The 288,358-nt window shown below is 35.9% G+C and overlaps 1 protein-coding gene across 3 annotated transcripts; it reads right to left on the bottom strand.

Annotated features, from left to right (window-relative positions):
• Nucleotides 1–5,105: 5,105 nt before the first annotated feature.
• ncam2 (neural cell adhesion molecule 2) lies at nucleotides 5,106–236,901 on the bottom strand. 3 transcript variants are annotated; one of them, XM_051119629.1, is made up of 17 exons: nucleotides 236,670–236,901; nucleotides 78,853–78,927; nucleotides 73,869–74,075; nucleotides 66,843–66,986; nucleotides 65,191–65,325; nucleotides 58,644–58,761; nucleotides 55,821–55,981; nucleotides 51,706–51,851; nucleotides 43,695–43,845; nucleotides 41,190–41,377; nucleotides 39,508–39,604; nucleotides 35,526–35,699; nucleotides 32,812–32,931; nucleotides 32,547–32,668; nucleotides 26,032–26,206; nucleotides 12,892–13,096; nucleotides 5,106–6,894 (listed from the first exon to the last, which is right to left on the bottom strand). In XM_051119629.1, exons 1-17 carry the CDS (start codon nucleotides 236,719–236,721, stop codon nucleotides 6,780–6,782), a joined length of 2,385 nt encoding a protein of 794 aa, XP_050975586.1. In that variant the 5' UTR covers nucleotides 236,722–236,901; the 3' UTR covers nucleotides 5,106–6,779. The 3 variants fall into 3 exon arrangements, with proteins under 3 accessions (XP_050975586.1, XP_050975585.1, XP_050975587.1); XM_051119628.1 differs by having other exon boundaries at nucleotides 12,892–13,099; XM_051119630.1 differs by lacking the exons at nucleotides 5,106–6,894; nucleotides 12,892–13,096 and adding an exon at nucleotides 22,623–23,769.
• Nucleotides 236,902–288,358: the final 51,457 nt, after the last annotated feature.

A 288,358-nucleotide genomic window follows, 5' to 3' on the forward strand; every position in this document is an offset into this window, starting at 1 on the left:
TTTTTCTGTGGTTTAGACAACATAAATTAGTAGGACAACATATTCAGTAGTACATTAAGGCTATGTTCACACTTGACGTCTTTTTTGACAAGAAAAAGTTGACAACGGCACTTTTTTAGTAAAAAAAAAAAAATCGTTGCAGCCGAGAGCGTCTTTTGTTGCTACAACAACGGCTGCAATCGCATGAATCTCGAGAAAAGAGGAAGCTCGCTCTTGCGCTGGTGATTTGTTTTTTAATTTTTTTAGCATTTTTGCCTTTTACATGATAGGGCAGTATTTAGACAGGAAGCCAAGTGGGAGAGAGAGAGAGAGAGAGAGAGAGAGAGGGGGTCAGCTGTCAAAAAGGTGCTTGACGTAGGGTGTTTCTTTCAGAAAAGTTGAACTTTTTTCGACTCGAAAAGACGCTCTGAGCTGCAGAAAAAGACGCTGACGGTGGCGTTTAAAAAAAGCGCTCATGACTTCAAACCCTCCTTTTCGTTAATCGGTCTTTGTCAGGTGACGTCACACTCACAAGAATCGAATTGCATTTTGGGTATCGCCGCCATTTGTAAGGTATCAAAGCCGAGGTATTCTGTAGTTGCAGAATTGTCTTTTTGATTTGCTTCAAAATTGTACGTTTTTGTTGTCTCAAAGTCTGCGATGGTAAATTACACGATAGAAAAGGTTAAATAACCAAGAAGCATCGGATGGCCTGGATAGGAGCGGTGATACGCAAAATCATCATATTTGCCAACATATCTACGTTTGTGTTCGTTTACCCTCGACATTCTCATAAAGGTAAGTAAGATATTTTTTAGGATGCTTACTTTCTGTTTTCTTTAGTACCTAACGTTATATCCACATGTTGTTTTGGGTTATCAATGCCATTCAGTAGTGTAGTGCAGGTATACGGCGTAATGACACGTTTGGATAAATGCAAATATTCCCTAAAAGCACAGTGATGTGGCGCCGGATCCTTTGAAATGTATGTTTGATGGTTGCGCCGGCGCCATCCCCCCACCACAGATGGTGCCTGTTTATACGCGAGAGCATGTCAGGGAGGCGCGCTTACTGGTAAGATAATTTTTATTGATAACTAATTTGAATCAGTACATTGTAACAAAAACAAACTGGTTACTGGTGTCAGGGCAGCACAAAGCAGACAGCCAGGGAGCAGAAACACATCATGTACCATTAAATGTCACGCAGTCGTTTTATGCATAGGTGTAGAGATTTGTTTTATTTCACTACTGAAATTCTTTACTAAATACTTAACTGAATACCTAACTAAATACATTTTTAATATTTCTATATTTCATATAGGTTGGTGTGACTAAACTGTGGTAGCAGTTAAGAAAAAAACACATTGCAGCTATCTGAGATGATGACCCACCAGGCTGGAGGAGATGGTTGACTTCACAAGACACCACTCTGTGCCACAAACTAAATGTCACTTGTGTGTACACAAAAGAAAACTGACTGCTGTTCATGTCAGACATAAGGGAAATTCTCACTTCATTTTCAGTACTTCTGTTAACTTCATGCACCTCAGACTGCCTGCACAAACACTGTTTTATACTGTTACAGGTACAAAATTATCCCTCATTAGTTTGTGAAGTCCTTTGGACACAGTATAGCAATGATTGACTGCTTTGAGATTTCCACAGAGAAACCATTCAGTGTAAAAGTGTGTGCCAGAATGTGTTCTAGCTATTAATTAACTATTAACTAACTATTAACTATTAATTATTTGACAGATCATCCAGCACTTCTAAGAATCCATGTAGAAAAGGATCATCAGAAATGTTTGGCAAAAGCATCAAATCATCATCATCATATTATTATTATTATTTTATTCAACTGTTTGGTAGTACTGTGTCCACTTAAGAAAACAGTATGTTGATGTTCATCATGCTTGTCACATCTTCTGTTATGCATTCTGAAGCTGATTTTTAACAGTGTTGCATTTATAATAAAGTATGTATAATGACATTTTCATAAACGTGTTTTTGATTGTCTCCTTATCAGTACTTGTTATCAGCCAAATAAAGTATGGAAAATGTTGAACAAACGGTAAAGTTTAATAGTATCGACTCACATGACGTAATTGCAATTGTGCCAATTGTGTACAAATCAATGGTAGACAAAAAACAACATATAATCAAGTAATATACGTAAATAATAGTAAATATACGTTTTTTATACCGTAAACAAGAGCAGGTCATATTTCCAACGAGGTTCAACACCGGCAGCACTCAACTTTTTGCGGTCAGGTAACGTTAATATGGATCAGTGTTAATTGTTAATGACAAATTATATAAATTATGGTTCCTAAACCTTCTGCTGAGATTATCTTGGTTTCATATCTACTTGGTTTGCTTCTGTTTCTCCAGTATGATGATTAAACGGTCTTTACTTTACGGCTCTGTATACTTTCGGTTCACTGCTCAATGACATCACACACAATAAACGCACGTGACTGACAAAGACCGATAGTGTAGCGATTCGTGAAAGTTGTGAAATCTTAATGCACTTACATGAAATCCCGATTCACCATGCCCATAGCCAGCTTTGAGGTAATCAAGGTCCAGAGTCCTCGGTACATTTTTCATTTTCAAAAATTAACTTGATGTTTAAAACTGAGTTTAGACAGTTAGCAAGAATGTTTAGCGTCCGTGATATGAAAATAATCACTGCGAGACGCTGGCAGAGTGAACGAAGCTTGAGGTAGTTGTGAGTGAGGGCACGGGCGCAGCCTCCGTCTTTGGACTTGTCTTTTCGACTTAATTTGACACTTCAGAAAGTTAATAAATAGCAATTTAGTGTTAGCGACATCTTTATCTTATCTTATTTGCAAAATATCTGAACTAATTTCGGTTTATTTTGTATTTTTTATTTGTTTATATACCATTGTCTGGCAACCCTGCTCGCCGTCACTTTGCTTACTGACAGGACAGGTTATTGCTGAGAGGATACTACATTCGGTAAAGTAAACGAAAAAAAACATGATATTATCTGTCAGACACGTTATCAACGCTATCAAAAAAAAGTAGGATTTAGTACACAGATGTAGAACGAGTACATATGCAAATTATGCATACAAGTCATGAAGAACTCTATGCCATTTCATTCAGTAGCCTAGCTAAATTTTCACAAAGCCATGCTAAAAACATTCATAAGAGCACTACAAAGGTGTCATCTATATAATAACTGTTATTAGTAAAAACGAATATACCGTAATATATATGTATTGTTGTATGGATATAAACAACTGATAAAATTATCTACTTCTAACCGATTAACAAATTTTGATGCAGTAAATATCATAATTTAACAATGATTATCCCTTTCAAAACAGAAAGCTCCTTTCAGAAACAACTACATGTCTGTCTCTTTTCAGTTGTATTTGTAGGGGTTATTATTGCACAATTTTCAACCCCACTCATATTGAAATGATTGAATTCTGCTCATGAAAACTCACAGAACAACAGTAAATGTGACTGAATCTTAAGATGTGATTTCGTTATAGTATAAAATATTAGCCCTCATTGAAGCTAACTGTATGGGCGTAGCATCTTGGCAAAGGCCACACACATTTCTTGGTTGTGGTGGAAACTAACCTTTCCAGGTTTCCCAGGTTTCGGTGTTTGTGAAGGTAGTGATTTGAACTTGTTTTTGAAGTGACTCGCATAACCTGGGGGCAAGTGAAAAATCAAATGTCTCATGTTAACCATAAAACGTCACATATGCGCTTGCATAGGGTTGGCTGGATTTAAGGAGGCTCTGGGCTGAACTTTGTTTTATCTGCTCATTCATCATATCAGACCCATTTAGGAAAGCCTGAGAGGGTTGAATGAATCATTACGGAAAGCGCAGTCTGCACCCTCAAAACTGTTCTCAGTTGGGCAGCCATTATCTACAGTGTTCACCCTGATTACAGACCATGTGTGTTCAGTGGACAGCCAAGGCCAAGGACAATAATGCCCAGGTGAGTCTGTACTCACTCTCCAGTACTTACACTTCAAGGTGCAGCACACAGCGGGGACCCCGAAGGAAACGTGAATGGTTTTGTTCAAATGTGGTCATCTGTGTGAGTTCCACCCTGGTTCTCCATTTCCACAGGTCACCGGATCCAGGACAAGGACAAGAACCTTTAAGGACCATTGAATCTCAACTACATTCATTCCCCACACCACATATTCAATGGCTGTGTTCCAAAACCTTGTAAGCATTCTTGCTGTCTAATGCCCACATAGGCAATATGCTAACTGAAACGGACCCTCACAAATGACTTATTTGGGATGGTCTACACAGCATCAGCTCATACAGTGTCATCCAAACAGCACTTAAGACAAAGTTTAGAGGAGATTCAACATTTGAAAACGTCTGCTAAAATGATAAACTGAAAATATAAAAATAAAATTTAATTTAAAAATAAATACTGTAATAGTACATTAACTGTACTAAAATAGCACTGCATTGTACAGACAAATATTGTATTTATCTTTATTTTTTAATTAAATAAATAAGATTTTTTTACAGGTGCAAAAAAAAAAAAATATTAAATTGACAAAAACAGACAAAATGGCTAAAATTGCAGCTAAAATTATAAACTGAAAATATAAAAATAAAACCTAATTCAAAATAAATACTATAAGAGGACATTTATTTTGTAATAAATGTAAGTGTTATTTAGCAATAATTGTAAATAATAAGTAAATACTGCATTTTTTGACAGAGCTTGTCATAATGCACTTTGCTACTGGTTCTCCTATGAACACTGTTTTGCAACATTATGCATTAATTTTTATATTTATTTATTTAGTTTTTATAATGAACATTTCTGTTAACCCTAAAAAACAATGCAATGAAGTGCAAAATTCAAAATTCCAAAAAAAGAAAGGAAAACGCTTTCATATTATTACAATACAGTGTGCCTTTTTTTTTTTTTTTTTTTTTTTCATTTACAGTCAAGGATGAATGCAATGCTTTAGAAGCCTTAAAATACTGCCAGATAGCTTGCTAGGTTTTGAACACAGCCTTTCCTTGTTACTATCAAAGACTTTAAAAAGTAATCTGTAACACAAATGCATGCTATGCTTAAAAAAAAGCAGAGTCCAAATAGCTTAAACTTTTATATTGGGACACTTTTATTTACAGAAGAAAAATTACACTGGATTACAAGAATTCCACAAGTACAGTCGGGCTTATGGAGTGCTCCCTTTAGTTTGCTGAAAAGAAATGGGCAACATTCCACAATGTTCTATTGCGCTGAATGTGGAGAGCCAGGTGTGTATGAAACACAATGCTGAAATAATGCAAAATCTTTTTTATTTTGGAGAAATTTATTGGCCCAAACCAAAGTGAACATGAACATGGATCTCAAGACTTAATACTCAAACTCTGACTGGTAAAATGAGCATGCGTCTAAGCATTTATGCCATTCCCATCCTTGTTATTGCAACACTAAGTTCTTGATCGCCTACAGACCCCTGATCTCTCATTTAACCAAAGCTTCCTCTTTCAAAGGATTTGATTTCCAAAACAGCTTATTTTATAGCTATACCTCTGTGATGCATCTGAACCCATCTTTCTGGGCATTCCTTAGCTCATGATAACCATCAGTGAGTTGGACAGAATATCTTTTTTGAAAGACAGCCAAATTAATAAACATAATTCATAATCAGTTACGTGTGACACTAAGAATCTGGAATGAATTTTTTTCATTTGTGAAAAGTTCCAAAGAAAGAACAAGTATATTTACATTGGTGTACTTGAATAGGTATTCATAACATTTCCTAATATTCACATGAGACTTCGCAATCACTGCCTTCTTTATACGTCACACTCTCTTTCTACACTCCATGCTTGCTAGTACACACACCCAAACACCCCAAAGACAACACGTCCATGCTCAGATGCACCCACTTACTTTTACACGCTTCTGATGGAAATGCACTGTTTTTTTTTGTTTCCAAAATATCTTGACATGATCTTGACAAGTATGACTCATACTATGCTCCTTTGATTCTGATGAGACAGTAGCGTTGAAAACGAGGACATATTTTCATCCACAAAAACACTTGTAATCTATGAGAAATTCATCGTTCAAGCCGAAGAGTTTGGCGTGTCAGCGCTCAATACCAGGACCACCCATGTACCATGTACTCAGTTCGAGGTCAAGTGTGGTTGATCCTCGGCTTTGCTACTGAGCATTCGGTATTTTCTTTGCATTTGGGCGAGACATATAGTGGCAAAAAGTCTAGAAAATAAACACATTACCCAAACAGTTACCCAAAACTACAACACGGACCGCAAAAGGAGGTGGGGAACTTCCAAGTGTACTCTTATCATCTCAAGTGATATGACGCATTAAAAAGCGATGTTTGCGCAACCACACTGGAAAAGTGCAACAGCCGGATCCCAAATAAAGAGAGAATGAGAGAGCAAGAGAAAACATGAAGCTTATGGCGTAACCCAACCTCTTCAAGTAACAAAGAATCAGACTCAAAGCAACAGCAAAGCCTTGAAAAATAAAAAAACAGTAAAAAACAAAAAAACCCAAAACAAGCGAGAACAAGCACAAATAAACAGGTGCCTGTCTGTTGAGCGGCAACCTCCGAAAAATGTTTCACAAAGCAGTTATCGCGTGGCCTCTTCTGATACCCCGACGACGAGTCTCTAACAAAGGATCTTACAATTGGTTGGCGTGTTCTTGCTTGTATTCTCATTAGTTTGCTTGCTATTGGTCTCCGGGTGGCTCACTTTGCATGTTCTTTTAGAGGGTAGCAGGGCCTCCATTACGCTTTACTGTCCTCCTGTGTCATGTGTAGGCTGTTGTCACCGTGAACTTTGATCTCGATTGTGTCTGGTTTCAGCGTCTCCTTGCCGTTTTCCTCTTTTAGTGGCAATTTCCTGTGGAAAAAAGAGAAGAAACGGCAGGTGCACAGTGGTCAGTTTGACAGGGTCGACAAAAACACATTTTCAATTAACAACTGGATACTGTGGGTCCCCTGAGGTGAAAATTGAGACTTAGGGTGCTTTTTGCAGAACAGAGTCCATTTGTCACCACAGGTCAGTTCGTTGGTTGGTTTTATGAACTTTTTGTACTGTTGACAAGCCTGAAAATGAGGCTTGGGTTTAGGTTTGTACCAAGCACTAAACTACACATTTAAAAAAAAATACTCTCTTATGCTCAATAAGATTATATATACTATATCAAAAATGACAGTAAAACAGTTATATTATGAAATATTATTACAAGTTAAAATAACTGTTTTCTATCTACAGTAAATATACTTTTTTTAATTAAAAAATGTAATTCAATCCTGTGATAGCAAATCTGAATTATCAGCAGCCATTGCTTCAGTCAAGGTCATGTGATCCTTCAGAAACCATTCTATTATGCTGATTTGGTGCCTAAAGGAGAAGTTCACTTCCAGAACAAAAATGTACAGATTATTTTCTCACTTGTTATCCAAGATGTTCATGTCTTTCTTTCTTCAGTCGTAAAGAAATTATGTTTTTTGAGGAAAACATTTCAGGAATTTTCTCCATATAGTGGACTTCTATGGTGGCCCAGAGTTTGAACTCCAAAACGCAGTTTAAATGCAGCTTCAAAGGGCTCTAAACGATCCCAGACGAGGAAGATGGGTTTTATCTAGTGAAGAGATCAGCCATTTTCGAAACAAAGTTTTCGACATACCCTAACTGTCTTGATCCAGAGTCATGTGCATCACAGAGCTAGACAAGATGAGCATTTGTGAAAAAAAAAAAAATAAAAAAAAAAAATAAAAAAATGTATAAATATTAATTTATTTAAGAAAATGACCTATCATTTCGGTAGATAAGACCCTTCTTCCTCAGCTGGGATCGTTTTAGAGCCTTTTGAAGCTGCATTTAAACTGCATTTTGGAAGTTCAAACTTGTGGGCTAGAAGTTTACTATATGGAGATAATTCCTGGAAATGTTTTCCTCTAAAAACATAATTCCTTAAAAACTGAACACAGAAAGACATGAACATCTTGGATGACAAGGGGGTGAGTAAATTATCTGTACATTTTTGTTCTGGAAATGAACTAATCCTTCAAAGAAGCATTTGTTAATATTATCAATGTTGAAAATGGTGGTGCACCATTATACATTTTTTATATTTTTTATTTGAAATAGACTTTTTTGTAACAATATAAACAGTATCTACTGTCTATCCACTTTTGGTCATTTTAATGAATCCTTGCTGAATAAAAAGATTAATTTCTTTCAAGAAAAAAAAAAAAAAAAATCTTACTGACCCCAAACTTTTTGGTAATGTAAGTGTGAAAATTTGCCCCAAAATCACTATTCTAAACCTGGATGAATATTTGAACTGGTGTTGTCCAACTGCAACACCAGCAGGAAAATTTACAATGGTAGTCTCTCTCGCTTCCCCTGAGACAATAAACCATACGGTGAGTTTGGTGGGGGGGGGGGGGGGGGTAATTGAGAACGAATGGGAGAAAGTCATGTAAGAGGAGGCAATGCCTCATCTCGATATGACTGGGTATGACTGGTTATGTTCGGCTAAGATTGGCTAATACAATAAACTACATAAAATACACCTTTGTGTTTGTGCACATTCATGAATTAGTCTGGATGCACAATATATTGGTGTTAATGGGAAGACTAATTTTAAAAAAGTAAGTAAACAACTCACACACTTACCACTTTGTTACATCAAAATAAGACCTAAAATGATATGAAAACATGATCTGTGTTTTTTTTTAGTGAGCAATCAGCTTGTTGAAATTAAAGGTACATCGCCGCATCTGTGACAGTATTTACCAAGCTCTGATGACTGAAAACAAGTTGAACATCAGTTTATAAATAAAATATATCATTGTTTAAATAAAATATATTGTTTAAATTGTTATTGCCTTGAGTTATTATTAATGTAAAATGCATAAAAACACAACTGATAAGATTTAACTTGGTTTTCATAGATAGAATAGCTAGGGCTGCCCCCTAACAGTTGACAAACTGTTAGTCGACGAGAAGAGACTTGTTCGACCAAAATTTTATTAGTCGCTTAGTCGCAGATCATTAACGGCTGGTCTATGCAGTGATATAGTACATCGGGCAGGACATCCAAATGCTCACCTATCATTCATCGACCTCAAACACAGCTTTTCATCTAAAATATGTAAGTAGGTACAGCTTTACATGGTCGCTCAATGTAATGTTAGCCTAGAAAAATGTGTGCTGTTGAAGTGTCTGTGCAGAGTGTGGAACCTGAATAGTAGTGCGCTTACTGCGTGACAGATGGAGGCGCTGGTGCGGTCACTTGCTCTTAAAATACTCTGTCATTTTTAGTCATACAGATAATAGTAATACATCTTTCGAATTTGTAAAGACTCTAATTTTATGTGTTTGCACTCACAATAACAACTAAATATTGTGCTTTTGTAAAATAAAAAAGAACTAGAGTGCGAAACTTCAAAACTCTGTGTATACTTGCCTTACAGACATGAAAAATTTATCTGTAGAGAGTGAAATTAATACAGTGTCCTTGCTGTTGTTTTCCCAGACACAATAATATTTATTATATCTGCCGGTGTGCTGTGGCAAGCTTTTTTTTTGCATGCACTTGAGCGCTTATTAGTCTATGCAGGCAATTAAAGGCTCATTATTAAGATTTATAAGGTTTATTAATAAACATGTGACTAATAGTTGACTAATGCTTAAAATGAATGACTAGCAGAATGACTAGTCTAGGGCAGCCCTAAGAATAGCCTATTAATTACACTGTTCATGTAAAAATAAATATAGATTTTTATTCTAGTAGTATAAGTAATGCTTATTTAAACAAGCAAATGTGACTGGTATATGAGTTTACATTTAATGAAAAAAATGTAAAAAAGTTTATTTTTGCAAACTTTAACCAAAAATGTATAGCTTTTATGCATTCATTCTCAGCTCAATTTGCCAGCTTTTTCAACTCCAACCCATCAAAGACTGGTTTAAAATAAGAAAAAATAGAAAAAGTTTCTCACAATCCAACCACTTCACAAAGGAAAAAAATCGATCACCATTTCTATCCTTCTATCCTTCTTCACTCGGGAATCACATTATGGAAGTAAAAGTAAAAAGCACATTTTAAGTCGACTCTAATGTCACCCTAGGTTTATAAATGTATGTTTTTCACGGGTTATTTGTGTGATCCTCTTGGGTCACATAGTGAGCACTGTGACGCTCGGTCGCGTCTGCGTGTTATCTCAAAAACCCCTGTGTGGCTCTTCATCACATGGAATGACATTGGAAAGGAACCAGCCTCTGTTCACTGGGATCATCATCACTCTAATAACATTATTAAAGTCTAGGCTGGGGCTTCTGGGAAGGTATAGAGCGCATATCAGATGAACGCCACAGTCTATGTGCTAGAACATCAAAGCCGTGCTGCTTGTTATCGGAGCTGAAGACAATCACAGCCCTTAATCTCTTTGAACTTTTAGCCTAGTAAACCTGACAGGAGTTTTTCTAGCTGAGAAAGATCCAGACTGGCACTGCATAACTACAGATTAGTCAACCTGCAAACCAAAGGACAAAGTCTACAGAGGAAAAGTGTCAGGAACCATGAAGACACTGACCAGGGGAAAGAAAAAAAAAACGTACCATACAACTCATCAAGCAATAAACCACAGATTGCATAAGTCAAACAACGGTAAATCAAAAAACTTTGACGTACATGCTCCATAAATAAATATTGATTTATATTGACCTGCCTCTTTCTGGTTAACTTGAGGACTTTGTATTGTAGCATGTCTTACTGTCAAATGATGACAAAATGTTACTGCCAGTGTAAGGCAAAAATACTTTTATGTTACTGTCAGTGTAAGATAAAGTTAATATGGTACTCATTATAAAAACTGATTATATTACATTATTACTTCCTGTCAAAAGTAAAATGTCAGTGTCCTCTTAACTGATATCTAACTGAGGCTCTCATCTGAGAACTGTTTACAAAAAAATTTCATTTTTTACTTTAAAATGTTTCATTTAATTAAATATGTCACTTGTTTCCTTGTAACTGTTTGTGAAATTTACTATCAATTTTTGAGTGAAAATTATTTCTACACATTTTTTTTTTAAGTAAAAATGTTTGCCTTTTTTTTAACTAAATAAAGATTGAATTTCAGTAAAGTTTGGGATCAGTAAGATTTTTAAAATATTTTTTATTTATCTAATTATTTTTAAAGACGTTTCTTATGCTTATCAAGGCTGCATTTATTTTATCAAAAATACAGAAAAAAACAATAAACAATAATGGTTTTCTATTTTAATGTACTTTAAAATATAATTTATTTATGTAATGTAAAGCTGAATTTTCTTCAGTCATTACTCCAGTCTCCAGTTGTGCTAGTTAATGTTTTTGGTAACACTTTATTTTACGGTCTCTTTACTAGTTGTTTATTAGCATGCATATTACTAGAATATTAGCCATTTATTAATACTAATTAAGCACATATTAATGCCTTATTCTACATCCGTAATCCTACCCAGTACCTAAACTTAACAACTACCTTTCTAACTATCAATAAGCAGCAAATTAGGAATTTATTGAGGGAAAAGTCATAGTTAATAGTGAATAAGTGGACCCTGTTCTAAAGTGAACCTGTGAAACTTTTTTCAGGATTCTATGATTCTGTTCTCTTTTGGGATTTTATGAATAAAACGTTAAAAAGAACAGCATTTATTTGAAATAGAAATCTTATTTTAACAATATACACTGCTGTTCAAAAGTTTGTGGTCAGTAAATTTTTTTTTAGTAAACTTTGTTAGAAATTAATACTTCTATTCAACAAGGATGTGTCAAACTGATAACAAGGCATAGTAAAGACTTACAGTGTTTGATAAGATGTCTGTTTAAAATAAATCTGTACTTTTAAACTTTTTATTCATCAAAGAATCCTGAAAAAAGTATTACAAAAAAATTAAGCAGCACAACTGTTCCCAACATTGATAATAAAACAGCATATTAGAGTGATTTCTGAAGGATAATGTGACACTGAAGACTGAAGTAATGATGCTGAAAATTCAGCTTTGCATCACAGAAATAAATTATATTTTAAAGTATATTAAAATACAACAATGTTATTTTAAATTGTAATAACATTTTACAATATTACTTTTCTGCAGCGATGTTGGGCAATTTTGAAGTTGGAAGAGAAAATGAGATGAGGTTTTCGACATACCCTAACTGTCTTGATCCGGAGGCATGTGCATCACTATACAAGCTAGACAAGATGAGCATTTGTGGTTAAAAAGTGTATAAATATTTAATTTATTTAATATATATATATATATATATATTTTTTTTTTGTATTTTTGATCAAATAAATGCAGCCTTGATGAGCAGAAGAGATTCATTTCAAAAACATTAAATCCCAAACTTTTTGAACAACAGTGTACATGGGAATTAAAGCCAGGAAACAGTGTATCATGTACCTGAACACTACATTTTCACATTTTTGACTTTTCTAATTTTATCCATCACTGCTCTAAGGCGTCACCCAATTTAGTATTTTGAAGATTTTAATACATTAAATTAAATATTAAACTTAATTTGTCATTAAATAAATTATCTTACATAGCAATTCAATAAGTAACATACACTGTAAAAAGTTTTCACCAGTTTCAACTTAAAAACGTAAGTTTAGCAGCTGCCTTAAAATTTTAAGTTAGATCAACTTAAAAGTACAAGTCATTTCAACTCACAAGTTTTTAAGTTGAACTTGAGTTTTTAAGTTGAAACTGGTGAGAACTTTTTACAATTTATGACATATCCTGTTGCTTGAAAAAGTATTCTGCTTGTGTAACTTATTTTTTAAAATCGTATGCTAAATAAATACATACAAGCAATGCAGAACGGATACTCACAGGTAGGCAGCTTTGCCCTCCTCTAGCTCTTTGCTCTTGCCGCTTGTGGCTGTCTTTTTGCTGCAGAGCTTGCGGGTGATGCACATAAGCAAGCCGCACTGGCGCAGGAAAAAGCAGCTGACGTCCACTAGCACGAGCAGCAGCAGCAGGCCAGCTAACCCCAGCCCAACCACTGCGCCCAGACCTAGGCCGCTGAACAGCGAATCTGCTGAGACAGGATGCATACATAAGCATTAGTGATGCACCTCAACAACACAACACTGCACATTCATTTAGGGCTTATGAAGTCAATTATCTTATCAAAATTCATCTTTCTTTGCACACAAAAAGTATTCTCGTTGCTTTATAAAATTATGGTTGAACCACTGATGGACTATTTTAATGATGTGCTTACTACCTTTCTGGACCTTGAACGTGACAGTTGCATTAGTGTCTATGCAGGGTCAGAAAGCTCTCGGATTTGATCAAAAATATCTTAATTTGTGTTCTGAAGACGAACAAAGATCTTACAGGTTTGGAACAAATGAAGGGTGAGTAATGTCAGAATTTTCATTTTTGGGTGAACTATCCCTTTAAGTTTCCAACTTCGGTGACATTTTTAAACTCAAAAGACTTGAGGAAATGAGGCTGTCTAAGAAGCTATTCAGAAGCATCCATTTTGAAGGAACATTCTGGGCAATGCTGCTGCTCTAAGCACATCAATCACACATGTTGTTGAAAGTAGCACTGCCATTAGCCAAAGCATCCCAGAAGTCTGTGGTTTGATCTGGACACAGTGACAGGGCATCAGAGTGAGAAAAGCGACACGTGTTAGACGGGAGGAGGACAGACATACTAAACAGAAGAGGCCACTGAGCAATTCAGTAGCTGTCTGGATTTATTCAAAGCAAAAATATTATTTACCATCACTGAATCAACACAAAGACACTAATTTATATAAACAAAAATATATTTTATGGGTTTCACCAGGTGGAAGTAGCTCTTTAAGGCATCAATTGCAGGTTACCACTTTTATAGTGTAAAATAACTACTAAAACTAATAAATAAAATAGACATTTAAATTGCTTTGCACATAAAATGTATTCTCATAGCTTCATAAAATTGGTTGAACCACTGATGGACTATTTTAATGATGTCCTTACTACCTTTTTGGGCCTTGAATGTGTCGGTTCCATTGCTGTCTACACTCTTAAAAATAAAGGTGCTTCACAATGCCATAGAAGAACCTTTTTTGGCTAAATGGTTCAATAAAGAACCTTTCACATTTGCAGAACCTTTTTGTTTCACAAAAGGTTCTTTGTGGTGAAAGAAGGTTCTTCAGATTATAAAAAGATAAGAAAGAGATGGTTCTTTAAAGAACCTTTTGACTGAATGGTTCTTTGTGGAACCAAAAATGGTTCTATGGAATCGCTGTGAAGAACCTTTTAAAGCACCTTTATTTTTAAGAGTGTATGCAGGGTCAGAAAGCTCTCAGATTTCATCAAAAATATCTTAATTTGTGTTCTGAAGATGTACAAAATTCTTACAGGTTTGGAATTACATGAGGGTAAGTAATTAATAACAGAATTTCCATTTTTGGGTGAACTACCCCTATAACATTTCAGATTTTAGGACCAACAACAACATTACAGAAGGAACTGTAACTTTTATAATTGTCCTTATTTAAGTGTACAATTAGGACCTTAAAACGTCAGAGGACATTTATGTCCATTTTCAAAGGTCACCATGCAACAGCATATCAGTTCATACATGAACAAGTTGCTCTCAAAAACCTCAGATTGATTGTCCCTGGTATGGTTTTACTTTTGATGCATGGAGCACATGACCACCTCCATTGTGACTTATCAGCCAACACATCTGTTTTTCGCCATCTTGAGCCGTGCTCTCCCTGAGAAATGTGTCCCTGCTCCTATAGCTGATTTGTTGTTGATTTATAACATCATTAGAAGCTCAATTTAGCATCTCGTTAATATCACTTATCCTGAAGTTCCACAAATGGGCGTGATCCATCCGCATCTGAGTTCAACGCACTCAATTAATTAAGTACGAACGGTGATTGAGACTCAGCAATGAGAAGCAATAATTCAAGCTCGATTGATTGTGTCTGGACTGAAGGGAGGTCTGTGGGTGGGATCCCAGCAGATGATTGACAGGGTAATGAAGCTTGTAATCATGTGTGGGGCTTAATGGCTGTGTCATGCTGATACATGACTTAGTGGGGCTTAAACAGATCCACAGTCTTCTAGTTTGCAACACTTTTACGTGGAAAAACTTCCAGCGAAGTACAGGCAACAGAAGTGTTTGAGACCCCGTTAATGCACTCTCTTTAAGGGTGAAGTACTGTATATCCCACAGCTTTTGAGCTGCGCCGCTTAATCATCCAAACACTTACCTCTGCACTTACAACACCAATAAATGCTGAAAGCTGGAGACGGGAAGGTCTTAAAAATAGACTTCAGTCAAACCAGAGTAAACCTGTTATGAGGGAGTTTCAGATGATAGTAAATTACCATGGAAATTACACACTTACATGATGAATAGCCCACTAAATATTTGACAAATGCATTTGATGTGCTATGACAAGAACAAGTAACAAGTCTTTCTTAATGTGCTACAGTCATTACCCTTATACCCTTACGATATTGTATTTTATTTGAACTGAACTGAGCTAGATGATGACATTATTGAATCCACTGAACTGCCTTTACCTGAAAATTGAATGTTTACTGTTGCCCTTTTGCATTATTGATGCACTATTGCCTATTTAATACTGTAACACCAGCAGATAAAGCTCTCTGCCCCTGAGCTCAATGAGTTTTAACAGATTAAAATAAGACTAAAAATAGCATGAAAACATGATCTGTGGGAATTTTTGTTGAGTAATCAATTTTTTTAAAATAAATCTCTGTGTCTGTGACCAATATTTACCATGCTTTGATGACTAATGATCAGAAAAATTAAAAAATGGTTAAAAGTTAACTATTAAAATGAATATCTGAAAATATGTTCACAAATAAAATATAATGTTTAAATTGTTACTGCCTTGAGATATTATTTTTAATATCTCTTTTTAATATCCCTTGATATATAATTTACATTTGACTTAAAAAAAAAAAAATAATAATTAAAAAAAAAAAAGGTAGGGTTGGATAGGATGTGAGGATAAGACAATATTTGACTGAGATTTGAAAATCTGGAATCTGAGGGTGCAAAAAAATCTAAATATTGTAAAAATCACCTTTAAAGTTGTACAAATGAAATTCTTAGCAATACATATTACTAATCAAAAATTAAGTTTTGATATTTTTACGGTAGGAAATGTACAAAATATCTTCATGGAACATGATCTTTACTTAATATCCTACTGATTTTAGGCATAAAAGAAAAATCAATAATTTTGACCCATATAATGTATTGTTGGCTAGTGCTACTTACAACTGGTTTTGTGCTCCAGGGTTACATATATACGGTGTGTCGGGGTCTCTATCCCCTAGTCAAAATTAAATTAAAATAAAACGTATTTACTTTTATAATACCTGTTCTTGGTTTTATTGCGAACTATCAGTGTTATCCCAACAAAAAAACGCTTGGTAATCTCCCAACACAATATAAGAAATTTCTCTAACTCCGAAATTACATTTACCTCTGGGCTGACATTATCAGTCCCAACTTTTTCAACTCTTTTGATACAGAAATCATTTTTCATGATTCAATCAACTTCTGATGGACAAAATATTTTTTTCACTTAATATTTATCTGTACTCAAAAATGCAGTAATTTAAAGATGAAAATGGGGTTGCAAACGCAATTTCATGATAACTTAAATGTCAAATGGAGACGAAAGGAAATCTAAAAAATGTAAATCAGTCAAACCAAAATAAATCTATTCCAGTGAGGCTTTAAGGCCAGTTTACAACAGACACAGATCAATGGCGACAGTCACTAAAGTACAGCACATCCCTTCTTAGACATTCCAAGACTTGATAAATGCAGGTTCAACATGTTCAAATGGCGAAACCAAGCACAGACAAACGGCAATATATATATATACACACACCCACCCACCCACACACAGACACACTGTATTTTACATACATTATATATATATATATATATATATATATATATATTAGGGGTGTAACGGTACATAGATGTCACGGTTCGGTACATACCTAGGTTCGGGGGTCACGATTTCGGTACAACAGGAAAAAAAACAACAAATCTACTATGCTTGCTATGCTTGTGTGCATAGTTGTGTAAGTTTCTTTTTGTTTATTTTGAACAGACAGTAGTACAAATGACAATTTTTTCCACCTAGATGTGAAAATACTAAATATTATATCAAATTATAGTAGTGTTATATATATATATATATATAATCTGCAGTACATATATATACGTACAAGAAATATATACTTGATATATATTTTATTTAACACATAAACAAGGGGGAAAAAACGACACGTAACGTACCTTATATTTGCTGAGTTTCAGTTCATTTTTGTGACAGAAAGTAAACTCAAATGGCAGAAAGTGGCATCCTATTTGTTTTCTTTAATTTACAAAAGAGCTTTTACAGTGATGCATTATTAATAAGACAATAAATGACAGTGTTTTAAGTTGATTTTGCTGGTATAAGGAAACAGTTGAAGTAATCGTGTCGGCGCGCACACACACACAAAACAGTTCCAGGCTCCTAGCATTGATAACTTGACAGCGCAGTTGGTACTTTATCAAAATAAACAAAATAAACTTTATCCAAACACGCCCGCCTTATTATTTCACCGTTGGAACGCGACTGAAGTACAAAGCCTATAATTTACATACTAAATATCTGGAATATTTGGATTAGCTCCATTTCGCAAACAGTTGAATATGCAAGCCTTTAAAATAACATTTTACTCCTTTATTAGTGAGACGCGTTCAGAATCAGCACATGGTCTCTGTCTAGCGGACTTTGTTTTCAAATGCGCAACGCAGGGCATTCATTGTTCTTCTGCTAGCGGCTATCAAACAGAGTTACATTACTGCCGGCGCCCCCTTCTGGATTGAGCGTGAATGGTTTGTATTCGTTGTAAGGCCTCATGCACCGAGCCGAGATGCCCGTACCGTGACAGTTTGGTATGAATAGAGGGTATGCATGTGACATCACTGTCAGCTGGAGTGGCTGCGGCTCTGCCCACTGAGTGGCAAAAAGACTGAGTGGCAGCATTGGCTTCAACGCGAATGCTGCGACAGAACACACAAAACACTTCTAAAACCAGAACGAGCTTTGTGTTTGAGATTTTACAAGAAACCTGAGGTATATTTTTACAGACTGCTGAAAGCTACTGAAAAGAGAAGCAAATTAATCGCTGCAATTAAAAAAAAAACAAATGGTCTCCAGGTAGCGAAACACAGATTTGCAGTTATTGTTTCATGTTAATATGTTGAATTGTGCAGTAAAATCATATCCTATATATTGTATTGTAGTATATCGTATTGACAAGTCATCAGCTAAATATTTACCATCTTAAATTCTGCATAACTTGATGTTTTTAAATAAACACTGACAAAAAAGCTGGATGATATGACGATATATATAACATTGATATTCACCGGGTGATCACCGGGGTTTAGACCAACCTATTTTGTATTTACAAAATGAGTTCACAGGCAAATTTGCTTTATTTATTTTCCCCGGAGTCAAAATCAGACACATATAAGTGTTAGAAAATGCGATTTCTGGCTGCATCAATATGCATTGACCACTGGATATTTGTTAAGTTGTTAAGAACATCATATCAAGTTCAGCAACCTTTAGTTTAAACTGATTATCATTTGTTTTACTCGTGTTTTCGCATCTTCCCTATTAAATCTATTCACGCTGAAGGCTCTTTTGCCACTTGTCTGGCTGAGGGGGTGTGTCCTGGCGGGAAAGTGACGTCAGTGCATACCCTCTATACATTAGAGGTCTGCACGGGCTTTAAGCTGAAGCCCGAACCTGGCCCGTACCCGAGATCGCCTGACCTGACCCGACCCGACCCGACCCGAGCAGCACTGTTAAATTTAGAGCCCGAACCCGACCCAAACCCGAAACTGGTTTTCACAACGAATAACTAAACTTTTTAAATATGCTGTATTTCGTGATTGCATGCAACGGCCAGTAAACAAATACAAAAAAACGGTTTCATTAAGGCTCATGGCCGGTTCAACATACAAGGCAAAAAAAGCACTTAACGTTACCAGTTAGGAAATTTGTATAGTTACACCCCTAGTGTGTATATATATATATATACACACATGTCTAAGGAGGCTTTAAGGCCAGTTCACAACAGATACAGATCAACGCCAACAGTCACCAGGTTACAGCACATTCCTTCTTAGACATTCCAAGACTTGACTTGACAAACGTGTCTGTTGCAGTTTATCTGCACCTGTCAATGCAGTGTGAATTTGCCAAAAGATAGTAAAATACTGTGGAAATGATACCCTCATAAACAGCCAAGCAAATATTTTGCCAAAAGTATTATATGTGCCATGAAAAAATGTGTTTTTGTTACAAGCTACTAAACGGCCAAAGTACCCACCTAGCCCACCTAAAATGGCACTTTTATAGCTTTCTGGGTTGTATCAAGTGAAAACATTGAGCTGACCAGTGACAGTTTGGTCCTTTTTACTAATCAACCCATAAAACCCAAAGAGGACTCCATAAAATAAGACACTTTTCTTATCTCCAGGCTGAAAGGCTTCCTTCTGGAGTCCTGAGGTAATTTAAAGCTTTGGCCATTATGGAAAAGGTCTCGAGTTTTAAGACTCCCCCCTCCTCCTCCCCTCGCCCTATGCTGGTCCAGCAACCCCTGCACTACCTACACAGAGGACACAAGCCAAGCATGACTCCATAATGATGGTTTAAAGACTCTGGCGCTAATTAAGACGCTGTGCTTGACGAGCAGAAGGGACCCTCTAGCCGTTAAACGATTAATAGAGCAACTGCCGTCAGAATAGCCATTATCAGTGGCAAAGATGTCTTTGCGCAGCATGAGGTTGGACTGATGGGTCAGAACGAATGAAATGGGTGTCAAGTGGCACCAATTAGATGTCACTTTTCCATACTTTTAATAGAATTCTCTGACGCTTGTAGTGCATCCGTGAAAATTAACATTACAGTAACCATTTTGTTAGATGGTTATGTACAAATGCAACATAATTCCAAATGAATGTCATTATAAATTTCACATTCAAATGGAGGATCTGAAAACATTTTGCCGATGGTTGTTGTTTTGCATGTTTCAAAAGATTAAGCTCAATTCTGAGCAAAATGAGATTTACCTACATTATTAATTTCATAAATAGTGCCATTTTAAAGGGAAGATTCACCCCGAAATGAAAGTTTTGAATTGTTATGAGTTTGTATCTTCTGCAAAACACACTTTTTTTTAGAAAATATGTAACATCTCTGCAATGTTTTTCCTTTCCCTTAGAGACACATTGTTGTTTGTGTTATTTAAGGAACTGTCTGATACCTTTTGATTTATGACTTCATACACCTGGCTTTAGAATAAATGGCTGTACTCTGGCTAGCTGGATGGACTTCGCTTATTTCTCTTCTTAAAGCCAAAAGCAACCGCTTATTTATGGTCGGTGTGATCAGCTGTAATGGACAGCAGTAAAACAACAGGTCCATTTTCATTTGCCGGAACTTTTCCAGCTGGAACCGTCAACAAAGAGCCATTCTAATCTTATAAGAAGTCAAGCCACATTAGGAAATAAGGGCTTTAATGGACTTGGTTTCAGACCTTTTCTTTTAACGAGAACAATATTGAGGTTTTTGACATGCCCATAAATGAAATGCAATGTTCTATTGCTGTGTAATGAGAGAATAGCGAGGGCAGCACGTAGAGATGATCAAGATTAATAGTCTCCATTGACCTGGCTTCCATTGATTTGAGATTGTCTTAATTAGGTCAGGTATGCCATGAGGATATTAAAGCCTCTCACCTTTTTTACAACTTACAATGATAAAAAGGTACAACTGCAAACCATTATGAAATCCTAATTGTGATTCTGTGGTGTGAACTTCAAAACCTATTGACTGACTGCAAATAAATACATTACACCAAGGAATATTTGTTATGCTTTTCCACCCTAAAAGCTCAACCTTTTTTTTTTTTCCAAAAAAAAAGATGAGGATAAAAGTCAGACATTTTACCTTCTACAAGCATAAGATCAATCACTAATACCTGCTGTCATTGCTTAAGTTAAAAATAAGCAACCTTATCATTAGTAAATCTCCTAAACAGCCCTTCAGCATTGACAAAGACTTAATCAATATGTTTATCTTTTATTGACTGCTTTACTAGTCAATATTTCGAGCTATTATGTGATGCGAGATAAGGATTCAGATAATTCAATGCTTTTTCATTTGACTACATGTAATAAATCAAACTATGAAGACAAACTACTTTGTATGTCAGTGTTCTACACTAACCGGTTTCAGGATAAGTCATGATTAGCGTTAGGAGTCTGAGTTAAGAGGCTTTAGTTATTGCATCAGAGTAAGCTAGTTTATTTGAGAAGTTCTGACAGATTGCTACGTTGCTTTTGACATCAATTCGAATAGATTCTTCAAACATCTTCCATGAGAGAAGCACAATTAATAGTTATGCACTTCACATTTAATGGATCTTAAAATGTACTCTTCTGATAACAGAAAATAAATAAGCTTCACGTAACTGACTACAGCACTTCACCGCTTCATCAAATCAAGATTGCAATACTGCATCCAGAAAGTCAAAATTGAAGCATGTCCATTCTCACTATTTTACAAGGTTAACATACACTACCATTACCATTCATAGGTCTGAGGTCAGTATGATTTTTGTATTCATACTGTTCATACATTGTATTCATCAAAGAACCTGAAAAAATATTAGAATGATTTCTGAAGGATCATGTGACACTGAAGACTGGAGTAATGACTGCACAGGAATAAATTACATTTTTAAATACACTGCCAATCAAAAGACTGAGATTTTTAATATTTTTAGTCTCTTATGCTCAACAAAGTTCCATTTATTTGATCAAAAATACAGAAAAAAAGTAATATTATGAAATATTATTGCAATTTAAAAGAACGGTTTGTTTTATTTTAATATACTTTAAAATAGAATTTATTTCTGTGATGCAAAGCTGAATTTTCATCAACCATTACTCCAGTCTTTAGTGTCACATGCTATTAGATGTCACATTCTAATATGCTGATTTATAATCATTGTTGCTTAATATTTTTTTTTTTTCCGAATCTGTGATACTTTTTTCAGGAATCTTTGATGAATAAAAAGTTAAAAAGAACAGCATTTGTTTAAAATAGAAACAATGTAAGTCTTTACTATCACTTTTTTTTTTCTTAATCAATTTAACACATCCTTGGTGAATAAAAATATTAATTTCTTTCAAAGAAAGAAAGAAAGAAAGAAAGAAAGAAAGAAGGAAAGAAATTACTGACCCCAAACTTTGAACGGTAGTGTAAATGCTGTTCTTTTTAATGTTTTATTCATCAAAGAAACCTGAAAGAAGTATCACAGCTTCTATAAAAATAGCAGTTTTTGTTTTCAACATTGATAATACATCAGCATATTAGAATGATTTCTGAAGGATCCTGTGGCACTGAAAACTGGAGTAATGATGATGAAAATTCAGCTTTGCATCACAGGAATATGTTATATTTTAAAGTATAATAAAACCACTATATTAAATGACAATAATATTTCACAATATTACATTTTTTTCTGTATTTTTAATCAAATAAAGTTAGCCTTAATGAGCAGAACGGCAGTGCATAATAATAACATAACAATAATAATAATATTTCACAATATTGCTTTTTTTTTAATCAAATAAGTGCAGCTTTTATTAAATGTCTTTCAGACCCAAAAATAGCTTATTTTAGTCCTGTACAATTACATGTAACAATGGCTGTTAGCTTAATTCACTGTGTTCATATTCTACATCTCCTTCATGGAAGCAACATTCTACATACATTTTTGTACTCACAGACTGCGCACGATTCCAGTTACTAATGTTCTTCCTCATCAATACTGAAAATATACAATAAAGTAGCACGACAACATCTCTGCCAGAGGTGTACCCAGAGAATGAAAATTAATGTGCATTATATTTTGACTCAGTGGGAGAGAGAAACCTTGTTTTATGTTTCTCATATTACGGGTAACAGAAAGCCAGCCTGTTTGATTTATGATACCAGTGTTTAAAAGTCATATCAATTTGAAATCCTACTTGACTCCATTTAATGAGTGCTGCGCTGTATATCTCTGTGTGCGCGTATCAGCAACATCATTAAATGCATTCTCTCAAGCGATGCAACTGCTGACATTTCCCATAGTCATAATAAACCAAAACAAAAGAGCCTGTGGATGCACAGAAGATGGAAAAGCGCTCACGCTGGTGGCTTATACTGTTCTTTGTAAACACCAGCAAAAAGGAGCTCATTAAACATAAAACTCATGGTTGGTTTGCTACTGTTACAGGTAGAGAACAAATTAGCCACTCAGTTTTTCCTCTTCCTTTAATGTGCAAGGCCGGTTTTGGCATGGAGGGTGGCCAGGATAGTGAAACAGGAGATTGGCTCACAAGCATGGACAGTAACGCCACCTGAACGGCAATGGCTGAGGGTCAGCAAGCCATTGGTAGGGGCAAAAAAAAAAAAGTCCATGGCTTAGTCTTTTGGGCTCATTCCAGGCAAGGTGAAGATGGAGCAATGTCAACACAGACACAAGCACAGCAACAGTGACAGAGAAGCTCCGAAGACGTTCGCCGCATGGATGGGCTGCACAGGGGGATGTCCACGTCCGGTCGGAAGGGGCTCACAACACTGATCTGAAATGAGATGGAGGGGAGAGGGAATGGGAAAGAAGAGGGAAAGACACAGGTGTGTGGCGCCAGCACAGGATGGTTACGCACACAGAAAGAATGAAAGCGGTTTATTCACAACACCGTAGTGGTGGGTTAATAGAAAAGATGATTACAAAAGTGAAAATGACACACACAGATTATTTTGGTGCAGGTCAGGAAATAAACAGGGGTGAATGTGACAATAATGTTGACACATATGAGTGCAGAGCGAGTGAGCAGTCCAAACCAGCGTCCGTTGTGAAGGTTTGTTTGATTGAAAAGATCGCAGGGTATTTATAGGCACACAGAAAGGAAAGTTTAGTGGTAGTTCATTGCAAAACAAAAAGCCCAGCGATTTGCAGTGTGGCCCAGAATGCGTTGCATAATTCATTAGGTGGGAATTGGAGAGCAGGATTGTTTAGAGTGAAACAACGAGACGAAGCACAATAGAATTATAAATAAGAGCGTGGGCCAGTGGGGATGAAGGGGTGCAGGCGGAGAGGGAGAGAAAAAGGAAAGGATGAGGAGGAGTTGGGAGAGAATATACAAATGACATCGAATTAACAAGGTAAATCCAAGCTGCTGAGAAGCAGTGCTGTCACACACAAACATACACACATACTGAGATGTATACCTATGCATGCACTGCCTCTAGGAATATTTCATATATAATTGGACAAGTCCAGACAAAATTGAAATATCATCTGTCAATATCATGGTGTTTTTCAGGACAGGTCTTTTGTCCTATCAGCAGACTGCAAGACACATTTTTGTTTATCATATACTAAAGAGATAAAATGAAATAAAATGAATGACTTGTTCTATCTATTAAATCCTTTTATAGCAGTCATACTGTATAAGGTGTCAACGTGAGGACATTGTCCATACCACTTTATGAAATAGCTTTCAGCTGTTTCACCTCAGGGTGAAAAGATGGATCTCAAATTCATACAGTCATTGTTGGAAAGGGTTCAAAGACACAAAAATGCTGAAAAACACAGAGTTTGTGAAACCTGAAGGATTTTTCTGAGGAACAGAAAGTTTAACTGCAGTTTAACTGTTCAGGGCAAACAAGAGACTCACAAAAAAACAAAAAAACAAAACAAAACTATGAATCATTCAGGTAACACCACAGTATTAAGAATTAAGTGTATGTACACTTTTGAACGGGGTCATTTTCATAAATCCAACTATTATTTTCTCTTGTGGACATCTTTTATGTGAAATATCTTATTCAAGTCAGTACTTAAATAAATAAGTAAATAACATGCATTTGTATGATCCCTCTTATTTCGGTAATATAATTAACATTTTGCAGATTCTGCAAAGTGTATGTAAACTTTTGACTAGTAAAATTGAATATGAATCCTTGATCAAAAAGAAAGCATTTTTTAATGCATTTCCCAATCAGGTGGAAAAACATGTGCTCTTCTGTTTACAATAGATCATGTGGCTCATGTGGCTATAATTTGAGTGCTATTTTACGCGTACAACAATGGAAAGTTCATGGTTTTAGCTGAAAAATGATCTCCTTCCTGAGAGGTTCAGAGGTATCGAGAGTCAACAGACCTCTTTAAAATGTTTTACCCTTAACATTCGCATTAGAAAACAGTAGTATTGTATTACTGATAGGGGAACTCGAATCACTTCCGTCAACCTGTTTTGCCTGTTTCTTCTGGTCGGTGGATCACCTTCCTCAGCTATTAACTTTACTATGCCTCCAGCAAATTATCCTTCATCTTTGCACCATTCAGAGACACCCAGTGGCTAAATAGAGATTGATTCTTCGATGTTTCTGATTTCATTGTGACCACAGGTCCATTGGGACCTAAAAAGCATGGCTTCAAAAGACACCACAACAGCAAAATACACATGGTCAATCAGCCAATCAAAGTGACATGGAGGCACTACATGCTAGACATATGAGCATAATTGGTTAATTTGTGTAGTGAGTCCCTTTTTTGCCTAGTGCTTCCTCTGGCAAATCGCTCCTGATTAGAACACAGAAACGGTTATAGTGGGTTACCCTGCACGTTTGATTGTGAATCTGGGATACACAAGCTCTATCAAGCGTGGGTGGCTGGCAAGTGTGCAGAACTGCAGCAGGGCATCTAATTATAATAGGAGAGATATAATTTCAGCTATAGATATTGTGAGTGGGTGATGAAGTGCTGTAGGCAATCGGACTCAATTTGTCATATGGAAGAGAGACGGAGTACTTTGCGTGTTTTGTGGAAGTGCGTGTACCTGTGATGTCGGGTTTCTGAGGCATGGAGAACTTCACAAAGGTGGGTTCAGACAGGCCTTTGACGTTGCGTGCAGTAATTTCCACCTCATACTGAGTATTCCACTGGAGCGGTTGCAGCAGCACGAAATCATTCACACCAGGAACAAGTTTTGTCATCCACTGCTCTTCCTTATCCTGCACAAAACCACAAGTGATTCATAGAATTTAGCATATGAGTATATGACATTAAAATTTGCTTCAGGGCACATATGACTAGTTTGAGCAATTAGTTCTCACTGCACTTTGTTATTGCATGTGAATGTTCACAGGTGTTTGAATATCAGCTAAATATCATTCACTTTCTTTATGACAGTTTTGAAGGATTTGGTTTGGATATATATAAATATTAAATTATGGTTATACCCACAATATAAAGCCAGTACTTGCTCCTTTTTTTAGACAAACCCTTCAAAATTGTCACACAAAGACAGTGAATGATGGAATTGCAGATGAAAGTGGCCTGAGAGGCCATCTGCTCCTTTCTTCTTAGAGCAACAGATAAGAAAGAGATTCTTTTCTCTAATCCTCAAACTTTTCCACACACTTAGACAGCAGAAACACTCCAACGCATCCATTATTCTCTTTGTGCCCCTGCCTGCAGAGCATTTGAGCACGAGTGTGTGCGTAATATAATATAATGTGAGTGTGTGCGCGTGCTGGCTGTTCTGCCAGCTAAAATGTTGAAACTAAGCCCACACAAGCTGCCTTCAAAAACTCATTGCTTTTATATTTTGACATTTTCAAAACGCCTCAGCTCTTTAAAGGCTAAATGGTTGAATGTGCCTTTCACATGTTGACAGTCCTTAGGCGAGCTGTCTTCCCAGGCTGTGACATCTCCATTTCCCCTGTTCTCACCTCCACATGCGCAGGCGATCAGAGACCGAGCAAATGAGAGAGAGAGATATAGAAAAAAGAAAAGGGAAGAGTACAAATAAAAGAGAAGGAAAAGATGTCAGCGGACCCTATTAAGGTCGAGGAGGAAGCGAGGCATCACCAAACACAGCGAGACAGACAGAAATGAAGCAAATGAGGAATAGCTGAGGCCCGTAAGGGGAAAAACAAACAGAAGGATTGTGAGAGAGAGGTAGAAAGCTGTGGTGACCATGTAAACATGTAACACTTTAGCCTCACAACCTGTTAACAAACTTTTTGATTGTGAAACGGCAATGAGGCACAAGGAACAAACAACGCAAAGTTAAACAATGCTTTTAAAGTTGTACAACCTATGATCTCAGCACTTGCTCCAAGTGAGATCTACTCAGTCTTGTTGTGAAAGTGTCTGATTTTATGTCACTAACAAATAATGTTTAAAATGAAAAGATGTTTAAAGGGATAGTTTACCCAAAAATAAAATTCTGTCATTAATTAATTACTCACCCTCATGTTGTTCTAAACCCATAAGACCATCATTCATCTTTGGAACACAAATTAAGATATTTTTATGAAATCTGAGAGTTTTCTGACCCTGCATAGACAGGAAAGCAACTGACACATTCAAGGCCCAAAAAGGTAGTAACGACATTGTTAAAATAGTCCATGTGACATCACTGGTTAAACCGTAATGTAATGAAGCTACGAGAATACTTTTTGTGCGCAAAGAAAACAAAAATAACAACTTTATTCGACAATTTCTTCTGTGACAATGAGGATGAGTTGATGGTATTCTCATAGCTTCATAAAATTACAGTTGAACCACTGATGTCACATGGACTATTTTAACAATGTCCTTAACTACCTTCCTGAGCTCTGAACATTTCAGTAGCATTGCTGTCTATGGAGGGTCAAAAAGTTTTCAGATTTTTAAAAAATATCTTAACCTTTTAACTGTCACTGTCATTTTTGAACACAGACATAAAAATGCACTCCAGACTTAAATTTTTATAATTCATGAATGAAAACATTTTGTAATTAGTTTTAATGTACATTTTCTGTGGTTATGCAATGTCTGATTTTAAAATGCCTTTCAAAGGATGAATTTTGAGATTTTAAGTTTTGAACTAATATATAATTTCTTATGATTTCTAAATTGTAATAGGGAAAAAGGCAGCGAAGAAAGTCTTTTTGTGACAAAGGTCAGAACTCATGTTATGATGTAGATTTTTTAAGTTGCACTCTTGACATATATTAATCTATTACGTTTCCTACATGATTTGTAACACAAAAATATGGTAAAATATCTGTTTAGGAGTCTTAGACCAATGTATAGTTTGTCATGATTAGATTGAGATTTATTTGTTTTATGGTGAAGTAACCTTAGGCGTCCCACAGAGGTGACGGTGACAGTTAAAAGGTTAATTTGTGTTTTGAATATGAACGAAGGTCTTGCAGGTTTGGAACGACAAGAGGGTGAGTAACAAATGACAGATTTTTTTTTAGGTGAACTATCCCTTTAAGGCCTGGTTTCATAGACAGTGCACTTCTTTTTTTAAACTAAAAACAGGAAAGTATACTTTCAGTCTCCTTTTCATGCACTTTTTAGAAATGTGCTTTATGTACTTCACAGAAATATACTTAAAATGACATTTAAGTATACTTGACTTATACCAAGAAAAAGTCCAAATATATTTGAGCTATACCAGTGCTACGAAAATCCACGTTTTCGTTGTTATACAGTAGTGGGCACTATTACACATCTTCTGTACAGATTTTCCAAAACACAAGCGAAGAAGAAACCGAAACAACAGATGCTTCCACACGTAATTCTAACACAATCATTCTATATAAAACAGCATCAAAACGGTGTAACGTTGTGGAATACAATGTTGACCCATGAAGAGCTAATAATGACTGTCAAGCTTTGGGGTGGTGATTGACTCCATCTATGTTTTGATTATCATTCTGAATCCAATGCATAGTCTTTTTTTTTTCAGCTTTTTGTTATTTTAGTAAAATTTCAAAGTAAAATGTTTTTATTTCTTTTTTTTTTCTTAACTTACATTCAAGTGTTTATAAAAAAGAATGCATGAAGCTAGAATAAAATGTTTTTGCTTACAAGCAGATACCCTGATCTTTCTTTTGATGTTTTGTATTTTCAGATATTCATATAAGAAAATATATAAAAATTAATACCTAAATAGGGACATAGTAGTATACTTAAAGTATGATGTAAAGTTAACTTAAAGAAAACTTAAGAGTATACTTGCAGTATAAAACTACTAAACTAGACTATACTTCGAAGTGTACTAAAAATGCCACAAGTATTTAATTAGTAAACTATCAGTATACCTATAAGTTCACTTTTAGTATAGTTGCAGTCCAAACTAAAAACATAGATGTAAACTAGTTGTGTACTCAAAGTTTACTAGTGTAAAGTATACTTAAAAGTATACTTTTATATACTAGAAAGTGGGCCAATTTAGTCCAAATGAGTACTGAAATAGTACACTTACAAGTATACTACTAGTACACTGATATTTGTATCTGTAAACTTGCTACGTAAAGTATACTTAAAAGTATTCCTAAAAATATACTTGAATTTTTTCCTTAATAAAATAAATCTGAAGTATACTTCTTTTTGGTAAGGGCAGCTCAGACTTATATTTTAGTCTAGGACTAGGCTTAAGCCTTGTCTGTGAAACCGGGTAAATGTATTCCATTGTATGCAGTGAAATAAGAAAAGATGCATTAAAATTTGAGCAGGGAGGTTGCTTTGAAGAACAGATATATGCAGATATATGCATATGTACAGCTGACTAATATAATCTGGGTCTATAAAGGTCTTCATTGTGTTTGAATTGGTTTTGAGAATGACATTGGATCTTACTGGGCATCTCTCAGACAAAAGCATCTCATCTTTAGAGAACATCTTCTAGACATCATTCGAACATCATTCGAGAGTGATGAAAGGCTGTAACGGAAAAGTTGTGTGGAAACCCTTACCAAAAAGAAGTATACTTCAAGTTTATTTTATTAAGTATATTTAAGTAATGTTCAAGTATATTTTTAAGTATACAAATACAAATATCAGCATGCTAGTAGTATACTTTTCAGTGTACTACTTTAATACTCCTTGGGACTGAATTGGCCCACTTTCTAGTATATAAAAGTATACTTTTAAGTATACTTTAAGTATAACAGTAGTAAACTTTGAGTACACAACTAGTTTACATCTACGTTTTCAGTTTGTACTGCAAGTATACTAAACATGAACTAATAGGTACACTGGTAGTTTACTAATGAAATACTTTTTTATGCATTTTTAGTACACTTTGAAGTATATTCTCAGTAAACTACAAGATTAGATACACAAACCTCAAGAACGGTGGCAATCAGCAAATATTAAAAAGATGAGATCTGTATGTCACAGTACAACAAATAACTAACAATAAAGACAAAACAACAACAAAAAAGTTTAAATGAAGTCAGCAAACAGCAAAACAATAATCCTATAACTGGATCATTTACTCATGCTGCAATGCATGCTGGGAACTTACAAAGCCTAAAAATTTCAACAATATGAAATTCTTTGCTCAGACAACTGTGTTTGACTAGATGGGACAACATCTGTGTAATTTTGTTGGTCTGACAAGGGTTTTTAGTTTTAAAAAATAGCATTTTTTAGTATTTGAGACAAAATGTCTAGTAAAATAGAAAATATGTTTTTGCATTTTTACAGTGTAGAAGCGTCTGTTTTGGTTTCTTCTTCGCTTGTTTTTTGGAAATTTTGTACAGGAGAAGTGTAATACCATCTCTCATGTATAACAATAAAAAAACAGATTCTCAGAGCACAAGTATAGCTCAAATACTTTTTCTAAGTATAAATCAAGTATACTTAAATGTAATTTTAAGTATATTTCTGATAAGTATATAAAGCAAATTTCTGAGAAGTACATAAAAAGTAGACTGAAAGTATACTTTCCTATTTTAAGTTTAAAAGAAGTATACTAATAGCACACTTGAATAAACTTCTTTTTCGTAAGGGAAGCCCATATATGGGAATAGTTTGGGTCTTCTATGTGTACAAATATGAAATAATCCTCACAATTATTAGTAAATGAGAACCATTATTTGCTTTATTTCACAATACAGACATTGGTGATTGTTCCAAGACTGAGGTTTGTCAGATGCATGCAAAACCTGATCCCCCTATACCCATACCTCTTTCCCACACACCAATTCCACAGAACTCATAAGTGCCATCATAACTGACGCACAACATTTAGTCAATGAGCGAAAAGCCCCCAAAACATTAGAATATCTTGTGTAAGAATTAGCAAAGCATGTTTTTATCCAAGCCGCTGTGTGTGCTGGAGCATAAACAAGGGGTATGGGCTCAAACAAAGGGATGTATTTTCACCGCTCATTACTGAAACCATCGCCCACTCGTCTCTGTGTGTTTACTGGAATAACACCTTCTGCATTCCTGCTAAGTCTTATAGTCTAGTCTTAAAAACAAAAAAACAACAGGATCCCGTTTAGCGCCACTTTTCTCCAGCTAGTTAAAGACTAGTTAAAGTACATTACAATTTGTAAAATACCGTTCTGCTGAACACAGCCAAGCATTGCCCCCAACAAGTGAAAGTCATGATAAAAAAGTGTGAACAGCCAATAAATTATATAAGATAAATGAATAAGTCAGTGCAGTAGGAAAGAGATAATGTTCAGTAATCACATTCTCACAACAGACTTAGTTTATCCATGCACCACAGAAAAAGTCATGCCGGGTATGTTTCGTTTTAGAGCATACTGTAATGTCTTGTTTTTTTTTTTTTTTTTTTTTTTTTTTTTTGGATCAGTTTGACAGCTGGTTCATTTTCCGATTTCCATTTTAAAAAATGAAACTCAAATCACATTAAACAGAGTGCTGCTTAATTAATAAATATTCCTTCTCATTTTAATTAAATTAAAGGTTAATTATTTTGTTTAGAATTTTACTAGCATCACCTCATTTTGAAGGTGGGGATATGATATGACACGATGAAAGCTAAGAACACTTCAATACCAATTTAAGGACTAATATCTATTATATTATGACTGACCTTACAAAATTCATTTTGTTATATTTTTTACAAAAAAGTAAATAAATAATAAATTAATTATTTCTTAAATGTTATTATAAAAATTTATTACTTTTATTATTATTATAATTCATTTTATTAATAATTTATTAATTGTATTTATTATAAAAATAAGCACCAAACGCTGTTCAAAAGTAGTGGATGAAAAAGTCTCTAATGCTTTTCGTAGCCAAACTTTTCTGAACAAAAATACAGTAGAAACAGTTATATTGCGAAACATTATTACAGTTCAAAATAGGACTTTTTACTATCACGTTTGATCATCTGAATGTGTCAGTGCTGAATAAAATGTATTAATTTCTTATTAATGTTTTCTCTCACTCTGCCTTTTGAATAGTTGTGTATGTAATGTTTGATGACTCCTCTGAAACGAAAAAGAGCATCAGAAAAGAGGCGTTTTCCCCTTGTGTTGGTTTGTTCCCTTGCAAGACTGCATTGATTAAGAACAGCTCACTTACTGTTTTGTATTTGACAATATATTCCAGGATGGGCATTCCTCCATCATCCTGCTTGACTAGACCCAGTCGGTACGCCTTCCCCACCCCTCGCTGACCCTGAACCGAAGGGGGACTCGGCTCTCCTGAATATCGCACAAAGGCAAAACAATATATGAATGGTCCAAATTCATATTCATAACTGGTTAGAAATTAACCAATAACATAATGACTGAAGCTTGTTTTTCCAAACCTTTAGCATTTAAGGGTCAAAGTAGAGGGCACTCACGTATGGGTAGAGTTTGAAAGCTCTCCGTGCGGCTGAACTCCCCTTGACCTTTTCCATTCACCGCAGCTACTCTCACCTCGTAGGTTGTGTTGGGCTCAAGGTTAGTGAGCAACACGATTGCTGTGGATGAGAAAGAGAGAATGATAAAGACAGAGATATGGAAATGACTGCAAAGAACATACAGTACTAAGTCCCAAATGGACTTCTAAATCATGTACATGGTTTCAAATGATGCAGTTATGTATGATTATCTCATGTGTTCTTAAAGTTCAGTGGGTGTTGTAGGTAAGGAAAAATCAATTTAAGCACTGTAAGTTCAGGTTGGACTGGAATTGTATCTCCCACAGCTCTTCTCACTCTTCTAGTCATGCACTTGAAGTTAGTATGAACCGAAAGTTTGGGCAAATCTTTTTGTAGTAATGTGTTTTGTGTTTGTGAATGTAGTAAGAATGAAGTCAAGCTGATAAAAATCACCATAAAAGTATAATAAAAGTCATTTTGTGTGCTATGTTCTTGCCTAAGATCTGAAATGAATTACAAATGCACTGCTGTCAAAGACACTATTTAATTTGAGATATACAGTGGAGGAGAAACTTGTCACACATGGATATCGATGTGACCTCAAAACACTTAGAATGCAGTGCACAAGTTGTATGGACTTAAAAAAAAAAAAAAAATACATTTATGGTGTTTTCTTTCATTTTGGAGTTTGATAGCCTGAATGCCCTTGTACTTCCATTATATGGAAGACAGTGGAGATGATACTCTTCAAAAATTAATCTTTGTGTACTACGAAAGCAAGTCATATATTTCACTTTTGGCTGAAATACACTACCAGTCAAAAGTTTTGAACAGTAAGATTTTTAATGCTTTTTAAAGAAGTCTCTTCTGTTCACCAAGCCCGCATTTATTTGATCCAAAGTACAGCAAAAACAGCAAAAACAGTAAAATATTTGTATTATTTAAAATAGCTGTTTTCTATTTGAATATATTTTAAAATGTAATTTATTCCTGTGGTAAAACCTACATTTTCAGCATTTCATTCTGATATGCTGATTTATTGTTCAAGAAACATTTACTATTATTTTTATTATTATCATTAATATTTAAAACATTTAGTAAATTTTTTTCAGGATTCTTTGACGAATAGAAAGATCCAAAGATCATGCTTAAAATTGATCAAAAGTGATAATAAAGACATTTATAATGTAAAAAAAAAAAAAAATTTAGATAAATGCTGTTCTTCTGAACTTACTCCTCTGAACTTATTCATCAAAAAAACCTGAAAGAATTCTACTTGGCTGTTTTCAAAATAATAATAAATGTTTTTTGAGCAGCAAATCATAATATTAGAATGCTTTCTGAAGGATTATGTGACATGGAAGACTGTAATGATGCTGAAAATGTAGCTTTGATCACAGGAATACATTACTATTTATTTGAAAATATATTCAAATAGAAACAGTTATTTTAAATAGTAAAAATATTTCAAAATGTTACTGTTTTTGCTGTTGGATCAAATAAATGCAGGCTTAGTGAACAGAAGACATTTCTTTAAAAAAAACATTAAAAATCTTACTGTTCAAAAACTTTTTACTGGCAGTGTATTTCTTGAAATTTTTAATGAAAATAAGAAATCAAGATTATACATGATTTTAAATACTTAAGTTGTTAAAAACATTAAATATACAGTAATCAACTGCTTTGAATATGTGACCCGGGACCACAAAAGGGTAAATTTTTTGAAAATGAGATTTACATATAATCTGAAAGCTGAATAAATAAGCTTTTCATTGATGTATGGTTTGTTAGGATAGGACAATATTTGGCCAAAATAAAACTTTTTGAAAATCTGAGGGTGCAAAAAAAAAAAAAAATCAAATTATTGAGAAAATTGCATTTAAAGTTGTCTAAATGAAGTTCTTAGCAATGCATATTACTACTCAAAAATTAAGTTTTGATATATTTACGGTAAGAAAAAAAATATATTTTTATGGAACATGATCTTTACTTAATATCCTAATGATTTATGGCATAAAAGAAAAATCGATCATTTTGACTCATACAATGAATTTTTGGCTATTGCTACAAATATACCCGTGCTACTTAAGACAGGTTTTGTTGTCCAGGGTCACAAATTCTAAACATTTTGAGTGATCGATTTATTTACTCCTCAAACAAGACTACCATTCAGAAAATTGAGGTTGATAGGATTTTAATGTTTTGAATCTCTTATTTTTATCAAGGCTTAATTTTCAAAAAAAGTAAAACTGTGAAATATTATTACAATTTAAAATAACTGTTGTCTACTTTAATATATTTTAAAATGTCATTTATTCTGTGATGGCAAATCTGAATTTTCAGCATCATTACTCCAGTCTTCAGAGTCACATGATCCTTTAGAAATCATTTTAATATGCTAAACATTTCTTATTATCATGTTTAAAACAACTGTGCTGCTCAATATTTATTTGGAAACCATGATGGGATTTCAGGATCGAATAGAAAGCTCAAAATAACAGCATTTATTTGAAATAGAAATCTTTTGTATTGTCAGTTTTGATCAGTTAATTTGTGGAATGCAAGTATTTATTTCTCTCTTTCAAAAAAACTTACCAAGCTGTAAGTGGAAACTATTGCTTCATCTGTATATTTTTTTGGTGGTTTAACACATGCATTGACAAAACACAGCAGTGGACTGCCTTTGTACTTACTCTGCGTCCCCTGTGATTTCACATCCTTCCAGTCCTGTGCGCTGATGTCTTTGTATTTGACCAGGTAGTGACTGATGGGTACACCGCCATGGGAGTCTGGCTTCGTGAAGGTAACTGTGGCCACGCGCTGTGCCACAGAGCTCAGCCGAACAGAGTAAGGGTTTGAGGGAACATCTGTGACAGAGAAATTATGGGTCAGGGGAAGAGAGACTAACAAACGCCTCCATTTATGTGCCGAGGCCACAGTTTCTGAGAGTATCAAAGGATCTGGTTGTGTGTCTTTCTGTGGGATGAAAAACAGAGTTATAGAGCTGCTTTCAGGGCCTCACAACCCAAGCTCTCTCAGCATGAGATGTTTCAAACCACAGACTTGGTCAGCTAGAAATGATAACACAGGATCTTACAAAATATATCATGGTAACACAGCAGCGCCTCTCATGGCGCGTCTCACTTTATCAAACTAGGCAAATCTGATAAGCTAAATCACTAGGTGCGTGGGATACATTTTATGAATGTCATTTGTATGAATTGTGCTCCCTCAGAAGTAGATTCAAAAACACTTTATCATAACGGAAGCACCAAAATTAGTTCATAGACATCTGGTAACACAAAACGTGATGTTGCCAATCTGATACAAAAACAAGATGTCTCCTGCCTAAACCACTTCTGCGTGTCCTTTACAATAGATGTCATGGCATAGTTTTAGACATTCTTAGCCATCTTTCATGCTTTGCTTTTTTTGCCCTTCCAAGCCAGAAAACACAAACTGCTCTGAATAACAAGCATCTGAGAATGAGAGAGCCGAGACCGCTGATGGAGAGAGAAATAGTAAATGAAAGAGGCAGCAGGAAGACAGAGAGAAACAAATTCGGTGTGCATAATAGAGGATCATGGAGAGGAAGTGCCAGTGGGACAAAGTGAGACATATGGGAGAGGACACTAAGACCGAGAGAAAAGAGAGTCATGCCACAAAATCCACTTCCACCTTTGCCTGTCTTCTAGTACAAGGTATAAATGAGGTTACAACAAAGACAAGCACATACGCGCATATGCATGTGTTTTTTGTTTTTTTTTTTTGCCTTTTTGTCTTTTACACTTTAAGAAGATGCAAATAACATAGTGGACAACAATCCGTCAGAGTGATCTGCATTATATTCGAAGGCTGCTGCCATAAGCTCTTCAAAGCTCGAGTAACTTGAAACATGTTATTGCTAGGCTGTTTGAAAGCTAAGCGTGTTTACTTCCAGCGCTGCCATGGTGTTCAGCCTGATACAAAAGTCATTATTATCTGCTGAGGAGATTACATGTACGTGGACAGGCTTTGACAAGAGCGAGACTGGGTGGGATTTCTAATGTACCTAAAATCCATTCAAGCCTTAAAGGTGAAGTGTGTAATTCCTGCGACACCATGAGGAATTGAAATAAGTTTGCTGAAAGTTCTTTACAACCCAATTGCTAGTCCTCTGCCAAACAGACAGCACTGTTTAAAACTCGTGCCATTGGTTGAGCAGGGAATTGACATTTTAGACCCAAGGGGTCTCAGTTTGGATGGTCAGCATGTAAATTACACTATTTGGGCCCAAAAAGCCAGTTTACTGACGTCCATTCAAAAACAGTCATGTATTCTATTAAATACATTTTTGTTAACACAAGTGTTTGTCACTGGCTGCTGTCTTCTGCAGGTTGAGCAACTGTCATTGAGACGAATGGGAATACTAACAGATAGCGCTCTCCAGTAGGGGTGGGCAATATGTCATGATATGAGTAATTTTATTCCATGGCAACTCCATATATTACAATATAGTCATTTTTGCTTCAAATAAGGTCTTCATGATATTAAAATGTATCAAAACTATTACAATTATCAAAACTAATACTAGCCTATATTAAAAACTAAAACTAAACTAAACACAAGCTCACTTAAGACAAGTGAACATATTCTTTACTGTATACGTTAAATTTATTGGGGGTTCAAGAATGTAGTACATGCAAAACTGATCGTGCAGACCAAACCGTAAGTCTCAGAGATTTGAAACTTGAAGGGATAGTAGTACTCACACCGCTGACAATGTCACCAAGGTTTGCCCCAATCGGCCTGATGGGGGCGCTACAACGATCAAAAGGATGAAATCGCTCTCATAACTCCTAAACCGTCAGTTGCAGACTCAAGTGTCTTATGTCGTTGGAATCCTTGGTTCACAAAATGCATGCTTCAGATTTGTTCATGAGTCCGCAGATATTTTTAGGGTATTTTGGACTTTTTAAAAAACCTACTTTTGCAAACTAGTCCTAGGTTTTTCGCCCGATCGGAACCAAACCAGTGCAGATTCTCTGGGGGATGGGACCACTTTTAGTAAAATGCTTCTGAACGGAATGAGATATCTTCGCCAAACTCATAACACTTATGTAAGAGGTCACGGGGAAAAAAAAAAAAAAAAAAAATCACAGAGCTTGGTCATGTGGTGGCACTGTAAGAGGGAAAAATCATAAAAATAGGTATACCTATGCAACCATTTGTCCAGTCAACATGAAAATTGCTTTGCAAAGTCTTGGTCAAAAGTGCCACTAGTTTATCTCAAAAAAAATTTGTTTATCTCAAAAAAACATGGCCACAACTGGCCAATGAAGTTTGAGCACCCATTAGATAAGGTTAACAGAGGCCGTTCAAAACAAAACTTGGTGGGCCTATTTGACTTGCCTCAAAGGTCTGTGAGAAATTTGAAAGAAATTGGCCACCGGGTCATTTTTATTGCATTTCTCAAGTGCGTAAACGATTGTACATTGCATGTTTTTTCGCACATACATGTGATATTTGTATCATATGATAGAACAACTTTGCCTCTAGAAGCACTGCTGTCAATCAAATCGTTTGTTAAATGATTGAGAAGATGTAAAAAACCTACTTTTGCAAACTAGTCTTAGGTTTTTCTGGGAAAAAAAAAACATGTAGCACAGCAACGTCATGGGAGCATGTAACTGTGATAGAGACAATAGTCCAAAATTTCTACCAGTTAATCGAGTCTACCGGCCACTGTAGTACAATTCTCGGGACTCCCAAGGCCAGTAATTATCAAAAAAGTTTAAATTTACCCTTTGGGTAACTATATCAGGGTCGTTTAGAAAAGGGGCCTGTCCAAATTTACCCCAAATCCTACAAAGTCTAAAGAAAAACTCAAAACTTCACAAAACCTGGTGAGCACATGCAACAGGTAATTCTAAACGAGCATGCAAAATTGTAAAGAGTTCAGACCAGAGCTGGTGCTATAACAGTCATAAACGTTAAAAACAAAATATTTCCATGGTAAATTACCTGGATTTGCCAAAAATGCTTTTTCAAATCACTGATTTAGGTGGTTACAGCCATGTTAACACAATGTCTTTTTCCTATTGTGCTTAAATGTTTGTTGTGCGTAACTGTTTAAAAGTTTTTAAACAGTTATGAAAGACTATTACACATATACGTTTTCTTTCTCAGCTGTTTGCTTTACTTAAGACCTAAATTACTGTGTTTGCATGCACGTGCCTCTTTGACAGTGCTTAAAAACAAGTGCAAACAATACGTTTTCGGAACCACGTAGCACAGCAACGTCATGGGAGCGTGTAACTGTGATAGAGACGATAGTCCAAAATTTCAGTTGACAAATTTCTACCGGTTAATCAAGTATCACCCACTCATACTCTCCAGTAGTGAGCTTTTGAAAGCAATAACTCCTTTTCTCAATTTCTCTTAAGGTCACAGAAATTACACAATTCACTTTTAAGGCTTGAAAGGATCATAGTGACATTGTTTACAATTCTAGTTTGACCTATTTTCTGATGACCTATTTTTAATTGTCTCTGCATGTTAATCTGGAGTAAAATCAGGTTTTTAAACAAACTTCACCTTTTAAACACACCTACTGTATGTCCCAGTTGTCACACAGCTTTGTACTGGCAGACAATTTAATCATATGAATTAGTTGAACCTGTGGTAAATACTTACCTGCCTGTGCTAAGATGAACTCCTGATAGCGCATACCAATGTTGTTTCTGGCTGTGCAGTTGTAACGGCCGAAATCTCTGTCTGACATTGGTGTAACCTGAGGAACATGTTTGTGTTAGCTTGATCATACATTCATTTTTCTTACATCATGTGCATGCCTTTTACACATCTATCATAAGCTTTTGTTGTTCTTAATCATGCTTAGTAAACATAACTGCCAAGGACACATCTGTTTCTAAAGAAACAAACTGTTGTTGAGTCTTGTCTAGGTCAGATGAGTTAAAAAAAAAAAGACAAATCTGCCTGAACCAGCACAAATAATCTTCTCTGGCCAATGTTATTTTGTATCATTGAGATACTATTACAGTTTTTGTGAATATTTTTAAGTTTTAGAATTTTCAATAGGGTTTTTTTTCAAATCATGTTTTAATTTTAGCTATTTTAGTACTTTAAAGCAAAATGAGACATGTTGCCTTAGCAACTAGCTAAAATTTAATAAGTTACATTTTGGATTTTTGATAAAGTTAATGTTAACTGTATTTAAAGTAGGGCTGTCTACAATTAATCGCGATTAATCGCATACAAAATAAAAGTGTGCCTTATATATGTGTGTATTATGTGTAATTATTATGTATATATAAATACACACAAATTAATGTATATTAAGAGAAATGTTATTTATGTACAAAATATTTTTATTTATATATAATATAAATTATATAAAAACTATAATAAACACATATACTTGTAAATATTTCTTAAATATATACATGAATGTGTGTACTTATACATAATAATAACACACAGTACACACACATATATTATGCAAATGCAAACTTTTATTTTGTATGTGATTAATCGTGATTAATCGTTTGACAGCACTAATTTCAAGTAATATTTGTTAAGGTTTCTTTCTTTTTTTTTTTTAAGTTATCCATAATAACCCTGGTTTGCGAACAATAATGAATTTCCACATTTCCTGACACCTGTAACCCTGCATGTTTTAGCAAAAGATTTTCACAGATTTTTTTTTAAAAAAGAAAAAAAAAAAGTAAAATGATCATGACTAGCTGCCAGTAATGTACAAAATGGTTTTGTTATACCACAGATAATTTTTTAAATTTATTGATAATTGTTCTATTATTAAACTGTATCTTTGATTATGATTTTGTTTACAAATCTGATGGCAGGATTAATATGTCCAGATTTATTTATTTTTTAAATTATTTTTAAGTAATGAAATTGAATGGAATTTTGTAAAATTAAAATTACTAAAACAAATTCATATTTTTATACATATTTATATATAATATGTATTTTTATTATTAGAATTTAACTTAAAACAGTGTGGTTGACATTGTATGATAGTGTATTGAAGTCTGAACAAAATAAATATTTCTATGTCTAACATTATTGAATTTGTTTAGAAAAATATTTCCAATTATAAATAAATAACTAATTAAAATTTTAGACATTAAAATATAGTAATGCAATAATATATTTTCATTTAACATGACTCCTAACTATTTCAATGCCACCAATGGGCTAATGCCTGGATGTTATTAATGTCTAACTCCTCTCTTATCTAGCTGAGCAAACACACACACACACACACACACAAAATCCATTAGGAGTGAGAAAAAAGTTAAAAACAGGAACCAGCAATGGGTGGGTTACTGTACCTCGAGGAGTGATCTGCCGGGGGCACTGTGTACACGCATGTTTCCAGCGCCCTCACTGGGGATGGTCAACTTTTCCCGTCTCCACAGCATTGTGGCCGGAGGGTTAGACATAACATCACAGCTAATGTTGACTGGGTTCCCTTCCCACGAGAAAAATATAGTGTGGTTGGTCTGGAACTTTGGTGCATCTGTGAAAAACAGTAAAGGAGTGCTCAGTAATGGCACACCAAGCTCTTCTAACAGTCATCCATCAAAAACTCATTCAAGATTAGCTGCCCGAAGTCTAAATTAAATTCAAGAATGTATCAGGCAGGTAGGAGCTTCCACATATGCATTAACAGAACGTTTTATCACAGAGTTCTCTTTCACCTGGGTGAAACGGGCTCGTAATCAGACTGAATCTGAAGCATGACCACTTCTCGCCGGTTGCCTCTAATTTTTCAAAACAACCTGCATAAACGCAAACCCCCGCTTCCCCCACAATGCAGTGGGTGGTGGAAGATTTCATTTGGCATTATGTTGGAGAGACGCAATGAGGCAGAGGGTGTGAGATAGAGAGTACTGTGGTATTGGGAAATGCTGCATTATATGTGATTTCTCAGTCTTACACCCACACCAGCACACACACACATAGACACAGAGGAACGGCACACAATCACACCCATTTTTTCCATTAAAGAGATTGATGCAGCCCACAGTGTCACATCAGTGACGGATTGAGACTGAATGAATGGGTATATTAGCAAACCTGCTAGATGGTCCGTTCCAGTGCACCCCATAATGAGATATATATCTACCCTGCTGCTACCACTGGTTCTGAGGATATAGGATAAAGAATTGTAAACTGAATTTGAATTTTAGGAAGCAGAATTAAAGTAAACAAAATTTTATTGTTTTTTATTATTATTATACATATCATATCAAGGGAGGTGGTGTCTCCTCAAAATATTGGATGAGAAAAAAATTCATAGTACAAAAACAACACCACCACTTGAAAGAAACAAATATATATATATATATATATATATATATAATAAAAAGTGTAAAACATTGTCCAACAGTGACACCAGCAGGTAAAGTTACAGCATGAGTCCGCAACTCTCGTCTCCCCTGAGCCCATTGAGTTTAAACAGACCCCCTAAAGAATGCGGTGAGTTTGGGGTTGGGTAATTGAGAATGAATGGGGGAAAGTCACATGAGAGGAGGCAATGTCTGCATTGCAATAGGATTGAATATGTTTGACTGTGATGCGAATGATTTCCCCAGGAATGTACCCCTGGCCGGCGTATGTTCCTAAGGTGCCCGCATCTGTGCCACGGCCAATCGTACTCCAGGCCTTCTGTCCTCCTCCCTTCCAAGACCAGGAACAGCAGAGACTTAACCTTTTGTGTCCAGTGCGAGCACTGGACACCTACGTCCACAAAGCTGCCCTGTGGAGGAAGTCTCCCCAGCTGTTTGTCTGCTATGGCCCTCGCAACAGGGGCCTAGCTGCATTTAAGCACACCATCAGTCGGTGGATAGTGGATGCCATCACATTGGCCTATGAGTCCTCTGATCTCCCCTCACCACTGGGAGTCAAGGCTCACTCCATTCGGAGTATGGCGGCCTCCAAGGCCTTCTTGTCAGGAGTACCCCTCTCTGACATTTGCAATGTTGCGGGCTGGTCCACGCCACTCACTTTCGTGAGGTTCTGCGGCCTTGACATTCAAGCCACTCCCGGCTCCTAGGTTCTCTCGTCCTAGCTGTGCTCACTTATTCACACTAGGCAGGGATTTGAAAGTCTGGTAGCGTGGGCATCTCGTTCCCCAATGCGTTTTGACGCAGCTTGAGTTCCCGAAGGTGAACGTCCCAGGTTACGTATGTAACCATGGTTCCCAGAGAGAATGAGACGCTGGGTCTCATTGCCATACTTCCGGCATCCCTGCCCCGCTTGCTTCTCCATCTCAGAAGCTGCCGGCTTACTCACCACACGTGCTTTTATGCTCCTGGTCTCCTCGTCACCCCGCCCGTGGCGGCTTGTTGCTCATTTGGACTGATTACACATCTGTTTTCAGAGCGTGGTTCGCTGATGGCGTTCCCCCAATGCGTTTTGACGCAGTGTCTCGTTCCCTCGGGGAACCGTGGTTACATACGTAACCTGGGACGTTTTCTTAATATTTTGATTTTGTTGCACCCTCAGATTCCAGATTTTCAAAAAGTTGTACTTTGAACCATACATCAATGGAAAGCTTATTTATTCAGCTTTCAGGTGATGTATAAATCTCAATTAAAAAAAAACGGACCCTTATGACTGGTTTTGTAGTCCAGGGTCACATATAGTGAAGTAAACTTAGGCGTCCCACTGAGGGGACAGGTGACAGTTAAAAGGCTAATTTAATGATTACTTATTTATGAAATGCAATTCTTGAATTTCCTCTTCCCGTCATTTAAATTTAAATCCCAATTCAGTTTACTGCAAGGTGAGACTAATTCAATTCAAATTCCAGTAACATTGAGAACGCTTACACTCAATATCCAGAAACATGCTCTTCTGATGTCCACCGATCCTGCTGAGAGCCTCACAGTCGAAACGTCCCCAGTCAGACAGCTTGACTCCGACAATAGTCAGCATGGATTCCCCGTAACGGCCTCGCACCTCCACACGGCCGTCTGGACTCTAAAAAGAACATGACACGCTTCACTTATTTGAAAAACAGATAAACCTGATAATCAAGAGTGTCAAGGTTGTAGGATTAAGTATAAAATCGTGTAATAGCAGGATGTGGGGATTAAGGCATGACTCATGAGGATAGAGTTTTAGAGGATTCATGAGAGGGAAGGGTGCAGAGAGGCTTTTAACACACCTCAAGTGTTTCATCTGCTTTTCCTCACATTTCTCACGGTAAATGAGTACAGAACCATTTCGAACTTCCCACACACTGTTGTCTGACTTGTGGACATGACTTTGGGAGTACAAACAGTGGTATTTCTACTAGTTTGTAGTTCTTGCACACGGACGCGTATTTGTGTTAGGAGTGCATCCCATTACTTCCTCTAAATAAAGAGCATTAAAGCTATAAGACACGCTTAAGGGATGTTATGAGAAAACCAGTGTTATATAAGAGTTTTTTATTTTATAGCCTATATGCTTGCATAAAATAGCAACAACAGTATTGTGATACAAGGCACCAATGTTGCCAAAGAATAGTAGATGTATAGTTCATTAGCATAACTGTAGGTGATATTGTGAAGGCTCTGTGCCAAAGCAAGCATCCTATGCAGGCAGGATTTTAAACCATTATATGTATGCTACCAATATAAAAGCTGATCCAAAAGGTAGGAAGCGTAATTATGCCGCCCTCAAAGACACCTTCTAGCAGACAAATTCTAAAGCAGCATGAAATGAGCAGAAAATGCAATCCCAAGCTAAGTGCAAAAAAAATAAAAATCAATCCAAGATTACTGTTCAAAAGTTTTGGGTTTGACTTATTTATTTATTTTATTTCATCTTTGAAAGAAAGAAATTAATACTTTTATTCAACAATATTGCATTGAGCAAAAGTGAGAGTGAAGAGATTTATAATGTTACAAAAGACTTCTAATACAGTAAATGTAGTCTATTAATCAAAAAATTGTAGTTTTCTCAAAAATATTAAGCAGCACAACTGTTTTTAATCTAATAAAATCACTTGGTGAGCATAAGTTTCTTTTTATTGCAAAACAGAGTAATAATCATCAAGGTAGCTTCATAATTGCTTCATCTTATTTTAAAGAAATTCACTTCCAGAACAAAAATTTTAATAATAATTTACTCACTCCCTTGTCATGCAAAGATGTTTATGTCTTTCTTTCTTCAATCGTAAAGAAATTATGTTTTTTGAGGTAAACATTGCAGGATTTTTCTCTACTTCAATTGCGCTTCCGAGTTTGAATATCCAAAATGCAGTTTAAATGCAGCTTTAAAGGGCTCTAAACGGATCCCAGCGGAGAAAGATGGTTCTCATCTAGCAAAATCTTGGTTATTTTCTAAAAAAAAAAAAAAAAAAAAAAAAAAAATTACAATTTATATACTTTTTAACCTCAAACGCTTGTCTTGTCTAGGTCTGCCTGAACAAATTCAAAATCATCCTACAGAAGTACCGACCCAGTGTTTGCAAAGTATACATGCAGAGATGATCAAACACCCTTTACAAAAAAAAGGTAGAACAGTGATTTAGGACAATTTTGAAGTTTGAGGAGAAAATGACATGGGAGTTTTTCGACCTACCCTAACTGAACCGTAAAAAAACTGAGTTCAGGCAGAGCTAGACAGGACGAGCGTTTAAAGTTAAAAAGTATAAAAATTGTAATTTTTAAAAACGCCTTTTTAAAAAAAAACCCTTCTTCCTCGGCTAGGATCATTTAGGGCCCTTTGAAGCTGCATTTAAACTGCATTTTGGAAGTTCACAGGAGGCACCATTATGGAGAAAAATCTTGAAATGTTTTCCTCAAAAAACATAATCTTGGATGACAATGGGGTGAGTACATTTTCTGTACATTTTACATATACTTATATGTTTATCTCTACACACCAAAAAATATAAAAAAAATACATACATAAGAACAAATAACTAAATAATCTGTATGAACACCTTGTCAAATCCCTTCTTCCTCCCTGTATTTTGTGAATTTTGTGTTTTTTGTGCTTAGAGTACTGCATTGTTAGCTAAGCATCATACACCAACCTCTTCTAAAATCAACAGAAATGTCCCTTTGTGTAAATACTGTATGCCTACTTCTCAAAATGTTCACTAATGCAGTTGCATTTCACTTAGATGTCTTTAGAAGACTGAACGCTAAAAAACTACCACAGCTTCAAACACAACTCATCTACAAGGCTTTTTTAAAATCCGTGTGAGGATATAAAAGCCATAAGACAGCATGGTCCCAAACTAGACTATTACCACTGAGTACACTGTCTGTCCGTAAAGAGCTCCAAACAATCCAAGACCTTTACAAACACGGATCTCTGACTGTTTAACCATCTCAAAAGCAAACAAGTCGAGGAGACATCACATAGGCCTCTGTTTTGCAGACCACAACACCGCTCTGATGTAAATCAACTCTTCGTTTTTTCCCCACTGCCCTCTGAAGCGTTCCCTGCATAATAAGCAGTGGAAGGATGTGTGGCGGTGTCAGTTTTGATTAGTGAGAGTGAGCAGTAGTGTGGTTAACGAGAGGCAGTGCATGATGACAGTTTTGAGGCCTGTCTTCCTGTCTCAACACCCCGCTCATCATCTGAGCTGACCAAAATTGCCCTCAGTCAGTCACTAATCTCCACGCTCACGCTGACACATGCATCACAGCAGCCAGACCCATTTCCCAGCCGCTTCCTGCTGAAAGAAACAGGTCACACCAGCTTAAAGGGATAATTCACCCAAAAAAATGAAAATTCTGCCATCATTTACTCGCCCTCATGTCGTTCCAAACCCATGACTTTCTTTTTTTTTTTTCTGTGGAACACAAAAGAAGAAATCCTGAACACTGGCTTTATATGCAATAACAATGAAAGGCTTTCAAACTTCAAAAAAGATGGAAAAGCATCATGAAAGTATCATAAAAGCAACCCATACGATGCATTGTATTTCATGTCTTTTGAAGCCATGCAAAAGCTGTGTGTTAGAAACAGAGAAACCACTGACACCAGATCAGTGAGTCACGGGCTAAACTTAAAGGGGTCATCGAACGCCCATTTTCCAAAAGTTAATATGATTCTTTAGGGTCTTAATGAAAAGTCTATAATATACTTTGGTTAAAAATTCTCAATGGTAGTCTAAAACAACACCATTTTTACCTTGACAAAATGCAAATGAGCTCTGCTCGCCCCGCCCCGCCCATCTCTTCTCTCTGTGGAGTGACGAGCCTATTTACTTTAGCTGCATTTAGCTGTGTTTAGCCGCTAAACTTGCTAACTAGCACATTATTAGGAAAGGCAATCGCAAAGATTCATATAAAAAACCCTTATACTCACTTCTGCTGTAAGTGAAGTTGAATCACGAATGATTTACGCGAACATAGACGGATATATGTAGATCGGGAGGCGCATTCCCTTCACAAACAAACTTAATCTACTGCATCTTCAGAGGCTCAGATGTAAGGAGTAAATGACAACTACTATGTTCGTTATTACATCCATGACCCCTTTAAGGATTGGGTCAGCTTGATTTGTGAGCGAATCATTCAAACCAATTTATTTAAAAGACTTGATTCAAATAAATGATTCTTTTATGAACCAAACACTGCTTTTTTTTCATGAACTTGCCAAACTCACCATTTCACCATGAAAACACTAGGGAGAAATTGATGTCAAGATTTCCAGTGATTCAGTTTAATCTGGGTCTGTTTGTCACAGTAATCTATCAAACTTCTACAGAAGACTTGGAATATAGTGTACCAGTCATGTTCACAGGATGTTCTTCACAAATCTACTTTTTGTGTTCCATGGAACAAAGAAAGTCATTTTTTGGTGAACAACTGCTAATTTTTGAAACATGGTAGCTGTTTCTTGCTGGTTCAAAGAGGCGCACCACCTAACCGAGGTTAGACTGGCCTTTGGCACCACTAGGCTCTAATTTATTAAAACAATTAAAACTATTTAGTTATATAGCATACTGTACAGTTCAAAAGTTTGGGGTCAGTAGTTTTTAAAGGATTAGTTCAATTCCAGAACAAAAATTTACAGATAATTTACTCACCCCCTTGTCATCCAAGATGTTTATGTCTTTCTTTCTTTAGTCATAAAGAAATTAAGTTTTTTGAGGAAAACATTTCAGAAAATGTTATCCATATAGTGGACGTCTATGGTGCCTGTGAGTTTGAACTTCCAAAATGCAGTTTAAATGCAGCTTCAAAGGGCTCATAACTGATCCCAGCCAAGGAAGAAGGGTCTTATCTAGTGAAACAATCAGTTATTTTCTTAAAAAAATGACAATTTATATACTTTTTAACCTTAAATGCCCATCTTGTCTAGCTCTGTGTGAACTCTGTGCATTCCAACTCGTGTTTTACCTTGCTTACATCTCTGTTTTACCTTTTTTTACTTTGTAAACACTGGGTCGGTACTTCTGCAGCGATATAGGATGATTTTGAAGTTGGAGGAGAAAATGAGATTGGAGTTTTTCGACACACTCTGAACTGAATGCACAGAGTTCACGCCGAGCTAGACAAGATGAGCATTTAAGGTTAAAAAGTATTTAAATTGTAATTTTTTTCAGAAAATAACAGATTGTTTCACTAGATAAGACCCTTCTTCTTCGGCTAGGATCATTTAGAGCCCTTTGAAGCTAAATGAGGCACTCGCAGGCACCATTAAATTCCACTAAATGACGAAAAATCCTGAAATGTTTGCCTCAGAAAACATAATTTCTTTACGACTGAAAGAAGAAAGTCATGAACATCTTGGATGACAAGGGGGTGAGTAAATTATATGTAAATTTTTGTTCTGGAAGTGAATTTCTCCTTCAAACAAATTAATACTTTCATTTAGCAAGGATGCATTCAAATATTTAAAAAAATGACAGTAAAGACTTACACTGTTAAAAAAGAGCTGTTCTTTTGAAATTCCTATTCATGACAGCATTCTGGAAAAAAGCAGCACAGCTTCCACAAAAATATTAAGCAGCACAACTGGTTTCAACGTTGTAATGAGACACTGTAATAACATAATAATAAGAAACATATCTTGAGCACCAAATCAGCACATTAGAATGATTTCTGAAGGACCATGTGACATGAAAACTATAGTAGCAGCTGCTGAAAATGAAATACTTTAGAATAGAAAACAACAACATAGGCTCATTGAAAATACGTGCCTCTATATACATTTCTGCAAAACTGAAAAGTACCTATATGTACAAATCACTGCAATTTCCTGTTGAAATGAACACTAGAGGCAGTAAAAGTCTGATACCTTTTATTCCTTTTCACACAAATTATGACTTACAAACAGAGTGTTGATTAAAAAAGACTAATTTTCACACAATTATTTGCAGAATATTATGTTCTGGCTTCAAAACAATCCAGTGCAATTTGAAAACTGATACTTCAGAATGTTGTCGTCACATATACAGCTTCATATGCACAAGCTTTCTAATATAGTATGTTTGCTTAGTAGCTCACACGATACGGCATTGCACTTGAGTGCTGAAGAGCTCCGGTACTAACCCTGTGAAACTACAGTTCGACAAAACAGCTCAAATCCGCATAAAGAAGTTTCAACAAATGCAAATGTCTCAACAAATGCATTTTTATATCACTTTTGCTTCTGTTAACACTGTTGGTTAGTTTTAGGGTTGGGTGTGGCGTAAGGGACATTTCCAGCACGACAGAGCATTAAACTTTATCAACACTCCCTGTATATTTGAACTCTGAACAGCTGTAACACGTACCTCAAGTAGCGTAATAAAAACCCAGCAATACGTGCCTGTACCAGTGTAATAAAAACGTGCCACGGTCACGTATTGAACGTGTGTTTTAATGCCTCTCTCTGGACATTTTACTTTGAAACTGCCATGAAACATGCAGTAAGGTAAATAATTATGGTGTTGCAGAAATGTATATAGAGGCACGTGTTTTCATGAGCCTGGGTTGAAACTTCTGAGCAGTAGAGTATCTGTAAATACACAGTTTTAAAGGAAGACATTATTGCACATTCATTTTTATGGGATTGTGCCTACTCAAATTATTTATGTAAAGTTTCCATGCAGTCCCCCATGCTATAATTACGCTATACTCGAGGCATATACTACTTCAGCAAGAAACCATATAAACCGGATTTAGCTATATTTTATAAAGTGCAAAATGTTTAATTTGGGTTTTCTACATGTAGACATCAAGTGAGTCATATCATTCTAGGCTGTTAATTGGCCCCAACAGACTGTACTAAAGCGCCAAATGTCAAATCTCTCACCGCACGGCTCCACCATTCAGCTCTTGCCTAGCAGTGAATTGGTGTCCATTTTGAACTCTTACTTTAACTATTCAGAGTAAAACGGAGGGGAGGGATGAGGCTCCCAGATCAATTGTTTGCAACTTTTGAATTCAGAGCACAGGTTCGGTCCTGGCCCCTGCGTAATTGTAGCAGACTAACTCCCGTACCTTACCTCCACATCCCCACACCTCTGAAAGAGCAGCTTAAATCAAACTCATTTTGTTCATATTGAGTGGCGGCAAGCGTTGCTGCTCTCCTACACCTCTTTGTATGAATCCTCTTTCATTTCCCAGCCATGCAGGCTATTCTAATCGCTATCCGAGCAGCTCTCGCTAGATTAACTGTGATGGGGAGTCTTTTCACAGTTCCTCCCTGGAGTCAGGCTCCGTTTGCCTCTATTGTTGACGCCAACAACCCACCTTTCACAGAATTCTAATGATCTTTGACAGTTTCTGTTCCCATCATCTTTCCCGCCTGGCCACTGCAATCGCATTTGCCATTCTGCAGGCCGCATTCGCATTCAGCACAGACACGGAGCATGCCGGTAGGAAATGCAGAGCATTATTGGTGCACAGGAAGCCTTCTTCAGCCTTCAACCACTACATAGACTGAGCGTGCCTCAGGGCTGTGTCTCTGCGTGCTAGTCTATTATATCCTCTAATGTCCATGACTATTACAGTGGGCGTGAGCAAAGACCGAACGTTACACATATCTGGCAGTTAATGTGCTGGTAAAATGCTGCAATGTTTTGTGACTCAGGCGAAACGGCAGTTGAAATAACCTGCAATTACAATACATTGCAAAAATGCTTTTTCAAAGTACAGTATCTAACAAAGATGACTGGAGTACATTTTACAAGAATATATCATTTCAGTCTTTCGGCTTTAAAATTTCATGTTCAATTTAGCGTGTTACTTGCTGATTTTTTGTAAATATTTCCAAAATTTACTAGCAATTTCTGAGTGAAAATCATTGAATTAGATTCAGTATACGTGTGTTCTTAGAAATACACTACAAAAAAGGCTCAGTAGATGTTTGTAACACTATAAAAAATGTACGGGAGAACAAATTGCTTTCTCTCATGGAGAAAAAAAGAGTACTATTCAAAAGTGCAGTGCCAGTAAAAGTACAAAACAAAACAAGAGTAACAAACAAACAATCTAACAAACTAACTAACTAACTAAATACTGCTTTTATTTGGCATGGATGCATTAGAACACTGACAATTCTACAAAAAAAAAAGTAAATAAAATTAATTAAATTTCCATTCATCAAATAATCCTAAAACAACATGCATCACAGTTTTCAACATTGATAATATTAAGAAAACAGAATTTTAGAACGATTTCTGAAGGATCTGGAGTAATGGCTGCTGAAAATTCAGCTTCGTCATCACAGGAATAAATTCAACTTTAAAATATATTAAAACAGAAAAGAATTGTTTGAAATTTTAATAATATTTCACAACAGTATCAAATAAATACAGCCTTTGTGAGAATAATAGAGTTCTTTTAAAAACACTTTACTCTTTTAAAACATTACTTAATATCTCTAAGAATCAAACTGTACCTTATCTCCATCTGAAAAGCTGTGGCCATCACTTGCTCTCCTCCAGGAGATTTCAGGCAAAGGTTCACCTTCAGCCTTGCAGGAAATCATAGCAGCACTGCCCTCCACAGCCGTCACGTTCCTTAGCTTAGTAATGTGGGGCTGGACTGCAAGAGAGGAACAGCAGAGGAATATGACAAAAACAAAAGAGAAACATATACAGAACTGGAAAATTCACTTAGATTACATTAGTCATATAAAATCCATCACTGACTGCCTTTAAATGTACAATAATTTGACACGTATACAGGAGAAATCCAATAGCTGTGTATTTAAAGGGAGAGTTCAGCCAAAAATGAAAATTCTGTCATTAATTACTCACCCTCATGTTGTTACAAACCCGTAAAACCTTCGTTCATCTTTGGAACACAAATTAAGATATTTTTGGCAATATCTGAGAGCTTTCTGACCCTACACATAGTCAGGACAGTGGTTCAACCGCAATTTTATGAAGCTAAGAGAATACTTTTGTGCGCAAAGAAAACTTTATTCAACAGTTTCTTTTCTTTCGTGTTCATGAGAGTATCATGACGTGTGTTGGTTGCATAGCTGTCTATGCAGGCTCAGAAAGTTCTTGGATTTCATCAGAAACATCTTAATTTGTGTTCTGAAAATGAACGACGGTCTTACATGTTTGGAACGACATAAAAACTATCCCTTTAAATATTTTTTTAAGAATAGCAATGCAGAATCTGCCTCTATGAGCTTTGCACCATCTATTAAAAATGTATTCATATTCCTTTGGAAACTCTGAAATATAATCAACTGCTCAATAAAGATTTCTCTCTCAGAGTGTACATATTGCACTTGGGTAACGATTCAGTAAATATCAGACTGAACTTTGCGTCAACAACATCATTCTGGTCTGACAATCAAAAATCCTTCATGGGCATCCAGCTGGAAGAGAAAACAACAGAATATTGCAGAAAGGTCAGCATTTTGCTGTCTGGAGTTCAGAAAAAGAAGCAGCACATTGACAAGCACAACACATCTGTTGCTATCTGAATCTAACAGGCTCCCACTGGTAAATAAACATTAGTAAACTGCAGGGGTTGTGTGGCATAGGAATACTTAAGATTCTCATCATAAATCTATGATAAGGCTTGTCTTGTGTAGCAACGCTCATTAGTAGAGTAACTGATGTACAATAGCAGCAGCCTTCAAGCAAAGAGGTGACACCATCGCAGCGTTTAACCTGATAAATATACATTAAAAAATGCTTTCCCGCAGGGTGCACAATAATAGTGGATAAATAAAAGAGAACAGTAGAACGGTGAGAGAAATCTTATCAGCATAATCTCTTTCTCTTACTATGTTGGCATTAGGGATTGAATCGACTAACAATTGATCTAAGAAATGAGCATAATCCTGACGATAAAGCCTGATTTGCATTTAGATGTTCTTCAGGAACTACATGACTCACATCCATGCAAACAGATGCCTAAAATCTACTTTTTAAACAACTTTTTCAACATATTTGTCAATAGACAGCATGTGCAACCCATGATTTACACAGTGTTAAAGAGTTTCACACTTTGAACAATAATCATTATTTAAGAAGATTACTAAAATACCGCTGGGACCCACAAACATATCAGTAAATGGCAAAACAGCGCTGAGATAAAGGGTGATGAGATAATCCAGCTCTAGAACCTTGGGATGCCTTTCATTAAAGCCAAAAACAAGCTTTATGAGCATGCAGGAAATGCAGAAGATACGGGTGGAAACCCTAGCAGCCCCGTCTCTGTTAGCTGTCAGGGGTCATAAAGGAAAGTTACAACTCAGATTCCCACCACGCTTTGCAAAACAAAACTCCCATCCAATAACGGAGGCTCATTTAAATGAGTTGCTTTGAAGAATACCCTTTGCTTGCACATGGAAAGGATTCTGATGACTACAGAATAAATCTCCATACATTTACATGAGCAGACAAGGTGCTATCTGAATAATCTGTGAAATTGTTGGCAGCTTCATGAAAATCGAAATCGAAATTCCTTGCCATAAAGAATATGTCATGCATTCGCATGCAATTTAGGCCATCTGTTTATGGAAGAAAAGCATGTCGTGCGGCCGGACTGGAAAGAGCGAAGCACAGGGATGTACCTGTCAATCACCTTTCAAAACATCAGGGTTTCTGCTGTTGCACTATCCTTAAGGAAGACAGAATTTTTTACTTTAAAATTAGTCTTAATTTTGCTCTCAGGACCCACAGATGCTGGCAATTATGACTGGCAGGGGCTCAGGGGATGAATCTTTGACTCTGTAAAAAATGTCAACAAGCTGGGGGAAAAAAAGCTTTTTGAGATAATGTAATCTGGTTAAAACAGATTTGATAAAATTGGTATCGAAAAAATATTGTTCAGGATCCAGTATCAAAAACAAGGTATCGTATTGGTAAACTTTAAAATGTTTTTTAAAGAATCATGTGCCATTGGAGACTGGATTAATGGCTGCTGAAAATTTAGTTTGGCCATCATGGAAATAAATATGAACTACAAATAAATGAATATCAAAAACATTTCACAATATTATACTGTTTTTACAATATTTTGATCAAACAAATGTGGCCTTGGTGAGCATAAGAGACTTTCGACATCTACATTTACATCTGCAAGACGTATTTTTTAAAAAGTTTGCTCATCTGCAATACGTCAAGCGTTTCCTATCAGATGTCAAAAAGACGTCTATTAGATGTCTTTAAGATGTTTATGGTTTAGAGTGTATGTAAAACTGACAGCTTACAGATGTCTGTCAGATGTTTGTACACAGCAGATGCAGATGTACATGTGTGCTATCTGGGATATATATATATATATATATATATATATATATATATGTAAACTGGATTACATAATCAGATTTTCTTAATATACTCATAATTAGTGTATATTACATTTTATAATGCTTATAATCACATTCTAGTTATGTTTTTTTATAGATTACATGATTGCATGTTATGTAAACAATGGCAGTACATCATAATTTATTGATTACATGTAATTGTCCCTGATTTTCATTATATCTACAGTTAACTTCATTTACTGTTAATTCTGGAAGTCTAGACAAAATGTTTTCAAACCTGAAAGACTTTGGTTGTTTAATTGTTAATTGCATGTTTATTAATTCTTGTTCATGTAATGCAGGAATTCCCAAAAAAACTGTATCAGCCATACACCTTTGACAGATACTTGAAATATTTCTGAGGAAGTTAATATTTCAATAATTTAGCAACACGTTTGAATGTTTACAGTTCAATGTCACTTAATGATCACAGTGACGTGAACAAAGTATTTCTATTTGTAGTGTTCAAGGGTTTCATTTATTTGTTACATTTTTTTTTTTAAATGTAAATAATTATTAGCTTATTGTCAATTTACAAACCCATTGCATCCCAGTTTGGGAAACCCTTGGTTTAATGTAATTTTTAATACATTTTATGTTGATATCAAAATACTATACATTTTCTTTCTCTTAGCTTTTTATATCAATACGGTTTGTTAAATTATGAATTTAAAACAAGTTAGATAAAAAAATAATCTAAAAGTAATCTAAAAAGTAATCTGAATACATTACCTAAAATGAGTAACCTAGATTATGTTACTAAATATACAAAAACGCTGGTACATTCCTTGGTAAACACATAAGCTAATGAGCTGATTTTTCACACTTAGGGTTTTGTAAACATTCTCAGTGACCCACAACTACAATTAACACTACATAACACAAAACTCAAAGGGAACAAGAAACACAATAACACTAGTGCAAAACATGCAGTAAAACAGTAAACAATGAGGTACTATTTAGATGATTTATGCATGCTGTTGTACATGCTGGTCACATGTTACATCACAACAATAACTTGTGTGTGATGTGTTAAAGTGCTGAGCAAAAAAAGCCTTTTCCTCTCATTATATACTAGTCTGTGGCTTGAGATGATTCATTTTCAAATAATTCATAAAGGCTGTTAAGTATTTTGAACAATAATTTGACAGGACAGCAAGCACACTTAGTTTGACAGGTAACTTCCTATTTACAGGATAAAGAGTTATGTAACTCAATAAAAAAGGCACTCTCACCAAAAACCTTGAGAAACAGTTCGTGCTCAACTTCTCCCGCCTTGTTAGAGGCTTTGCAGGTGTAGGAGCCCCCGTCGTCCTGCTGAATGTTTCGAACTGTGAGCGTTGTACCTCGAGCTCTCATTACATACCGCTCCGATTCCTGGAGCTGCACTCCCTTCCTGACAAACCACACATATACAACACACATGTCAGTTGAACAAAGCCTAAATTCTCAACGCAGTGGTATTATTCATATTGCAAGCAGAAAATCTCCCTGACCAGCCAATAAGAAATACTATACATAATGCAGATGTAGGAAGCAAAGAAATGCCAGGTGATGGGTTATTCATCATACATGGAGACACAACATTTCAAAATATTCTGTTACATTCAATATACATACCGTATAGGTATGCAGTCGACGTGGAGACAGAATAATGAAATATTTTTGGGGAAGATTACAGCGCAGCTTCAGACTGTCATAATGTTAGGAGGGGAATGAGCGGAAATGAAATCTATTTAAAGCAGAGAGACCTGTGTAGCTACAGGAAATGGGGAGAAGGGAATCAAATCACGCTCTCTCGGGCTATACGGACAGAGTCAACAGAGAGACACAAACAGAAGGATGCCCCATTCCTGTAGCTGCTTACAACAAAATTGTTTAAGCTGAGCAGATGTTTCTCAGCCAGAGGACATTACAACACACTAATTGTAGTGACACTAATTGTACACAAGTCTCACTGGTGCAACCAAGTGCTCAAGGGCATGATGCTAACAAAGCAGGTTTATGATCTTGGTTACTTCAGTCTCCAGGTTGTCCCTTATTTGAATTAAAGGGTTAGTTCACCCCAAAATGAAAATTCTGTCATTAATTAATCAGCCACATGTCATTCCAAACCCACAAGACAATGGTTCATCTTCGGAACACAAATTATATTTTTGAAGAAATCGAGAGCTTTTTATGAAGCTACGAGAATACTTTTATGTTGAAAGAAAACAACGCATAGAAAGAAAACATCATCATTTTTTTTTCTTTGCAAACAATAGTATTCTTATAGCTTCATAACATTCCGATTCCACCAGTGGACCATTTTAACAATGTTCTTACTAACTTTCTGGGTCTTAAACATTTAAGTTGCATTGCAGTCTATGCAGGGTCAAAAAGCTCTTGGAATTCATCAAAAATATCTTAATTTGTGTTCTGAAGATGAACGATGGTCTTACGGGTTTGAAACGACATGAGGGTGAGTAATTAATGACAAAATTGTCATTTTGGGGTGAACTATCCCTTTAACTCTATTATTTATGTTTTAACTTAGATATTTGTGCTAAACTTAACAGATGGGTAAGTAACCCAGCTGCCTTAAAATTTTGAGTTGATTCAACTCAAATATCTAAGTTGTCACTTAGTATAATTGAACATTTCAAGTTGAATAAACTTTTTTTGAGTTGACTGAACTTAAAATTTTAAGGCAGCCAGGTTACAAATTATTTTAAGTTGACTCAACAAACAGTTTTTTAAAGTGTAGGTTATTTACATATTGACGTAGTGTAACAAATTTTCCATACAGTATGGTAATTAAAAAAGCGTGTAAAGTAAAATAAAATTGGTAATTTTAATGACAAAATATGTTCTTTGTTTTGCTGTTTAAAATAAATAAATAAATAAATAAATAAATAAATAAAAAGATTTACCTTAAGCTTTGTTTAAAGTAAGATCTGTAAAACTTTACAATAAGGTTCATTAGCTCACATAGGTTAACTACATTAGTGACCTAAAACTAACAATACCTCTACATCATTTGTTAATCTTACTTAATGTTAATTTCAGCATTTACTGATGCATAATTAAAATCACAAACACAAAAGTTATTGTGAACTGTGAACTAACACACAAACATTGAACGACTTTATTTTTATTAACTAACATTAACAAAGATTAATAAATAGTGTAATAAATGTATTGTTCATTGTTCGTTCATGTTAGATAACGCATTAACTGTTGATAACAAATGACACCTTATTGATAATGTTTTATCGTAAAATCTTTCATGTCAACAGGCCATTTTGGCTTTTGACATTTTGACAACAGGCATTTCTTTTTATAAGTGAATGCCTGCAACATTCTTCACTGTTAAAAACTTGTTGGTTAGGCAGGATTAAGCCGATGGCAATGCCGAGGCACTGTATGTAAATCACCAAAAACTAGACCTTTAACTCTATACGCGCATACATTTATTTATAGCATTTTTTATTTTTACCAGAATACACTTTACTTTCTCCACAGTTCTTTTTTTTTTTTTTTTTTTTTTTGGCAGCAGCACACATGCAGAATTAAATGAAACTATCAGGTTTTAGCAGACGTAATGTAATTGCCGGTGCTTTTGTCATGTCCCAGTGTATCAGCGAGTGGTTTGGTTAGGCTCATTCATTAAAGGTCAGTGTGTGAGAATGCTCGGCAGGGATCGCTTTCATCTCGTTCATTCTCATCCGAGCCGAAGGTAATTACAATGATTGAGAGCCTGTAATCAACGCATTGGGCTGCTGTCACTCAAAGCCCACATATTAAGGATGGAATAAATGTGTCCATTCTCTGTCATCACAGCTCTTTCTTGGCTGCGATACCCTCGTTCCTTCCCCAATTCCTGCTCCTTAGTTTTGCATGACACCTTAACTTTTTGAAACTTTTTTTTTTATTCAAAACCACTTCATTATTGTAGCAAATGAAACATTATATACACAAAAAGTGGATTTAGACTATATATTATTTGTTTTATTTACATATAATTGAATCTATCCACACATTCTGAGTTTGTGGCGATGGTGATAAGTTTGTCATACCTGTGCCACGTAACATCAGGTTCAGGTGAGCCGTAAGCCCGGCAGGTGAAGGTCACAGATTCTCCATAGTCCGCAGTGGCGTTAAAGGACTGCTGCGGCACAGAGACGACCGGCGGAACTGTTTGAGAAAGAAAAAATACTGTATGGTGTTTCTGTCACTTCTGAATAATGCTAATACACAAACTTGTCATTTCCAATTTTTCAGTGTGAAATATCTTGGAGGTTTTCATGTTATTTCTCAAATGTTCTAGTCTCAACAAATACTTATTCGAATGACATATTCATTCACAAGCCATCAACATGTTCTCACTTGCTGGGAATTGGTGGCTGACAGCATGTGGCGCTTATTGAGCTAAATTAGTGCTCAAATGCTGTTTTCATGAGATCCAAGATTCAAATTCCGCTGTACAAAGCCTGGCCATGCTGAAAAATGGCCAGTTTTAGAGTATATGATGACACAAAAGCTGTATTATCCTGTAATGTAGTGAGTTTTCATTTATATTCCAGCACACACAGGCACAGCAGTTGATAGAACTAACTCTTTATTCACTCACCTTCATCTCCAGTGCATACAGATCATCAACAACGTGATCACACTCAAAATGCCTCCTCACAAGCCAGAAAAAGAATAAATAAATACATCAGCCAGCCTCTGTCTAAATCAATATTTCCTGAGCAGTCCACTTAATTATCTAGTGAAAGGTCAATGGAGAAAAACCTCGGGGTCAAACATGAGGTCAACCTGGGTGACCTCAAACAAACTTCCACTAGCAATCTCACGAAATAATGTTTTTAAGAGTTCATATTCATTAAAAAAAAAAAACAAACTTATTTTTGCGAAGTGACTGTTTACAGCCGAAAGTATATGCGTGTGTGTCTATTAAAGCTCTATTTGTGAACTCCAAGGTCAGGCAGATAGCGATTTTCATTGGCACAGTCTATTATGGGAATGTGCAATGATTTGAGTGAGAATTTTTATATTTCCATCTCTGCAGAGAACTGGAAGGTGATAAAGTAATTTCAGACTGAACCTAACCCAATTTCGACTCATTCAGAAATTACTCTGCCATGCCCTTCAGAATGAGGTAATTCACCTGAGAGGGAACGACGCTCAAATAGTTTTAATAATAGGCGGCAATGTTCTTCTACAAACTTCCTACACCGATTTTTAAATACAGCATTTTTGTTCCCTTTTGCAATTTTCTGGTTTAGGGAATGGATGGAGCCATCCTGTCTGGAAAAAGGCATCATTTTGAGTTGTGACTGGTTTAAAGACATAACGCAATTTAATGGAGTGTGCGCCGGGGTAAAAAGATTAGATTAAATGGATGTTTTATTCATGGTCACTTTCAGCCTGACTTGGCAGTATATTAACACATCCCTCTCATCCTCTATTAGAAATCATAAACGCACACACTGTTTGCTTTTCCCCCTGCACATTATGGGTCATTCATTAGGTAAACCCAAACCGCTGACAGCCAAGTTCAAATTAATGCCACGATTGTTTTGCCATTTGCCATTTGTCTTCAGTGCATCAATGGCATGCATTACTCCTGCAAGGGCACTTTAAAGCAGAAATTGTGTGTTTTTGTTGATGAAATGACAGCCGTGGCGGTCCTGATGGGGATCATCATCATTACGGCTAGGGTTCAATCTCAGACCAGAGCAGCTCGGCAAGCATTGTCCACTCTCCAGGGTTAAATAGTTCTAACCTTGGAGGCAGTCCTACAATTGAGCTGCTGGTAATGAGGGTGTCTGTGCGAGTGGGCAGCTCAAAGATCACACACGAGGCACTGCAGACTTGTCGGTTTTTATCTTTCCTCTGGATTTGATCTTACAAATGTACTTTTTTTCCCCCATTCTTAAAGTGATAGTTAACTCATCATCATGCCATTCCAAACCCAAATGACTTCTGTAAAACACAAAAGGAGAATTTTTTTCCATAAAATCAGAGTAAAAGTAGTATTAGATTGACCCATATGACTTGGCAACTATATAAGTCTTCTGAAGTCAAATGATAGCTTTGTTTTAGAAAGAAATCAAACGTTGCCCATTAATTTCTGAATGTGCCAAAGAGAGCAAGAGTGAAGTCATGATTGATTCATTCTTGAATCAAGAATGATCTGCAGATAAATGATTCTTTTGAAATCAAATCTTTTCAATGAATGCACAAATACAATTCAGACTAATCTAGACTAATTCTTGAGTTTAACTCACTTAGAAATTCACCCATCAGTGAATAACAACTTCAGTTTGGTCTTTTTCACCGACAATTCTCATCACTTCTCATCTCGTCACTTCAGAAGACTTGGAATAAATAGTAACAACTTTTTAAAAATGTTTTGTTTTTTGCAATACTTTTGTAATGAGCCAGCATTCTGACGTTGATCCCAGATACGCTACGCTTACAGGCAGAAGACGACGCACACTGTATATAAAACAGTCTTTGTAAACATGTCTAAAGATTGCGACAGAGAGGATGACTTGAAATTTTTTGCCCAGCCTTACTTATTTGAACCAGAATATATAGACGATGTACTAAAAGAGATTTACAGTGCCTACAGAAAATCATCATACCCTGTGACTTTTGTCACAAGTCTAACTTTTCTGAGCTGCATGTACACATTATAACCCTCATCATTAAAATAAAAATATCATTAAAAAAATTCTGGAGGATTATTGAAAATGAATCATTGAAATGCCCCTCTAAAGAGTATACCATTATAAACTTGCTCAGGTGCAAGCAATCAACTTCTAGATTAAACACCAGGCTAAGTGCCCCACCTGACATCAATAGTAGTGGTTTTGATTACTTCAGAATAAAACAAGCTGTTTTTTGAAGATTCCACTGTTAGTAGTGCATGGTACGGCAAAGAATTCACCATGGTTGTGAAAGTGCTTTCAAAAGACCTCCGGGATAAAGTTGTAAAAAGGCACAAGTTAGGAGAAGGCTACAAAAACATTTTAAAGGCTTTAGCTATCCCTCAGAGTACTGTTCAGAGGATCATTAAGAAGTGGAAAGCATACTGGTACCACCAGCAAATTGCCAAAATCAGGCCGTTCGTCCAAAGTGGCTGACAGAGCCAGGAGAACATTGATAAGAGAAGCTACCAGGAGGCTGAAAGCAACCATAAAGGACTTACAAGGCTTAATGGCTGGGGCTGGTCAGTCTGTGCATGTGACAATTATCTCCCAAGCTTTATACAAAGCTGGCCTGTATGGCGGGGTGGCACAAAGGAAGCCTTTTCTAAAAAAGTGTCACACTCAGTCTCGTTTGAGCTATGCAAAAACACATTTGGAAGAGTCTGATACCTTCTGGCAAAAGGTGCTATGGTCTGATGAGACCAAAACTGACCTTTTTTGGACTGAACTCCAAGCGCTATGTTTGGTGAGAAGCAAACACAGCACACCACCCAAAACACACCATACCTACTGTGAAGCATGGTGATGGCAGCATTATGTTGTGGGGGTGTTTCTCTTCAGCTGAGACTGGGCAATTGGTCAGGATTGAAGAGAAAATGGATGCTGCTAAATACATCCAAATTCTTGAGGAAAACCTGCGTCCCTCTGCTAGACAGCTGAAGATGGGCAGGTCATTCACCTTCCAACATGACGATGACCTTAAAAATACTGCCAAAACAACAACGAAATGGCTTAAGGATAAGAAGCTGAATGTTCTTGAGTGGCCAAGTCAGAGCTCTGATTTAAATCCAGGCAAAATGTGTGGATGGATTTGAAGAGAGCAGTCCATTGTTGCTCACCACAGAACTGGACTTGAGCAATTCTGCAAGGAAGAATGGGCAAATATTCCCCAATCAAGGTATTCAAAGCTAGTACAGACATATTCAAAAAGACTGATGGCTGTATAAGCAAAAGGTGGCTCTATGAAGCATTAAATCAATGGACTAATGACTTTCCAACCCTGTTATTCTACTTTTTTAAATTAATTTGCAGAACTGTTGTGTTTTTTCTGTCATTGGTTTGATGTTGTAAGATCAAAATTGTAAATAAAGCTGGAAAAGTTATTTGGAATTGGGTTTGATTTCAGGCTGTCTGAAAAAATAAAGTAACTATTTCAAAGGGGTATGATGATTTTCTATAGGCACTGTACATTCTACGTCTATGTCCTGCATCAGCAGCACCACATGCATGCATCATGCTACTCTTGTGAATGTGTGGCAAAGTCTGACACCGAAGGTAAGAAATTGTTGAATGAAGTTGTTATTTTTGTTTTCTTTGTGCACAAAGAAGTGTTCTCGTAGCTTCATAACGATATGCTTGAACCACTGATGTCACATGGACTATTTTGAGGATGTCCTTACTACCTTTCTGGGTCTTGAATGTATCAGTTGCGTTGCTGTCTATACAAATTCAGAAAGCTCTTGGTTTTCATTAAAACATATCTAAAATTGTGAGTTTTCATTTTTTGGGTTAACTATCCCTTTAAAGTCTTAAGAATTGCTCTTCTCAAGTCATTCATTGTTTTGGAATAACATCAGAGTGAGTAAATAATTACAGATTTTTAATTTCTCAGTCAACTATCCCTTTCTATTTTACACGCTGTGCACACACACTGGAATTGTGGTCATGGAGGAATCACACACACACAGCCTGCACAGCACTGGGCTGTCATGCACCGAAATGGTTCCAACAAGATTATCATTGACTTTCTTGCCAATCGATGCCTATTTTCCAAAGGCAGTAATCTAATTTAACCTATTCCCAGATACGCATGCCCAACTGAAACAGCTCTGCTAATGTGAGACACAATTGGGCATTAAGACATCAAATCGGGCCAGAAAACAGTCTAACATAGACTGAATTGACCTTTAGCATCAACAACTACACACTTTCAAAGGCTAATAGTATAGCTACAAATAAAAATGACAATAAAGCAGTTATTTTGAAGTACAAAAAGCTACGAGTGAGAAGCCGGAGTAAAAACCACTCAGATCTTTTTAACATCTTAATTGTTCCTCCGAGGCTGCAATGAGATTAAACAGAAAGCAAATGCTGCTTATGTTTCCCGCTTCTCAAATTTTTCTCTTGGGAATAAACAGTAATCTCACTCGCATTTAGTGTTTCAGATGAGATCTCAACAACACCTCAGGAATATTAATAAGAATTCAAATATGCCTGATAATTATTAAATTACTGGATTTTCATTCAAAAGTAGTTTGGGGTCAGTAAGATTTTTTAAACATTTAACAAACTCTATACTTTTTTTTTGGAGTAAGGAAACAATAAAGTGACAAAAGAGACATTTACATTTATGTGATCTATATGGAATATATATTTCAAATAAATGCAGTTCTTTCACGGTTTCCACAAAAATATTAAGCAGCATAACATTGATAACAATAAGAAAACAAATTAGCAGCAAATCAGCATATCAGAACAATTTCTGAAGGATCATGTGACAATAAAGACTGGCGTAATGGCTGCTGAAAATTAAGCTTTGCCATCACAGGACGAAATTAGATTTTCAAATACATTAAAAATATTATTTTATTAAACTGTAACAATATTTCACAGTGTTACTCATTTTACTGTTTTTTACCATCCAAGGCTGCATTTATTTTTGATCTAATCAATGCAGTCTTGAAGGGTAGAATAGACTTCTGTTATTAAGATTTCTTTCTTTTTTTATTGCATGCTATTTAAATGAATTTTACAAGAATAGCCTAATTTATTTCTATTTTTACTTTATCTGAGACAACACTGATACTTACATGCAACATTTGAGAACTAATATGATCTATGCTACAAATTCCAGTGCTGCTTATTTATGTAAACTAAATAAAACTTCTGCATAAGAAATAATCTCAGTTTCTTAAACAGTCTTTTTTATTTAATTTCTGTTCATATCTATATTCCTACACACACATATCTCGCAGGGCCTGGGGAAAGCTAAGCGCTCTGCAGTTTAACTCACACATTAAAGCCACAACATGACAGATATTACAGAGATGCTGTTTAGTATGTATGGCCTAGGCATTTCAAAGTCATCTCAAAGTGTCCAGACTTTTCACCCGACAACACGCATCCAGCAAAAGCAGCTAACTTTGAAAAGATCAAAACGTCTTCTAGAGGACAAAGACATATTAATTTTGTATTCCCTATCTAACACTTATCTGACCAGGGGCTTCAGAACAGCCCCGCAGAGTGGCATTTATTTTATGTCGTCCTCTGATATGTGTTGTCATGTCGGCTGGATTATCGGTCATGCCTCATTGAGCACCATGATTGGATCAGCAAGGAAAATATCAGAAGTAAACTAAACAGACACCCGTTCATGTTCGCTATCATTGCATTAGACAAGGACACGCAGACGGGGTGATGTCACTGTGCCGTTTTCTTCCCATCAGACGGCACAGGGCTAATGTCATTGAGATAACGGGATACGAGTTGGTTTTGTCTGAAAGATAGGGCTGGAATAACTTCATGTTTAAAGGAACAGTTCACCAAAACTGGAAATTACAAATGTAATGTACTATTTGGATTATATGGATCCATCTCAGTGGATATCACAGCTACCCAAACTCACCGTTAACCACCAGGATGATGTCCCGGAAGTCAATCTCTCCCCTGGCTTCGACTCTGGCCTCACAGCGATACACTCCTTCATCTGCTTTAGTTACTCTCTGGACTTGCAAATTGTTGTTTTGTAGGAGTTGAAACTCTGGAGAACAAAATATTTGATGGTGTGTTAATGACAGGCTCATTTTGCCATCAAAGAAGCTAAATTTATTGCTGGCTGAAATCTCATTTACATAAAACACAGATTTTATTTATTTTTACCAACTCACTTGTTAACACTTGTCACCACTAAGTTGGCTAAGGCAATTACATTTTAAAAGTCTTACAGTGAAATAAGGTCTTAAATCGTTTACAACAATAATACTTTAAAGGGGACATCGAATTTTCCACAAGTTGGTATGATTCTTTAGGGTCTTCATGAAATGTCTGCAACATACTTTGGTTAGGGGTCATCAGATGCAAACATTAATGTGTGTTGGCAGTGTATGTACACATACCATATAATGATAAAAATCCATGCAGTGGTTTTTAATGAATCTGTAAATGGAATATCCCCTTTTTCAGATCAAGCCTTTCTCAGGTTCCTGTCAGTATGGCGTCACACCGACAGAGGCCACTCCCATGATAGTTGATTGACATGAGCATCTTACCTCAGACCTGCCTTAAATCAGCAGGAACAGTCCGACCTCCATCTACGTATATCCGTCTATGTTCGTGCAAATCATTCATGATCCAGCTTCACTTACAGCAGAAGTGAGTATAAGGGTTTTTTTATGAATCTTTACGATCGCCTGTCCTAATGACGTGCTAGTTAGCAAGTTTATCGGCTAAATGTGGCTAAAGTAAACAGGCTCATCACTCAGTCCTCAGTGGCTCTGATGTTGGGGAATATGAAGAGTGTTATGTTCATTTTTACATCCAACTACAAAACACCTGTATTGCTTACAAGACATTGTTGTCGCTACAGCTGCTCGAGTGTGGAGAAAATATTGGACAGTGTACAATTGGCTAGTTGCATATCTCCACCATCTTGGATTTGCAGTCTAGTAAGTGTGTGCACAGATGCTTCCAGTTTTGCTAAACGCCGGTGTGGAGCCAGAGAAATCTAAATATTACCTTCTATATATGTTTACAGGATTTATAATATCACCTAAAATGCAAATAAGATCTACATTGCTATTATTACTATACTATATATGTTAACTCAGCCAGTGGCATTTGAAACTTTTTCCCTAACCAATTACGTAAATGTACAAATTACTGAATTTAATCTACTCTCCTGTCTGATTTGTTTGTCGGACAGAATGGCAGATTCGGTGTTATGATTGGTGAGATCGCCTGTCAATCAAGCTGTTTGCAAAGGGTCAACTGGTTGAGGGCGGAAATATGCTAATACGTGACAGTCCGTCAGCGGTCGGGTCAGGGCCCACATCATACTGCTTAGAAAATCAAAACGGCGTAATAATTGAGACTATTTAGGTTTTTGGGGGATAAAAAATGTTCTTTCTTTTTGACAATCTTTTTCTCTTTCTCAAATCATCTCCAAAGTAACTTAAATTCTACAATAATTTGCAACAATTAAAGTGACAATACATTTTTATCTAGCTGCAAATGTGTACTTTACAATATAAGTGATAGCAAATATGGCAGATTACTTACTCTCAGTGTCTTCAATGATCTCCTCATTGTTGTAAAACCAGGAAACCACAGGTACAGGAGAACTGGTGACATCACAGACCACTTCAGCCACATCACCCTGTCGAAACTCCTGAGGAGACCTCACATCTCTGAATGTCAGCTTCTCTGTGAATCAGGGAGGAGGAAAATATTGTGAAATGCTATTATTATATACACTAGCATTTAGAAGTTTGGGAACAGACTTTTGTGAAATTTATTACCAATTTCTTAAATGGTTATATACCAAATTTGGTGCCTACATAGGAGATTTCATGTGTAGGTGCAAGTGACTCTTCGATAAAACAGCCAAAATAAAAACTAAACAAACAAACCTGTCTGATTAAGTTGTATGTTGCCGATCATTCAGGATGGGACTCTATGTTGGGTGGAAGCTGTACAGATTTAATTTGCAACACTTGAAATCCAAGCGGTATGAAGATGAAAGAAAAAAAAAACAAAAAAAACACGAGGGCTTTGGCATCCTAGTTCAGACCCCCCAATGAGAAAACTAAAGAAAAATCTACGAAAAACAGGGGATATGTCAACATCTACATCTACTTGTCATAAATCAGGTGTGCTTTCGCATCGTCTCTGATTATTCACAATTCACAGCCTCATTCTGACACACCAAACCCACATTTTGTTTGTGTGGGAAGCTGATGTAAACAGCTGCTACACAGAATAAGAAAATGTGTCTTCAGAGGGCTGAAAGATGCCGCACATGCTCATCAGCACAGCGGCTCTGCGTATTGATCTGTGAGTCATGTCTGTTTACACACGGCTCCCACTGCTCTAAATACAACTTCTAATGGAACATAGGCAAATGCCAAGCCTGGTACAAAGTGAAGAGAAGCAAGCTTGTGAAATATCTCCTGAAAGTTTTCGCAAGAACTACTAATTAAACACACTGAGGATTAAAATATAATTCTCATACATTTAAAAAAAAGAACGACATAGAATCTGGTGAACATTTCATGTATCCTTATTTTACCCTTGTGCTTTAAGCCTTTGAAGCTGGTCCCTTTAAAGAGAGACATTTCCTCACCCTTGCACCTTTTCCTTTTTTCTTCATTTTGTCTGTGCTTGGCATCTCTCATTTTTACTCTCATTCTTTAGTACCTTTCATTACCTCTTCCCCATTAATTCAAGAGTTTAACAAAGGAATCAATTAAGGTGTATTTCCAAAAGGACTGGTTCACTCAAAGATTAAAATTCTGTTATTTTCTCACTCCCATGTTGTTTTAAACGTTTTTTCTTCTTCTGTAGAACATTAGAAAAATAGAAATTCTGTACTATAAAAAGGTTGCTTTTTTCCATGCAATTACAGTGTATAGTGATTAAGCCATAAAGCTTCAAAACGTATGAAAAAGCATCATTCAAATATGTCTATAGATCATTTGTACATTATACCTCTGTTTTAAAGAACTGTCAGAAAAACTGTCAGATATATGATATGATAGCTTTGTTTAAAGAACAGACTGAAAATCATAATTATCCTCACATTTATGAGAAATGTAGAAACGTCTGATTGAATTTGTGACATATCGTTTTTGAATACATGAATAAGATCACAAGATTTCTGCTCACTAAATGATTCATTTATAAATAAGGCTTATGAATTCAAATAGAAATACTCCAAAAGTGATTTAATTATTCAGTATTTTTGACTTGTTTTCCAGCACAAACATTATTAAATCAAGATACATTCACTTGATTTAAGATATTAAGTCTCACTTAATAAATCAAATAATAAATGTCTAAATTAAATGAGTTTAAGCTTAAAATAAGAAAAAAAAAATCTGTCAAAGATGTACGAAAAATAAAAGTGAATTCATAATGAAAAGAGTTTATTTTTAACATTATATTATTTTAATATAATATTAATATTTTTAATTTCTATAAAATCCATGTAGATATTTAAAAAAAAAAACAATACAAAAATATATATTATATATTATGTTATTTCGCTTTTCAAGTATATGCTTCTTGATTTAAGAATGCTTAGATATTTGCGCTGGAAAACAAGACGGAAATAAAATAATAAAAGAAAAATAAAATTAAAAAAGAAAAAAATAACAAATAAAAGAAAATAAAAACACATTTGTACATTATATTCTGCAGTCTGAGTCTTTTAAAGTCATATGATGGCTTTGTGTGAAGAACAGACTGAAAATCATAGTTCTCCTTGCATTTATGAGTAATGTAGAAATGTCTGACTGAATTTGTGACATATCTGTTTTGAATAAATTAATAAGATCACAAGATTTTTGCTCACTAAATGATTCATTTATAAATATTATATATTCAAATAGAACAACTGCAAAAGTGATTTAATTATTCAGTATTTTTGTCTTAGTTTCCTGTACAAACATTATTAAATCAAGAAATTACTTGATTTAAAACATTAGTCTTAATAAATCAAACACATTTTTAAATTAAGTGAGTCTAAGCTTAAAATAAGAAAAAATATGTCAAAGAGAAGAAACATTAAAATTAATTCAAAATGAAAAGAGTTTATTTTTAACATTATATTATTTTAATATAATATTAATATTTGTAATTTATATACATTTAATGTAGATATATTTAGAAAATAATCCAAAGATATATATTATATATTATGTTATTTTAATAAACAAATAAAATAAAATAAAAACACATTTGTACATTATATTCTGCAGACTGAGTCTTTTAAAGTCATATGATGGCTTTGCGTGAAGAACAGAATGAAAATCATAGTTATCTTTGCATTTATGAGAAACGTAGAAATGTCTGATTGAATTTTTGTTTAGATATTTGCACTGGAAAACAAGACAAACATAAAGTAAATAAAATAAAATAAAAAACACTTTTTGCAGTGATCTAGTCAAAGTAGTTATTATCATTCAGTGAATTTCAGTCTCTTGTAATATACAGTAGTATGACTTCAGAGGTCTTGGAATATAACACAGCACATTATAATACTTTCATATTTTTTGTTCCCCATTCATTATATTTGCATAAACCACAACTAGTGCATTCTTTAAAATTTCTCCTTTTTGTTCCACAGTGGCAAGAAAGTTGTGAACTATTCCTTTAATGCACCATGCTAAGGAGCATTCATTTGACCACACCACAACTATTTTCCCCCGTCCCTGTTGCTTTTTCCCACTCAATTATGCTGGTTCCTCTCTCTGTCGTGTGGCGGCAGCTGTCTCGTTGTTGGGGGAATTACATTTAGCTTTACATCAACAGATTTGTCAAACATCTTTGGATGGAACACGTCCATTTCCCCTGCATTGTGAGGCTCTCTTTGAAAGCTTTTGGATGTCCTCTATTCAGAGGGAAAATCAAAACAGCTATTTCAATGGCAGCATTTCCAATAGTGCAGTTTGTGTGTATGTGTGTGTGTGTGTGTGCTAACACACATAATGTCCTTAGCTATGTAATGGATTCCCAAATAGTTGTGCCAAGATGTTGTTCCATTGTAATTTGCATCAATATACAGTAGTCTTGAATTGCCTTTATAGCTGGGACATGTAACAGCATGCTTCCTTATGATATGCTGCATAAATCTCAATGTAAATGTATGATAATTCGAGGTAAAAGATTGCATCAAATATAATCGCTATAGAGAACAAATGAGGACAGATGGAGGGTGACAGAATCTTTTTTTCTTCAGGTGCATTTTTTCCCCCCTGATATCTTTGTATTGATTTCAGCCGTGGCTGAAATTGGAATGATGTATGTCGCTGGAGACAAACAAACTTTAGAGGAAACAGATGAGTGTACCTCAGATGACAATCCATTTCCAGACATTTCACCACGTATCTTCTAAAGAAAATAGGTGAATTGCAACGCGAAACCTCACTGTCAGAACTTTAGCTCCCCACATGAAAAACCAGCGTGTTATTTTCTGTTTATTTGTAAAATAGACCAAAAAAGACAATTATCTATGTATCTCTGACTGGTCTCCTGGCACAGATGTGAGTCTGGGCTTTGACAGTGATAGGATGTTGAAAGGGACAGCATCCCCACCGCTCAGAGACCACAGGCGTGCCAGGAAGCCTGGTATCCCCTGGGTGGATTCTGTGTGCCGAGTGCCATGAGCAGGAGAGACAAAAGCTGCTTGCTTTTCATGCTGAAGAGCCCCACAGAGTTGAATCACAAGTGATTTAGGATCTGCATTTTTAAGATTCTCTAACTGGTTCTGTCTCTAAATACAAGCTATAGTAAACTGCAACATTAATGTGAAAAGATTTGCTGTGTTCTGGTTCACTGATGTTTAGTTCAGTTCTGGCTGATGTCATTTTCTGAACCCATTACATGTCCTCACTCTCCTAAACTTGTCAGTACAGGTTTGAAAATCCATAAATTAAAAGAAAGAAAGATAAGTTTGGGCTCAGTAAGATTTTATTTTATTTTTTATATGTATACACATACACAAAATAATAAACAAAATAATAAATAGTGTGATAATATTATTATATTTTAAGAAAAAATATATATTTTAAAAGTGAGTATTAAATAAAAATACTATTTTACACTACCATTAAAATATAAAATGCTAATATTTGCATTTTAATTTGTTTCTTTATTATTTATTTATAGATTTTCAAACCTAAAATCAGCAAACTTTTATTTTTGCTGGCAAGTAAGTATATGGGCTGTTGGTTTTAGTGCTTAGGATCTCACCGTTTAGATCTCAGTAGCAAGTTCCTGTACACTCTTAAAAATAAAGGTGCTTCACGATGCCATAGAAGATTTTTTTATTTTTATTTTTTGTCTACATGGTTCCATAAAGAAGCTTTAACATGTGAAGATATTTTCTATTTCACAAAAGGTTCTTTGTGGCAAAAGAAGTTCCTTCAGATTATAAAAAAGTAAGAAAGAGATGGTTTTTTTTAAGAACCTTCGACTGAATGGTTCTTTGTGGGATCAAAAATGTTTCTTCTATGGCACTGCTGTGAAGAACCTTTTAAAGCACCTTTATTTTTAAGAATGTACTTACTTATTAATTGTAATAATCCAGTGAGATTTTTGTATTGAGGAGTCTGATACAGCCAGTGCTCCACACAGAGATCTGATCTTAACATCATCAAGTCCGTCTGGGATTAGATGAAGAAACAGGAACTGAGACAGGCTAAACCCAGAAGATCCTCCAAGAACACTTCAAGAAACCTACCTGCAAAGCTACCTGAAAAACAATGCACATGAGTACATATAGGGGTGGGAGAAAAATTCTCTGATGAATCGCGATTTTCTCTTCAATGATTCTGAATCGATTTTGAATATTTCAGAATTGATTCTGAGCTTGTTTTTTTCCCTGCATATGGCACACATGCGTGCTAGAGACGTGCCGGGCTTCATTGCACAGAATTTGGGCTGTGAGACACGTGCACATTGCTCGACAGTGTATGCTTCCACCCACCATTTTTTACTTTAGATATGCTTTCATTAATGCTGTTTGGAATGCAGTATTATCAGATGCACGATACTCGCCCACTGACAGACTTTCACATGTGCTTTGTGTTTGTTGTCCCGAAGATCGATTGTGGCTGCGGTTAAATGCACTTTCATTTTCGAATACTTTTATACGAAACTGATGTTCGCACAGTCAGTTATGTTTGCAGAGCAGGACAAAAGGTCTGATATACTAAAATAGATCTGTGCATTAGTATGAATGCAGCTGCCACTGTCTATGATTTAATCAGTAATAATCAAACAGCAATAATGCTGAGGAAAAAGAAAAACCCATAACAATTGTCTGTAAAATTTCAGATGCTTAAAGAACACTTTTTTTAAAAAGTAGCCTGCTTATATACTGAAAAAAATAAAGCAAATTTTGCCCCAAATAAATTTGCTATAAAATTTATATGAAAATGTAGCCATGTGCAGTAATATTGAAAACCAAGAACGTGACGCATTGTGACATTGATAATGAAAATCGTAGTAGCACTGATTTTTAAAACCAGTGAAGATTTGCACTCCTACTTTTAAGATGGCAGTACTGACATACAGAGATTCCAACTATAAACTAAAAGCATAGAAACTGCAACTTTGGTTAAAATGTATGGTTGTAAAGATGTATTTGCACAGCAGAAGAATTAATTGGGGAAAAAATGTAGATCAAGAATCATTTTGGAATTGGATCATGACTCCCAGAATTGAAATCGGATAGGATTGTGAAGTGCCTGAAGATTCCCACCCCTAAGTACATAGGACAAAAGTTGCTTTAAATGCAAAGGTCACACCAAAAGAAGTTGATTGATGAATAAAATCTATTTGTGACAATATTTTTGTAAGCATCCTCACTTTACAGTGTTTTTACACATGTGCCTAAAACTTTTCACAGTTACTGTAGCTTTGCAGGTAGGTTTCTTGAAGCATCTTGAAGATGTTGCCATGGTTCTTCTGGATTTAGCCTGTCTCAGTTCCTTCTGTTTATTAATGTAATCCCAGATGGACTAGAAGATGTTGAGATCAGATCTCTGCGTGGAGCTGTTGTCAGACTCCTCCATACAAAAATCTCATTAGATTATTACAATGAATAAGTAAGTACAGGAACTTTCTACTGCCAATAAATACACTGATATGGTGCTGAGAGTATTTAAGACATACAGCTGCTGCACAAATACCATATAAAATAACTTGTAGCAGATCTATACAGGTGGAGCTGGGGAAGGTGGAGGGTTTCAGAGTAACTCTGAAAGCATGCTGTGAATGCTCTATAGTAAATGCTTAACAGCCATTTAAATGTAAAGCAGCAAGCTCACTGGCTATATATGCAACATGAAACAATCATCTCGTGCCAAGCAGTGAATATCATCAGTTTACATTAACCACCCAGCAGCCTGTGCCGTTTAATGACAGAACATGGCCTTAAAATAATGCAACACAATTCTATGCAAAGCCCCTGTTAATTTCTGATTTAATTTCATACGCATTTACACAAATTAAGTTATAAGGAGCATGATAAAAATAAATGGTGTCTACGAGCAGATTTATTTGTTAGCGTTTGATACTCACGGTAGATTTCCAGCACCACAGTGGCCTCCTCTGTATGTCCCTGTGCATCGTTGGCCTGGCACCGGTATATGCCAGCATCTTCTATTTTGGCATTGTAGAGGGTGAGTCTGGAACGAACACCTTCATTGTGCAGGGCCACCCGCTGAGATGGGACCATCCGCTCCCCCTGTGGGTTATACCAGTCCAGACTCACAGGCTCCCCAATCACTACAAACACACACACAAGCACAGAGTTATGGTCATAGTGTGGTACAGAAAAAAAGTTCAGAGAACAATTTGACAATATTGTTATTTTTTTCAACCCAGGCCCATTGGAAATACGTGCCTCAATATACATTTCTGCAACACCATAATTACATACCTTACTGCATGTTTCGCAGCAGTTTCAAAGTGAAATGTCCAGAGAGTGGTGCTAAAACACACATCCAATACGTGACCATGGCATGTTTTATTACATTGGTCCAGGCACGTATTGCTGCGTTTTTATTACATTGCATGACGTACATATTTTAGCTGAATTAAAATATCCAGGTAGTGTCGCTAAAGGTTAATGCTCTATCATGTTGGAAATGTCCCCTACACCAAACCCAACCCCAAACCTACCCAATAGTGTTAACAAATGCAAAAAGTGATTTAAAAATGCGTTTGTTGAGGCAGCCTTTCTATTTTAGCGCCCTTATGCGGATTTAAGCTGTTTTGTTGAACTGTAGTTTCACAGGGTTTGTATCGGAGCTCTTCATCACTCAAGTGCAACGCCGTATCGCGTGAGCTACCGAGCAAACCTACTAAATTAGAAAACTCATGCATATGAAGCTGTATATGTGACAACAACATTCAAAAGTATCAGTTTTCAAATCATGCAGGATTGTTTTGAAGCCATAATATAGTATTCTGCAAGTAATTTTGTAAAAATTAGGCTTTATTAATCAAAATTCTGTGTGTAAATCATACTTTGTGTGAAAAGAAATAAAAGTTGTCGTGGTTTTACTGCTTCTAGTGTTCATTTCAACTGGGAAATGCAGTGAGTCGTACATATAGGTACGTTTTTTTTTTCAGTTTTGAAGAAATGTATAAAGAAGCACATTTTTCCAATGAGCCTATGTTGTTGTTTTTTAGAAAGTATTTTTGAATCTAAAGGGAAACAAATGCTTTAATGGACACGTTTCACTGCCATTCCATTTGGTACCACTAGTGGTGCAGAACTTCCCCTTTAAGAATATCTCTTAAGCCTCTAGTAGTGGCATACACTCTCTCTTTGTCTCTCAAACATACACACTGCGATAAACAAAACCCGTCATGTGCTTTGCCCTGCAGAGAGCGGCTGGCCGAACCCACACTTGGTACCAAGGTGCTTGGCGCTGTAAATCCTGCTCTGCTGGAAGGTCATAAAAAGCATCAGCATGGTGCAGCACTTCTCCGCTCAAAGCATCAATCAGCCGCACAACGGGGGCCCTCAGCTGCACTACAGGGAAGCGTGAGACTGCGGCTCCGGGCAGACGGGCAGGCCCGAGGATGTAACCGGCCCCGTGACGCAACTCTGCCAAGGGAGAAACGCTGACAGCGGGCAGGGGGTTATCAGTGAAGGAGCAGAGGCTGATCCGAGGGACGCGAGGGGTTCAAGGAGAGGACAAGACGGCATAATCTCAGCCCGCTCGGCAAACGCTGGACTGTGGAGGAGTCGCTGAAGGGGTTAGGATGAGATGTTGAAAGGCTCAGGGACAAAGCTTAGCGCACTTCACTGGTCACAAAAACAAACTTCATTGGATCTCCTATTTCACATTCATTTGTCTTGTAAATTGAGTTTAGTTTTGTTAAGTTTGGGAAGTGAAAGAGTTATGGTATGGCATAGTGGTTAGAGATCTGGGCTGGCAGCCAAAAGATTGTAGGTTCAAGCTTTGCAAGGGGAGAGGGATCCATGAGCTGTCAACACTGTGCCCTTGGGCAGGACACTTAACCCACTTGTTCTAGTAATAAGAGTGCTGTCAGTCACTGTTAGAGCTCCATGAAATTGTAAAAAACTGACTTTTATTGCGGTGGTTTTATTGCACATGCAATAAAAAATAAATTCATAAAATATAAATAAATAAAAATCCGAAAAAAATTTTCTGCACTTTTGAAAAGATAGATAGATAGATAGATAGATAGATAGATAGATAGATAGATAGATAGATAGATAGAAATAGACAGAAATAGATCAATCAATCAATCAATCAATCAATTAATCAATCAATCAATCAATAAAATAAATAAATAAATAAATAAATAAAATAAACAAAAAGCCAAAAAATTACTTCTTGCAATTCTGGAAAGAAATAATCATTTTAGACTGATTAGGATGATTTTGTTGGAAACTTCATCTGCACAAGAAAAAACAAACAAACAAACAAACAAAAAAAACCCTGAAAATGTATTTTTTACTCAGCCCTTTTATTTATTTATTTATTTATTTATACACTTTTTTCCCTCATTTAATATAACTAAAATAATATGATTCTTTTTATAATTATTACAAAAGTAAAATATTAAGAAAACATTTTTTTTTACAATAATACTGTACAAGTACTGTAAAAAAAAAAAAAGTCAAGTAAAAGTCTTCACAATATGACTAATGCCTTAAGCCATTTCTCGATAACAGTTTTATTTCAACATGCCATGCAGCCTGGTCACTGTACATAAATAATCTGCTAAATGACCACTTACTAGCAAAGACATGACTGTTTACTGTGATCTGGTTACGTTTTAAGTTCAGTATGCACTTTAGCTCTTTGCTCAAAATAGGCTGGCATTATATATAATAGGCTGGATTAAAGCATAGGACAAGTCTTGCACAGTTATCCACCATTGTGCGCTGTATTCACTCTACTGGAGCAAATAACTTCAAAAACATGAATCTCTCCTGCTGTAGCCAAAAATAGAACTTCATAAATACATCAAAACCATACTGTTTCTCTCACACACGCTGGCATATCCCAAAGCTATTTCTGAAGGCGAGCATGCTGGTTTGCCTCAGCTAGTTGACCTGAAGGTCTGGAGAGCATGTGTGCAGCCTCTATATCGCCAGATACATACCAGGTGTGCTAATCACCCACAATCTGGCGGGCGTCCAGCAGGGGTCAGCATGCATCACCCTGTTTAAAGCATTCTGTCAGGTAATGCCTGGAGCTCAGGAAGCAGAGCCCCGCAACCTGACTACAGCAGCTCAGCCATGTGGAAAAGAAAAACAACACCCAGCTTCACCACAAAACCTGCCCGACATAATCTACCCCTGTGCACATGGATCTCCATACACGTTTTCCTCCAGTACACTGTCCAAGAACAAACTTGCCTGCAGAGTGCAAGGAAAGACAGGCTTAGGGGCTGCGGTTTACAGAAAACACTTGACTGGTTTAGAATGATAAGGAACTTTAAGCTTTTAGGTGTTCTGACTACAAACAAAGCTGGTGTTCTGGTGTTTCAAACTTTTTAAGAAGAACCCACAAACATGACGATTGCATATGTGACCCTGGACTACAAAACCAGTCATAAGTCGCACGGGGATATTTGTAGCAATAGCCAACAATACGTTGTATGGATCAAAATTATCCATTTTTCTTCTATGCCAGAAATCATTAGGATACTAAGTGAAGATCTTGTTGCATGAATATATTTTGTAAATTTCCTACCATAAATATATCAAAACCTAATTTTTGATTAGTAATATGCATTGCTAGGAACTTCATTTGGACAACTTTAAAGGCGATTTTTTTCAATATTTAGATTTTTTTACACACTCAGATTCCAGATTTCTAAATGGTCCAAATATTGTCCTATCATAACAAACCATACATCAATGGAAAGCATATTTATTCATCTTTCAGAAGGATGTATACTGTAAATCTCAAATTCACAAAACTGACCCATATATATAAGTCTTTTAAGAGCACTAAGGCTGCATTTATCTGATTAAAAATACAGTAAAAACAGTAATAACATGAAATATTATTATCATTTAAAATAACCATTCTCTAATTTAAAATATTTTAAAATGTAATTTATTCCTGTGATGGCAAAGCAGATTTTTCATGAGCTGTTACTCCATTCTTCAGTGTCAAATTATCATTCAAAAATTATTTTAATTTTAAAAAAAGAAATATATATATATATATATATATATAGTTATTATTCATGTTAAAAGAAGTTGTATTGCTTTTTTTAATCAAAAGAACATTTCATTTATTTGAAAACAGATATCTTTTGTAACATTATAAATTTTTGTTTTTTGATCAATTTAACCTGTACTTGCTAGCTAGCTTGATAAATAAATTTATTTTATTTTATTTTATTTTATTTTATTTTATTTTATTTTATTTTATTTTATTTTATTTTATTATTTATTTTATTTTATTTTATTTTATTTTATTTTACTGACCCCTAACGTTTGAATGGTAGTGTGTGTGTATGTTTTTTATTTTTTACTACAGCAAACTGTCAATATAATAAAATAATTAATGTGATTATCCTGACCAGTTACTTAATTTCAGACCAGTCTGATGAAAGCAGAACATGATTACGATAATATCAAATTTAATAACTGTGATAAACACAACATAATTGATAGCATAGGTTAGCTTTGTGATGCTGACAGCTCTTAAAAACACATTTGGTAAAATCCCTCAAAACAACCCATTACAGCCCTCTGAAAGTCCCTGGACTCCAGTTTGAAAACCCCTGATGTTGTAAAACAATAGATATAAAAACAGCTGTCAGTCCAAGACAAAATAACCAAACATACCATACACATGCAATCACACCCTTTGCCTTTGTCATGAAGAAAGCCTTAGTCTTAGCATTCAATACTGCTTACAATAGGAGAAGTTATTTAAGCTGTTCAACCTAAATAAACGACTACTCGAGTCAGCACAACGTAAATTGTGTGCATTCATGCATCTTTCTCATATACATCACCGTCAGAAACGTGATGAGCTGGTGCTGCGAGAAAACTGACCTGTGCATGTGAAAAACTTGGACTCTCCGACGCTCAGCTCCACCTTTTTCAGCGAGATTGACACCTGGAGGACACCTGGAAAACAAAGAAAAAGAGACAGAGAAAGATGAGAGAGAAGTAGCAATCAGAAATTCAGCACACGAACTGCAGGTACAACAAGAGCGCCTCACATGTTCCTGCCACAGAAATCACACCAAACCACAGGCGGCACAAAAAACTGTCTTTGCAAGCGGGAGAGATGAGAGGGTACAGGGAGACTTCTATAAGCCCCCTCCCAATCACTTCAATCAGGCTAGCCAGCCTGGAACATCTAGCACCTGGTGCAAAAAAAAGTGAGGAAAAGAAAAGGACACGAGACAGACAAAGCTTTGATCTGTCTTTTTTTTTTATATATATATATATACATGGACTATTCTTGCATTGCATTTCAATCTCAGGGAGGAATCCACTAGGAATGAACTGTACCCACTGGTTGCATCATTCATTTGCATGCACTATCTGTGTAATTTTAGCATGCACTCGACTAATTTAAAAACATGTATGAAACATTAACTGTGGCTCAATGACCAAGCTCCTCTTTTCCAGACAATGAATGTAAATAGTGACCACCAGTGGTGTAAATGGCATTATCTGTATTTCTCTCAGGACCACTGTCATCAAAGATCCCTGCGCAACAGCCTAGCATGGATAACAGCAGGGAGAGCAGCGTGTTGCAGAGATCATTAATGTTCAAAAATTTAATGTACACATTTTAGTAATTAGCCTGATTCAAAGGAGAATCAGAAGGGCGAATTCTGACTGGATGAAAGGAGGAGCTGGGGATGGAGAGGGCTAGTTAGCTATTGAACAATGCGAAAGCTGCTGATAACAGTGAAGGACCTTATATATGAATGCTGAGATAGGTGTCGTATTCTTATAGGTAGACGTGGATCAGCTGAGAATTAGCTGATGCAAGCTTGACTAATGTGACCTGCCAGAACTATTGCTACACTTGCAAATAAATTATCTGTGAAGTTGCATAGAACCAGATGTGGGTCAAAACTAAATGAAGTAGCTCCATTCCATTTGTGTGAGTGTCCATATAGCAAATATAACTTGGATAATTGGAAGAAAAAAAAAAAAAAAAAAAAAAAGTTTTTTGTTTTTATATAAATTTAAGCACACACACACACTCTCTCCATACAACAGGCGTTATAATAATAAATTATTAAAGGTGACATCGGAAGCCCATTTTCCACAAGTTGATATGATTCTTTAGGGTCTTAATTAAAAGTCTATAACATATGCTTTGGTTAAAATTTCTCAGTGGTAGTGTAAAAAAACACCCTTTTTACCTTGTCAAAATCAGCTCTGTTCACAGCAACCCATTTTGTTGCATGTTCCTTTAAATGCTAATGAGCTCTGCTCACCCTGCCCATCTCTTCTGTGGGGTGACGAGCCGTAATTTTTACTTTAGCCTTTAGCACTATTAGGAAAGGCGATTTGCAAAGATTCATAAAAAAATCCTTAAACTCACTTCTTCTGTAGGTGAAGCTGCATCACAAATGATTCGCACGAACATAGATGCATTTAGGCAGATCGGGTATCAATGGTGGACTGTTTACAGCTCACTCAGGGTGGGTCTAAGGTAAAAAGGCTGTGTCAATCATGGGAGCAGTCTTGTGGGATGTCACATAGCCAAGAAGCTGGGAATGGCTTGATTTGAAAAAGGGGACAATAGGAATAGGAATTAAATAAACACTGGGTGGATTTTTATCATTATCTCTTTGGTGTTCTCTATTCTTTTTCTATTCTATTTACTTGTTTTCTTTTCTTTTTCTATTCTTTCTGCTTTTCTTTTTTATTATTAAAAAAGATCCTCTAACACTAGCATTCTCTATTCTTTTTCTATTCTATTTACTTGTTTTCTTTTTCTTTCTTTTTTTTTTTTATAAAAAATGACCATCTAACACTAGCATTCTCTATGCCTTTTCTATTCTTTTGACTTGTTTTCTTTTTATTCAGTATTAAAAAAAATAATCCATTTAACACCAGCATTCTCTATTCTGTTTCTATCATATTTTGCTTGTTTTCTATTAATTTATTATAAAAATTACCCTCTAATACTAGCGCTATTTACTTGTTTTCTTTTTATTTATTTTAAAAAATGACCCTCTAACACTAGCGTTCTCTATTCTTTTTCTATTCTATTATATACTTTTTTTTATTATTATTATTTTAAAAAACCTTGCTATGCTTACTGCATTAGACTAACCGAAACTTGTCATAGCACTTTTGTTGGTTTTGTAAATCACTTTGGATAAAAGCATCTGCTAAATGACTAAATGCAAATGTTTATATTTTAAGTAATTTGATTAAATTTAATACACACACAAACATTAAAGCTTTATTATGATTCATGAGTAATAATCAAAAAATGATAATTCATTATAATCTGATTTTCCTTTTCTTTAGTAAGTTAACACTTTATTGATACTGGTTTCAGAAACTCACCATTGCACTGGAGTTTTAAACGTTCACTTTTTACTTGCACTTTTTTTTATTATTTGAAAAAAAAAAAAAAGTTAAATTATTATTCACGGCCACTTTCACTGTATTGTACTGTAAGCTGCTTGAGCATGCTAAATAAATCCTATTGTGTTCTGTGCATTATGAAATATGTTCATGTGAGTTTGGGACGACATGAGGGTGAATTATTGTGGTGATTTGTTCCTTTAAAACGGCACAGTACCAGATGAAATCACCATGTTCTTCTACCCACAGAGCCAATCATACATAGGGGACAGTGGGAGGTCCAGGTTTCCTCGTTAAAAGTGCTCTGTGAATTTGTGGCTCAGGTAGAGGTGAGGGCAGTGGACCGCATATGAATGAGAAAACCAATGCATGCAGGAGCTGGAGCATGAATGTGCGAGAAAGCAGACAAACTCCTTGAGCCAGAGGTCTTTTCTGTTTATCCGAGAATGACCAACTCGAGTACGTTCTATGATTTTCGCATATCGACATGCAAGAGTCAAGAGCAAACTGGACACACGTACACACTCACGAACACACAAAGAAACGCACACTGATGGAGCTCATGGGGGAAGCACTGGCATCTGGCGTAATGATTAATTACAGCACAGTGGGGCTGGAGCTAGTCATCTGGATGGAGACAAGTCTGGGGGTATGAGAGCTGCTGCCCGTAGCAACCAGAATATAATTACTCCCCAAGTCTACTTTGAAAAAAAAAAAAAAAAAAACACAAGCATTCTCATTATGATTTTTTCCCCCCCACTTATCGTACTGTTCAAACAATATTACATATTTGATGTCACAAGCTAATGAACGGAATGACACTCAATGTAGTGTAGAAATGATTTGAAGATTTTATTACACTGCACGCTTTGATTCGAGTACTTTACCACCTGTAATCAAAGCACCTGTATTTCACATTCATAAAACATTGGTGAAGGGGGATGTTAGGCAAACGCCTGTGCTGCTTGTGCTTAAGCAGACTCGCACTTCTGGAACACATTTCCATGCGTTTGATTTCTCCTAAAGCAAAATTCACCTCCAGAAATTTCAGTCAAAGAAAACGTGTCACAGTGTGTCAAAGAAAATGCATAATTCATGAATATAAACATTGATCTTGTAAATTTTGCACACGTTTAACTGATAGACAAGTGTACAAATGAGCCCCTAAAAAACAGACTAGTCTATAAATGGCAGAGGTAGATTATTTTTATTTTTACCTTTTTGTTTTTGAATATTTAATGTATATACTTTATGTATATACTACCGTTCAAAAATTTGGGATCAGGATTAAAAAAAAAAATCAGGATCTTAATTAAAAAAAAAAGAAAAAGAAAAAATATTTATTCAATTAAGTTTAAAATTAATACCTCTATTCAGCAAGGATGCAATAAATTGAAAAAAAAAGTGTGAGTAAAGGCTTTTACAATTGTTATTATTTTAATACATGCTGTTTTGAGTAAATTTAAGCAAATACTGGCATAACAGGAATAACTGACAATTTGAAATACATTAAAAAAAGAAAAAATATTTTTATTTGTAATAAAATGACACCATGCCTTAAATGGGTAAATGGTGAGCATAAAAAAAATACTGACCCCAAACTTTTGAACAATAGTAATAGTGCACATACATAAATAAAAAATAACAATTTTTTTAATTAACAATACAGTGATAAAAAATACTATATATATATATATATATATATATATATATATATACACACACACACACACACATATATATATAATTGATTCCAAACTTTTTACCAATGGTAGTGCATATAAATAAATAATTTATTTCTAAACTTATTTGCATTTATTTGATCAAAAAAAAAAAAAAAAAAAAAAAAAAAATAGTAATATTGCGAAATATTACAATATAAAATAATGGTTTCTATTTTAATATACTTTTAAATTTTACTTATTCCTGTGATGCAAAGCTGGATTTTCATCAGCTATCAGCTATTACTCCAGTCTTAAGTATCACATGATCCTTCAGAAACCATTTTAATATGTTGATTTATTATTAGGTTGATCTAGTTTGGCAAAAGCTGTGCTGCCAAATATTTTTTTGGAAACTATGATAATTTTTTTTTTTTTTTTTTTGGATTCTTTGATGAATAAAGAGTTAAAAAAGAACAGCATTTAATCAAAATAGATATCTTTTCTAACAATAGGAGTCTTTACTATCACTTTTTAGCAATTTAACACATCCTTGTTGAATAAAAGTATTAATTTCTTTCAAAGAAAAAGAATGAAAATTTACTGACCCCAAACTTTTGAACAGCATTGTATATTGTTATAAAAGATTTCTATTTTAAAGAAAGGCTGTTCTTTTAAACTTTTTATTCATCAAAGATTCCTGAAAAAAGTAACATAGGTTCCAAAAAATATTAAGCAGTTTAACTGTTTCCAACATTGATAATAACATTAGAATGATTTCTTAAGGATCGTGTGACACTTACGACCAGAGTAATGATGCTGAAAATTTAGCTTAGAACACAGAAAAAAAATATATTTTAATGTATATTAAAATAGAAAACATTATTTACATCGTAATAATATTTCACAATATTACATTTGTTTTATGTATTTTTGATCAAATAAATGTAGCCTTGATGATCATCAGAAACTTAAAAAAAAAAATTTTTTAGAAGAATCTTTAGATGAAACGTAAATACACACACACACACACACACACAATATTTATATGCACTGTACTAATAAATTACAGATATTGCTAATCAATTTTATATATCCTCTCAATGGTCATTCTGACATACTTTCACCTGCCTGTTTTATCTCATACTGAGATCTCCTAGTTTGAGCTCTGATAGCATGTGAGGTTATCTTTGACAACTTCCCTTGCAGCCAAAACTGGAACTAAACATAATTAAAGCAATTAATTACTTCACACTCACACGAGAGTCGGTTCTCTGATTAAACCTAACTGTCTGTCAGCCAAATAATCTAATTAAACTGATATGAATCAACAGTCATTGGAGCAAAAATAGAGAACACCAGTTTTTCACCAATTTACGAGCTGAGATAATGAAAAGAGAAACAAAAAAGGACACTATTGACAAATCAGACCACCAATAGGGAAGATGCAAACTTTTTGGCATTAAGCACATCTATTCCAAGCTGTGGAACACAACAAGTGTGTTGTGATGGTAGAGCGCAGCTCCGTGAAACGGAAGAGCGCGGGAGTTGTAGAGACGAGGTGCCAAAGCAATTAGATGTGCAAATGGAGAGAGCCAGCCACAAATGTACAGCCAGTGCCAAAATAAATAAGTAATGCCCCAAAATATCAATACCTGCCAAAAAGCAAAAATAAAAAATTACTAGGACACAGCAGCAACAAACTTCAGTAATGATAACTAAAAGCCGGAATGCAAAGTGCATGGGTCCACCTAATAATATTTGTTCACGCAGGACCCCAGACCAATAAAAACAGTCTGAAATCAATGGACGCCTGAGGTGCAGACATAATTCTCTGCTTTACTGTAATTTTGTGGTGTGTTTGTCATTCCCAACAAAATGCCTGAGTAGAAAAAGCGAGTTAGCGCTAATTAAGCAGGCAGCAGTGCAAAGCCCCCAGGCTGAGCGGCTACACATCAGTCATTTAACAGTCCACTATGGAGCGCTATTCTTCCTCACTGCCACTGACATTATTCAGATCTTTAGAATGAATCGTAAAATTTCTTAATTTGTGTTCTGAAGATGAACAAAGGTCTTATGGGTTTGGAACAACAACAAGGGTGAGTAATTACACTCTAGAAAATGCTGGGTTTAGTCCGTTGGGTCATTTTATTGGGTTATTTTAATATTTTTATCCAGGTGCTGGGTTATTTTTTTTAACCAAAATGCTGGGTTCAACTTGTTGGGTAATTTTACTGGGTTATTTTTAATATTTTTTTTTACCCAGGTGCTGGGTAGTTTTTCTGTGACTAAGTTCCTGGGTAATTTTTAACACTGGGTTATTTTTTTTCTACCCAACCGCTGGGTTGAGCCTGTCTCTGACGAAACAACCCAGCTGCTGAGATACAGTCAGTCAGAATGCTTTTTTAAAGTCCTCTACAGGAGAGAGCGGTTCTCAGCACCGCCGATTTGCACTTCTTCAGCGAAATACATTTTATTTCATTTATATAGTCTTTGTATTACTCTACGTAACGCAACATGAGTACGAGATGTCAGTCAACTGCATCAGCAGCGTGAGTTTACTGAGTTTAATCTTAAAATATATTCTCTAATGTCAGTACTGTTTGTTTATGGGCAGTTTTTGGAGTCAGTCATGGCATTTTTCAACTACGAGTGAAATGTGAGGCCACAGTCTGAAGTTCGCAGTTAACCCAGCAAACAGCAACCCTTCACCAGCTCAGATTTTGGTGACACACCGGCATGTGAATTAGAGCTATTTCAGTAAAAAGCAATTACAGAGAACATTTGAATTCTCTAAAATTAAAATTCTACTTTTAAATGTTAAATGTTTGTTAAATATTACAGTTTTTATGTCTAAAATGCTTGTTAAACAAGTTTAAATGTATGTAATATTGTAAACTATGCTATATTCACCCAAATAAATTCAATTTATCTTGTATTTTGTTCCTGCTTAATAATAAATGTTCATCTTTTGATTATTGCTGTTGCCTCTAGTAATTCTTTGTGTTTTTATAAGTTTCAGTCCATTTTAAACCAGCAATATAATAATTTTAAACAATAGTTGACTTAAATGAAATAACCCAGCATTTATGAAAAAAAAAAAAAAAAAACATTTAACCCAACCAGCTGGGTCAAAATATTTCATATGTCCAATATGTCCAATATTTACCCAGCGCTGGGTTGCCAAATAACCCCGGTTGGGTTGTTTTTAACCCAGCATTTTTTAGAGTGTAATGACAAAATTTTCATTTTTGGTTGAACTATCCCTTTAACTAGGGATGCACCGATAATGATACTGGCATCGTACTAGTACTCGTACTCGTAGTTAAAATGCTCAGATACCAAATGCTGATACCACTCATTATGTGACAAGTGCGTATTCAGGCAAAGAAACACCGACAACAGAACAAGAGACGGCAGAATAGAGTCATTACAGATTACATTATAATTACATTATTCAAACACCAGATATAATATTTGATTTTTTTTTTATTGTGACATATTATACCCAAAAATTCTGCATACAGTGGACTACCAGTAAAATTTTTAATTTGGGACCAAAAATGATAAGTTCAGGTTTGCATAACCCTGGTTGACAGCATGCCCAGGAGACTGCAAGCTGTCATTGAGGCTAAGGGTGGCCTGACAAAGTATTAATAGTTAATAGTGTGTGTGTAAATGTTGTCATACTAACAGTTGTCTGGATAATTTCCGGTTGATTGTAATCCATTACATACTTTTCTATTGAAGTTATCTGACATTAACGAGATGAATTTGTTCTGACACAGTTTATCTCTGAGTTCTTGTCCTATTTTATTACCATTTTCTAAACTATAGTGAATAAACTATAATGTGTGATAATGTGAGAAATGTTGACTGATAATATGAAAAAAGAAATCTGAATAAAATTTGGTTTGACTGTATTTGATGAATGAAGTTAACCAACTAACATTACACATATTCTTTTAGATAAGGTACCCAATATTTTACAAATTTACAGGTAAATTTAAAAATATCGGTATCGGTACTCGGAATTGGCAAGTACCAAAAATAAAAGTATCGGTATTGGGCGAGTACTGGAAAAAGTGGTATCGGTGCATCCCTACCTTTAACCCGCATCAAAAAAAACAAAACAAAAAAAAAAAACCCATACATTTACTTGTAAACTGACAGCAACATTGACTCACTTGTGCTATCTTATTTTCACAGTGTGTAGATAGAAATATATGTGGTTTGAAAAGTTGTCTTTCTTCACTGCAGGCCTCCCTATTTAAGTGGTTCCTCTTTAACCTCTCCTTCCACAGTCTGGACCTGTCCACCTTGTCTGAAGGAACTACTGGATGGTATTGGGCATTTGCACGGCTCTTTTTCCCCTGAGATAAGACTGGATTCTACCACAGTGCTAAATTAAGTGCTAGAGAGAGGATGGCTGCATTGCTTCCTCTCTGCCCCCGTCTCTTTCTGTGCATTCCCTTGCACCCGAAATGTCAGAGTAAATGACTACTGAGAGATCTCTTTCTGTCCCTCTGCCTGCTTACATCTCTCTCAGAGGAAATAGAAATGACCAAGGTGTACGATACTGATAACCGAGACACTATGCGCTACACATGGAAGCGAGAAAAGTTAGTGGTTTAACAGGGACTAGATGTAGTTGGAACCTCTGGGATCCGTTCAAATCGAATCCTTCGGAGCGAACCGAACCCAAAAAAATCATCTGGGAACGAGCGTTTTCCCAAAAGTGCTATCTAATTACGTTTCAAACCAGCTCTGAAAGTCGCCAAAATAGATTTGGGCGGGCAAAGGAAAGGGTCAAGCTCTTGTGAAACTCTCATAAATAGAGGCAAAGGAGAATTGAGCACGAACTTCTTCTCTTCGAGGAACCTGCTGGGGTTTGTAGGTTAAGATTTCATTGTGCAGAAATTGAATCAGACTCTCCGTCTAGTCCGTGAGAATTTATTATCGTGGCGGAATTGACTTGACACTGGCTGACCTGCTTAAATAAGGAAGATGTGAATGAGTTGAATTCAACTCTTCAGGCTGACAATGCGGTCAGCGCGCTTGCCGTACGGCGAGGGACGAGTCTTATCTGCTTTAACTCAGTGGCTGTGCGCTTGAATGCAGGACGGACGCTCATACTGAAGCCAATCAACTTCTGAATGCATGTAAAATCCTTCTCTTATGCAGAATGACCTGAGCCCACAAAGAAAGTGCTAACAATCCATAATGCAGGTAGCTGTGACCAAATGTGCACATTCAGACTAGATGACCTACCATGAACTTTAAATCCATGATTTCTTTGGTGCACATATTGACAGTTTTGCCAGGCTTAATTTTACTAATGGTCTGCATTTAATGTGTTTACGATCCAGAGAGATTGCAGAGAGATGTCAGGCTATGTTTACTTCCTTCTATTGAATTCAGATTCAAATTAGATTATATGTGAAATCCAGAGAGGGACAAGTTTGAAATGTTAATTGTTTTCTTTCTACCCACCGTCTGGGTCCTGCTGTGTTAATTAAATGCAGACATCACTTCTTTATGTGTGATGAGAGTTGTCTTTCTTCTTCGTGTGATATTAATCTGACAGAAGGGCAAACATGAACAGAGAAAAGGACTTAGGGACAAAAAAAAAAAAAAACACCATTCATAGCCATTCCCAAAGGATCCCTTCTGACTGGACTGAAGTCTTTTACCAAGGTCCCAGTTAACTGGAGCCTGACCTTACAGTTTGTGTGGCACATTTCAGTGTGAACTACTTTGTGAACGTGTCACAATGTGATGCTGGCTTTGCAAAAAGCATATAGAAAGTGAATTAATATTTCACCATGTAAACAAGAACTGTTAGTCATTTTACTTGTAAAGAGGTTAGTCTATTGTAAAAAGTAATTTTGCTCATTTTGGTTGGTAATTTAGAGAATGGTAAAAGCAGCAAAATCAAAGAGAGAGTGGCAAATTATTTTATAAGATTAAAACATCAGAAGAAAAAATTATGTGCTACAAGTATTGTGCAGGTAAGTACATATATGAAATCTTGAAATCCTCTCTTTCACAATGTTCCAAACTCATATGACGACTTCTTTTGACAAAAAGATATTAAACAAAAATTTGGCTGTGTCTGTTCCCCAAAAAGAGCTTAAAAGAATAAAAAAAATAAATAATGTAGTAGTATGAGTTTAGTATTGTTATTGTTAACTAAAACTATTCAAAAAAAAAAAAAAAAAAGGCACTTTAAGGAAGTTAAGCACATATGAAAAATTATATACCAAGCTTTTAACCACCTAAATCAATAATTTAAAAATTTACAGTTATGACTGTTATAGCACCAGCTGTGGTCCGATCTCCTTAAAACTTTGCATGCTTGTTTAGAATCACTTGTTGCATGTGCTCAGCAGATTTCGTAAAGTTTTTTTTAGCTTTCCTTTAGGCTTTATAGGATTTTGGAGCACTGCAGTGCTTAGGACTAGTTCGCAAAAGTATTTTTATTTATTTATTTTTTTTACATCTTCTCAATCATCTAACAAATGATTTGATTGAGAGCAGTGGTTCTAGAGGCAAAGTTGTCTGGAATGAGAAGTCCTATCATATGATATAATTATTGTGTGCATGTGCGAAAAATCGCGCAACGTACAATCATTTACGCCCTTGAAAAATGTGATATCAAGGCTGATTTCTTTCAAATTTCTCTCAGACCTTTGGGGCCGTGAGTTGAACAGGTCCACCGTTCAACTCACTTTCATTCCGTTTTGGCGCCTTTGCGACGGTGAGTCGAAAGTTCAACTTTTTTTGGATAATTATTGATATGCACAGAGAATCCTTCTGAAGTGGTTTGGTTCTTGCTGAAAAACCAGCACATCTTGTGTTTCTAAATCTAACACACTCAGTTCAGTTCATGGATCTTTCTCCTAACGAGCTGATGACCTGAATCAGGTGTGTTACATGAGGGTGACATACAAAATGTGCAGAGCAGTGGGCCTTGAGGATTGGAGTTGAGAATCACTGGTTTAGGAATTATGAGCGATTTTGTACTTTTGATCACTGTGGTGCTTCCGCCAGGTTTGGTCTGCATGATCAGTTTCATGTGGAGATCGCTGATCCTAACAGCTAACTAAAACACAAAATTAGTAAAACACTAAAATTAGTAAAACTACAACTGAAATAAAAAAAATAATAGAAATATTAAAAAACGACTAAAATAAAAAAAATCTAAATATTTGGTGACACTTTACAGTAAGGTTCCATTGGCTAACATTGAACTAACAGCAATTAATTCTAAAGCATTTATTGATCATTTATTGAGCATTCGCTAATACATTATTAGAACACAACATTGCATCTGTTAACATCATTTAATGGCCCTAAGTAACTACGAACAGTTGTATTTTTATTAACTAACATTAACATAAGAAATACTGTATATTGCTCTGTGTTAGTTAATTTTGGTTAATCAGACCTTACTGTAAAGTGTTACCAAAAATATTAATAAAAACTACATAAATAGAATATATGAAGAGTTCAGGTGCAAAACCAGCTAAAAGCCATCTCAGTCAAAAATGAGATAATGATACTGAGTGAATGCTCCTGACACATAGTATACGTCCATTAAATACTTTTACCTCAAAGTTGCTAAATTCCAGCCTCAGCCCAATCAGAAGTACCAGTACTTACATAGAAACCTATACAAAGTAGCCAGAAAGAAATGGTAATTTTAAAGAAATACGTCAGATGGATTTAGAGGTTTTTGCATCTGAACTTTTCATACATAAAACTGAAATGACACTGCATGGATTTGGAAAGAATATAAAGTTATGAGAATATAATAAGATATAAAGTAAATGAAGGCAGTATTTTTGTTTCTGGATGTACTGTTCCTTCAACGTACACACAACATAATTTTGTGCCCCGTTTCCTTATTCCAGAGTTGAAGACAGATTGACTTAAGCTGTCTCCTCTGTAGACACACTGTTGATGTCTTACACAGTCTTCAATACTGTCAATCAGTCTGTGCCAGGAGGACTGTGCTATTTGTCAGCCCCAAACAAACAGTGAGGAATGCTCACCACGCTTGTGTAGCACTGACACAAATAAATACATTTCTCTTCACTCTTCAATCTTCTTTCTCACACCCCACCGGCGGTCTATCGCTTCAGCCCTCCTCAAAATGAAACCTGTCACACCGATACATTCCTTTATCCCCTTCAACTTGCTTCCATGTCCTTACAGCAAAAGACCCCTTCAAGTCGTCCTCCTGCGATCTGCCTGGTGGCTAAATGATAAATATCCAAATGCACAAGCGTTTTCCTCTTTGTAACGGTAATTGAACAGTTTGTAGAACATCAGAAATGAAGGGATGTAAACACAGTGTGGCAGTGTGGTAGCACTCCCAACAGATCCAGCGCTATGTCACACACTCCCCCGTGCTGGGACGCTGTCAGTAAATATTAATAAGCCACTACATCAACCGAGGGTGGTCCCCTGTCACTAGATTAGCATAATCAGTGCAGTTAAAATGGCCGCCCTCCTCCGAACAGGGGAGGATAATGACGCTGATTGAGCGCGCCCTCACACGGGCTATGATATACGGCAAAGTCACCGGATCCCGCGCTGTCGCCGTGTGATTTGTGGAGCAGGGACTCGCAGGGGATGAAGGAGGCCTCTCTGGGATTGAGCGCCGTGCCAATCATCCTGGACACTGATTGGATGGAACGCAGACGGGCCCTGTGGCGCAGGCTCAGGTTACGTGAAATGTTTGTTTTTGTCTACAATGATTGCCAGTTTGATTTCGGTATGAGCGGTCGGCCAATCAGAGGGGTGTGCAACTCAGAACCCTGGGAAAGGCTAAGGAAGGGTCATCAAAAGAGATGAGATCATCATCACGGGGAGGACTGACATGGTTTAAGTATGGAAAACCTGATTAGTGTGTTTATTCCTATATCAGTTATGACTTTAATGAAATTCGAAAGTTGATTTTTCCACTTACCAAATGCTTTAAGCATGCAAAGTCTTTCCATACATCACATATGTAAACGTTTATGCTAAGAAATTAATACAGCCAGGACACATTAAATGCATTAAATTTATTCAGCCAGGATGCATTAAATGCTGTTCTTTTGAAATTTCTATTCATCAAAGAATCTGTTATTAATTACTCACCCTCATGTCATTCCAAACTCATAAGACCTTTGTTCATTTTGGAACACAAATTAAGATATTTTCTATGACCCTGCATAGACAGCAATGCAACTACCATGTTCAAAGCCTAGAAAGGTAGTAAAAACATCATTAAAATAGTCCATGCAATTGGTTCAACTGTAAAGTTATGAAGCTACAAGAATACTTTTGTGCACATTAATGACAGAATTTTCATTTTTGGGTGAACTATGCCTTTAAATACTAATTTATTTATTATAATCACAGCAACATTGGCTCAACGAATAGTGTGAATTGGTGGCAGGACAATCTGTTCATCCAAATAGTGGTAGATGGAGGGAGCATTAAAAATATGTGTGAAAATGTCATTATTTTTACATCTGGTAGTGCAGAAATGACATACATCACTTTTAAAGGGCATTCGGAGAGAAAACTATACACAATGAAAAAGCAACTGGACATTTACTGTGACACAAACAGAGAACGTTGAGCAGAGCTGTACTTGCAAAATGCAAAAATGGAGCGAAACTATGCAGCAACCTTCAGCCGAAGTGCAGACAGTGATCCACCACCTCATACAGTTAGAAAATGAAGCAAGAAAACTATGTTATATTTGATTTTCTAACCAGAACTGGCAGAAGTTCCACTACTTAGCGCACAGCACTACTCAGGCCCATTTAGATGCAGCGTATAACAGAAGAAACCCTCGTATGACTAGTCTGAAGCAGCAGGGGGGTGTTAAGATCTGATTACAGTATTCACACGCAGGGCCTCTTACTGGAAAACAGGTCAAATGGTGAGAGAAGGATTTCGTTTGCTTTTCTTGCATTTGCAGCAAGATTAGGCAACATAATGTGACTAGTCCCAAAACTAACAAAATATTAGTCAGAATGACTCTACGAATATTCAGACAGAGAGAAACACAGAGATGGATCACTAAACTATTAGTGGGTAAAGCAAAATACTGTAATAATTATTAAATAAAACACTAATTTTTTTTGACATGTTCATTTTTCATAGCAACATCAACCAAATTGCACATTGCCATTAATCACCATTACATTTTAATGAGTTATCTAGCATACAAAACATATCTTAAATATTATTCTTGACCCAAAGCACAAGACTGTGGTATGGTGCAATTATGTTTGCTAACTAAGGCTGTTATTAGATAGTTTGACTTGAACTTCAACCCTAAAATAATTTGACTGCAACAACACTAGCACAAAATACGTCATGGGTTTTTTATATTTTTTCCAGTATGTGATTATTTGTAAATGTGACACAAAGCATCTCACTAAGAAAATTAACTCATTACTTATTTAGATAGACAGACGGGTAGATAGAATGACTTCTAGATAGATTGACTGATAAATAACAGATACAGTTAGCTAGCTAACTAGTAGGTGATAGATAGATGTTTTTAAGCATTTTACATTTATTAAAATAACTCCAGTTAGTAATAATTTAAACAGTATACTTTATTTGTGAACTTCTGCTTAGCCATTCTTTTTAGTTAACTTATAACCATTTTTGAATTTTTCGGATAATCAGTCATCAAAGCCCAGTAAATTTTGGTCACAGACACAGAGATTTACTGTAAATTTCACCAAGCTGATTACTCACTAAAAACTCCTACAGATTATGTTTTCATGCCTTTATTAGTATTTTGACATAACAAAGTGGTTATATCTAAGTGTGTGAGTTCTTTACTTTTTTAAATGAACCTTCCCATTTTATTTTTCATTCAGACTGATTAGTGTATTAGGCGGGATTTATCGCATGAACTAATCACAGCTAAACATAACCAGTCAAATCCAATCATATCGCGATGGATACATTGCCTCCTCTCACGTAACTTTCCCCATTCATTCTTATTTGACTCTTAGCAAATAGGTTGATTGACAGGTGTTCTGACCAATCATAATGCTGAATTTGCCATTTTTTCGGACAAACAAATTAGACAGGAGAGTAGATTAACTTTGGTGGACTTAAACTTGAAAAATTGTGTGTACTGACGTATTTCCACGGTTGAAATAAACTATGTTCTGATGTTCATTTTCATTTTTTTTGTGCTTTAGGTAAGGAAGAAAAGACAATCGGTATAAGTGTAGATTGATCTAATAAGCAATACAGTGATCTGTCACAACACATTAAATCCACAAAACAGTATTTATAGTTTGAATACCTTAAAAAAAATGACAACATTTGTCTGACACCTGAGACCTTGTTTCATACTTAAAATAACCTGCTTTGTTTTTTCTGTTGGCATGTTGTCTGTTTCCTCTGTTCTGTAATGTATTTTTCACTGCCTAAGAACATGATGTGTAGTGTGAGAGCAGCATTGTTTGTCAGACATAGTAGCAGTAACTAAGTAGGGTGGGTTTTTGCATAGGGTCAGTCAATGGGCACAGTGAAGGCAAGAGAAACACAGACTGTAACTTTATCCGTTGGTGTTGCTGTTGGACAATACTTTTTTTTTTCTTTTTTAGAAAAACGTTTAATGTTCTTTTTTTTTTTTTATAATACTGGCATTGTTTTATGGATGTATGGATGGAGAGATAGATTTCTTAAAGGACCTCCTTATGAATTTTAGAGGACATCCCAGAGCTCATCTCCAGAGAACTGTATCAACATCTGAGTGTGATATGAAATAGAATATACACTGTTATCTTAGAGGCATAATTACCCTCTGTGAGCAGCTCGCAACAGGAGTGACCCGGGCCATATGGAAAACACAAACTCATCTTCAACACTTTATTGACTCTATGCTGCGGGGGCTGCATCCCTTTCCATAAAAGAAGGTGTTTGCTTGAGCGCAATATCTGAAGCTGAAAACACCTGCCCAGCAACAGCAGCAGAGACCATGGAAACACTCGGCAGTCTGGGATATGTCCTCAGCTTATTATAGAGCAGTGAGATATTGTGGTATTTATAGTTGATAGAGCTTCCTTCTTAGTTACTTCTCTCTCTCACTTGCTTTTTTAACAGGACCAACCAGTGAGAGTGTTGAAGTAGATGTTGCTCACTCTTTCCTCATAATCTTAAGGATTTAATATAATCCTCAACTCATCACCGCCGACAGCTGAGTGGCTGTGTGCATAAAATACTGTCTCTGCCCTGATTCTGCTTTTACTGGTTCCATCAAAAATCTTTACAGAGCTGTTTTCCGAGCTCTGAGTTAACTAGGCAGAAAATAGGAAAGACCAAACAAACAAAGCACAGTATGCCGCCAATCAAACCGCATGATCAAACAGGATCCGTGTACGATTGCATCTTTGCAAGAAATGCAGGGATTTGGTGTCCCAGAAAATCGTAATGAAGTGGCGAGGTTGTCAAGAGACTACACTCAACAGCTGCCGCTTTTGTTATGATCCAACAAATCTGAGAAGCATATGAATATTCAATTATATCATTCTTAATACAAGACACAATTAAGTGGAGTTAAATTTGCATGATGTGCTGAAACGACTGAGAAAACAAGCAGTTACATGTATAAAACCAAGTAGAGGAACCAAATTAAATCACACAGAGGTATTTTAAGAACAATGACAAATTTAAGAGTTGTGATCTATTTAAATTTACATTGGATCTATATTAGTAACAGGTACATTTTAGATTAGTTTTGACAAAGTGTAACCTGACTAATTTTGTGGACTCAAAATGCAGCATTTTGTGACAAAAATCAGTTATATTTTCAAATCTTCATACACAAATATAAAATCCATTTGCATTTTGTCAGCAAAAATGTAAAATTCTAAACCTAAAACCTTAAATTCATTCAAAATCACAGTCTGTACACTGCATTTTATCCATAAATACTATGTTACACATCATGTCCACAAAATTAGTTCCAAAAAGGAAGAATAAAAATGAAACATAACAAATTATTCACTCAAAACCGTTCAAAGAACAATGTCTGTGGGACAATAACAATCCCATGGGATTATAGCTGGATCAAATATAAAATAATTAAATGTAAAGAAAAGAATCTGATTTAAATTAAAATACGATATGATGAACATCAAAATGAACAAAACATCAATGAAGCTTGGATCTGATTACATCATTGTACTGTGTTACTATACTACATTTAATATTCTTCTAGAACAAAGTTCAAAGGAAAATCATAAGCCATAAAATATGAGATCAAATATATGAGAAGAGAATCAAACAATATAAAGATAGTAACACCGAAGAGCAGAAATAAAGGAACTAATCAAAGCGCACATATACAGACAAAAAGGGAAAAATGGTGAGTGAATTAAGATAAGACTACTATGATTTAAAAAAAAAAAAGTAATCTAATATCGGAGGGATCCAATCAATGTGAATGTCCATAAGGTTATATAGTGTATATGCCTTATAGTATGCAGCTGGAAAAGAGGTAAGAGGTGACACTGGATGCCCATTTTCCAGTTGGTATAATTCTTTAGGGTCTTCATGAAATGTCTTCAACATAGTTGTTTAAAAACCATCAGTGGTCGTGCAAAACACCTTTTTAACTTGTCAAAAACAGCTCTGTTCATAACAACCCATTTCAGTGCATGGCTCTTTAAATGCTAATGAGCTACTGCTCACCCCGCCCCTCTCTTCCAAACAAAAACTAATCCACTGTGTCCTCAGTGGCTCTGATGGCCGTAGAAAATGAAGACTCTTATGTTCACTTTTACATCCAACTACAAAAACACCTGCATTGCTTACGAGACGTTGTTGCTACAGCTGCTCGAGCACAGAGAAAATAGCAGACAGCGTACAAATACGCTAATACAGGACAATCAGTCAGTGGTCGTGGGCGGGGCTTGACCAATGTGATGTCATACTGCTCAGAAAATCAAAATGGTTTGATAACTAAGACTGTTTAGGTTTTTTGCGGATTGAAAAGAGTGTATTTTTATCATTGTAGGATGGTCGTGTCCACACACTGCTAAGACACATTTATATGCAAACACCACATAAAAGTAAATTTTGCATCTGATATCTCATTTAAATCTGTGGTTACCATGTACCATGAATCAGGACTTTGGTGAAACCGCCTAAGAGGTCAAAAGTAAAATAATGGAGTGTGGAGAAACGGAGCAATAGGGAAGACAAATGTTCTTATTTTATTGCATCAATACACCCATCACCTCCATGGCTATAAAATGGTCTCTCAAACGACACTGTGTTGAAGACTCGCTAGGTGCTATTATTGTCACACATGCCTAAGTGTCACTTATAGTGTTAAAGAACTACTTGACATAGTAATACGCCATACTGTTCCTCTCTTCCATGTAGGACTCATGACGTTAAGCCATCAGGGTAACAGAATGTCTGTTTAACCCCATATGTAACCCAATGTGGTGCTGAATAACTAAAGGGTCTCGGCACCTTAAATAGACTTTGAAGCTGTAAATGGATGCTTGGCTTGCAAGTTGCGTGTGCGGTTTTGGGCCAGTGTTCAGGACAAATGGTCAATCCATCAGGCTAATAGAGAGAGAGGAGAGTGAAGGAGAGCGGGTTGCACGTCTCTGACGGCGCTCCGGAAAGCTGATGCACAGCAGCGTGTGACGCGTGAGGCCACATTCATCCATCTTCCCTCCACACAGGATAAGAAAAAAAGAGGCTTTCTACATAATTTACTGTCATGAGGATTCAGTGTAGCAGTATGCAGGCACTAAATTAAAGTGATGTATACAGTAAAAAAGTGTGGAGGGTAATGTGTTAACCGATACAAAACATTTTCACATGACAGAAGTCCTACAGCTAAAACTATTTTGTAATCTAAGGCCTCTACATCAACATCATCGGTCAACATCAGTAGTCAATTTTCCTGAAACAATTATTACATGCATTCTGCCCCCTGGTGGATTAACCATTACAAGCTTATGTTTTTGCTTGGAAATCTCTGCCAGTTATAATATAGAAATGACTTTTATATTTTTACTGCTATTTCAAACAGAATACTTAGTGGATTTAGGCAAATTATGCCTTAACATTGTGATTTTGCAGATGTTTAGGGTATAGTTCCAGTTTCCAGTTATCACTGTAATGCACTGTAAAGCATTATGCATGTTACCCACCACAATAATTAAATCATTAAATCATTATATGTGTTGTAAAGGCAATGAAAAATACAGATACTTGTGACCAATAAATTCTGATGATACATACAAAAAACAAATGTGCAAAAATAAATTAACGAATAACAATAACAGTTGTTATTGCTGGTATGTGTATATTTATTTTACATAATTGTTTTTGCTTTCAGTTCTTTTTTTATTATTATTTTATTTTTTTATATAATAATTAATGCCTTTCACATTCAAATTCAAAAAACAACTATGCAAAAATGCATAATATTAATATTAATATTAATATAAATATAATTAATAACGGTAACACTTTATTTTACTTTATATAAGATGGCATAACTATGTTGCATATGCTTACCATATAATAACAGCAAATTAAGTATAATCACAATAATTTATGTAGAATTATGTATGTAAAGTATGTACAATTATGCATAATTAAGTAACTAACCCTAATCTAAATCATAACCCTAACCTAAACTTTATAATTAACTCTACATGTAGTTAATTAAAATTACTCAGAACATTACTTAGTACTTTGGGTAATTAGACTGTAACAACGACACAGTAACAATAATAATAATGACGATAATAATAATAATTATTACTGGCATCTATCCATCCATCCATTCATTCATCCAATCATCTGTCCCATCCATCCGTCCATCCATCCATCCAGCTATTATATGTGCATAGGATGTGATGGCCACCTTCCCACATGCTGCATGAATTGTTCATGCCGTTTTCAGTGCACACAGGAAAAAAAAATGTCCTTTGGCTACCCTGCAGATCCTGAATAACAAACGAGTATCAAAACTGGAAGAGAGACAGCATCAGCCCCACCAACAGCACTAAGATACCGTGACAGTTTCATTTCTCTGTTTTATTAACCGTTCCAGCCACCCTCCCTGAGACGGATATTAGCAGTAAAACCTACGTTATCTCCGGTACGACGCCTCCTCTTTTATTTACCATCTCTCAGTCCGCAGTGTCTCAGGGGACGAGGCTGAGCGGAGGGCCCATGCTGCTCTGAATCATGAAGCAGACAGGCAGATCTCACTTCTGACACTTGTATCAACCCATCAGTCGGCCCAGAAGCATGGGAAGGCATGCACTGAAACAAAGTAGGAGTGAGTCACTGAGAGCTGCTTTAGCTCCTCACACCATCAGGTACAGCACTCTGAAAGAAAAGCTATTTATAAAACAACCCATGGGAAATCGAATCACACTCCGAACCTCTCTGGAACAGGTGTGGTGGTGTAATAAAGCGAGCGGGCGCTAGAGAAATCGGAAGTCATGGATCAAATAGATCCAGTATTCCAGATGGATGAAAGACTACTGTAATGCAGTGGCAACAGACGATATGTCAGAGGAAGTGAGGAGAGCGGGAAAAACCTCTTCGACAACGTCCAAAATGCCAAGAATGCCAAATGCCAAAAACTTGAATAGAGGTCAACCAACATTTCAGTTATACAGAATAAATGCTGCTGATAGCTGCCACAAAAAGAGGAAAGGCAAGTTATATTGCATAGAGTCGTACAATAAATACAATGGTAAAATAAATCAGTTAAATAGGCTACCATTTTTAGAGGACCAGTTGAATTCTTATAAGTTCAGGAGTCTATAAACACTGCCCGTCCAAAAGTCCAGTCACCACCTGGATTGAACTAAGCAAATAGGTAAGAGCCTCCCATTGGATAATTACTGCATGGATGATTATGTTCCAGCTGGCAACAAGTTATTTAACACTAACTGATGCAGCTTCTCATTTCTTAAACAACCATGTTGGAAGACACATCCTGTGGTTGTGGAAAAGATGTTAATCTGTTTCAGAAAGGTTCCAATCAGTGGCATGCATCAAGCAAAGAAAACATCTAAGGAGATTGCTGAAACTACTAAAATTGAGTTAAGAACTGTTTAATGCATAATTAAAAATGGGAAGGATAGTGGGGAACCATCATCTTCCATCACCATCATCAAGAAATGTGGTTGTAAAAAAATCTTGAATGATCGTTTGCTAGGGAGCATAAAGATTGGACTCTGGAGGAATGGAGGAAGGTCATGTGGTCTGATGAGTCCAGATTTACCCTGTTCCAAAGTGATGGGCGCATCAGAGTAAGAAGAAAGGCAGATGAAGTGATGCACCCATTATGCCTAGTGCCTACCATACAAGTATGTAGGGGTAGTGCTATAATCTGGGGTTGCTGCAGTTGGTCAGGCCTAGGTTCAGCAAAGTTATGTGCCCAAAGAATGAGGTCAGCTGACTACCCGAATATACTGAATGGCCAGGTTATTCCATCAATGGATTTTTTCTTCCCTGATGGCACAGGCATATTCCAAGATGACAATACCAGGGCTCATCGGGCTCAAATTGTAAAGAGTGGTTCAGGGAGCATGAGACATCATTTTCACACATGGTTTAAAGTGTTAACTTAATTAATTAGTTATGAGAAAATAGCACAATTAAAATATTTAAACGCAGTAAACGCACTGGCCCTGCTCCCAGACCTGTATGTCATGTTATATTTCATATAGTTGACTGTTGACAAATATGAACAACTCCACAAATGCAGTTATGCCTTAAAATTCAAGATATTTGTGCAAAAAATGCCCGTATATGTTTTTTGTCTCATATATATACATATATATATAGTTTGAAGCCATAGCAGAATTGTTGCACGTCTCTGAGCAACACAGCGGTGTTTAGTTTCTGAATGAATCTGCATTTTAAACGAATTGTGTGAACCAATGATTCAAAAGCCAATTCATAAAGAGAGCCATTTAATTAAATCCAACGTGAATCAGTTTGAATGAATCAAATGAATGAATGAATGACTCATATAGACTTTTACTGCCACCTGCTGGCAGATTTAGTTTCTTATTTAAAGTATCATTTAATGAAAAAAAAGAGAGGAATAAAAAAAAAAAAAGAAAATTTAATTCTGTCATCATTTACTCAACCTCATGAACATGAAAGAAGGTATTTTGAAGACTGTTGATAACTAAGCTGTTTCAGTTACCAATGACTTTCATTGTGTGAACAAAAAAAATACTGAGATGTTTCTCAAATGATCTTCTTTTATGTTCCATAGTTTACGTTAACATCATAAATGTTTATGTGTAATATATTCTATGTTGAATCAAATAAAATATTTCTTTCTGAAGCTACAATTTGTAATGTCACTTGATACTTTCTCATTTAACACAAAAATAGCTTTTTTAGCTTTTATGGGTATTTTCAGTCAAATTTATTTTGCAATTAATTAGATGAATTAATAGAAACATCATGTAATTAGATTAAAAATTTTCATTGACTGACAGCCCTAATATATGAGCAGTATCACACGAGTGTGATTTTACCATAGGTAAGGCTACTCTCGGTGGGTTCATGAGCACCGAATGGCTGCTGACACCCTGGAGCTCACATCTCCAAAAACATTAAAGCTAATTTTTAAATAGACCTTATCTTTATTAGCAAACCACATATTAAAAGTGTGGTTCTGTGACACAAAAACAACACAATTGTTTGTGGAAATTGTAATAATTTTTTTGTGATTCTTTAAAAATAGAAAGTTCAAAAGAGCAGCATTTTTAAAAATAGAAATATTAATCAATTTGTAATGCATTCTTGTTGAACAAAAGTCTTATTATTTTAATAATAACAACTCATTTTCATGGTTAAAATCATTGTTGTAAATATTGTAATAAAGCACAATTCTCCACTAAGTTGAAAGTTGTAATTGCAAATTCAAAAGTTTTCACTCAGAAATATGAATTAAATTCTTATTTCCCATCTTTTAAATGCTCATGGAGGGCTTGCTTTTCCTACAATCCTGTGCAAGCTAGGCGGGCATGCACGGTCCGGATATAACAACATATTCCCTGCAACGATGTTTGCCTCATGCAAATATAATGCGTACACAGACACAGTCACACTACCGTAAACACGCGCACCCCCTGTGGTTCTGCTGCAACATTCCCTAAACGTTACGCAAACATGTAGGTAAGCACAAATAAGCCAGCTGTGACAGAACATTAATACAATGCCTGGCAGGGGAATATAAAGCACTGTGAGAGAGTAATGTTGATAAGACCTCATGTTTATGGCATAATTACACCCCATAGTGTCCCTGGTTAATAATTATGAGCTGTGAAACCAACTATTCTCACCAATGTGTAATTAATAATGACAACAGACTCATTCCCTGTGGCAACCCATGTCCCTCTTCATCACTCTGAATTGTGTGTCACGGCCTGTGGGAGATTGTTTATGGAAAAGAAAAATCTAAAACATACATGAATCAAACAGAGGGGACAGCGAGGGAAAAGTAAGCAAACTGTGAACGAACAGAAAGGAAGACTGAAAGTAAGAGGTATTGTTTTTAAAAAGTCAAGAAAACAGATCTCGCTTCATGGGGAGATGAAAAGCAAGTTTTCTCTGAGGATCAGAGGATCTCTAAAATGCCAAGTTCGTGTTCAATAATGGATAAAGTTTCAGGCGCTCACCTTACAAAAATTGTACCCACTTTGCGAAAGTGCATGTATTTTTAATAAAACCCAAATACAAGACTCTTGTGATAGCCCACAACACATCATGTTTAATAAGCGCCACTTCCCAAGGCATTTAACAGCACAGATGTCAATTATTCATTCTAAACCCCCACTTCAAGATTTCTATGTGCATTTCTGAGCGTCTTTGAATCAATGACAATATCTGCGAGTCGTTTAGACTTCCAAACAGAAACCATCACCTTATTACAACCCAGACACTTACAACGGATAGGCAATTGGCAACTCAAACTACAGTCACTTTAAATGCCAGCATTTACTTGCTGAAATTCAAGCCGTTAACCTGTGCTGGCCTTCCTAGACTATACACTCCACCCAAAACGCATTGATCTCTGCTGGGATGGGATGTGCACTGCCAGTATTGAGAAATGGAAGAGAATAAATGAAAAGAGGTTTAATAATAACTGAATCGATTCTGAATTTAATGAAAATGTGCCTTATCAGCAGTGCCGTGCCAAGTCTGGGCTGCTACAATAAGCCCAGAGTTCCCTGTGGCTCTAATGTAGAGCATGCTAACAAATGGCTGGTCATCTTAAAGGTGCACTCAGTCATTTTTGGCTAATTAAAAAAGTTTTACACATAAAGAAATTAATAGAACTTAGGTGATGAATAGTAATTAGAAATATGATTAAAATGAAATCAAACGAGATGAAGACTCAAGTTGTATCAGTCTTCTTGAAAAAGTTGTTTTAAAAGTTGAAAAAGGCTGCATGTCCACCAAAGCATTTCCCCCCATGGCTGGCGTATTTTTTCACTTGTTCTCAATGGGAGTGCCGTGTTTTTTAAAACACCAGGAGTGTTCGGGCATTTTTTCCTTGGCGCCAAGAGTTGAAGAATGTTCAACTTTGAGTACATTGCTGTGCTCATCACTGTCACTTTCTAGTCAGCCAACCAATCACAGTGAAGGAGGGGCTAATACCCACCAACCGTCACACCATGTACAGGATATTTCACATCAATCAACTGAACATCCAGGCATACATCAACGCCAACAGGTGTCAGTATAAAAACCAAACCACCTGTAGCCTACTGGGACGTGAAATTATGTACAAGTGCAGAAACAAGTCAACTAAAAGTAGAATGTGAGCTAAAGTTGCAGGTGAGCTAAAATGTGACTGTATGGATTTTGTATGTGAAATGCTAGAACGCGATTTATGGTTTTGAGCTAGGCAACAAACAGTGATAGTTCTGGTATGAGTCACAGTTGCCGTGAGGCACAGGAGTCACACTTCCTCTGAAAAGCACTGCAGTTGAACAGCTGCTGCTACGGGGTACAAAATGAGAGTGAGAGTAAACTGTGGAGGGAAAAACGGAAGTGTAAAACTTCCTCCGAAGACACTTGTCAAAGGGGCTGTCAGTTTTAAAAACAGTGAGGACTGAGTTTGAGGTATTGTATTTTTACAGCTTTCTGAAAGTGGCAGCTAAATGCAATTCTACTGAGATAAAAATCTAGAACGAGGAACACTGTGTGTTGTAAATACTCTCTTGGCTACTATTTACAATACGAACTTACTGACAATGGCTGTTCTAAAACCAACCTTCTCCATAAGGATTCCAGTTCTATCATGACAACTCAGAAGATTTTAGCATGGTAATGGATAAGACACGGTTAATGTATTTGGTCTTGACGGAACTGATCTGCTACACTGCTGAATTGCTGCTGCTGTTGGTTATTGCTGTTGTTGTAGATTATTGCTGCTGCTGCTACAAAGCAAGTACAGGAACTTGCTATTGCAGTGCAGTGCTGTGAGTACTTAGGACATACTAGCATAACAGCATATATAATAACCCATAGCAGATCTATACAGGTGGAGCTGGGGAGGGTGGAGGATTTCCGAGGAACTATGAAAGTGCACTGCAAAAAGCTCTAGTAAATGCTAACCAGCCATTTAAATCAAGCTCTGTATCCAACATGAGCCAATCAGATTGTGCCAAGTACAGTAGTTACTAGGGCTGGGCGATAAAACGATAACGATATGTATCGCGATAGACACGTGATCGATATCAATAAAAATGTGTTCTATAAAACGTTCGATATTTTTTATTCTTCGTCGGAAGAAAACAGAGGTTGGTTGGTTGCATTAACAAAGGCACTCGCTCTATAACCTAGCAACGTGGGAGTGACAAAATTATTAAATTAATATCTTGTATTGTAGAATGGACGCTCAGCACCGCCGAGAGTTTCGCGCCATCGTTAAAACGAAACCGAAAGTAAAACGCGCGCGCGCATTCAAAAGCAGTTTTAATACCCCACGTTTAGATAGCGACTCCCCAATGTGCGCAAATTAGACTACATAACATATCTAGGCTGTAGGCTATAGGTTGTGTAGTTGTATTTAATGCAACCTTAATATTCATTTAGTGCTCCTAAATTTAGTTTTGGTGCTCCTAACTATTTGAAGTTGGGAACACCAGTGCTACCAAGTAAAAAAGTTAATTTCGATCCCTGAACACAAGCAGCAGACCACCATGGAGAGGTACTCTGCATCAGTGCCTTATGACAAAGAATCTAAATGGTACAAAGATAAAACGGACGCAGTAGCATATTTCTCTGTTTATATTTAACACTGCACTATTTTATTACACTTTATTAAGCATTTCTTACATTTTCTTTTATTTTGCACCTTAAATGTTAAGAGATAATTGTTAAGTGTTCATTGTGACTTTAGAATTATGTTTACATTTTAATTATTTGAGTTTTCCATGGTTGTTGACATTTCTGTCTTAATAACTGGGGGGGTTATGATCAGAGGAAGGTTAAGTTTAAAATAAAAATGTTGAAATGTAATATATTTTTCTCCTGTTCCTTATTTTAAATGGGTCATAAAAATATCAATAATTAATCGATATCGACCGATATGAAACGCTGATATCGTGATACAGTTTTCAGCCATATCGCCTAGCCCTAGTAGTTACTAAGTGCAGTAGTACAGTACAGTTACTAATAGCGGAAAGTTTGAACGTTTTGGCATCCCTTTGCCATGGTGAGTCGAAAGTTCAACATTTTTGGATAATTATTGATATTCACTCTCCGGAGAATCTTTCTGCACTGGTTTGGTTCCGATCGGGTGAAAAGGACTAATTCGCAACTAGGTTTTGCAAAAAATGCAAAATAAACGAAAATGTGTGTGCGTTTTGAGCCAAGGATTCCAACGACATAAGACACTTGAACCTGTAACTGACGGTTTAGGAGTTATGAGCGATTTTGAGCTTTTGATCAGGCCAGTTGGGACGAGCCTTGGTCACGTTGTAGGTGGTGTGAGTACTACCATCTCTCCAAGTTTCGAGTCACTATGACTTACGGTTTGGTCTGTGTGATCAATTTTTACACGCAAATCGCTCATCCGTGACCATTCTAACAATTACAATAGGGTTTCAGCACTACACACTTGAACCCCTAATAAATATAATTTTAATGAAAACTATATTAGAGTTAATAACAACACAAATTATATTTGCTTATTATAAGCACTCAAGCACATGCTTGAGGTTGATCCTGATTGACTGTCAATGTTTTTATTGTTCATCAACTGGAAAAACTGGCTACTAATTCATAACTCAATGGTCAGGTTAACAAACAAAGACAGAAGAACAGGCATTTCACAGGCTAGAAAGTCATTAGCAAGGAATGCTGACAGTTGTCCCAGTCCCTCTAAATGTTAACTGTTTAAATTACAGATGTTCACATTACTGATTTGAATGATGTTTCCCTTTATCTACAAAGCACTTTCTGTCTAAGCATTTCCTCACAATCTCCTGGAGATCTTTACACCCCGCGGGGGTTTATGCAAACAAAGGGTGTTGATTACAATACACAAAGCATTGCAAATTAACCTCCTGCTCTTTCTGTGGATTAAAGGAATCATTTCACCAAAGGAATGTGAAGTTTCAGAGAGAGAAAAAAAAAGGAAATTCATTGAGCCCTCTATGAAAATTCTTGCCACAGAGATCTGGTCAAATAAAAATATCAAGTGCTTTTGAAGACAACAGCGTCAGATCCATGGGCAGTATTTCCTCTGCTGCTCCAACGTGCCTTTGAATGTTTATTTTGATAATGTTTTAGCTTCTTGCCATCTCTCACTCGCTTTCTCCATTAGGGCTTCGATTATTGGCTGAATAATAGATCTCACTGCATAGTTAAGGCCAGCAAAAGGGAGAAAAGGTGAACGCAACCCTTGTGCTGACCCAGCCACATCTTAATCTGGCCAGTTGCACTCTTGTAACCTCATCACAGAGCTCAGCCTTCCCACACTCTCAGAATTGCAGGTTTACTTGCACTGTTATCGAGTAGTAATTGAAGGGTTTGACCCTGTGGTGAAGGAGACTGTGTAACTTTGTAGTGACAGTTTCTGGGCACTCGTTTATCATGGCTCCATTTAAACAAGAGTTTCCAGGCACTGAACTCTGAATGGCCAAGAAATGAACATTTACAACATTAATAAATATAGCATATGAGTTGTAGGGTACGTTTACTTAAACGAATGTACCGGGTTCAAAGTTAAGCTCTATCGACAAATTTTGTGGCACAATGTCGATAACCACAGAAAAACATTTACACAGTATAGATTAGGAATGTTTACAAGGGTCACGTTCCACTCACAGTAATTACACTAGAAACAAACAGAGGTTCATCCACCTAGAAAAGTAGTCCCATCTTAAAAAGATGACTTAGACTATTTAAAACAGCTCAAATATACTTCTGTTATGACAACTCTTGGAGAACTTAGCATGGTAATATACATGGTAAAAATGTGTTGTAACTGAGGACAACTGAGGGACTCATATGCAACTATTACAAAAGATCTAAACAGTCACTGATGCTTCAGAAGGAAAAACAATACATGAAGAGCCAGGGGTGTGAAAACTTTTGAACAAAATCAAGATGTGTACATTTTTAATATTTTGCCTAAATATCATATTTTTTCATTTATTACTGCCCTTCATAAGCTACGGAAGATACTTACATGTTTTCCAGGAAACAAAATAAGTTCAGTTTACACTGATCTTCAAATTCCAAAAGTTTTCAACCTTTAACCATGCATTGCGTTTCCTTCTGGAGCATCAGTGAGCGTTTAAGCCTCTTGTAATAGCTGCATATCAGTTGTCCTCAGTGTGAAAAGATGGATCCCAAAATCATACAGTCATTGTTGGAAAGGGTTCAAACTCGCAAAAGATGCTGGAAAACCAAAGAACTTGTGGGATCTGAAGAAAAAACAGTGGGCAGTTTAACTGTTCAGGACAAATAAGGGACTCATGAACAACTATCACTAAACAAACAAACAAAAAAAAACAGCAAATGTAAACTTTTGAACATATGCCAATTTTATAAATTGAGCTATTATTTTCTCTATATGCATTTTGTATGATCCCTCTTATTTTGGTAAAGTAATTAACATTTTGCAGATACTGCAAAGTGTATGTAAAAATTTGACCATAACTGATTAAAATTTAATTGAAAATAAAATCATCTGCAGTAGTAGAATTAAAAGACATTTCATTCATTTTGCCAGTTCCTTTTCCTTTCTCCGCATTATTTATCCAAGGCCAGCAATTCTAAAATGTCATATTAATTATCCTAGATCAAATAAAATGACATTAATGAAGCACATTCCTCCACTAATTACTTTCTAGGATTTTTCACTGGTTCTGCTCAAACCGAGTCTCAAAATGTCGGAGACTTTGTGAGGCCTCCCTGAGAGCAGCCATGGGCAGTAGATGTCATAACATGTGCCTATCTATCTGAAAGGTCTGTGCCAGTGACTCGCTGCACGGCCACATGCTTGACTGCATCAGCAGCAGTGCCAGTGTCAGGCTCGGTCGGTTGAGAGGACACTAAGAGGTTTAGTTGTCTGTGTGCTTGACTGGGCCTTCTGTGAAGTTTGACTATAAAGAAGGATAAACTTGTTATCTGTCCAGCAGTGTGGCAGTGCACTGAGAGGGCACACAAGGCTGAGTCTCAGAAAAATATACGACTGGTTATGGCAGCATATCCGAGGAAATTCTCGAAGAGAATTTGAAAAAATAACAGTGATGGCAGACTTGGTGTGTGACATGTCTTGAAATTTTTTAAAACGCAAAGCCTAGCTTATCCTGTTGGCTTCTAACTCCTTACACATGATATTCAAGTCAAGGCACAACAAGACTTTTCTTGTCTTTAACCATTTTCTTTGCGTCATCTGAGGTCGCCATAAATAATGTTTCCAAAATCCTGATACTAGATTTATTAATTGAAAATTAAATAATCTTGAGTTTGCTAATAAAAAGGTTTATTTACACTTTCTTTAATAAAATAAAATATTTTCCCACAGCCTGTGAAACTGAAGTAGAAAAGTAAACTCATACATTATTAGTCAAAAGATTTTTAATGTTTCTTAAAGAATTGTCTTCTGCTCACCAAGTCTGCATTTATTCGATCCAAAATACAGCAAAAGCAGTAATATTATGAAATATTTTACTACTTAAAATAACTGCTTTCTATTTGAATATATTTAATTTATCCCTGTGACCAAAGCTAAATTTTAAGCATCATTACTCCAGTCTTCAGTGTCACATGATCCTTCAGAAATTATTCAAATATCCTGAATTGCTAAAACATTTTTTATGATTATTATTATCAATATTTAAAACAGTTGAGTACATTTTTTCAGGATGATACATTTTGATGAATAAAAGGGGGGTGGTAGAAATTAATGCTTTTATTTAACAAGGATGCATTAAAATGATGATAAAGACATTTATAATTCTAGTTCAGATAAAGCTGTTCTTCTGAACTTTCTATTCATCAAAGAAACCTGAAAAAATATACTCAGCTGCTTTCAACATAATATATCTATATCTATCTCTCTCTCTCTCTCTCTCTCTCTCTCTCTCTCTCTATATATATATATATGTTTTGGAGCAGCAAATCAGAATATTAAAATGATTTCTGAAGGATCATGTGACTGGAGTAATGATGCTAAAAAATTAAGCTTTGAAATCACATGAATAAATTACATCTTAAAATATATTCAAATAAAAAATAGTTATTTTAAATAGTAAAAAATATTTCAAAATTTTATGCTTTTTTGCTGTACTTTGGGTCAAATAAATGCAGTCTTGGTAAGCAGAGAGACTAATTTAATAAAAACATTTGAAATCTTACTGTTCAAAAGCTTTTGCCTGGCAGTCTAGAATTTCAAATGAGATCTCAAACAATGATGAAATCTTTATGAGAGTTATTTGGTCTGGGCTATTCCCAATAACTTTACTGCTATATATTCACACTGAACGTCAAAGGTCGTCTCATTTGTTTCTATTTATTAGATATAAGACATTTTAAGAAAAACTGAGAGACAAAGTTAATACTTCACTGAAAAATAAATGAGACGCCCGCTGAAGTCAGAGCTATGCAAGAGCAATAAAACTACTTTACTCTGCAGAAAATGCCAGTAAAATCAATGCGAAAGTTATATGATCCAGATTAAGACAGAGCTACAGGAAACCAAGCAACTTCCTCCTTCCCTCATATTACAAACACAAAGCTTTCCACAGTCCATAACAATTCAACTTAGGCTCATGCTTCATGAACTGTGTAGCAACCCATTCAACTTCTGATAGATGTGGCATTGGAGGACAGATGGACTTCGAATGAGCTTTACTAATCAGAGGCCGAGAGAAAGTGAGAGTTTGGAGAGCGAGGCCTAGCAGCAGATGGGTAATCTGCATACTCATCATCACAGCAGCCAGAGCTGAAGAAACATGCTCTCTTTGCTAATAGACAGGTTAATAAGTGTGTGTTTACTTGAGTTTGTCGATGAGGACAAGAAATGGACACGAAAGAAGCACTGAAAAAGATATACATTGAAAGAGAAGGGTGAGTATTTGCTCAAAACACAGGCTAAGGACCTCTGACATGGATCTATAAATGACTGCGCTTCTGTGTGGTAAGCGTCACTGTAATGAATGTGCAGTTGTATTACGCTCAACTGCCCGCATTTGTTATTCAGACAGCTACTGTAGTTATAGAACAATAAGCAGGATAAACAGAGGCATGCATTACTTTCTCATTCTATTAAAGGTAATTTCAAGGCGTGTGCGAGCACACACACAAACACTGCTTAACCTTCCTAGAAGCACACACACATACTGAAGTACAAGGAAAGACCTTGAGTGCATAAGGAAAGAGTTCTATACAGCTGTAGAGCCTCACCTGACGCCTGAGATGAATGGAAGATTGGATATAAGCAGGTCATGTGTTCAATGCGGGTTTGAATCAAGCCTACTGTACTTCATGCACTGATGTCAGTACTACATCTTTTCCTCAACATGTATTGACATCTCTCAGCTTTATCCATCAATAAAAGACTAAAATTAAACGTTTTACACCAGCTGAGCAGTGCAAAATGCTGTGGGAGGCTACATTAACCGCCTTGCTGTAATGCAAAGGAAATTTGAACAAAACTCAAAGAAATTCTAGGAAAATCTAGGAAAATGACCGCTTATCTAGGTCATTCTGCATAATTGACCAGGATCTCCCAAATTACTCATTTCATGTTTCTCTGTGTTGTCATAAAAAATGCAAGTTGAAATAGCTAATTGGGACCATTTTGCATCTAAAAATGATCACAGTCACTAAAAATTGCCTTGTGAGATTTCACTACTTTTACGTAGAAGATAAACCTTTGAAATATGGCTAGAGGCGGAAAGTCTCCAGTTACAGCAAGAAAATCAAAACATCACTCAGAAGAACAAGAAACCGCAAGAGACAAAAAGATAGATGAAAGAGAACTTAAAAGATTTTTATTTTTTTTTTCACATAATGACTTGCTAACAGTCTATTATATTTCACATATTTTCACTAGATTTGTTTTATCAGGCCAGTCCTCCATGAAACGTTTCATTCAGTCACCAAACAACCCCAGTGACACAAACAAGCTAGTTAATGGGCCAACGCTGGGTGTCACAGAAAAGGCGGGACAGCTATCATTTCATTAGCTCATGCAATTGTTTTCCTCACACTGAAATTGGGTTATTATGGGCTTCTTTTTAGCACGCAGGCTATTCAATGTCAAGAACAGATTCAGATGCAAATATCAATATGGGATATTCTACCTCCGCCTCGCCTCCATTATCTCCCCTCGCATTCATTTCTGTCCAAAAAGAGGGATTATTAATATACAGCTAATCTGAGTCTCCCAGTGTGAAATAAACCCGGTCGTGCCTTTGCCAAGTTTACATGCCGATTGTGCTCCCCCACCCCCGTGTCAAGATGCATTTGCATAAATTCCCATTTTTTCTGATGCGGCCTAAACACGCCAAATCCATTCATTGCCGCTATTGCGATACCACGGCCTGACGGAAGGACGTGAAAGGAGGGAGGGGAAAGGACGAGAATGGAACCAACTCATTTCACACCTCTACCACACCAGCTTGTTCTGTAAACACAAACAATGCTCTAAATGGAAAAAAGGTTGCATGCAACTTAATAAGGTATGTGGAACGAAACAGAGCTTGTTTTTGTAAGCACAAGGGGTGCTAACAATCATGAATTAGGATGAACTATGGATGAATCTATATATATATACAGCTGAGGTCAAATGTTTACATACACCTTGCAGAATCTGCAAAATGTTAATTATTTTACCAAAATAAGAGAGATCATACAAAATGCACGTTTTCTTTTTTTTTATTTAGTACTGTGTTGTTACCTGAATAATCCACAGCTGTGTTTTTTGTTTAGTGATAATTGCTCTTGAGTCCCTTTTTGTCCTGAACAGTTAAACTCCCTGCTGTTCTTCAGAAAAATCCTTTAAGTCCCACAAATTCTTTGGTTTTATTATTATTATTTTGTCTTCTGGGAAACTTTTAAGTATCTTCTGTAGTTTCTGAAGGGCAGTACTAAATTAATTAAAAATATATATATTTAGGCAAAATAAGAAAAATGTACACATCTTCATTCTGTTCAAAAGTTTTCACCCCTTATTCAGGTCAGTACTAAATAAAAAAAAATAACATGCAGTTTACATGATCCCTCTTATTTTGCTAAAATAATTACCATTTTGCAGATTCTGGTTAGGGTTAGTACAGGGTAAGCTCACCCAGAAAGAAAACATCTGTCATTAAGAATTAAAATCCATCATGAAATCCGAGAGCTCTCTGACCCTGCATAGGCAGCAACAGTACTACCACGTTCAAGGCCCAGAAACTATATTACAAATTGGCTTAAGTCATTAGCTTGTTTTGTGTGTGCAACAAATCAAAACTGATGTAAACAAAAGAATCTTCAAAATTCTTCTTTCTGTTCCACAGAAAATCAACAGCATATGGAACTGGAACAAAATGAGCGTAAATAATGACACAGTGCTCATTTTTGAGTGAATTATTCCTGTGCGAGTGTGTTTGCGTGCAGTCTGTGAGTCTCAAATTCATCTGTGTGTCAGGTATGGACGCTTCGATCATGGACTCTGGCATATCTCTGATCACCAATCAGAAATCTCTGCCGCCGGTCTCGCTAAGCAAAAGCCTGAGAAGAATGTGCAATCATTCTCCTCACCGCATTTGATATTCCACTCCATGCAAGAGTGCCCTGTATCTCCTGGTCTCTTGGCGTCTTTCTCGCCACGTCCATCTCTATCTTTCAATCTTGCTCTCATTGTCTGTTTCATAAATAACACAACTAGTAAACTGATCCTGTGTAAATCTGTCATTACACCAAATCGATACAAGCCATTTCTCTGGTTCTTGTGTGACCTTTATTTGTAGACAACAGAGTCAAACAACCTAGTTATTGTCACTAGTGTAAAAATTTGCAAGTAGCTACTTAGCTCCTTAGTTGCAATTAAAATATCAGATCATTGCTGCCAATTTTTTCTTTAACGTCATGTCTAATATTGAAGATTAAATGATGCATTCAGTTGCACATCTAAAATCATCATATGTTGGATAAAATAATACATAATACATCACTTCATTTTCTCTGAGCACAATATCACAAATTAGAAAACAATTTAGTATCAATTTTTTTTTTTTCTATTTCCTTTCTCTATTCATAATGTTTAAAGCTAAATATTTTGCAAAGTAAATTTTTAGCAATGGATTTGATTCATTTTGTCATGTTTTGTGGTATCAGTTGTTTGTCTCCTCTACAACCCGCTCCACTCATTAAAAAAAAAAAAAAAAAAAAAAAAAAAAGGTGTTATTTCATTACAATTTCAAAAAGTTTATTAAAATAAATATTAAATTAATTTCAAGTTGACATCCTCATGTTGACTAACTCTCAATCCTTCTTCAAGTGCGGTAAAACTTTAAATATTTATTTCAGTCCCGCAGGGAATTCTGTTAATTTTCTTTCCATTGTGCAAATAATCAAGTTATAATTAATAAAGTGCCTGGATTTGATGCGAGCAATTTTTTCTGAAAGTCTACAAACTTGTTTATTGAAGACTTCTTATTTGAAAGGTTACAGAGTTACCTTTGTGTTGGCAGGTCTATCCACAAGCCAAGTACGACATAAATATGGCCTTATGCTGCATGACGAAGTGTTTGAAATAAACACTGTGATAAACAGACTCACCTCAAAGTGACAAAAAGGAGATCAATGTTTCCATATTCCATCATGTGTGGCTAGTTTCTACTTTTTATAACTGCCCTATTTCTCGGCTGATAGAGATTTGTTGAGTGTGCATGCAGATTAATCACATTGAAGGAAAGCTCTCATTTGTCCTTCTGGCAGTGGCCTCATTGCATTTCTCTCTCCAGAGCACTTCTCCAAACCTATTCGTCAGATAAATCACTGTAAATGTACAGAGATGTGCCATTACAGCTGTTTCGTTATCTCTCTAAACAACAATTATTGCTTAAATCCCTGAACAAAACCTTTAACCAGAGGAAACAGCTTAATAAAGTTTGTTCCGTTCTTTAGGAAATCATTGTCTGTTCTTGCTGTAAATCCACTTGATATATTGAATACAATTTCAGGTAATCTATCAGCTAGAGATACGTGTCAGCATTCTTCAGCGCTACTTTTGTCTCCATAATAGCACTATTGTTTTGTTAACAGTGTTTACTGTCCTAAGGGAAGTCTTTATTTTTATACTATGTGCTTTAGCTGCTCTCAGTTAAAGATATACAGATACATGTACTTTACAAATTAAAACAGTACATAATTATTCTTTTTTCCTCATTACCGTACAGTTGGGGGTCTTAGTAATTAGTTTCGTTTTCTTTCAGTTTATTCTCTGCTTGTGTTTAAATATTTTAATTAAATAGCCTACGTGGATTTGAAAACAGAGCTTCATCAGTACTTCATAATTTATGTACACTGCTGTTCAAAAATTTGGGATCAGTAAGATTTTTTAAATATCTTTTAAGACAATTTTGTGCTCATCAAGGCTGCATTTACTGTATTTGATCAAAAAGCATTAATATTTTGAAATGTAAAATAACTGTTTTCTATGTGAAAATGTAATTTATTCCTGTGATGCAAAGCTGAATTTTTAGCATCATTACTCCAGTCTTCAGTGTCATATGATCCTTCAGAAATGATTCTAATATGCTGATTTATTATCGATGTTGAAAACAAAATATTTAGTTGGAACCTGTGATACTCTTTTTCAGGATTCTTTAATAAATAAAAAAACATTTATTTAAAATATAATTTTTTAACAATATAAACTACCATTTAAGTTTGTGGTGAGTGAATTTTTATTTTATTTTATTTTATTTATTTATTTATTTATTTTTAAATAAAATTAATACTTTTATTTAGCTGCAATGATGTGTTAAACTGATAAAAAGTAAAATGCTGTTCTTTTTAACTTTTTATTCATCAAAGAATCCTGGAAAAAGAAAAAAAATATTAAGCAGCTGTTTACAACATTGATAAATTAAGTAATACATCAGAATATTAGAATGATTTCTGAAAGATCATGTGACACAGAAGACTGGAGTAATGGCTGACGAATATATATCTTTATTTTTATTTATTTATTAATTTATTTTGTGGGAGCAAATGTTTAATCATATTAAAATAAATACTGACCTTTTTACAAAATGCTTCAAAAAAAAAAAAAAAAAAAAAAAAAGACCATACCAAACCATTATAATAACGAACTATTATACAGAATAGATAGATAGATAGATTTGATTTACTTTGCTTTCACACACTCTGCTAATGGCCTCTCAAGAGAAAGCAGTGACCCTTCCTCCAGAATGTAACTTAAACAAGAAGACAAAAATGTGCGCTTGTTAACCACCCTCTTAACCCTCATCTCAGTGGCAGAAAGCAGATAAGATGCAGGGTCACAGCAAACTCTCTCCTCAGCTTTATCAGTGTTCTGCTCTGCTACTAACACAGTGCTTAACAAGAACATGTACCAAGGTTCACAAATAATAAATGATGCTTGTCACACTTTATGCATTATATATCACTGAAACCAATCACTGTGTGTTTTCATTAAAAGCTGTGAAGTCTATGATGTGCTCTGAATGCAGTTCCCCATGGGGTGATAGTGTGCCTCTTAAATAACTTACCAAGCAATGCTTTCTTGGAAGACCAGCCTCACCAGTCACATTTTGAAGGTGACAATGCTGGTTCTGCCTAGATCAGCACTAAACCATGAATAAAAAGATTTAGAATAAAAAAGATTTAGTCTTAGTTTTTATCTTGATACTAAAATGCTTAATAGTCTTAGTCACATTTTAGTAATTTAGTAACTTTCATAGTTTTAGTCGATGAAAAGTCGTTTTTTTTTTTTTTGGTCAACTTTTAGTCATTACTTTTAGTCAAACTGCAGTTACCAGCATTTATTTTGGTAGCTATTTTAGTCTTCAAACTAAAATAATCATTAATTCTTTAGACCAAATCAAAGCTTATGATAAATTTGAATCAAGGATTGAATTTGGGAAAACGTGAATAAATTATGACAATTTATTTTTTATTTTTGGGTGAACTATCCCTTTAACAGTATGGAAAAAGCCATTGTTTCAGATCGCAAGTTCGCGTTTTGGTAGCCTATCTTTCCATTGCGGCTGCCATACTGAGACTTGACATGCAAACGCACCTTATCCAATTGCAATCTAATGACAGAGACGCACATTTCGAAAGAGGACGATAAACCTATAGGATGTATTTTCAATGTCCGGTAGTCCTCAAACAATTTATGCCGCCTGTTTGTCTTGTTAACGAACAGGCGGCATAAATTTCGTCATACTTTTTTATCATCAGATATTAGGTTTTAGCTCGTCAACGTCTCGTCTTCGTCACAGAAAAAAACTTGACGAATTCGTTAACGAATATTTTCCGTCGTCATCTTTCGTCGTTGACGAAATCAACACTATTTCTTACCCTGCATATACAGGAATGCGAGTGAAACATTCAAATGCCTCAGAAACCTCATATGGACATCGTTAAAATAGTCCATGCGACATCAGTGGTGCAACTGTAATGTTATGAAGCTACGAGAAAACTTTTTGTGTGCAAAGAAAACAAAAATAATGTCTTATCTTCTGTGATAACTGATGTCACATGGACTATTTTAACAATGTCCTTACTACCTTTTTGGGTCGGTGTCAGTTGCATTGCTGTAGAAAGCTTCATCAAAAATATCTTAATTTGTGTTCCAAAGATGAACGAAAGTCTTACAGGTTTGGAACGACATGAAGGAGAGGAATTAATGACAGAATTTTTGGGTGAATTATCCCTTTAAGTTTAAGTGAGACTTAGATGACAACAAACATTTTCTAAATGTAAAAAAGGGGAAATGAGCATCTAGAATTAAATACTGTTGTAACAATATCATCCAGTATTATATACCTAATAAATTACCAATAAAAAATCAATTATGTGATACTAATAGAACTGACTGGCTATGCCACACACACAAGTATGCTTGATGACAGGTGGACTCTAGTACGGTTTGCAATCATATGAAAGTAATTTGGCGTCGTTTTTGAAAGTGAGCTATCTTGTTGATGCAGGCCTTTAATTTGCCTGTAGTATATTGCATTTCTTATTGTTGCTTGTCTCTTCTGAAATTACTTTCCGCAGGCAGCACAGCTCACATTCTTGGTCGATTAGTGACATACTGTAAATGTCATAGTGTTGCATTCTGGTAGTACAACCAAAGGGATAGAAACACTGTTTTACCACCTTTTCTTGTTACCTAGATACAGTATAGTATAAATCTGCTCCTAATGCATGTGTTATATTGATGATGCAAATGTACGACGCCAAATAATAATGTGAAATTAAACCTGCCAGGGGCAGAGGGAAAGCGTTGGAATCAAACTCGGGTTCCAACTGAGCAATCGAGCCAAGAGCGAAAACACCAAAGAGATTTGACATCCTCTAAAGATCCTGCAGCCCATCTGGATTGCATTCACTCACTCTGGCTCTTCCATATCACCTGCAAAGCACTCTGGCTCATTCTGGATAGGGTTAAGGGTTCAACACTCGAAGGATTTTGAGAAAGCGGAGAACACTGGGAGTTTTGACCAGAGAATCCACTCCAAAAATCTTCCTGATTAGACAGCAGCCCAGTGACCCCGCAGTTCCTCTCAGAAATATGATTATTAGCGCACACTGCTCTTGCTTCATGACCTCTCCTCAATCCCTTTGAATCCCGGGGTCACGGCGACACAGAGCACAGGGAGCGTCCTGATGGGAAACATGACCTCTGTGATGCAGCAGCCCGGTCGAATCGACTCAACATGTGTATGATGAGAGCTCCCACTGTTCATGAAGTGTAAAATGGTCCAGGCCCTCTCAGGGCTTTAGGGAAATGGTACTCATGCTGGCATTTAGATGGAACTGTTCAAATGGTAAGTGGGACAAGGCAGTTACTGCAGAGTCCATGTACCTCATAAACATCATCTCACTCACTCAGACGTATGGTTTAGAAAGTGATAGAAAAGCGGTATTCGCATGAAGTGATTTCAGACACTGATTTGCATTCGGTAGATTTAAATGTTTATAAACCAAACATTTCTTGAAAGAAGCTATGATCTTTTTATTGTCTGTCAGAATAACACTAACTAGACTTGTGCAAAGTCTAGAAGTCTAGTCTAGAAGAACTGGCCTCCTACAAGAAGTCTAATTGAAATTTGAATGGAAATGTCAGGAAGAGGAATAAAATGAACTGTAATTCAAATTCATTAAACAAATGCCATTCAAAAGTTTGGAGTTGGTAAAATTTTTTTTTAAATGTTTTTGAAAGAAGTTTCTTTTGCTCACTAAGGCCGCATTAATTTGTTCAAAGATACAGTAATATTGTAAAAAATATTGCAGTTCAAAACATTAAATTTCTTATTTAACATTTTAAATGCAATTTATTCCTGTTAAAGCCGTTAGTCTTCAGAGTCACTTGATTCTAATAAGCTGATTTGGTGCTCAAAAAAAAAATATTATTGTCAGTTAAAAACAGTTGTGCTGCTTTACATTTTTATGAAAACTATAACATTTTTTTTTTCTTTAAATAAGGATAAAAAAAACAGCATTTATTTGATTTAAAAATGCATTTATGCATTGTACATTTAACAGTTTTCCTAATAATCTGCGCTTTCCTTGTTTAAAAAAAAAAAAATAAAAATACAGCACAGCCTGAATTTTTATGAATTTTAGTATATCTCAATTATATTATACTATATATTATACTATATCTCATGTATAATATACAATAATATTCAATAAGAATTAGCTACAAAGACTATTTCTCATATAAAGACCCTTGACAAAATGTTAAAAAGTCACCCTAAAAACAAAAACAGAGCATTTTATACAAATACACACACCCACAAAGAAAAATTGTACTAAAATACAATAAAATGAAGTTATCTAAACAAAATAAAAAATTGTGCTACATAGTAGAGAGAGAGTCTACTACTGTATCTCAATTCAAATTCAGAAATTACAGGTTGCCAAGTATTTAAAATTTAACCCACCCAATTGATACTCAAAAGTAGCCGTTAAAAATCACATACCGTGGTGTAAAACACACATTTTTGGTGGGGGTCCCCTGGTAAAATTCACATTCCAAGAGGATAAATATCACATTACTCAGCCTGCGGACATGAAAAACAACCCATGGCAACAGTGTTAAAGTAGCCCAATTTCACAGGAAAACCGCTGAAAACCAGTGGTTTTCAACCACATTCCCAAAGTCCCTCAACACTTTTTGCAATGTCTCCCACACACCCATTTCACATTTTGGAGTCTCTACTAATGAGCTGATGACCTAAATCAAGTGTGTTTGATTAAAGAGACATGCAAAATGTGCAGTGCTTGTATAATGTCATATCCTGTTACATATATTTGTAGCTGGGGTCCGATGTGATTTCGTGGCTGCAGCTTAACTCTTCGGCAAATGAAGTGAAGCCGCCTGGCAATACAATGAATATGAACCAATGAATGTCTTACCATGCGATATAGCATTTGGCTAAGACTGCGACGGATCATTAAACACATGATTGGTTATAGCTTGAAGTTTATTTAATTTTGCTGGCTTTAGAGAGATTAATTTAAATATCAGGCTAGAATCAGCGAAGCAATAGGCAAGATAAATCTTTGCACCTTTGAATAAAAAAGGAAAAGAAACAGAGAATTCAATTAGCTTCTATTCAGTCAGCCAATTCAGTTACCAATAAAAAAAACTACTCTGTGACACTGTAAAAGATGCAATCTTTACACAAGTTGGAACACTTCCATTAAATCACCTACATTTCTTTAAAAATGGTGCAATCTCTCCAGAATTGAAGATAATGAGAATTTGGTATATTCTTAAGTAAAAAGATGTTAATGTACTGCAGGATGCATAATTATGGTATGATTGTCATGTTGGCTTTCTATTCTTGCCCTGCAGGATGGTTATTTATTGTTCCAGAACGCAGTCTATTTATCACAGTGGAAAAGAGTGATAAGGCAACACGCATGCACTTTATCCACATACACTAATGCGTGACAAGATGCGACTGTAAAAGAAGAGTTTGTTTGTAACTTTGCAGGTGGTTATGCCGATATAAACCCTTTGTCCAACTTGAAAGCCATAATTTGAACCATAAAACATCAGCAATTTCGAACTACCTCTTTGTCGCCAGGGGAAAAATGAAATGTTTTGGAAAAGTCAGCGCTTTTCACACATCCACTAGAAGCTTGAGAACAAGACAGGGGAAAAATGGTTTAATGTGCTTCCTAAAAAACATTAATACTCACGTCTATAACGCAGAGGACCGAAATGCAAAACAACAATTTTCTCATTAAACGGTACCCTGTCTTTGGCTAGCTTTTCCTAAGATTTTATGTACTTAGACAAATTAGAGCCCCTAGATATGAATTAAAACATTTCATTTCCCCCTCGTTGAAGCCACTGCCTTAATGGAGAAAATAAATTGAAAAAGCGATAAATTGAAACTTATCCTAAATGGCACAAAGTAGCCCATCATGCAGTGTGCAAATGCATTTTGCATAAACAGAGGTTTTTATCATCACAATGAGAATTGTTGATCAACTTATGAATATTTCCTCCTGAACTAGTTCACGTTCTACACAGATCATGTTTATCTGTCAGTAAAGCAGAGTACAATGGGTATACATAAAAACAAAATTGTTTGTACCATGCAAATCAATATTTAATTTCAGTGGTAGACTGAGCGCTTCGTCTTGATAGGGGAATCGGGACTAAAATATCCTATTCCAACATATCCCAAGTGATATTTGTTTATTTGGGCTCGAGACTGAAAGAAAGTGTACATCAGCAGTTTTTCTAAAACTCCAACTTATTATTAGGTAGGCACTAAAAAAGTACACAAAAAAAGGCCATAAGCAAGAAAACGAACAGCGTGATGCAGTGGGAATTGTGGGCAGAGCAGCAGTAAGAAAGGTGGGAAAGAAGAGTGTGAGAGAACGAGAGAGAGAGAGCTCCAGTGGAGGTGTGACAGCAGACAGACAGGTTGATGGAGATTAGGCTGTCAGAGAGGCAGTCCGTCAGTGTAGCGTCACACACACCTCACTGCTTCCTGACAGCTACACGTCTGTCCGTATGGGCCGCAATAACGGAACACTGTAATTTCCCTCTGCTTTCCCTTTTGCTCCAGGCAATTAAGCATCGAGGGCTTCCCATTTAGGCTGGGTTTTCTATTTCTTGCTCCCTGTGCTTGCATCAAAACCATTTCCATTCAGACTGGTCTGCTTTGATGACATAAGCATTATCATAGAAAATGAAATGTTTACCTGTAGGGGTAAACTCTGTTTTTTTTCTTCTGATGACAAACAGGCCTCAAATTGTTTACCGCCACTTTGAAATGGACGCTCTAGTATTTGCTCAAATCATGGTTTTCAGTATTTGCCATTCTAGATTCTAATTCTGTTCATTCTTTATTTGGCATGTTTGATTGCTAACACATTTCTTTTAAGAATGTTTATAATTATTCTTGCTCGAAGCTATCATCTACAATCTAAGAGTCAGAACTGATGTTACACAAAGTTATTGGAGCTTATACTACAGGGCTGTTGAATGCTTGAATCTGATTGGCTGACGAGTGTTCTAAGGTATTTTTAGGGAAACGCACAGCATAGTTCCAGGCAGGTCTTGACCACATTACATGTTCATATCACTTCGCCAATTCCATTATTTCAAAGGTCCTTACAGCTTACAACAGGCAAATGAACAAAAAAATTATTTCCAAATTTTTGCCACAGAATTATGTTTTATGTATGGAAAAAGCATGCTCTCTTTCTCCCGCCTTTTTTTTAATAGATTACATGATTGCATGGCATTCACACAACAGCAATAAATTATTACAAATTTATTGATTCTCCCAAATTCCTAGTTTTTGTCTTTTAAATGGTCCTTTCTAAATACCCTACCACTTTTATAAATTCTGAATATACATTCAGAAAGTTGTTCAGTTTTGTGGACGTTCACACAAAGACCAGTCACTAGTCAGGTGACTATAAATAAACAGAAAACTGAGAGGCCACACAACACTTGGCCACTGGATTTACAAAAATCTTTTCAGTTTAACCCTCAAAGACCCAAATAGTACAAGTAATCTACTAGTATTTATTTTTTCACATGGAACAGATGAGAAGCGCAATTCATCCATGTAATGTGCAAGGTGCACAAGCAAATTTTGCTAACCCTTTAACCCAATGTTGCAAAATTACAACACTGACATAAGCTCAAAATCCAAAAAAATCAAAGCATTTGACAATACCTTAGTATCTACGTGATCTAGACATAATACTAATCACATAAACAACAAACAGACAAAAAATTATATATATATTTATTTTAGGCATTTTGCTTACTTGAATGTTGATTTATCCAGTCCAGTAACATGATGTGCTTCAAGGAAAGTTTGCAGGTTGTGTGACTTTTTTCCACATAAATAGACCTGTTTTTAAAATCTAGCATCTAATTGCACTGCAAGGCTGAACAATGAAACCTATTAATTGTGTAAATGTGGTCATAGAGAGAAAAACATGAGCAGGATTTTTTTTTTTTTTTTTTTTTTTTTAAATTCAAGCTATAAATTATGTTTTAATACTACAACAGTGGGCCTTACAAGGTTGAATTTTTTTCTCAACATTTCAACATTGCATCAACAACTGATAAACAGATTAATTTTTATCCAAATTATCACTCCATTGGTTATTTAACCATGTATTATTATGCCTTTGGAAGGCTTTTGTCTTTTAAACACATTAAAAAACACAAATTCACATGATTTCTTATATACATTTAATGCAGGGATTCACAAATGTTTTTTGTTGTTTTTTTTTGTCAGCAAAACCTCTCGTCTAATATATTTACTTGAAGTCCCCCTGAGATTTTAAGGTAATAAGTTAATAACACATGTGCATGTTCACGGTTCTCTGATGTTGATTAATGATATGCAAGTAAACAAGTAAATTAAATATTTCATTTTTGAGTAAGTGTTTTATTTTGATTGATGTTATTTTAAAATTATGTATTTTAATTTTACATTTTTATGATTTAATTAATTACTAGCTTTTCATTAAACTAATGAATCCCCTGCAGTTTCTTCACAAAACCCAGTTTGGTTGTAATGTAATGTTTAATGCACTTCATGTTGCTAATAACAATGAACAGAATATATTTTCTTTTTCATGGTATTTTTATACCAATATGATACAAGATTATCCTACTTAAATCAATGTGATAAACAAGTTAGGTCAAAAGTAATCTAAAAGTAATCAAAAAGTAGTCTGATTATATTACCTGAAATCTATGTAATGGATTATGTTACTAACAATCAGTAACAAACTACAATTTTCAAGTAAATCTACCCAGCTCTGGTCATAAATACATCCAAAAATTTATGATAAGGGAAACTCAGCATGCCACAGTTCTCCATCTAAAACACAGTTTATACGTCATCGCTTTACCATTGTGATCTAGGCACCCCGATTGACATATTAAAAACTTTAAAAATACGTCCATTTATAATGTTCTTCCCTGTCATATCATGAATCCCTGCAGCCATGATCACTTTAAAATGTATACAAACATCACTTTGAAATAAGCTTCTGTTTACCGCCTACTTTCCGTGGGCTGTAATAGTGTAACTTTAATTGCACCATGCACATAGTAAATAAGGCACTATATAGTCAGAGTGGGCGTTCTTGGCCAGAATAAGATGGAATTTAAACCAGATCATTCGCCAATAATCTAAAGTTTGCCTTTGTAAGAGTACACATTCCTAAACTAACAATCTAACTTTTTATATACCAAAGCAGGATGGGTTTTCCCTTAAGCATTAATTCCTTCAAACTTTTCTTTCTTACCCTTAACAGTGTTTTCCCATGCCAATGATCTTGTACTTGTTCAGTAGAGGTTTAGGCCTAACATCCTGTAAAATCCCAATTGATTTCTTTAAAGCTATGGTAGGAGAGTTTCTGCGCTGCTAGTGTCACCTAACGGAATTACAAAAATAAAGCACATTTTCGAGCAACCTTTGCAAACATCCAGTCTGCACATCACGACTCCCTCAACTCAACAATCACAAACAGCTCCTACAGGTCTAAAAAAAAGAAGTGAATGCATGTCTCAATAGGTAAAAGTAGACTAGATTCAATAAAAGGTCAAGTTTAGCGTATCTTTCGAAAGAAACAAGTTTGTTGTATTGATTGAAACCCAAACATTACATCACTGATTTCCACCAGGATGTGAAAAGACTTTCAACCAGTGTAAAAAACCTTTAAATAAATGTAATTGTCACAACAGTCTTCATTAAAAGACATTATGTATGTTTGAGTAACCATCTTATTGGATTATGGACTTGACACATGGTTATTTCAACTCAAAATGTAAAGTATATTGTTTTAGGGTATTGGATGATATTGATTTCTCATGTCATGGATAGACCTGAGATTGATCACTTGCTGGAGTTGGTGCTGTTCAGTGTTTTATAGTGTGTATGTGGCCACGCCGGGTGTTTGTATGTGCAGTAGTGCTGTAGTATTGATCTAGTAGTGGTTGATATATGGTAGTTATCACATCCTATCAGAACACAAGCTCTCCTCTCATCCCTCAGGCCCACAGAATCCCGCCTGCAGGACAGTTTATATCCCTCACCACACGCAGAGTTATGCCCAAACTGTCCTCTGACATTCTTCCTCCACTCATTCTCCCTCACCACAGATGTTTCTCTCTGTCATTGTGCCTCCTAATCTTCCTATTTCTTCCCTCCTTCTGGCCCGTCAGACTCTGGGCACTAGATCTTCTAAAATCCAGAAACCCAATTCTAAAGAAAGCCATTTCACACATGGCCGGAGTGACAGAGGACCTTTACACCCTGCAGTCACTGCATGAAACACAATTTGCAAACTTTTACTATGCACTAAAAGTACGTACTTTAGCATTTGTGACCCTGGACCACAGAACCAGTCTTAAGTCACACTATATTTTAGCAACAGCCAAAAATACATTGTATGGGTCAAAATGATAGATTTTTCTTTATGTCAAAAATCATTAGGATATTAAGTAAAGATCATGTTATATGAAGATATTATGTTAATTTCCTACTGTAAATATACCAAAACTTTTTGGTTAGTAATATGCATTGCTAAGAACTTAATTTGGAAACCTTTAAAGGCAAATTTCTCAATATTTTGATTTTTTAGATTCCAGATATTCAAATAGTTGCATCTTGGCCAAATATTGTCCTATTCTTACAAACCACACATCATTGGAAAGCTTATTTATTCAGATTATTCAAATGACGTACAGACCTCAATTAAAAAAAATGACCCTTATGACTGGTTTTGTGGTCCAGGGTCACAATTGCTAGTGTCTTTCTAAAAACATGCTTGCTTTTAACCATTAGTCCTCCAAAAAGAATGAGGTACTGGTAAAATATCTACAAATGTTAGTATAAATGAAATCTTAGCAGTACTACATCACATTCAGTAACTTAACCACTTTTCCAAAAGTTGGGATGTACTTATCCGACTCTTTTATACTATATAGGCGGGATTATATGCAAATTGGGATTAAGCCACCCTGGTTCTTCTGGCACTGGCCCACGTTCAGCTTCACAACAGCAATGTGTGCCCGAGAGGATGGAAGCGGAAAGTGCAAAACACTGGCACTAGTGGTGATGAGCTGCACCTGGTGCTTACTGCGCCACCGTTGCCATGAATCCATTACTGTGTCACTCGTTCAGGCCACCTGGTCCTGCACCCTTGGACCTTCTCCACCTATGAGAACCAGAGCCAGGTGCATACTTCATGATAATACAGTACACCTGAAACATTCTTCTCTCCTCCACTGAATATTTCAGAAATGACATTTACATGTCTCAGGCAGAAAATGAACAATAATGAACAATAATGGTTTTATGGCAGATTGTACTATGCTTTTTAGTAACTGAAAGGCAGTTTTGTGGAGTTGTGGAAGTTACTTTTAAATCTGATCTCTAGCCTTTGTTTGTTTTATCTATCTATGTTGTTGCTTCATTACTGTGCTACATTTAAAACATGTATTTTAATTTATAGCATATATTTAATCATAAATATATTACTTTTTCATGAATGTATTCTACAACAATACAAAGAGCAATGTGTAGCATTTTACCACATTAAGTCCTACACTTATTCACTTATTTAATTAAAAAAAAAATTTTCACTAAAAGTTTAGATTTTATAAAATAATTGTGCACTCATGAATGTTCTAAAGTAACTTTTGCTACTGAATTGTCCACAACCTAGTTTATAATAGTATTTTTGACACAGATTATATATTTTTTCGTTTGCTATTTTTCTTTATAAAGAAGTTGTCTATATTCCATAGATTGTGTGTAACACACAAAAGAGTGATGATCAGGTCAACACACATTGAAGCACGGAAATTCTACACTGATTAAACAAAAAAACTGCGCTGGTATCAGTTCGACATCAGTATTGGCTGATATTGAGAATTTTTGGGTTCGGATCACAATCGGTTCTGAAAAAATGGTACTGAGCCAGTCCTAACTAGGATAGAACAGTATGTAGACAGGAAGCGAAGTGGGAGAGAGAGAGGGGGGATGGGATTGGGAAAGGTCCGCAGAACGGAAGTTACTTTTTAAAAAAAAAATCATTAATTTATACATTTCTAAGTGACAATTATTTGTAAGAAGTCGCTTGGAACTAGAGGAAAAAATCTTCATTGTATTCTATTCATTATTAATTCATTATATAAAATAAAATCAAGTAAAATAAAATAAAATAAACACTGGTACTGCTTTGTTTAAGCAATACTGTGATTGTTCCCCAAAAAATTAAGCAGGATTGTTTAATCACTCTGAATAAACCCTTATAAATAAAAAAGTTTATTTAAAAAAAGATTTCACAGAACTACGATTACGATTATGCAATGCAGTGGAAGTAGTGACCGTTTTTTTTCTGTCATTTTGTAAAGTACATGAAAGTAAAACAGAAATTGAAACGAACAAAAAAAATCCTGAATCAAGAAAGAAACTGGGGCTATCCATCAGTTATTGGGTGTATAGAGATGGATGTAAGTTTGGAGAACGGTTGGAGAAGTCTGGTGAACATCACCACAGAGAAATTAGTCAGTTCAATGAAAAAACTGCACAAGTAAATAAGTAAATAAACGTACATATGCATGAATTGTTTAATAACATGCATTTAGAAAAGATAGGATGGATCGGCTTGAAATGGAAATTCACCCTGAGCCAGGCTGGCCTCCCTTGGCCTTCTTATAATACCTCAACCCACACTTTTGTGAACCACAGCTGTAGGCAAATTAAAAATCTGTATGAATTCTACCAAAATTCACTTTTTTTCTAGAACCCTTAATCATTTTTACAGCTTCATCTCAGCTGCAAATGATTTTCATGAGAATCATTAACAGTCTGCGAGTCTGTTCAGCAGGGTGTAATCCTATTGTCTTGCGTGGTTGATAAATTAGACGAATTGAGCTGGTGTGATCGTGTGGAGATCAGGCCTGGTTTAAAAGGGCAGAGCCACAGGTGTAATTGTAATTCTGAGAACAGGAAATGAGCGTGATTATGGACCCCCAATTAAGCTACTGGGTCAGCGAGGGAGGGGATACGCATCCATGTGAAGGTTTAATTGCCTTGCGAGCTGATTTGGCAGTGCAGTCATTTAACGGTAAATAATACAGGAGGTAAGTCAGCTATTAGACACTTTCATGTGGGAAGGTCAAAGAGCTGAAATACCACAGGGCACCTGTCTGCAAAACGAATCTCCAGGCTCACACACCCACCGACTTGCAAGCGCAACCCTCCCGACCACCATCACCTGATCCATTATTTACTTTCTCCTCCGCAGGAGCCGAAGGAAGCTGTATATCCCGCCTGTGTCCTGTAACGTAACTAATGAGCTTGAACGAAAAGACCCTGTTGTCCTTTAAATGGAACTCGAACAGCTCCGAGTGTTTAATCATTCATTTGCACAGTAGCAGGATTTTAATCTGCATCACTTTGACTAATGATACACACAACTAAATGAGATTGGCTACGCCGTACAAAGATGCATCTCTATAATATGCAGATACATCTCTATAATGTGCATTCATCTAAACGTGTAGATGGCGACGATGCCACTGGCCCACCTGCTATAATCAGTCAGCTCGAAAACACAACAGAGAGAACTGTGGGTATTCTGCATGTAGTCAGTAACAAGCTTAGAGAGAGAGATTTGCCTGCTCAGCAACTGCACAGAGAGAGGGAGAAAGGGATAGAAGAAAATGAAAGACAGACAGAAGAGCATTCAAGAAATAGAAAGAGCTTTGGAGACCTTCTGTAAATTGCTTTTGCAAGAAATTTCTCCTTTGAATGGAAATTCAGCGTGAAATGGCTTTTATGACCCATTTTACATTGGAAATATGACATTTCTAAGTGAAAATATTAATCAAATAAATGAAATATTTATTTACAGCAATTACTGTTTATTATTTAAAATATAACAAAACCTACTTTATGAAATAATAAATATTTTATTTATTTTATTCACCAATGAATAATGGCTTAGAACAGCAACCAAAAATGTGTCCACTGCAGAAATAAAACAGTTTATGTTGATTTTAAATGTAAACGTAGTTGCTGGATTTAGCCAAAGGCTAGTTTGCATCAGCGGCCCCTTGGCAGGTAATCACTACCATAAAACATAAAACAACAAATGCATGTAAAAACAATAAATAAGGTTTTAATTTTAATTTAAAAAGACTAATAGATGTGCACATTATTATGTACTTTGGTAAAGCATTTCAATAAGTAGTAGTTTACACTCAATAATCTCACAATAATCCAAAGGCAGAATGATGAAAAGAAACAACACAATCACAGATGATAATCTAATAGATTTTATAGAATCTTTATAGCGAAGATACACAAAATCACAGAATGCGGGAGAAGCAAAACCATTAAAATGACCAAAAGTAAAATAATTATATTTCTTATTGTAGGGTTTTTTCTAAAAAACTACAATGGTGATGTTGGTTTGGCTTTTTATCCAAAATGTTTAAATTTGGTTTATACAGATATTTTAAAGGTTTGATAACAGTGTCTCCTGCTTGACCCCAACATATCAGACAGTATGAGAAAGGATTGTAGCATGCTGATTTGTCTGAAAATCACCAAATTATATTTTATAGTCCTTGCCATTTTCTTTACATCTTATATTAAACCAGGATAATTAAACTAAAATTAATCTTTTCACCATTTAAAATGTCTAAAATGTCATTAATATGTCTACACTGGAAGAATAAACATTCATTTTAGATTAAAATATATAAATGTTCATACACAGCTTGAGTAGCAAGTAGCAAGATTGTGTTCAGTTTTAACTCTTTCTTCCATTTTGTATTTTTGAGTAAGAATAAGAAGCACTTCTTCTGGTATTTAGTGTCTTTCATTTCAACATAAGAAAACATTTCTGAAATCTGCATCTGAAATAGCATTTAGATGTATTTACACAGTTTAATGTATCTCAGACAGGATATGGATGCATTTAATCTGCAGTTACAGATGCATAAATATGCATTGTTTTGTTTTTGTTTTTGTTTTTAACATAAAACGTTGAATACTGATATTTGAAATAATTTAAAACATGAAAAAATAGTCAAAATGTAAAATTAAAGCAAGTCACTGTTAATGAGTGAGTCATTAAGATTCAACAAAGTCATTCAAACGGCTGATTTATTCAGGAACAAATCATTTGACTGTGTTAATGAGTGAATCACCGAATCATTTTTATCAACCGATTTCTTTAAAAAGCGAAACACTGTTGCTCAGAGAAGCAAAAAAGTGCTGTCATCTTTGTTTGGAACTATTTTAGTTGTCAAAATTGAGCAAAAACAAGTAATAAAATGTATTTCACTTATTACTTTACTGAACTTGTATAAAATTATGATTAAATGTGTTATCATGCTGATATCTGCAGAAAAACGGTACTCTTTGTGTAATATAGATTAATAGGGCTGTAACGATAATTGCACGATGTCGTGAGGCGCGTTTAGTCAATGAAGCCGGTACTTTGATTAGTAGTAAAGCTCCATCACGTGCGTTCAGCTGGAGTGGCAAGTAATACACAGAGCCGTAAAGCACTGAAAAGCTACGCCAAAATCGCGATTCGATTTTGCGCGCGATTTTGGCGTAGCTTGTCAGTGCTTTACGGCTCTGTGTATTACTTGCCGCTCCAGCTGAACGCACATGATGGAGCTTTACTACTAATCAAAGTACCGGCTTCATTGACTAAACGCGCCTCATGACATTGTGCGATTATCGTTACAGCCCTAGAAGTTAATATAGAAGTTAACTATATTAAATTATATAAATATAAAAAGCATACAGAAGCATTTTTGCCATCTACAATTTAGAATGCCTGGAATTTTGAATTTTAATAGACTAAACCTCTGTGCGTGCACTCTGTGTGTGATTTGGTGAAATAGCCTAACGTTACTTGATACTGTCAGATCACACATTATTACAATAACACTTACTATATTATTGCAGAGGATATACTGTATATCGCACACACCAGACTCGACTTGAGTGGAAAATGAATCATCCGCGGCTGTGCGCACACTTGTTTGCACATGAGCAAAAGTGTTTTAAAAGTCTAACTTGCAAGTGCCAAACCACTGATTTGTCAAACTTGCTTTCCTGCAGTCTGTGTTCTTCTGACTTCTGAAAAGTAGGCTAAAATATAAAAACTCAAGCAAAGTACAGATACTCCCAAAAAACACTGTAACAAAGTATTACTACTTCGTTATTACACCACTGATTTTGTTTTACCAGTGTTCAAGCTGAGACACGATTGCTCTACACTGTAAAAAAAAAAAAACAATTTGTTTAGTCAAATTAAATTAATTTGTAACCTGGCTGCCTTAAAATTTTAAGTTCATTCAACTCAAAAAAAAAAAGTTTATTCAACTTGAAATGTTAAATTATACTAAGTGACAACTTAGATATTTGAGTTGAATCAACTTCAAATTTTAAGGTAACTGGGTTACTTACCCATTTGTTAAGTTTAGCAAACACAAATATCTAAGTTGTTACTTAGTACAACTTAACATTTCAAGTTGAATGAACTTATTTTAGTTGACTGAACTTAAAATTAAGGCAGCAGGGTAACAAATTATTTTAAGCTGACAAATTGTTTTTTATTTTTTTACAGTGTAGCCATTGTGTAATCCTTTCCATTGCGACTTTTAGCTTCTCAGCTGCTAATTCTGCTGTTTTACATGTGCCAAAAAAAAAAAAAAAGCGCCATCAACTGCATACATTTGCACTTGTATCCCCCAGTGTATGGTGTGGGAGATTGTTAATATACAGACTAAATAATAAAGGTCCTAACACCGATCCTTGGAGTACACCCATTGTACAATTTAAGTTACTGGACTGAACCCCTTTAATTTTTACACATTGCTGTCTATTTGATAAGTATGAGGAGATCCATGCTAAAGCCCCAGAGGAAAATTGAAACTTAGTTTAGAGAGGAGAACATTGTGATTAACTGTGTCAAAGGCTTACACAAAATATAGCAGCAACTGTTCCTCCTGTATCAAGTTTAGATTTTATTTGCTATAGTAAATGAAGAGTATCTATTTAGTAGAATGATTAAAACCAAATGCAATTCTGAAACCAAACAGCGTACAGTTCACACCAAATTTCGCTGTATAAGATAAGATGTAAGTTGTTCAAAAAATATCTTCTCTGTAACCTTTGAGATTACAGGCAGTATGCTTATAGGTCTATAATTATTAACTTGATCACGAGATTCAAAAATATGAGGAACAATGGCTTGCGTCCATGAAGGAAAAACACTATATTTAAAAGACAAATTAATTAAATGAGAAATAAGAGGAGTTTTAAGAAACTTAGTGTCAAATTGATGTAACATTCCTGCATTTAGTATTTCTTAATGGGCTGATAACATTATTAACCTGTATTTCGTTAGTCATGGTTAAATTATAGCCCTGGTCCACAACATCAGTCAGTATATTTATTTCCCTTTTTGCATTTTTAGTTCATTAACAGAATTAATTAAAGAAAACTATTAAAAGTAGTAGCGATAGAATAATCTACAACTGAACTTTGATCTTAAAATCTCCTGTAAAATTTGTTTCCTTCCGTAAAAGGCTATTAATGTTTTTCCAAATCAACTTGCTGTTACCCTTTGCCTCATTCATTAGGTGATAATAATAATTCGGTTTAGCTGCTCTCAACTCTTGAATAACTTTATTTTGCAATCCTTTACAACCGAGCCTGTCAATATCCCTTCCTGACTTAATAGCTTTCTTTAATGCATCCCTATTCTTCATCAGCTTCCACAGGTTCTTGTTAAACCAGGGTAAATGATTTTTATATTTGAATTTTTTTTCTGAACAGCTCTTTTGTTTTACAGAATTAATTCTATTGATAAATGTATTATAACCATATGTCCTTAGAAGATAATATATAATTTCATTTTAAACTTGCTATTTCCTCAATTAATGCTACTTTCCTTTAGGTACTGTATACAATGGAAAGTATTAGTAGAAAGTAGTCTATTACTTTTGAATCTGTTTTTCCTCAGTTTCAGAGCAAACAAAGTTGAATTATGATTAGACAACCCAGTGATTAAATTATAACTCTTGATTATCCTTTGTTAGTGAATATTAAATCTAACGGTGTCTTTGAGAATTTAGCAATTCTTGTAGATCTTTTAATTTACTAATTTAGAAGATATTTATCTGTGATAGTTTATTTTTTTTCCTCTTTAGTTTGTCTTCCCAGTTCAAGTTTAAATTACCCATAAGGATCATTTCTTTTTTATGACAAATTTGTTTTGGTAAGTTGATCCTAAAATATTTCATTTGCTGAAGGGGGTATACACATATAATAATGAATGACATTTAAGGAGACAATAAAAAAGACAATAATATTTTCAACCCTACGAACTCCAAGTCATTAACAGAGTTAAACAAGATGTTCACACTGAAATTGTGAACGTCTATCAAAACAGTGATATCAAGGCATCATAAATACACTAGGACGATGCTTGTTGCAACCACAATTCAGATATACAAAGAAAGTTCAAATTTGAATTAGATAATAAATGGAACAACTGTTTGTTCTTTGAAACAATACTTCTGACATTCAAATGTTCAAAAAAAAAGTCATTCCACATTTGGGTGCCATAAAACCTTTGCATGGTTAGCAGTCAGAAAAATTCTACATACAGTCTGCTTTCTAACTGCAGGATTTCTACACGAGGAGACATTAGGCGTAATTGTTGATGCCTCGATAGGTGTCCGCCCATGCAGTGTAGAGATATCACACCCTGGAGCATTGTGTACATTGTTAATTAAACTCACTTTTTTATTTTGCAAGGCCAGGTAGATCCACAGGAAATCCCCAGGCACTCACCTCATTGTGAAACGCCACCTTGGTTGTTCCCAAGTGAGGCTCAACACCAGAGTCCAGCTGTATTCCCAGATTAACCAGTCCCAGATTTAGCCAAACATCCTCAGAGAGTTGCAGAAAATAAACAAAACCCATGAGTCTTTCGTGAAGGCACAGCGAATCCCCTCTGTCTAGCGGCCTGTTTACATATCACAGCGTGTCCATAGTCCAGAACAGATGAGTAGATGCATGCATGCGAGTCTAACACAAAAGATGCACATAACTTCACAATTACTGTCATCAAGGTTTTTCTTTAATAACTTAGCACTTAAATCCACAGTCCATTGGAAAGTTTACTCATTCTGCATCTAGAGAACTCTCCTACTCTCTCACTACTGTCAGAGCGGTAGAATCAATATGAAGACAATGTTGAGCTCAATTATCGACTGTATGCACTCCTACATCAGCCACTGGTTGAAGGTTGTTTTAAAATTTTTCTTATATACTATGAGATTAAATCAATTCATTGGTGAATTCATAATTGAAAATATCCACAAATATCCACATATCTAAGAAAAAAAATACTTGAATTAAAAAGATAATTTTTTTTGTATTTAATACCCAGCATCCTTTAAAAATCATCTAAAATATGATATTCTTTTTAGCAATGTCTGTAAGTGTCAACTCAATAGAAATGGTCTCCACAGCACATACATAAATTCAGCAAATAGGGTTTGTTTTATGATTTGTATGATTTGTACACAAGAAATTCCATTTTATCAGCACAGTGTCGCAATATTCAGAGGAAATATTTCATTTCGGAATCCAAGTTGAACCTCAAGTCAATTTATTTGCCATATAGGTGCAAACTCGAGTTTGTGTTGTGCAACTTAGACTCAAGTTTCCATTTTTGCCCTGTGCAAACAACCCAGCTTGGTGTCACATCCTAATAGTAGCAGTGTGAGGTTTTCTCTATCTTTAGATGCTCCAAATAATTTATAAAACCACAAGCCAAATAGATCAATATTGTTGCTTTCAGCTTCTGCTCAGATCAGTTCCCTTCACTGAGCCAGAACGAGTGAACATCGTCATCCACAACTGAAGTCAGACTCTCTGTCGGACTTTGGAGAATAGAACGGAACACTGCACCAGCAGATTAAAGGAGAAAAGAGAAATGCACTAAAAATGAGACCAACTACAAGAATGACTATAGAGAGATGGACAAGACTAAAAAAATAGGGAAAATTGAAAAAGTAGGACACACAGGATGAGCTTTCTTTCTCTGTAAGCTTACAACAAACATATCGTACAGAGCGTCCTGTTTGGAGTGCTAATTACATTTAAAGGAATAATTCACCCAAAAATGAAAAAAGTCTTTCTTCTTTCAGACAAATACAATCTGAGTATATATATATATATATATATATATATATATATATATATATATATATATAATGTGTGGCACTTCTTTATAATGGCAGTGAATGGCTGTAGAGATTTTAAAGCCCAAGAAAGTGCATGCATCCATCATAAAAAGGACTTCAAATGGTTCTGGGAGGTTAATAAAGGCCTTCTGAAGCAAATCAATGAGTTTGTGTAAGAAGAATATACATATTTAAAAATAGCGTGGCTTGAGGGCGAGTAAATGATGGGGTGAATTTCATTTTTGGGTGATCTATCCCTATAGTTTATACTTACATATTAAAAAGTCAGACAACTACTTTCTAAGTTTCTATTCTCTGAAATTTTTTGCAAGATTACATTTTAAGATCCATTTCAGTGTTGTATATTCAAAAAACTGCAGTTGACAACAAGCATGTCAACAACCGTCAACTTTCAACAATGACACAAGTGTGCACTTCAGTGGGTTTTCTGTGCGGTCAATTGCTAATGTTAGGGCTGCCAGTCTTTGTCAGGCTATGAAAAATGGCAGAATACAAGAGTATTATGCGATCAGAGAGACGAAGCTCCTGTCAAAATCTTGGTCTTTGTAATCGTTTATCAAAATATAATAACTTTCCTTACCGCTGGAATGACTTTTCTTTACAGCTGACATCACCAAAACCCTCTTATTTTTCAAGATCAACCCACCTGTCATGAACCAGTTTCATTCAAAGGTGACCATCATCAAGAGCACTTGAAGGGTACTCTATACTCCGATTGTCTCAAATGTGCACATGACACATGACAGGACACTGACAGTTTTATTTTGAATCAAAATTTTACCTCGATAACATAGCAAAATTCAAATTTATAGCTGTTAAGATAGCCGTTATAAAAAGAGGAATTTATGGTTTTTAATTAAAGGGGTCATTGGATGCCCATTTTCCACAAGTTGATATGATTCTTTAGGGTCTTAATGAAGAGTCTATAATATACTCTGGTTAAAAATTCTCAATGGTAGTGTAAAACAAAACCCTTTTTACCTTGTCAAAATGAGCTCTGCAAAAATCAACCCATTTTGAGAGATTGTTCCTTTAAATGCAAATGAGCTCTGCTCGCCCCGCCCCTCTCTTCTCTCTGTGGAGTGACAAGCCTGTTTACTTTAGCTGCATTTAGCGTGAAACTTGCTAACTAGCATGTTATTAGGAGAATGAGAATGGATCGATTTGAAAAAGGGGATATTATTTTTACAGATTAATTAAAAACCACTCCATGGATTTTTATCATTGATGTTTAAACAACATGTAAAAGTGAACTTTGCATCCGATGACCCCTTTAACATGTACTTTATATATACATGTGGATACTGTATATGCACACACACACATACACACACACACATATGCACACAAACTTTTGACCTCAACTGTACATTTTAATTAATTTTCTTCATGTAGTCATTTATACAAATGTGTATACATACATGTATGTATACATGCACATATACAGTATTTCTTTTAAAATATGTATATACTGTGGATAGATAGATAGACAGATAGACAGGTGTAATGTCTTTGTAAATGTCCGCAGAACAGAGCACTGCGCCATTATTTATACAAACCTTCACTTTGTGCAGAATAAGCTGCAATATGCCGATACTGTAATAATGATATTGTAATTTATGCCGATAGTCAAAAGTCTGGCCTGTTTTAATTATAGAACATAATTGCAGCTCTAAATCGATTTAATAGTGACACTAAATTACCAGGCATGAAAATGTAGTAGTAAAGACAGGTTGATGGCTTTACAGAAGACCACCCCTAATGCTGCCTGCTTAAAAATTAAGTGCACTTAGACATTTTTTTAAAGCGTTATATCACTTGCTACACCCCTAACATTGACTTTAGTTATCGTACAGGCGATATTCGAAAGTCAATTTGAGAGTCACTTCTGTATACTGTACTGTATAAATATGATGACCTACACAGTGTTAAGGTTCTATGGTGTATTCATTAAGATGAAAAAGTCCTTGGACAGTCTCGTACGAGAAAGGATGGTCTAAGAAAAGGTTGCTTTCTGAGTGTGTGGGTGGATGTAAAGGTTTGCATTGAAGCAGTGAAATCTATTTTTTTCAGTTCAGGGTCATCTGAAGGCCACAACTCTCCTTTTGATTCAGTCTCAATGATAATGCAGCAACGTCCTTCTATTCCATCTGAGTTTCTTTAAAGAAATAGCTCAGCCAAAAATGAAAATTAGCTTAAAATGTACTCAGGTCATCCAATATGTAGGATTTGGAGAAATTTAGCATTTCATCACCTGCTCAACAATGAATCCTCCGCAGTGAATAGGTGCTGTCAGAATGAGAGTTTGAGAAAAAAACATTTAAATAATCCACACATCTCCAGTCCATCAAGTAAAAATCAATTGTGAAGTGAAAAGCTGCATGTTAGTTAAAAACAAATCTATCATTAATACGTTTTTAACTTAAAACTGTTGCTTCTTAATATAATACACATCCTTAATTCGTAATATTGTTTTCTCCAGTCAAACATTGTGTCTTCTGAATCAGGAGAGAAATATGCACAGATCAAGTGCCGTTTAAACAGTACAAAACAGTTCTGAACAAATATGTCGGTGGATTTAGGTGTAAGAGGACAACAGATAATAGACTTTTTCACTAGAGAAAATGTTATTATAGATTATAGACTTGTTTTCATTTTGCAAGACGCAATTGGACTGGAGTTGTGTGGAATATTTGGGGATTATTGTGATGTTTTTATCAACTGTTTGGCCTCTGTGGATTCTGACGGCACCCATTCACTGCAGAGAATCTATTGGTGAGCAACTGATGTAATACTAAATTTCTCCACATCTGTTCTGATGAAGAAACAAACTTATCTACAACTTGGATGGACTGTGGTTAAATTTTCAGCAAGCATTTAATTTGGGTGTGCTATTCCTTTAACTGATGAATAACGCACATTAAAATCACTAAAGTCTATGTATCTGGCACAGACAAATAATTACTACCAGTTCCTTTTGTATAAACAAACAGTAAATGTGTTTACAGTACACATATGCGCATAGTATCCTAACACAATGAATACAGCAAAAAATAAAACGAAGAACTGAATGAAAATAACCTGCAATGTGCCTTTAAGAAAATCCGTTTTTAGGTAACACATGGAGAGAATATATATTACTGCTGCTCTAAGGATCCGCTGTGGTTTCTTCACCCGGTGGTACCATAGCTATGTGGTTTCACACCTCAGTAATGCTATGCTAATCCTCATACTGGCCTCCTAAAGCACTGCAGTGTTTGGGTGCATGGGAAATGGAACAGAAGAAATGGAGAGGAATAAAACTTGTAATCCAGTAACAGGATTAGGGACTGCGGAGAATCCAAACACACAGGAAGACGGAAGGGTGGGAGGCCTGACATTTGGCGCTATTAATGTTTAAAGAGCATTGCAGAAAATCCAGCGAGAAGCGTGAAGCAGGCATAACCGATAGCATTTTTAGTGTGTTCCCAGCAAATATCCAAGGTCTATTTAAAACGTTCAGGCCAACGATGCATTCAGGGATGTTTAAAAATATGCTTTCAATTGTCCTTTGTGGTGTACATAGCTGGGTTATCATCTGCTTCAACAAAGGGCTGTTTGAAGTTCGAACCTCAGCACACTGGAGTATGACGTGTAATCAATAAGGGGATCTATGATTTGTGAATGGGTTTGTTCTGCTATCCTCCTTTTCTCTGTTGTCCTCAAGGTCAAAAATGAACACCTGCCTAACATCAGATGAGAGTAAAAATGTCAAAATGTGACTTGGCCAGTAACTTTAAAAGGAACTGGATCATAATCGTATATAATAATTTAAAAATTTGGGGTCGGACAGTTTTTATTTATTTTTTTTTTTTTTAATAAACTATTACTAACATTCAGCACAGACACACTGAACTGACAGTAAGGGACAGTGAAGCCTTTTTCAAATAAATACTGTTCTTTTGAACTTTCTGTTCCTCACAGAACCCTGAACATTTTTCACAGCTTCCACAAAAATAAGTAGCACAGCTTTTTTTCAAAACTGATAATAAGAAGAAATGCTTCTTGAGAAACAAATCAGCATATTATAATGATTTATAAAGGATTACGTGACAGTGAAGACTGGCATAATGGCTGCTGAAATTTAACAGAAATAAATCACATTTTAAAATATATTAAAATAGTTAAAACTGTAATAATGCTTCATAATAGTATGATTGTGTAATCAGTAGATTTTTCAAGTGTCAAATTTCATTTTTTTACTATTAAGAAAATAAATGAGATTTAGTGTTACAAACAGTGCAACAAATCTGTTAAATAAATAATTAAAAAAATTGCTCACCTGTCGCCACCTATTGGTGCAATAATAGAATCACTGAATTAATCACTGAACAAATCTGAACGAGTCACTTTGGTAAAAAGAATCATATCCATTCAGTTCACTGGGATTAATCAAAATCCCCTCTCCTAGCACCTGTTTTAAATGCATATGCTGTACTCTTGTGCAGTAATAGGAATAACGGCGTTATAAATAACAGCATTTCTAACGGCATTCATTTTTTTTTAGTAACGAGTAACCAAATGAATTACTGTTTCCCCCATTACAAAGCCGTTACTGACAATAAAAATGCAGCATTACTAAAATTTTCGTGTTGCGTTCTTTCACTGAGGCAAAATCTGTCTTATTCCTCTCAGCGCGTGTTCTTCCAGAAACGAAAAGTAGCCGAGATGAACTTGATGAATGTTCATGTTTTATGATGAATGTTCTGGTTTACGGAGGTGATGTGGGCGTTTACCTACATGTCTGCGCATCCCATGTGGATGTTTAAAATTTGAAAAGCGGAGCCGCTCATGTGCATGTTTACATTAGAGATAATGAGTTTAGACTGGAAAAACTGGAACTCACGTTGGTATCATATGGATTACTTCAGAGAATATTTGTTTTATTTTTATTTTTTTGAAGCGACCCAAAATAATGTGATATTTAGCCCCTGGAAGGTGTCTCTCACATTGTCCCACAGCAACATTAAAAAAAGTATAGATTAGTGTACAAAGTTTTATTCACTGGGCATCCAAGTTATTTGACATTTTAAATTTTGTAACAAAAAAGTAACACAATAGTTACTTTCCCTGGTAATTAGTTACTTTTATAATGATGTAACTCAGTTACTATTTGTGAGATGCAACTAGTAACTATAACTAATTACTTTTTTAAAGTAACATACCCAACACTGCCCTTGTGAACGCAGCCTGGCAAGGACTGATAGGGAAGAGAAGAAATTGTTGAATGAAGCTGCTATTTTTGTTTTCTTTACACACAAAAAGTATTCTTGTACCTTCATAAAATTATGGTTGAACCACTGATGGTTGATTATGGTTGAACAATGTCCTCCTTACTACCTTTCTTGGCCTTGAATGTGGTAGCTGTGTTGCTGTCTATGCAGGGTCAGAAAGCTCTCAGATTTCATCAAAAATATCATAATTTGTGTTCCGAAGGCGAACAAAAGTCTTTACGGGAACGACACAAGGGTGAGTAATTAATGACAGAATTTTCAGTTTTGGGCGAACTATCTCTTTGTGCCTGATTATCTTCTAAAATGTTCTTCAGGATGTAATCTAAAGAAAAGTTCAACTGAAGAATGATGAATGTGGACCAAAACAACATCAAACCCTTCGACTTTCATTTTATAGATAAAGAACACTGAGACATTTTTCGAACAATCTTCTTGTTAACAATATTGTTTTTCTCGTGAACTATCCAATCTAACCTATGTTTGCCTATTTCTACTGCTGTATGAATCTGTCAATGTGTCTTCATGTTTTGCAACAGGTCCTGTTTCAGAGACTAAACTGTATCTTTGTTTACGATGCTGCGAGTAATGCAATAATCTAGACTGTTTGACACAAATACACAACATGAAAACTAAATAGAAATAGGAAAAAAATGAAAACAGTTCAATAAAATACCAAAGTAAATTGTCAATTTCACACCCTGCCTCTTACTCATCTCATTTCTGACAGAAAATACCTAGCAAAAAAACAAATTTAGGTCAGAATCAATACTTGAATTCAATCATCACAATTCTCACTCTGGCTTTAAGAGGGATCCAAACACCTGCTCGGTACATAAACCGAACAGATCGCCACTGAATAACTATGATAAAAAATCAATGTGATGCCAAACCAGATCAGAATTAGGCTTCCTAAATTGACATCCAACAACAATAGCACATTTCTGATTGTCCAAAGACAGAGAGCCAAACTGAATTAATCGTCACAAAAGTCAAAAGCATGTTATTATCTGTATCACAACCGCCCAGCAGGAAGACGTGACGGCGAGCAGAAGAGCTGATATTATAGCTGTCACATAAGGTATAGTTTAACAGATCAGTTTGTCAAATTGTTGCATCATGTCAATAAAGGTTGTCTGGAGAATTGCACATCAATATGACACGCCTGAAGGTAAAGACGACGCTCCAAATAACATGAAATACCTGACAAAATGAGGCCTGAATATATATTTGGCTTGCACATTGATTCCTTGACACAGTCTTGTGTGTTAAAGACTTTGGAATGCTACATTGTCGTGCTTTATTTGACATTTGCTGGTTCTCATATACCCATAAGTGATTTGCAACCTTGAACGGTGAGGAAATTCAATGGCTGTTGCCTTGTCTTAGTGCTTACGTGTCCAGAATGCATTCTGCGCAGTAAATTGGCAAATGATGAAGTGGATGGATATATGATCACACCCACACATACACAAACTCCTAACAACAGTGTTGGCATTTCAGTTGCACACAGCCTTGAGGATCTATTGATTTATACGAGTATATCTGCTTCCTTTGCTCTTTAGGATTAAACTGTGCTCACAACATTGGCTTTCGAGAGCCGTGTCGACCAGCAAGTGTGCATCGAAGTGTTAGACCGAACAAGACAACCGTCACACATACCCACCTACCCTGCATATGGCATTTGAAACTTGTGTGCCTGCTGCGTTGAGGGTAGGGAGGATAACAGAACCAGAGATGGATCTGGTGACAAGGACAAAAAAGTATATCCATTTACCACTTCTATTTATCACCCAGTGAGCCATGGAAACCCGCTGAGATTACAGACAGAGACGCTGGCGCACAGTGCAGAACAACACACATACACGTACAGCGCAGCAGGAACACCGTGGGTCCTTCTGGTGAGCTGGAGGGAGCAACAGGCAGAGTAAAACAGGATGTGGAGGTGCGTCTACGCCAGCCGCGCTCACATCCGTGTGCGAGCGGATGGATGGGTGGGTGTATGCGCTTGTTAACAAATGAAGAGGTTCTCGGTAGAAACAGTGGGGGTTAATTAGCCGTCTCAGCCGATTGCTGATAAATTGATTTAGGGCATGAGTGAGTTTCTCATGAAAAGCTTGAATTGCTTCATGGAGTGTTTAAAGGGTCATTTAGATAAAGGGTACAACTCAGTCAGGCAGTGTTCGGCTGAAAATACTTTTCTCAGAGAAGAGAAAAAATAACATAAGCAACGTTCTAACAGATGCAGAGGCAGGCAGTGAATGAAGAGAGCTGCACACATGTACATTCATTTACACTGGTGTATTTCAGGACCAAAGGTTGAGGTTGTTTCTACTCAGTACCATTCATGATTAACTATGTACACATCTGATTCTAATACTGCATATCTAAAGAAAGCTGTCCATTTACATTTTCCATTTATCTCATTTCAGTATCAGAAGTAAATAACCTGAACGCTGCCTTCTCACTAAATGGGCTTTTTTAAATACATATGTCGCTTGGGGAAAAAAGGAAAAACTCACCTCAATACATGTTTATGTAGTGCCACCAGCTGTTAAAATCTCCCCAGAAAATTTGAGCTTCACTCGTCTTAAACACCGCATTGTACGTGTTCAAACAATTATCTTACACCTACTGTTGACTATAATTGTTTGAAGTACTGTGTTTGAAAAATATGATGCCAAACTTCTCTAAACATAATATGACAGCCAATATCCCAGCTGAAAAAACAATAGAAACCGTCAGAGAAATTCTAATGGTTTCCACTACAAATACCATTACAAACCATCAACTTTTAACCCTTAAAACCATTAAGAATGGTTTCCTGTAGTGTGTTTTGGGACATATTTCATTAGGATTTAGTGGTTTTAACAACCCACCAATAGGTGGTGACCAATGTCCAATTTTCAATTTCCAATAGGCACCATTACAGTTTCTATTAAAACTGGTACAATTTTTTCATGTGACTGACACAACTTTTTTCATGTGACTTCAAATTCAGCTCTTACATACACATAGTGAGTTTGGCGAAGAGATCTCATTCCGTTCAAAAGTTATAGCCGTTTTAGTAAAGGCAGCCCTGCCCCTTTCGAACATTTTGGCATCCCTTTGTGACAGCGAGTTGAAAGTTTAACTTATTATTGATATTTACTCTCCAGAGAATCTTCCTGCACTGGTTTGGTTCCGATCGGGGAAAAAACCTAGGACTAGTTTGCAAAAGTATGTTTTTCAAAAAAAAAAACAAATACCCAAACATTTTGCAAGGGGGACAGACAAATTGTTTTGTCCGGCGTGAGCCAAGGATTCCAGAAAACACTTAAGATACTTCGCGACAAACGGTTTAGGAGTTATGAGTGATGTTGTACTTCTGCTCACCGTATGCCCCTGTCAGGCCAGTTGGGGTGAACCTTGGTGACGCTGTAGACGATGTGAGTACTACCATCCCTCTAAGTTTCAGGTATCTATGACTTATGGTTTGGTCTGCCTGATCAATTCTACATGGAGATTGCTGATCCTTAGCCATTCTACCAATTACAATATGGTTTCAAGCTACGCGTCTTCAGTTCAATCCTTCATTCAAATCATCATAATATGCTAATCTGGTACCCAATAAACATTCTCATTATTGCCATTGTTGCAAACAGTTGTGCTGTTTAATATTTTTATAGAAACCATGATACATTTTCTTCCAGGATTCCAAAGAACACAATTTAGTCATCTTAGAAAACTTCTGTAATATGATAAAAGTCTTTCCTGAAACTTTTGATAAATGTAATGTATCCTCACTGTGTGCTATATATATATATGTGTGTGTGCGTATAAATTTGTTAAAGATTTGCTGCAGCACCTCTACTTCCAACAGCTTTGTATACTTAAAACCTCCCCAGTACAATTCCAGCTGCTGATTTACCGTACAATTACTGTTTCTGCTCTGTTTCTTAACACTCTGAGTCACTCCCCTACTGTCAATCTTCTAGCTGCTTCCTGGCCCACCTCCAGTCCCCTAAGCCAGACAACTTTTTATTAAATCCCGCTCTCATCCCCTTCCCTACACCACATGCTTGTTTATTCTGATATTCCAAAGAGAGTCACAAATGAGCTCCTGGATCGACAGGCCACACCGGCCTTCAAAAGGTGCAGACAGAGATGAAGTCAATGATGCATTCCCCTTCACTAGCAGCATGCAGCGCCAGCAGTCCCCCCCCCCCTCCCTCCGCAATATCTGTGGATTGAGAGACTCACACACGGAGTTCATGCCTCCCTCCAGCTTTAAGCATCTTAACAGCACAAGAGCGGAGAGGATTAGATGTACAGAGCCTGATGGATGAACGGCTTCGCACGTGGCTATGTGCGACGGGCTGTGGCCCACGGTGGTCCATCTGCTCGGAGAGGACAGGAATGCGCACACCAACACGTACACCTGTCAAGTACTCTGCAGAGTCCTAGGGAGTTATCATCGGTGGCGGTGTAGCGGCGAACATGACCTTGACGTAATGGCTTCGGGGAATTGATACATTAGAGCAGAGGAAAGTGATGTGCGTTCTTCTATTTTCTAATCTGCTGTAATGCAGCCTTGCGGGGGAAAAAGAAGAGTATACTGGAAAACTGAATGCATAAAGTCATAAATCAAAGAGATCAGGTCTCAAATACAAATGAGGGAGCGCATTGAGGCCATGTGTGAAAAAGAGGAGAGGTAGACGGCTAGTGATAAATGAGAAAAGGGTGGTGGGGAGATACAATGAGCTCGCTGTAAAATGTATGAATGATGGAGTTAACAGAGTGAAACAGTTCAATGGGTTGTGAAAAAGAGAAGGTAGCCAAGAAGAACAGAAACAGAGGTCAGAGATTCAGGGATAAAAAGCTGCACAAAGTCAGGCTAGACACTGTCAGTGAGACAATTCCAATTCAAATAGGTTGGGTTTCAGTTTAAAGATGCCAATAGGGCAAGCGATTGAAGCAAACAATTCAGATAATTTTTGTAATCAAATGATTCATTGTACAAATTTGGTTACAAATTGGACATCTCTACTCTTATATGCAGGAACTTAAGTGAATGTTTTATGGGTCCTTTTAGTGTATATATAAAAAAAAAAAAAAAAAAAAAAAATGGTCGTGTAAAACAACTCCCTTTTTACACTGTCAAAATCAGCTCTGCACTGAGATGACAGTGTCAATCAATAGTCATGGGAGGAGCCTTGGTCTGTGTGACATCAGAGAATGGCCTGATTTGAAAAAGGTGATATTATTTATAGAGATTTACAAAATATACCACTGGGTGGATTTTTATCATTATAAGGTGGTTGTGTACACACACTGGCAACACACATTTATGCTCAAACATGTAAAAGTGAATTTTGCATCCAATGGCCCCTTTAAAACTGCCTCAGACCCAGACTATAATCTTCAACTTGTAAAAAAAATGTAAATTATGTCTAAAACTTTTTTTAAAAATGCATCTTTCAATTATTGTGCATCGTTTCCAATCAAGATTTTGTCAAATTATGCAACAAATTTGAAAATAATATTTAATTGTGCATTTAGGATACATAAATGCTATTCCCATTTTGCCAAAATGCCATTAAACAAAATAAACAATCTGCGGTGGGAATTTTCATTAGTTTCAGGATAAAAATTAAACAAATCTGGAACTATTTGACAGAATGTTCATTTTTGAGTGAGCTAATCCTTTACATTTTTACAAAAATAGTTCATAAAAATAAAAACTAAACTGTAATTATCTACAAAACAATGTGTGAATGCAGTCTGTACATTACATTAAATGCACGAAATAATTAAGCCCAAATCAGAATGTTTAAAGAAATCAATCCACTCCTGCCTTTTAAGCACCATAAACACCTCACAATTACAGCTAAAATCATAAAATATGCTATGAATTCATTCATTTGCATTAAGACCTCAAAATGTTCAGTATACTGAATACATTTCACCATCACACTTGGTTTCTCATTTCCACACACCTCTCTGTAACCCTCGAGGCCACACTTAGCAGCTGGGGCTTGGCAGCCCTTCACTCACCCACACACAGACCCCACATCACCGCGGCCCACGCCAAGCTCACCCCCACCTGAGAGTGTCAAAAGCCAGCGCTCATCTCTCTCAACCTCTCTCCTCCAGGTCAGCAGTGCCACAGATGCACTTAAAAATCATCATCTGCTCTCTAACACAGTTAGATGCTCTCCGGACCACTTTCGGCACCAGCTGCACCAACACGGCGCTTGACTATAAACAGTTCAGAGCTGCAAATATATTGTCTGTTTTCCGAAATAAGCTTGTCTCTTTGCATTGGCTCAACCACCCACTTTGAGGGCAGCAGGTTGACTGAACGATTTTTGGATGACTTTGGCCTTTCATAACAACTTAACCACCCACACTGCGTTATAGACCAAACACCTGCACAGGCAGGACACTGAAAGCAAAGCTACTGCTAAGCATTTCTGCACCCCTTAGAGGGCCACTCAAAAGGCAGCACTTTACAATACAAAAATCGCTGATGTTTCGCCGTGCATAAAAAACCCGCTCTGCCGATATGTCCTCAAAACATTGGCTGATGGCCTACCTCTTCTAAGTAGGCACTACAAACTTGAACAAGATCCAAAAGCAGTCGGCGCACTTCACACCAACGTGCTGACCCTGTTACCAGCCCTCACGCAGGCATTCAGAAACTGGCAGAGTCGGAGCGGAACAGGCCTGCCCCCATCACTCACCTACACAGTAACCTCTCACAAGGGTCGTTCCTCACAGCCAGACTCTCACTTAATCGTTTCCAATCTTCGCATGAGGTCTCCCATCCTGCTCAGCCTCCCTGGAGGATCAAGTTCTCCCTCAGGGCAATTATGCTAAAGCTGAATCGGTCTGGCGTGAAAGTCCTTAGCGGAAAAGAAATCGGCCAAAGGATGGTGCAAGAGCAGGGCGACTCGACTTTGGAAAGCTCTGGGGCCACAAAGAAGGACCACTTTAGCCACAGGGGCCGCACAACCAATTTATAAAGTCATTCTTTTATATTAAAGGGAAAGTTCACCTAAAAATAAAAAAATCTGTCATTATTTACTCATCCTCATGTCATTCCAAACTTTTATCACTTCCTTTCTTTTGTGAAACATTAAAGATATTCTTAAAAATGTTCAGAAACTGTTCACTGAAAGTTTTTTGGGGGAAGGCAAAAGGCCAGTTACATACAGATTTTGAATGCAATGAGGGTGAGCAAACAACAGAATTTTTAGTCTTGGGTGAACAATCCCTTTAAAGCCCTTTAAGTTGTACAGGGTATTACCAAAAACTTCTATCAATGCATGAATAGTTTTATATTCTGATAACAGTAAATACAATGATATTGTCAATTTTGACAGGAATCACACACAGAAATGCTGTGCATATTACATAGCCATGCAGTAATATCTATTTTTGGATAAACTAGCCACATAAATGTTTCAAGACACTCATTTCATTATTTTCTTGGATGGGATTATTCCTATTATTGGCAATTATATATTGTGACACAAAGCTAAAACAGCCGTGTCACAATATAGAACACTAAGTTGATAACCATAAGATTCAAATTTTAATTAATTATGATCATAATTATAAATATGGCTGGATAAAACACATTTTGAAGCCGTTGTAATCACACTCATGACTGCGCATCAGTTGAATACTACATTAATGTGGCAAACTGCGACCTTGCTTTGAAACAGCCTAGACACTGGACACAACCGGAGAGTCACAAGTATAATCCTGGTTTCTGGTTAAATTGAGTGTGCACTGACAAAAATTACAGCTTACCCCATTTAGAATTTAATGTTTGGTTGGTTAGCAATGCTCTTACGACCGGATCTAATGCATTCACCTCTGCGAGTGTGATCTGAAAGTGAGAACGACACTGACGAAAATGTAGTAATCTGAGGAAAATCATCTCACAGATTTAAAATTGTCCCCCTGAGCCATAACCCATCCTTATCAGCCGCATTCACCCCTGCCAGCCGAGTGTCAGCCAAATCCAATGAACTGTACAAAGATTTTCAACCTGGTAATAGAATAGCAGTAGCTGAAATGTTATATTGGGCTGATGACACTAAAAGGAACATGTTATAATAAATTATATATGTGCCATCATCCCAGTATGTAGCATTTCAGGTATAAGTTATTTTTTGATTTATACTTTGCAGCGTATGCAGCTACAGTTGAGGTTGAAAGTTTACATACACCTTGCAGAATCTTCTAAATGTTCATTATTTTACCAAAATAAGAGGGATCATATAAAATGCATGTTATGTTTTATTTAGTACTGACCTGAATAAGATATTTCACTTAAAAGAAATCCATAAGAGCAAATAATAGTTGAATTTATAAATATGACCTGTTCAAAAGTTTACATATGGTTGGTTCTTAATACTGTGTTGTTACCTGAATGATCCACAGATGTGTTTTTCTGATTAGTGATAGTTGTTTATGAGTCCCTTGTTTGTCCTGAACTGCCTGCTGTTCTTCAGAAACATCCTTCAGGTCCTATAAATTGTTTGGTTTTTCAGCATTTGTGTGTATTTGAACCCTTTCCAACAATGACTGAATGATTTTGAGATCCATCTTTTCACACTGACGACAACTGAGGGACTCATATGCAACTTTTACAGGAGGTTCAAACGCTCACTGATGCTTCAGAAGGAAACACAATGCATTAAGAACCAGGGGATGAAAAGTTTGAATTTGAAGATCAGATTAAATTTAATTTATTTTGTCTTCTGGGAAACAAGGAAGTATCTTCTGTAGTCTCTGAAGGGCAGTACTAAATGACAAAATATATATATGTTATTTAGGCAAAACACGAAGAATGTACACATCTTCATTCTGTTCAAAAGTTTACACCCCCTGGCTCCTAATGCATCATTTTGTCTTCTGGAGAATCAGTGAGCATTTGAACCTTCTGTAATAGTTGCATACGAGTCCCTCAGTTGTCCTCAGTGTGAAAAGATGGATCTCAAAATTATACAGTCACTGTTGGAAAGGGTTCAAATACACAAAAATGCTGAAAAACCAAAGAATTTGTGGGGCCTGAAGGAATTTTCTGAAACAACAAACAAAAACAAACAAGCTATCAAAAATAAATAGGTCAGTACAAATTAATAAATAACATGTATTTTGTATGATACCTCTTATTTTGGTAAAATAATTAACATTTAGCAGATTCTGCGAGGTGCATTTAAACTTTTGACCTCAACTGTACTTCTACCAGCAGGGGTGACCATGCTAACCAGAAAAACATTAACCTCTTGGCTAAACCAGCATCCATTGCTCATACAATCTATAATGTAATGTAATGTGAGTTCATAGGGTAACATCTTTCATAATGTTTCACCAACCCCATAATAATCACCATTCACCCATGTTTTAGTCTGCCTTTACATGGTCTCACATGGAGAGTTTCATACCAAAATACGCAAATGGATTTCTAATGTAGTCAGAGCTTTGCTCAAGTCGCCCAAGTAATTCATCCAACACTCCAGTTTTTCCCTCCGGAGTCTGTAATACGACTTTAATCACTTTAACTGCCATTTTATCGTAGAAAATCAAATTCGCTCGCCTTGTAGAAGAATCCCTCCTCTGTCTCTGTGAAATTAGGGAACAATCAAATCAAGCTCAAATGAATACTCAAGTAAGCCTTTTCCTCCTCCTCTAATGTCTTCATTAATTTACCATGAATGGTTCACTCACTTCCAAAAGACAATGAAGACAAACTAGGGAAAGACTTTAACGAAGTGGGGATTGAAACGAGGACATAATGAGAGACAGAGCGATATGTATCAAATAGGGAAACGTCTTTCTTTCAAAGCCTCTGCAATGAAAATGTTGCACAAAATCTTATGCTGTTTTCACACTCGGCTGGAATGCTTAGTCTGAATCAGATTCTGGGTCTAAACCGCAGTCCTGTGCATCATCACTGAGAGTACCATGACTACTAGCGTCAGCTGCTTACCACTGTAACTAGGTAACAACTCTGGAGAAGTTGTTGCCGGTTTCACTGTGTTATGAAAGTATTTATAACCCTCCGTCTGCCACAGATACGTGAAGATGCTCTCAGAGGACGATTTATTCAAAGATGAGGAGCTATGAGAAATGCATTATACTAAAAAGCATGCAAAGATGCATTTATGTCATCAATAGTGGTTCGCTTATTCAAGCTACAATGAATTTTTATCCTAGACCAACTCAGAAAATGGCTTTCAAACCAACCAAATCAAAGTCGTCAAAAGGACAAAAAGGCAAAAAGGATTGTTAGTAAATAAAGCCACAAGGTATTTTCTTTAATATTTCAGTATTGAGATCAATGAAAAGTTTTAAGTCTTTAGATTCTCATATGTTTCTCCAAAGACCAGTCATCTCACACGTGTCTCCTCGAAATTTTCAGAAGAGATCCTAGCAATCACAAACTGTGCTTAAAGTTGGCAAAAGTCGATACGAATATTCAATATAAATCACTTCTATCAACTTCTTCCAAGACCAAGTGATTCATGCATCAATTTTCCTGAGTTACGAAAGAGTACGTTCTGAGAAATAAAGTTTTCCTCCAGGCTGGGAGCAACTTTAGGTTAGATACAAGATGATTTTAAGGGGAGATAAGATGTTCTGTTCTTTTTAATAGAATGGAAAGCACTGTAATGAAAGCAGAGGGATCACATTTGTCATGGATTTTCATCACATTTTTCACCCTGAAAGCGAGTGTGTTTGGCTGTATCAACAAGACATCCATCAGCATGTTTAAAAAGTGAACAGAATCACCATATAATGCCTATCACTGGAATGCAGTCCTTTGATTTTCCATCTCACTGAGTCTGCCTCTCTGTTGCCAGGCAGGTGACATGTTTGATTTGACCATAAACTGTGAAATGACTGGAAAGAAAGACATATTCATGAGTCTGGAAACTTTAGGAAAAGAAATATTATGCACATATACTGGCTAGTAGTGGGATTTGATTCTTATTAACATTTTCAACAGCAAAAAAAGTAATATGCAAGTGCACACTTGCAGCTTTCAAGTCTTTCTCAATTAAATATACTTACATAATTAAATTAAAGTTATATATATATATATATATATATACATACACACACACACAGTTTACATCCCCCTTTTAAAATCATTACAAATGTTAACTATTTAAAAAAAATAAGAGGGATCAAACAAAATGCATGTGATTGTTTATTTAGTACTGACCTGAATAAGATATTTCTCATTAAAGGAGAAGTTCACTTCAAAACAAAGATTCACATTTAATGTACTCACCCCCTTGTCATCCAAGGTGTTCATGTCTTTCTTTCTTCAGTTGTAAAGAAATTATGTTTTTTGAGGAAAACATTTCAGGATTTTTCTCTATATAATGGACTGCTATGGTGCCCCGATTTTGAACTTCCAAAACGCAGTTTAAATGCGGCTTCAAATGCTTCTAAATGCAGTTGTAAATGATCCCAGCTGAGGAAGAAGGGTCTTATCTAGAGAAACGATCAGTTATTTTCATTAAAATAATACAATTTAAATACTTTTTAATCTCAAATGCTCGTCTTGCCTTGCTCTTTCTGAACTCTGTGTATTCTGCCAGTTAGGGTATGTCGAAAAACTCATCGTATTTTCTCCTGCAACCTCAAAAATCATTTCAAAATCATCCTACATCGCTGCAGAAGTACCAACCCAGTCTCGTTTACAACCACATTTGGGATCGTTTGAATCCACATTTGAACTGCATTTTGGAAGTTCAAAATCGAGGCACCATATCAGTCCATTATTTGGAGAAAAATGCTGAAATGTTTTCCTCAAAAAACATAATTTCTTCACGACTGAAGAAAAAAAAGACATGAACATCTTGGATGACAAGGGGGTGAGTACATTATATGTGAATCTTTGTTTTGGAAGAGGACTCAAGAGAAATAATAGTTACATTTATAAAAATGACCTGGTTCAAAGGTTTACATACACTTGATTCTGAATACTGTGTTCTTACCTGAATGACTGTTTGTTTTGTTTAGTCATAGTTGTTCATGAGTCCCTTGTTTGTCCTGAACAGTTAAACTGCCTGCTGTTCTTCAGAAAAATCCTTCAGATCCCACAAATGTTTTGGTTTTCCACCATTTTTGTGCATCTGAACCATTTCCAACACTGACTGTATGATTTTGAGATCCATCTTTTCACACTGAAGACAACTGAGGGACTCATATGCAACTATTACAGAAAGTTCAAATGCTCACTGATGCTCCAGAAGAAAACACAATGCATTAAAATGTGTACATTTTCCTTATTTTGCCTAAATATCATATTTTTTTCATTTAGTACTGCCCTTCAGAGGCTCGGAACTCGAAACTTTTCTGACCTTCATTGTTTGTGCAAACAGCTGAAACCGTTTAAAATGTCTCCTTTTGTGTTTCAAAGAATAAATAATGTCATTATTTATTAGGTTTTTTTGGTAAGTTTAATTTAGTTACATTTTTATTTCAGCCTAATACCAAAGTACCAGCCCTTTTGAGATCCCTACTTAGTATTAAGCAGACCACACCGAATTCAGAGCATTCATTCACAAAAACAGGCATGCAGGGAGACTTTTCCAACTCTGTTAGAGAAGCTCTAACAGGCCAAACAGCCAGAGCATGTCAACGCTCAGCCAAGAGCCTCCATGACTTCTATGGAAAAGGCTTTCTAACAAAATAGAGCCCATTTCCACAAAACAACTGCAGAATGAACTCTAAAATCTGCTCGTAAATCTTCCATTTATTTCAGTCTTCTCCATCCTACCCTCTCTAATCAAACGCAAAGAATGCTTCACCCACTACAAAAGCTCCATGCATCCGTTCCGCTGTGCCTCTATTTTCTGCTCTCTCTCTTAAACGAATTTACAGGCTACACTCCGAAAACGCTCATTGGCGGCTGAGGTCCTTGGATGTGCGGTGTCTAGTGCGGTCTGCGCTCTGTGTGCCTGATACGGGAGCACATAAGGGTGTGTGACTGTGGCAGGTCAGGCAGGAATGGTAATGACTGCATTATTCTCAGAGCTCTTCACACATGGAGGCCGCGTTTCCCATTTCAGCAGCCTGATGGGTAGTCAAAGGAGATGGCCACTTGGGCAGGGAGCATCTGCTCTGTGCCTGATCATCAACTCGACCACTGATGCAGGGGGAGCGGTGGGCGGAAGGGGAGAGAGATACAGAAAAATAAGGAGACAAACAACAAGGAACAAGCCCAGAGGAGAGGAAAAGGACCAGATCAAATCCGCCGAGCGGCGGGAGACACCCGTTGCATTCATAGATCTGGCAGAAGTTCAACGTTGAGTCAGGTAGAGCAGAGGATGAACAATGGCGCAAGATTGCTATCACACTGAGACACGGTTTAAGATAAATGGTCTGTCAGATTAAGGCAAATCTCAATTGTGTCCCTGACAAAATTGTACATCCCTTGCCAGGTCTCAATGAGTGTGAACGTGTATAGACATAAAAATGCTAGCCATGAGCTTAATTTGAATCACTTTCAAACTCACTTACTGTTGTTGCCTGACCTCTTCTTCTAAGTTATCTTCTAAGTGATGTTTCCTAAAGCAAGTATCACTATTACTAGTGTAGAGATATAAAGAACACTAGCATTAAAGGGGCATTTCACACAAAGATGAAAATTCTGTCATTAATTACTCACCCTCATGTCTTTCCAAACCAGTAAGACCTTCGTTTGTCTTCAGAACACAAATTAGGATACTTTATCTTTGATGAAATTCCGAAAGCTTTCTGACGCTGCATAGACAGCAATGCAACTAACACGTTCAAGGCCCAGAAAGGTAGTAAGGACATCATTAAAATAGTCCATGTGACATCAGTTGTTCAACTGTAATGTTGTAAAGATACAAGAATACTTTTTTGTGCTGTCTATGCAGGATCAGAAAGCTCTCGGATTCCATCAAAAATGTCTTTATTTGTATTCCAAATGAAGGAATGAAAGTCTTAATGACGTCTTGTCCTGTCTTGTCATCCAAGATGTTCATGTCTTTCTTTCTTCAGTCATAAAGAAACTATGTTTTTTGAGGAAAACATTTCAGGATTTCTCTCCATATAATGGACTTCTATGGTGCCCCTGAGTTTGAACTTCCACAAAGCAGTTTAAATGCAGCTCCAAAGGGCTGTAAACGATCCCAGCTGAGGAAGAAGGGTCTTGTCTAGCGAAATGATCAGTTATTTTCTAAAATAAATAAATAAATACAATTTATATATTTTTTAACCTCAAATGCTCATCTTGTCTAGCTCTGTGTAAACTCTGTGTATTCCGGGTCAGTACAGTTAGGGTATGTGAAAAAACTCCCATCTCATTTTTTCCTCCAACTTTAAAATCGTCGTACATTGCAGTTTAACTTTTTTTTTTTTTTGTAAAAGGTATTTGATATTCTTTGCATGTTCACTTTGTAAACATTGGGTCAGTACTTCTGCAGTGATGTAGGGTGATTTTGAAGTTGGAGGAGAAGAAAATGAGATTGGAGTTTTTTGACATATACAGAGTACACAGAGTTCACGCAGAACTAGACAAGAAGAGTGTTTGAGGATAAAAACTATATAAATTGTACTTTTTTTTTTTTTTTTTTTTTAGAAAATAACCAACCTTGGCTGAGATCGTTTAGAGCCCTCTGAAGATGCATTTAAACTCCATTGTGGAAGTTTAAACTCGGGGGAACCATAGAAGTCCATTATATGGAGAGAAATTCTGAAATGTTTTCTTCAAAAAACAATTTCACTACAACCAAAGAAAGAAAGACATCTTGAATGACAAGGGGGTGAGTACATTATCTGTAATTTTTTGTTCTGGAAGTGAACTACCCCTTTAATGATGCTTTCAACACTAATCACGTTCACCTTTGCTAATTCGCTGATTCTAATCTGTGTTAGCCAGAGTAAATGACGTTATTGTGGTGACAAATCAGAAACTTACATAACTACATCACAGAAAAAAGTATCCAAAGAATAAAAACAGGTGCACAAGATCAATTAAATGTAAATGTTCAGTTGCAATGCAACACTGGCTCATTAACTGGCCTTGATGATAACTAGGTATACAAATGAAAAGAAAACGTGTGGTATCAACCATCATTTCAGACTATATCACAGCAGAAAACATTTGAGTTAGCGTTCAGCTATCCTCCCTTGAACTCTCACAAAAAAAGCGTAGGACTACACAGAAATCACCTCATATTTGATTTCTACCAGTGTCTGTTTCTAACACCTGCCATCTCTCTCCTTGTTATCAGTCTTTTCTAATTTCAATTAGTTTTTTTCCTGCTTTATACAGTGAGGCAAGCAAAGACGCACATGAGACTTTCAATATGCAAAGTTTAAAAAGCAATGGATTCAAAGCAGCGCAGCAGGAGTTTCCTTCCCCAGCTCTGCAAACAGCAACCATCACAAGTCAAGAGAGAATGTTAAAGTATGGATTAAGAAAGTGGGAGTGAAGTATGGAAATACAAATATCTTCCTTCACTCAAAGGCTTCCCAGTCTTAAGGCTAACGGTCAGGAGGCGTGCGGAAAATGTCAACATTGATTTGTTTTGAGAAAAGAAATGTCAGGAAGCCGTGCTGTCAGTGAAATAGAAATTTCCAAATGAGTTTGCCTAGTGGGGAAAGACTGTACACATCACTCTCACTCGACCGTTCAATTTCAGTCGGGCAGCATGGGGAAAGATACATTTTTATTACTTTTAACTGACTGATTTCTTTATAAAATCAAGGATGTTTATCAATAAGAAAGTTCAAAAAGAAAGATTCGAGAAAAACAAAAGTAGCCAAATCCATTATGATGTATTGATTCTCAGCGCTCCAGAGTGGAGATCTTAACCTGATTAATAGTCATACCCGCTTGCAATATTTGATTAAGACAGTTTATCTGCACAGAAGTGATTGTTTGGTGCCAACGCACCTGGCTCTTTACAGGATGATTTTGTTTTGGAGTATATAAAATAATTCCATAAACAGTCTTGTTTTACTGAGATTCAACTTTGGTCCTTGGGAGATCATCATACTGTGATTATATTCCAGGAAATCCATGCAAAGATAGATTGTGTAGCCGAGGGGAAAAACTCTGCCTCCACACTATTGACTCGTCCTCAAAATTCACTGACCTGCAAGAAACCAAAACCCAAGAGCATCTAAGCTCAGCATCAAGTACACCATCAACATTACAAGAGACAGTAACATGACTTAAAAATACAATTCAAGAACATCTTTGTAGTCTTTGAATAAAACAAAATAAAATATATACATTTAATTTAATTACATTTTATATTTAGTTTTATTTTATTCTAAGAGATCAGGGATGTTCTTGAATTTACTGATTCACTTTCTTTGAACATCGTTTACTGGAAATATTAGGCCCGTTTTAACGGTAGTGACAGTTTTTTAATGAAGAGGAGAGTGAGTGTGACCAGGTGCTGCTGATGTTGGCTACGCTCAGCACAGGTTTAATTGGATCAGATCAAATGACGGGCTAAAATAAAAGCCTGGTTTAATTAGCCGCCTGAGCCAGAGCAGTGCAGTCTCTCTCATGTTTCATTAAAGTGAACCGAGCCCAGTAAACGACACATCAGTGCCAACCTGACCATTAGATTACACCTGGAAGAGAGCACACTCAAGGGTAACATTACACCATTACAATGCTTTCACATACATAACATGCTGTAGTTGTTGCTGCGCGTAATGATTACTCCTCTAAGCGTAAAGCGTTTGGTTCTTTTGAAGTTCTGAATTTTGACATATCTGTATTTGTAACACAATATTAGAAACCAAATAGTATCCCTAAGGAAAATGTTGTTGCTTAGATGTTGTGCTTTTAAAGATCAGCAACTAAAAAGCAAATCGAAACGTGAAGTTTGTTAGCTCTGAGGTCATCCATATGCTAGTGTACTCCTGCAAGATTACAAAAGTTCACTTTTTGCGATGAACTCATTTAAAATGTTCCAAGCCTTGAAAAGTAGACAAGAGTAGACGGCTGCAGCGAAAGGAGGGGTGAAGTAACTGCAGAAAAGACGGACAGTTCTGACTTCAGATCTGAGATCAGATACGAGATCAAAGATGGATATCGCACGACCCAAGCTTACTTTGTTGCTAATAAATTAAATGTAACATTACATTACATTGAATTCTGCTGTTTTTATATGAAAATATACATGATGTACAATAAATATGATGTTGTGAGAGATTGGCATATGTCAACTTGACATCAGAGTAAGTCAAACGCCACTCTGACACATTTCCAACCAGCATGTATTTCGCTGTGATCATCGGTGATCTGTGCAGATTTTGCCTACTGATGATTCCTCTTGCACTTTGCAGATTCTTGTCCAATTAATGTCCCTCCCCTTAATACCACCTGCCACCAACTAGCCAATAGAAAATCATGGTTAATTACAAAAAAAACTGGAAAGAGAGAAGCTGCCTTAAAGAGCACCTGGGAAACTTGTACTCCTGAGGTGTTTGTTATTGTCACGCATAGTGCCACAGATCGTTGGCTGAACAGCTGATGTTTATGGCACACAAAATTGGATACACTTCAGGAATTTCAAAGTTGTCATCTGGTTGAATTCTACATTATTTCCAGGAAACGTGTGTGCAGTGTTCTTTAATATACCACCTGGAAACAAAGATGCCGTGATGCCAAACCCCCTAATGGAAGAAGAAAGCCATCATGTTTACAACTGTGACAATGAGCGCTTATCAGGATCAACTAAATGCTGGATTTTCAAAGTAGAAATATTTAAAGTTCACGGCATAGACTCGTAAAATACTTCCAAGGGTTTTACACACCAGTCATTTATTGTGGAGACGTTTTCACACGCGTAAACATGACACGGCACAAATCGAAACGTGACTGGTTACTTTACCTGTCAGTCATATTGCCTCTTGGGCGGTCCTTGGCCATTTAAAGTGGCCAAGGTTCCCAGACCTGTGCTGTCAAGTCTGTAGGTCTGGCTACGCGCGACTTTCTCACATGTCAAGTTGGTGGGTAGAAGTCTAAACCAAACAAAAGAAATATATTGTGAACAGTAAACCCTTCATTTACATGTATCAAAACTAAATGTTTGTATTCCACAAAGCAAACAGTGAAAGTTTGAGTAATTAGCTTTACACTTGCTGTCTGCAGTACCAGCTGTTCTGTATATAATACCTAAAATAATTGATTGATTTATTGATTACTACAGACTTGCTTTTTGCTAATGATCTCTATAGACAAGTTAAATAAATATTATATATCATCTACATTACAGATCAATGTTTCAAATGTTTCAAATCAACACACTTCCAATATAACTTCTTACATAAAAACTCAGCAACTCGTTTATCATCTAGAGTTTCTCCACTCATAAACTTGTCTTCTCTCAGTCATTCATGTGCTTGGAACTCATAATTATGACATTTCCGAGTCTACTTGAAGGGCACAAGAGTCAAGCTCTTTGATATCTCCAGCCCTAACTTCCTGTTTTGACATCAACACAGGAAACAAACCGCACCAGTCAAATGTCTTCAAAAGGTTTTAATGGAGTTCTCAGTTATGTTTCATCTTGAAATGTTAATTCAAGTGTGTCCTAAAAGTCTTTATATAAAAACAGACACAGTCAGCAGATAAAGGAATACAGATCTAACCTTCAAGTGATCAAGACTGTCTGATAATTGTCTTGGGAAAATCTGATGAGAAATGTTCATGAGTTCATGAGTCATATGAATATAATATGACTGTAGACTTATGCTGGCATAAGCAATGTGATATTATTGAGATCTCTTCTAAAACTCATGAAGATAAATGTGAGATTACATATGAGAAATGGAGACACTGTTGAGCAAACATTCAACTAATTGCTGCCTATGAGAATAAATAATTTGAGTTACTAAACAGAACTCATTTGTCATTTTTCCCTCCTAAGGGGACATTTGTCAAACTCGATTACCTGGATTAGCCTGAACGGCTTGATTAGCAGGTATAATGGTTCTGAAGTCCTCGCGGTAAGAGAGATAATGAGGAAGTTGTTTTCTGGTTCCTTGGTTTACCGGCCATAGCGAGTGGTGATGATGTCTGACTTCCCCTACCGAGCTAGATGAACAAACTCACACCAGGGAAAACGGCCTGAGGACCCTTATCAAACCCAGCAAAGCTTCCACATAAACCTGGCCGAGAGTCACGCAGATAACGGCACTGCAAAATTTCTCTGGATTGTGAAAATGTAGCCGATGATAAAAAACTAGGAAAAGTCCTCTTTCGCCCTCAGTACAATATACTCTTAAAAGCATTCTTTGAACATTTTTAGAGGGAAACGGATTCAGTATGGGTGCACCACACACCGAGACGACACGATGAACTGTGTTTATCATTTTCAAAACACCTGGGAGTACTTCTGAGACACCTAAAGCCAACATAAACTGAGAAATATCAAGTCACACAAGATTGTGCAAAGCACACATACACACATGCATGTGGGATTAGTCTGTAACAGCCTGTAATAAGGCACTAGGTCAAATGTAATTATCTCAAGTTTTCCACAAAAATGTTAAACGGCACAACTGTTTACAATATAGATAATAAGAAACGTTTCAGCATTCTAGAATGATTTCTGAAGGATCACGTGACACTGAAGACTGAAAATATTTTATATAATTTGTAATAACATTTCATATAACTACTTATTGGTGAGCTTAAGAGATTTATTTCACGCTAAAAAAATCGTTTTATACTTTTATGATTTTAATCGACTGAGACTTCTCCCACACAACTTTTATTTTAAAAAAGAAGAAAGATGATGAACTGCCTACAGTTTTTGACTACCTCAGGTGTACTTTGAGAAATCTAACTCCGTCAGGATTATTATGTGTAATTATGGCATGTCATTTTCAAAACACTTCTCAGTGATTTTGGCCTTTGTTAAATACCAAAACTAAAGCTAAATTCAGACCTTCATTATGGATTTAGACATGTTTGCTTTAACTTTCTGGGTAAAATATCAGCTAGCAAACCATTTAATGTAAAACATTCCTCCTAATGGCAGCACTAAATGTGAATAATTAATTCCTCCCTTAATTATCACATAAATCCTGATTTATAAATTTTTTTAATTACTAATCTTGTCTGAAAAGTACCAGTAACATTTTTACTGCTACATTGACTGAAATAAATGACATTTTGAAGCATGTTTCAACATTTTTCTCAAAATAACAAAAATTATTAAACACTTAAATTTTAAGTCGCCTCCTTGGAATTTTAAGGTTCAGTCTGCATTCTGAGCTTCAAGATATTGAGCTTCAAAGTTATTGCATTGCACAACTTTTAGAACTTACAGAAGTATATTTTTTTTTATCTTCCGTAGTCGTACAGATTTGAAAATACATTTTTGAAAGTAAATTGAAATTTTTGAGTAAATTATCCATTTTACCAGCCTCCATCAAGGTACACTGAACTGACCGTACTTCTGTCTATCACAGGTCCATTTAAATTCCAAAGACAGCAGTGTTTTGTACACATTAATGTGATCCTAAAGCTTAAGCTTAAAAGGTAAATTCTGCGAGACGGCTAAGGTCCTGAAACATCCCTTCATGTACTTCCACCTCTCCTTCCCTTCATTCCTTTCTGTTCTCTCTCTTTCATTACAGCTCCAGAGCTGTCTTTCTGTCGGCATGGCTGTCATCCAGCCAAACTTATCTGTGCCCTCCTGTCTTGCCTGTCTCAGTGTATTCCCATTAGAGAGCCGCTTGAAGGGAGCATGGCAGGTATGAGTGCATCCAGCCTGCATGTCTCCTTTCTTCCTGTCTGTCCGTCTGTATGTCTGTCAGTCTGTCTGGGGACAACTCTAACCCCTCTTCCCAGCAACACATCAATGCAGACCTGCTTATCCGAAGGAGATTAACGCCACAATGGAGGCAGAGGAAAAGTAAACAGCATAACAGTGAGTGAGCCAATTATTTTCTGACATGGGGTGAAACTTTATTAAAGAAAAGCCAACTGGGAGTGGAAGTGCTAATTATGTGCTGCTCCCTCAGACCAAACCGTCCCCTTGTTTGTGTGTTTGTTTACTAAAATACTCCACCTGAGAAAATCACACAGATTTGTGCCTCCAAATGACATTTCCAGACTTTCTGAGTCAGTCAAAGAAGGTACTAACAGAGAGGTGACATTTTTACACTTTTTATTTTTACTTCAATCACAAAGGAACTACTCAAAGCTGGGTTTCTCTCACCAGTGAACCTGGAGAAAGCAGAGAGGAGGATATGGAAATCTCTTACAAACCTCTTACAAAAATGGAAATCAACCAGCGTAGTCCATTTTAACTTGAATTATACTGTATTTGCAAAGGATTTGTCTGCATTTGTCAGCACACTAAGGAGGAAAACTGAAATTGAGAGACTTGAGATCACTCAGCCAAAGCAATTTAAGTAGTATATTGACAGCTAATCATGAAAACAACATAGCCAGCTTTCAAATTTTCAAAACATAAGTGCATCATAAGTCTAATTTAAATTCATGACACATTTTCATAATCAACATATTTATCTGAACAAGGCACAGCACTATATGGAGTAAAATTAATCTGAATTCATAATTCAATTTCATTTGACTTATTCTCTGAGGTTACAGTGAATCATTTAAAATGGAAGTAAATGGAGCCTTTAAAAGATTCAACAGCAGAAATGTAAAGTTTATAATTTTATAAAAGCACATCAATTCTTCTTTAATAACATGAAGTATTATTTGAGCTGTTAATCTTTAAATAATCATTTTTGCAGCCATTTTAGGATATTAGTTATATTGTCATTGCAATAAGGTTGTAAAATACAATATAACTACACAGAGAAACAATTACCAAGCAATATTGCAACATTAACACACATATTGTTTACATCTTGTAAAACAGTAAGTGTTTCAAGGTTCATGGATTCATTCACTTCCATTATAAGTGCCCCACTATAACCACCCTTTTATTAGTTTATTTATTTATTTAAGAAAAGGAATTGAACAAGTGATTCTTTTTTTTCTCTTTTTTAACATTATGCCACAAATGCTGACTGAACTTAACTTGTATTGAACCTGGAATACGTCTTCCGCATTTACATTCCCAAACTAGTCCCATGCAAAGCATTCTGGGGACTAGAAATCCATTGAGGGTTACTTGATATTGCACCTTTTTTTAGAACTCTTCTTTAAAAGAAATGTTGCATTCATGCTGTTGTACTAGTTATCTAGTATTCAGTACAAGCAAGACCAGCCTATCTACAGAAAGTGCCCTTCAGCACACGGTCATATTTGTCTACACAAAACCCAAATATACCAAAGCTCCTTGTCTCCTTTTGATCTGTGTTGCAGGGACCTGAAGGTGCATGAGAATAAGAACTAGTCTGGCTGTAACACTGCCTCAACTTTCAGAGTGACTTCGACATCACATTCAGTTACAGTAAACAGGCGCGCACAGGTGCCGTGCTGTGATATTCATTCCCTTCCGATCTGAGACGGAGCTTGTTTTGAATGCCGCACACTTCCCTGCCTGTGTTGTGGATACAGATATCGCGAGCGTGTTTCTCTGAGATGGCGAAGGGCAAAGCTAACAGCCTGTTCTGCCTGAGTCACAGCAGCAAACAGAGCTCCAATGACATGTGCACTGTGGGACCTGACACCCCCTGTGACCCGAGTCTGCACTTTCCATTACAGCTCACATCTACCACACCAACAACAACAAACATATGTGCTAAGATGTGCTAACCGAGACAAACGCCTCTTTATAGGTTTGCTACATGTATATACACATGCATGCACTTGCACAGAAACAAACAAGCATTTATATACACGCCTAAAAATAAAGGTTCCGAAACTTTTTTCTTTCCCCAAGAACCTTTTCTTTTTAATAGAAATTTTTTCCTCAGTTTGAGGAACATTAATATTATAAAGCATCTTTTTCTACTAATATAAAGACCTTCTGTGGAACAAAAAGGCTTCAAGGATGTTAAAAGTTGCTCTTGGAACATCAACGCCAATAAATAACCTTTATTTTTAAGTATGTACAGTAGGATCCAAAAGTCTAAGATCACACAGAAGGTTTTTTTCCCTCCATTTAAAACTGGGAAACATAAAAAGTTTTTCAAACCTTTCTTTTTCTTTTTTTTTTTTCTTTTTATTTATGTATGTTATTAAAAAAAAAAAATCAACATTGTTTTACACATATTTTGAACTATGGGGGGCGCCATTATTTCTATAACGTCAAATGATTGCACTTGGTGAGGTATTGATGCTACCTGTTGCTATTTTTACCACAACACAATTTGTAAAATAAAATACTGATACAATGCCACATTGTGCGGCTGGCTTTTGGTTGTAATTTTCAGTCGAAGGGCTACAAGAGAAGCAATGCAAGTCTTCACTGCTTTCCTAGCGATAAGAAAAGGAGAAAAGTATGGTAAGATGCCTGTGGATGAAGAAAACTTCCTGAAGACACACATCTTTGTTCTCTCAGCACAGATTTCACTTGATATCCAGGGGCGTTTAGACTCCTTGTGGAGAAAAAACAAACAAAAAACAATGGTACGGCATTTGGTTTAAGCGTGTGCTTATATCCATTGCCAAACTGTAAAAAACAATTTGTTACCCAGCTGCCTTAAAATTTTATGTTCAGTCAACTCAAAAAAGTTTAGTCAACTTGAAATGTTAAGTTGTACTAAGTGACAACTTAGATATTTGAGTATCTTAAAAGCTGGGTAACAAGCCCAGCTTTTAAGTTGAACAAATCAAATTGTTTGTTTAGTCAAGTTTTCACTTAGTACAACTTCACATTTTAAGTTGACTAAAGTTATTTGAGTTGACTGAACTTCCAATTTTAAGGCTGCAGAGTAACAAATTATTTTAATTTGACATAACTTGTTTTTTTTTTTTGTTTTGTTTGTTTTGTTTTTCACAGTGTACCTGTAAGCTCTTTCAGAGTTGTGCTGCAGTAAAAATAGCAAAAAGTAGCGCCAGAAGCTCACGAAGTGCAACCATTTCACGTCATCAAAATAATGATGCCCCCCATAGTCCAACATATGTATAAAATGGATTTTTTTTTTAATTATGATCTTTCATGGGTTTCATACTACATGTTTCAGTAAGAGACATCGTTTATGTTACATATTACACACAAAAAAGTGAAAGTCACGTATGGACCCACTAATTAAATATGCAATGTGACACTGATCATGTGATTTCTATGTAAATATGATCAGATGTTCTTGCTTTCACTGAACACAAGATCATAGGTTTTACACAGACTTGTTGAGTGCTGCTGTAATTAAAGCAAAACATTCTGGAATTCATTTAAATTTTTTAAATCAAATTTCTCTCAAACTGTTATGCTGATCTATAATATGTAATGAAAATGTCTCTTAAATAAAAATGCAAAACAGAAGCATATTCACAAGTGGTTTCAGCCTTCTGGACCCCACAGCTTCAGCACGGTTAGTAATAAACACAGTGTTAGTATTAACGTGCTGCAATGTTCATTGGCATGCTAACAGAGCAGCGGTCATCATTTGCACGAGGCTGTTTAACGTGGAGAACTGATTAATGATTAACGGTGTGTGTGCGCATTCCTCTGATCACGTTCTGTAATGCACACATTTAATGCTTTGCTCCGAATCCTTATTAAATGTGCACAATTACAAAGACATTAAATGGAATGAAATAAAGCAAGGAAGAGCTCATTAGTTTAAGAGCGTGTGATTGAAGAGAGCATAAAATAGAAATTATTCCTGAGTTTAAATCAGAAAGCTAATTAAAAACTCTAATGAGTGTTTTTGTAATTATGGAAGAATCTCTCTTTCTCTTGCTCACTCATTTTCCTACCACTCAGACCCCACACCTCTCTTCTCTCCCTCCCTGTCATTAGACAGAAGTATTTAAAACTACAAGGTCGAGAATTCATCCTCATCTTTATCACAACCGTATCGCTTGATATGAAAACTAATTAACTTCCTGCTATAGATATATCACAGGAGACATACTGTATGCCTTTTTCACCTGTGTGATCTTGCACGTGTAAAAATTATTTGTTCAGAAGGTTATAAAATTATTTTGATTTTCTGTCAAATATAGAAAGGTTTCTTCAACTGTGGACTTTTAGAATACAAAAAAATTTTTTTTACGATAAAACCTTGTATATGCATAGTTTTTTTCTTTTCTTTTCTGAATATTTACAGAATCTGAACATAAACATATTAAAGTTTATGAACTTCATTAACAAAATCGGTCGTGTTTTTGTATTTTTTCAAAACATTTAAATTTTCGATCGTACAACTCAACTGTGAGGTTATAAACCCAGAATTCAGAGGAAAAAAGTCAGAATTGTGAGACATAAACCCAGAATTCAGAGAAAAAGTCAGAACTGCAAAATATAAATTCAGAATTGTAAAATATATCAAAATTCAAAGATTGAAAGATTTAGGCTCAGAATTGCAAGCTTATATCTGTAAATTGCATTTTAAATATTATTTAATATAGGTATTACATATTTCAATACTATAAAAAATCATTTTCACACAATACAACATAGTAAAGTTTTTTCCTCATGCCTTATTACAGATGATAATATATTTATGCTAAATGTTCTAAGACTGAAAGCATAGGTCTGGGACTAATAAAAAAAAAAAAAAAAAAAAAAAAAAAAAAAAAAAAAATCTGTCAAAAAAAAAAAAAATTGTAAATGTTGCAAAAATATCATACAGATCAGTTCTATTAGTAAAAATCAATTCTAGGGAAATAAAAGTGCCTGCTGCTGAAAATACACCCATAAAAAGACTGATAGATGAAAAACAAAATTAAGTGGATTAACAAGGCCTCATTCTAATGTAAGTGACCCACCTAAAAATGCAATACATTTATGGCTGCAGAGAGAGAAAGAGGGCAATGGTGGAGAGAGGATTTCTATGAGACTCCATCTCCAGATAAATGAAACATGGCATAATGTAATAATATTTTCATTTAAATAAGAAACAGAGCAGCCAGATCATTCGCTCTTGTTCTGTGGGCAGGGAGAGAACGAGGGAAAGTGAGAGGAGATTGGAGCTGTCAGGGCCGAACGGCATGATTTGGAAGAACTATCAGCCTGGTTGTGGCTGTCATATTTCTGCCTGACTGGTGAAGGACATGCACACACACAGACACACAACACTGAAAAGGAGATAGATTGCCTATCTAGACATACAAGTAGTACAGTGTTACTACTGGACAAAGGGTGATGAAAAAAAAAAAGAGCAGTATATGGAAAGGGAGTTTTTAAAGGAACCCCTGGTATTATGACTTAATATTATGGCTTAATATAACGTAAATGATGTCTCTTACTGAAATATGTAGTAGAAAACCCATGAACGAAACATGTAATTTAATATATCCACATTGTTTTATGCATATTTTGGACTATGTGGATTGTAATTATTTCAATGACATTAAATGGTTGTACCCTGCGAGCTACTGGCGCTACCTGTTGATATTTTTACCACAACAGAGCTTGGAAAATAAAAAACTGATACGATGACCACAGCTACTGAAAGAGCTTTCAGGTGGCGATGGATTGAAGCGTAAACTAAAACCAGATGCCGTACCATCGTAAACACCCTAGATATCGAAAGAAATTTGTGCAGAGATACTCCTTCAGTGGCTGCGGCGTCATAACAAGCATCAACATGTTTATATCCTGCCAGGATGGCACCTAGCGCTTCTTGTCTCTGCCATTTGTAAGCTCTTTCAGTAGCTGTGGTCTACTAAAAGCCTCAAAGACATCAGGGTTGAAGTGGAGAGAACAAAGACACGGGTCTTTAGGAAGTTTTATTCATCCACAGGCATCTTCCCATTCTTTTCTCCTCTTCCTATCGCAAGGAAAACAGTGAAGACTTACGTTGCTTCTCTTGTTGCCCTTCGACTGAAAACTACAACCAAAAACTGCACAATGTGGCATTGTATCAGTATTTTATTTCCTGAGTTGTGTCCGAGTTGTGTTGCGGTAAAAATAGCAACAGGTAGCACCAGTAGCTCAACGAGTGCAACCATTTCACATCATCGAAATAATGGCGCCCCCCATAGTCTAAAATAAGTATAAAACAATTTAGATTTTTTTATATAATGTAAATCTTCTACACTGTAAAAAACTATTTGTTGGGTCAACTTAAAATAATTTGTTACCCATATGTCTTAAAATTTTAAGTTCAGTCAAGTCAAAAAAGTTCAGTCAACTTAAAATGTTAAGTGACAACTTAGATATTTGAGTTGATTCAACTTAAAATTTCAAGGCAGCTGGGTAAAGCTGGGTTTTAAGTTTAACAAACCAAATTTTTTGCTTAATCAACTCAAATATCTAAGTTGTCACTTAGTACAACTTAACATTTCAAGTTGACTAAACTCAAATTAAACTCAACTTAAACTTTGAGTTGACTGAACCTAAAATTTTAAGGCAGCAGGGTAACAAATAATTTTAAGTTGACTCAATTTTGTTTTTTTGTTTTTATTTTGTTTTTTTGTTTTTTTACAGTGTATGGGGTTTCTACTAAGTTCTACTACACAAGTCTTATTACACATGGTTCCAATTAAAGACCACAAAGGCTAAAGCAGCTCTCCAATAACAATTTACCATAGTAAACACAGTTTCAGCCAAAACATTAAAGTTGCAAAAACATTTGTGTGGTTTTATAATAATAATAATAATAATTATAATAATAATAATAATAATAATAATAATAATAATAATAATATGTTACCACAGTCTTTCTATAGCAATAGAAACAAAAGAAATGATGAAATTAAATCATAAAAAGAAATTGTAGTTACCAAGGCTAGGGAAGAGCAAAACATTAAAGTTAGAAGTTAATAGGAAGCATACATTATATACATTATCTCAACAAGTAAGATGTTACAACAAACTGCAGAGCAGCATTTTTTTTTTTTACAGTGAATAATTCTACCACAATAGTCAATTAAAATTGTTTTTGAAAATTGTTCTTTTTAGCTGAAAAAAACATGTCTTCTTTTTGAACAGCATTAATATAGCTGTGGAAGAGAAATCTGCATATCTTCTTTCTGCTTTACTGAATAATGCATAATGAATAATGAACAAAGCTAAACTCTGCATTGAAAAATATCTGTAAATGTTCCATGTGGCAAAAAAACACTGAAAAACAATACAAAAAAAAAGTGTGAATACTGTGGGGCTTGTGACACAGCAACATTAGCTCAACCACTGGCAGGAATATCTGTTCGTCCAGCTAGTGGTAGACAGGGGGAGTGTTTGGGAGACTTGTTTGAAAACAGCCATTATTTTTGTGACTTCATTTGGTGATGCTTGAGGAGCAGAAATTGCACACTTCACCTTTAAATCCAACAAAGAGACAACATGAGTGAAAGCGCTATTTGACACTGAACGGACTTGACAGGTCCCTTAAGCAGTGGACCACAAGCATCCAGACAACGACCTCCCGTTCACCTCTGACAACAGCAGGCACCGCATACCGACCCAGCGCTGAACCACACACACATAACAGTCACTTTGTATAAGCCAGTTAGAGCAGATGACAGAGCACGTTTTTCGTGGCTTTCATCTCAATGCCAGGCATGGCTGAACAATAAAAAAGACTGATGTGTGCGGCTGATGGAAGATAATGTGCCGTAATGACAAGCGCACGGACAACACCTGCCGCCACAACGAGAGTTTCTGACTATGCATGGAATCTTCACGAAATATGAAGGACATTGTACTGCTCTGGACTGATTGTAGAAAAACAATGACTTAACTGTGATGGCTTGGCATTGACATGGGCCTTCACAGTGGTATGGAAGCCTGTTTCCACTCTCCAAAAAAGGTTTTTGTGACATTAAAACAAAAAGTCTAAAAATAAGTTATTACATCTTAAATGTGGAGAGAACTGCAATTTTGAGCTATAAAGTTGCAACTGTGAGAAATATTTGAAAACGCAAGGTAAAGTCACAATTGTGAAGTTTAAAATTGCAATCAAATAGCAATTGTGAAACATCTCAATTATGAGATATGCTTTGCACTTGTGAGATTTAAAGTTGCAGTTGTGGAAAATGATGTTTTGATTGTGAGAAATCAGGTCATAAATACAAGGCAGATGCAATTGTGAGGTGTAAAAAGGCAATTAAGTCAATTAATTGTAAGATATGAGGTTGTAATTGTTGCAAATACAAGTCAAAGTAACAATTGTGAGGTTTAAAATTGTAATCAAGTCAAATAAAGCAGCAGTTGTGAGATAAAGTCATAATTATAAGAAATAATTTTGCAATTGTGAACTATGAAGTTGAAATTGTGGAAACTTAAAGGGACAGTTCACCCAAAAATGAAAATGTTGTCATTATTTACTCACCTTCATGTGGTTTCAAACCAACTTCATGTGATAATACGTAAACTAACTGGTTATAATCAAGTCAAATATATTATTTTACAAATCTTTCTTAAATGTTACACCAATGACAATAATTTTCAAGGATCAGATTTAGTAAAGTAGTGCCTTAAAAGGACAGGCCACCCAAAAATTAACAATTTGTCATCCTTTATTCACCCTTATGTTTTTCCAAACATGTATGAATTTCTTTCTTGTGTGGAACATGAAAGATGATATTTTGATGAATGTTGGTAACCTAACAGTTACTCGTTTTTGCATCTCCTTATTTTCAGGTGAACCATCCCTTTAAGTTGTGATTATGAAAAACACAGTTAAATGCAAGACTATGTTGTAACTGTGAGGTTTAAAATTTCACTTGAGCCAAATAAAGTACCAATTTTAAGATGCAAGTTCACAATTATAAGAAATAAAACTGCAATTTTAAGCTAGAAAGTTGAAACTGTATTATGAAGTTGCAGTTGGGAGAAATAGTTGCAAATACAAGCCAAAGTCGCAATTGTGATGTTTAAAATTGCAATGAAGTCAAATAAAGTAGCAACTGTGGGATAAAGCCACAATGACGAGAAATAATCTTGCAATTGTGAACTATAAAGTTGCAATTGTGGAAATGTTAGATTGTGAGAAATAAAGTAAAATGCAAAATTTTGTTGTAACTGAGGTTCAAAATTTCACTTGAGTTAAATAAAGTAGCCATTTTAAGATGCAAGTTCACAATTATAATAAATACAATTGCAGTTTTGAGCTATAAAGTTATGACAAGTGCAATTAAGTCAATACATTTTAAGATATGAAGTAGCAATTGTGAGAAATAGCCGCAAATACAGGTCAATGTCGCAATGGTGAGCTTTAAAATCACCAAATAAGTCAAAAAAAGTAGCAATTGTATAATATAAACTCACAGTTGTCAGAAATGCTATTTTGAGCTATGAAGTTACAATTGTAAAATATGAGGTTGCAATCGTGAGAAATAGTCATAAATACAGGTCAAAGTTGCAACTGTGAGGTTTAAAATTGCTGTCAAATAATGTCAAATAAAGCAGCAACTGTGACAGTCAGAGTTCTGAGAAATAACATTGCAATTGTCAGCTATAAAGTTGCAATTGTGGAATATGAAGATGCAACTGTAAGAGATACATAATACAAGCATAAATACTAGAAATAAAAATATAAATGTGACATTTAAAAGTGGATCAGACAGAGAACAATTTATTCGCATTTAATCTATTTTAAATTCACATCTTTAAAAAAAAAAAAAAAAACCTACAATTTTTAAAACCATCACTATACTGCGTACTGTAAATGTTACTGTATATTACCAACATTGATATTCATTCCCTTTACTGTGGATGTGAAGCCAGCTGGAAATCAAGCACCAACACAATGAAGATCAAGTCCTCAATTAGGGAAGGTGGGAGTTTGTTTGAAATACAAATCCGTCAAAACACCCTAGCCAATTTCATCAGGGATACCAAACACAAACTGCATTCCTGGGAAAAGACAGAAAGTGTCACGTTTATTTAGCATTACTGATGTCTTGACAGACATTTGCTTTCTCATCTAGGGGTAAAATACGTTTATCAAAAAGTGTGTGATGTTAAAGCCAGGTGTGGAACAGTGGCTCTGGGGGGGCCTCACACCACAGGAAACAGATAGACGTTATAATTCATCAGCACACACTTGAAAGCGGGATTTTTCTCTGGCGAATATGGATTGACAGCAGTCTAACACCAGAGATAATTACAGCTCACCGCCCGTGACAACGCATGCAAAACACCAAGACACGACAATCGCATATGCGGAAGTGAATTCTATTACCGTGCAGGGGATTTCTGATTGATTATTTGATATAAGGATTATCTTGTGTTTGCCTCGCTATAATCAGACAGAACTGGAGAGCAAAACATGGAGGCCATTAGTTCATGATCATTGTTAACACATGGGAAAGAACTAACAAGCAGGCTAATGAATTTAAATTTGTGCCCACACAGAATGATAACAGGATGACATTATGCTATATTGCTTAGCTGCCATTGCTAGATGCATATAAAACATATCAGATTAAAAAAAAAATAATAATAAAGCATGTAATACTTGCATTTAGTCTCCCAAACCTGACATATTAGGAGAAGTTTAATGATGATTTACTGCTATGGATTTGAAACAGGCTTTCTACAGTTGGAGCACACATACTTAAATGCCTGGTTTCGCCAAGGTCAAGTCCACAATTATAACTGAATAGACTGCACTTTTGAATTATAAAAGAAGGTTTTGATTTGTCACTTACATAATTGCACTTGCATAATGCATATTATAGGCAATTAGGCACAATAGCACATTTCTGCACCCTTTTCACATTTTTAACCCTTTCTGAGCAAAGACACAAGTATCCAACTACACAATGAGAAGTCAGTGAAGCGAACTACCCAAACCGGGCAACATCCATAAACTGAAGGTGAACCATTAGATGCATATTGTATAGGAAGCTTTCTCACATGCAAATCAAATCAGACTGGCTAGCTTTACAGCAAGGAATAATGTCTTTTTTACACATCCACATATTCTCTGTTCTATATACTGAATGCACATTCAGTCCCCGTTTCCAAAAAAATTAAATATTCATTACAAGAAACGTGCAAAAACTGACAACACACCATTTAGTACATCTGAAAGATGCAAACCTAATCCTAACAGACTAGCTCAAGCGTGTTATGCATAAAATTATTTGTTTTTTTTTTTTTTTTTTACTGTTACACCATTGTGTCACTTGCACCACATTGTGTCACAACAGCTAGATGCAACAAAGGGGACGTTGCAAATCATTTGTACCTTTTCTATCACGGTTACACGTATGCACTTGCTTTTAAGCATTTTGGTTTAAACACAAGTGATTTTAAGCCAATAAGGAGCGAAAGAGAACTCTTTTCGCTATACGTGTGCACTGTCTAAAAGTGTTTCTGTGCTCTGTCAGAGAGGCGCGCCACGTGAACATGGTGCTCATAGAGCACAGGAGTATTGAAAGGAGTTATTTTTGCTGCTTTATAGGTCTTGAACAGTTAAATGCACAAATGTGTCAAAATCCCATCTTTGCAAGTATTCTCATAAACACAGTAACTTAAGTCTTAAGTGAAAGCAAACAGCTGAGAAAGAAAACATGTGTAGGGCTGGGCGATTTTTCTGATTTTATCGATTAATTCGAATTGAATGTTTTGCCACGGTTTTATTTTCTAGAAATCAAGGAATCACAATTTTGAACAGAAATATTTCCAAATGTTAGACACTGACAATATACCGATAACAGTAAAGAGAAAAGAACAATGCAACCGAATGTCGGCACACGTGATTAACCGCTCACATGACGTGCTCATATCGCTAGGCGCCATTCACACAGAATGCGCTTTTGTGTTGACAAAAAGGCAACGCGGGCAATGGAAAAGGAAAAACATGCAAGAAGATGGGAGTGAATTTCTTTTAACTTGAGAGCCGCATTTTTAGAATGTCGTTTAATGCATTACACGCTGCAAAAGACGTGAGTGCAACAGTCAAACGAGACGATGTTTACATTGTTTTTCTATGGAAAAGCAGCGCAACCGAATAAAAAAACCTGTGAAGAACTACTACTGTATGTCTGATATTTCATGCTTGCATCATGGTGGCAGGCTGCTGTTCACTGTTTTCACAGAACATTTATTCGCTTGTTACGTGATGACGTAACGTGTCCAACGAATGCTGTTTCTGGGTCCAAGCCTCAACTTATTTTACTTGAGAATACATCTCAACAGCCGTCTATGAGCACTGTTTATTCATATTAAACATTTAAGCTAAACACTTTGAAACATACAGTGTACACTATAGTCTCTGTGCTCACAGCATCCCAAACACAGATTATTTATTTATTTATTTATATGTATATTTTCATTGTCTGGCTATCTGGGATTTCGGTATGGAGCTAAAGGGGAAGATTATAACTTTTGGGGATAGTATTATATCACATTGTGAGTGTATATTAGCACCATTTGTTATTTTATCATGGTATCTGGACATGGAAAAAATGACACGTGACGTCAGACTTAACAAGAGAATGCCTAATAATAATTTTTAATTTTAATTACCTTGACTAAATGCTACCTTAAAAGCATTTCCTCGTATTATTTCTGAACGTATAATATGGATAAGACAAGCTTGTACAAGATGTAGCTGTATTTCATGCATCTTTTTTGCGAAGATATTTAACAAGTGATTTGCTTAACATTTGCATCATGTTGACAACGACATGTGTGGTGCACTTGAAATATAATTTTCTTTTACTAAAGGGTTAATAAAGAAAAAAGTCACTTGAATCATGTTGTAGTTACATTTTAAAGTTGACTAAAAAAAAAAAAAAAAAAAACGAGAATCGGTCAAACTTTCTTAAAGGGGTCATCGGATGCCCATTTTCCACAGGTTGATATGATTCTTTAGGGTCTTAATAAAAAGTCTATAATATACTTAAAAATTATCAATGCTAGTGTAAAACAATACCCTTTTTACCTTTGCAAAAATCACCACATTCTGGTCGAGGCTGCTTTAAATGCAAATGAGCTCTGCACACCCCGCCCCTCTCTTCTCTCTGTGGAGTGACGAGCCTGTTTACTTTAGCCGCATTTAGCCGCATTTAGCCGCTAAACTTGCTAACTAGCACATTATTAGGAAAAGCGATCGCAAAGATTCATGAAAAACCCTTATACTCACTTCTGCTGTAAGTGAAGCTGGATCACAAATGATTTGCACGAACATAGACGGATATATGTAGATCGGGAGGTGCATTCCCTTCACAAATAAACGTAATCCACTGCATCTTCAGTAGCTCAGATGTCGGGAGTAAATGATGACCACTACGTTCATTATGACATCCAGCAACACAACATTTCAATTCTTGCCTAACTTACATCCCTGCTCCAGCATCAAAACATGCAGGTTGGACTGTTACAACTGATCTGAGGTAAAACGCTCATGTCAATCAACTATCGTGGGAGCGGCCTCTGTGGGTGTGACGCCACAACGACAGGCATCTGAGAATGGCTCGATTTGAAAAAGGGAATATTATTTTTTACAGATTAATTAAAAACCACTGCATGGATTTTTATCATTATAGGGTAGATTTGTACATACACTGCCAATACGCATTAATGTTCAAACAACATGTAAAAGTGAACTTAGCATCCGATGACCCCTTTAAAAAGAAGAAAAAAAAAAAAAAAGAAAAGAGTTTAATTTTTTGCCATATCGCCCAGCCCTACACATGTGTAACAGTATCTTGGACATGGGCAGCTTTCGATTTGTTGTGTTGGACATTAGGGGACCTTTGAGTCAAAAGGTTGAGGACCGCTGCTCTGAAATGTGATTCATGTCACTCAAACAGCCCCTTCCTTTCTAAAGTGACACTGTGAGATATACATTGACAATTACTAGAAAAAAGGCAATTGCATCATAATTACAAAAAAAATTAAATGGAAGTTGTGTGATGTAAAAGTCACATTGCAAGATATAAAGTTGTAATAAGAAGAAATAAAATAATTGTGAGGTATAAAGTTGCAATTACACACGTGGTTTGTGCTCTAAGGTGGAAACAGGCTTCCATTAAATTAGTAGCACAAGAAAACTGTGGACGAAGCAGACTGTTACCAGACGACATTGTGTTTTGTTAACAATGATGAACGAGACAGCGGTGACCAACCTCACTAAACAGAGCGAGACACGGCTACCACCCACAGAGAGTCAGAGCTCTGTCTGGGTCCACAGGTTTATTCTCCACATCATCCTCCCATCAACACACAGCTTATTGTAAATGAAGTCACACTGTTGCCTGCCTCAGTTCCTCATAACAACAGATCTTGATTTATGCTGCCGCCCTAGTTTCCTTATGAAGAAATATGAGAGGCAGTTTAAGCCTCTCATGTCATTATCATATCAGTCTGTTGTCGGAAAATAATTTGTTACCTCACGTACGCTACGTGACTGGGAAAACATAGACTCCCGCTGCAACACACCTCGGACTGAGCTATGTACTTTGTCTTTATTGGCTAAGAGCGGGATACTTGTCCGGGCAATTTAAAAAAGCAATTTGTTCTTTTTCTCCCTGCTTGCATTTACACGGTTCTGGAGTGTGCTCAGGCACAAGACTAACCATACATAAATTGTAGGCGACACAGATGAAAATGTCAACAAGGCCCTGGTGCGCAGAGTAAGGCAGGTAGGAGGGCGACCCAGAAGAGGATGGATGTCGACACGCTCTCACACGCTATTTCAGCACATCGTAGAGCATCTCCCCGCACACACCCTCTTGTACCTTGTCTCTAAGGGCGGACTTGGCCTAGTTCAAGAGCCATTTTCATGACGCACCGAGGAGCTGATGGTGTAGCAAGGTTGTGCAAAATTCAAGAATTGGCTTCCCGCCAATTGATAAGTGTGAATCTGAATTCAGTTGTCCACAGCGACAGGGAGTTGTATTGAAATTTAAACTGGAGTGGCAGGAAGAGGAATTTACACAACTGCAATTCAAAAAAATTCAATACATGGATTCATTCAATTCAATTCAATGAATTCTGGAAATAAAGTGAGCAGCAAGATCCATAAATGTTAATTTATTAAGGTGAGACACTGCAGGTAAACAGGGTAAAAAACAAAAAAAAAACTAATAGTTACCACCTTACCCAGAAGATTGATTACACTGATAATTGCAAACATTTTTTGTATTACACGTTTTCTAAAATGTTAGGTTTAAATATGAAAATGGCATTATTTAATAAAATATGTGCTAATTTGCATACATTTACTAGTAAAAAAAAAAATAATCTAAACACTGGATGAAGTCAGTTTCAAAATTCTTGTTTAATTTTTTTTGACATATTACAGTCAAATGTTTTTACAGAGGGATTTTTTGGGTATCTCATTTTTGTCACTTAGACAAAAAAAAAAAATTATAACACAGAAAACAATATATTTTCATAATTTTTGGGGGAATAAAATGTTGTATGTAATCAAGCAACTTATATATGAACAAATCCCTCTGTAAAAAACTTTTAGGATATCAGCAGGAATAAAAATGTAAAGTTTGGTGCGTGTAAGTGCTACTGAAGTGGAGATTTATGACTCAGTATATGAGAAAAAAAAACTCATTTTGAGTTATTAATTGCAATCTATCGACACAAACAGATAACACGCTATAAAAAGAAACACTTAGCAGTGTCTTTTCAATGTTTTCTTTCCACTAGTCTAAATTTTAAGAAAACTTTAACACAAACCAAAAAGCCCAAAATCTCAAACTTGACAAGTACATGAAAAAAACAGTGTTTCAACTTTAAATACAATGAAATATATAAAATAAATATACTTTTTTTTTTTTAGAAATTTTACTTATATTTTAATTATAGTTTTACATATTGTGCTCTTTTAAAAGTTAATACTTTTATTTTGGGGTTCTGCTAGATTACATTTAAATAATTTAAGCTTCAAAAACAATTTATTTAATTTTATTTATTTCAGTTTATTTTATATATAGATTTTTTTTTTCCTAATGGCTGAAACAGTGGCTACATCAAAAACTGCATATTTCCTTACTATATAGTAGGTGAAAAACAATAAGTAAACGTAGTAGTATGTCCAACAGTACACAGTTTACAGTATTCATTAAGACAGTACATAAAAAGTGCCAGGATGACTTACTATTTCCGTTGAGATTCTAAAGTACGCATCTGATAGACATTTTACTATCCCATGCGGCCACAGGAGAAAATTTATGAATGGCAGTGAAACAACTACCATAGGTAGATCACATGACAGTGTAGTTTGTCCAGGTTGTATTACTACACACATTCATACTATATAGAAGGTACTTTTTTAGCGGTCGCTAACCAATGACTTAGTTAACTAATGAACCCAGTCAATTAGTCAGCTGGCCCAGTCTGTTGACTTGGAGAATATGTCGGAAATGTGCGTCTGAGTTTCTTCTCCTCAACATAGCGAAATCACTTACCCATCCATTTTAATCCTACTTATATACAAACTGAAATTTTTAATTCTGTTTGCTACCCAGTTCAAATTCAATTCAAATATAACAGTTTAATTGGAAAAGACATTCTCATTTAAATTCTGAATGAAGCACATCCCTGGTGTGTAGCATGACTGGCAATTCTGGAATCTTCTGCACTGACAGATGCTTTATAGGCCCTTGTTGACATTGAAGGCCTTATTCGGGGAGTTTAGACCGAAGATACATCTCCTCGTCAAAAAAGTTGGGGTTAGCGAGGTGACCTCGCACATTTAAAACCATCTGCTTAGTTGGCTTCAACAGTGACTATCACGACAAATTCTTTTCTGCTCCCCCAGCACATCTTTTTATTAATAGTGACCCTACACACAGAAGTGTGTGGCTGGCTACAGAGAGTTAAGCACTCCCTTAGGAGACCTAAGAAGCCCATTAGCAGACAGGCAGGAGAGAGCGAGCCCATATGAGACTATAGCGATACCAGATAAGGGAATCAGGGGGAGGTGATCAACTACTAAACTTGTGACAGGCAGCCAACAAAGAGAAGGAAATGACAAGCTTGTCTTCCTGCCCTTGAGCTAACTGGAAATAGCAATTACCCACACCGTGATATGATTACAATCCAGCAAAGAGTAGAGACACAAACTTTGTTCTCAAGCAGAGAGGGAGATTGCCCAGATTGTTTCCTGTTTGCAGTGCACAGTTAGACCAGACTAAGGGGATTCAGGGAGGTATGAATGGCAGCAAAGTAGTGGTGGAAATGGATTACCAAGTGTCAATGAGAAAGTTTTTCCTCATATTTGCACTATGCCTGTGTGAGCTTGGCACATTGAGATTTAAATTCTGCCTCTTTCTACTTTAATGTAAAATGTTTCAATGCTGTGGAAAGCATCAGCGTGCAGCAATTTTCAGCCAACTCTAGGCATGACTTGCTATCTCAAAACTTTCTTTCTTGGTCCTCTAAAATAACATTTGCAATAAAAATAGTCTGTATTTTGGGTCATATACAGCTGAGGTAAGAATTATTATCCCCCTTGATAAATATGGGCAAAGAAGGCTGTGAAAATAAATCTGCATTATTTATTCTTTTATGGAAGCGTTTCCGCTTCTGATTTTTTGCTCAGAATTGTGTGATATAAACTTAGAATTGTGAGACATAAATTCTTACTTTATAACTCGCAATTGCAAGAAATAAAGTCAGAATTGCGAGAAATAAACTTGCAGTTCTGGCTTTATAACATGCAACTGCGAGTTAAGTCTGAATTGTGAGACATAAATCACAATTCTGAGAACGTGAGTTTAGATTTCAAAATTCTGAGAAAAAATATTTTTTTTCTTTTTTTCTTACAAATGCAATTTCTCTCAACTGTGAGTTTATATCACCCAATTCTGAGAACAAAAGGTCAGAATTGTGAGATAAAAAGTTGCAATACCCTTTTTATTATTTTTTAATACAGTGGCAGAAACAGGCTTTCATATTCTTTTGATCTTTCATTAAAGTCTGACTTTTTTTCTCAGAATTGCGATTAATATCTTGCAATTTTGACTTTATAACATGCAATTGCAAGTTATTAAGTCAGAATTGTGAGATATAAATCGCAATTCCGAGAACATATCAGTTTGTTCTTCCCCTCAAAATTGGACTTTATAACTAGTAATTGCGACTCTAGATCTCACAATTCAGAGAAAAAGTCAAGCAAAAAGAAAAGTCGCAGAAACAGCAGAAACAGCCTTCCATTTTCTTTTGATCTTTCATTAAAAAATAAAAATAAAAAAATAAAAAGTAATGTTGGTTTTCAACGGTTTTCTCTAATACATGTTGGCCACAATTATTGTCTCCCTTTTAGATAGATAGATAGATAGATTAGATAGATAGATAGATAGATAGATAGATAGATAGATAGATAGATAGATAGAAAATTAAGCTTGGAGAGCCTTTATTATTTTAATCTTTCTGACCTCAAGCATTTGACCAGTAGTGTATTTATATAATACTTCCTAATAATAATGTCTAACTATCTAATGCTTTATTTCTAACTAACCAAAATGAGCCAAAAAATGAGTATTACTATTGTAAAGATGAAACCTTCAAATTATATCTAAAATATGGTTTCAGTCAAATAAACAGGCCTGATATTCCCAAATAAAGTGGGCCAGCCAAACCCACATTGAGTACCACTCATGCCTGAATTTAATTAATACCCATACTCTGACAAACACAAAATACACACGCAAATGAATCCCATATGTTTACGCATGTTTGAAAATAGCAGGAAAAGTGCCACAAAATTCTCCCTAATGCACTTGGTTGAGATTAATTAATATCTAGGCTGAAATCCAATCATAACAAACTCAAGTAGATGGAGTCACACTACTGCTCACACAGACATAAACACAAATATGTTAAGCTGGTGTTAAGGTAAAACAGATGGAATATTGTTTAAATGGGTACAGTGTGACTCCACCTGCATTTGGAAGTGGGCTTTCACACATACCCATACATGCAGAGAAGAGATTATGCTTACACACACACGCAGGAAAAGCTGATCTGTGACCGTGCATAACTCTACAGCATTAACATACTGGCAGCAGGCGTTTACACATCGCCTGTTAATTCACAGCCAGATTGTAGCTGGTTTTAGGAGTCAGAGAGGTGCGGAGACGCTCCATCTTTGCTAGAGTCAGCGAGTCCACAGCAGTTAAAAAAAACAACACATGGCTGAAACAAAGAGTCACGGCTCATCAAATGTTAAACTCTTATGCTGCACACTTCAGCCTATAATTTACATACAGTATGTACATCAACAACTGTCAAACAACTAACATTACTATGGACAAATACAACATATTTATATGGCTCACCAATAGGTTCATAAAAAGACTGAAATACTGATTTGAATTTAAATTTTAATATCTAAGACAAAAAAAAGCAGTACTTAAAGAGACATTAGCTAGCAAAGAGTTGTAATTGACATGACTGACCAGTCAGAATCAGGTATTTTATATATTTTCATATGTATATAAAATTATAATTTGTATATATAAAAATTATAATTTGTATATATAAAAATTATAATATGATCCCTTAAAAAATAATATCTCATAATTAAAAATGATAATATAAGCATTATATTTCTAAAGAAAACAAAAAAAGAAAAATAGGTTTTATATACATTAAACACAATTTATAAGCCCTCCTATAATCAGTAACCTAACAGCTCATGCTTAAGATGTAAATTATGATACCAGGTCACCAGAAAAATTAATTCTCTTTCTGGGCTAATGTCAGACAGGATAATACATTTTTGCAACCAAGTGTGTAGTCTTCCAGCATAGAAGGCACATGTTTATGGGGAGATCATCCTGCAGAGGCTAATTTAGCAGAGGCTAGAGGAAATAGCAATTTGTCTTGCCAATGTAAGAAGCACTGCCGACTGGCAGAGGTTCTCTATGAAATTCAGTTGAGTGCCTGGCTGAAACGCCTGCCAGCCAGAGACATTTTTACAGTAACTTGTCTGTTCGCCTGGCTGCTGCAGTGGATGGCGTTGGCATAATGTTCCACCATGAGAAGCATAAGGAAGCTCTTACTGGCAGCAAGAGAGAACTGGTATGAAAATACTGCTGGCAGTCTGGAGTAGCTGCGAAAAACAAGCAAGTTCCACTGCGTTTGTGCGTTACCTTCTAAACTCTGGGTTGCTCAAAATATGCAGTGTTTTGGGAATTAAATAGACTGGGGGGCAATTTGAACATTTCGTTCATTTTTCTTCATTAATCACACACTACTAATGAGCTACCGCCAACTTTTGGTGTAAGAAACATTTATATGCACCAAATGAAACTGTATCATTAATAAAGAAAGATTAAATCCTTGTAATGAATTTAAGACCAATTTTGGAGACCATGTGGGTGGCTGGAGGCAAATGTAAAACTTAAATTACGTTAAACCACTGTGTCTCAAATAAGACCAAACTTTTAAGCAATGTTATCATTATTTTCAGAACTGAATAACTTTAACTTACATTACATTACATTACATTACTTACATTATACTGATTATTTTATCTGTCAAAAATAACACGTTTTAAGAAAAAGTGACCCAAATATTTAAATGATCTAAAATAAGATTGATCCTTAAGCTATATTAATCAGCTTATAAATCAAAATTTTAATTAGATACTTCAATTAAATAATGGAAAAAAAGATACAATCTTTCAATTAAGTCTAACAATTCTTATTGTACTAGTGTCACAAATGCCACCCACCCAGCCAAGATAAAATCTTACATAGTACCTAGTTGTGAAAGTGTTAGTTTCTGCCATTTAATCAAATAAAATCTATCTAGAGATCAAATATATGTTTAAATTCAAAGGCTTAGATACTTAAACAGCAGAAAAAAATTATTGTAGTAAACATTATATTATTTTATATATTATTCTTATTATAAATAATAATAAAAAATGTATTTGTTGTTGCTCATGAGTCCCCTTGTTCCTTCAGGTCCCACAAATTCTTTGGTGTTTCAGAATTTGTGTGCATTTGAACCCTTTCCAACAAAGACTGTAAACACTCACTAATGCTTCAGAAGGAAACATGATGCATTAAGAACAGGGGGTGAAAACTTTTTGAATTTGAAGATCATGGTAAATGTAACTTATTTTGTCTTCTGGGAAACATGCAAGTATTTTCTGTAGCTTCTGAACAGCAGTACTAAATAAAAAAAAAAAAAAAAAAAAAAAACATTTAGGTAAAATAAAATAAAATTGTACACACCTTCATTGTTCAAAGGTTTTCACCCCCAGCTCTTAATGCATCATTTTTCCTTCTGAAGCATCAGTGGGCATTTGAACCTTCTGTAATAGTTGCATTTGAGTCCCTCAGTTGTCATCAGTGTGAAAAGATGGATCTCAAAATCATACAGTCATTGTTGGAAAGGGTTCAAATACACAAAAATGCTGAAAAACCAAAGAATTTGTGGGACCTGAAGGATTTTTCTGAAGAACAGCAGGCAGTTTAACTGTTAAGGACAAACAAGGGACTCATGAACAACTATCTCTAAACAAACAAACCACAGCTGTGGATCATTCAGGTAACGACACAGTATTACGAAACAAGTGCATGTAAATATAATTAAAATAATTAACATTTTGCAGATTCTTCAAAAGATAAAAATATGTGCTTGACTGTGTGATTAAATAAATTTGCTGTGTAACCCCTGCTGCCCTATTTTTTATTAAACGACCAATGCTTTTTTCTTTCATCTGTGGTGCTGAAACAAATAAAATAAAAATAATACAGCCGGAATTGGCATTCTGCATGCTTGTAGTTGTAACTATAACCATTTGTGTTCAGCTGCACTGCAAACACCATTTTGTTGACCAAACATCTTGGGAATTAGAGACTAAACCATCACATTACCTGTTCTCTGCACTATTATTAACCTAACAAGCTTTTGCAGACTACTCAGTACTACAAAGTTTAAGTGTTAACTCACTGCTTTATTCGGTGAAGTCCTTAATGAAGGTTATAGCGGACTTCATATCATCCAAACAGTCTGAGGATAAGAACGTAAAAAACTGAATCCATCCAATCTCCACTCAGACAAAGAGTGCAAGCTTGCCAGGAAGACTTTAATGTCTTGTTTCACCCCCTAATGTAGACTTCACAGATCCAATCGAGCCTCCTCTTATGGTAGAACCGGTGTTTTATCTCTACACAAAGCCGGGATAAAGAGACGCTAAAAGGTGAGCGACTCATCAGATATGGGGGGCTGATACCGTTGACGGAGTGCAGCAAGAGAGCCATCATTCCCTTGATCCTCTTTAAACAACACCCCCAGACCATAAGAAGTCCTTTAAGTCCTCCATCCAGTTCAGTCCTGGGCAACAGTGGAGAGGAGGCCATAAAAAAGCCACTTAGCCCCAGTAATGGGCAATCTTTGGGGATAAAAGGTAACCTCTCTGACTCCCATCATGCAGACTACTGCTCAGAGCCAGTAAATTCTGCCCCACCAATACTCCACATGGCCAATTCAATTATGGGCGCCAGCCGTTCAAATAAAGTATTAAAGTGTCGAGTTGAATGAGGATGTTTTGTTTTATGGGGTGATTAGTCGTTGTCCTTTATGTCTGTGGATGTCCCTGTTTTCCGCTAATCTATGTTGGCTGAGTTAGGTGTCTACAATCCCACCGTAAGGCTGGCTTTTATACCTCACACTCTAAAAAAACTATGGGTTAAAACAACCCAATTTGGGTTATTTTGGTAACCCAAGGCTGGGTCAAATATGGACAAACCCAGCGTTGCGTTAAATCTTTCACCCAACATTCTGGGTTGTTTTAATTAACTCAAATATTGAATAAAAATTATTATTGCTGGCTTAAAATGAACCAAAAATAGGTTGGCATTTAAAAAGCAGACAAAGAATTACTAGAGGCAACAGTAATAATCAAAACGTGAACATTTATTAATAAGTGAAAACACCCATGGACAAAAATAAGACAAACTGAATTATGCAGCATAGTTTTTTTTTTAACCTTTGCATATATTTAAACTTGTTAAACAAGCATTTTAGAAATACAAATATAACATTTAAAAGTAATATTTTAATTCAAGTGTATTAAACGGTTCTCTGTTATCCTTTTTAAATGAAATAGTGCCAATTCTCTTGCCAGTGTGGTACTGAAATCTCAGCCGGCGAAGGGTTGCTATTCCCTAGGGAAACTGTGAACTTCAGACCGCTGCCTCGTGTTTCACTCATAACTGAAAGATGCCGTGACTGACTTCATAACCTGTCAATAAACAAACAGGACAGAGTTTTGAGAACATGTTTTAACATCAGAATTAATTAGAAGCAGTATTATAACAAATACAATCAAGGTGATTCCATCAAGCAAAATGACCGTTGCTGACGCATTTAGCTGACTGATATCTCATCTGTATGTTGCATTGCGTAAAATAAAATAATTTACAGCACAATAAAGACTTTATAGATAGAATAAAACGTATACAAACCTTAATTTCACTGAAGAAGTCCACTAAATTGGCAGCGCTGAGGACTCTCTCTCCTGAACGGTTACTATTTCTGCGACATTGCGGCTGGAACAAGGACACGAACTATGACAGTCAGGTACTGATTATGTGCTTTATTCAATGTTAAAAGTGTCTAATGTGAGTTTAAATATCATTTTGCGCCACATTTATAGCCATGCTGAAAGCAACAACAGATAGTTTACCTCAGATCTTGAAAATACATTTAAGCAAACCTATATTAAAAAGTGTTTTCCATGACAAAGAAGGTATCAGTTACTCAATATTTAGTTTTAACAATGTTAAAAAGGTTTGATATTTATGAATTAGATTAACTTGTCTATTTAGTTGAGAGTGCAGTGCAATTCTGCGCTTCTGAATGGCTGTGGCGTCACATGACTCTGGTGTGGACAGCTAAATTGCTTGTCGCAAACTGAGACTGTTTAGTTGTGCCATCTTACAACCAATATATAGTAAATATAAGTGAAAGTGTTGCTTTTGTAACCAGTTAAGTGGTGATGAGGTCTTAAAATGTATGGAAAGAGTCTTAAAAAGGTATTAAATTTTACTCAATGATTCCTGCATACACCCTGGAGTGACAGTCTGTCAATCAATTAATTTCTTAAATTATCCTTGACTATATTCTGGACCGCCATCTAGTGGCGATTTTTTTTTTTTTGGCCCAATGCCAAAGTTACTTGCAACCCAACAGCTGGGTTACACAAATAACCCAACATAATGACCCAACAGGCATAACCCAGCAATTGGGTTAAAAAAATAACCCACAATTTTTAGAGTGCTGCAGGATGTGTCAGGATGGAGGTTATTGGCCTTTAAAAGGAAATCTGTTGCATGTGTAGGTTACTTGGAACATTACATCCAAACTAAAACCGCAAGTGTAAGTGAAAACCTTGAGAAGTAGAAAGGATGTGCATTACAAGCCTTAAAAGGATAGTTCATCCAAAATTAATTACTCACCCTCACCACTCATGTGGTTCCAAACCCGTAAGACCTTTGTTCATCTTCAGAACACAAATTAAGAAATTTCTGATGAAATCCGAGAGCTAGTTAGTTATGTTGTTGTCTATGCAGGGTCAGAAAGCTCTCGGTTTTCTTAAAAATATCTTAATTTGTGCTCCAAAGATGAACGAAGGTCTTACAGGTTTGGAACATGAGTAATTAATGAGTAATTTTCATTTCTGAGTGAACTATCCCTTTAAAAGTCTCATGAAACACATAATTTTTTGAGATTTTAAGGCAGAATATGAAGCATTTGTGTTGGACCTCAAAGACGACAATGTTAGCATCCTTTAACTTTAATTCCAGGAGAAAAGTGGTTAATTTGAAGCTTTTTGGTGCTATTTTTTTATCTTCCGGGTTTAACAGTATGAGCAAAAGTTATTAAAAACGCAACAGCACATTGATATACATCATGTACATGTTTGAAAAACAGTAAAAATGCAAATGGCTGGGGATCTATTTGTGCATTACATTACAGCTGTTAGGTTATGTGTGTATTTTGTGCGGTGAGTTTACAAAACCATGTACAGTATGATATACTTGTTCATTTTAATGCATGCAGTAGCGTGCATTTATCGGAACCTTTGATGCTTTTAACTCAATGAAAGCGCAATAAAGCTTATTGGATCAGAAGGTGTTATTGTGTCGTCCACTTTTTAGCATTTTTCAAAACTGTGCTGAGAATCGCTGTTGTAATAGAGGGGTTCATGACCCTTTAAAATTGTATGCAACTGACAAATTGCTGCCAGAATGATAGCAATCAAATAAATTACCTTGTGAAAAGCTACACAGGGTGCTAAAATGCAAACTACAATGTACAGTCTGCATGATGTTCTGGAGACTATGCTGAAAGGCTCACATAAAAGGTAAAATATCTATTAATAATAATTACGATGACCGAGTTAGAATCTGTTGGTAGATCTTGTAACTAGAACCATATGACTGAAAAAAAAAATAATAATAATAAAGAAAGCTCTTCACTAAACACCATTCAAAAGTAGCTATGCATTCTATTTTTTTTTTCTTCAAGCAACATAAATCATAAATATTTCATTACAGCATAGTGATGTTTTTCCTGTGACAGATTATTTTTTGAAGTGAAATGGGCTTTCATTATTCTTGTCTGCTGCCTTTCATATCACAACTCAAGATAGTCACTACTGAAGGTGCTATCAGTTAACATTGTCACAATGTCATTTTATTGCAGCTCCTGATTGATTAGTAACATGGCATTCACAGCTCGGGTAACCTGGGGGCAGAACTGAGCAAAGACATTTCATGCAGGTTACATACTAACGGCGGGTGCTGAACTAACACAGCGACTGCAATTGAGATGAGTGTGAATGTGAACGGCTAGCTTTCTCCAGGTATTTCAGACCTTCTAGATTAATATCTTCTACTATTATTGCTACTGCTAATTAGATGTCAAAACTCCCCCAGGAGGTTTGGAGAAAAACTGCAATTGATAATCACTGAACACCACCAGTGGCTTGAGGGGCTGGTAACAGCTTGCGGTCCATTCAAGCTTATCTCAGTGAATAAGAATAAACATACAGCAGAAAAAAACTGTTAGGAATAATTAAGGAAGCACTGGAGGAAGACTTTTATCTCAGATTGTGCAAAATTAGAATACTTTATCACCCTGGACCAGTATAATTAACCACATCCATAACACTGGTGAGCTCTTCTTCTGTGAAAATGTTTACCGCAGGCAACTATGATATCTCAGCAACTTAAATCTGTGGGATCACATTTGAAAACGCAAGTGTTAAATGTTTTTTTTTTCCTTAGGGAAAGGTGTTAAGGCGACAGTTCACAACATGAGAGTGAATAATAATGACAGAATGTTCATTTTTGGCTGAATTATACTTTGAAGTAACCTTTAACAACTATACATGATGCATCAAACTCAACACTTGCATGACAATTACACAGCTGAAACACTGACAAAAACATTTTCCAAATGACATTTCAATATCAATGTGTAGAGAGAAACAGTGAGAGACTTCTGCTTGAGAATCAACTAAGCATGAATCATAAAATATATTTGAATCCGACTAAATATTATCATGTTATACCATAATTCCATTATGGCTTCATATAATGATATCCCACTCTATATTATAATAAAAACACATTTAGGCACATTTAGACACAGCTGCAGAGAACCGAACAAAGAATACGCTTTAAAACAGAAGGCTATTAGGCTCCACCAACATTTTCTGCTCCGTTTCCTAATGCAAGTTTGATAATAACATTTTCTCTTTAAGTTTCCTGGTTAAGCGCTCCAGCCAGGCTTTTCAGCCTCGTATTGTGGGTTAGCTCATAAATTAACAGCATGTGGTTGCACACTTGATTAGTTATGAGCTAATCGAGAGGGAACTGCCGCGCTAATATTTAAGTCCTAAAATGAAAATGGAAAAATGGAGTTTTCTTTGCCCATTTGGGCCAGAGTCCAGGAAGCAGTTAGGGGCCATTATCAGTGTTTCACCTGAGTGGGAGCCTTTCTGAGTGGCACTCATTTAGCTGAAACGGTCTTTCAATTACTAAATTAAAGGGGCCATAAAACATTTGCATATGTCCATTTCCACTGTGATCAATGGTGAGTTTGTGTTTAAAATCAGGATACATGCACTAGATTTATATCACTGCAGATGAGAAGGAGAGCATACACACTCAGTACAAACTTTACGAACATACACATTCTCAGGCTAAAACTTTTAACCAAATATACTTCACTGCAGGACAGATGTCGTGGAAAGATAAAGTGAAACAAAGGGAACTATAATGCTTTTATTATGTTAAATCACACATTCATTTAACCTCAAAAATAAAACTTTAACACCCTCTTAAAGGCACCTTTTAAACTCATTACACACAACTTATTCACACTTACATTAGACACCAACACTAATGTTCCACAAATATTTTAAAAGTGCAAAATCTGCAGTGCTAGGTCACACAGTACAGCTACAGCTATGATACCCATCCCATGGCTTTTTAGTGTCAAAGTCTCAGTCCATTGTTCATCACATTTTTGTTTGATACTTTACAGCTGAAAGAGTGTTCCTCTAAACACAGCCCCTAGCATACCACTAAAATTTGAGGAAATAAAAAAAGAAAAAAACAGTAATATTGTAAAATAATTTAAAATAACTGTTTTCTATTTTAATTGATTTATTCCTGAGATGGCAAACTGAATTTTCAGCAGCCATTACTCCAAACTTAAATGATCCTTTAGAAATCATTCTAATTATTATATATTATTCTATATATACTATTGGAGTATTGCTGCATATTTGTTGAAACCTTGACTTTTTTCTTTAGCAATGACTTTGACTTTTTTTTTTTTAAAAGTTTACTCAATTTAATGCATACTTGCAAAATAAGTTTCTTTCCAAAATAAAAAGTAAAATCTTACTGAAAATCATTTACAATATATAGTACAACTAAAATAGTAGTAGTAGTAGTAGTAGTAGTAGCAAATTTAATAATAATAACTAGATGAGTAAAGTTTGAGAACAAATTTTGAAGTTGGCTTGAGAAAGCCTAGCCATTAAATTTTGAAGCATGTCTTAGCATGTTTTTAACAGAACTTGCTTGTTAGCATGTGGTTAACATGTTTTAAGCATGATTACCATGTTGCTAGCATAATTAACATGTTACTAGCATGTTTCTAGCATGATTAGAACGTTGCTACTGTTGTTAACATGTTTTAAAGCCATTAATATGTTGCATGATTTTAGCATGATTAGCATGTTTTAACATGTTTGTAACATGACTAGCATTTTTATAGCACGATTAGCTTGTTGCTAGAATGTTTTTAATGTGATTTAACATTGTTAACATGAATGGAAAAAAATCCAGCTAAAAAAAAAAAAAAGAGTAGAACCAGCTGATTTACTAAAAAAAAAAAAAAAGCTTAAAACCAGCTAAAACCAACAAGATTCAGTGAAAAAAAAACAGCTAAAAAACTAAAAACACGCTATTAAAAAACTGCTAAAACCAGCTGATTTAACAAAAAAGCTGAAACCAGCTAAAACAAAAACAGATAAAAACTAGCTAAAACCAGCTGATTTAGAAAAAAAACAAACAACCAGCTAAAAAAAACCCCAACTAAAACCAGTCTAAAAACCAGGGTGGTTGTTTAGTCTGGTTTTAGCTGAAAATAGCTTAAAGACCTTGGTTGGTCTTTTAGCAGGTCTCCCAGCTTGACCAGCTAAAACCAGATTGACCAGCTAAAAAGTGGCCAAAACCACTTTAAAACCAGCCCCAGAGTTGTTAAGCTTTGCTATAGCAATAGACAGCTTAAATATGCCATAATACCATCTCATTATGTAAAAGTTTTTACCCCCTCAATGGAAGTCTAAGAGATTTTTGGTGGTTTTGATAGTCTGGTTAGTAGATCAGTAAGTTGGCTTTCTCAAGCCACCTTAATAAACATGAAACACTAATATAGCAAGACATCACAGAAAAATTCAGCTGGTACAGTTCCTCGCTGTGACTAAATTCTCAAACGGATTAATTAAAAATATATTTTTAAACAAACATTGGGATATGCAACATTCATATTCCCTGAGGCTCAAAGTAACCTGCTCTAAACAGCTGCAGTATGTGAAGCAACACATTGGTGCTTTCAGCTACAAACGTATGGTCACATGGCAGAGAGCAGAACCATGCCGGTAAAACAGCTAATTACAGTAATGAGCTCTTTTCCTCCTGAACGCCACGGAAAGAGCAACAATTTAAACTCTGACGCATCTCTAATTACATAGCTGTAATGCAGATTCCCTGTGCTCTCCAATGACCTTGAACAAGCTCTTTCCACTGAATATGGATAACTCCCTCATTAGCATTTTAAATAAAGCCCTCTAATTTAAATATCCGTTTGAGCATTGTCAATCCTGATGGGTGCATTTACCACTCAGATTTGTTTGCTTCTCATTGGTTGAGCCGTGATAGAAACACTTCTTCCAGTGCGCGCATCTCTAACTCTGTCCCTGCTTTGTACCTGAGCCGCATTATTAATTTATTCTATTGGATGATTAATCTTTATTACCGCTCATGCTCCTCTGATCCAGTCTCTTGTGCCAGGATTAAAGCAAGGATAAGTGTCCCGCTAAGCTCGGCTAGATCCTCAGTGGCATCCTTACGAGATGCTTAGATAAGTTCCAGCCAGATTGGATTCTGTATCAGGAGCTTTGTGATCAAACATGAGTCCCTGTCAGAATTCGCCTTTTGTTTACTTACTTCACAAACAGTCGTGAGGTTCACAAGAAGTTCATCCCCATCGATGAAGCGGCCAAACTTCACACTGTGCTTGACCGGTCAAAACTTGCCTCTCCAAATAATATGGACAAGAAAAGAGGATCCCATACAGCAGATATCATTTAGCAACAGCACCATAAAAGCCCTCACACCTGTCATGTAGCATCAGCAGAGCAGAATGGGAACGGCAGGGTGAAACCATCACAAAAAGGGCAACTTTGAGACTTTCACAAAACCATCTTGAAAACCTCAGGACTGAAAGGTGGAGAGAAAGTGATTGGCAAGGACTGAGTAGTGCTTGGGCTTTGCAGTAGTGGAGTACAAAATTCATGTATTTAACTGTAAGAACTCCCAATGTCTATATACTTCAAGCTAAATTGAAGAATGAATGGGTGTGACGTCATTTTGAACAAAATCAGGCCAAACTGTAGTTTGTTTCAGCAGTTTAAAACTGTCTGTCAAAGAGGGCTTTTCAGAAGAGTTTGTTCCGGCTGGTAAACATCTTTAAACTTTTCTGAAGAACAGCGGGCAATTTAACTGTTCAGGACAAACAAGGGACTCATGAACACTTACCACTAAAAAACAAAAACAAAACAAACAGCTGTGGATCATTCAGGTAACAACACAGCACTAAGAATCAAGTGTATGTAAACTTTTGAACAGGGTCATTTTTGTAAATTCAACTATTTTCTCTTGTGGACTGTATGTAGATGTCTTTTACATGAAATATCTTATTCAGGTCAGTACTAAATAAAATTATAACATGAATTTTGTAAGATACCTCTTATTTTGTTAAAATTAACATTTTGCAGATTCTGCAAGGTGTATGTAAACTTTTGACCTCAACTGTATATCCATCGCCACCTGTAAGCTCTTTCAGTAGCTGTGGTCATTGTATCAGTATTTATTTTCTGAGTTGTGTTGCTGTAAAAATGACAACAGGTAGCACCTGTAGCTCACAGAGTGCAACCATTTAACATCATCAAAATAATGCCCCCCCCCCCAGACCAAAATATGTATAAAATGATGAGGATTTTTTAAAATAAAATCTTTCATGAGTTTTCTAAAACATATTTTAGTACGATATATCATTTACGTTACATAAAGCCATAACACCCAGGGTTCCCTTAAGTTTCAATAAAAGTACAGATCAAAGTTGAGTAAAGTCAGATATAAAATGCTTTGGAAGTAAAGTTTCCTGAAATAAAAATACTCTGATAAAGTACAGATACTTGACAAAAAAAAAAAAAGTTACACTAGGGAATTGGCATACACGCTCCATTTTTAACTGCATATCTGAAACACTTTCTACTTGTGTACTTTGATAAGCTAAATTTCCCTAAGATACAAGGTTGCGATTTATGTTTCAGCCACAGTTTCACACAAGCCCTTGAACCATTGCGGCTGGTCAGTCATGGAAGTGCCATTTCACAGGCCTGTCAGGATCACTGACACCTTCTCAATGGCAGAAGCACTGATGATTCACAGCCTTGTCTTTTTTTACCTATAACTCGTCCTGGCCTTTATCCTCTTCTGCTGGCGATTATGATGAAGGGCTTCAGAGGGAATTGTCGATTTGGTCTTTCATCAGGGTCAGCTCGACTATCCGTCACACCCTCCATTCTCCGCACATAGAGGGTCTGGCAGCGGTTGAGCTCAACGCAGAAAGGCACAAGGGCTGGAACGCTGTAAATCTGCTACAGATGGGAATGGGGGCCTGAACAGAGTTCATATGCCCATATTGCTCTGAAGGGCCCAAAGGAGCATGGACAATTCTATGAGCGACCTCTACAGTGTCACACCAGTGCTAAAAAGTAACTAAACGTAAGAGTACTTGTGCTGTTTTCAAGTGCAATTTTAAAGGGGTCATCGGATGCAAAATTCATTTTCACATGTTGTTTGAACTGAAATGTGTGTTGGCAGTGTGTGTACACAACCACCCTATAATGATAAAAATCCACCCAGTGGAATTTTTAAATCCCCAAAAATAATAACCCCTTTCTCAGGTCAAGCCATTCTCAGATTCTTGGCTACGTGATATCACACAGACCCAGGGCGCTCCCACGATTGTTGACTAACACTGGTGTTTTACTCTAGACCGCCCAGAGTGAGCTGTAAAAAGTCTGCATTTCGACACCGGAGCAGGGGTATACAAGAATGTCTCCTAAGCAATTGAGGTGTTTTGTTGTTGGATGTAATAATGAACAAAGCAGTCGTCATTTACTCCTGACATCTGAGCTGCACCCCCGATGTGCCTAAATGCTTTTATGTTCGCATGAATCATTCGTGATCCAGCTTCACCTACAGAAAAAGTTAGTATAAGGGTTTACTTTGCAAATCTCCTTTCTTAATAATGTGCTAATTTGCAAGATTCGTGGCTAAAGCTTACAGTCTCTCAGAGAACCGCTCAACACAGAAGAGAGGGGTGGGGTTAGTGGAGCTCATTAGCATTTAAAGGGACATGCACCGAACAGTGGCGGCTACTGGTCTGTCAAATAGGGGAAGCTCATTTTCGGCCTACATCATAAAATTGTCTATTTATTTAAAAGTAAATTCTGCCCTACGTTCCAGTCAGCCAGCTAACTTTGTCATACCAGGAGAGCTGAAAAGACCTGTTATTTTTCCCTATCTTTTGCACTAAATCAATCTTAGGTGTTGATCTGCCCTGCTGTTTAATTCTAAGTTTTTCCTCGTAAGGAACACTTTCAAATGGCTTCGCCAAAATCAGGTCGACAATATTAGCACTGTCTGCCATCGTGTGCAGTTTCACCCACAACGCTAGCCTAGCCTACTATGAATGAATGAATGAATGAACGATCTAAAAAAAAATATTAAACTCTGTAAAAGTGAAACAAGGAATGTGGTGTATAATTGTGTGAAATGTATGATGAAAATCAAGCAATTTCGCCAAGCAAATATAAAGATATAGGTTGCAGCAGTTTTTATTTCAACTGAACTTTAGAAATCCGCGATGGGACTGAGCGCGAATAGCTTCAGCGATTCCTTATAGTACAAAATCGCTGTCAGTCAAAAGGAGATGCAATCTTTCGACAGACCCTCCAATCATCACGCAGAAGCTCGGAGTCCAGGCCAGCCCACTCCTCATTTGCTCCTCATTCACCCCCAGAGACGCTGAGTGTCCGTGGGCGGGACATAATCGCAGCGTTTATCCAATGACCGTCTAGTTTCAAAGCACTGAAAAAAAAATGTTCAAAGCAGCCGCATTGAAGTCAATGGACGCTGGGCTTCAACGGGGAAATGCACTGTGACGCTACGGGAATGTATGAGAAGAAAATCAAGTCAGCCGACCTGCTATATCTAACTGATTCTGAACGAACTCGTCTTTGAGATGAACGTTTTCTAACGCATTTTTAGTCAAGAAAATGTTAATACAATAGTACATAATTTGACCATTAATTTTGTGACATTATAGGGGAAGCTGAGCTTCCCTTGCAGTCTTAAAGAAATCGCCACTGGCACCGAAACGGGTCGCTGTAAACGGAGCCGTTTTTGACAAGACAAAAAGGGAGTCGTTTTACACTACCATTGAGAAATTTTAACCAAAGTATGTTATAGACTTTTCATTAAGACCCTAAAGAATCATATCAACTTGTGGAAAGTGGGCATCCGATGACTCCTTTAATTAAAAAAATATAATTCTTCAATTCATCTTCAGTTCATTTAAATAAATAATTCATTGATCAGATAAATAATTCACCAATTCATTTTAACCCAGCATTTTCCTTTTCTGAGGCAAAATGTGTATTTAAATTCTGCTGTTCATCACTATGTTTCCAACTCAATTATATAAATGAGTGTTTTCAGGTTGTATTTTTTGTTACATCAAATTCAATTTAATGCTGTCATTCTAATTTAGGCGTTTTTGTCAGACAAATGTTCTAATTGAAGAATTAATCCGTATGATCAGATAATTATACACGTAAACCCCTAAATAACATCAGTGTAGTTAGATCCAGTTTTATTTTATTTTTGTTAGAAACTTGTAGCATAACTATTTTTAAAAAGTGAATTAAGAATAATCAAAATAAGCTACCGTTTTAAAGCAGCTTCCCCAACACTGCTTCACATGCACAGTATTTCAGTATTTCAGTTAATCTTTCAATGGAAAGATCTGTGGCTTTCACGCTCGCCCTGCGCAGGACATGATACCCGCTCAGTTTCCTGCAGTAAATTCCAGCCTCTCTCAGGCTGTGGACAACAGGGTTGTGCTGTAAATAAAGGGATGGAGTGAGGAGCCATCCTGCAGCGAGGTGGCGTTTTACAAACGGGCTGTAGAATCAAGATGCAGAATTGATCTAATAAGGCAACCAGGTACAGGCAACCTATTCTGCCAATAATTAAGATAATCACAAAGCTATTTACTGTCATTTATTGTAATTCTCACCTGTATTCCTCAAACGGCTAAATTATGTATCGCTATTATTCTTTGGAGTGGATTTATGCTTATAAACCTAAAAAAGGTTCCTCGCATTCACATCATGTTTTGTCCTCACTATCAACAAAACAGCCAAAAATAAAATACACCCCAATTCAGTAAAAATAGTGTCATCCTCATAAAAAACAAAAGTACAGTATCTGCAATGGAAATAACAAATATTTTTCCCACATATTTCTTTCAGAAATGTCATATGATTCATATTAAGAACTTCTCATTTAGAAATCTAATAATTTTGGAGAGTTATAATATTGTGAATATTGCAATCCACAAAAAGTTCCACAAAGAAAATGTCAGAAGGAAAACAAGGACCCAGTTCTAAACAGAAAAAAAAAAAAAAAAAAAAAAGACTGAAATCTAAAACAAAGCCTGCACTAGCAAGCACATCACTTCAGAGGCCAACATATAGCACAAAGGTGTCTGCAACCCTCCTGGGGCATTTTTTCCCCATTTCCTGACACTATGTAATAGAGAGGAAAGGAAGGAAGAAAAAAGAAAAAAACAACAACACACAGTTACCATGTTAGCTTTCACATTTCTCAAGGGTAACGCACTTATATTCCCACAGGGCATGTGGTTTTATTATTTTTTTTTTATTTCTTTCAGCCTGGCTTCCACTGTTCAGCTCACCCAGATTCATACAACCCAGTGAAATCCAACTAATCAATATATTAGCCTACCACTGATACTAAGAATTGATCTATATGATTTAAATAACATGTTTCTAAAATGTAAACCACTTCAATAGTACTGTAAAATGTATGTAAATAAATAAAGCTATAAAGCTTTATTATGCTGGTCAACTTGTGTGGCTTTCTGTGGAGATCCGAGGATGATTTGAACTGAAAGGTATTTGTGTCAAAGGACTTCAAGAGTGGGATAAAAAGAACAGCAGTCAGTTGTAACTGTTAATAGCTTAACACAAAACAAATCAAAAGTACATAACCTGGAAAAATCAATTCTATTATAGAAGTAGCACAGCACTGTTTTTATCCTTCAGTAAACAGACACCACAACAAAAATGGAAAAAGCAGAAATAGTTTAGCCTAAAAATTGCTAGGCAATAAACCATAGCAGATGTATATCTATACAAAATGTTCCTATTGATACATTAGTTTATAGTTTATTCCTCTAGTTTTCTTTTTTTTTTTTTTTTTTTTTTTTTTTTTTGGGATGATGATTTAAACTACCTAATACGTGTATTAATTATACATTAAACTGATTTATTGAACATTTATAATGTTACAAAAGATTTCTGTTTCAAATAAATGCTCTTCTTTTGAACTTTCAATTCATCCTGAAAAAAAAAAATGTATTAACGCATTCCACAAAAATTAAGCAGCACAACTGTTTTTAACAATTTTTGAGCACCAAATTAGCATATTAGAATGATTCTGAAGGATCATGTGACACTGAAAAAAGGCTGCTGTTTTTCAAAAATTCAGCTTTACCATCACAGGAATAAATTACATTTTAAAATATATTTAAATTTCACATATACATAAAGGCAAATAATATATTTTATTCAATATATACACTACCAGTCAAATGTTTTTGAACAGTAAGATTTTTAATGTTTTTTTTAAAGAAGTCTCTTCTGCTCACCAAGTCTGCATTTATTTGATCCAAAATACACTGTAAAAAACAATTTGTTGAGTCAACTTAAAATAATTTGTTACCTGGCTGCCTTAAAATTTCGAGTTCAACTTTAAGTGACAACTTAGATATTTGAGTTGATTCAACTTAAAATTTTAAGGCAGCTGGGTTACTTACCCAGCTTTTAAGTTTAACAAACACAAATATCTAAGTTGTTACTTAGAACAACTTAACATTTCAAGTTGACTAAACTTATTTGAGTTGACTGAACTTAAAATTTTAAGGCAGCAGGGTAACAAATTATTTTAAGCTGACTCAACAAATTGTGTTTTTTTAGTTTTTTACAGTGTACGGCAAAACCAGTAATATTGTGAAATATTTTTACTATTTTAAATAACTGCTTTCTATTTAAATATATTTTAAAATGTAATTTATTCCTGTGATCAAAGCTTAATTTTCAGCATAATTATTCCAGTCTTCAGTGTCACATGATCCTTTAGAAATCATTCTAATATGTTGATTGCTGCCCAAGATGAAAATGTTACTGTTTTTGATTTACTTTGGGTCAAATAAATGCAGGCTTGGTGAGCAAAAGAGACTTTTTAAAAAAAAATAAAATAAATTAAAAAAAAAAAACATTAAAAATCTTACTGTGGAAAAACTTTTGACTAGCAGTGTGTGTGTGTGTATATATATCTCCATCAATAACTGCACTTTTGCCTGCATCTCTGCTGAACCACACCAGCTCCCTTTCAACAAGATCTGTTATATAAAAATGTTGTAACAGTTGTTTTGTCCTTCATGTACATTATAAATCAATGCCATCAATTTCTGTGTCGATGTCAATGTCACACGGCTCCTTTTGAGCAGGGCCCAGTCAGCCATGAGCTTCGTTTAGGAAGCCTCCATCAGTAAACGAGTAAAACCTCAAGGGCAAAGCCATTATTAAAGTGTGCCGGCCTCATAGCGGTGCGAGTCAGCTGCCCCCTGGCCCACGTCATCGCTTAAACTTAGCAGTATCTTTCGAGCCCTGCGGACATATGTTACAATATTTCCTTTCTGTCAGGTTACAAGCGATCAAGACAGGGTCGTAATCCCTTTGCTGCGCATGAACGGGGCAACGCGACACAAAAGAAACATGAAGAGAGGGAGGAAAAACTGAAACGACAAAGACAGATGAATATAGAGGCAGAAGCACTGAACAAAAGCGAGAAGGCACTTCAAATGCCAAGAAGGAAGTTATCGGGACAAAGCAGACAGAGAGAAAAAAGTGGCGTTTGACATCGCTCATCACTCTACCAGTGATTGGGCATAATTATGGCTGGCAGAGTGAGCTTCCACTGCAAAGGCTGTCAACCGCCAGACAAATGATGGCAGAAGTTAAAAAACAATGAAAGCCATTCACGGCCATTACCAGCCAAGAGATGGCTCCTCAATAGCCCCATGTATTGCTCCATCAAACGCAGCACTGGACTTCAGTCGAAAACACATCAGTCTGTGCAGAAAAATAAGGCAATTGGATTGAGAAATATATTCATTTGCAGCCTCACAATAAAGACTCCGCTGTTGTATTTTAATGAGGCCCGATATATTGAGATGTGTGTATTGGGCAAGGAGTAAAGCATTCTGGGATTGTCTGATCTTGCCTAGCTTCCCAAACACTTTGAGGGAGTGAGCTGAATACAGATCCCTTTGCGTCTGTGGTCACCATTATTCCCCAGAGTATGTGAGGGGTGCGAAGTGGAAGCAGAGTTGTGTGATTTCGCCTGGAACGATTGCCGGTTTTTGTCAAAGTCTGATTGTCGTGTTTATTCTCACTTCAAGATTGGTCCGATCCCGCTCCATCGCGGGCATAACAGGTTAACAGCCCAATTAAGTGAGAATTTAACTTGTGTTAAATACAAAGCAAATAGCCTCTTTTACAGACAGAATGAAAGAAATGATTACATCGTGAAACATGATTGCAAAGACAGCTATCAACATACAAAATGGTTTTTGAAAATCAATGATGGTGAGGATGAATGTGCGTGTGGTGACGACTAAAGATTCACCAAACCGCATTATGGCAAAACATAATTAAAACACAAGGCTTTACTATATGCATTATTGTTTTTCTTTTACATTCTTACAACAGATTTTTATTTAAATAAGCACTGCTCTTTTGACCAAAGAATCACTGTTTCCACAAAAAAAAAAATTATCAGCAAAACTGTTTTCAACATTGATAATATAAGAATTACGTTATTATTAGGGCTGTCAGTCGATTAAAAAGTTTAACTGAATTAGTTACATGACGTGTTGATTAATTAATCGAAATAAACTTGACTGTGCAAATACCCACAAAAGATTATTTAAAGCTATTTTTGTGTTAAATGAGAAAGTATCAAGTAGACATTACAAATTGTAGCTTTAGAAAGAAATATTTCAACATAAGATTCAACATAAAACTTATTACTAGGGGTGCAGCAATACAGAATGCGTCTCTCACTGACAAAGGAGTATAATGTTACTTTAAGGGCATGACATCTGTGTATCGTTACACCCCTACTTATTACACATAAACATTTAGACTGCAATGGCCTAACATAAACTACGAAACATAAAAGATAATTTAAGAAACATCTCAGTATTTCTTGTTCATATGATGAAAGTCACTGGTAACCAAAACAGCTTTGTTACCAACTGTCTTCAAAATACCTTCTTTCATGTTCCACAAGCGAAAAGTTGGAAACGACATGAGGGTGAGTAAATGGGTGACAGAATTAATTTTTTTGAGGGGGGGACTATCCTTTTAATGTTTCTGTTCTATTCTATTCTATTCATTAATTTATTTGAATGAAATTATACTCTAAATAAGAAACTAAATCTGCCAGCAGGTGGCAGTAAATTTCTTCATGAGTCACTCATTTATTCATTCGATTCATTCAAACGGCTAAATCACTCAGGAATGAAGTAAGTGGCTCTCCTTATGAATGGGCTTTTGAATCATTGGTTCACATGATTCGTTCAAAACATGGATTCATTCAGAAACTAAACACCGCTGTGTTTCTCAGAGATGCGCAACAATTCTGCTGTGGCTTCAAAGGTTATATGTTCTCTGCAAAATTGGGCAAAAACACATAATACTGTGTTTAAAATATAACACAATATCAACTTATTAACTGAACTGTTGTATAAAATCTCATTTAAGCTTGTTATAGATCGGGACAAAATCAGCACTTGTGTCATATTGCTCTTGCTCCCCTTGTGATATCGTGTGATATGTGATATATATAAATATGAGACAAAACACATACAGTACAGGGGCATTTTTTGCAACAATATCTTGAATTTTAGGGCATAACTGCATTTGTGGAGTTATTGCCCTGTGTCATATTTGTCAACAGTCAACTGTATGAAATATAAGATGACATACAGGTCTGGGGGTGGGGCTAGTGCGTTAACTGCATTAAAATATTTTAATCGCATTGTTTTTCATAACTAATTTATTAAGTTAACATGTTAAACTGACAACCCCATTTACAATAAAACCCCCAAAATGAGGATATTAGAATGATTTCTGAAGTACTTAAGACTGGAGTAGTGGCAGCTGAAAATTCAGCTTTGCCTCACAGAAAAAAATTATATTTTAAAATATATTAAAATAGGAAACTGTTATTTTAAATAATAATAATAATTTCACAAAATTACAGTTTTACTGTAGTTTTGATAAAATAAACACATAAACGCAAGCATAAGAGACTTTTTTTTTAAAACAAATTTTACTGACCCCAAGCTCCAGTAATAGTACAAATTTCATAAACATGGACTGAACTAAAGTAAACCCAGACAGAATGATAAGCAGAAAATACAGGAAAACAACGAGTGGAGCTACTCCATGCATCACTTTGTTTTACATCATATAATTCAACTCAACACATTCTTGTTTTCAAAAAGAACATTTTATCCTGCTGTAGTCCTGAACTAACAAAGAAACACTTGTACACATAAAGGGCAAAAGACGTGTGCATATATATATATATATATATATATATATATATATTGTATGGTTCATCTCATGTCTAACATGAGATAACATTTCTGGAAATATAAATATTAAATGAGTATGAATTGTAATGCGCCCATTTACAGGCATCAAATCTGTGTTCGTTTAGACAGAGAGGAAAACAGTGCAAGTGGATGTAAAAATGAATCGCAATATACATCTGAGCAACCGGCACAAATGACACTTTGCAATAGGGTGATGTTCTACAATGGGAAGAGCCTGAGAGAAATTCAATGCTGATGACTCCTAAGATGGAGCATGCTGAACCACACAGAGCCACTGGTTAGCCACAGGCTGCCCTCGAGATTGTCTCATCACAGTCCTAGCACCACATGATGAGCTGACCCAGACAGTAAAACATCACTGGCCCCGTGTACAACCGCTGTATTAAGATCCATCTCTGGTGATCCGATCGCAAATGGTCAGCCGAGACAAATTGCTGTTTACACCTGGTAGTAACAAGCCTATCTAATGCGCCTCTCTTGACCACTTGTGATCCGATACCGAAGGGAAACTCTCTCATTTTGAGACTAGATGTCACACAAAAAAGACTAACTGCACTGCATTGTGATCTATTTTTGCAATTCCTTCACTCTGCATCTGCGATCCTCCGTTTGACCCTTCTATTGTGCTAAAATGCACAAACAATATCCAATCATCCCAGCGTGTTTGTTTCCATTCATTAAAGTTTTTGATTACTCATCTGTTTAAAGAGGCTTTCTTGTGTGTGTTGAGTACTTAAATTTTCCACATCCACAGTTTTATAATGGCATGTAATCTCACTCTAACCCGATAAACAGGTAAAGGGCAGGAAACAATTAACTCTCCATACAGGAGATAACCATGATGGCGAATCAAGGGCCGTACTGAAGGTTGTAAGAATTGTGCTTCAAATACTCATCATGAACGGAACAACACACGAGAGCTCACATCTGGCTCTATAAGCGAGGTCAGGATTCTCATTAGTGCTAAATGAAGTTCAACTAATCTGCTGCTCATCTCTCTAATGGAAATCTCACAGCCGCAACAAAATAGTTTGCTTGTTATTTAAAGGTACACTATGTAACTTGTTTTCATTCAAAAATGTATTCAATGAGTAAAAGCATCATAAATCTGTTTTCCAAACCATGCTTTTGTCTTAACCTGAATCACTATGATATTTGACCATTTAGACCTGGCGGGATGACAGATGCTCGTACCATTCACCGTACAGAAAATAATAATTCTAAAATAATTTATACAGTGTACCTTTAAAGTACATAGTATAGAGTAATTTATCAGAAACATTTTTAATCTTTTTATTTTTTTGCCCCAGAGGTTGCTTCAAAATGTCATTGTTTCCTTCTAAAACTGCCTAAAAGGGAAGAAGGAAGGAATTAATCAATTGAAATGTATATTTGACTGGATATTCTAAAAAAAATAGCCTTCACCACACAAAATATAAACTATATTATGATATGCACACAGGTATTGTAATGCTGGGCAGTTTGACCAAAAATCTGTATCATGTTTTTTTTTTTTTTTTAAGGATTCTGACGGTTTTGACAATTTATCACAGTTTTTCCCTGACTGGGCCTTTATGAATCAGAATGGATGAAACAACTGCATTTTAATCATGATCCAAACATGCTACCTATAGAATAAGGGGCCATTCACACAGAACACATCTTTACGTCTAAAAACGCTACACGAAGCACTCAGCGAGGGTCTTGAGACACGCTTTTGAGACGTGATGCAATAACGACAATAATGGAAATAAAAGAAATAGGCAAACAGCAGAATTCCTTTTTTTTAAAGGAACAAATTGTGATAATCGCTTGAAGATCTGAACACAGACACTATGAGCGCCTCCTCCGGCATGTTTCCGTCAAATAAAACATTGTCATGCCAACTTGCTACTGTAAACAGAAGCTCACAATGCTTGCCCCGCCTCTGAGTTCTTCTGATTGGTCCACTGCTTTGGAACTTATATTGATGAGTGGCGCTGCAAGAAAAGTTGAAATTCTTTTAACTTGACCAAAGTCACTTTAAGGCAAGTCATTTCACTCGGCGGCCATCTTTGAAACTCCTCTTGGGCAGGCAAGTGCAGCTTCTATCTATTTGAATGGGGAAACATCAAATTCTCCAAAAATGTTCACCAAGCTTACGATTAAATTTCATATTTGAAATCACCAATGAAATCTGACAACAAACTGCCTCATAAATATTGTTCCTTATGCTTCTATAGTGTTGAAAAAGTTGAGTAAAAAAAGTCTTGGGTATACTATAGTCTTTGACTTGACACAGCGTATTTAAAACGCGGCGTTCATGTGCGAGCCGCTGCAAAAGACGCGAGATGCGAGCTTAAGCGTAATGGTTATGCACATCCGTCAAGTGCATTTACATAGAAAAACAATGGAAAAGTAGCACATTGGAATGGAAAAACGCATTTTGTGTGAACGGCCTCTAATTAATTTAATTCGATTGTACAATTAGCTTTGTGATAACATTCTACATAAACATATCTGAATAAAACAAAAACAGCGGATGGGCTGAATGAGAAAATTCAAATTTACTTTCTAACAGCAGGTAGCACATGGAACAGCAGCGATACAGTGTGCTTTTGTACACAGTTATGATTATGACTCCATGCGTTTCATTTTTCTGACGTAACAAGCTTACTCAGTACCTCAGCCAGCAAGGAACTGGACTTAGGATGCAGAATCCTTGGGTACGAATCCCATGAAAAACATGTTCTGTGTGAATGACCCCTTATTTTATAGGTCACACTGAATATGTCACAAAACGTACATGGCAGTACGTACTGCGTTTCTTGCGAAAACATTCCCCCAGGTGTGTTTTCGTCATGAGATCAGCTTGATTTTCTCCTCTTTGCGTCCGTTTTCAGCGTTTCTGGCTTCTATTAATGGCCATTTACAGTTTGGATTATTTGCCTAGTTAAAGAATTAGTTGTGTGTTGTTAATAGTTCTGAAAGTTTTACAACCATTAGTCATAAGTTTATGCAGTTAACAGAGATCTCTCAATTAAAAAATGACATACCACATACGCTGTATACGTTGCTTGTACCGGTATGTCATTTAAATAAAAAAAAAAAATTACACTGTTTACTTAATTTAAACGGGTTCACCGTTTGAACCGGTATATCGCCTAGCATTAAGTTATTGTGATATGAAATTACACATACTGTGATAAGACCTTAGTCACTGAATAATAGCAAATCATTAAGTTGTCTGTCTGAGGTCAAAAGGTCTACTTAGACTGGAGAAGTTGTTTTTAAAAGTTACCAATGTTGAAACTTTTATTTTTTAAAGTTTCCATGATATAATCCCTTAAAAACACCTTTAATTTATTCATTTGATCTCGTTTAATACCAAAACACAGCCTCTATAAAAGCGGTTTTGGTAAGTGACATAAATTATTGGTTAATGCAGGATAAGCAATGACATTTTTGTACGGCGCACTTTGCTTTAAAGCCTGCTAAGTGCAACATTAACAATTCAGGCTATACCTTCCTCTGGAGTGACATCCAAGCATATGCTCTCCGACAACATTCACAGAAACATTCTTTCATGCCGGGAGGTATGATCATAGCCTTTCATCCTTCATTTTCACCAGACCCAGAAAACAGAGCGGCACTTAATTCCTCCGCAGTGAAATAGGAACCTGGCTCCTATTAACTGAGTCCAAGAAGCATTATGGTTTTTACTGCATGCTGCCTTAGAGATGAAAAAGAAGAGGCTGGGTCTGTTGGGTTTAAAATACGAATTGGAGTTCTGGGTGGCATTTATTGCACTTTATAATTCTCTGATGGCAGTAAAACTCATCTTTTGCTGGGTGCAGTGTGGTTTGGAGGAGCAGGGCTTTAAATTAACAGGCACAGGCTGGTTCTAAGAATCACTGAGCCCAGTAATTAAACAGACCGCTGCATCCCTCTGTCCTAATGAGAATGACAGTATTGGAGATGCTTTGGAGGACTCGACATCCAAAGGCAATCCCAAACCCAATACCATACACATTATTGTGCTGGCAAGCTATTTTTAAAAGATCTTAAGCTACTCTTGATATTCATAAACAATTCTCATGACAATGAACTTGTGTTTAACAACACTCATATCTGGCCCAATTTCTACAGAATGAACCTCTCCAGGCTCTTGCTACTGATCATGTTTTGGGCGTTTTGCCCTTTTTATTAGTTAAGGCAGTGTAGGGTGACTATTGGGAAGAGGGAGAGAGACAGAGAGAGAGAGAGAGATTGGGATATAATATAATCTGGATATGGGCAATACCACTTATTTTCTTGAAATCAAAACTGAAATCAAGGCCAACACCAATACTGGAAGTTTCTGTGATTTCAGAGCATAATGTGAAATTACATCCATTTAATAATAATCTGAAAGCCACTTTTGTGTATTCTATATTTACGACAAACCAAAATTTGATGATTATTATAATGGGTTTGCGCAATGTTCAAGTAAGCTGAAAACTGGCAACCACGATGGTTTTCAAATTCTATGTTAAATGGCTTTAACTTCATATTTTATCTTCAGAATTCTCCTTTTTCGAATACTGTATTTCAGGCTGAAATGACACAAAAAAAAATGACAACACATTCACTACCACTGCACAATGACATCATGATTTCCCTTTTAAAGGGAAGGTTTGCTCAAAAATTCTGTCAATTTACTCACTCTCATGGACCTTCTGTGAAACACACAGGGATATATTATTAAAATATCAAAGGAACTCTTTTGAATATAACAAAAATTCTGATCCTTGATTTTGGCTGGTTTAAAAACCACTACTGTTCAAGTGTTCATTAATTTTAAAAGAAGACCACCAACGCTTCATTTATATTGTGAAATGTTACCACAATTAAAAATAACAGCTTTCTATTTTAATATATTTTTAAAAGGTAATAAAATAATGTGATGAGTTTTTTTTCCACGATTCATTCTTTTTTCATACTTTAATAAACAGTAAGTTTTTTTCAAACTGCATTTATTTGAAATAAAAATCTTTTACTGTCACAGTGAACTCACTGTATCTTTTCATCAATTTAAAGTCCCCATGAAATCAATGAATATGTTAGCCTCAAGGTTATCTGTAAACTAGTGTGCGCCAAAACAATGACACAATTTGCATTTACAAGATATAAGCATTCAAAACTTAAGTCACTAACTTCTACCAATATGGATCAACAATTTTGATGACATCACCCTGCACTTCAGCTTCTCATCAAACTTTCTGTCCAATCAAATGCTCTCTAGAATTCGATGAGTCCCACCCCCTACACTATAAACACAAGCTGAAGCTACGGCTGAAACTGGTCACTTGTTCACAAAATTTGTATTTTCTGTACGGTAAATGCCACGTAGTGCACTACATAGGGGGTAGGGAACAATTCAGACAATGTAAATATGCATTCCAATGGGGCGAATGAAGTCTGATTTCACGCTGTGTCACACGAACTGCCCAGGCGCGCACACACCCTGCTCTAGTCCAGAGAGACGATAGCACGGAATGGACCATATGCGCGAGTCAGCGCAAACCACAAAACGTATCGGACACATTTGAATTCTACACAAAATGCTGTTTTATATATAGATAATGCAATATGGATGAGATTGTGGCTGCCATACGCTGTCAAATGCGGCTTTACCAAGCTCAATGGCTCTGGCCCAAGCTGTGATATAAACAAACCGCTATTGGCTATTTAAAAAAAAAAAAGGGGGGGGCTAGGGGTGGTCTGTTGGATATGTCCTGTTTCAGGAAGATTGCGTCATAGAATAAGCCTGCGTGTTTCAAAGCACTTCAGTGGACCTTTAATGCATTTTTAACATGTTTTGTGATAAACAATTTCACTATACAATTTACACACACACAAAAATAAACACAAATAAAACTAAGTAAAAACTACTGGCGGCCACACAAACAATTGGTACAAGATAGCTTTAGTTCTTGTTTAATGTGACCAAAACAACTTTTGCAGTAAACTACTTTTCAACCTTTTTTTTAATTAAAAAAAAAAAAAATCGTCCACTTTTAGTGCATTGCCTATAAGAAATCCTTGTGTCTCACTGCAGACAGAAAATAATAAAGCACTGGAGCGCATGAGGGAGAGTAAATGACAACAAAATGCTCATTTCGGGGTGTAGTATTAACATCCTGTGAATCATTCTCTCCACTCTTCTGTAATGGTTTTTAGCTGCCAGCTCACCTTGTGTTGTGCCTGCTCTTAACTTGCACCCCTGAAGTGGCCCCCTCTCTCTCTCCTCCAGTACTGCCCTCTAAATCAGATTTGTAAAGAGTGTTAGCAGGCCTGCTGTGGCAGACAGACAGAGGAAAAGAACCCATGCTACCCTACATTATTAATCCTGTTTGTTCATGTAGCTTCTCCTCTCACTAAGTAGCTGAAATGAGTGAACCAGGCGAGGGGGAAGCCTCCAGCCGCTGTATTTTCCTTCCTCATCTCTCCATCTCGTTCGGCATCTAATTAGGCAGCAGTACGGACAGCACCTGTCTGAGCGGTGCAGATGAGGGCACAGGTTTATGAGCACAGGTAATGGACATATGGAGGGTGGGAGAACGGATGAGTTGAACACAGGGAGAACATCTGTGCAAGCAGGACCAACCAGTAAATATATGTAAGTATATGCGAGTGACTGAGTAGGAGTACCTTCACAATTACAACTGATGAATCTATTAATGGAACTGATAAAATAATTACCAGAAACTATCAATTAAACATCTCTGAATAAAACTGCTGTCTATTAACGTTAAAAACAAAACAGTTACTGAAATTTGGCAAGGAAGGAATGATAGTGGTTTTGTGTTACAAAAAAAAAATCATACAGTTCCCTCACATTTTAACAGTAGCGTAGAACTAAAAATAACGACAATACATACAGTAGGTTTATATGTTGCCTGACAGTTCTTTGCCCACACAAAGAATTCCGGGAGATTAATGTTTCTCTGAAGAACTAGGTATCTGACAAGCTTCTTATTCAACTGATGTGATTATTTAGGGTGCATTTGCACAACTAAATATTTAAAAATATTTTTTATATTACAGTTATATAACTGTGCTGCTTTAACAAATTATTTCTCCCAGACAACAATGGGTGGATACAAAGAACTTTGTCTATTTTTTCGCCTTTTTGTTTGGATGCAGAACATAAAAGATTTCCGACACTGCATTATAACTTCCCGTAAGTATTCTCTTTGTTACCTTTGGAATCCTCTGTGACCCACAGATTTGTCTTAGTCTAATAGAGGGAGTCTTTGAAGCTGATTTAATCATTTGATCAGATTGTCATGGTAACATGGTGAGATGCCATGTTGACGGTAATCGCACTGACACGTGTGCTGATCATGGGTGTTAACAGAACAGAACAATTTCACACTCATCAGCCACATCAATCATGCACTACATTTCTGCCTTTGATGTCCCACAAGAAAACCAGTTACATGGGACGAAACAGAGATCTAGGTGCAAAACTACTGCTTTTCTTTAAAGAGATCTCAAAATATCACAAACAGTCAAGGACTGAACTGTCACAAGGCCTAACTGTCAACTAGGCCGACAAACTCAAAGAAACTCATTGTTAAAGGGCACTCTGTGATTCACCACGCTCAGCTTAGTGTCGGTCGAAGAAGTTCATATTCATATTCACAATGCACCCTTCTTTTCACTGCTCCTTATATCTGCACAGTCACAAAGATTCCTAACTGTCCTATTCCAGAAGTCTCTTCTGAGAATTCTCTAGATTGAAGAATAATTAAAAGGGGAATTTGCCTTCTGTTGGACAGTACACATAAAATGTGCATCTTGAATCCAATACAAGCCGCTTCCACAAATGTCCTCCAAATGCATAAGTAGATTCCTACTGTAAATATATGAAAACGTAATCTTTGATAAGTAATATACATTAAGAACATTTTATACATTTTTTGCACCCTCAGGTTCCAGGTTTTCAAATAGTTGTATCTCGACCAAATATTGTCCTATCCTAACAAACTATACATCAAAGGAAAGCCTATTTATTCACTTTTATTATACTTTCAGATGATGTATAAATCTCAGTTTTGAACAACTGACCCTTATGACTGGTTTTGTGATCCAGACTCACATATTATACCCAAAAATTCTTCATACAGTGGACTACCAGTAAAAATTGCAAAAAAAAAAAAAATTGAGACCAAAAATTATTTAGACACTTTGACCTGACCTGACCTTTTTACACCACAGACTAAACAAAATTAAGCATTGCTTACCAACTGTTGGTCAAAAAAGATTGATAGTTGTGTAAATATTGTCATACAAACAGTTGTCTGAATTTTTGGTTGATTATAATCCATTACATACCTATCTATCAAAGTTATCTGACATTATCATGAATTTGTTCTAACACAGTTTAAATGCCTAGTTCTTTCATAAAACTCTAGATGGCGCAGGCTGACAGGTGTTATTCGCAGCCTTATACCACTTGGCACAAGCTGATTGGTTCATGTTGTGTACGCAGCCAATGAGTTTGGACCTTTACCTTTAAATAGCTGGTTGGCATATACTTGAGCCTTTCACAGCAGCACGCTTTGAGTTCCTCTGAAACCATCCACCTTCCCCAGCTCCACCTGTATAGTTCTGCTACAGGTTATTTTGTATGCAATTGTGCAGCAGCAGTATGTCTTAAATACTCACAGCACCGTATCACCATATGCTTTGGCAGTAGCAAGTTCCTGTACTTGCTTGCAGCAGCAGCAGCAATAATCTACAACAACAGCAATAACCAACAGCAGCAGCGTTCAAGGCCTATAAAGCGGGAAAAACAACTCTGACAGCGCTCAAAAAACACTGTCTCTCAGCATAAAGCAAAATGTAAAGCATAAATAAAACATAATATGTGTTTAATATAACCGCTTCAGTAAAAATTATGCCTAGGACTCTAATCTCTTAGATTCTTCTATTAACCTCCCTCTCAGTTTCTCAGCAAATTATCACTTACCATCACCCTCACACATCCACCCTCACCTTTACTCCCACCATACTACTATGCAAACTCACAGCCGTTTGAAATCATTTAACAAGTATGATTGAAGTTATCAGAATTGCTGGGTGAGAGAGGAATATTTAGGTTATGAGTTTAAATGGCATTCATCTGAGAGCAGTTGAGCTCCAGTATTCATGGGAGGGAGAAAAACAGAGAGAAAAAAAAATGGAGAGAAAAATTTTCTGTGTACAAGCAGTAGGCAAAAAAATATGCATGTACTGTAGCCAAATCAGTTTCTGATAATGACCGACTATGTATAGTGAACTTTAACCGAGAAAATCAACTAGCGGAAAGAGATGAGATTGTGCACACAAACCGGATAGATGGAGCTCCTCATTTATAGCTGTGTCCCCTGCAGCGAAAGCTTGAGAAGCCCCCCTACAGCGAGAACATGACGATGAGCACTTGGAGAATAGCTGTGTTTGAAAATGTGCTCTCATTTGTAGGCCTTTAGCATTAATACACACACCTGGGAGCTAAAGCCTGGCTGGGCGCAGTGTGTATAATTCATTACAAATCGGAAGAATGCCTAATAACCCTTTTATTTCAGCTACCGAAGTGCAATCATGTCTTCCTGCCAGCCGACGGGCTCTTATCTCGGTATCCCATGGTCATTCTGAAGACCAGCCAGTTAATCCAATACATTACAGATGCGGAACTCACCCGAGACGAGGATGTTTACACCTGGATTCACCGGAACAAGTATTAGGAGAGTTGTTTTTTGCTGAAATATGCAGTGTTTAATATAATCTTCATTTAATATTCTAGGAGAGCGTCTGAGGAATTCTTTTCTCACCTCTGAAAGTGTGCAAATAATGGAGGAAACGGTGTGCGTTGCTTTCTGCTCTCTTCTGGAGCTCAGAACTACAGGCACAAATCATCATGCATGAGTTATTAGATTCAATTTCTGCCTTGTGCTGATCAACTACATACATTCAAACATGCATTTAGACACAACACAGCAAAACCATCATGACATTTCAAAATTAAGAGGTTTGAATAATATTCTAATCGAGTATTAGAGTTAATCGAAATGAATACTCAATTATCTGTTCATTAATAAGAAAGGCATTGTGATTTTCTTTTTTTAACATTAGATTGTCACAGAAAAAGAAAAAAAACCCCCGCTAAATTCAAGCAATATTTTTACTTTTCTGAAAATTATTGCAAATCGAATACTTGAATATTTGACTACTCATGCACAGCCCTGTGTTAAAACATGAAGATTGTAAGTGAAATAAATTTTAATTTGAATTTATTGTCTCTCAAAACTACTGTATAGCTTCAGAAAACCTGAAAAAAAAAAAAAAAGCCACATGGATTACTTTACAAGATTTAGATATTAAAATAATTTCAAGCTTTTATTTCAATGACCATAAAGTGCAAATGAACAGATTAATAAAATTTTAGGCACTGCTTGTTTTGTGTCTTTACACAAGAGCAGTAGCATTTTTTCCCCCAAGAGGCTTAGATTACCAGTTTGATGTGATATGTTTGCATTAACCTGAGAAAACTGTCAAGCAGTCCAACCGTCAACAATCTCGGTATACCACTTTCCTGCCGCAGTTCGACCTGACATTATGCATAAAATAAAAATACCTCTGCGACTCAAACAAAAATGGGCTTTTGATTGACAGGAAACCACCCACATTTAACCCACTTCCAGAGATTGTGCAACCTTACCCTTAAAAACCACAGGATGATAAGCACATCAATATATAAACAAATAAATTCAGAGTGTAATGTGCCGACAGGCAGGTGAAGCCTCAGTCATAACAAATCTAGATCGTGTGCTATGATCACCCGCCCTACCGCAGTAGACCCATGTGATCATGTGATTGGAAGCTCACAGGCCACATTTTCCACATGATGTTATCGCCTCCGGTGAACATTCACACCATGTCTCTGATCTGCAGGTCTTAAAGAGAGTCTTGTGTTGTTTGCCTTTGATGCATAGATTGATTATGTCATCAAAGAAAGAAGCACATATAGTGCCTAGATTAGAAAATAATTACCAGTGAGGAAGAAACAGACCCAGGAGATCCAATCTAAGAAGGATCAATCCACACTGATGTAGATATTCATAAACCACAAAGAGGTAAAGAATCTGGCATAGTAGCACGAAGTAGATCAAGAGCTAATGTTAATCATGGTCAACACTATTTAAGGTATATTTATTTATCAGTAAGTCGTTATTGTAATCAAAAATGAACAGACATAGTATTCGTGAAGATTTTAGCAGTTCAGATCAACTATTAAGGTTCCATTAACAATTTTAATTGTTGTAAATAAAACAGGAAAAAATGCAATTCCACTAACAAATTATGAGATGCTTTCAATTAAAGTATAAAAAGGGGAGTTTACACAGACTTTTAATTACTTTTCATGATACTGTATACTAAACAAAAATGAAAAATCTCTCATTAATCACTCACCCTCTTGTCATTCCAAAGCTGTAAAACCTTTCTTCATCTTTGGAAAACAGACATTTTTAATGAAATCCGTGAGCTTTCTGAGCCTGCATAGACAGCAACGCAACTACCACATTTAAGGCCCAGAAATGTAGTAAGGATATCATGAAAATAGTCCATGTGACATCAGTGGTTCAAACTTAATTTTATGAAGCTAAGAGAACAACATGAGGGTGAGTAATTAATGACATAAAACATTTTTTTATCTCTTTAATATTGGCATAATCCTTAACTATGTAATCATATGAAGAAGTAATTACAATTCTCACTGTTAAAAGCACGGCCATGTTAGCGAAATGTCAGCAAAACTTCCACAGTTAAATAAGATCCACTGTCTATTGTCAATAATTTAGCAATGTATGAACACAATTCACTCTCAAAACAAGCAGCTGTCTGTTGGTTACAGCAGTGGTTGGTTCCTATGAAATCTTTTGGAAATCCTGACCACACAGATTTCTATCAAAAATGACTGGATTATGGTGAACAACAGTAAAAAAAAAAAAAAAAAAAAAAAAAAAAAAAACGTGAACAAACTCAAAAATCTGCCGAACAAAGATAAATGTGATCACACCTTTTAGCATTTGATTCACTTAAAAGAACTGATTCATTACAGTCAGCATTAATACTGAAACATTTGAAAAATGCATTTTCGATTTAAAATGCTTTCCGTCCTCACTAGTGTTTCAAGTGTTCTTAAGTTTCTCATCTACACTGAAATGTCAGAAAACATTAAATTTGTTTTACAGCGCATATGTCGTAAAGCCTCAAAAAAAGCTCACAGAGATGATACAGATGGAACAGACATGGCAAGTTTTCATGCAATAAATCATTTTATTTAAGAAAATAGCTTCCAGGTCATGCTCACCCACCACTGTTTGATCTAAAATGCAACTTTCTCATGTTTTGCTGCAAACAGCATCTTTGCAGGACTGTGATATGAAGAGTGTACAAAGTAACATATCTGTCGCAACAGTGTGAAAGTGAATAACACATAACAGGCACAATACCGGTATAAACAGATATCTATTGGTACAAACGTGTCACATGACTAAACAATTTTCAAAAGCCTCCCTTTTTTACAGTCAACAATGCAAACATCATTTTCAAATGTATCCACTTTAGAGTGTTTTCAAAAGGCTTTGTTTTTCTTGACAAAAACGCCATCTCTGTATGGACGGAAGGATAAAACAGAGGAAAAGACTCGTTTTTCCGTGACGTCACCCGTAGGTTTCTGAAGAGCATTTTTGAAGCTCAAAGTGGGCGGAGCCGGCCGTAGCCATCTTGGATGCACGTCACTCCCGAATAATCGTAAATGGGCAAAGAGGCAGAACATGAGTGGGGCTGGTAGCTGAAACCACGCCTACCTAGAGCGATGGTGGTGACAGCAGCAGCAATCCACCTGTCACTCAAGTGGCCTCACTCTTAATTATGTAGAACTTAAAGGCTTAATATAATTTAAATGGATGAGTTACAAAAAAACATCCTCACAGTTGTCATGAAGGGCAAAATTAGTTATATAGATCAAAACCAGTACCAGTTTTGTACCAGGTTGTCACATATCTTTTTATCTGCTGTTGGGCATTTTAACATGGGGTGTCTGTCCCTTTTGGAGCCAGGTTCTATAGTGGCCAGTTGATTAACTGCAGTTTAAGTCACTTCATTGTTGGTTTCAAGAGAGAGACCAAGGGTTGCTGCTTGGTTTTTAAACACAAACATATTAGTGTGGACAAGGCCTCGGTTGTTGGGAATCAAATTACTAGGTGTGCTGTATGTGGTTGATTCCCTGACAATTTAAATGCTTGTTTATTTAAAAAACTCTTAGGTGTACACTAGAATTAGTGTGTCCTGATATTGATACTGTATATCTGTCGTCGCTTAGGGACTAAATGTCATGAGAAATTAATATGGATGCCTTTGCACATATCTGCCAGTGAGATGTTTATTGACAGGTGTGAAGATCTCTGATGTGCAGATGCAATCCCACCTGGCTTTGCTGTTTCACGCTCTGCAGAAGCACAAACCTATTTGCGCACGCAGTGCCGAATAACGACCCAATAGAGCAGCGATGGCAGCCGGTGACACTATCACAGAGCGCGAATGGAAAGAACTCTGATGAAATCAGAGGAGCATCACATTTGTTTTCATGCTGGCAATAATGAAAGAAACTTCAACAACCCCTCCTCTCACACACATTTTAGGCTAATCCCAACACGCAAAGCCTGGACGAAATCACATTTAACAACAAACCAGTCTGAGTCATCTGAACCCCTGGTACTAACCAGGTTTTACTGCTTAAACCTCTTGCGATCACCACCAAATGTTCCAATACTGCGGTGTAAAATATGACACAAAAATAAGATGGATAATTTACACTAACTAATAAAAATCTATAATTATATTATAATAGTATAAAAATACTATTGAAAAAATATTCCAATCGGACCACGCATCAGGGAATGCTGTTTTGTTGTGTGTACTCTGGCTTTAAACAGCCCCTCCATTGGCTTCCAACTGAAGCGCTTTTAAAAACCAGAAATCTTTCCGCATTTCGGTTTTAACAAACAAGCCCTGAATTCTCATTTGGGTGGTAATTAATTACATTAAGGCTTTAATTAATGAACAGAAATCTCAGTTGGAGGCCAGAGCCCTGAGATTTTGAGTGAATGCTTTAATCAGAGGCAAAGTGGATCATAGTGAGAGAGAGCAGTGTTTACTAATGGGGACTGGAAAACAGCTCTCACTTCACAAGCATTCTGTACCAACTCCATTCTGAATACTTTCATATTATAAACCATAACACAGTAGAACAGTACTAACTCGAAGTTAGTATTCCAAAACTAAAACAAAACAAGTACCAATAACTAGTGGTTATTTATTTTAGGTATTGTATTCTAACTACTTTTTACTTGACTTATTTTAAACGTAATATTAAATGTAACATACTGACTTAAACAAGCAAAGAGAATAAAAATATATTACATTATAAGATATCAATATCATGAAGTGCCTTAAACATTACATTACACCAGGGTTTCTAACTAAAAATCTAATTCAGTCATAAAAATTTAAAATAAAAACAATATATTTTAAAACAAAATAAAACAAAAAACTAACTGAAATTGTACAAAAAAAAAAACGTTTCCCTTAAAATCTAATTTGTGTATGTCGATGTCGATGTAGCATACAGTATAAACTCCTTATGTTTTTTCATTTTCATTGCACGAAAAGAGCAGCATCATTCTTTTTCCATGTTTCATGGAAGACAGTCATACAGATTCAGAATGGCATGAGGGAGAGAAAATGACAACAGAACTCTGTGAACTGTACTTTTAATTAGAAATTTTATTAGAAAATATATCTGCAATATGTGCATAACCTGAAATGCACAAACCCACACACAAATCCACGCTCAAATGCAACTCCAGTGTGATTCTAATGAGTGAATGTGAGAAGTGATGTCATTACAGTCTCATCACGTTTAAAACAAATGAGAAAGCCATGAAGAATGCACAGAGAAGATAAATTAGCAGGAGTGGTACTTGAGATTCAGAGGCGTATTCAGCATTGTTTCCAACACAAAGGCACGAGTAAGGTACGCACTTCTGATAAGAAATAACTACGACTAAGCCGGCCTTAAAACTCCCCTCACACTGCTGTGAGAAACTACTCACTCATCTGTTTCAGGAGTGGAGAGACTACACCTCTGAAAACAAGCAAACAAGGGGAAGCAAAGAAAGGCAAGAAAAATCCATCAGCTATTCCAACAGCAGGGGAGATTCATCTCCGTTGTGCAGTAAAGAAACACACATGCGTACGCAAAACACACACACACACACACACACACACACTCACAGAGGAATAGGCATATGGGAGCAGGCTCAGAGAGTGCGACTGAGCAGATGTGGATTTGATGGCGTTCGGTTGCTCAGTCTGGTGAAACCCAGAGGCTGTGCAGTGGCGTTGTGTTGGTGTCAGCAAGATGAGCTGCTGCAATATGCCCCAAGTCAAACGCGAACTCTGGACATATTGAGTGAAAATACCCTCACATCTTCAGGCCCCTGCTCGATTTGATTACAACAATGTGCATACCTAGCTCTTATTAGTGCTAATTTTGAACTTTAAGCATTTTGCTGGAGTATCTATCAGTCTGTCTATATAACCTTATAGTATCTAACCAGCATAACCAGTGTTGACTAGTGTTAATTCAATTGTTACTCTAACCATTATTCCAGTGATTAAGCAATCATTTTTACAAGAATAAAACCAGTTAACTTACATTTAAGTACCATTTAAGATAAACAATTTTTAAGTGTATAAAGCATCTATCTATCTATCTATCTATCTACAGGGCCGTACTCACCATTGAGGTCCCCGAGGTCTGGACCTCTGCATTTTTCCGATAAACGTTCCAAGGTGTGCAATTATTTTCAGGGAAACGTACGGGGAACGTAATTCCAGGCATGTCTTGACTGCATGATTTCTATGAGTCTATGATTTCAGTTATTTCAAAGGTCTTACAACAGCAAAATAACCAAAACCCACAACAACACTGGCAAACAAATAAATATAGTAAACAAAATAACAGGTCTTCTCATCTGAGTTGCCTCAGCGGTCTTACAGCGCTCAATGTCAAAGTCTTTGTGATTATGGCCAATCAAATCAACGTAGGCAGGGTTTATATTCACAGGCGCTGAGTGTAAAAATTCCAGCTCGACACCTCAGACAGTTATGAAGTGCGAGATGTAAGTAGCTAAACCAAACATTCCAATTTGACCACTGTTTTACGATAGAAATGTTAAATAACCGACAGAAATATTCTGAGATGTAAACTACTAAATTGTCTAATTTCGCTATTTAGATTTATGTACGTGATTAGGCTAATGTACTGTTTCGTAATTGTCATTGTGATGAAGTGACATTAACGAATCTGTTTTCCTCATATAGGATTAATAAAATTAGTGCACATATTGTGAATGAATTTAATAAACTTAGTTATAATTATCCTGGTAGCCTTCAGTAAAATCACTTGTCTAAAATGACTAAACATGAATATCAGCTGACCCAATATTTACATTCTTCACTTACACAGATGACAATGAAAAGACAAAGTCGAAGCTCAGCTTTGGGAAGGGAATTGATACAGGGAAGGAGACGGAGACTGCAATAAAGAGAAAGTTAGACCTAAGTATGGGATTAGCATTATTACAATCATAGTATTCCTAATTACCACAAACATTCGTGATCTTTGTTAACTGCAGTGGAAAATAGGCTCAATTTAACAACACCACAAACACACACATATATATATATATATATATATATATAAACTGAATAAATAGTCCGAAACCCAACAGGAAGTCTGTTGGCAAGCTTTGTGTCGTTTTTGACATTTTGAGGTGTTGTATTTAAACAAACTCCTCCTAGGGATTTGAACAGATCAACACCAAATTTGGTGAGTCTAATCTAAAGCCCTTTGTGACATTAAATTGCGAAGATCTTGAGTTTTCGTTGAAGGGTGTGTACGTGTCGGCCTGACAAACTTTGATGTTTCGCCATGAAATACAATGTTTGATCTGCACCAAAATTCACGTTTGATAAGAGTCCTGTCCCAAACACACGCCCATGACCATATTCATTTATATAGCCAAAGGCCCACCTGCTGGCAACAGGAAGTGGCATGTTTTACGCTCTAACAAACTCGTCCTAGTGATTTAATGACATCAACATTATATTTGGTCAGTCTACTCTAAAGGCCTTTGCAATGTTAAATTTTCGTGAAAGGTTGTGTCCGAGGCGGCATGACAAATTTCAATGTTTCGCCATGGGAATAGAAGGTGTTGTAGCTCAGCCATACAATACGATCTTCCCCAAACTTGACATGTTCAATAGTTCTGGCCTGAACACATCTAAAGGCCGATATTCTGTTATTCTCATAGTGTCACCTGCTGGCAACAGGAAATGTCTTCTTTTACACCAACTTAAACATGCAATCTGGACAAAACTTCCATATGTCATATCCAATCACAGTGTGATGGAGGCTTTGCCTCCTTTTACATGACTTTCCAGCATTCATTCTCAATTACCCCCCACCAAACCCACTGCACGCTATAAGGAGTCTATTAAAACTCAATGTGCTCAGGGAAGGCAAAAGAGATGTGGACTCCTGCTGTAAATTTACCCTCTGATGTCGCTTTTGGACAATGTTTCTGTGATTTATGCACTTTTTAATGCCATATTTTGAAATATAAGTGTTTTTCTGTATGTATATATGTATGTATGTATGTATGTATCTATCTACCTGAACTGAATTTGTACTTAAATTAATAAATATATGAATCAAATACACATTTCTATAGGTGGCATTTCAATCATCTGTCCAGATCACAGTCATCCCAAATTGTGACCTCAGTGTTCAAGTCAGCTCATTAGTGCAATCCCATTAGTACCTCCTGAATATTTAATGTCAGACCCACTTTAACTAGAGGCAGAGGAAACTAACGAAGTGGGTCCTTTTCTGAGCTGAGTCCTACAACATGCAACTAAATGAGTAGTGGTCTAAACCTTTCATCTTGCATCAATCTGACAAGCATAACCACCTGTGGCTTGCTCTGGTATTTCTATTTCTTCTCTTGTATCCTGATCCTCTTCTTACCTATCATGAGGGAACGACAGTTTAAAAGCGTGAGATTATCAGTCTGAAAAAAATATGCTCCGTTACATTCACTGGTAATTGACAGTCTCAACAGACAGAGCTTACAAAGGAAAATACGCCTGGACCCGCAAGGCAAACACAAAACTCAGTATTCTCCTCTCTTTAATGTATTTACTGAGTTAGAAAGAAGAATAACACAGGGATATAGGTTGAGTTTAACACATGATTAACAAGGAAAGCTCACCTCAATTGATCGGTTCTGTTAGAGGCAAAGACAACACGGAAAAATAATGTAGTAATATGGTTGTGCATATGTGACCCTGGACCACAAAACCAGTCATAAGTCGCATGGGTATATTTGTAGCAATAGCCAACAATACATCGTATGGGTCAGAGTTATTGATTTTTTTTTTTATGCTAAAAAAAAATCATTAGGATATTAAGTAAAGATAATGTTTCAAGACATTTTGTCAATTTCCTACCATAAATATTTCAAAACTTAATTTTTAATTAGTAATATGCATTGCTGAGAACTTCATTTGGACAACTTTAAAGGCGATTTTCTCAATATTTTGCTTTTTGTACCCTCAGATTCCAGGTTTTCAAATAGTAGTATCTCAGACAATATTGTCATATCCTAACAAATCATACGTCAATAGATTATTTTTTCAGCATTCAGACGATGTATAAATGTCAGTTTTAATAAAATGAGCCTTATGATTGGTTTTGTGGTCACATATGGTTAAGATAACATAATAAATATGCTTATCAACTTTATATAAATCATGGCAACAGCATGTTTTGATTACTTTTTTAAAAATAATCTAAATTACTGGTTTAATAAATATTAAAGATTAAAAAAACACACACACAATCATAATAAATTGCAATATTTGATATTAGGATGGTTCAGACAACGCTTGGATGCCACTTAATATTAAAGATGCACAATATTATGGAACCAAGTTATCAGCCATTAATTATCAATTAATGCATTATCAGATAAATATTGGATATATTTGGCATGCTCATTTCCTTTTTACATTTAGATCCCTTAGCTGTCATTTAATTAATTTACATTGTTTTAGGTTCTTGTTTTAAGATATTTTAAGTTACCTGGTATTTCAATGAAATTACCAAAAAAAAAAAATCCCCAAAGTCTTATTGATTTTAAATGACATAAGGGTGATTAAAAGATGACAACATTTTTAATTGGGGAAACTATCCATAAATCTATAAATTAGATTGATACATCGCTTTACTTTACCTTGGTAACCACAAATTTCCTGGTTTAGCCCGACACCATGCACATCTCATTCACACTTCCTTCTCCTAGCTAACTCTTATTCACCTTACCATTGACAACCTTCCAATTTCCACCAGACTTTCTCTCGCACATTTGACACCTGCTAATCTCACCACATCACCGCTCCCGCCCTTTCCGTGCTGTTTTGATCCATTCTAACAGCAAAGCCTCCTGTGGCTCACTAACAAGCACCCTCCTGCTCTTAAAGATCACGAGTGCTCCAATTTATTTCTGCCATTGCACATCTTCCATCACTGATATCTCAAGCAACGATCCTACCAGTGGCCTTTCTCTCCACATCGACCACTTTATTCCAGAGCTGTCGTCCTCTCCCTCGGTCCAGCCTAGTTCACTAACAAGTGCCTTACCCTTGCCACACTCTCTCACCCTCGGGTAACCACTTCCCTCATTCCCTGTGGCCGGGTGACCCTTCTCTTCTTCTCTGCGCTGGCCAGCACAGAGCGCTAACAGGTGCCCTACCCAGCTAATTAACAGCGTGCGTCCTCGAGTGGCTTTGGGACGGCTCATTTGCACACGGTGGGAACCCTTTCTAATTGCATTTTCAGCAGGCTGATTAAAACCAAGCCATAAATCACTTACTGCAGCTGACTTTGAATTGAGCCATCAGGCTTGGCAATGTGAAAACAACGCTAGTTTTCCACCCAGTATGGCGTCTGTCACAGCCACACAGCCACAAAGCGAGAACTCAGGCTGTGTTGTAGAGTTTTGTAGAGCTGGGTCTTTGAGATTCTGCTACATTTTACAAAGCAAATATCATCTTGTTGTTCACTTTGTAGAATTAATTAAAGAGGGATCTACGGGCATTGATTCAGTTGAGGCATTTGCACTTGAGGAGATAAAGAGAAGGAAAAAAAACAGAGAATGGACAGGAAGGGAAAAAAACTGCCATCAGATACCTCTTACTCTTTACACAGCCTGTGTAATGAACCAGGTCTGTCCAGATCCATTGTTAATGAGGAGAAATCCCTGGTGCCAAACTTTCAGTCTGCATGGAGACATTGAGACACACACACACACACACACTGCACAAGCATACAAGGGCTGTCCACACTTATTAATTTAAAACCATGGGTGTCACATCCTATGAGAAGTAATTTACTGACATGTCATTAAAATACCAGACAGATCAGCTCTGCATTTGCTCAAATCTTCTAAAGTGATTTTTTTTTTTTACCCTGGCAATAAACATAGAAAGACTGCTAAAACTGGAACTTCGAGAATTAATCAATAAAATTAAGAAGGGCTGCAACACACAATTATTTTTACAATCAATTACTCTAACAATTATTAGACCGATTAATCGACTAATCGTTGATTATCTGACCAATTAATCAGTACTTTGATTATTCAGCTTTTGCAATTAGATACAATATTGAGTTATTCATATTATAACAGATAAATAAAAGTAATCACTTCAGCCTTTGAAAATCATATTATGTAATTACAATTATTTTGCAATTAATTTATACAAATAAATATATTTAGCACACAAAATAAGATGACAGTCAGTGAAACTCTCTTTTTCACCATTTAATTAGCTAAATGAAAAAGTAACCGAATGGCACATCATTCTGCCTAACATCTGTTGTAAGTCATATGGATAAGAAACAAAATACAGGTAAGTGATAAGATGTTTTATTTTTGGATAAACAATTTTATTCACAACATAATCTCTCTTAAACACCTTATAGGGTTATGATAATTAAAACAGTCCTGAGCTAGATCAAGCTTTGATCTCTGCAATCCAAAGTATCACTTTAATGAAATAATACGTTTTTCACACTAATAAAAAGATTTTTTCATTAGCTAGCTCCACACTGGAGAACCGCTCTATAACAGAAAATCAAGTTGTAATTCTAAAAGCAACACTGATTCGTGTTTAATATTCTAAAGCTGCTTGATTTAAGGCTATTGCATAAAGTACTATATAATAAAAGTGACGTGACTAGACTTTACTAGAGTACCAAACTGCAGAGCTCATGCAAACATCCATGTTGCTGTAATCAGATGCGTTCAAAACTACTGCTTTCTCACCGCTGTCAGTTTTTGTTATGTTTATTCCGTTACTGCGAGAAAAGCGCACAGCATATATTCACATATTCATCCAAGCACCGCTCAGCAGCTTCAGGTTCAGTTGTGTTTGATCTAAAGCACTGTCTTCTCTTGAATTGCAACCAGGAGGGCTGAATTACAGTCTTGCGCTACAGCGCCACACTGGTCGAACCGCATTATTCCAGGCTCTTAAATTAGTTCATATGAGATCAAACTACTACTCGACAACAAAAATATTTGTTAACAAATTTTTTATTGTCGACATTGTCGATAATGTTGACTGTCTCAGCCCTTAAATTAAGATAAGAGCGAAAATGTACCCAATCAGATCATTTAAAAGCATGAAGTAGCTATTTTTATTTATATTTAAGTTCTCTTCATGGGTAAAATTATCTATTGTCCAAATAATCATCATTAGAATGAACAGGACAGCAATGGCTAAAATCCAAAAAGCATGCGACACCAAACAATGCAACGAGAATAGCCTGATTCTCAAAACAAATTACTCTTATTCGACAGAGTTATCATCATCAAATCAGTCTGAAAGCTGCCCTTGCCTTGTATAAATTATAGCATTGGTAAAGGTTCTTTCATATTTAGAAAAAATGGAAATATAGAACTGAAATATATCTGAAATATACCCAAATCAAATCAAGAGCCTGTGACTCACAAACAAATGAATCAGGAAATTTCAGCATCAATAACCAGCCCTACAGGCACAATCATTCTTTTCAGTTAAATAAAGTCAGTGGTTTAAAGAATGCATACAGAATGCTGCATGATTTGAATGCAAAGGCCCCAGATTTCAAATTCTGCCCAATATATACATATACATACATTTTAGTAAACCAAAATAAACCAGTTAATATCAAAAGCAGGACCATATTTTATAGCACTTCTCTAAACGTAGAACTGCAGCATGATCAATGTCACGTTTTAAACACGTTACGCATTAAAAGATTAGTTCACTTCTGAAATAAAAATTTCCTGATAATTTACCCACCCCCATGTCATCCAAAATGTTCATACCTTTTTTCCCTTAGTCAAAAAGAAATTAAGGTTTTTGAGGAAAACATCCCAGATTTTTTCTCCATATAGTAGAGTTCAGTGGAAGCCAACGGGTTAAAGGTCTAAAGTGCTGATCGGTCATTTTCTATTTAAAAAAATAATAATTAAATAAAAAAAAAATTAAATACTTTTTAACCACAAATTCTCACCTTGCACTAACTCGACTTCATGCATTACATAGTCACGTAGGTAGGATAGTGCCACATGTGACCTTTCCAACTTGACTACGTAATACGTGAAGTCAAGCTAGTGCAAGACAAGCATTTGTGGTTAAAAAGTATATCTTTTTTGGAAAATTATCAATCGTTTTACTAGATAAGACCCTTATTCCTCAGTCGGGGTAATGTAAAGCCCTTTGAAGCTGCATTGAAACAATTTGAACCTTCAACCCGTTCAGTTTGGACCTTCAACCCTATATGGAGAAAATATTTTCCTCAAAAACCTTAATTTCTTTTTGACGGAAGAAAGACATGAACATCTTGGATGACATAGGGGCGAGTAAATCATCAGGAGATTTTTGATCTGGACGTGAACCAATCTTTTAATTAGCATATATTTGAAAAACACGTTACAGGCATATAGTAAAATGTGAAAAACGCTAAACAAATAAATTTGACTTGACTCTAACAACTTCCACAATTTCTCTTCCTTGGCATCCATAAAATGACGGATGTAACAAATGACATCTATTTTTACAGCCAACAGCACTGTGTACCAAACCTGCCAAGGAACCATGTGTATCTTAAAAATAAGACATTGTAGGCAAAGATTTATTATCAATATAATGATTCCCTATCTCAGGTTCAACATTTCCACACTTCACACTGCAAATAATAGTATGAAAACGATTACCAAAAGCTGTTAAGTAGCACGGTAGTACAACAGCGAGACGTCCAGGAAAATCAGAGCCACTGCCAAAAAAAAACCCCATCAGATAAGCATCGTCAAGCTCTACGTAACGCATTCAGAAACACATTTAACATTACGAAAAGCAGTCCTATTCCCACAGACACACTGATCTGTGGCTACATTAATCATTAAAGCAACAACTGTCACATGATACGACTTATCTGTGCTTTAAATAATGATCCTCCGTGTGCGGCACTGCACAGACAGTGGCTGGCCATGAAAGCTTTCATCACAGTGATGAAATGTTCTTCGGTTGTACTGTGGCAGCAGGGCCAAACAGAGCTTTAATCATTCATTTACTTCTCCCTGGAAATACATATCATATTTACTCCTTAAAAGCAGCTATCGATGTTCGTCTCGCATGTCGCTGTAGCAGTTCTTAAATTCAGGGCCATGCAAATATGTTCAGAGGTCACTTTCCAATGTCAAACTGCATTATCACTGGAAGCACACACAGACCTGAGTCTGGTTATAATTACACAGAGAGTTTGAGACCGCATAGGGATAAAACAGCCCTGATAATGTCCTTGGCATATCTCTGTTTGAAGCTAAACATATTCCATTTCACAACGACTGTGGGGAAGAATATATTTTTTATATGAAGTAACCTATAGAGTGTGACTGAATCTGAGTCAAGCTTTTCCAACAGTACATATGCATCACTCACAGCGACCCGAGCTGTATTATGCTTAGCAGTAATGGTCGGTTGCAGGTTGATATGGGAGCGGTTAAAAATCCTCCCAACGGTCCTCATTATTGCCATTGTTTGGAGCCATAAGGCATAGCAGCCCAGAACAGTGTCCCAAGCTAGCTGGAGCTCATTGTACAACATTTCAGGAGACATATTTTCATAACTCGCACATTCTTTTCATTCAATTCTGCTGGTCTTTCTCCCTCTATCACTCACTTGCTGTTCTAGGAGACAGACTGGCACCTCTTAAAAAGGTTAAGCAGTGCTTTTGAGTTTCAGAGGGATAATGCAAGCTGATTGCTGAACACACTTACCACAATGCCATTTTATTGCAGAAAATGAATCCTAACACTGCAGGTTCAAAGCAGACATGTGGTTGGAGGCCAGGTTTATTTAAGACATATTTTTTAAAATGTGCTTGAATGTCTGCACAAAATGCTACAAAAGAAAAAAAAAAGAAAAAAAAAAACACACTGACTCACCATTTCTTCAGTTTTTACCATTTTTACCATTTTTTTGCCTTCACAAGTTAATTTTAAGTGGTCCTGCAGTGTGACAAATTACTTATTATAAGTAAAAAATGTTCCATGAAGTCTCTTAAATAACATGAACTCATAAAAGCTTTGAATTAGCATTACAAGAATTAACATAGCACTTCACATGTCACACCTCAGGTTATCTTAACCTCCCAAATGCATTTCAATTTCGAGCCTCATTTTTGTTTCATTCATCACAGAAACTGTAAAAGATGGTCAGATGAAATTCACTATCCATCCCCCAAGGAGAATGGAGCCATTAACAATATTTGTTGCCTTACTTAAAGTCACCATGTCAGAAATTATGACAGATCTTTTCTTTCGTATTGCCAAGTATATCTGAGTAAAACTGATTATTGAAAAATGAAATAAATAAATACAGGGCGAGGACTTCAATCCATCACTTGTTGATTGGATGGAGGCAGATGAATGTGAGCTTGCAGTCAATTAATCCCTTAAGCATCCTTCATATAGCAGCCCTTAATTTGTCCTTTGTGGACAAATTTGGGCAAGAAGATCTCATCTGTGCTCCCAATTGTTATTTTTATTTATTTATTTTTTTTGTCTGTTTGTTTGTTTTTTGTTTTTTAAATAAATGTCATATTACTGTCTTCGATAAAATAAAAACTATCAATTTATTATTTATCAAAGTTTGGTGAAATTTATCAAAGTTTGGTGACATCTGGTGACATATGATGGTATAAAAATATAAAAATATTAAAATGATCAATACCCATTATATGGCTGTAGTACTCAACGGCTGCATATAGGCTGAAATGTTGTGACAAACTTAACTTCTTAAGTTTCTCACAAGTTAAAAGTGTAGAATTAAAAAAAAATGTGTTGGGTGAGACTAAGATGCCAAAATATGCTTACAGACAAATCTGAAGTGGTTTTTAATTAATCTGTAAAAATAATATTCCCTTTTTCAAATCGAGCCATTCTCAGATGCCTCTTGTTGTGGTGTCACACCCACAGAGGCCACTCCCACGACAGTTGATTGACATGAGCGTCTTACCTCAGATCAGTTGTAACAATCCAACCTCCATGTTTTGATGCCGGAGCAGGGATGTAAGTTAGACAAGAATTAAGCAAATGAGGTGTTGTGTTGCTGGATGTAATAATGAACGTAGTGGTCGTCATTTACTCCCGACATCTGAGCTGCTGAAGATGCAGTGGATTACGTTTGTTTGTAAAGGGATCTACATAAATGCGTCTATGTTTGCACGAATCATACATGATCCAGCTTCACTTACAGCAGAAGTGAGTATAAGGGGTTTTTTTATGAATCTTTGTGATCACCTTTCCTAATAATGTGCTAGTTAGCAAGTTTAGCGGCTAAACGCGGTAAACAGGCTTGTCACTCCACAGAGAGAAGAGAGGGGCGGGGCGAGCAGATCTCATTTGCATTTAAAGCAGCCTCGACCAGAATGGGGTGATTTTTGCAGAGCTCATTTTGACAAGGTAAAAAGGGTGTTGTTTTACATTGAGAATTTTTAACCAAAGTATATTATAGACTTTTCATTAAGACCCTAAAGAATCATATCAACTTGTAGAAAATGGGCATCCGATGACCACTTTAAAAACTTAAGTTCAGCAGCTGCCTTAAAATTTTAAGTTAAATCAACTTAAAACTTAAAGTGTTTCTTAACTTTGTTAAATTAAGTCAAAAAAATGTTTGTGTGTTCAGGTTAACTTAAGAAAAGTAGTCTCGTATCGCTCAGATTTGGGAAACTATTTAAAAAAAATAATAAAAAAGAAGCAGCAAAATGATTTTGCCCAAATTTGTCCCAAAGGATGTTTGAGGGTTAAGAAAGAAGTTGAGTTTAAGTGGACGAAATAATTGGGAAGCAGACAAAAAAGCTAAATTACGACATTTTGATTAAAAAAAAATATGCATGGATAAATTATTCACAAAAGAAATCAATAAGATGCATTTAGAAAAATAAATTTCATGTCAACTCTAACGAGCACTGAAAACAGATCACATCGACCCAGTCACATCTCATTTCTCACACTGACACCACATTCCAAAACCCAAATTTCCTCCTCTTGATTATCTTTAGTCATAGTCCTTCTAAACATATGACGCAGCATGCTGGTTGTTTGACGGTCACGTAGTGTAACACTCTCATAGTAGTTAAGGATATGGATATACGAGACCTAAACCTTACAGCCTTGCACGGCCTATGCTCATTTTTTATTCTCTAACTTTTTATGGTCTCGATTCATCACTGTCCTCTAATCTAAATGTGGTGTACACTTGTGAAGAGGGTGTTTGCTGCCAGCACTTCGCCGCTGGGAAAAAATGGCAGACGGCTCTCCAGAGTCTCTTTACTCTCGTATCTGACCACTAGAACCAATTATCTCTAAAATGTCCAAGTCTGAGAACCAAGCCATTTCTTAAATGCATTGGTGGTCTCAGATTCAGACTCACTCAATGTAACAGATGTAGACACCACTGAGCAAAACACAATAGTGGACTATTTTACCACATGTCCATAAAGCTAGAGCATCAACGATCACTGGCATACAAGATCAATATGGCTGCAATCTTGCACCTGCGAAAAACTGACTGAAATACTATATTTCATAAGTTCTGAATATTTAAACAGAAGCAAAATACTTTGTAAAAAGTGTGAGTTTGAATTCATTTCAACAACTATTGGCCTGACTGGGCATTCAAATAAAATAACATTCATATAGTAAACAATAACATTAGTATAAATAATGAGGAGAGAACAAGATCAACCATGTTGTATGTTTAAACCATCATAATCATGGTTGAAAGGTGAAAGCACAACTAGTTTTAATAGATTGGAGTACTGGTGGGTATCTATAGAACAATCGAGAGAGAACACCCATTAAAATCATTTCACTAACAGTGAAATTGCACTCTATTCTATGGAGCGGCATGCTGACTCTTAATACTTTTTAAATTGATTTTCATATAGAACTCCCGCGGGGGGCAATTCCATTTCCATACGAGCTTGTGTGGCACTCTATTCACTCAATTAATCGCATAATACGATCAATTTCTGCACCAAGAGAAGTCACACGCCAGCGTGTTCTTATAAGAACAGCTTAGTGTTTTAGCCTTTTTATAGCACACTCCAAGCTCTGTTACATAGTGTAAAAACACAGAAAACATGGCTGGAAAAATGGCAGCATTTTGATATGTCATCCCTTGAGCTACAGGAGGGCTAAGAGTAACACTGTAATTTTAAAAGTTCGCCCAGAGCTGGTGATATACAATACAGCAGAACCCTGTAATTGTCTTTGAGAGTGAATACAAAGAAGAGAGGATTCCTGTCATTTGACTTATCAGCAGGGATATCTTAAGAATCCTAAATAGTCATTCTGTTATTGACAGCATGAAAATATCACAAGCTCTATTAAAGAATATTCAGGCTCTCCTATTATTTGTTCAGGTGTCAAAATGCGCTAAATGTTTCAATGTATTCTAAATGGTCAACAATAATTGAACAGTTCATTTGCAAAAACAGACTCCATTTTTAAAAGTTTTTCAAATATCATGTATTTTTTTGTTTTGTTTTGTTTTTCTTTTTTTAAATTCTGCATTCCATGTAATATCAATCAAACTGCAGTTGGGTTGTTTTGATTAAATAATAATAACTAAAAAATACAGCTAACTATATCATCAACTTTAATAAAAATAATTATAAAAGAATTATAATTATAATATAATATAAATATTTTTTATAAAAATAAAAGTTGGTACAGTAGGTTTTCAAAAGCAAGATACAGTTTAGGTTAAACTGTCAAAGTTAGCTGTAAAAATGCTTTGGAATATTTATTATAAAAGTACAATACAAATAAATTTAAAATGTTTCTCTTTAATTTTACATTTCTAACATTAACATTGGACAAGAAAAATGTGCACCTAATACACATTTCATCTATAATTTCCAGATAATGTTATAAAAAATAATAAGTAAATATAGATTTACATGAAAATATAGTGCTAGAAATTATTTTCTTCTTTTTTTTTCTTTATACATCAAAATTTGCAGTTGGTAAGAATTTTAACATTTTGAATTTTAATGTGTTGGGAGAAATCTCGCTTATGCTTAAAAAGGATGAATAAATTTAATCAAAAGTACCACGTATAATTTTAAATAACTGTTTTCTATTTCAAGATGCATTTTATTCCTGTGATGGCAAAGCTAAATTCATTTTCAACAGCCATTATTCCTATTTTTACTGTCACGTGTTCTTTCAGAAATCATTCTAATATGCTGATTTGGTGCTCAAGAAACAATTATTATTATCACTATTGTAATACTAATGATTCTAACTATGTTGGGGGCAAACTAACTTATTCTGTATTCTTTGGTGAATAGAAAGTTCAAAACATTTGAAACTCATAGTATGATTTGAGATATTAGTCATGAGATCCAGAGCTGTTCATATTTTAAAGCAGAGAACACGGTCACACTTCCATGAACAACTCAAGTGCACCATGACTCAGCCATTGAAAGGCTCCCTTTTTACTTCCATTGACTTTTTTGTGTTTGCATTTATCTAATGATGTTTTCTATCCCCTAATATAACCCTTCACAGAAAAAAACATTTTTGTTACGACTCTATTTAACATGTATTTTAGTATGCATTCTGCTTTTCTCATGAAGGCCATTGTGAATTTATGTTTTAATATCTTTGCTAAAAGGCATTTGGTCCCCACGATGTAGGCCAATCCTGACCCACACATGCTTTCATTCCACTCACTTACAACCACATCCCACAGAAAAACCATCAGAGAGGATGTAACGGCATTCTAATCAAAGCACTACACATTCACACACACATACATCGTACAATTCCAGGGCATAAATCTATTAATGCTCCACTGTTAGCATTCATTGGGAGATTTGGAGGAATCCCTTCATTATAGCACTTAACACCTCGAAGGACTATGTCCACTGAGACCAGCACTGCACACAATTTATCACCGGGAGCTTCAATGAAGCTAGACACACGCGCACACACACACACAAACACTGCTATAAGCCAACCTACAATAACAAAGACCTGAGAGCCAAGAGCTAGAGTACTAATGGATATCAGCACAGCAAATTGCTCTCCCTCTCTGAAGACAATCCAACAATCCTGCAAACAAAAAAGAGTCAAAAGACAGTACAGCCTTTCTTGAGACTATCAGAAATCAGGGCCCAGCTATAAAAAAAATCCCAATCACCCAGACTTTAGCAACAGCCCTAGAGGTGTACCATCCAAGAGGCAGGTGCTGCGTAGTGATGAAATTCATGAGAGAACACCAAGCTAAATTATAGTTTAACTGACATCACACGCTCACTCTAACAAGCCTATATCATCAAGGGATTGCACTCACGATAAACTGATGAACAAGCCAAGGTTCATTGCAACTGTCAGTCACAAAAATCTTCCAAAGACAACAAGAGAAGCACTAATTACCAAAGGTTTCTGAGTGGGATGTGGTTAAGCTAGAACAGACATCATAATGTGATGCTTGTGAGGTACTTGGCTCAAATTAAAAGCAGTTGGCATGCAGATTATTAATGTACTCTTTAAAAAATTCTTAATAAATAAAGTATATATATATATCCAACACCACCTTGCTTGGGGCAAAAAATGTTCATTATTTTAAAACTAGCAGTGGGGGTTTTAATTACCATCGGTAATTTGAATCCTTTGACTGAAAAAAGATTCATACAGTGATCCTTTCTGCAGGTTGGTGGAGACAAGTTAAGTGTCTTTTTGTGTCATGAATGAGTCATTGAATCATTCAAGGGTTGTTCACACTGGCAGCGATTGGCAGTGACACAGCAACCGGAGGTTATTCATTTTCTAAGAAAGAGTGGTATGAGTCAATTCATGCAGACGAGCAGCAACAGATCCAGCAACTAAGGTTGGGAGTCCAGCAAGTTATACAGCACCTGATACAAGGTAAATGGGAACAATTACTACCAATTAGTGTTGCACAATATACTGGTACTTAAAAAGTATCGCGATACCCTGCTTTTAAAAATGGTATGATTCTGCATTTTACTAGTACCGTTACTTTAAGAATGCATTTTAATAAGAGCCGTATTTCTGCGTGTCTGTGTAAGTGAATGGCAGTTTTGTTTACTACACACATACGCGTGACACTCGCTGTTTTCAGCCTCTGCCGCCTCAATATATGAGTACATGAACACACTATATAATGTAATATATAATATATAATATATAATATATATATATATATATATATATATATATATATATAAAATGAAGACCCTAAAGGTCTTCACAGTAACCCATCTAAATAAAAGTTCGTTTTAACTTGACAGTCAGAAATATATAAATATATTACTTAATGTAAAGATACTACTACTACAACTAATAATAAAAATATTATTAAAACCTAGCAGAACCTATCAAATCTAACTGTCCTTTATAAATTCATTAGACATGCTTTTGATTATTAAAATGTAATGAAACTATTAAAATATAATCCAGAAAATTAATGGAAAACAGAAATTCACAAACAAAACTGCATTTGAGAAAAATAATAAAAGGTATTTCATAGGGCCTTAAAAACATGTAATTTTTGTTAAACTTTTAATAAATTGCTGTTAAATTCTGCAAGTTTCATTCATTTTCATTAATTAGACATGCTTTTTGATAAATAGTTTTTTAATGTAACTATTAAAATAGAGTCTAGAATAATTCAAATGGAATTTAGGAAAAAATAAAACACATTTCATAGGGCCCTCTTTATTTCATCTGTGTCTTTGTTTTATTGCAGGTGTCCTTTAGTTTGTTACTTGCATCTAGGTTCTTATTATCAATAACAAAGGTAAAATAAAAAATGATTATGTCATGATATAAATTGCTGTTGTGAAATAAAATTACTATATCATGAAGTAAGATTTGGCTTTATCCTTTAACTTACCAATATAGCAAAGATCTCTACATTCCTGTAGGCTCGATAGTTGTTCACCATAATCCTGTGTGGTGGCACTGGCATGTGAATATTTTTATTTTATTATTATTATTATTTTTTAAAGGGGGGATGAAATGCTTTGTTTTAATAGATAAAATAACTATGATCTCCATTTGGATCATCTATTATTTAATTACTTTTCCTGTTGTTCTATGTTTTTTTCGTAGTATCGGTTCAGTAGTATCGTGATATTTTAGTCAGGTATTGTATCGAAGTCAAAATTTTGGTATCGTGACAACACTACTACCAATAGTACAGTGTGTGAAAATCTTCCAGTGATTTAATCGCTGCCTGTGTAAACGGGACTTTGTTAATAGTTGTTCTTCAGTGAATCAAGTCTTATTATCCCTGTATCAATCTACATAAAAAGACAACATAATAATAGCCTAGAGTTTCAATTATATGTCTCAAGTAATTTTGACGACGATCTTAATTCTTCAACACATGAAAAACTGAAGGAACGACATGCCTCTTGTTAAATCTGTCATCAAATATTCAACTGAGATCATTTGTTTATTCAATGTACTCAAGAACAATATATCCCAGTTCATTTATGAATGAGATGTTCCTTCACCAAGCCTAACCACTAGTTGCAAGACATGCTAGTTCACAGAATACACTAAATTTGCTTTTATGCATACAGTTAAAGGTAGGTAAGCAGGCAAGCTCTTCCAACAGGATTTGGAAAAGATTCGAGCCACCACTTTTAACAAAACACAAATGCTGCTTTCAAGTGCACCTGAAAAGCTCATCACAGATTTCAGTTTTGTATCATTTTGTTTATGTTTAATCACTTCAAATTGCATATGTTCAAGTACCTTCGTACATGGCACTTTGGTATTATAGTGCAGGGGTTCTCAACTCCAGTCCTCGGGACCCACTGCTCTGTACATTTTGTACGCGTCTCTTACCTGACACAATGGATCTCCATCCTAACAAGCTGATGATCTGAATCAGTTGCGTTACATAAGGGAGACATTCAAAATGTGCAAAGCAGTGGGTCCCAAGGACTGGAATGGGAGAACCACTGTTATAAAGGGTTTGTCATGGTTTGGTCAGTTACCCAGATGCACGGCCATATTGGAGATACTCAGATGTAAACAACAGCATTGATTGCACAATTAACGTACTAATGAATGAAAAAACGTGTGGAAGCTGCTTAATCATATAGAGAAGGAGTTACTAAGTAGGAAAGGGTGCAATATTTCGACAAACTAAAGTTTACAGGTGGTAAAGACACGCAGGAGCAGTATTAATTAAAATATTAGCCTAATATTTTACCTACCTGACCGGCAAACAAAATCCTGGTTCTGTTTGGCCAACCACAAACATTCCTTACAACTTTTGGCAGTCTATAGTACTCCAAATGTTTTTTCCCGGTCCAACCGATTAGTACAGCAAAAAATTGCTGTTTTTATACTTCTGTAATGTTTTTTAGTCAATATTAAATTACTGAAAGAACTGAGTTTCACTTTGTAGTGTATTTGTTTTTTTAGGTTTGATATGTTTTCAAAGTAACTTGAAAGTAAAGTAATTAGTAATCTGATTACTTTTTTTACATGCAGTAATCAGTAATGTAATCAAATTTCAATTTAAAAATAGTATAATTAATCAGCGCATTCAGTTGTTCAAAACTGATTACTGTCCATTGACCATTTTCAGCAGTAATAATCAGCAAAAGAATCAGAGTTCTGTACAGTTCAGCGGGACTGTTTACCTTCAGTGCTGCCAATATGACCGAAAACACTCCACTGAAAATCATCATTAAATAAATAACTTTGTAAATCATCATTCACAACAGACATGCTTGATGACACCATGTTTCACATGCAAATCCGAATTTAAAATATTTTTTTACCCGCTTGTGCATGTGCTCAAAAGGCCACTTGAAGGCCCCAAGTGTGTTCATTTTAAAATATGCTGGACCTGCATTTCAACACACTTTACGCCAATTAAGGCTAGCTAAATAAATACATAAATAAATTCAACATGCTTAAGTCATACTAAATAAATATGGGATCACTTTATGACCACTTCAGCTCTTATTGTGAAAAGTGTAGTGGCTAATATCAAATTCCATATGAAAATGTACCCATAAAATGTAATTTTGTAGGGGCAGCGTGGAATTTACAGTAGTTTCATTGTTTATCGGTTGGCTAGCATGTCAGCTAGTCTCGCTCTGACTCAAACCTGCATTGTGTAAACAAAAGGGAGGTCTCTGAAGTTGGATGAAGACTAACCGTCATTTAAATCTGAGGCTCTGCCGTCCAACGATTTCCTACTAGATCCATTCCATTTCTGTCCTGGCACACATTGGTAGTGCTTGATGATGGTGGTCGCGCTTTCTAAATGGGTTAATATGTAGCGCTCTACCCCCACCTGCCGTCGCATGAGAAGTACCAGCCACTAAAATACACACACACTTTACAAGACTTTGGCAGCTGATGTTCAAGTTCAAAGACGCACTTGAGTCACTGGAGCCGTGTTTTAAAGTACATGCATCAACTGATGTGTGTTTATGATTGACACCTGCACAAATCCTGCATAAATGTAACATTTATTTTGGTTATCTCAAAAAAACAAACTCTTCACTCTGCTACTGTAACGGAATCATTTTACATTTTAAGACACATTTAAGAATGTGTGTGTGTGTGTGCATGTATGTATGTATGTATATATATATATATATATATATATATATAATTTTCTTCTCTCATTCACATACTTCTGTATATACCCAAATGATGCAGAAATGATACACACAAAATCAGTCATTTTACTTTTTTCCTCACATGAATTCCGATGCAAAGCGTGCCGTATGTGTACATGTAAAAAGTTGCTTTTTGCCTGAATTACGATCCAATTGCAATCCATATCTAAAGCTAGCAAACACCAGATCTCCTCCAGACCACCTCGAGAACCGTCTGCAAGAATTCTCACGAGTCTCTGATAACAAGTGCAAACAGAGAGGCTTTGCACTGTTAATAAAAGGTAAGCTTAATCTATCAAAAGAAATGTTTTCTCCAAAGGGACGTGCCCAAACTGCAAAGCAGCACACAACAAATCCGCCCCACTCCTCGTACGTCCCCCTCATTCAGAAAGACCCCTTCAGTGCAATCCTGGCTGAGAGCAAGTCTATTTTCTCACACTTCTCATTTTCATGCTTACAATCACGCGTCCATACCTTGACTGCCACCGACGAGCAATCCGAGGAAACAGAGGACGGTCCGAATCATTTTCAGCAGGTCCTGATGGACAGCGGCCAGTGCTCGAAGTGAGTTGAACGGACGCTGGACGCTGGTTCTCCCTCTCCGCGCGTGTCAGTCGCTGGCGCGCACGAGCTCGCTCACTACTCACTCGCTCACTGTCTGCCACAAACGGGATCTGTTGAGGAGCTGTAAGCAGCTGCCTCAATGCAGTACTCTTTCAAATGCGCCGAACCAGCCCAACCTACCAGCAGCAGTGCATCGCGGCAGGTAGAAACCAATGCCCATCATCAATTCAGTCATAGGTATTGATTCCTGAGCAGCCGCACATAAACAGTGAGGTCCTGAAGTCTGAAACTACATTAAAAATCAGATTTTTTTCCCTCATTTTTTTTTTCTATTTTTGTTTTTATGATTTTGAGAAACGAATCAAAGAAGTTTCATGATTTGAAAAATTTAAAAATGTATTTTTAGATATTTAAATATTTTCAAAATATTTAGCAAATCTTTCTAGGTTACTAATTGTGACACTGATCATGCAAACTCCCGAAAAAAAAAGTCGGAAGTTTTTGCTTAATAAATGGTTATCCTTAGGATTTTCTCAAATCATTTTGCATTTTCATCTATCTACACTGATAAAATTGATTCTGTGGCGAGGTAAATACAACAAAAAAATTAAAAATAAATAAATATTTCTATATGAAAAGTTAGTTCAGGCAATAATTTGAAATATACTTTAAAAAAGTGAATTTTATATTAGTATTCAATTTAAAGGAGAAGTCCACTTCCAGAACAAAAATTTACAGATAATCTACTCACTCCCTTGTCATCCAAGATATGTCTTTCTTTCTGCAGTCATAAAGAAATTCTGTTTTTTGAGGAAAACATTTCAGGATTTCTCCATATAGTGGACTTCTTTGGTGTCAGTGAGTTTGAACTTAGAAAATGCAGCTTCAAAGGGCTCTAAACAATCCCAGACAAGGAAGAAGGGTCTTATCTAAAAAAACGATTGGTTATTTTCTAAAAAATAAAAATGACAAATTATATACTTTTTAAACTCAAATGCTCATCGTGTCTAGCTCTGCATGTACTCTGTGTATTCTGGTTCAATAGGGTAGGTCGAAAAATGGATTTTGAAGTTGGAGGAGAAAAAAAGATGTTCGAGTTTTTTGACATACTCTAACTGTATTGAAACGGAATGCACAGAGTACACGCAGAGCTACACAAGACGAGCATTTGAGGTTTATATATATATATATATATATATATATATATTTGAGGTTATATATATATATATATATATATATATATTCCTCGGCTGGGATCATTTAGAGCCCTTTGAAGCTGCATTTAAACTGCATTTTTAAAGTTCAAACTTGCGGGCACCATAGAAGTCCACTATATGGAGAGAAATCCTGAAAGGGGTTCCTCAATAAACATAATTTATTTACGACTGATGAAAGAAAGACATGAACATCTTGGATGACAAGGGGGTAAGTAAATTATCTGTAAATTTTTGTTCTGGAAGTGAACTTCTCCTTTAAACTTGTAGAATTTAAAGCGTTGAATAAAATTAAGTAAAACCCACTCAACTTTTCTAATACTGGTATTCCCATCATGCACTGGAGCATGAATAATTAGTAAAGTTGTTTCATCATTGATTTTGTTGTTAGGCTTAGTAACTTGTGATTAAAAAAAGTACTTAAAATGTGTAAGTGCAAATTGTTGCAAAGATTTTATCAAGTATTTCTATCTGTCTATCTATCTATATCTCTATCTATCTATCTATCTATCTATCTATCCATTTGTTTTCATTCATTTTATTTTATTTTATCATCCAAAGTTTTGGTCACTGAGCCATTTCCCTTTTGGGTTGTTTATCTAATTCCAAACAGGACCGTAATGTAACTTAAAACCCTCCAAAGACCTCCATCCAGCTGAGCCATTACATCAAGCTACATTCATTAACTTGCTCCCTTAAGGTCCACTTGGTTGGAGGGTGTGCAAGAGCACACCTCTTTCATAATGAGAAATTAAGGTGTAGAGCTTTAAGGGAGTAAAAACACAATTTTTCGTGTCCCTGTTGACAGGAGTGACTCATACCTTAGCATGGGTTAAAACATGATACCGGTATAACTAGCTTAAACCAAAAAAAACCCCATCAAATTAACATACTGCATTGCATTTCTCCATTTCATAATTGCTTTTTTATTTACTCCTTATATCACACGCATAAATTTACACAAAATTGGTGGCAAGAAAAATGTATGCGACTTTAAAAATACCTCCATTTCACCTTGACATAACACATACTCCCTGCAGAGAGGATGAGATTCCGGAGGAGAGGCTTAGTGTATGTTTAGGTAAAGCATGGCTATGGTTCTATTTACCGGCAGCTTAGTGATGTTTGTTTATCTAAGGAGATGTTGCAGGCACTGTCATGGAAAAAAGCTGTTGCATTAACGCAGAGAGGAGCAGAGCCATGGCAGTGAGCCACTTCATACAAATCTGGAGAGAACAGCATTAATTTCAGGGCAAATTCTGTCAAATATTGGTTTCAAAACAGATGAATCCAAATCGAATTTTGTAGGCTCATCTATAATGTACAGTTAGTAGAGTATAGCAAATATGTCAAAATATAAAAACAAACTCTAAGCTACAACAAGTCCCGGTAGATGAAATGCTTGTAATGTCTAAGAATGCATTTTTGAAGCAGAAACTTTTCTGACAAATGTGATTTTTTTATATTCTTTTTTTCCCCATAATATTTTATGATTTTTATACCAATTTCCTAATCGTGCCTCAATTGCACTAAAAGGTGAAAGAATTTACCAAAAAGAAAAGTGGTTGAGTGCAACAATCACCTTCCACTTTGATAACAAAGGCTTATTCATAGAGTTCCCAGGCTGCAAGGTTTGCAGCTGAGTCTGAAGTGATAAGAGTCAGCTTTGACTCCGAAATAATGTCTGAAAAATGTCCTCAAGGCTGGCGTCCCGCTACTTTAGTCAGCTGAATAGCCATGTTTCTTCTAGGATCTAAACGTTTAATGTATCTCAAGCAAATCTCTTCGGCTTCTTGTCATTCTGTTTCATGGATGCTTTCTGATCCATTTAGAACATAAATGAGAGGGGAAAACGGAATATATAAATCAGGAACGAGTAGCATTTTCAAATGGCTACTTAAAAGATAAAATGTGTTCTTTTATTTATGGCTGCATGGTCCACTTCTGTTGGGACACATGATGTTGATCTCTGAAATAAATTACATTAATGCTAATGAGACAATTTTTTTTTTTTTTTTTTTTTGCTATGCTTCTGAACAGCAATATACACAATGACAACTATTCCTATTATCTATGAACATATTTTGAATAACTTCTTTCATTTCCTAAAGGACTGATTGAAATGGACAGAGCCAAATACATATTTGGGCGTAATAGATTCAACAGTTGTTTTCCAAATGAAGTTATTATGCTTATTATGCTTAAAAGCTCCATGATGAAGAGGAAAACCTCTCAATTTCAAGCTCGTCTGCCCCTGACAGACACAACACTTTGTAACCCTCCAGATAACATCATTAATGATTATAAGTGGAATGAATACTTTGTCACAGTCAAATGCTCTGCATACAAGTCACATAAAAGGGGCTTTAAACAGGACGCTGAGACACACAGACAGTGTAGATATGAGATTAATGATTCAGAATGAGCGGCTGTGATTGAGGTTTCCTGCGTATCGCAGACCAGTTCAGAGCATTTTCTATGGCTATGCCTGCCTGGAACAGAAAATCATGAAACAGAATGCAAGCACTTCCTACATACTGGACTACAGTTTTATGCGAAAGTTTGGGAACCACTTGCAGAAAAATGTGAATAATTTTAACAAAATAAGAGAGATCATACAAAATGCATGTTATTTTTGATTTAGTACTGTCCTGAATAAGATATTTTACATAAAAGATGTTTACATATAGCCCACAAGACCAAAAAAATAACTGAAATGATTCAAATAACTCCCCAATGCATTAAGAGCCAAAAACTTTTGAACAGGATGAAGATGTCCAAATTGTTCTTATTTTGTTGAAATATAATTTTTTTGCATGTATTTACCTTGATCTTCAAATTCAAAAAGTTTTCACCCCCCAGCTCTTAATGCATCGTGTTTCCTTCTGGAGCATCAGTGAATGTTTGAAACTTTTTTTAATAGTTGCATTTGAGTCCCTCAGTTGTCCGCAGTGTAAAAAGATGGATCTAAAAACCATACAGTCACTGCTGGAAAGGGTTCAAATACACAAAAGATGCTGGAAAACTGAAAAATCTGCAGGACCTGGAGGATTTTTCTGAAGAACAGTGTTCGGTTTAACTGTTCAGAACAAACAAGGGACTAATGAACAACCATCACAAAACAAAAAACAGTCGTAGATCATCCAGGTAACCACACACAGTATTAAGAACCAATGGTTCCAAAACTTTTAAAGAGGGTTATTTTAATGATTTCAGCAATTATTTGGTCTTGTGGACTATATGTAAACATCTTTTATGCAAAATATCTTACTCAGGACAGTACGAAATAAAATATAACATGCATTTTGTATGATCTCTCTTATTTTGTTAAAATGATTCACATTTTCACAGATTCTGCAAGAGGTTCCCAAACTTTCACATAAAACTGTATATAGATGGCTCAAAACATTTAAGAACAAGTTTTATGGTCAAGGTAGTGAGTGAAGCAAAGTTGAACTGAGCAAAGTCACAACGTATTGTAAATCATCCTTGTATTTTAAAATGAATTCCATGATTTAAAACAGCAGTTTTAATCTGTTGGTTTTAAGAGGGTCACAGACAAGGGGTAAGGACAATGCAAAATCCAGTTTATTAAATACATGTTAAATTATAGTAAGAACCAGAGTTAGTTTTTGCTGTGAAACGCTCTAAAAATGCTGGGTTAAAAACAACCCAATGCTGGGCGAAATATTAACAAACCCAGCGATTGGGTTGTTTTGACCCAGTGGTTAGTTTAAATGTTTAACCCAGACTTCTGCATAGTTTTATTTAACTCAACTATTGCTTAAAAATTAGTGTATTTCTTGCTTAAAATGAAACCAAAATAGTATGGAAATTAAAATGTATTACTATGTTCAATAAATGAACATTTATTAATAATTCGAATAAATAATAATTAAATAATATATATATATATATTTTAATGGCTTATTAATATATTATATTTATAAATTCTCACCTTTTGATTATTGCTCATGCCTCTAGTAATTATGTGTCTGATTTTTAATTTACAACCTATTTTTGGTTCATTTTAAGCCAGCCTTTTGAACAAACGTTGATTTTAAATAAAACTACCAACCACTGAGTCAAAATAACTGTCGCTGGCTTTGTCCATATTTCACCCAGCTTGGGTTGTATTTAACCCAGCTTTTTTTTAATAGTATAAGAGGATTAAAACCCTTTGAAATTCAGGGCACAATTCGATTTAGTTTACTTTTCCATATTATTTGGCTTATGCAGTTTAGGGTAATATTTCTTAAAATTGTAAAATTTTATACAAATGTATGAATATAAATCATATAAAAATATAAATCTAAAATATATAAGTTTAATAAAAATACAACTATAATAAAATGTACTGCATGTCCAAAATCGGTCAAATCTGACTCCTGAAGCAAAACAAATTAAGAACGACTGAATTACACAATATAAAACAGATTGTATGAAAAATAAAATGAAAAACAGCTAAACAGCTAAACAGTACCAAAGTAGGGTTCTGCCCTATTAGAGCCCTGTATTATATTTATATCTCATTTATTAATATTGTTTTTAACCCTCTATCTGTCCAGTCTTTATTCTCTATTGCTCTATTGTGTCAATTAGGTACTTTTATTTTTATTGACATGAAATTGCAGCAAAAATGACAGTGCTCTGACAACAGTAATTGGCTGAATACATTATTAAATGACAGTTGACATTTAACATTAATAAATACATAAAGAAGTAAAACATAAAATAGAAACAGAAAATAGGTGTAATGAAGACCAAGTTCACAATCCTTTTATGATGCCTTTTAGTTTAAGTCCTTCATTATGTGTGTTTTTTGAGTGGCGGTTTCTCTCTGCAGATCATCAGGGTTGTGGGATGTGAGAGCATCTGAAATTCACAATTGAGTGACAGTGTGTCTCTTACATTTCATTAAAGGGGTCCTATTATGCTCTTTTACAAAGTCTTGATTTTGTTTTGGGGTGTACTAGAACATGCTTTCATGCTTGGTGGTTCGAAAAACGCATTATTTTTAACATAATTTACATTATTACAATACATTTCTCCCAGCCTGGCACATAAGGCTCGATTAGTTCCAGGTTTAATGAAGGTCCGCCTTCCGAAAAACAAAATGTGTTGTGAATGGTTAGCTGTCTCACTGCGTTGCGATTGGCAAACAGCTTAGACGGTGTTTCAGTACTGCCACGCCCCTTGTCAAAGAAGCAAGTTTCGTGCACAACTGTTAGCGCAAGCTAGATTAAAGTGATTCTTACATTTTAAGTATGGATATTTTTCGTACAAAAATGCATCGATTCACTGCAGGAGGCCTTTATCCCCTGGAGCCGTGTGAGGCACTTTTTTATTATGGATCCATATTATTGGATTTGTTTTGGACTGATGAGGAGAAACACCAGTCTATGCCATTCTAAAGCTTGGGAGTGCCAGGATAATTTGTAATACAACTCCGATTGCATTCGTCTGAAAGAAGGAAGTCATATACACCTAGGATGCATGGGGGGTGAGTAAAAAATACGCTACAGTAGTGTTGGGTCCTATCATCAGCCTGCGAGATTGCCAATACATGATATTATCGTGCTAATGTATTTAATTATTTACATACTTAGTATCAGCTCTAGCATAAGGCTAAAAGCAGCCTAACATTATCAAAGAACATCATCACTGATTAGCCTAGCCTATTCTAGTGCAAGTTTATGCATTTTAAAAAACACTTGCGTTATAAGTGAAGCTATCTACACTGTATGATGAATAGATCTTTTACCACACACTGCACACATCTGTAGCGCGTTACGGCTCCAACACGGCAACCAGAGTAGATCGCGGCTTCGGCATGTGTTTTGCCCCCTATACTGCATGCCCCTCCTTCGTCCCTAGCCTCCCTCCAACAATTAGAATTTCTGTGGGCGGGATTTAATTTAATGATATTCTAATGTACCGTGTTGTGACATCTTTGCATGCGGAAAACAAACGCTGTAGTCCAAAGCAGCCGTTCCTTGTAGTTCTTGAAAAGGGATTTTTTAAAAACGAAATATCTCCTTTTGGAGTGGACTTTGAGATTTGTAACTTCGTAGATCTTTTTTATGCCCAAAGATACACACCACACACTGACTAAAGTTCAAAAAGTGAAAAAGCATAATTGCGGCCCTTTAAAAACTGGTGTTACATTCACACTGGTGTAGTTCATCACATAAACAATTTACACGACCAATTATCCAAATAAATCTGAAATATATACATATTTTGGTTAGTGCTGGGCAATTATTAATTGCGATTAATTGCATCCAAAATAAAAGTTTTTGTGTACATAATATATGTGTGTGTACTGTGTATGTTTATTATGTATATATAAAGACACACACATACAGTATATATATTTTTTAAATATTTACATGTATTTGCATGTATATATGTAATCCTGGACCACAAATCCAGTCATAAGGGTCCTTTTTTCAAAATTCAGCTTTATACATAATCTGAATAAATAAGCTTTTGATTGATGTATGGTTTGTTAGGATAGGACAATATTTGGCCAAGATACAACTATTTTATATGGAATCTGATGGTGCTAAAAAATTAAAATACTGAGAAAATTACATTTAAAGCTGTCCAAACGAAGCTCTTACTAATGCATATTACTAATCAGAAATTAAGTTTTGATATATTTACAGTAGGAATTTTACAAAATATCTTCATGAAACATGAGTTTTACTTAATTTCCTAATGATTTTTGGCATAAAAGAAAAATCAATAATTTTGACCCATACAATGTATTTTTGACTATTGCTACAAATATACACCAGCAACTTAAGACTGATTTTGTGGTCCAGAGTCACATATTTATATTCATATAATATATATTATATATAAATATACTTAAAGTACTATTTTTAAATACTATAAAAATAACATACTTATCTTAAATATATACATGCATGTGTGTGTATTATATATATATATATTTTTTTTATTTATTTATACACAGCATACACACATATATTATGCACACAAAAACATTTATTTTGGATGAATCACGATTAATCATTGCCCAGCACTAATTTTGGTACAACAAATATTTTAAATGAGTTTCATTTGGTTTGATAATTTTGTTATCAATGACACACACACAGTTGTGTTAATTTTTAGGCATGGCTTTACCAAATACAAAGGGACCAGTAGCATTAGACCTACACCTGTTTTTTGAAAGCCATAACCATGAATTTCTGTCCAGCTATACATTAACATTACTCTTACTTGACATTTGAGTGTTACTACATTATGGTTTCTTCAGGATTTGCGAGCCTCCTTCTTAACTCATGTTGCATGGTTTTACACCACATTGCTTGTCAAACGCTGAACTCATTCCCGGGACGTCAAACGTCAGCGGCCCCGTGTCCTAACGGCCTATATGCTCAGAGACAGAGCCAGAGAGCTGAGACTGAAGAGGAGACACATTCATCAATAAGCCATTAGCAAGCCTGCAGTGAGCATCTGCAGCCGAAAGCTCCTTCTTACAGCCTCATTCACTGTCTATCCATTGATACTAGCACGTGTTAACTGAACAGAAACATAGCCGCGACATTAGTGACACCGTCACTGAGCCACTCAGCTGGTGATTGGTCATAAGGGAGGGCCAGAAACCTAGGAGAAATAATGATAATGATCTGATGCTTTGTGTGACATAAATAAAAAATGCAGATAAGAATATTAATGCCATTAATAATAATTAGATTAACACAGGTTTTTTCCCCACAGGTGTAATCTATTTATTATAAACCTACTTATTATGTAAATCATATGTAATATATAATATTTTTTGTCTGTCTGCACAGAATCTTTTAACAGAAATATGGATAAATATATTAATAAAACATAAAACACAAAATGTTTTTTTTTTTTTTTTTTTTTTGTCTAAAATCTTTTTTGTGACATATGCTATGACAAACCAAGCGTGACCAGGCAATCATGAGAGACACAAGGATGGCTATATATATTTTAAAGAACATTGTCACAGAGGTGACAACTACTATGTGCAAACTTGACAGACATATGGCCATCCATAAATGTGTTCACACACTGCACACAAATAGGCGAAGCAGCCTGAACACACATAACCCTTCTAAGAATTTCTTTTGACACTTTAGATGTTTTATTCTGTGAAAGAATGACGTTTCAGGCTTAAAAGTATAATTTAAAAGTTACATTTTACCACATATAATTAGACCTAATTAACTATGACGGGCAAATAAAAAGATGTTGGCAGTCTAACACACCAATTATGATGACATTTTTTCTCTCGCAGAGATTGCATTTAATTATCATGCGCTTTCCTCTACCTCTCAGAAACCAAACCACCGCAGCACAAGGTAATTTTTTTTTAGCAGTCACATTTATATATATATATATATATATATATATTTCCTGTTGAATGTTTCTGCAGTCTCTTATCATTCTTGTCACTCACCATCTCTTTCCTCAAATGACACTTGGGAGTTTGTGCAGCCAGAATACAAGCTCTTAAAGATCTGTCCATCTCTGTGGCACAATCACTTTCACACCTCAGTTCAGTTTATAATATCAGATGAATTAATTTTAACACCAATTCCTAAGCTGGTAATAAATCCATATTTTGATAGACCAGCCTGCATAGTTTAGCTGTTTGTTTCACCCTAAAATATATGCCTTAGTTAAAGTTATTGTTTGTAGAGGATGTTAATGTTTCTGAGCTACAATTTAAAAAAAATAAATAAATAAATAAAACAAAATAAAATGTTGAAACTTTAGACCAAATAAAGTTTCATAAATACCCTAGCGAAAAATAAATATACTAAAATGTATTTAAAATACATTTACATTATACTAAGTATAATACAAATACATTTACATATTATGTACTTAATAAAAATACTCTGCAACTGTACTTTTAGTATACTAAACTGGTATATTTAAAGTTTGCTAAATTGGAACAACTAATTTTGTACATTAATTGTGCAGAAGTCGTGCTGAAGTTCAACTAAAGATATACTTAAGTATATTTGACTGTGCTAAAGTGGAACTATTGCAAGTATACTTTAGGTACACTTTACATATTTTGCATTTAAAGAGCGAAATTATTTAAAGATCATACAATCCTCATTAATCGTGACATTAAAACATACTTAGGCTTAATATTAATAAATATGCATTGTGCACAAGTAATACTCCAAATAAAGTCAATTTACAAATTTTATCAGTAAGTCTCGAGTGATATGCCAGTTAATATGTTCATAGACGTGAACTATACGGAAGATCAGGTTGTTGATGTTTGGCTGGTATCTTCACACAGTGTATGTGAACGTGCGAACAAGGTGCACAGAGATATGCAAATACATATTTGACAGGCAGGTACGAAAATCAATCAAAACAATTAAACCGAGCGTTTTGATTGGACGAACATTTCTTGGTCCTACGCCTTCCACAGAATATATATAAACATATAAATACAATTAGACCACTTAACTTAATGATTGCTATCGGGATGTGAAGAGACTTTCAACCAGCATAACAAAAAATGTTTCTAAAGTCAATCACCTATTGAGGTAAATTAAATTATGAATGAAAATCTTGTCATCATTTACTCATCTTCATGTCATTCCAAATTCGAGGTTCTTTCTTCTATGGATTACAAAAGGTTAATTTTGGAATCTTAAGCTACAAATATAAATTTCCACACTGCACTAGTTCTATATGATGGGAATTTATTCCTATTGTAACTTTTTTTAAAATTCCTTTTCCCTATCCACGCTTTGGGACACACATCTCGGGGTTCTCTAGTTCCTGTCACGCTCAGATAGTTCCTGTCTGCCATCTCAGTTCTCAACCAGTGCCAGCCATAAACTCTGTCTGTCATACACATCTACATCGATACTACTGCAGATTGCATCCTATATTCTTAATTATACTCATTATATTTAAATGAACAACAAATTACTCAGTTTTAGCCCTAGTATAAAGGTCGCTACAGCAGTAACACTGCTCTGAAATTTCAAGCACTGGCCAGTTTTGTGTGTGGCAGAAAAGAGCCTCTTTTTTGCCCTTTACCTTAGTGTGTTGCTCAAAAAAAGATTTAGACACGTTTTAATGTTTATTTTAGCACAAACCATACAGATTGCATTTCCTCAAAGGTTGATTTTGGATCCTTGTGAAGTCCGACTCTTTTTTCATGTTTTTTGAAGCCAGAGTTGCAAGTAGTGCTCTTTGTTTTGATGTTGAGCTGCAGACTGACATTTATAAAAAAAAAAAAAAAAAAAAAGAGAGAGAGAGAGAGAGAGAGAGAGAGAACAAGAGATAGAAATAGTGGTGTTAGATGATTTGATGCTGGTAACAACAATAGTCCTTTTACACTGTGATTAAAAAAGACTTAGAGCACAGTCAGCGTGATGGACATTTTGTGTTTTCTCAAAGGCTAGATGAAGATGGATGAATGACCTGCAATTTTATGCCCAAAGAATTAGACTTGAGATTCAGGCCCATCTACGGTCATTATCAATGATCCATTTATAATAGTGAAGGTGTTGTCAGCGGGACAGGTTAGATTTGCTGAGATTCTATTTCCTCTTACTGCACAAAAGCATAAACTCCTGCATTTACAGAGAGGTAATTCTATAATGATTCACCATTTTGTTGTACCCTATAATGGAAGATGTTGTAGGCTATCATATTGGCAGAGAATTGCAAGTCGTTCATAATTAGAAATCACGCTCTTCACCATTCATCCCAACGGACAAAGCATCATTCGTTAATATCGTCTGAAAGAGAAATCCGGCTTTATTTCTTTGTACTGAAATACAAGGGTCTGTGTCTCTAAAATGCCACAGAATTAACCCGCATGTGTTCAAATGCCAGATAAATCCAGCATTGTCTGTAAAATAACACAGAAATCCAATGTTCACCCTGATGTACCACAGACCAAGCCGTTTATCTCTCTTAAGGTCATATTCAATAGATGCACAGCAAGAATGCTCCATTGTGCAGGCACAGCTAAATGACTTTTATTGTTGTAAAGATTTCTTAGCTGTCAAAAACACTTGTTGTGTTTATATATATTTTAAGGTCAGTAGAATTTATTTATTTTTGAAAGAAATGTATACAGAATTGTTATACCATTCAGCAATGATGCATTGAATTGATGACAGTACAGTGATAGTAAAGACTTGTACATTGTTACAACACTGATAATAATAAGAAGCATTTCTTTCCACCAAATCAGCATATTAGAATCATTTATGAAGGACCACGTAACTTTGAAGACTGGAGAAATGGCCACTGAAAATTCACCTTTGCAATCACAGAATAAATTAAATTTTAAGATATATTAAAATCAAAAACAGTTATTTTAAATTGTAATAATATTTAAGAATATTAATGTATTTACTGTATTTGTAATCAAATAAATTATGAAATATTATGAAAAACCCAAGTAGCTACGCTCACAGACTGCAACAGTAAGAGTCTAACCAGAGGAAAACTTCAGAGTTAGACATTTTATAAGCAAATACTGGACACGGAGAACTTTTTTCTTATCTACAATAGCTATTACTTCATAAATAATGTCTATGAACTTGTATTTATCTTCTTTTCATTTGTTTTTCAGAGAAGTTTGAGCCTTCAGCATGTGTTAGTTTGAAGATAACATAGCGCAGAGCTATCGACACAAGCATGGCAGCCCTTTGTTCTGAAAATGGTTTTGTTCTTCTTTCATGCCTACATAATGATGATTTGCTTTAATAGGGCACACGAGCGGCTGTCCAGTGATCTCCTTTACTTCGTATCTCCACATGTTCCTGGATAACAAGATCCTGTCCTACTCAACCGCCACGTCCATCAGCCATAGGATCTTTTGATCCCTGTGATGTGTAATTAACACAGAACCAGATGTTGCCATCTTTAATACATGGCATTAATGTACTTAAGAAGGATTTACTAAATTGGGAGTGTCAGCAAGATGCTTCCAGAGACCCAAACTAATTTCTTCGCATAGACCGACGAAGCTAAAAATGTCTCCCTCTGTCCATCTGTTGTTGAGGGTCACGGCCTAGTCTTCTCTATCATTGCTAATGCTCTTAATTTTCGCCCAGCGATGTCCTTTCACTACATTCACAGAGAGTTTAAAGGGCCAGAGGTCCCATAAGCTCTCAGCAGGAGGCAAATAAGCTTGAAACCTCATCAATTAGAGATGCATGGGAATGGAAAAACAGCCCCTGGAAGATGCGGCGGGAGGCCTGTAAGCATTTCTTACTAAAAACGTCCGTCTTATTGATGGAAATTCAAAGAGAGTACCAAGGTTATGATCTGTGGTCAAGCTGGTTTTTAGAAGATTTGGACGGTGGAAATACTTCTTTGCTACTCACTGTCAAGCAATTTCATATGAGATTTAGACATCTGCTTCTAGTGTGTGGAAAGTTAAAGGCATAGTCAATCCAAAATATACAAAAATTCTGTAATCATTTTCTCACCGTTATGTCATTACGTATCTTCATGTATTGTCTATATGACTGCCATGTCTGTTCAACTCCTGAAAAAGCAAAAACACGAACCCCCAGTTTCACAGACAAGACTTAAGCCTAGTCATAGACTAAAATATAAGTCTGAGGTGTTTCAACTGAAAAAAACTTGCACTGGCTGATCTTAAAATGTATCACTGCCTTTGTTTTGCCGATAGCTATGTGAAGAACAGACACAGGTGAACTGGTGTGGCTTCACAACAATATGTAAGCTGCAAATATTTATTGTTACACAAATTATAAACTTGATGAATCAGTCCTGGTTGCTTCATAAAATGATTCACTATTTCAAAGTGCTTGAAATAGCACACAAAGGACATCTACTGGTCAAAGCTTTAAAGCAACAGAAACAGGTGAAGAACAAGCAGCTAGGCTTACAATTACACAATGTGTAATTGTGTAACAATGTGTCTGATTTCTTCATACCTAACTTCAATAAAACACTGATGTAAGACTTATAGGCAAATATTTGACACTTTGGTGAAGAATCAGCTTTCATTTAGCGTCAAACCACTGATCCACTTTCAAAGTGTTCCAGAACAATGTTATAATGAAGCCTTGATTGCTGAAATGTTACTTGACCTCTCTGACAAAGCTCTGAAAAATTGCTTGAGAGCTTAAGAAATGTTTTAGAGCTTTTCAGTTTTGTCCTACACTATTTACAATTGCATTTAAATTTATTCAGTGAGATTCATACGTTGTCATGCTTGTTGCCCATCTAGATTTCTCAACACACATCAGTCACAGCTGTAGAATCAACTGCAAACATGAGCTCTTTCCATCAAGACATCACCATAAGCTGTTTACCTGTTCACCTGCTGTTTACATTACAGCTGGAGCACTTAATGTCTACACTGCATCTACACAGCACATCTGTGGCTGCAGGACATCACTAGTTCATCACACCTCACTGGTGTGATCTTGGTCCACTCTTCTTCCACTCTCTTCCATAGTTTGGTGACTGTAGTGGGTTTCTTAGCCCAGCCATTTCATTTTTTTAGTGTTCTTAGCTTCAAGAAACTGCTTTATCCATTTTGCAGTGTGACGAGGGCATTGTCTTGCATGAAAATTGCAGGCTGATTGGGAGATGCTTGCAGGGAAAGTACCGCTTGTTGCTGAAGGAGGTTGTAATAAACATTTGCATTCACCCTGCTGTGTATCTGTTAAAGAGGCCCAACTCCTGCTGCAGAAAACATCCCTCAAACCATCATATTTCCTCCACCATTTCTCACTGACTTCTTTACGCACTTAGGCTTCAGTTTGTCCTCAGACTGATGCCAAACCAAATGTTTCCCATGAGACCCAAATAAATCAAACTTGCTCTCATCACTAAAGTGAACTTTGGACCAGTTCTCCCCTCTCCACACAACATGCTCCTCAGCAAAGGTTAGTTTATGCTTTTAATTCTTTCTGCTAATGAGAGGCTCACTGCGGAGTGCACTTTCAGTCCAACTACTCTTAAACATGTAGAGACAAATCCTTACCCTGTTCAGCACTGAACTGGCAAGCAATTCCAGCTGCAGTGTTGAACCAATTCCCCATTGAGAGTCTCTGCATTATCCTGTCTTCTCGTGCATTTGCCTTATGTGGACTACCAAACTTTTGAATGAATGAATTAGTGTCATTGTAAAGCTGCAATACTCAAGAAATCACAGATTTCGAAAGACCAACTTCTCTTGCAATGGCTGAAAGGGTCATCCCATTGGGCTTCATTTGGACAACCTCCTGTTGCAGGGTTTCAGTCACCTTAGAGCAGCCCGCCATCTTGCAATCTCAGTGAAAATTAGAGGAATGCTGCCAGAAATATCAAAAATGTCTTTTTTAATTGTTTCAGAATACAATCTGTATACACCAGGTAGCAAGCAAGTGCAGTTGAGACAAGGATAGCTTTCTCTAGGTATTATAGACCTCTTGGTTCTCAAGTATATCGTGAACAAACGCAATTGACATTTACCCAGATGCCCTACAGGGAATAAGGGGTTGGAACAAAGTGAGAGTGAGTAAATAATGACATAATTTTCACTGTTCAATTGAAACTATTTATTTAAAAGTTGGGGTTTCTCACGATGACAGCTTTAAATAACTTCTGACAAAACACATTAAACTGCAAAAATCTAAAAAGAGTCTTTTTCAATACACTAGCTTCCAAAGTTATATAAGCAGAGGGCAATCTGTAATAGAGGTCAGACTGTCTGGTTTATGGCCAGTTTGTGCTAAAGATTGCAGTGACATGCCAGGGGCAGTGCTGCAGGCCCAGCACCTTTCCTTTTCTCCTCTGAAACCCTGCTGTGTTCAACCTTTCACAGGTCATCGACTGCTGCTGTTAATTGTTTATTATCCTTGATGTTTTGAAGTACTAGCTCTGTCCTGATTGATGGCTGTCTCATCTACAGAGTCATAAAAAGATGCAGAAAATGGGAGAATGGCAAAGAGGCTGTGGAACTGTTTGAGACAGACAGCTTGACTATAGCAAAGTAAAAAGAAAAGCGATGTTTTGAATTTGAGGGGATTGGGTTTGATGTATTTTGTGAAAAGCCCTTTTAAAGGTCTGTAAATGTCAAAATAGCAGAGCTAAAGCCAATGTGACCAATTTTTAATGTTAAAATATTCTGTAAACACATCAGCACTGAAATCCAAAGACACTGATTTATTTTGCCTGTAGGAGCCACAAAACATCAAACTCTGTATTTTATTCCTTGTTGGGCCTTTTGAATTTGGTTCTGTTCTTTGTTCTGCACTGATAATGAATGAATACTGATTGAATTCAACAAATTAAATGAGTTCAGATGTCAACCTGTGAAAGGAATCACCACTTCGATCGGGTTGACCTTCATCTCCATGGGTTCTGTTCTTGGGCTCTGGCACGGGTGACCTTTCATCCTCCTGGCTGTATTCATGTACTGTAGTTATCTTATCTCATGCATACAGACCAATAGTGTAGGGCTGCTCCACTACCTTTAGTTAAGATTGATTGACAATTTGCATATCATTACTGAAAAGGAAAGAGAGACAGTGTGGCAGAGGAGTGATTGAAAAATACTAAAATCCCTCTGCCATCCCTCTGAAATAAATGCTCTTTCTTTGACTGACAACAGGGATGTTCACTTATCCTTATGATCCAGTTCTTTTTAGTGAATCAGAAACATTCAGCGTGACCCATGCAGTCTGATTCCCAAACCGTTCTTTTAGTGAATCAGAAACATACTGTGTGACCCATGCAGTCTAATTCTCAAATGATTCTTTTTAGTAAATCAGAAACATTCAGCGTGACCTGTGCAGTCTGATTTCCAAACGGTTCTTTTTAGTGAATCAGAAACATACAGCATGACCCATGCAGTCTGATTTTCAAATTATTCTTTTCAGTGAATCAGAAACATACTGTGTGAACAATGCAGTCTAATTCTCAAATGATTCTTTTTAGTAAATCAGAAACATTCAGCGTGACCCATGCAGTCTGATTCCCAAACAGTTCTTATTAGTGAATCAGAAACATACAGCGTGACCCATGCAGTCTGATTTCCAAACGGTTCTTTTTAGTGAATCAGAAACGTACTGTGTTACCCATGCAGTCTAATTCTCAAACAATTCTTTTTAGTAAATCAGTGTAAGCTGTGCAGTCTGATTCCCAAACGGTTCTTATTAGTGAATCAGAAACATACAGCGTGACCAGTGCAGTCTGATTCCCAAATAGTTCATTTTAGTGAATCAGAAACATAGTGTGCTTCTCAAACAGTTCATTCACATACAGCATATTATAGATCAGTGTGGCGCACCAGTGTCTGATTCTCAAATGGAGGATTATTGAGAGTCTATTCATTTAGTGAATCAAAAGCATAAATCCCAAACAAATTCTTTGGATAGTTTTAATAGTTCAGAATGATGTTTTGAATCAATCAGAACTTTACTTAACAAAATGTAAAAGAGTGTTTAATGAATCAATCAACAAATGATCATTATTTTCAGTGATGTCCATAGCAGGTTTGTGGTAAATACAAAATTCTAGGAAATACTGCCATTTTATTGCATTTCTTTTAGTTATGAAAAGCAGGGGAAACTGTAGAAACTGACCCGTACTGTCTGAAACTGTTTGTATTAAAATGGTTTTAAGAGTTACAAGGAAGAGCAGAATTTGATTAATGTAAACTGTGGATTGAAAACTTCAGACTAGAGATTTTCAGCAAAGATTGCATCTATCTTTAGAGCATCAGTCATTCTTAAAGAGCCAGTGCAATGTGTGTATGAGTTAACGTATTTATTCTGCCTACAATCGGGCATGTACGCTTCCAGACATTGATTTATGACAGTCATCAATCTCTTCCCGACACACTTTCATGTTTTGACATGACAGAAATAAGGTGTTATTATTGATGCTATACGCTGGTCGCAGAGGTCAAAACAGTGAGTGTGGAGAATCACGATTTCCCCATCTGGCTTCATACTCCTCCTGCCCAGGCACAAGCACTAGTTACCCTAGGGTGATATATCAATTTTCCCCTTTCTGCAATCAGCAGCCCAAATTTAACCAAGTATGCAGGCAACTTTGAGTTTTTCCTGAATCTAGCAGGAAATACTCCAGTCGGTGACAGCAAAACCTTGAATTTGTCCAGACCCATTTTAAGCTGGTTATTTTAGCAGGACCATGCCTAAAAGAAAAATGTATTATGACTTTTTTTTTTAAATAATAATAAAGTGAAAATAAAATTCTACACAGCAGATGCATGACTTTCTTACACAGAGTTATATGCTACCTTCAAATCATGTCAGAATGATCATATTTACAAGTTGAGCTCAACAGTAAAGATATAATTACCAGCAAGACATGCACCTGCATCACATTTATGCAACCTGAGTGATTTATGTATGCATGCTATCTAACAAATAAATTTAGCTTACTCATTCACGTGCATGTAATTTGTAATTATGATATTTCCGACTGCACATGAAAGTCTTATTTAAAATCCTAGCTTTCTGAGCTGTGTGTGTGAGGGATGAAATGGTATTGATGACTTTTCAAACCTGTTAGGAACTTACTTCCCAAGATGATGTGAAAAGAGCAATACTACATCCAGCCATAATGGATGCTAAAAGTGAAGTGTGCCATTTTTACAAGGAAAAAAAAAAAACTCTTTTAGACCACTTTATTGTGCAGAGACAGCTTTAAGAGAGCTATTTGTAGGTTATGTTCCATGAAGAGTGTGACTTTCAAAACGCTACACTGTTTGTTTGAGCAGTTCAAAAAGGTCAGTAAAGGCCCTTTCACACGGGATGCGGCAGTCGCAAGTGCCTAGTTCATTTTCAATGGGAGACATGCGGAAAGCGGCAAACCGCGTGCGGTTTCGCTGGCAGCGTGGAGGTGGAGCGCAAGCGATGCTCGTTCATCTAAAATCCTGCTGTTTCCACGAGCATGGCACTTCGCGGCAGGCGAAAGCCAAAGATAAAAATATTTTATCTTTTTGTGAGCAGCAGCGGTAGAAGCATCGGCTTTAACCAATCAGAGAACAGATTATTAACAACCAATCATAGAACATTTAACTGAGCTTATAACGGACAGCTGAAAATGGAGGAGATTGTTTTTTTAAGCTCTTGAGGCAATTCTTTAAAAACAACTCCACTTGTGCCAAATGGAAAAAAATAATAATGACAATAATTATTGACAGGATGACACGAACACAAATTTCCATTACGTTTTATTTAGTTTTTAGTAAATACAAATGTGACCCTGACAGTTGTAACTATGGCAACATCTGCCCCGAGACCACGTCGCGAACACCGCCTCAACTGCACAAAATGCTTCCACTACAAGAGAAGGCGGCAGCCGCGTGGTAATTTCACCGCTCACCGCGTCCCGTGTGAAAGATACCTGGAGAATGGTATCCATTAGCTTTATCATTGTTTTTAATGCATGTTGTTCACTTGGTGACCATAATTTGACAAAATATATTGAAATATTTGTAATGAAGTATTGTATAAATTACTTTTTAGTCGGAATGTTTATTTTTAAATGACCACAGAAAAAGAATGGTGGTGTTTTAATTGACTATTAAATAAAAACGGAATAGGTATGACCAGTGCCATTTCTAGGCATAGGCAAACTAGGTGGTCATCCAGGGTCTCTTACGAAATATTTTGAATAACCATCACTATTCCAATTAAATGCATTGGTTGTCATCACATCTCGTATGAAAGCAAAATAAAATAGAATTAGAAAGTTTACAACATTGGAATGTCATTAAAATCATTATTTAGTTCACAAAATATTTGCCTAATTCAAATTTATGTAGTGAAAAGGCAATGATATATAACATTTCTGTCTTTGTGGCAGTTCATGAATTTAACTTACCTGATTTTTTTTTAGTAATGTAAAGGTGACATATCATGAAAATTGACTTTTTCTGTGTTTAACTGCTATAATTGGGTCCCGGGTGCATCTACCAACCTAGAAAACCTGAAAAAGAACAAACCAGTACATTTTTCTGGTAAGCCTTTCTATGCAAGCTTGTGAAAAATCGACCCACTCAGATTTCTCTCCCCTGTGATGTAGAAAGGAGATCTTATTATATTATTTCCGTCCCTTAATTTAGGGGTTTCCACCGACAGCGTAGCCATTCTGTTTTCGCAAGCGACAACGGTGTCCAGTTCTAACACCATGGCAAAAATCTGAGCGAAGCAAAAAACGGGTAAGTCATTTGTTGCACAGATGTGCACAGAACACTGTATAGAGTCCCAGCCTCAGAGAAGACAAGACAGCAGTGGATTTATTGATTTATTTACTGTATATTATGCTGCTGCCACACAGAACTAATATAAACATGATTTCTTTCCCAGCTGTTTACCTGTTTACTTTAACTCTCGTGTAACACTTTTTAACATAAACTTATGTGTATTTGACAGTTTAAGCAATAAGACATGAAAGAGAACTTAGTTTAGTACTCACATGCCATGTGACAGCCGTTTCCTGTGTGTGTGCTTCAGATATGTGCTATATCAGAAGTTTAAACTAATATGGTTTAAAACGCATGATTTCAGTGCAATAGACATGATAAACAAAACCAAACAGATGTTTTTTAGCAGAGTATCTGAGCTACAAGCTGTAAAGGCACAGCCCTACTCTGGAAAAGGGCAGGGAGCAGCATTTGCATTTAAAAAGACATGCACTGAAACAGCATGTTTCTGCTTCCACTCAAAATAGTCATTGTAAAAATGATAAATAAAAATAAATAAATAAATAAGACTGGAGACTTATATTACATCTTGTGAAAAAGGGGCATAATAGGTATCATTTAACACCAATAGGTGTTTCATCTAGTTTGCCAAAATGTTCATAAATGGCCCTGGGTATGACATCCATTAGTAGGGGATACCTGCTGTTGCAAACCAACTGAACCTTTTGTTTCTGTTAGCTTCTGGGTGAAATAATGGAGAGTTTGAGGTCAAGACTACTTTTTTGTCTGAACAATGACAGACGAGGAGCAGGATGAAAAGTAGCAGGGGTGTTTTGAAAACTTTCTTTTTTTGAGAATTATTTTTGCAATTCCATTTGGTACCACAAGTGTCACAGGAATTACACTTCAGCATCTGACCCTTTAGAGATAATGTTTTCACCAGAAAACATAAAATCATGTTTTATTATTATTATTATTATTTTTAAATGGGCTTAATATTCCTTGCTCGCTTCTCCTTGTGAGATGTGCTTAGCTAAGTTACTCTGACTGCTTTACAGCATCTCATGAGATATGTACTCATACTCATTAATGTCCTGGCTCTGCTAAGAACAACAGTGTTCTTGTCAGCAGAGCTCATCCATGCTGGGTGCTGCTCTCTGATTTATGTCAACCAGAAACACTCTTTATGCAAATGGATTATTGAGGAAGTGGTAAGACAGATCAATAAAACACTCCACATGGTCATGGTTTAACAAAGTGCTGTTGGTTCTTGGCCACTTCCGGATAGAGGATGATTTACTGTGGCTTAGGGTCAAATTTCATTTACTTTTCTTCAGTGTAAAATGTTAGAACCATAAAATGGCTGAACTGACGATCATCGCTTCACCACAGCTTTATTTAATACAGCACTCAGAAGGCATTGAAATTCTTCAAGGCTTCTAAATGATTACTTCTTCCTTTTCTTCACAAACGTCTGCAATTCATTAATCTTAAATCTATCTATATATCTATGCATCTATCTAGATAGATAGATATGTAGACTTTAGGCTTTGGTTCTGTGTAAATATAAGCAGTTCACTTGCACTCAAAATGTAACTAAAGTCTAAGACACCCTTGTAATATTTGCATACTGGTCTATTCTTTATTGTACTGCATGTTCACACAGAACCAATGCCTACGTGCTTTACATATAGCATGTACATCATACTATTAAAGTGAATTCTTGGGTATTTAAAGTCGTAGAAAGGCAATATTTGCAATGCATATTGCCAAAGAGAATGCATGGTTCTTAAAGGATTATGAAAAGCAAATAAATGAAAAGAAAATTAAGGCTTAGGGCGTATGCGATTCCCATGAATGCAGTTTTTAACACTAGACCATACAGTGACTCTCCATATAATCGCAATCAGACTACAAGATGCGCAGAGGGAAAACATCACTCCTTTTCTTCTAATTAGTCGTAGAATTTTGCAATTAAAGCTCTTCATTGACTTCTTGCAATCATGTACTCATCTCTGAATCCATCATCACGATGATGGCTCTTCACCACATCTTACCTTCGTCTAATGACTTTTCACTTATTAGGGAGAAGTGTGTAAGTCGAAAGGATGGAAAAGCAAATGTCTGTTCGTGCTTCCCCAAAGGGCCCCATAACGTGATGTGTGATTACAACTTTTTGAGCAGCCACAAGTAAGTACTATTAATAAAATGAAATATGATGAAAATCTGAATCACGCTGATTTAAATCTGCAGTAGTGGTGGAAAAGAAAAACATTAATTTTCCTCTTTAGCTGCCCTTTCTTTAATGGAAGTGTGTTACTATCAAGCCTTTAACAGTTCCTTTTCATGTATTATTCACATTTGCAAGTCGATTTGGAGGAAAACATTTGATAAATGAATAAAAGTAAATATAAATACTTAAATGCCTCCTTAATATCAGTTATATCTACAGATATTCCTAGTATTTGTGTGAGAGTGTATTGGTACCATTAACTATAACGATAACCATATTAGTGTAAAAACCAGTGGGTGATAAAATTATGTGTAAAGTCGAATGGATTCTGATTGGCTGTCAATGTTTTTAGTGTTCATCAGCTGAAAAAAATTTTTGAAAGTTATTCCAACAATATTGTTCCTCTGTTTCACTGTTGTTATTAGTTATCGCACTTGATGAGAACACCTCTTAAGTTGTTGTGTTTAAACCCATCTCTCATTCTATCTGGACTTCATGCAAAGAAAATACTGAAAATATCTTAAAAAGTCAACATGCATTGTTTCTCATCATTTTTGAGCCATACACCATCAAAAGGCCTGTTATACATTCACAGAGCTTTTTATTGACGTACAGGCCAAATGCATTGTGGGTGCTCAGTGTTTGTAGTCACTGGATGCTCAAAGAGATCGATCATCCCTTTCAGCGGCGACCGCCACTACGCTGGAGATGCTCTCTTAGCATGCAGCTCTCGCTGCGTCTGAAACAATGCTAATGGCACTAACAGCACGCTTCCATTGTACTGTTCTGAATGCTGCGGACATTTTTTACTCCCTTGCCTCAGAACCGCACTCCTGTCTAGCTGTCACACGTCTAACTCATTAAGACGAAGGATTGGGGATTTGCAGGGAGGGAGCGGCAGGAGATGAGCGGCCAATTAATGGAAACAAATTGTGTTCAAAACAAAGCTGCCTTTACTCTCATTGTTTCTGAGGCCTCTGTTGGGGATTAGAGGAGATTTTGTGAGCTTGCTAGTGTGTATCTGTAACCATTCTGAAGTGGCCACTCGCCCGCTAGACTAGGGCTAAAATTAATCGCATGGATGAGGTTAAATTCCAAATTTTAATTTTATTTCTGGCCTTCTGCCACGTCTTATTCAGGAAAGTAAATGATGGGAAGAGAGAGCGGAGCAGGATCAGGAAATAAGCCAGGAATTGAACTTGAGTTGCCCTCATGAGCACCACTGCACAATGTGTCAACGCCTGTGTGCTAAATGCTAGACCTAGACCAATCCACATTATTTCTACATGACAAATTCAAAAATCTAATTACTAGTGAGAAAAAAAGATGACTTTAGATCAGCAGCTGCAAGCAAATTTTTTGGAGACTTCATTTATGAAATGACTATTTGTTTTTTGTTTTTTTTTTAGAAATATATTACATGTACAGTCATGCCCAAAAATATCGGCACCCTTGCAATTCTGTCAGAAAATGCAACCCTTCTCTCATAAAATTGTTACAGTTGCAAATGTTTTGGTACTCACTTTTAGAAAAGTTAAATCTGATACAATTCCACACAGAACCCAAAAAATGCACTGGACAAAATTATTGGCACTCTTAACTTAATATTTGGTAGCACCCCCCTTTGGAAAAAATAATAATCAGTCGCTTCCTGTAACCATGAATGAGCTTCTTACACCTCTCTACTGGAATTATGGACCACTCTTCTTTTGCAAACTGCTCCAGGTCATTCAGATTTGAAGGGTGCCTTCTCCCAACTGCTGTTTTGAGATCTCTCCACAGGTGTTCTATGGGATTCAGATCTGGACTCATTGTTGGCCATTTCAGAACTCTCCAGTGCTTTGTTTGTAACCATTCCTGAGTGCTTTTCGTGTTTCGGGTCATTGTCCTGCTGGAAGACCCATGACCTCTGGTGGAGAAGCAGCTATCTGACACTGGCCACTACGCCCAAAAATTCTTTGGTAATCATCAGATTTCATGATACCGTCCACACAATCAAGTTATCCAGTGCCAGAAGCAGCAAAGCAACCCCAAAACATCTTTGAACCTCCATTGTGTTTGACTGCAGGGACTGTGTTCTTTGACTGTGAAAGCACAAAAGCATTGACAACATAGTTTTCATATAAGAATAAAAAATGTGCCATTAATGTACAATACATCTAATGGTTGTGGGGTTTTGTTGGATCTATGTTTTAACCCAGCTGACTTTGGCTGGTGTTTGTTTTCATCGAATGACCATGTGCAATCAGAGTTTGTCTTGTCTTGAAATGTTTGATCAGTCTGGTATGATTTTCTATCAAACCCTGACCTAATCTGACTTCAAAATCTCTTGCCAAGACAATGAGGTACAAGCATCCCTGCCAAATTCATAGAAACCAATGTGTCTGCCTTGATAAACCAGGAGAAAAAGCATGATTAACATGTTCAAACTTTGATTATGAGCTTTAATCACACACTGTTTTTTTTATTATTATTATTTTACCACAGTCAGTGCATTTTTTTCAGTTCATTCACACCAAGAATGATAACGATAAAGATAACTATAAACATAACAGTATTAGCGTCCACACCAATGGAAGAAAAAAAAAACATTCTTAATATTGCAGAGTCCACATCACAACTATAACGATAAAGGCACAGAGAAACGATATTGTTGGAATCACTTTAAAAAGATTTTTTCCAGCTGATGAACGATAAAAACACCCAATCAGAATCAATCCTGGTATTACAAGCTCAGGAATTTAAACTGTCAGACGTGCATGTACTTAGAATAAACAGACGATATCGTCCACTAGTGTGGACACTAATATAGTTATCTTTACAGTTATCATTCTTGGTGTGAACAGGCCTTTGTAGCTGTGGTGTGGACTCTGCTATTTTTTAATATTGAGACAGATTTTTAAAACTATATCTTCATCATTATCTTTATTGTTACTGTTCATGGTGTGAACAGGCCTTAACAGTCATTATGTGATAGGGGGGTGCACAGGTTTTTCAGTCTGGTTCTATGAGAGCACCTGAAGATTTGAGATGTGACCCATTTAATATAACTATTTGAAAATAATAATAATAATAATTAATAATAGTAATAAAAGTATTATTGCAATTTATTCATATAATTTTTAAAAAAAATAATAAACAAAAGAATAAATAATGTGTAATCATACTATTATATTGTAAAAAAAAAAAAAATGAGAATGAAATAAAAATACAATTATTTTACAACACACTTATTTACAGTTAGTCAATTTAAAACTTATTTACATTAACAGTTGTCAACCATGTCGGTACGCAAATGAGCAGTCTGAACTTATTTACACAGCATGTTTCATAATTTATGATATACTTAATTTATGATTATGTCCATTATGACAAAAATTTCATTTTAATATTTGGTACATTTCATTAAAGGAGATTAAAGGTTTGTCAAAAAACTCCCATCTTATTTTCTCCTCCAATTTCAAAATTATCCTACGTCGCTGCAGAAGTACCGACCTAGTGTTTACAAAGTGAACGTCCAAGGAGGGTCAAACACCCCTTACAAAGCTAAAACAGCGATGTAGTACAATTTTGAAGTTGGAGGAGAAAATGAGAAGAGTTTTTTATTATACCCTAACTGTCATGAACCCGAATACACAGAGTTCACGCAGAGCTAGACAAGACGAGCATTTGAGGATGTAAAAAAATATAAATCGTAGAATTTTTTAGAAAATAACCTATCGTTTTGCAAGATGAGACCCTTATTCCTTGACTGGGATCATTTAGAGCCCTTTGAAGCTGCATTTAAACTGCATTTTAACCACGGGCACCATATTTATTGCAATGAATTTATATGTTTACTGGATTTGATTGTTGTTGTTCACAAAACCTTTTTTTTTTTTAGTGGAGTGGAGTTTCGTCAGCTGGCCAAAACTTTCCCACTCTGGCCCTGGGCCAGCAGGCTATCTTTATTGTTGAGCCCTGCATGGCATATAGTATATAAACTCCTTTTCTCTCACAGCAGTTGCAGGGCTTGTTGCAACCCTGTCCTTTTCATTTCCACTGGAGAGTGACACACAAATACACAAGTTTAAATATGACGGTTGTGTGTTCCAGCATTCGAAACACAACAGCCAGCTTTACCCAGCTTTACAATGACTGAAATGTTGCCATTTGTTTGAATCTGTGTGAACCAGCCTTCAGAATAGTTAAAATCCCTTTGCCATTTTCGATCATAATGATTTAACTGCCCTCTGACCAAGCTGTTGTATTACCACAAAGGCTTTTCAACAGCTAATGGACAGATCAACCTGATTTCAACCATTTTATTGGAGAAACTCATCTCAACGCTATCTCCCTTGCTCTCGGCACTGTGGGATTCGGTTTTCCAGACACAATGAGAGACTGGTGACATCATACAGAATGGATCGCTTATATCTGTGTGAAACAGCTTGGTGCAAAGCATTGTTATATTGCCTTTTTATAATACTTATTTCTGTCATCTCTGTCTGTGAAGAATGACTATTGAGCGATGGAAGGAAGAAACAATGGGCTTAGGAGAGCTAGAGGCTGGGATTGATCTCCCTGAGTTGCAAAAAAGTAAACAAGAGAAAGAAACAGGAACAGTAGCAGTGCAGACTGGGAATTTGTGACCTACTCCAGAATTTATCCACTGCCCACAGAAAGAAACGTGATATAACTCTACTGAGCTGTGTGTTATCCGCAAAATATCTCAAGCTACCAGTTTGAACAATTACAATTAACACCACAACAGTCAAAAATCAGGGTAAATAACTGCAACCGCTTTAAAAGATTCCAGTAAGCTTAGAGGCAGTGCTGGGAAAGCTATTTTAAAACTGTAGCTTGTAAAGCTATTAATAATTTAAAGTAAAGATAAACTACATTCAAGCTACTCTACTGAAACAGCAGTTGTCTATGTTACATGCTCCAAACAAAAAGTAGCTACTATAATGACATTGAAGCTAAGGGGGCCATATGTTTTAAAATATGCTATATAGTTTATTAAATCAGTAGTATTTTAAGTCTAGAGCTGAGTCGAAATCATAAATATTTATGCACAGCATTTATTTCATTATTTAAAAAAATGCTAAATGCCGCCAGACTTTCCTGTTTGTTGGAAAAAGCAGTTTGTTACTTGAAAAGCTACAAAGTTTTCAAAATAGTTGAAATTCTTGTGCTGCTGAAAATGTAGTTAAGTTAGCAGCATTGCTATTTTTAGTAAGTTCCTCTCTAACACTGCTAATCTTAGAGGTGTATGTCTGTGGAATGTCTTTTTTACACAGAAGCCCTGTTATGCGCTGAATGACAAACACATGATGCAGTCTTCTTATTAGGAGAGGGGTCAGGATTCTTCTACAGGTGGATTTTGTCAAGCTGCAGTATACATTTCTACGGCTTTGCTGTGCTGTGATTTACAATAGTGGTGACAGAACCCATGACTGCCCATCACATTCAAAGAAGTAACTTAGAATTGGCTGGCTGACATTCAACTGGCTCCCAGCATATTAAAAATGTATGACATATCTTTTGCCTGAGAGACTAGCTGCTCAACTGTAATTTGGCTGGGGAGCATGAGATGATGGTTTCTGCCCATCTTTGCTGTTTTCGCCTCCAAATATACTAATAAATGTAAAAAATAAATAAGCAGTATTTCATTTTAACTTACTGGTTGCATACAAATGAGATAGGAGAAGCATGCAAGAACTCAACCCACAGAGCCTTTCACTTTAATATTATTGCTGTTCATTAATGTAGGTTTTAAAGACCTTTCAACCAAAGGCCCACAATGACATAAATCAGACTTTATAAGATACACTTGTAGAATGTATTTGAGAAAAAAAACTAAGCTTTTTCATGTTCCTGTCTTTTCTCTAACAAACTGTATGTATGCACTAGAAGTTCAGTGCACAGTGCACAAAGTGTTACTGCACAGAGCTCAACAGAAAAGCCCATGGAGGCTATAGAGATAACAGTGGAATGAAAGAAAGTCTCATTTAATGAGGTCATCAGCTGGGTTGACGCAAGGACTGCTCCTTTTGTCAGTTGTCAGTGTTATATTTGGTCGGGTTTTCAGTAAAGTGGAGGTTTTGTATATTGTTTTTCATATTGTGAATTGTGTACAGTGGATGTGGATGTATATATATATATATATATATATATATATATATATGTATATATATATATATATAAGCCACATTACTTAAAGGGACAGTTCACCCAAAAGGAAAATTAAGTACCCACCCTCATGTCATTCCAAAGCTGTAATACCTTCGTTCATCTTCAGAACACAAATGTGACCCTGGACCACAAAGCCAATCATAAGTAGCACAGGTATATTTGTAGCAATAGTAGCATTTTTTTTTCTTTTATGCCAAAAATCACTAGGATATTAAGTAAAGATCATGTTCCTTGAAGATATTTAGCAAATTTCCTACTGTAAATATATCAAAAATTCATTTTTGGTTAGTAATATGCATTGCTTCATTTCACACAACTTTAAAGGCGATTTTCTCAGTATTTAGATTTATTTGCACATACAGATTCCAGATTTTCAAATAGTTGTATCTCAGCCAACTAGTGACCTATCCTAACAAACCATACATTAATGAAAAGCTTATTTAGTCAGCTTTCGGGTTTACATAACTCTTCATTTAAAATAAAATGACCCTTATGACTGGTTTTGTGGTCCTGGGTCACAAATTAAGATATCATGATGAAATCTAAGAGCTTTCTGGCCTTGCATAGACAGCAACGCAACTACCACGTTCAAGGCCCAGATATGCAGTAAGAACATAGATATCAGTGGTTCAACTGTAATTTTATGAAGCTACGAGGATACTTTTTGTGCCCAAAGAAAACAAAAATAACAACAAAAAGTGTTTTTGCAGCTTCATAAAATTAAGGTGGTATCACAGAAGTCACATGGACTATTTTAAAGATAAATAGTTCTCTTACAAGTTTGGAACAACATGAGGGTGAGTAATAAAGACAGAATTTTCATTTTTAGGTGAATTATTCCTTTTATGCTAACTACAACTTTCTCTGTGTGTGGCTACTGGCAAACTTGACAGTTTACAGCACTTAGGCAAATATCTTAAAAGATATTACATTTATGGTATAAAACTGTTTTGATATATAGGATTATATATATTTTAAAATGAATTATAACATGTATTTTAAGCAAAAAGCAAGTGGTTTTGTTATATTATAGTTTCAAATATATTTTCAAATCACATAGTTTCAGAGGTTCTCAACCGCCATTAAGATGAATAGGAATGCTATTTTAAAAGAATGGTTTTATACACCTCCTTGGTTGTAGAGGTGAAAGCTTTGTGGAGGTTGGGCTATGGTGCATGACTCAGCTTTAAGGTCTAGACTGAACTGAACCTAAAAGGAGCAGTTATTTGAAGATTGAAATGCATGCTTTGCAGGTGATTAGTATTGGTGGAGATTAAATAACTGCTGACGTATTGATTGGGGTCTGATTAATCATACTGAATGTACAGGCTGGACGTTATTGTGTATTTATGGTCTTTTTAGGGTTTTAACATTTATGAATGCTTTATTGAATTATGGCTATGAAAAATAAATGCGTTGGAGCTGGACAACTTGAAATTGTGTGATTGCTGTGTTCAGCAGGATTCTGAGAGAAGGAAGATCTTAAGTACATTCATTCACTGCAAGAACCTGGCAGATTACTGATGTGACACTTTCACCTGAAATTTTGTCCACATGATATGTGTACTTTTCTCCTGAAAAGATTAGGTTCATTTTCCAGTGGATGCCTGCTGCAATAAGATCAGGCCTATGTTATTCCAGATTTCATGAATCTCAAACCATAGCCATCATGGGTTTCTGTTGTGCATAGAATGAATGTTTTCAGGCTATCCGTCTCAATAAAAGGACACAGTTGTCATTTAAAAATAGTTTTCCGGCATGATAATCATGTGCGATTCCTCTGATTCCACAGTCGACCGCAGCATTTTGCTTTCAGCACGCACCTCTGACAGCAATATGTATATCAATTGCCATGCTAATCCGAAAAGGAAACAAGGCTCTGGCTAATTATAAAGCAAGATGGAACAGTCCTTTATTCCTAAGCCCCTTGAAAGATGCATCAGAACATCATTTTCCAAAGTGCCTGTTAACTTTTTAATTTCTCCCAGAGGGTAGCCAATCTGCTCAAACCTGGATAAATAATTAAAGACTGGCTAATAGGATTGTCAGGCTTGGTTTACCATTATCGTTCCCTGGTTTGTTCATGTCCACTGTTTTGGGGGAATTGCGCTGTAGGGAATTGCTGTTCGAGGTAACAGCCGACGTAACTGAAATAATCTTACTGTTAGTAACACACTAAATCACATCTAAAACTTGGACAATATGTATTACAAGGCTGAATTCATTCAAATGTTTTGATCATTTTCACATGTTATTTTTGTTAAAGGAATAGTTCACCAAAAATTAAAATTTGCAGAAAATTTACTCGCCCCAAGATGTAAATGCAATTAATTCTTCATTGGAACAAAATTGGAGATATCCACTCACCAGTGGATCCTCTGCAGTGAATGGGTGCCGTCAGAATGAGAGTCCAAACAGCTGATAAAAACATCACAATAATAATAATCCACACAACCCCAGTCCATCAATGTACATTTTGTGAAGTGAAAAGTTGTATGTTTGTAACAAACATATCCTACATTAAGATGTTTTAAACCGTTGCTTCCAGATGAAATACAAGTCCTCCATTAATAATATGCACAAATCAAACACCAACAGTACAAGCAAAAACAGTTTCACAAGCAAAAACATTACAAAACTGTTCTAAATTATTATGGATTATGGAATGGTGTTTTGGAGCAGCAACTGTTTAAAATTAAAATGGCTTAATAAAGGATTTTTTTCTTACGAACACATACTGCAGCTTTACACTTCAGAAGACAGTAACTGATGGACTGGAGTGGTGTGGATTACTTGTGGATTACTGTTGTGTTTTTATCAGCTGTTATTCTGACGGCACCCATTCACTGCAGATGATCCACTGGTGAGCAAGTGATGTAATGCTAAATTTCTCCAAATCTGTCCTGATGAAGAATCAAACTCGCTTACATATTGAACAGCCTTAGGGTGAGTAATTGTTGAACAAAATTTCCTATTTCTGTAAATGTTGGTGTATGTTTAAGTTATACATAAAATTCAATTTAATTTTGCACTTTTCTCATAAACTATATATATAGTTTTATGTGAACGTTTGGGAACCCCTTGCAGAATCTGTGAAAATGTGAATAAGTTTAACAAAATAAGAGAGATCATACATAATGCCTGTTATTTTTTATTTAGTACTGCCCTAAGTAAGTTATTTTATATAAAAGATGTTTACATACAGTCCACAAGACAAAGAAATATTTGAACCCTTTCCAGCAGTGACTGTATGATTTTGAGTTCCATTTTTTCACACTGAGGACAACCGAGGGACTCAAACACAACTATTAAAAAAAGGTTCAAACATTCACTGATGCTCTAGAAGGAAACACAATGCATTAAGAGCCGGGGCGTGAAAACTTTTGGACAGGCTGAAGATGTCCACAATGTTGAAACATAATTTTTTTCCATTTACAGCCCCGCAGAAGCAACAGAGGATACTTGCATGTTTCCCGGAAGACAAATAATTTACAATTTACCTTGATCTTCAAATTTAAAAAGTTTTCACCCCTCATATTTCAACTTAATAAAATGCAGTTTTAGTCAGTGAATTAATTAAACGAGTAAAATTGCCTAAAATGTAAGAATGTGTGTGTGAAAAAAAAAAAAAAATACTATGAATAAAACAAAAATGAATGAATGAATGAATAAACTGTAATTAAAAGGATAGTTCACCCAAAAATGAAAATTACCTCATGATTTACTCACCCTCAAGCCATCCTAGGTGTATATGACTTTCTTCTTTCAGACGAATATATTCAGGGTTATATTTAAAAATGTCCTAAGCTTTATAATGCCAGTGAATGGTGGTCCAGATTTTGAAGTCCAATAAAGTCCATCCATCCATCATAAAAAGTACTCCACATGGCTCTGGGGGTTAATAAAAGCCTCCTGAAACAAGCAATGCATTTGTGTAAGAAAAATAACCATATTTACAACTGTTATCTCTAGCTTCCACTAATTATCATATTCATGTTCACAAGACCGTAGTGGACGCTCCAGTGAGAATATGCTAGTCTCACGAGAACAAAGATTTGTTTACAGCAAAGGAAAACCAGTCTCCTCTTGGCTTATATTGAAATGCTCCTACATTTTTCTTTACAAATCTTTGTTTTGTACATCTAATTCATAACTGATGTTTTGTTTTGCTCTCTCCTCTGCACTTCCACGTTCGTCACTTCCGAGTTCATCACAGTGTTTGTCTACATCCCGCGTCATCCGCTGGAACAACACTCTCTCGTGAACGCACATACGACAGTTAGCGGAAGCTATAGATTACGGTTTATAATGGAGCCATGTGGAGTACTTTTAATGATGGATGGATGCACTTTATTGTGCTTCAAAATCTGGACCACCATTCACTGCCATTATAAAGCTAGAAAGAGCCAGGACATTTTTTAATATAACTCAGATTGTATTCGTCTGAAAGAAGAAAGTCATATACACCTAGGATGGCTTGAGGGTGAGGAAATCATATGGGGTAATTTTCATTTTTGGGTTGAGGCAGGGTTTTTATCTTTGTGATGCGTCTTGCACTAAAATAAAATTGTGTCTCAAGATGCTTCCATTCTGTTCCATTCCATTCTGCTGTGTTCCGTCTCACTGTTTCTAAATGCAAAAACGCATTCTGTGAGTGACCTCTTACAGTGCAACAAGAGTGATAGTTTCTCTGTATATTTTTGTGAACATACTGAACATCTGTGTCTGTGTGTGTGTGAACGTAAGTGAGTGAGTGAATAAAGGCTGAGCATTGATTTAAACCCCAGCCGGCTCCTGAGGGACTACATATCGAGACGCAAGGATAGAGTGACTCTTAATCATCTCTTCTGCTCTCTCTCCCTTCACCCCCCTCCCTTTCTCTCCATCTCACGAGTTTCAAAATGATGTTCTGACAACTAAATAATGGCTGTTTGTTCTACCCAGCTTAATTATATGCATTTTAGCAAGGACCCCCTGCCAAGCAGCAGAAAGGTAGCGATTTATCTCGTCTCTAGGTGCTTCGCTCTGTGTCTGCCAGCACAGGGCAATGAAAGAGAAGGAACTGGCCTGCCTGTGATGGAAATATCGACTCCTATTTGTTTGTGAAAGTGAACACTGCTCGGGCACATCATCAGAAACTAAAAAAAGTTCTTGGATTTGTTTCAATAATACTGCAGTGCATCCATTAATGTAGAAAATTGACACTGATCCCTAATCCATGATTCATGTTTACTCCATCTGGAAAGCAAAGAAAAATTTAGTGCTTTAAATTTCAAAGTTCATGCTTTTGGATTAGTCAGCCAGCATAAATTACTTGAAGGAATGACAATTAACCTTCCATTATTCCAAATGTCTGCAATATTAAAGGAGAAGTCCACAAAACAAAGATTCACATATAATGTACTCACCCATCCAAGATGTTCATGTCTTTTTTTCTTCAGTTGTAAAGAAATTATGTTTTTTGAGGAAAACATTTCAGGATTTTTCTCCATATAATGGACTGATAAGGTGCCCTGATTTTGAACTTTGAAAATGCAGTTTGTATGCGGCTTCAAATGATCCCAAATGTGTTTATAAATGATCCCAGCCGAGAAAGAAGTGTCTTATCTAGCGAAACGATCGGTTATTTTCATAAAAATAATATGTTCTCATGTTCTCCCTCAACTTCAAAATGGTCCTATATTGCTGTTTTACCTTTTTTGTTGAGGGTGTTTGATCTTCTTTGTATGTTCACTTTGCAAACACTGGGTCGGTACTTCTGCAGCGATGTAGAATGATTTTGAAATGATTTTTGAAGTTGAGGGAGAAAATATGATTTTCGATACAAGTTTCTTGTGTGGCGGGGTGAAGAAGCACACAACTCGGATATAGTGAGAAGAGAGCCCCGGAGGGTGGATTTTATTCACAGGTTGCGGTGATAAACAAAAATAATGGTGCAAACAGGTGAATGAGCCAGTGTCTTCCGGGTTGATGCTCCATGCACGGTGGGGGTGAACTCCAGGTGAGGGCCAACTGGGCTACGAGCTGCTCTCTGCAAAGGTAAGCAAGAATACCGTTAGTTTCTCTTAGCTTTGGAGACATTTCTCACCTCCTCTCTGTCAGACGCCGTTTATATGGGCTGGGTCTGATTGCGAGCAGCCGTGGCCGATCGGCCCGTGATGAGGATTGCCACGTGCGGTGAGTTTGTTTCCCAGGCAACGCTGACGCATACTCGGGACGCTCATCACTCTTGATATACCCTAACTGTCTTGAGCCAGAATACACAGAGTTCAAGGAGAGAAAGGCAAGATGAGCGTTTGAGATTAAAAAGTATTTAAATTGTATTTTTTTAATGAAAATAACCAATCGTTTTGCTAGACCCTTCTTCCTCGGCTGGGAACTGCATTTGGGATCGTTTGAAGCCGCATTTACACTGCATTTTGGAAGTTCAAAATCGGGGCACCATACAAGTCCATTATAATGAGAAAAATGCTGAAATGTTTTCCTCAAAAAACATAATTTCTTTTAAGGTGACACCACCACTGACTCATTCTCTCATTTCATACAAACACTGATGTCATCTTGCATCACAATTATTGACTAAGAGAAAAATAATCTCAAAGGTCTTCGGTAACTGTAATATTATTGTCTTATTGTTGGACTGTTTTCTGAATTTTTTTCTTTTCTTAACATTTAAGATAAAATGAGGTTAACTCATCAATATTTTTGTATTTTATATTTATCAATTTTGCTGACATAAGCCGGCTAATATACAGTCAGTCATTATTGTAAAAAAAAAAAAAAAAAAAATCAATCAATAAATTTAAAACCACTGACAGAGTGATCAAAATTCCAAAAGTGATTTGGAGTCTGATAGTGCCACATTTTTCTTTACCTACAGTACATTATTGTCTTGTTTTGAGCCCCCCCCAACATGGCCTTTTACCCCATACTTAAAAATTAAAAGATGAAATATCATTATAAAACATACAAAACTGTTGAACAACTTTTTTCAAAAGTTTTTTTTGTTGTTGTTTTTTTAGTATTTCGCAAGCTTTTCTAAGAATCAGAGTTTCACAAAAGACCCAGCAGGCAGCACTGTTATGCTGACCTTGCTGTAGTTCCTACTGACCTAAGGATATTAGTGGAATAAATCACACTTTAATGTCCAGACCGCTCCACTCCAGCTGAGGAGCGCAGTGCAGTGATAAGACTGAAGCCCCTCAGATGTGAGCCTGCAGCTACGGGGAGGTGCAGGATGTGTGAGGACTGGGGAGCCGAGGATAGGAGGTGACTGATACCTGACCTTCGCTTCCATTTGACAGCTTTTAATAAAGTCTAACTGATTCAGGTCTGTAAATACTTCCATGACACACTGCTTTAAGAAAACAAGTATACACATTTAGACAAAAAATATGGTATGTTTTACTAGAAAATACTTTTTTCTTTCAGTGTTGTCTTATAAAATGTCTTTTTAAAAAAAAAAAAAAAAAAAAAAAAAAAATGTATGTAAATTGATTATGAAACACTTGTTAAATAGAATTAAAAACACCATAGCAACATAAGGTTTTTATAGTTAAGCTAAAATCTGATAGTTATAGTTATCTAAAACTAAAAATGACACTGAAACCATTCAAACAAATTTTGTTACTTGAAATAAAATAAATTTTTAAGTGTTAGTTTACCCAAAAATTAAAATTCTGTCATTACTTAAACAATTTTTGATGGAATCCAATATTTTTGATAGAATATTTTTGATGGAATCCAAGAGCTTTCTGACCCTCCATAGACAGCAAGAGTCCTTCCACGTTCAAGGTCCAGAAAGGACATTGTCAAAACAGTTCATGAGACATCAGTGGTTAAATCGTAATTTTATGAAGCTACAAGTAAAACTATGCATTATGAAGTAAAACTATGCATTAGGAGCTGAGGGGTGAAAACTTTTGAACAGAATGGAGATGTGTACATTTTTCTTATTTCGCCTAAATATCATATTTTTTCCATTTAGTACTGCCCTTCAGAGGTTACAGAAGATACTTACATGTTTCCCAGAGGACAAAATAAGTTCAATTTAATCTGATCTTCAAATTCAAAAAGCTCTTAATGCATTGTGTTTTCTTCTGGGGCATCAATGAGGATTTGTACTTTTTGTAATAGTTGCATGAGTCAGCAGGCAGTTTATCTGTTCAGGACAAACAAGGGACTCAAGAACAACTATCACTAAACAAAACAAAAACAAAAACAAAAAACAGAGCTGTGGATCATTCACAAGGGGATGTAAACTTTTGAACTGGGTAATTTTTATACACTGTTTTTATCAACTATTATTTTCTCTTGTGGACTATATGTAAACATCTTTCATGTGAAATATCAGGTCAGTACTAAGTGAACAATAATGTGCATTTTGTATGATTAAAGTTAAAATAATGGTAAAATAATTAACATTTTTAATGATTCTGAAAGGGGGATGCAGCTGTATGTATGTGTGTGTGTGTGTGTGTGTATATATATTCATTTATTTATTTTAGAGCATTTATTTATTTATTTTAATCTTAAAATTATCAGAGTTTTAAAAATGGACAAATCTTGTCTCTTGTCATTTAAGGTGCAAATGTGTTCTTCAATTGATGCCATTATGAATATGTTAATGGACAAGCTAATTCCAGTTTTACTTTTGCAAATACTTGATAGCCTAAAGAACGAATTACTGCTCACAACTCCCCGTGATGTGAAAGAGAAAGGGTTGTTTTCTTTCTTGAGGGCCGTCCATGGCTGACTAAAAGCCTTTTTTATATTAAACATAGCGTGAAGTGGATTTTAAACGCCAGCTCACGCCTGCATTGTGTAGCATTACTTAAGTGCAAGAAAGAAGTCGGCTTGATGGAGACGACATTCTGGTGCACTACAGCTTCACATCTCGACATGTCAGACCTTTCAAACTAACATTGTCAGGCACCATTAAACATCTCACAGATATGACAGTTTAATCAAATCTCACACAGATGGAGGACAAAAATGAGCTCCGCCTCTTAATATCTTAGCGTGTTGTGGAGAAAAGATTCAGAGGAAATATGCCAACATTTCTGAATGTGAATGAAATTAGGGGTAAAAACAGTAACAAAAGTGCATGGAACACTCTTTCCTCTGTATAGTATAATGGTGATCTCAAACTATTTACAATAGTATAGAGCCATTTTTCATTATATTTTAAAACAACTAATTACAAATGATCAGAAAGTGTCTGCAACACATGAAAAACCAGAGTCTCGGTGAACTGTAAGCTAATATAAACTCAAGTAAGAGGTTTCAAGTATGAGATGTATGTGAATATTTCTACCTCTGACAGGAAGTAAACTGAGTGTGTTTATGAGCAGGTGCAAGGTAAGATTGAACAAACATGGTTTAATTCAGCTCTTTCATGCATTGTCACATCCATAAAGACATTTACTTTGTCCTTGAAAGTTTGAATACAATGGAAGATTGCAAATTGAAATGTTACACTAAGCCTCATTTGTGTGTATATGATGATTTAAAAAAAAAGAAGAAATAGTAAAAACATTTATTTTAGATGAGTTCAAATACTGTATGTTTTTTATTTTAATTAAAAATGCTTTCATTTTCACTTTTTGTTAATTAACGTACACTTGACACGAGGGAAAAGTCATTGAAGAGACAATAAAACACTATATTAATGTGAACCTGTGAACCTATTAACTGTCATAACAGTTAAAGCTAGTCAAACAAGCCCACGCAATTTCATGCTGCTTCCTGTTTAGAAGATGACAAAGGTCATCTGAGGGGTGAAAAAGGTTTTCTTTAACTGCTAAATAAAATATGGAGTCCAGTCTCCTCTTCGCTAATATATTATGTATGGTAATATCTCCCACAAGTACCCTTCTACATCTCTATTAATTACTCAATTACAGGCATACAAGTGATGAAGGGAAAAAGAGATGGAGGAAAGAAGGGGAGTAGATGTCAAGTGTGATTATTGATCGTGTCCATTATGACTTGATTGATCATTTCAGTCCTCATAAATTATTAAAAACCAGGTCAAAATAAAGGTGAGCACTGTAACTTTAATTATAATTATTATTACTCTGCATGACCCTTCCATTCAAACATACAAATAAATAAATAAACGAATAATAATAATAATAATAATAATAATAACCAAGTATACTCTTAAAGGAAATTTTGAATTTTCTCAAAACTTTACTCACCCTCAAGCCATCCAAGATGTCGATGAGTTTATTTCATCATTGGAACAGATTTGGAGAACTTTACATTACTTGCCAATCAATGGATCCCCTGCAGTGAATGGGTGCCATCAGAATGGGAGTCCAAACAGCTGATAAAAACATCACAATAATCCACAAGAAATCCACATGAATCCAGTCCATCAATTAACATCTTATGAAGCAAAAGGCTGCATATTTGTAAGAGACAAGTCCTTTATTAAAGAAATTTAACTTAAAGGAGACCTATAGATTTTGTAGAAGTTGATATTATGCTAAAATGTTTTTCACTTGCAGGTGATAAGTTTTATATTTATCCTTGATTTGATTATTATAGTTACCCATTACTATATTCATAAAGCCAGATTGGAATGATAAATTACCAAATTTTGAACAATTTAAAGTTGATATTAAAATATATTTGGAGACAATAGAAAAAAGTAAAAATCTAAAAGCAAAAAAGACTATACAGCTGTTTAAAAAGTACAAGTTGTTTATATAAAAAGCCTTTCTTTTGTATTATTATTATTAGTTTTTATTTTTTATTTTTATTTATTAAATTGTTTTACTTTTATTGATTTATTGTATTCTTTATACATGTATATGTGCATTGCCCCTGACATGTAAGGATATATGTGGTCTTGTATGTCAAATATATTGTTGTATTTGTATGTAGTTGTTTTCGTTAAAGTTCAATAAATAAAAAAAAGACCTATTATGCAATATATGTAATATAAGTCTCAGGTGTCCCCAGAATATGTCTGTAAAGTTTCAGCTCAAAATACCCCACAGATCATTTATTATATCATTTTGAAAACGCCTATTTTAAATTGAAGCAGAAACATGTTGTTTTCATGCATGTCTCTTTAAATGGAAATAAGCTGCTTCTCCCCACCCCTTTTTCCAGAATAGTGCTGTGCCTTTACAGCTCGTACCTCAGATGCTCTGTTTAGTTTTAATGATCATGTCTATCTTTGAAATCATGCAACTGATGGACTCACATGCAAATATTACAAAAAGTTCAAATGCTCACTGATGCTCCAGAAGAAAACATGATGCATTACGGGCCGGGGGTGAAAACTTTTTGAATTTGAAGATCAGAGTTAATTTCACCTACTTGTGTTCTGGCAAACATGTAAGTACCTTCTGTAGCTTCTGAAGGGTATCTTCTAAAAGATATTTAGGCAAAATAAGAAAAAATGTACACATCTTCGTTCTGTTCAAAAGTTTTCACCCCTGGCTCTTGATGCATTGTTTTTTCCTTCTGGAACATCAGAGAACTTTCTGTAATAGTTGCATATGAGTCCCTCAGTTGTCCTCAGTGAGAATAGATGGATCTCAAAATCATACAGTCACTGTTGGAAAGGGTTTAAATACACAAAAATGCTGAAAAACCACAGAATTTGTGTGACCTGAAGAATTTTTCGGAAGAACAGCTGGCAGTTTAACTGTTCAGGACAAACAAGGGATTCACGAACAAGTATCACTAAACACAAAAAAACACAGCTGTGGATCATTCAGGTAACCACACAGTATTAAGAATCAAGTGTGTGTAAACTTTTGAACGGGGTTATTTTTAGAAATTCAGCAATTATTTTCTCTTGTTGACTATATGTAAATGTCTTTTATGTGAAATATCTTATTCAGGTCAGTACTAAATAAAAAAAAAATCTCGCAGATTTTCATAAAATAATTAACATTTTGCAGATTCTGCAAAGTGTATGTCAACATTTGACTTCAACTGTACATACAGATGTATACACTTGCACATGGCCTAGATGGTTATGAAAGTTTTTTAGATTGTGTAACCCCTTTGTGCTCCTGCTGATATCAAAATAACTTCCAATTTCATGTGATGGTTTAGAGACTAAATACAACGCCATATTTGTCAGAAGAAAAGGCCTTTTGATCAAAGTTTTTCCCTGAAGACACAAAAGAAGAAGAGGCAAAACAATAAGGAGTTTATCACGAGTGCTTGCTGCTGTCGTGACTTCAAAGAGAGCTCAATTCATGCGCCTTTTAGTCTAACCTTCAGACCTGTTCTGATTTCTCCTTGTTACATGAGAATAGATAGAGAGATTAAAACAGATTGCACAAAATGTAACATGTCACCATGACAACATCTGGATAAAGTGCACATTGTAAAGGGAAAGCATAAGCTGCCAGTAGAAAGTCATAATATCTTTATTAGCAGCAGTGCACTCATGCATTAGTCCAGGCAGGACGATTCCACTGTGTTTATCTGATATGTATGAGGGCATGCTTTAAAAGGTTGGAATGGCAATTCTTTGGTCTACAGCTCTAAACAAGGCAAAACAAGGAACTAAATGCACTGTGGAATTTACATCTAAATGTTCTGCATTTTAAACAGTACTGAGGGGTGAAACACTGTAGTTTCAACTCAAAAACCTGCGACATAGCGCTGAACTGTGAGTCATTGTTAAGTTGCTTTCATTTTTTTTCCTGCAATTTTTTATTTTATTTTTTTTCTCTGTCAGCTTGGCAAATTTTGTTGTATTCAGAAAATTCTGGGCTAAAAATGCTTTGTAACCGAATTTAATGGCAAAAAAAAAAAAAATGGTTAATGGTATGTTCCCAATACAGTAAAAAACTGTAAATCTAATGTGACATTTCATGTCATTTTACAACAATATACTGTTATATGTACCATTTTTGTAAGTCATCTTGTAATTTAGAGTGAAACACCATAAATTTATATTCCCAGAATTCCCCGTTTGACAAGTCATATTTGATGGTTTTTCATTGAAATATTTATCTTACTTTTTTTTTATAAACCAGTTACCAAAATTACCAAAAAAAAATTAAGTTTATTTCTCCATCTGAACAAATTTGGAGAAATCTAGCATTACATGACTTGCTCACCAATAGATCCTGTGCGGTGAATGGGTGCCGTCAGAATAAGAGTCCAAACAGCTGATAAAAACACCACTATCATTCACAAGTGAATCAATTCTGGGTCGTTTGAACGTGTCAGTTGTGTTGCAGGATCAGAAAGCTCTTGGCTTTCTTAAAAAATATCTTTATTTGTGTTCCAAAGATGAACGTAGGTCTTGCAGTTTTGGAACAACATGATGGTGAGTAATTAATGACAGAATTTTCATCATCAATAAGTATTATACTATGCCACCCATGTTAGATTCATAAGTGAATCATTCTTTTGAGTCGGATTGTTTCAGTGAATCTTTTAATCTAGTTCACAAACTGAACATCACCACTGCTCTCATTAACATGAAAGCTTCAATGACTAGTGTATTAAATTAGAAAAAAAAAAATCATAATTTTGCTTGGAACAACATGAGATATATAAAGGCAGAATTCTTCAAAAACTGGTGAACAACGTGTGAATCCAAAGTTGGATTTTTATCCATGAATGTATGTAGATCAAAAGAATGATATACTGGTGAAATACCATCCTAGTGTGTTACCTTCAAAATGATAATGAAGCAGCAGCTACTAAAGCCAAACGAGTGTGTGTTCTAGTATTCCAAGTAGGCACTGCAGTGAGCTCTGCATGTTGTCAGTATGCTGTCAGCTCTTGACAGCTGCACAGAGTAAATCTCAAGAGACAAAGCATGGAGCTGGGCAACAGATAGTGCTCAAGTTGATCCATAGACAAACCCCAGCTAAACTCTAGTGTAATAAGATGTGTGAAGCCCGAGGCAGAAGGGACTGATCCCGGCTTCCTCCTGATCCAGGCTCCCCTGAGCTCATCAGCAGTAAACTGTGACAGAGTTGTCAAGGCTGGAGGTCATTCGAAAACAGTGTGAATGTTGAAGACAGTCTTCTGCATAACACGCTGCTGCTTTCCCTGCTGTTGGGTCAGCGACACAACACTCATTTTGTCCAGATCTATTTTAAAATATTAAATAATTATGTTGAATGTTTTATTAAAGTTTTATATGCGTGGGGCTTCAAGTTAAAAAAAAAGTATAGTTAAAGTCTTGTAAAAAAGATACAAGTCCCATTAAAAGGCAAAAAGTCATTTAACATTATTGTTTAACATCCCTTCATTCATTCTTGCTCAAAAAAAAAAAAAAAACATTCTGGCACTTTTAGTCATGGTCAAATTGAGGAAAAGCTTGTACATAGAAAATAGTAACAAACCAACCAACCAAACAAATAAATACATACTTGAAAATATATGAAACCAACATGATTACAAAGATGGCATTTTTAAGGCACATACATTTCTCACTATTTATTTATTTATATGTTAGTTAGTTAGTACATGATTATTTCAAGTATTTTTTCCCATTCATTTACCTATAAGGATTAAGAAAAAAAAACTACTTAGAGGAAAAAAGTAATGTAAGATTATTGTTTTACATTCCTTCATTCATTCATTATTATTCATTAAAAAAAAAAAAAAAAGAAAAAAAACATACAAGATATTAAAACATCTTTAGTTATGGTCAAATTGTGGGAAAAATTTCATAGAAAATAGTAACAAACCAACCAAACAACAACAACAAAAAAAAATCAATGCCAAAGTTGACATTTTTAAAGAGGTCATCGGACGCCCATTTTCCACAAGTTGAAATGCTTCTCTAGGGTCTTAATGAAAAATCTATAACATGCTTTGGTTAAAATTTCTCAATGGTAGTGTACAAAACAAAAAAAAAAAATCAGAAAACCAAAATCAGCTCTGCAAAAATCATCCTGTTCTGGTCGAGGTAGCTTTAAATGTTAATGAGCTCTGCTCGCCCCGGCCCCTCTCTTCTCTTTGTGAAGTGAGGAGCCTGTTCACTTTAGCCGCATTTAGCCGCTAAACTTGCTAACTAGCACAATACTAGGAAAGGCGATCTAAAAGATTTATAAAAAACCCTTATACTCACTTCTGCTGTAAGTGAAGCTGGATCACGAATGATTAGCGCGAACATAGACGGATACATGTAGATCGGAAGGCGCATTCCCTTCACAAACAAACGTAATCCACTGCATCTTCAGCGGCTCAGATGTCTGGAGTAAACGACGACCACTATGTTCATTATTACATCCAACAACACAACACCTCAATCGCTCAATCGGAGACATTCTTGTCTAACTTCCATCCCTGCTCCGGCATCGAAAGTATGGAGGTCGGACTGTTACAGTTGATCTGAGGTAAGACGCTCATGTCAATCAACTATCGTGGGAGCGGCCTCTGTTGGTGTGATGCCACATTTGAAAAAGGGGATATTATTTTTACAGATTAAATAAAAACCACTGCATGGATTTTTATCATTATAGGGTAGATGTGTACATACACTGTCAACACACATTAATGTTCAAACAATATGTAAAAGTGAACTTTGCATCTGATGACCCTTTAAGGCACATACATTATTCATTTATTTATTTAATGATTTTGTAAATGCTTTGTCATTGACCTTTTAACGGAATAAATGGCAGTCATCAAGTATTTTTTCATATTCATTTTGCCTATAAGGATTTAAAAAAAAAAAAGTCTAGTTAGAGTAAAAAAGAAAGACTTCTGATTAAAGGCAAGAAGTAAATTAACATTATTGTTTAAGATTCCTTTATTCATTCTTGTTACAAAAAAAAATACTTTTTTAGTTATGGTCAAATTGAGGACAAAATAAATAAATAAATATTCAAAAATATATGAAACCAACATGATTACAAAGCTGGCATTTTAAGACATATACATTATTTAATTGTTTCTTTCTTTCTTTCTTTCTTTCATGCTTATTTGTTATTGACCTTTTTACAGAATAAGTGACAGTCCTCTTATATTTTTTCCATTCATTTTGCCTATAAGGTTAAAAAAAAAAAAAAACCCTCAAAGACTTCCATGCCAAGAACCAAACAAACCATGATGAATCACAAGATCGCAAATTTTCATTTGAAAAACGTCTGAGAAAATTTAAGGAAAACAACAAAGGTACAAGACTGTGGGTAGCATACTGAATGATGTCACTGAAACAAAAACAATATAGTCATTGATTTTAAAATATAAAAAAAAAAAAAACAGCTCATCTGATGTTTATTTCAAAATATTCAACATAAATATATACAAATATATAAACTGTAACTTGACTGTGCCAGTTGTAGTGCTTAATGTTGTAGGTCGCAGCTGAGCTCTTTCAGTTTAGGTCTCATTTCCATGGTAACACCAACTTCTCTGATTGGTGGATTCAAAGAGATTCTTCAGGATAATGATTAATGCTGTTCCTCACCAGGAAACTAGCTATTAAAAACCTTTTTTAATTTTCTGAAATTTTCCGAAAAAAGGAAAAGGTTCTTTTTTCACTTTTGGAATCCTGTTGAACTCTATCATATTTATTGTATTCCATCTCATTGTTTTGAGCTGATAACAAAAGCGTTTAAGTGTTTTTAGGTCAGTATGCAATATATCCTTATTATATCCTGAAGCCAGAAGGCAAAGAATTTGTAAACAGGGTTACTCCATAAATATAATATGCATCTATGGCTTTAAAACAAGATGTTTCTGTGATAAAAACAGTGACTTATTTTGCGAAGTAATGGTGGTATGGGGGAGGGCTATTGTTTATGTTTGTAGCTGTGAGAATAAGCAATATCTATTCCCCATGTAGAAAACCCTGGCTGAAAAAATACCATTTATTAATGAACAAAAATCTATGTGCGACTCCTCATCCCCGCTCTACTGTCTCTGTCAATAAAAAGATGCAAAAGTCCAAAAATAATCTTCTATAATTAGAAATAAATCTAACAAGCTAGAAGTTCTGTCTGCTGCCTCCAGTTCCCCTGTTACCATCTTCAGTTTGCAGAATTACAATGTGACCTCAAGGCCTCCACCAGCCCTTAAGCTGCTACACAAAATGTGTTGGTAAAAAGTGAGAGATCTGAATCTGAGATGACCTGTCCTCCATTAAGAGCTTAGTCAGAGGCCTCTAAAACATTTTATGATGCATTTTTATTAAACCCAGAGAGAAAGTGAGATTAGGAGCCTGAATTGACCACCTCACTGCTAAATAAAGAAACTCCAAATCCGAATAAGACTTTAGAAACAGAGCAAGACCATTAAACTACCATTGCATGTTGAACAATCATTGAATTAATGAGGTAACAATGTTGATTACCTCATCTAAATTTCCCAATATTAGTTCAGACTGGATTTGTATATGAAGCAAATTACAATCCACAATAAATACTGCGGTCGAGGTGATGTTCATATTGTGGTTTAGGTGAATATGTTGCTATAGTTAGAATCAACAAACATGGAACAGTTATAATCACAGAATATTTATGATAATATCCAGGAAAAATTATAGCTTCAAACCAACATTTCATGTCCTCTCAACAATACAGTTACCCAGAATGTGACACAGCGTGACGCCAGCTTCACATTCTCTATAGTTGGTATAGGGGCCGTGAGTAAAGACTAAATTAGGGACTGTTTGACAGCAGGAGTGAGACTGGGTTGATCTCTCAGATTGGCAGTTTCTGCATTTATAATTCAAAACAAAATAGAAGCACTCAACTGGAAGACCAAAACTCATCCACCAGGATCTTATTACTTCTTACTTATTTCGTACATGTTTACACATACAACTAGTTCTTATGTTCATGTATATGAGAGATTATTGTCACGCATGCAGGGTTTTTTTTTAATCTTTCTTCCCACACACACAAAATGTCCAGTTGTCAATCTGAGTGGGCTAGTGCTATACAGTTGAGGTCAAAAGTTTCCATAGACCTTGTAGAATCTGCAAAATGTTAATTATTTTACCAAAATAAGAAGGATCATACAAAATGCATGTTATTTTTTATTTAGTACCTGAATGATCCACAGTTTTTTTAGTGATAGTTGTTCATGAGTCCCTTGTTTGTCCTGAACAGTTAAACTGCCCGCTGTTCTTCAGAAAAATCCTTCAGGTCCCACAAATTCTTTAATTTTTCAGCATTTTTGTGTATTTGAACCCTTTTCAACAATGACTGTATGATTTTGAGATCCATGTTTTCACACTGAGGACAGCTGAGGGCTTCATATGCAACTATTACAGAAGGTTCAAACATTCACTGATGCTCCAGACGCAAAACAATGCATTAAGAGCCGGGGGGTGAAAACTTTTGAACAGAAAGAAGATGTGTACATTTTTCTTATTTTGCCTAAATAACATTTTTTTTTTTTCATATATTGCCCTTCAGAAGCTACAGAAGATTTTTACATTTCCCAGCAGACAAAATAATCAATTCAATTCAATTCAAATAATAATTCAATTCACCCAATTCAAAAAGTTTTCACCCTAATACATCGTATTTCCTTCTGAAGCATCGGTGAGTGTTTGAACCCTCTGTAATAGTTGCATATGAGTCCCACAGTTGTCCTCATTGTGAAAAGATTGACATCAAATTCATACAGTCATTGCTGAAAAGAGTTCAAATACACAAGATTTTGTGGGACCTGAAGAATTTTTATTTTTATTTTCTCTTGTGCACTATTTGTAAACATTGTTTATGTGAAATATCTTATTCAGGTCAGTACTAAATAAAAAAAATAACATGCATCTTATATGATCCTTTTTATTTGGGTCAAATAATTAACATTTTGGAGAACCTGCAAGGTGTATGTAAACTTTTGACCTCAACTGTATGAACTCTCCTCTGGCATGTACAAACCCAAGTAATTGATTCACATTACTCAGAACAGTCAAAATAAACTAGTTCAGCAAGTATCAAAAGTGCCTTAATTAATAGTTTCTTTTCACATATTCATCATCTAGATATGTCAGATATCCACAAACATAATAGTGAAAGCCTCGTAGCTTTGAAAATGCCACTTTGAAAGCTATTTAAAGTCCTGCATGCAGTAATTTGTTGTCAAGAGTTCCAGAGTGGCCCACAGGAGCTGTTCTCTATGCAATTATCGGACGCAATTATCAAAATTTTGTTTGAGGCAAACAGCTGCATGTCACTGATATAACACAAACATATCTGACTGTGAAAAGACTTTTTGTTACTTTATCTGAAGAAGTTGAGTAGAAGCAGTTCTCCAGCAATCCAAAGAAAATGGTGTAATTTTAGCAGTGAGAAATGGCTTGTTGATGTGATAGAGTGATGAGTGAAAAGTAGGCGACTTTAAATAATACTCAAGACATTTAATTTGCAAAGATGGGCATTTTTCTTAGATCATGGAATCAAACGTTGCAGCACTTGAGTCTCGTTGCCAGCCAATCACAAGTCTGCATCTCACATCACTTATTTCACTTTATCTTTTCATGGCTATTGAGAGTATTCCTGCTGAAAAGAATGGCAAATGTATTTCCTGGGCTCCACCAAAGGATGTTAGTATGCTGGTGTTCCCATAAGGCTTTTTAATTAACAACCAGCTTTTCCAGCTAAATTTTATTTGCAAAAGAGGTCTATATTATCTATAAAAAGCTATCCGTTAACATTCCCATTCATCGCAGATCAGCTCAAACCTGTCTGAACCAGCACTGAGCTGGTCTGCTGGCCTAACTTGGTCTTGTCAGCAGGTATGAGATGTATGAATGCCTAAATTCTCAGTACAAAGAATATGACGAGGCCAGATGGCCATCATGGTAGTGGCCACAGTCCTGCATCTGCTTTATTGCAAAGCCGCCGCAGTGTCACGTGTAGTTTGATGCACTGCAAACGTCTTTGGGGAAAGCCAATGTATTCCGTCACACTGACTACAGCCCACCCAGCACTTTCACAGATAGCATGGTTGTTTATAATGAGGTCTGCTTCTTTACGAATTCCCATTTTCATGCCACTGCTATAGCCGAGCCTTATAACTCCCGGTCTTTGATCTAGGCTCCATTATGCTCCATGCTTGATTTCAAGGAAACCCTCAGCTAACCCAGAAAAAAAAGAGGCTGCACTGAAAGAAAAATGTCAAGACAAACCTAAATGAAAGGCTTGTTGCATTTTCCATCAATATTTGTTTAAAATAACCTCCTGGATTGCCTTCAGTTAATTGCTGGTAATTTCCTCAGTGTATAATATTACACTGACGGCGCATCACAGAATTAGTCGCAACACAATTAGCGCTGGCAAGCAAGCTAATCATTTTTTATTGGTTTCAGTTTCAACACCGTATTATTGTTCAGGTTAAAATAGACGGGACGTGAACTGGCAGCCTCAGCTCCCCTGATGCTCTAAATGGCCAGTGTTTTGCTAATAACACTGTTAGGGGTACCATTAAAAGTTTGTTATACCTAGCCTTTCTGGGGTAAGCCACTTATTCAATCACATTTATACCTCTGAGCAGATGCGTGATCCTGAATGATAGAGAAGATTGCAAACTCTAATGTATAAATCTAGAAAATGGTTCATAAAAATGCAAATGTATATTTGCAAATAAATAACAAGTGAATATTCTGTTACTTTGTTTCTAAACTGATTAGCGGCAATGGTATTTGTAAGACGCTGTATGGCTATTAACTAAGCATGTTGGAAAACAACATATATTTGCAAGAAAATGTCCAATGCATCCCTATTTAAAATGGTAAAATCATATAAATAACTGCCAGAAGCTTTAACCTTCATAATTCTCTCTGGAGCCCGTTTCCCAGATTCATTATTGCAGTACATCAACTATGATATTTTTATTCTACGCTTAATTCCCAAGTGACTCATACTAAGAGCAGAGAGTACTGTGATTTGTAGTTCCTACACGTGACATATCCGTCATTTGCGAGAGCTGACACACTCACCTTTTTCAATCATGACGTCTCTGTTAATGTATATCAGGGTTGTGCACTGTTCAGAATTGGAATGAGAATGCCTTTTAAATTTCAGGATGCTGAAATTTTAATCTTAGGAAGCAGTTTTTGGTTTGAATTTAGTTACATGGCTAGATAGCTTCCTCTTCCTTCCACTCCAATTCATCTTCCAGTGATGTGTGGCTAATTCACTTCAAATTCCAACTCATTAATTGTAAGGGAGTCAATTCTGAATTTTGCACAAAACTGATGACCAGAAACCATACAACTTTATAGTTCTCGTCAGGGTTTCTCAAGAACAGATGATCATGCAGGAAATTCTAGAGGGCTAATGAATGACTTAATGATCTGTATTTGGCACAGATTGTTCCATAAAGGCACCGCCACTGGAGTTTTCTTCCTTTTCACATTAGAACCGAAGCGCAAGAAGGGATTGTCAGATAATCACGTTCGCAGCAAGACATGCCGCTAACAGGAAAAGACCAGGGATCCCTGGACATGCAAATGACAGGGTGTTTGTCAACAAATAACACGGCAGATGCCACGTAGCGCAAAGGGAATAAAATCTAAGAGCAAAACTTTTGCCACCAGATGCTTGCTGACTGTCAGTTCTGAGGGTGCCGCAATTAAGCCTGCGTGAGCTACGGAGTAAAACACGCATTGTTAGAAATAAACTGGTTAAACTGCGCCTGGATTCAATCAGAGAATGCCACAGAGGACAACCAGAGCTGTTCACAAAACTGTGAGCTTTTCCCATTAGCCTATTGTAATTTTGTAATTAGCCATTTGATTTTTCAATGCTTAATTTGCTGAGAGGGAATGACAGAATTATCCAACGCAATGTGAATTGGTGCTTTGTGCATTTGCACTGTTGAATGAACAAACTTATCAAGGTCCTCACAGATGAGATGCTGATGAGTCCAAAACAAAGCCTGGTACTTCAAATGTTTGATGCATTACACCTTGAAGGTTGAAAAAAAAAAAAAAAAAAAAAAAAAAACTTTATTTCAACTCCACTACAAAAGCAAGTCACAATATAGCAAATGTAAATGGTTGCCTTATACAGAGTTCACAATGCATGATTTAGCCCCAATTTTTACTCTCCAACAGTCTTGGGGAAAATCAGCGACAAATGCTTAAAACCTGAGGCAAATCGGTGCTCATTCGTGCAGCAGGAAGAGCGGCAATCCGACAACTTTGAAAATTGTGCTGTGAATCCAGCATTAATGCCGGTGTTGGGAAGGTTACTTTGGAAATGTAATAGATTACAGGTTACTCTATTAAAAATGTAATAAGCAGTGTAACTTTTCAATTACTTTATTAATGTAACATTACATTTGATTACTTTTCCAAATTTCTAGTATTTTCAACTGTTAATCATTTTGAAACACTTAAACCAGGCAGAGTTAGCACTCAACACTGATTACTGTCAGACTTTCATCACTCGAATTAAGATTATAAGAGATACATCTTTATTTTGATCCGAGCTGAAATATTTGAACACAAAGCTTCCATGAAGAAATCAATTGCAAGCAAGTGGCAAGTTGACAGAATTAAGAAGTTGTACACATAATATCAAACAGAGTTTTAAAGTGTTATTAGCTAACCACCAAGAAAAACTATCAAGCGTATTTATTACAAAACAAAAGTAACTCTGTTACATGCAACTAGTTACTTCCCAACACTGATTAATGCACACTGTTGTTTTAGGAGCATTTTGTGGAATAATTTCTCTAAACCAGGTTGTATAAAGGGTATTCACTTGTGCCACTTTACTTAAATGAGGCAAGTATGCAGCCCACAAAACTGGGTTTGTTGCAGTAGGACTTAAGTCTAGAGCTGGACATCTTTCTAGACCAA

The sequence above is a fragment of the Labeo rohita genome, chromosome 9 (genome assembly GCF_022985175.1).
Source record: "Labeo rohita strain BAU-BD-2019 chromosome 9, IGBB_LRoh.1.0, whole genome shotgun sequence".
NCBI lineage: Eukaryota > Metazoa > Chordata > Actinopteri > Cypriniformes > Cyprinidae > Labeo > Labeo rohita.

Coding starts and splice junctions, on each gene's coding strand:
- ncam2 (XM_051119628.1), bottom strand. CDS start 236,721: ATGATTCGGACCGTCCTCTGTTTCCTCGGATTGCTCGTCGGTGGCAGT. Junction 13,100..26,031: donor TCAGAAACCCGACATCACAG/GTACACGCACTT, acceptor ATCCTGTCTCAG/CAGATTCGCTGTTCAGCGGC. Junction 6,895..12,891: donor GAGGGCAAAGCTGCCTACCT/GTGAGTATCCGT, acceptor TTTTTTCCACAG/GAAATTGCCACTAAAAGAGG.